This window comes from Vipera ursinii (genome assembly GCF_947247035.1).
Source record: "Vipera ursinii genome assembly, chromosome: 4".
In the NCBI taxonomy this organism is placed as follows: domain Eukaryota; kingdom Metazoa; phylum Chordata; class Lepidosauria; order Squamata; family Viperidae; genus Vipera; species Vipera ursinii.
In genome coordinates, this window is record NC_139514.1 from 90,566,175 (window position 1) to 90,809,967 (window position 243,793).

At 38.7% G+C, this 243,793-nt stretch overlaps 7 protein-coding genes across 15 annotated transcripts; 4 read left to right on the forward strand and 3 right to left on the reverse strand.

The window, feature by feature from the left end:
* Window positions 1-5,146: 5,146 nt before the first annotated feature.
* Window positions 5,147-10,406, forward strand: ATP4B (ATPase H+/K+ transporting subunit beta; the record flags this gene model as incomplete). The annotated part of the gene is made up of 7 exons (XM_083363144.1): window positions 5,147-5,258; window positions 6,567-6,695; window positions 7,460-7,573; window positions 8,808-9,007; window positions 9,354-9,410; window positions 9,861-9,947; window positions 10,035-10,406. The coding sequence occupies 7 exons, from the start codon at window positions 5,147-5,149 to the stop codon at window positions 10,194-10,196; spliced, it is 861 nt and encodes a 286-aa protein (XP_083219270.1). The 3' UTR covers window positions 10,197-10,406.
* On the reverse strand, window positions 8,961-55,906 carry TFDP1 (transcription factor Dp-1). Of its 6 annotated transcripts, none has more exons than XR_014492587.1 (13): window positions 54,893-54,969; window positions 53,916-53,998; window positions 45,991-46,057; window positions 44,092-44,189; window positions 39,938-40,059; window positions 38,120-38,285; window positions 37,764-37,910; window positions 36,078-36,146; window positions 31,727-31,878; window positions 24,123-24,289; window positions 15,092-15,173; window positions 13,061-13,311; window positions 8,961-8,985 (listed from the first exon to the last, which is right to left on the reverse strand). XR_014492587.1 is itself a non-coding variant. In XM_083363134.1 (12 exons), exons 2-12 carry the CDS (start codon window positions 53,925-53,927, stop codon window positions 13,161-13,163), a joined length of 1,233 nt encoding a protein of 410 aa, XP_083219260.1. In that variant the 5' UTR covers window positions 53,928-53,998; window positions 55,823-55,906; the 3' UTR covers window positions 12,064-13,160. The 6 variants fall into 6 exon arrangements, 4 of the variants coding, with proteins under 4 accessions (XP_083219260.1, XP_083219259.1, XP_083219258.1 ...); XR_014492588.1 differs by lacking the exon at window positions 8,961-8,985 and adding an exon at window positions 11,678-12,036; XM_083363134.1 differs by lacking the exons at window positions 8,961-8,985; window positions 54,893-54,969 and adding an exon at window positions 55,823-55,906 and having other exon boundaries at window positions 12,064-13,311.
* Window positions 55,907-58,456: 2,550 nt separating this feature from the next.
* Window positions 58,457-86,610, reverse strand: TMCO3 (transmembrane and coiled-coil domains 3). Of its 4 annotated transcripts, none has more exons than XM_083363118.1 (14): window positions 86,547-86,610; window positions 85,821-86,037; window positions 81,085-81,949; window positions 80,239-80,418; window positions 79,236-79,427; window positions 77,127-77,255; window positions 75,643-75,735; window positions 74,005-74,191; window positions 71,717-71,834; window positions 65,533-65,728; window positions 63,408-63,558; window positions 62,621-62,700; window positions 61,155-61,304; window positions 58,457-59,248 (listed from the first exon to the last, which is right to left on the reverse strand). In XM_083363118.1, exons 3-14 carry the CDS (start codon window positions 81,664-81,666, stop codon window positions 59,135-59,137), a joined length of 2,172 nt encoding a protein of 723 aa, XP_083219244.1. In that variant the 5' UTR covers window positions 81,667-81,949; window positions 85,821-86,037; window positions 86,547-86,610; the 3' UTR covers window positions 58,457-59,134. The 4 variants fall into 4 exon arrangements, with proteins under 4 accessions (XP_083219244.1, XP_083219245.1, XP_083219243.1 ...); XM_083363119.1 differs by lacking the exon at window positions 86,547-86,610 and adding an exon at window positions 86,191-86,422; XM_083363117.1 differs by lacking the exon at window positions 86,547-86,610 and having other exon boundaries at window positions 85,821-86,311.
* Window positions 86,611-87,304: 694 nt separating this feature from the next.
* DCUN1D2 (defective in cullin neddylation 1 domain containing 2) lies at window positions 87,305-126,576 on the forward strand. The gene is made up of 7 exons (XM_083361863.1): window positions 87,305-87,594; window positions 89,421-89,637; window positions 108,375-108,543; window positions 116,355-116,485; window positions 122,501-122,583; window positions 123,035-123,131; window positions 124,468-126,576. Exons 1-7 carry the CDS (start codon window positions 87,592-87,594, stop codon window positions 124,545-124,547), a joined length of 780 nt encoding a protein of 259 aa, XP_083217989.1. The 5' UTR covers window positions 87,305-87,591; the 3' UTR covers window positions 124,548-126,576.
* Window positions 126,577-128,876: 2,300 nt separating this feature from the next.
* ADPRHL1 (ADP-ribosylhydrolase like 1) lies at window positions 128,877-169,047 on the forward strand. Its single transcript, XM_083361658.1, has 9 exons — window positions 128,877-129,145; window positions 135,192-135,356; window positions 139,217-139,342; window positions 142,670-142,810; window positions 144,739-144,866; window positions 145,607-145,739; window positions 146,569-146,722; window positions 149,893-149,920; window positions 168,946-169,047. The coding sequence occupies exons 1-9, from the start codon at window positions 128,932-128,934 to the stop codon at window positions 169,003-169,005; spliced, it is 1,149 nt and encodes a 382-aa protein (XP_083217784.1). The 5' UTR covers window positions 128,877-128,931; the 3' UTR covers window positions 169,006-169,047.
* Window positions 169,048-175,781: 6,734 nt separating this feature from the next.
* GRTP1 (growth hormone regulated TBC protein 1) lies at window positions 175,782-214,684 on the forward strand. Its single transcript, XM_083361659.1, has 8 exons — window positions 175,782-176,187; window positions 181,481-181,632; window positions 185,509-185,667; window positions 190,621-190,745; window positions 197,484-197,580; window positions 211,320-211,492; window positions 211,588-211,773; window positions 213,802-214,684. The coding sequence occupies exons 1-8, from the start codon at window positions 176,129-176,131 to the stop codon at window positions 213,889-213,891; spliced, it is 1,041 nt and encodes a 346-aa protein (XP_083217785.1). The 5' UTR covers window positions 175,782-176,128; the 3' UTR covers window positions 213,892-214,684.
* Window positions 214,685-214,916: 232 nt separating this feature from the next.
* Window positions 214,917-237,488, reverse strand: LAMP1 (lysosomal associated membrane protein 1). Its single transcript, XM_083361657.1, has 9 exons — window positions 237,224-237,488; window positions 227,818-227,930; window positions 223,220-223,436; window positions 222,771-222,929; window positions 222,035-222,255; window positions 221,339-221,461; window positions 219,018-219,087; window positions 217,093-217,263; window positions 214,917-215,853 (listed from the first exon to the last, which is right to left on the reverse strand). The coding sequence occupies exons 1-9, from the start codon at window positions 237,270-237,272 to the stop codon at window positions 215,714-215,716; spliced, it is 1,263 nt and encodes a 420-aa protein (XP_083217783.1). The 5' UTR covers window positions 237,273-237,488; the 3' UTR covers window positions 214,917-215,713.
* Between the last annotated feature and the right edge of the window lie 6,305 nt (window positions 237,489-243,793).

Sequence of the window (243,793 nt, forward strand, 5' to 3'; positions counted from 1 at the left end):
CCTAAGCTAAAGAAAGCATTCTTTAAAACTAGACTAGCATCATTCCCTTTGCAGTGCTGCAAAACAGGTATGTTAAAATTTCATTAACTGAGCATATGTTTACATGTCATTAATGAGATAAAAACAATCACCCATGTTTTTATTAAATTATACATTTTACAGGATCATTCCAGCTAATCCTATTTACACATTTTATGCAAATATGCTGGAAGATCAGACAAGCACCTTGTGAAGTTTCTTTTAAAAGGTTTTAAACCTTCTATCATGTGCTCAGTACTTTTTAGTTGCTGCAATGGAAAGAAGGAAAAAATTGGTCCAGGAGTGATTTTTTAAAAACTTTTTCAGATCAATAATGCTGAAGTTATCATAGATTATACTTATACTGCTAAGATTCTGTTAGTGTTAGGAATTATCTTGTAATGATTTTGGTTTCAATATGCTTTTGTTTTATGTAGCCTTAATATTTCTATATGTCTCTTTCTGTACATTTTGAGCTGATTGATGACCAAATAAAAATTACCTGTACTTCTATGTGTGCTTAATTTCCAGACTGATGTTATCCTGGATCTTAGCACAAGGAGGCAGTAGATACCACATATTCATTAGACTGTGCCAAAGATCTTCACATCTCATTTTATGGCAAGGCTCTTATTCTGTCAAGACAAGACTCAATTTCTGGATCAGTTCCGTAGTGGAACGTTAGAGTGAAGCATCATCCACCACCCACAAATTAGAGAAGTGTGTGGTTTTGTGTGCTGCCTGCATCCTACAGATGGGGCTTTGCTTGTTTGTGTGGACTGGTTGCTGGCATGCCATGGCCCGGTACTGGTCCACAGCCTGGGGGTTGGGGACCCCTGCTCTAACCTATAAAAGCGAAACTTAAGTGGTGAGTTGCTGGATAAGAAGGCTTTATTAAAGGTGAGTAATGGATCTTAGGCTCAAAACATATTCTCAGTCTCCAGACTGTTGGCCATCCAGAACCTGGAATGCAACAAATTTGAATGATAAACTGGGATCTAGCCATTTTTTTCCTCTGGATTGAAGTCAGGCTTCTCATTTGCAACTCAATTGGACAACTCTGTCAGCCATTTCTAGGCAAGGCTGCATGGAGAGGAGGGCCTTTTCTAACTTCCCAAATCATTGCCTAAATCTTGTGAGATTTTTCTCATTTTTCCTAGATTTTTATATAATTTAGCAAAATTATATAATTGGTTTAAAAAACTTGTTACATTTCATTGAGATTTGGAATGGAGAATTGAAAAGACTTGCTATTTGCAATTTGTTAATCACGGCTTGTGATTTTATGTAATGCATGAACCTACACGTTTATTTTATAAGCCACGGCTTTTAATATTTAATATTTTTTAATATTTAATATTTTAGACTACTGCAACGCTCTCTACATGGGGCTGCCCTTGAGGACCACTCGGAGGCTTCAGCTGGTGCAGAATGCGGCCGCGCGAGTTGTGATGGGGGTCTCCCGATACTCCCATGTAACACCTCTACTCCGCGAGCTGCATTGGCTTCCGGTTGCCCTCCGGGTGAGATTCAAGGTGCTGGTGATGACCTATAAAGCCCTAAATGGCTTGGGTCCGGGATATCTGAGGGAACACCTGCTGCCGGCATAAAGTTCCCTTCGTCCAGTGCGCTCCCACAGGGAGGGTCTTCTCAGGGTGCCACCGGTTAAGAGATTGCCGGCGGACGACACCCAGGGATAGGGCCTTCTCAGTGGGGGTGTCTGCCCTTTGGAACCAGCTGCCAGTGGAGCTGAGGATTGCCCCCGACCTCCGTTCATTCCGCCGGGACCTGAAGACCTGGCTCTTCGAGCTCTCTGGCCCAGGCTGAGGATTAATCTTATTTTAACTGGGGTTTTATTTATACAGGGACAAATATAATTTTTTTAAACTTGTTTTTAACTTTTGTATCTTGGTTTTTAATTACCCTGTAAACCGCCCTGAGTCCTTCGGGAAAGGGCGGTATATAAATGTAATAAAATAAAATAAATAAATAAAATAATATGTATGAACCACTTTTGTCACAAAAGGTATATCTAATCAAATTAATAATACAGTGAGACAAAATCCTGAAACGTCTAAACATATAATAATGCCCTTAGCTGAATCCATTTTTTTAAATTCTGCATTGTTAAATGAAGCAAATATTGAACAAGCTATTTGAAACTAGTTGTTTTACCTATTTTAAAAACTTTCTCATATAATTTCTCCTGTAACCTTCACATTAAAGTTTGGCTGTCCTTTGTGTCACTAGTGAACTCAAGGGCAACAAGTAATCAGTATGTTCAGATTCAGTGGAAAGTACAACAAAGAAATATTACATGGAAAACATCTCCCAAGGACCAATGAAAATTTCCTCGTACATGCCGAGCTAGATATTTCTTAAGTAAGCAGCTGATATAATAATCTTACATAAGAGACAAAAAAAAACCCTCACAGGAAATTAGGGAATTAAGTTGAATGTGCAGTACTGAATTAGTGAGACTAATTATATTGAATATATGCTGTAACATTTGAAAATACCAAGAATACATAAAACAGATACACTAAATGTACACATTTCAAATTATTTTCACTATGGAAAGACATGAATCAACATATATGCAAACATTTCTTTTGGACCAGTATAAGAATATTCCACAAATATTTTTCATGATTTCACCATCACAAGAAGAAATAATTATTACAGGATTAAAGCACAGTATAGTATACAATATACCTAATTACACACAGACGTGAAAAGCATAGACTTCTAAAAATCAAATTTCAATAAAAATAGAGAACGAAACACTCTATCTTATCCAGGAATCTCAGATTTTATTATGGTTGTCAAGATGTTTTTAGTTTTTAGTGAGCTGTCCAGGATTATGGTTCATAATAATTATAACAATTATGGTTCATAATTATTATTACAATAATTTTTAAATAAAACACCCAGAATATTTGACTTTTTCTAAATATATCACAGTATAATAGTGGAATAAAAAAATGACTATGTTTAATCTATTTAAACTTTAAACATTCCATTCAATAGATCTAATCATCTAATCCTTTAATTCAAAACACATGCTTATCGTCATATTTAACTAAAACATTTGCTTTGTTTAAATCATTTCAACTTTTTTTTTACAGAAAGGAAAAAGAAAAAAAACATATTGTATTAGTTAAAAAAAATTCATCCCTCTAAAAGTAATATATTCCAAAGTTTTTCCATTTCTTTAGCCATATTCAAACAAAAGTTTCTTTTTAAGTATTCTCTCTGATAAGTCCCATCATCTATTGTTCTCAGCTATGGTTAAAAAGAATAAGAAATTGAGGGAATAAATATATATCAAATTAGGAGGGATATATATTTTAAGTAATATGTTATTTTTTGTATTTCAGTGCTTTTGTCTTTTATTTTTCTTTTCTTTCTTTTTCTCCTCTTTTTTATCTCTCTCCTCTTCTTTTCTTTTTCTACTTTTTTACCTATTGATTAAGAAATATAAAAGTATGAGGGCTTATATGGAAAAAATAGAATTAAATGCACCAATGTAAATGTAATTAATTGTTGAGAAAACGGTCACTAGTAAGAATATTTAAAATTGGGGGGGGGAGAAATAAACTGAAATAAGCACGGTAACAGGATTTACAATAAGGCAACTAAAATGACAAATAGGAATATTGGAAAAACTATATACTTAATTGTTGTTTATCAAAATAATGAGAATTGTTTTAATTAATGTTTGCAAAGAAAGATACTTTGGGGAAAGGGGAAATCAACTGAAATTAACATATGGAATATAGATTATAGAAATCAATTGTTAAAGATTGTCTTATAAATGTTACCCAGACAACATACTGTTTACAAATTGCTGAATGATTTATGTTCTGTTAAAAAAAAACAACCAACCAGGGGGGAAAAATGACTATGACAAATCATTTCCATTCTGATAAAATGGTGCTGGAGGTTTTGTCTTTCATTCTATTTAAGTCAGGGATGGGCAACTTGCAACCCCAAGACTGCAAAACACTCTGGAAAACCTCTCTTTGGCCATGAGGACAAAAAGTTGACTACATAGTTTCAGGCCATTTGAAGTGGGAAATGGTGGAGTTATAAAAATACATTCCCAATTCCCTTCAAAAAACTTGTCCCATTCATCTATCCAGCTCTCATCTCTTAGATACTAATGTTGTTTCTTGGTCATCAAAAGAATGGACACCCTCACCTTACATAGTCTTTGTAATAGAATGGAAGGAATACCCTACCTAAGTCAATGACATTTTCTGAAGGGAGTGCCTGATCCAAGGTCACCCAGCTCTGTGCCTCGGAGGACCAGAACCTGGATTTTCTCTCACACAACCTAGCATTTTACCCACTCACCATGCTGGCTTGCAGTGAATTTGAACATATAAATTTTAAACTATTTTAGCTTTGATACAGTATATCTGCCAATCATGTATATTCAATTGCTCATCAAAATAAGATCTTTAAATAACATCTTAAGCATAGTACTATGTATGTCTGATCAAAATTAAGTGCTATTGAGTATAGAAAACGTAAGATTTTAATACTAGGGTTTTACTAGTTTTTGCTTGCTATGTAACTTCTCAGTTCTTCAGACATGTTCATGTTTAAGGTTTTAACATATCCATGCCTCAAAAAGACAGGATCAGCAGAATATCCGTTGTTCAATCATTTTACTTAAAAATCAAATACAACTGGTCAGCTTCTGAGAGGTTATGAATTGTAATTGGAATGTTCTAGAGAAATCTCCACTTGAATGTTGACAGGAACACTCAAAACTACGTACATACAATGTGCGCAGCTTATCAAGGGAAGCTGTTACTATTGTATCTGTTTTGATAACACCTATTATGTTGAAAGTATAACAAGTTCTGAAAAGTAAGTAACATCAAGAGAAAAGTACATTTGATGGCTGTTTTCGATTAACCAATAAAAAAATTCTTATCAAATTACTTTAAAAAAGTGATTGTGGGCAGGTATGTGCTGTTATCAGCTTTTGCTGGTGATGGATATAATCTGTATGACCTTCAGAGGAAAAAGGTATAAAACCAAAATAGGGTTGCCAAATCCTTGTGCACCAGTGGAAGAGTTTAGTTTCTACAGCTCCTAGATCTCAAGGTGGAAAATGGCAACTTTTAATGAAAAGAAGACCTGCAGCCAAAGAATGGAAAATTTCCAGCGTTTTTTATGGAATCCAGACACAGGACAGTTAATGGGAAGAACTTTGATTAACTGGGGTATGCAATATTATTTTTTTAAAAGTATGATTTTACAACTTTTGGAACTTGTCCTAAGACCAATAATTAGTACTGAAAGCTGCTTTACAGAACACTGAAGTCAATTACCCAAATATTACTTATTAATATTACTTATCAATAGTAATTATTAAAGAATTAATAATTCTGAGTCCATGCTAGCATTCCAATTGATAGAAAATTCTTATAAACAGCAATAGATTTGGGATGATGCCAGATGTCTCTTCAATCAGACTGGTTTTCAAACCTAAATTAGATTATAAAAGCTTTGAAATTATTTGCAAGGGCCAAGATTTGGATAAGGTGAGGACCTACTGAATCCTTAGCCCTGTCCTACTGGGTTTCCAGCTTGCCCTCTTTCAGTCTTTATCTCAGAAATTCTCAGGCTCAATTATGTTCATCCTGGAGAGAAAACTCTCAATACATTTTATGGCCCTAAAAACCCACTGAAACTAGACAGCTGCTTCCTTGGAGGTGAGACAACTGGCTTTGTAAAACCTGAGGAAAATGAAATATTAGTCTGAAAGGGCTCAGAATACAAAACACACATTTCCCTCTTTGGTTAATTTTGTAATATGTACTAGAAATGCAAGGAGTGTGCATGCATGTGTATGTGAGGAAAAGCTAGCTAAGCATGCTTCAAGTTTGGGATGGCTGGTCTAATCTCAAATATAGTTTGCATAGTATTAAAAAAAAATGTACATGTTTCTAGTTGCTTAGAGCTGTCATTTGACTTCCAATTAGTCCCATTCCTTTTTTTACACTTTATTCACCAATATATTATTTCTGAAGGAGACAATTAATTAGTTTGAGAAGCCTCAGCAGGTTATTGAGAACTATTTGATAATGTACCAATATGTATAGGTGTACTTTAATCCAGTTAATGTTACTTTAGAATTTCTTTTCCCCCATTAGAATTCAACAGCCATCACATTTTCAAATGTATTAATTTCCAGAATAAGGATTATCTAATAAACTTGATCAAACTATAGCTTGGAATTAATTTGGGGATTTTCAAAACTTAAGGGTGTTGAAAAGAACTGAACTCCGCATTTTCAGTTACATAGCATGGCTCTGATCACCCCCGTATGGTCATCCTAAACCCAGAAAGCAAAGCAGCCCTGATGTTCTAGCATCCACATCCTTCCAGCTCTCATTTAGCTACTGGAATTTCCAGTGCTGAGAGCATTTTGAACAATATAACACAAATGCAGTAATTTGTTTGAATTAAATTATTGAGCCAGATTAATGGACACTTTTATTTTTAAAATCTATATTTATTTATTACAGTATGGATTAGTCTTTATTATGTTGCATTCTATGTGATAATGGTTGGACTATTCGCACTTTCTATCTATTCTTTAATGAAGACAATGAATCCTTATACACCAGACTATCAAGATCGATTAAAATCACCAGGTATTTTTTACATTTCTTCTCATTTTGTTATTAAATCCATATAACCCAAAATTATTTTATAAACTTATCTAAATTTATGGGAGAGAACACTATGAAACAGAAGTAAAGGAAATTCAAAATTGCTCTTCAAAGCATTATCAACTGATTAAAATCTGATGGATTGATGCACTATAGATCCACCTCAATCTCAAATAATTTGGCTTCTAAGCAAAAATGTATGTAAGAGTAAAAGTTCCATCAAAGCTCCTGTATAAGTACTATTTATCAAAAGTATTTAGTCTACTTTTTATCCTAGGATGGTTATAACAGGAATAAATAGATCATATACTACAGAATAATAAAACCAACAGCTTAAATGCAGGAAGAAAAACAGCAAGCAAAAAGCTGCATTCTACCACTTTGACCAATGTATGAGTTATATGGCACTAAAAAAGTTGCAAATACAGAAATTTATATGGATTAAAGTTAATGTTATCACATACAGTGATGGGTAAAGTGTAATTAACAAAACAGCCATTTTTATTAACTAAACTTTAAACCTTACATTCCTTAAGACTACTTTGCTCAAAAGAAAAAAAACAGTAGTAGGTTCATGACAAAATACACGTAATTTGAGAATATAGATTTCTGGACAGCTAAAGACTACATTGCTAAAATATATTTTGCTTTTAAATTTTACTTCATGTTAGATTTGGTGAAAAAGACTTGATAAGCAAACTGTAGTTTTGTATTTTTGTTCTTCTATTTTTGATTTATCGTTAAAGGAGTGACGTTACGACCAGATGTATATGGAGAAAAAGGATTGGAAATTTATTATAACATTTCTCAGCAGTCTTCCTGGGATGGTTATGTTCTGACACTTCATAAATTTCTTTCAGGTAAAGGCGGAACAGTGGTATGCAAATAATGTAGGAAACTGTAGAAGTTCTATTGAAAAACTGAGGGTTACAAAGAAAAGGAAAACAGAAACTTGAAAATGAAATACAGGTTAGGTTGAGTTACAATTAACAAAGTATTTGATGCAAAAACCTTTATCAAAGATTCTTACTAAAAAAACAGGAACAGGAGAATATAAGGCACTTTAGTAGAGAAAACAAATTGACTACAAAAAGGGTAAACAATTTCAATTTTACTATAGTATATGATACTATATACTATAGTATCATTTTACTATAGTATATGATCATATATTATCTGTAATTGACATTTCAATGTCAACTGACATTTTAATGTCAACTCTGTGTTGTAACCTCAGTACAAGTTTTATACACAATTTGTTCTATGTCATTTTAAATATTGACTTCGGCCTACGCAGATTTCTTTACTAAAGTGCATGGTGGAGGAAAAACACTATTTTTTTTTACAGTTGGTTCTAAGTACCATTGAAAAATTCACAATTCTCTTCCTTTTATTTGTCCTAAACAGATGGATTACTATAAAGTTTTGTATTTGTGTTGAACTCATATTCCAAAAATTTCACAATAGTTCACAAAATACAAAGCCACCAGTAAAATAAAAATATACAATTCAACAATAATAAACAAACAAGTGTATATTAGTGTAACATTCTATCTTGAAATATTGCAATTATGATTACTATGCTAAGGTAGGACATCCTTGAGAGCACAGTTTGGAAAGCTGTTAACCAGCATTTTCAAAACTTTGCTTCCCAAAAGTGGCTTACCACATGAAATTTACTGCAAGAAAGATGCTTATCATAAGACAGAGTTCACCTCTCCAATATACAATGGTTTGAACTTATTTGAGACATTTCATTTTGGCTAGGAGTGATATGAGAAACAAATGATTATGGCTTAGCACCATACAAACCAGATTATTATGGCTTGCTCAGCATTACACACGACCCTGGCCACTCCAATTTAGTTGGGACCCAAGAAATACTTGGCAGCTGTTTCCAATCTGACTTACCTTTCCCATATGGCAAAACGTAATTAGGCCACTGTTGCATATAATAACTGAAATAACCAAGTTACAGAAGCTTAGAAAATTCAGTAAAAGGCAAGAAAAAGTACTTTTTGAATTTATTATATAAATATTTATTTGTATCTGCAAATAGAAAATGTTTATTTTTCTTCTCCTTTCTCACTGTAGCATACAATGAAACTATGCAAGAAGGCCACAAAAATTGTAGTCAGGAAAATTATTACTACCAAAAGACATTTGATGCTCAAAATAATGAAAAACATTCTTGCAAATTTACGAAAGATATGCTTGAAAACTGCTCTGGTTTGACGGATCCCACATTTGGTTTTCCTGAAGGAAGTCCATGCTTAATAATAAAGATGAACAGAGTAAGTATAATACCAGATGTGAAAAGCAAAGTTTAAAACCAACTAACAGGAAAGAAAATTTTGCTGACAGGTATTTTATTATTTTCTGCACTGTGTTCTGCAAAGAATTATAAAAATATTGTTACAACCAGAACCTGCAAATGAGGGAAGCTTGACAGAAAAACAAATTTTGGAGTCAAATACATAGAAAAAGCAAAGTACTGAGATCAATTGTGGCAGTCACAAAAGGATGGGAAAATCTTCTGTTTGGTGGACCTAAACACTTAATTTCTACAGTTGCTTAATGCCTACACTTGATTTATTAACATTAAATTGCAAAACGGTTAACAAGGAAATTGTATTACAGATTATCAATTTTCTCCCTGGCAATGGGACTGCACCAAAAGTGAACTGCACAACTCTAGTAAGTATGTATTACAAGGTTCTTCAGATCTCAGGCAGCCCACACTTTTCACCTTTGCTTCCTAGTTATCAACCATCTGCTTTCCTCTCAAGGATGTTTCAGTGGTTATTTCGAAACCTTTTATGTGCCTCCACAAAATTATTAAAATAAATGCAATCTCAGTTATTAACCACATACTTAAATTGGCAAGTGAAACAAATCTTGCCTCCTGAGGTTTGCAGAAATTGTACGATGACATGTATTATGCAGATGAATTTCACTGATACACTATTAGACATATTCACTTTTAAATAATGAAATTTCCAAATAAGACCAATTAAACTCACACTGAATAGAAAATATGGCTATACTGTTGTATGATGCATTTACATACCGTATGATAATATATATTGAGTCTCAAAGTTATCTCATATTAGCACTAATACTTACCTTATTTATGATCAACTGAAGGATGACAGCCCACTTGAAGTAGCATATTATCCCACAAATGGAACTTTTAGCCTTCACTACTTCCCTTACTATGGACTCAAGGCACAGGTATGCTTTTTTCCTTTCAACCTGTTCTGTTATGATAGGTTTGCTGCATATATTTATTAACATTTGTCATATGTATTTCTATCTCAGCCTAGCTATACTAATCCACTGGTAGCAGTGAAACTTCTCAACGTTTCTTTAAACAAAGAACTGCACATAGTATGCAGAGTTATCGGCACTGGAATTACTTCAGATAACCCACATGATCCATATGAAGGAAAAGTAGAATTCAAAATTCGGATACAAAATTAATCAAGGTTTATAAAAACTGCACAGAGAATTTATGTGTTATGTAGTTTTGTATGATTATTTGTATGATTTCAACTTGAGTAAGTGTACAGTTTATAGCAAAACTACTCACAACTTTAACAATCAATTGTCTAAAGTTTCTTTACATTATCTAGTATGCTTTATTAGAAATGTTTATTGGATTTTCCCACACACTTGAGAATACCAAACATATTCCTGGTTTACTAGATATTTGACAATGGGATATGATTCCACTGAATGTGCGTAAAGTTATATAATACACAACTATTTATATATTGAAAAATAATAAACATAATAAATTATTTCTGGAATAATTCAAATAATGAATTGGGCAGGAAGAAAAACATTGCTTTGCATCTCAACATATTTCAAGAAAAAATTAAGAACTATTGTATGAAAGAAACATATAAACAAAAGCTGTTGAATCAAATATAGCTCCTGAGCATCTTTTTTTGTGACCCTAGAAACTCCAAAATAATGGCAGTAAACTGAACCTGGGAACAATAATCTTACTGATTGTAAAACAAAGCTAACTAATTCACTTGACAGTATTAGGATACATTGGAAGAAAATCAACAATGCTTCAGTGTCATAGTGGCAGCAACAACGTAATAAACAAAAACAAAGACTCTGAATATGAAAATGTTACATACCCTGATCTAAAATTATCTTATGTATTGTTTTTTACTGTTGTTTAATTGTATCATTAATGTTATTTAAGAAATTACTGATTTGCTTTACAGAGGCCTCAGTGGAAACTTAATATTTTGACGTGGGCTTGATGCAATTGTGTTAGACAAGTTACTTTAAAGCACCTAGATTATCTTAATATGAAGGCATTTTAATAATCGAAACCTACTTTACACATAAAAACATATGCACTTATCTGTATATATATAGCACATGTATTGAACCAGATCATCTTCATAATGAATCTTCAACAAATTCATCACCTGCATGATGATGATAGATAGGAAAAGTGGAAGCGGTGTTTATGGGTATTAAAAAGAAGTTATTGAAATGAATTAAAGATGAGGAGATGGAATGGGGTAACACCAGAATTGGTCCATAAGGGAAAGACCAGAACATTGCAACCACCTGTAACATTCTCCTATCTGTAATGAAGATGTCCATCAAACATTCTGCTGATGCATCTGCCTTTTGCTTTTACACCATGGGGATATATACCTATCTACTATATCAATGTATAACAGTAAAATGTAAAACAGGCATTTAGAACTATTGATATTTGCATTTAACATGCTTTTAAATTATTAGCTTAGTAAAATGTTTCCTACGCTGGAGAAGCACTCAAATATCAGTAAAATTTCATATGCAAATGAAACACATGTTCATGCATGAAGGGGAATCAGTTCTTTGCATAGCCTCAAGATGAATATTTATTCTCAATAAATAAAGTATATAACAAAGAGGGACTCTTAAAACAGAGAGCTGTAGGCCAGTATTTGTTTAGAACCGTGCCTCTTATGTTAGATAAGAGGAGGGGAAAAGACAGGAGGTAAATTAAGATGGAGAACTGGGAAACTGAAAGACGCATTCTGGAAGAACCTTATCAATAAAAGTGTATTTTATGACTGGTCATATGACAGATATTACTAGAAATACACATTTAATCACTTACATATTTGTAGAGTGAATGCAATCTCCCAAGAATTTAGCAATCATCAGTGCATGCTGTTGTCTCTCATCATATAGATATAGATATATCTCCCTACTTACCCATTAAAAGAGCTCTGAGACTCTTCCATACTGAAGAACCAGATGGTAAGTCAAACACAACAAAGCAGAAGGTGAAAATAATCTTGATTAGAGAAACAAAATATCTGTTAAAAATGCCCACGCGTGTTTTATTAATAAAAACTAATAGTGCCACAATTAAACAAGTAAAACAAACTGCTTATATGCCATAAAATATTACAGAAAATTTATTTGTGTTTCAGTAAAAAGACTTCTGTCTTAAAACAGGCAGCTGACAGTATTTGTGCAGTTAATTCTGTGTGAATAAATTTTAAAAGACTACCACCTGTCCTGGTTTTTTTTTATTATAAAAAATGAAGTATTAAAAGTGATTGACAAGTTTTGAGTTAAACATAAAACATTCTCTATATTTAATTTCAACTTTATAATAGATTACTGGAAGATGTTTATGAAACAAATATAAACCATTTGTTTCAGTACATGTCTTTTATACCATAGACTTCTAAGTATGTAAACAACTATGTAACAAATTGTTTTCAAAATTTGCCTGTAAGAAATCAGGCAAATTTTTATCATAAGCAAAACTCATTCTAAACTTTCAAGACATTTACACAGCTATTCCAGCCTGGCAGTAAACATTTGCCCCCAAATCATAACTCATATTTCTAACTTCAGCAAACATAGTATATAGAATTTGATGGGCTTACAATGATCAGTAAAAAGAGAAATAAATTCATACAATTTCTGCAAACTAACATTAAAAAGATCATTTTTTGATTCTTTGGACATGGCATGATCAGCAAAATATAGTATTACATTTGATTACTATGCATCAGTACGATGTCACCTAAATTCAATCTCAATAAAATGCCATTCATGTATGCATTTTGACAGGTGGACAGATTTTATTTTCTATTAAATGTGGCTACATTTCCATCTTCGTGACAACATTTAGGGGCAAAATGCATTTTCCTTCAAGTTAAAAATCCTAAGCAAAAGTAAATAAAAGTTCTGCATTAACACACTGGTATTAACACACACATCCTCATCACATGTAAAAAAATCTACATAAAAACAAACAATCTTTACTTTATTGGAGGTGCAATTTTCTAAATTCAGACTCTTACCAGTATCTCCTTGATGGGACAATTTTGACAACCTCTTCCTAGAATTTATTCCTGCCGCTTGCTGAATTTTAAAAATAAAAAAGTCTACAGGCAAAAAGTATCAGTCATCATCATCATTCTCATTAAAGTCATCATCGTCATCATCGTCATCATCCCCAACATAAGACACTGGTGTCTCTACTCTGGAGCCGCTGTATTGAGATCCATTGGAACTTGTAGCCAACATTCCATCTCCTCCATTTGAGTAGTCACTGCAAAATGAGCAAACTGCATAAATCTTTTAATTCCACCATCCATCCCAATTAATATGTTTAGCCAGGAGCGGGTAACTGCAGACTCCTAAAGCCAAATATTAAAATATTAAACTCTGGCAACTACTAAAAATTATTTTATATAAATTATGAATTAATGAATCACTTATTGTTAAATGAGTTATAAATTAATGGAATTCAGTGTGGATAAAAGTAAGGTTTTTACACTAGAATCTTGGCGTCCTAGTGGACAATCACTTAAATATGAGTCAGCAGTGTGTGGCGGCAGCCAAAAAAGCCAATGCAAGCCTGGGCTGCATTAACACAGGAATCAAAATCATGGGAAGTATTCGGTACTAAAGCCTTGGTACGGCCACACTTGGAATACTGCATCCAGTTTTGGTCACAATATAAAAGAGGTTGAGACTCTAGAAAGACTGCAGAAAAGAGCAACAAAGATGATTAGGGGACCAGAGGCTAAAATATATGAAAAACAGGAACTGGGTATGACTAGTCTAGTGAAGCAGGGACGCGGTGGCTCAGTGGGTTAGGACGCTGAGCTTGTCGATCAGAAGGTTGGCAGTTTGGCGGGTCGAATCCCGAGTGCCGTGTAGCAGAGTGAGCGCCTGTTACTCGTCCCACCTTCTGCCAACCTAGCAGTTCGAAAGCACGTAAAAATGCAAGTAGAAAAATAGGGACCTCTACGGTGGGAAGGTAACAGTGTTCCGTGCGCCTTTAGCATCTAGTCATGCCGGCCACATGACCACGGAGACGTCTTCGGACAAGCGCTGGCTCTTTGGCTTTGAAACGGAGATGAGCACCAGCCCCTAGAGTTGGAAATGACTAGCATGCATGTGCCAGGGAACCTTTACCTTTTAGCCTAATGAAAAGAAGGACTAGGGGAGATATGACAGCACAGCTCCAGTCCTTGAGGGGAACAAACTATTTAGCAAAGCACCAGAAGGCAAGACAATAACCGATGGATGGAAACTAATCAAGAAGAGAAGCAACCTAAAACTTAAGGAGAAATTTCCTAATGTTGAGAACAATCGACCAATGGAATGCCTTGCCTTCAGAAGTTGTGGGTGCCCCATCACTGGAGGTTTTAGAGAAGAGACTGGAAAGCAATTTGTCTGAAATGGTATAGACTCTCCTGCTCATGCAGTGAGTTGGACCAGAAGACCTCCAAGGTCCCAACTCTTACTCTAAGTTCTAATTACAATTACCAAGGTACCTTGACACCTATACTGAAAGTATTTAGTGCAAAAGTAGTGCTGACCTTTGGCATGTTACTATGGGGCTCTATAAAACCTACTTCACTTGAGCAAGTTCAGACCCATTTTTTAAGAAGCATATGGGGAACGGTTTTCAATTACTGGCAGAGGATCCATTCAATGTACCCTGATAAGACTAGCCTAGCTTCATTTTATATACATGCTTGAAGTTCTTTAATATTTTTCTTGTTTGAAGCTTCAAGACAGGAGTAGGTAGTCTGGCCTTCATCTAGTTCCCAGCTCCTTTGAAGCTTACAAATAGTACTGTAGAAATTCAGTGGCAAAATGGTCAATTTTGGCAACTGAAATGGAAAATTTCTTAAGATGTCTTTTGATAAGTTGGTATATTAAAATGTTTCTGAGATATCTATTTAGATCACTTTTTAATTAAATAAAGTCAATGTAACAATTAACAATTAAAAATGAAATAATATAGTTTTACTATTTAGCAGATAACACTGGGTCTATGAACTAGTTTTTAAACATAAAACTCAATCTTATCCAACCTGTTGGAAAATCTTGTCCCATTTGAAGCTGAACCCGATGAAGATGAGACATACACGTTGCTGATTGATCCCTGAGCCATTTCTGTAAGACAAAGTAACATCAGGAATTAGACAGCAGTCACTATATAGCATATGTATCTGCAATTCAATAAAACTTCCACTGAATATAACTTACATACATAGCATTTCAAATTTTCATATTTAGTGTCTCATCAACTGCTCAATTAGTAAACCTGGGTTGTAGCTTGATAGAACCAAATAGTCTTTCAGAGGAGACCTTTACATTTATAGCAGACAACCCATGAACCATTAGGTTATTATTTCCAAAATATATTCTTACCCAAAGAAAGAAATAGAATGATCAGAGGTAGGTAAACATGCAGCTGGAGCAGAAGCAATTTCCAACTGGCTTCCCCATTGACTTTTCTTTTAGAAAGTTGACAGGAAGCATTAGAAATGAAAATGTGGGACTTCCGGTCTTGCGCAGTAGTGCAGCAGCTAAGGGATTTCAGGGCTCCATGCCCTTTGGCTGAATTTCTCCTGTTAGGGGACCCTAAATGGGCCAGAAGACGCCCCGAAGAAGCAGCAAAGAAGGAAGTCCCACAGACCACAGAGAGACGGTGATCAACCCGATCGGTCCAGGAGAAGCCTTCCAGAAACCAACAGGAGAACGGCTAGTCTAACTTCAGAGTCTAGCCCAAGCTACAAGCAACCGAGGTCAAAAAGCACTATTTTAAGCTGATTGTAAACAGCGCACTTGAATCTGGCTAAGATCATTGATTTTCTCTATCCTACTTATTAACTTTCCTGGAAAAACTTTTTTCCCAAGAACCAAAAAACCCTTCGAACATGAAGGAGGGGGATTTTTGCCCCACCCTTTTACTAATGGAAGCAGTGAATTAAACCTTTTATGGGGGACCAAAACATACAGAAATGAAATGAAAATAAAACATAAATTTGGATAAGTTTGGAATTGTTGAACGGTTAAGATTCTCATTTTAAAGGCAATTTTCTATTTTTATAATTTGAAAAATAAACTGGTGCTGACATCTAGTGGTGGATAAAGACTATGACAGCTATGGCTTTTATACAGAACTTGGAAAAATCTGGAAAAAACTAATCTATGCTTGTGACTTTCAAAGCTAACAATAGAGAACAGCTGTGACAAAAAAAGAAAACAATTTGGGTTGCAGACAAAGAGAGTATTATAAACTTCAGGAAACCTTTTTGGATTATAAATATCTACTAAAAGCAATTTGCAGATAAAAGAAATCCTCGATCCTTGACCACTATGGAAAATCAGAGACTTGCAGAAAGAACTTATCAAGAAAAAATAAATACCTTTCAAGAGGAGACATATGAGATGCTGCAACTAATTCAAACAACAATGACTTCAAACCACAAAGAAATCCAAAATAAGTTTGAAAACATAAACCAATTCATCTCCAATTTAACTTTACAAAAAAAAATCCCGGGAAATAACAATAGAGAAGGAACAGATAGAACAGATAACTGAACACAAATTTGAAGATAAAGATGGAACTTAACCCAACAAAGAAATATGATTTAACCCAAGTGGAAAAAAATTTACAAGTTGGAAATTTTGCTTTTTGGAAAAGGCAACTTATACTTTAAGACGACAAGACATATTTGAGAATAAGAAAAAAGACTGGTCAAAATGGATTGCAGAGACATCAGGAACACCACTAGAACTGGAGAGACAAAAAATGGTAAGAGATACGGAAAGAAAGAAAAAGATTTTCAACAAACATGAAAGAGCAAACGCCTCTTACAAAGATATTGTACTTGACTTATTTTTTATATCTACAGTGACACCTACAAGAATATGGAAAGACTCTTTGATTCAGCAGAATACATTGTTTAAAAATATTGGGCAAAAGAAGAAGACCAAAGTGAAAATTAAGATAATAGATGATGGGACTTATCAGAGAGAATATTTAAAAAAGAAACACCTGTTTGAATATGGTTAAACTAATAAGATTTTGGATGTGAATTTTACTTTAGGAGGGAGGAGTCCCTCAAACAACATAGTACGCTTTATTTCTTCTCTTATTTCTTGATATGAGTAATATAAAAGAGTTAGTATGGCTTATATATGACATATTTTAGATCAGACATGTCAAACTCGTGACGTCATATGACGTCGTGCGACGTATTGGAGCTTTTTCCCCATTGCCGGCAATGGGGTGGGCGCGGTTTTGTCACGATGCGTCCGGCCCATGGGCAGGCAGTTTGACACCCCTGTTTTAGATATTTAAAGTAGGAAACCAAAAGATAATCGGAATAACAGACAAGTTTGGCCTTGGAGTACAAGATGAAGCAGGGCACAGGCTGACAGAATTTTGTCAAGAGAACACGATGGTCAAAGCAAACACTCTTTTCCAACAACCCAGGAGACGGTTCTACACATGGACATAACAACACAGCCAACACAGAAATCAGACTGACTATGTGTTCTGCAGCCAAAGATGGAGAAGCTCTATACAGTAAGTAAAAACAAGACCAGGAGCCGACTGTGGCTCAGATCATGAGCTTCTTGTTGCAAAATTTAGGCTTAAACTGAAGAAAGCAGGGAAAAGCATTAGGCCACTCAGATATGAACTAAATCATATCCCTAATGAATACACAGTAGAGGTGACAAATAGATTTAAGGAAATTAGATCTGATAGACAGACTGCCTGAAGAACTATGGATGGAGGTTCACAACATTGTACAAGAGGTAGCAACTAAAACCATCCCAAAGAAAAAGAAATGCAAGAAAGCAAAATGGCTTTCTGAGGAAGCTTTCCAAATAGCTGAGGAAAGGAGGGAAACGAAAGGCAAGGGAGAAAAAGAAAGATACACCCAATTCAATGCAGAATTCAAGAGAATAGCTAGAAGAGATAAGAATGCCTTCTTAAATGAACACTGCAAAGAAATAGAAGAAAACAATAGAATAAGGAGGACCAGAGATCTCTTCAAGAAAATTGGAGAGATGAAGGGATTGTTTCATGCAAAGATGGGCATGATAAAGGACCAAAATGGCAGGGACCTAATAGAGGCAGAAGAGATTAAGAAGAGGTGGCAAAATTACACAGAAGAACTATACAAGAACGAGCTTAATGTCCCTGATAACCATGATGAGGTGGTCACTGACCTCGAGCCAGACATCCTAGAATGTGAAATGAAGTGGGCCTTAGAAAATCTGAGCAACAACAAAGTTAGTGGAGGTGACAGTATTCCAGCTGAGCTATTCAAAATCTTAAAAGACGATGCAGTAAAAGTGCTACACTCAATTTGCCAGCAAATTTGGAAAACTCAACAGTGGCCACAGGATTGGAAAAGATCAGTTTACATTCTAACTCCAAAGAAAGGCAGTGGCAAAGAATGTTCAAACTATCGCACCATTGCACTCATTTCACATGCTAGTAAAATTAAGCTAGATTCCAACAGTATGTGGATCAAGAACTACCAGAAGTGCAGGCAGGATTTGGAAGAGGCAGAGGAACTAGAGATTAAATTGCCAACATACGCTGGATCATGGAGAAAGCTAGGGAGTTCCAGAAAAACATCTACTTCTGCTTCATTGACTATGCTAAAGCCTTTGATTGTGTGGATCACAACAAACTGTGGCAAGTTCTTAAGAGATGGGAGTACCAGACCATCTTATTTGTCTCTTGAGAAACCTATATGCGGGTCAAGAAGCAACAGTGAGAACTGGACACAGAATCACTGTTTGGTTCAAAATTGGGAAAGGAGTTCGGCAAGGCTGTATACTGTCGCCTTCCCTATTTAACTTATATGCAGAGCACATCATGAGAAAGGCAGGGCTAGATGAATCAAAAATTGGAATTAAGATTGCCGGGAGAAATATTAACAACCTAAGGTATGCAGATGATACCACTCCAATGGCAGAAAGTGAAGAACTAAAGAGCCTCTTGTTGTGGGTGAAGAAGGAGAGTGCAAAACTTGGGTTGAAACTAAACATTAAGAAAACCAAGATCATGGCATCCAGCCCTCTCAATTCCTGGCAAATAGATGGGGAAGAAATGGAGGTAGTGACAGATTTTATTTTCCTGGGCTCCAAGATCACTGCAGATGGGGACTGTAGCCAAGAAATTAAAAGACGCTTGCTCCTCGGGAGGAAAGCAATGGCAAATCTAGACAGCACACTAAAAAGCAGACACATCACCCTGTCAACAAAAGTGCGTACAGTCAAGGCTATGGTCATCCCAGCTGCAATGTATGGCAGTGAAAGTTGGACCATAAGAAAGGCTGAGCGCCAAAATATTAAAGCCTTTGAACTATGGTGTTGGAGAAGACTCCTGTGAGTTCCTTGGACTGCAAGGCGATCAAACCGGTCAGTGCTAGAGGAGATCAACCCTGACTGCTCTTTAGAAGGCCAGATCCTGAAGTTGAAACTCAAATACTTTGGCCACCTAATGAGAAGGAAGGATTCACTGGAGAAGAGCCTAATGCTGGGAAAGATTGAGGGCAAGAGAAGAATGGGATGACAGAGAATGAGGTGGCTGGATGGAGTCATTGAAGCAGTAGGCGTGAGTTTAAATGGAATCCAGAAGATGGTAGAGGACAGGAAGGCTTGGAGGAACGTTGTCCATGGGGTTGCGATGGGTTGGACACGACTTTGCAACTAAAAACAAAATCTGGAATGGTGTATAACCAGTATGTCAAGTGCACAGCATTATTATATGTGACTTCAGCAAATGGCAACAGATCAGTCCAATTATCTTGTTGATCGCTGATAAAGCATCTAAGTTTCCAGAACTGAGTTCAGTCTCTATGTCCCCCCATTTGTTTGAAGATGATGACTAGATGATAACCCCTGACTAGAACCCAAAAGCTCCAGAAAAGCTCTCTAGAACGTGGTGGTTAATTGAACCCCGCTGTCTGAAATTGTGCATTGTGGAGCCCAATGGAATCAATAGATGTGCTGCATAAAGAGCTTAGCCAATGTCTTGGTTATTGGGATCTGTGGGCATGGGATGAAATGGGCTTGTCTAGAAAACAAGTCTGTAACCACACAAATAAGGGAATACCCAGCTCTTTCAGGAAGCTCCACAATAAAATCCATAGAGATCTTTCTCCAGGGTGCTGAATGGCTCACCACTGGCTATAAAATACAGGGTAGTATCCACACCACTAAAATACTTTGGCCACCTAATGAGAAGGAAGGACTCACTGGAGAAGAGCCTAATGCTGGGAAAGATTGAGGGCAAGAGAAGAAAGGGACGGCTGGATGGAATCACTGAAGCAGTAGGCGTGAGCCTAAATGGACTCCAGAAGATAGTAGAGGACAGGAAGGCCTAGAGGAACGTTGTCAATGGGGTCATGATGGGTCAGACACGACTTCGCAACTAACAACAATTCCTTATGTAAGGCAAAAGGTATGGGATAGTTTACATGAGAAAAAATAGAATCAAATATCTAAATATAGTTAACTTTGAGAAAATCTTAACCAGTAAGAATGTCTTGAATATTGTGGGAAAAACAAATTTAAACAAGAATTGTAAATGGGATCTATGATGAGGCAACCAGGATGACTAGACAGAAAAGAAATATTATATTGATGTGATTATTATTTATGGAAATATTAGAAAAAGAGTTATATTCAATTGTTATCTATCAAAACAATAAGAATTGTATTAAGGTTGGTAAAAGAGAACATTATGGGAAGAAGAGGAAATCAAATAAAGCTATTATGTGATTATAGATCATAGAAACCAATTGTTAGCAAATGCTTTTTAAATGTAAACCCAGACAACACAGTTTACCGAATACTAAGGTGACCATGTTAAAGAATTAACAAAATATATTATATATAAAAAAAGAAATGAAAATGTGGCAGCCCTGATGCAGCCGCAGATTTACTAAATTTTAACCTCAGGGTGTAATTGTTCATCTGATGTTGTATATACCTAGTTTTAAGAACTAAGGTCCAGATGATTTTTACTAAGTCCTGATACATAGAACTATAGAACTCAAAGGATATACTTTCTTTTTCACGTGACTGTAGATATTTTTATTATAATCTATGATAATCTTTAAGGGAATAAACATGCAATAGCTTAAAGCTTAACAAAAAGGTCAATTCCTTTAGTAGCTGAAAGGCAAAAGAAAATTGTGAAGTTGAGAAGTGGCTGATAAGGCCTGGAGGTTCTTTCTGAGAAGCTTGGTGCTATGCAAGAAGTGGTAAGAGTGAAGGAAACTAGGGAAAAATGAGGATAGTTTTAAGTAGTTTTTTATAAGCAAAAGGGTGAAAAGGCCGAGAGAGATCTCAGTGGGTGCAGACTAAAAGAAAAAGACCAAGAGCAGATATTTTCATCAGGCAGTGGCAGTGATGCAAAAGTGGAAAGCTACTGCTTATCTAGGTGTCAGAAGTCCCACGTGATGAATCTCTGGCTTACAAACAATCCCTAGGTATGAATTGGATGCTTGTTGTACTCAAAATGGCAGACAGCCAACTGGTAACAACATCCAACTCAAAAAGAGAGGCAGGAATGTACTGGCAAGGAGACCCCGTGCTGCAGACAGGGAGATCTGGTGGCATCTTTCTCTTGTCCATGTGGCTATGGTGTGGAAGGTGGGAAGACCCCAGCAATATTTCTCTTACATACACAGTTGCCAAAGAGTACTGCAGGCTATCGCTACTACTCCACCAGTGCATCTCTGAGGCTCCCCCGGTTCGCACTTTTATATCCTCTCTGCTTGCATGTGTGCTAACACCCCGCCCCCCCAAAAGACAGAGTCCATGTGCACTCTGGTCTGTTTTCAGTGGTTCGTAGTAAGACAAGGTTAAGTATCTTTTCTGGTTTACATACAAGTAAGGTTTAAGGACAGACTGGAAAGCAAAACATGTTCTTAATCTAAATGTGGGACTTGCTGTATTTGTTGCCTTTTCTCCTTTTTGCAGCTTTGTAAGAAGTTAGTTAAAAGGGACGTGGTGGCTCAATGGGTTAGGATGCTGAGCTTGTCGATCAGAAGGTTGGCAGTTTGGCGGGTCGAATCCCGAGTGCCGCGTAGCAGAGTGAGCGCCTGTTACTCGTCCCACCTTCTGCCAACCTAGCAGTTCGAAAGCACGTAAAAATGCAAGTAGAAAAATAGGGACCACTACGGTGGGAAAGTAACAGTGCTCTGTGGGCCTTTGGCGTCTACTCATGCCGGCCACATGACCACGGAGACGTCCTCGGACAAGCGTGGCTCTTCGGCTTTGAAACGGAGATGAGCACTGGCCCCTAAAGTTGGAAACAACTAGCATGCATGTGTGGGGGAACCTTTACCTTTAAGAAGTTAGTTACCAGAAAAAGAAAGGAGTTAGATGAACTCTGGGAAAAAACTTTTCCTATTTTGTGGCCACTCTTCTAAAGCAGTATCTGAAGTTTCTCAAACAAGGTCTTCTTTTACCTTAACAGGTGTAAGTCCCACTCTTTTAGCCTAAAGAAGTGAGAAGAGTTGTGCTATACAACTCACCTGGATTACTTCTGTGTATATCAGTGTATGTGTACCACCGGTTGTAAAATACTGCTCTAAAAAATAGACCATGGTATTGCAACCACAGGAAATGCCTGGGCCTATACAACCTGCTAAGCTAAAACAAAACAAACCAATTTTGTTTTTTTGCACAATATGTGAACCTCATAATAATTTACACTACTGGTTTTAAGAATCATATCATTAGGCAATCAATTGGGCATGCATGGTGGAAATACAAAAGACTGGCTAATAAAGTGCCACTTTGGCTATCATCCCATGAAACACTACATAGAAAAAAGATGTTATTGGAATTAAATGGATGACATATTGGGATTTATTTGAAGAAGAGGGACTTAAGATAAAAACAAGAGAACTAGTAAGTGAAGGATTTGCTTTTGACTGTTATAATTATTATAGAATTTTTGAAAGATTTAAACTTGATGAAAAAGGCGTTTTCACAGGAATTAAATCTGAATTATTTATTTATTTATTTTTATTTATTTATTTATTTAATTAAATTTTTATACCGCCCTTCTCCCGAAGGACTCAGGGCGGTGAACAGGGCATATCTTAAAACTACAAAAGTACAAAAGTTAAAAAGGAATTAAATTATTGCCCACAATAAAAAATATATATAAATATTAAAACCCTAAGTAATTCCCCATCAGGCCAGGCCAGCTTGTTCAAATAAATGGGTCTCAACTCATGTTCTGAAGATGACCACCTGACTACTAACGTACCATATGTAAAATGTTACTTAAGATGAATCTGGAAGATGAATACTTCCAAGATTGTATGTTAAAATGGGTGAAAAATTTTGGGTATAACACAACACTATAATTAGATGTTGGGACGATTTTATTATTAGACAAAGACTTCCTCATCTGGAATATTTGTGTATTTAATATAGCATTTTTGTTAAGTAAGGATGGAAAAGCTTATAACTATTTGTAGACCTGTTTTGTAAGGGGGAGGATAGATTATATGTTTTTTTAACTTATTTTTCAGCATCCAGCCAAGGTGGATTTTTTATATTCAATGTTAGATCTATTTGACATTTGAGAGTTTTTTTTTCTCTACCCAATATTTTTTCCCCTCACTGTTAAGTGTTGGATGTTCATCTTTCTGTTTTGTGTTTTATCCTTGTTGATAAAAGAATTAAAACAAATAATTTACATTATTTAAGTACAGTGAGCACCAGATGAAAAGGTGTTATACTAATGCGAATCAAATGTATTGATTATGTTGCAATATCTTCTAAGGTTTTCTGAACTAAACATTACCTTTATGTTACAGAATTATGGCTAGCAAAGCAGAAGATAAAATTTGTATTTTATATCCTGTAGCTGTCAAAGTTACACCATCTCAACTATTAACATGACCCATCATCTCAACTATTAACTGAAGGTATTTTGCTAACAATGTTTATATATTTATATTGCACTTTTTATCACAGTTGTGTTAACTTCCAATAGCAGTTTATTTTGTTCTTAAGTTTTATTTCAAATGTTTAAAAATAAGTTATTTCATTTAACTTTACCCGTCACATAAGGTTCAAGAGCTTTAGGAACCAAGCTCCTTGCATTTTTTAGATCTTCAGCTGAGCAACTTCCAGATTCCAGTCCAAATGCCATTCCCATGCGCTTCAATACTTCAATATCATCATGTATTTCAAATGCGTTATCAAAATTAAATAGATATTCAAACCTAAAAAGAATGAATAGATGTTGGTCAACATGTTATATACAGGTATCAATATTTTTCTTCTAAAGTATTTCATCCATTAAAATGTAAAATTTGAAAATAAAGCATGCTTAGTGTTATACTGCTTAAATGCTTTTATTTTAGAAAATTTTTGTTTTTAACGGTCTTTTACCACCTTTTAGTCCAATATAAACTTATACTGATCATACCTATAGCACAGTAGTTCAAAAGCAACTACAGTTTACAGAACAGTGTAGTTTTCTACTGAGAAGCTGAATGATATGTGAAAGTTGAAGAAAGAGACCAAACCTTAAGAACAAATGCATACAAGCCAGAACTGAGAAGACAGCAACATACAGCAAGTGCCACCTCTGCAATGATGATAGAGAAACAGTGGATCATCTGATTAGCTGTTGCAAAAAGATGGCACAGACTGACTACAAGCAACGGCATGACAAAGTAGCAAAAATGGTGCTTCGAAAGATCTGCAAAAAATACCATTTACCTGCAAATAGAACTGGTGGGACAATAAAATAGAGAAAGTAATAGATAATGAAGGAGCTACACTGCTCTGGAACCTTAGAATTCAAACAGACAAGAACTGTCACATAACACCTCAGACTTAATAAATGTTGTAAGAAAGACAAAAAAATCTGGATGGTGAACATGGTAATTCCTGGAGACAGCAGAATAGAAGAGGAAGAACTGGAGAAGATAACAAAATACAAAGAGCTACAAATAGAAACAAAAAGACTGTGGCAAAAGCAAGCAAAGGTAGTACCAATAGTAATACTGTGTTTCCCCAAAAATAAGACCGGGTCTTACTTTTTTTTTCACCAAAAGACCCATTAGGGTTTATTTTCGGGGGATGTCTTACATACAGCAACTTTCCATGGGTCTGGAACCGACTCAAAAGATCACCAAAGGTGAAATCAAGAGTTCTCTTTAAAATTCTAACATTCTAGTCAGTATCACATTAAGACATTAAAGACTGAAGAGTACCATGCTTGCTGTGAGTCAGTGCAGTAAAACATTTGACAGTGTGTAACATTTGAATTGTCAGAGATTTTTTGGGTTGTGTCAGTACCAAAAAGAAGGAGGCCTGTTGTATTTTTGTTTAGTGAATTTACTCACCACCTAGAGTTGTTTCGTTGCGAGAGGGGTAGCAAATAAATTTGGGTGGGTGGATGGATGGATGGATGGACAGAGATGAACAACCATACGCAATGGCTCTATATCAAGTTGGAGGGACATTTCCAGTGGATATAACATGGGACTCTGTTCTAGACCATGTGCTATTCATTACCGAAAAATTGAAGGTGTCAGTATAAGTTAAGTTGCTGCTGCTGCCCAGATCTGAGGATGGGAGACACTTTCGCGCGCCTGAGGCTGGATACTGGCATCTGAAGTCTTTTCCAGGCTGCTGCCAGAGGTCTTTTCTCAGATCTGGGTGGCAAGAGGCCTGAAAAAACCTCCAGTGCCCGGATCAGGCCTCTGGAGTGCCATGGAAGAGCCCCAGTCCCATATCTGGGTGGCAGCAGCCTGGAAAAGGCCTCCAATGCCCAGATCGGGCCTCCAGAGGACCACGGAAGCATCCTCCAGCCTCAGATCCAGATGGCAGCAGCCTAGAAAAGGCCTCTGGCACCTAGATCCGGCCTCCAGAGGCATGCGGAAGCATTCCCCAGCTTTGGTTCCGTTCTGTTAGAGAACAGAGGCCTAAAGTACCATGCGATTACGGGAGATCAGTAGCATGAGTTCTCGCTCCACTGATCTTGCATGACTTTAGTCCTCCATTCTCTGCGAAGGTACCGAAGGCCTGGAGCAGCCAAAAAAAGCAAAGGATCTCAAGCTTCACAGGGTATTGAAGGCCTAGTGCCTAGGGAGACCCAGAACGGGGGTGGGGAAGGAGGAAATAACCAGGGTGAATGTTGCAGAGCCATTGCAGTCACTCGTAAGGATAAACAACTGCTGTGGTGCGGCAACATTCGCAATTTCAGGACTTGTTTGTAAGTACTAGGGGGCGCTTATCGTGTAACTTCGAATGTTCACCAAGGGAACACTCATAACTCGGGGATTACCTACACAAGGAAAATTTTAGCCAAATATCAGTGAAAAAATCTTAACAGAAAAAGCTGTCCAATAACAGAGGACCTGCCTTGGAAGGTGGCAGATGCTCCTTCCCTGGAAATGTTTCAGCAGAGGTTAAATGGCCATCTGTTCCAAATGCTGTGGCAATGGAGTTGGGGCGCTGGCAGGGGATTGCACTAGACTAGATGATCTCCCATATCCCTTACATAAGCCTTACATTCTGTTTCCACCTTAGACAGGGCAAAATATAGAAGTATTTATAACTGCTGATAACAAGATCGGAAGCCACTTCTTTATTTGTTCTTTTTTTCTTTTCTATTTCATTTTTCACTTTTCTACCACTTTTTTTCTATTTCTAGCATCTTTAAATTAAAATCTGTACTGTTTTTGTTCTGTTAAAAAGTGTTATGAAAAATCTCCTTATATTATATATGTTTTAATGAATGCAGTGATTTTTCTTATTCTGGTTGAGGGGCAAGAAACAAAAAAGGCAGAATCAGGTTTTTTTTTCCATACTGAAATGCCAGAACTATCTTTAAGTTAAAAAAAAACCCAAACAAACAAAACTCCTAACACTACATCAATTTATCTTTATGTAGCTTACTGAAAGATTAGATAGCAATTATTTTAATTGCTGGTACAATTTACTACCATAATTCTGAAAGGGCAACAGTAGATAAAAATTGAAAAAAATCAAACTTATGAGAAATAGGTCACATAAGAGTCCTTTCCAAACCCTTCCCTCTCCAATAATACTGTGTATAAATACTTCTTTTCTGCATGGCAGAATCTATCTTTATTCTTTCCCAATGCTGAAGAATATAATAAAGTTCTGCTAAGCTTAGCTGCTAGTCACATTCAGTGATGATGCTTTGTTTTCTATGGTGATTACAAGTCATGGCTTGGGAGTCAGATTGCAACTGGTGCAATATCTTACTGGATGCACCAATCTGAGATTATTATGAGCAGGCAAAGCCAATATAGTGGACACCTCCGCTGAAGTAAAAGAGGTTTGAAAACTATAAGATTTCTGAACCCTGTAAGAGGCCAACTTAATATGACATGGACAAGTGTATGTGTCAAATTGAAAAGAGCATCTGCAGTAAGATTGAGAAAGAATATCCATGATAATAGCAAAATGATAAAAATGTCATGAATACCATTGGTATCCACTGAAATAAATAAATATGCATCAGTTAACTATTAAGGCAAATCAACATCCTTTAAAAGAAAAGGAAAAAAATCTACTTTAGGAAATCATATAAAAGTGTATCACCAATAAATAAGCATTCAATTCTTTAAAAGCCTGATTTAGCTCAGATGAGGAATTCTATATGCAGCCCTGGCTTACTAACTACTTCATTCAGCAACCAAAGCTATGATGGTGTTAAAAAAAAAAGCTTTGCAATCAATCCACACATTTGTGACTATCACAGCAACCCATGATCATGTGATTACTATTTGCATGTTTTCCAACCGGCTAGCTACAAAAGTTATTCTTGTGACTTGCTTACATTATCTTCTTTATGTACTGCTTAATAATGGTGAACAAGTCTTAACATTTCTGTGCAACATTCTTTTGTGTATATGAAGAATACTTTGTTTCCCCTCAGTCCTCTCAAGCTGAACATTCCCTGTTCTTTCAGTCTTTCTTTTTGGACTCAGTTTCTATTTGCTGTATGTTGTTTTCTGAACCTGTTACAAATGGGAATGGCCTGCAGGTAGGTTCAGGATGGAAAACATGGCGTGTACACTTCCCTGCTGACTTTAAAAACAATGGGCAATACACGTACCACAATGTATAGAAGCATGGTGAGATTGTAGAATACCATATTAAGATGTATTGTATACATGGACATTTTCTTTTTTACTAAACCATTTATTGCCCTGAAATTCGTATCTTGGGTCTTAAGACATTGCAAAAGGTCTGTAGAATGTTGTCATACATGCTGCTGAAGGGCAAAATTTCTACAAGTTTCTGTTGCACTCTCCTGAATCTTGCATTGTGTTAATCTGCTACTTAGTAATCCAAAGTGCTAAGTACTGAAGATTTTGGTAATGCTATGAATGTCGTGTTCACCAAAAGAAAGCGTTATTTCATTAGGTAAGCTTTGTAATCTACTCTGAGACAACACACAACAGGAAAAAAATCCCCTTCTGACCTATTCATCAAGCTTCTTCCCAATATTTCCTATTAATAGTATGCTTTAGAGCAGGGGTAGGCAACCTCGGCTCTTTTTTTTTTTAATTTAAAAAGTTTTACAATACATTTTAACTTTAATCCCCCCTCCCCCACCCCTATCCAACCCTCCCTATCCCTCTCCCCCACTCCCTCCCCCCCCACTTCCCAGAGCTAAATACAGGGCATAAAATCAAAAAACAAACATAAACACCCCTATGTTATCAACAATAAACTATAAATTCTATCTCTCTCTAGCTCATATAAAATGAATACAAACAATATTAACTTTACAAATAAAGTAAAGAAAAAAAAAGAGGAAAACAGAAAAAAAAAGTTTTACTCAAAATAAATTTTCTTAATCCCAGTCCTTATTCATATTAATTTCAAAAATTTCAAAAAAAAAAGAAAAAAAAAAGAAAAAACAAAACAAAAAAACTTTCACCTGCTATTTGCATTCTCCCACCTTTCTCTAATTTCCAAACCTCGGCTCTTTTATGAGTCATGGACTTCAACTATGCTGACTCAGGAATTCTGGGAGTTGAAGTCCATGACTCATAAAAGAGCCGAGGTTGCCTACCCCTGCTTTAGAGGAATAAAATTGGTTCTGGAAAATTATTCAGATGGGGTAGAAACTGAACATGAATTCTTATCTAGATGGGGATGATTATCCACCTGCAAGACCAGCATCATTAGATAGTATCTTTCAATATGTTAATGACAGAGGATCTGCTGTGGATTGACATTTGCTTAATGTAAGTTGTGGCTTCTAGGTGTAATTATAATCACAAACCTTGCTGCTGAGAGAACAGCAGTCCCATGGTTCAGAAAATGGCTGACTAGCCCCAGGATAATGTTGAGGTATAAGAGGATTTTTGGAGACAAGGGTCATGACTGAACCCAGAAAGTCTATTCCCTGCTAGATCCAATATATTCAGAGAGAAAAGCTCATTATGGCAATGGGAAAAATAAAGCACTGTATTGTTCAAGAGTTGTACCTGAAAATTAGAAACAGAATGGACACTAGACAAGATCTGCTATGAGTTACAGGAAAATAGGTAGACAGGTTCAAAACTGAGAATGACAGTTGCTTGGCAATTGGTTCTGAATTTGTTTCCCAGAGACTGAGTCTGTAACCTGGTCACTCCCAAATAGTCTTTTAATAAAAGTAGCATAGGAAATGGTAGGAGACAAAGTAAAGGAATGATGGAAATGGTGATGACATCAATATTAATGGTGCTACTATCAATAAAACAAAGCTTAAAGAGTTTAATAATGAAAAAGCAGTCAGCTTATACCTTTTTTTTCTTTTATGGTGCTGATATTGGTGGTTGTTCTGGTGCCAGTGCTCCAGGATCAGAAGCAGTTTGTGTTTACAAGGTCAACAAATCAAATAATGCCTTCAATTGCATAGGCAATGCAGCTTTACATTAAACTCTAAGCTGCAAATGTGCAAAGCTACAAATATGCAGTGACTGGAAGATCTATAAAGCACACCTGAAGCATATCAAACAGGTCACCTAACGTTGCTTGCTAGGGAGTGGAGGCAGTGAGGGCATGTCTTTATTACATGCCCTTGGCTAAAGCAGATCAGGTTTCAGAGACGTTTCATTATAACATGGTTAGAATATAGGATGGAAACATCAGAGAACAACCAAAGATCCATTGTTAAAACGGACAAAAGACAAAATGAGAATTGGGTGGGATTATTATCATATCATGGTTCAAGGTGACTCTGAGTGGCTCTTTTCATCTGTAGCAGGTCTCAGGAAACATGTGGCCAAAAATCCCAAACTTCATACTGGTTAACAACTGCCCTATTACTGACTTTCAAAGTTACAGTGCTGCTGAAAAAGTAACTTTACAACCAGTCCTTGATTTTACAAGCATTGCAGTGTCCATATGATCAACATTCAGGTATTTAGCAACCAGCAGGTGTTTATTGTTGTTGCACAATCCAGCCAACATATGATTACTATTGGCATGCTTCATCTAGCTAGCCCAATCACAGAGTCAATGGAGAAACTGGCAAAAAAATCCAAAGTCACGGTCACGTGATGTCTTGCTGAACAACTTGCAGTGACTTAACAACTAAATGAGAAGTGACCTCAAAGTCAGTCATGGTCACGTTTTGCTTAGCAACACAGATGCTAGCCTCAACTGTGGTCACTAAGTGAAGCTATGGAGAATAAATGATGCCTTCTAATAGCCCTTCAAAGTATTGGAAGACTGCTATCATGTCTCCCCAAGTCTTCTCTTTGTTAAGCTAAAAATACCTAGTTCCCTTAGCCATTCATCATATAATTTAGCCTCCAAACTTGTTTATTTGTTGTACTTCTCTACACTCTTTCTAGAGCCTCAGCATTTTTTGTCTCATGGTGACTACAACTGAACACAGTATTCCAAATGTGGCCTCACTAGAGTGATACTATCACTTCTTGTGACCTTGATGCTATCTCTCTGTTGATGTAGCCTAGGATAGTGTTCTTTTTTGGCAACCGTAGCACACTGCTGACTCATACTTATGTGGTAGTCGACTAGGACAGCTAGGTCCCTCTCAGTTACTACTGCTGAGCCAAATACCACCTATTCTATACCTGTGCATTTGGCTTTTCCTGCCTAAGTGCTCTTACTAGTCTTGTGCTTAACAACTTTCACAGAACTTTGTCCTGATTTCTAGTTCATCGAACTACATTACAGGCACATTACAGGTACATTACAGTAGCAGGTCCCATGTTAATCATAAAGGCATAGAATGAAAGGGGTTCCTCAGGCAAGAAATAATTCTAGTATAGTTAGAAGGCAGACATGGTCCACCGGTAAAGAGACTTAGTATTCAAATATTTTATTTTCAATATTAAGTTCAACTATTCACCATGTAAACACAAGCTACCTCCCACCAACACAGCTAAATTTAAACACCTGAAGTCTAATGGGAACAAATTAACAGTAAAGTCTTTACTAATGACTTTTTGTGTCCAGATACCAGCCCCCATATATAAATTTAAAAATGCATACAGAGGTTTTGATTGGCATGGAAAATCTGTCAATTTATTATCCTGCAACTAACAATAATATAAGCATTTATAACCTTCAATCGGTCTATTCAACAAGACCTCATACTATTTCTAAAAAACCAAAAGAAATCATTTTTCTGGGTATTAGTAACTTACTTGTCATTAGAGATACTGCAATCAATTACAGTTTTCTTGCTGGTGTTCACTATGATAAATGGCAAATGAATGACAGAATTAGAAGTTGGTGGTCTATTTGCTTGCTGTTCTGCATGACGATTTCGCTGAACAAGATTTTTGAAGGCAATTTGCTGTTAAAGGATTTAAGCACACAAAGTTTGCTTTTTTAAGATTTGGGAAACAATTTGCATTATTTATTTATTTATTTATTTAGTTACATTTATATACCGCCCTATTCCCTGAGGACTCAGGGCGGTTTACAGGGAATTAAAAAATCCACCATACAAAAGTTAAAAAACCAAATTAAAAAATATTAAATTGACCCTGTATACTTAAAACCCCAGTTAAAAATTTCTCCTCAGCCTGGGCCTGAGAGCTCAAAGAGCCAGGTCTTCAGGCCCCGGCGGAATGATCGGAGGTCGGGGGCAGTCCTCAGCTCCACCGGCAGCTGGTTCCAGAGGGCAGGCGCTCCCACTGAGAAGGCCCTATCCCTGGGTGTCACCCGCCGGCAATCTCTCACCGGCGGCACCCTGAGCAGACCCTCCCTGTGGGAGCGCACTGGGCGAAGGGCGTTTGATGCCGGCAGCAAGTGTTCCCTCAAATAGCCCGGACCCAGGCCATGTAGGGCTTTATAGGTAATAACCAGCACCTTGAATTTCACCCGGAGGGCAACCGGAAGCCAATGCCCGCTCGCGGAGTAGAGGTGTTACATGGGAGTATCGGGAGACCCCCATTACAACTCGCGCGGCCGCATTCTGCACCAGTTGAAGCCTCCGAGTGGTCTTCAAGGGCAGCCCCATGTAGAGAGCGTTACAGTAGTCCAAACGGGAGGTAACAAGCGCATGAGTAACTGTGCGTAGGGCGTCTCGGTCCAGATAGGGACGCAACTGGCGCACCAGGCGAACCTGTGCAAAAGCCCCCCTGGTCACGGCTCCTATGTGGTCTTCAAAATTGAGCCGTGAGTCCAGGAGGACGCCCAGGTTGCGAGCCCTATCAACGGGGGGTAACACCTCACCCCCCATCGTTAGAGGTGGAATAAGTTGGTTAACCCGAGATGCCGATATGCACAGCCACTCAGTCTTGGCGGGATTGAGACGAAGCCTATTTCTCCCCATCCAGAACTGAACCGCCTCCAGGCACCGGGACATCACGGAGAGGGCATCGCTGGGTTGGTTCGGGGTGGAAAGAAAAAGTTGGGTATCATCAGCGTACTGGTGATACCCCACCCCGAAACCACGAATGATCTCGCCCAGCGGCTTCATATAGATGTTGAACAGGAGAGGCGAGAAGACCGACCCCTGAGGAACTCCACAAATGAGAGACCTCGGGGCGGATCTCTGCCCTCCTGTCAACACCGACTGCGAGCGGCCCTGGAGGTAGGAGGAGAACCACCGTAGAACGGTGCCTCCCACTCCCAACCCCCTGAGATGCCGCAGCAGGATACCATGGTCGATGGTATCGAAAGCCGCTGAGAGATCTAATAGGACCAGGACAGAGGAGCAACCCCTGTCCCTAGCCCTCCAGAGATCATTCACCAGCGCGACCAATGCCGTCTCCGTGCTGTGTCTGGGCCTGAAGCCCGATTGGTACGGGTCCAGATAATCAGTTTCCTCCAGGAACAGAGGGAGCTGATGCGCCACCACACTCTCAACAACCTTCGCCAGAAAGCGAAGGTTGGAGACTGGACGATAGTTGTTTAAAACAGCCGGGTCCAAAGCAGGCTTCTTGAGAAGGGGCCTCACCACCGCCTCCTTCAAGGCGGCAGGGAAGACACCCTCCTTCAAAGAAGCAGTTATTACTGCATGGAACCAGCCTCGTGTTCCCTCCCGAGCCGCATAAGCTAGCCAGGAGGGGCACGGATCCAACAGACAGGTGGTGGTGCTCAGTCTCCCCATGATCCTGTCCACATCATCAGGGGAAACAGGGTCGAACTCAGTCCAGATAACATGCTCAAGACCACCTGATTCCTCCACATCAGACTCTGCCCAGTCAGAGTCCAGACCGGTCCGGATCCGAGCGATTTTGTCCGCCAGATGATGACTAAACTCCTCGGCTCGTCCCTGCAAGGGATCCTCTCTCACCTCCTGGTTAAGGAGGGAGCGAGTCACCCTAAACAGGGCGGCCGGGCGATTATCTGCTGACGCGATAAGGGCGGCAAAGTAGTTAGACTTCGCCGTCCTTATCGCCGCAAGATAAGACCTTATAAAGGTTCTTAACTGCAATCGGTCGGATTCGGATCGGCTGGATCTCCAACCGCTCTCTAGACCTCGTCTCCGCTTCATCTCCCGGAGCTCCACAGAGAACCATGGGGCCCAGCGGGATCTGCGCCGGGTCAGAGGTCGCATGGGTACAACGCAGTCAAGTGCCCTGGTGGCAGCCGTTTCCCAGGCCTCCACCAGAGCATCGACTGGGCTGTGGGTAAGGGTGATAGGTATAGGCCCAAGCGCCCTCTGGAACCGATCCGGGTCCATTAGGCGCCTGGGGCGGAACCACCTGGACGGTTCCGCCGCCCAGCGGCGGAAGGCATGACGGAAAACCAGCCTCAGGAGGTAGTGATCTGACCATGACAGAGGGGTGATGGACGGGGAACCCCCTCCCAGATCGTCCAACCACTGTCCAGACAGGAACACCAGGTCGAGAGTATGATCCCCCTCATGAGTCGGGCCCTCAATAACCTGGGTCAGGCCCATGGCTGTCATGGAAGCCATGAACTCCTGAGCTAACTCCGACGACCCTCCCAGTGACGGCAGGTTGAAGTCACCCAGGACTATAAGCCTGGGGAACTCCACTGCCAACCCTGAGAGGGCGTTGAGCAGCTCAGGCAGGGCTGTTGCCACACAGCTGGGCGCCAGGTATGTAAGCAACAAGCCCAACTGAAGCCGAGGACCACATCTCAAGAGGAGGGATTCACTCCCGGCCATCTGGACAATGGTGGCCTCCCGGGGACACAAAGTCTCCCGAATAACCACTGCCACTCCACCACCCCTGCCCTGAGCCCGCGGCTGGTGCAGCACCCGGAAACCCGGCGGGCATAACTCAGTGAGAGGCACCCCTCCCTCCGAGCCCAGCCAAGTTTCCGTGATGCACGCTAGATCCGCACATTCCTCCTCGATCAGGTCACGGATGAGGGGAGCTTTGTTGACTACGGATCTAGCGTTAAAATAGACCAACCTGAGCTCAGGGGCCTGATCACCCTCATCCCCGGGTAAGAGGGTGCTAACCGGAGGGTCGGAGCGCGCCACCGCTCGGAGATAGCGGGGGCGCGATCCCAGGTGTTGATATGGCCCTCCGCGCAAACACCTGCTGCCATTCCCTATCGCCGTGGGGATTTGAAGCCCCACCCCCACATTCCCAGAACCAGCAGCCACCTCCCGCGACCCCGTCCCGTCGGGACCTCTAACAGGTCCAGACTGAGTGCCAGTTAAAGATTCCCTCCCTCCCCTCCCTCCCCCTCCCTAACCTTTTAAAATAACCGGCTAAAAATTTTATCAGGGGCCTCTTAGTACGTCTCCACTCGAGGCCCCTAGTTAAGCCCAGCCACCTCTCGGAGCCCCAGCAATTGGGTCCATCATCAAGGGGAATGTTAGAAAAGAAGGCTGGTCGTATCCAGGAGGGAGAAACCCCTCTAAGGGCGCACAAGTCCGATCCAGAGTATTGTAAACGAGCCATGAGATGGAACTGTCTATATGAGCCATTGTTCACAAATGGGGTCAGAAGTTATTAAGCTGATGGGATGTTAGTTCAGATGTAAAGAACATTAAGTCCGGAACGTGTCTTCATCCAGCAGTCTGCCAATCCGGCTCTGCTCTCACCTGAGCCGGTCCAGACAAGAGCTCATGACTGTCCTCTCACCTAGCCATGAAATCTCAATAGCCTTAGCAGGTGACAGAACCAAATTGACCTTGGTGATCTCAGAAGTTAGGGAGGTCTGGTCCTGGACATTATTAGATAGGAGACCATCTGAACATTTTAAACTTGTTGATTAGACAGGGAAGTTGAAAAAAGGAATCCTGAAAGACACCAATGGCAAACCATTTCTGCAATAATGCCAAGAAAATTGCTCAAATTTAAGCTATCACAGAGCTGAACTCAACTCAAGGGCATTTTTATTTTTTATTAGTCACTTGTATGCTACTCATTCATCAGATTCTGTTTTTTTTAAACCTAAAGCATGTAAATTTGATAACTGTCAAAATAATGATTGACATTAATTAAATTAAAACAGAATTAAAAAAGAAGAGAAAACCTGAATTCAAATGTCTGTTTTCAAGGTTGCACCTAACATCAGGTTAGCAAGAAGAAAATATATGCTACTGCTCTATGATGATACCTGAAGAATTAATTCTTGTAGTTGTGACTGTTTTTGCTTTATTCTTTCAAGTCTTCTCTGCCTCTCCACCTTAACAAAAAGAAAAAAAACTAATAACACGTTGAATGAATCAAATATGTATACTCATAGTATACTCCTAGATGTATATTCATACTAGGAGCTATTTTAAAGGTTTTACTCACCAATGAGCAACTAAAGCAGCATGAAAACAATTTTGTATATGTAAGAAAAGTTACAATTGTTCTAAAAAGAGAATCAGAATACCAAGCAACTCCAAAAGCTTTTTTCCCCAAAGCAGTTTCAAACTAGCTGTACAGAAAAAAAAATATCCAATATTTTTATTATTTATTTATTTATTATTTAAATTTATATACCGCCCTATTCCCATAGGACTCAGGGCGGTTTACAGGGAAAATTAAAATACATAACATACAAATTAAAATCAGTTAAAACTATGATTACAGTCCCTGAAGTTAAACTAAAACCCAATTAAATTAAATTAGTTAAAACCCCTCAGTCTGGGCCAAACAGCTCAAAGAACCAGGTTTTCAAGTCCCGGCGAAATGAGCAAAGGTCGGGGGCAGTCCTGAGTTCCGTGGGAAGTTGGTTCCATAGGGCCGGTGCACCCACAGAGAACGCCCTTCCCCTGGGAATAACCCGCCGGCATTCCTTAACTGGCAGTACCCTGAGAAGGCCCTCCCTGCACAGGACGATGGGAAGTTGATGCCGGCAGCAGGTGTTCCCTTAGATAATCCGGACCCAAGCCATTTAGAGCTTTATAGGTCTAAATTATGCTGAAACAGTTTTGTAAAATATTACCTATTTTACCTAACGTTACCTAAGAGTCAGCAATTTTCTTGGTATGGAACAGTTATTTAAAAAAATAAAGCAAAGACAGGTAGTCTTCACTTAATGACCCTAATTGGGACCAGAATTTCCATTGCTAAGCAATGTGATCATTAGATGAAACATCACGTAACTGCACTTCTTGGAGACAGAAGTTCTAGTGGTTAGGCCAGGAACATGCCATCGCGGTTCTCCTGCCCTGCTGTGCTCATCTCCCATTTCCACTCCCACCACCTGGCTAACCATCCATCTCTGCACTCTGTGGCCTACTAATTCATGGCCCGCTGACCTTCATTATCATTATCTTCTTTGTCCTATTGCTAATGAGGATGTCTGGCTGTGACAGCTGCTGGACCAGGTATGCTTCATCAGCAGTGGGAGAGGGAAGACAGAAAAGGTCAACCAGTGGAGGTGGGGTAAGGCAGCAGAGTGCAGGGCAGGCAAAAGGGCAAGTGCAGGGGAGACCAATGGGTGGTGGGAGTCTAAGTGCTTACTGTCATCATAAACATGGGCAGTCATGTGAATTTTGATCATGTGACTCACTCAAATTTTGATCATGTTACTATGAGGTGCTGCACCTTTGGGCACCGGCTGTAATTACTAAATGTTCACTGACTAACTAAATGGTCACTGAATCATTAAGCAAGGATTACTTGTATCCCAAATTCTGAAACATCTGCACATATAGCACTATATTACTATCAATGAAATCCAAACAGTATTTAAAATTCATTACATTATATATAACTGAATCAGGCAAAATACCTATTATACAATCATATTTAATGAGAAAATTCATTAACAAAATATTACAAATGGCATATTTTCAACAAATTTTACCTCTAAATTCTGGCATTCCTGAGCTGAATTAGTAGGTAGGCCAATCCATTTGATTTCTTTCTTCTCCTTGGAAATAATGTTCATGGCCATAAGAACATTTAAGGCATCATAGACTCGTCGCCTTATATTTTTCTGATCATAAGCCTGCTGTAAACATGATAAATTAAAAGTATCAGAATACTTGCAGTTATACTACTTAGCAACATAAACCAGCAAATTAGATAAACATTGTTATCATCAGTTAGTCCAAATGATGATACCCAAGAGAGAAATAAATGGTCATCTTTAAGTAAAAAGGGAGTTTTTATGGGAATATATAATTCATTAAAAATGAATTTAAATACAAATATATTTACCGATTCATTTGGTGAGATGTGAGCATCTGCAGTACTGAATTCTGCAACTAACTCATCTGCTACCTCATTGTATGAGGTAGTTCCTTTTCTCTGAACCTTCTCACAAACCTTCATAGAAAAGTGTCGTAAACCCTTGCCATTCTTCTCTCCCTTTTTGTTTCGTTTCCTACAAAAATACAATTAGCTTTAGGTACACAAACCTCCCTAATCCATTTATGTACACAAGAGAGTTATATATTTTACTTTTTAAACAGATGTCCTGAACTACTCGCTTCATTTAATTTCAGTGTACGTGACTAGTTTATTTACACGATGACCAAACATATCTACAGATAAACAATAAAAGAAAATGAATTTATTTTATGACTCAAAACATAACATATGCTTTCACAGAAAAAAACAACAACACTATATTCTGAATTAAAGAAGTATGTGTTATATCAACATCCTGTACCAAAATATACTAGGTCACGGGTCGGCAACCCATGGCTCCAGAACCACATGCGGCTCCCAGTCGTCCGCCATGTGCAGTCCCCCCCCCAAAAAAGTTCAACCAATCAATTCAAACATCTCACGAAAAAAAATCTCGCAAATTGATTGGCTGAACTTCTTTGGTTTGTGGGACTGCCCACAAACATCTTTTCTTCTTCGGACTGCATGTGGCGGCAGCAGAAGAGACGGAGGACTGCTGGAAAGGTGTGTGGGTCGGTCAGATGGGGGGAATGCGGAGAAAATCTTGCGGGTCTCCTTGTAAGGAAGGAAACCCCAGATATGGGCAAGCCAGGGAAAGTGTGTGTGTGGGGGGGCTGCAATTCCCATGCAAGATTTCCTGCTTGCAAAAGGGCGATCACTTATGCCTCTCTTGCAAACACTGGAATTGGGCAAGGAAGGGAAACCCCCTGCCCCACCACCTGCCTTCTCCTTTTTTTCTGCAAGGGGGGGAGGAAGGAGGAGGAGGCGGAGAAGCAGCGGGCAAGATTGCAGCCCAGCCCAGAGAAGGGGAAGGAAGAGCCAGTTGGAGAATGCATCACCCCCAGAGGGTGAAGCACCCCCCTTGCCTGCCTCACAAAGCTGCCAGCCACGCAACACGCCTGGCTGCAGCGAGTCAAGCAACTGTTTTCTTTCTTTCTCTTTATTTTTTCCTTCCTTCCTTCCCATATTCTTCCTGCCTTCTTCCTTTCTTGTCTTCCTTTTTCCCTTCCTCCTCCCCCTCTCTCTCTCTCTGTCAATAAGCAAAGAATCAGGGCTCTGACTGCCTGCTCCGCACTTCCTCCTCCTCCTCCCCCCCCAAAATAAACTGCATGCAAAAATCCCACAAAAACCCCCAAATCCCGCAGCAGGCTGAGATAGGCAAGCCCGAGCAGCAGCCTCAGAAGATTTGCCGCAGCAGCTCCTTCTCCCTGTCGACCTCCTCCTCCGCTCCCTCGGAGCAGTCTTTTCTGAGGGGAGGAGAAGCCAGCACAGCAGAGCCGTCCATACCAGAGCTGGACAGGGGGCAGGGCCAGTGTATGTCTCGCCTTAGGTAGGCTCCACTCTTTAATCAAGCCCTGTTCTGTGCATGCGTGCGCACATGCATTTTGCGGCTCCCAGGGTTTTTTTTGGTGAGGGAACCGGTTCCAAGTGGCTCTTTCACCAATTCAGGTTGCTGACCCCTGTACTAGGGAAAAGAATAACTGCTGCTTGAGAACTTATTATTTAGCAAATGCCAGATTGTTTAAAAGATTGATGTCAGAGTTAAACTGCATATTTTTGAGGCATATATTTTGATATTTTTACAAAACAGTAATTCTAGTTCTAATCTAACAGAACATTACTTACCCAGCAGACCAAGGTGAAGAATCTGCAGTCTGATTCTGTGATACAAACTGTGTATTAGGAGTATGTGGACTTCCTACTAAAATAGTATTTGGGGCTGATGGTCTCTGTGGTGTACCAATAACCTACAATTAATAGAAAACCATTAGAAAAAAATAATTATTCATTATTGTGATGCTATTAGCTTCCTTAAAAAAGAAACAATTGCAACTTTTTGTACTGGCCAAATTAAATACATGTACCTATAGGAACACAATCTTAAAATATGCTTATTGTTCCTCACTTTCAACATATTTATCAATACTGTAACTAGTTATTACATGATTAACAGTAATAATAAAAATGTCCACAAAAATATTGTCCCCAAGTTTATAAGCTTGGGTCTCTCCTCTGCAAGAGAAAATGTTATTTTAAGTATACCTGTATTACCTTAGTACAGGTTTTCAATTAGGGATTCTGAGACACCTGAGATACTAAAACAACTTGTTAAATCCTTTAACACTAAAAAACCTATAATTTTGGTATTTATTTTTAGTAAATCAGTTTGATATCCAGATGCTGAGAACTGAATGGAATAAAGAATTAGAGATTTCTATATTGCCTAGACAATGGGAGTGTCTTAATTTCCATACCTAGAATGTCAATAGATCTCAAATTATGACTTATACAACAAAATATTTAAAATATATTGGGCCCCATTATGTTTTATATAGGGAAGGACTGTCAAAATGGCATTTTGTTAGAAATGCAATAAGGACAATGTTTCTTTAAAACATATTATCATGGCTAAAATTCTGACATTGCACCATTGGAAAGATAAGTATACTGTAGGTTTCCATTTACTTAATGGATTGAAGATCTGATTACACTTACTACCTATGAGGAGATTGCCTACAGCCATAGACTTGTATGGATAAGTATAATGAAATATGGGATTCATTGGTACAAAAAAAGCATGATACTTCTATAGGTGTTTTAGAAATAATATATACTTGTGTATTTTGTTGTATTTTTTCACTCTGTTAAGCAATTAAGTATTTTTACAGTAATTTTGTGTTTTGTTCCTTTTTGTTATTATTTTAAAGCAATAAAAATAATTTTTTAAAAAATCAATGAGAAAGAGGTGATTTATTTCCTACTTTCAGATCCAAACCCTGTGTTAGGAAAAGAGTAGCCAGGTTTTTATTAGCAATTACTGCTATAAAAAAGCTCAATGTGACTTCCGGTCCTACGCACAGCAGTTGAGAGGTTGGGGACTCCGTGCCCTCCAAGTTTCTTCCTGTTAGGGGACCCTAAATGGGCCAGAAGCCACCCCGGAGAGGTGGCAATGAAGTAAGTAAGTCCTGGGGACCTCGGAGAGACAGCGGTTGACCCAATTGGTCCAGGAGAAGCCTTCCACAAACCAACAGGACAAAGGCTAGCTTAACTTCAGAGTCTAGCCCAAGCTGCAAGCAACCAGTCAAAAGCACTATTTTAAGCTGATCGTGAACAGTGTGCTTGAATCTGAGTAAGAACATCGATTTTCTCTATTCTACCTATCAATTTTCCTGAAGGGGAGAAAGAAAATTCCCAAGGGGAAAAAAAAACCCTAGAAGTGAAGAAGGGGGGTTTCTGCCCCACCCTTTTGTTAATGGAAGCAGCGAATTGAACCTTTTATGGAGGAAAAAAAATTGAAAAATCAACCAGTGCTGACACCTACTGGTGGATGGGGATTATGACAGGACTTGGTAAAATCTGGAAAAAAAAATCTAATCTCTACTTGTGACCTTCAAAGGTTTAACAAAAGAGAACAGCTGTGACAAAAAAGAAAACAATCTGGGCTGTAGATAAAGTGAAACTTACAAACTTTAGGGAACAAAAAAATAACTTTTGTGAACTCTCTGGATTTCAAGTATATAGTTAACTGATCTCAAAGCTCTTTCCGGGGGGGGGGGGGAGAATTGGTTTTTTGGTCATCATGGAAAATCAGATTTATAGAAAGAACTTATCAAGAAGAAATAAATACTTTTCAAGAGGAGACATATGATACATTGCAACTAATTCAAATATTAATGATTTCAAACCACAAAGAAATCAAAAATAACTTTGAAAATATAAACCAACTCATCTCCAATTCAATTTTATACCAAAACAAAGCCCAGCAAAATACAACAGAGAAGGAACAGATAAAACAGATAACTGAACATAAATTCGAGGATAGAGACTTAAAGATGGAATTCTACAAAACAAGGAAGTATGATTTAATCCAAGTAGAACAAATTCACAAGAAATACTGGACTTGGAAAAGGCAACCTACATTTCAACACTACAAAATTAACTTGAAGATAAGAAAAGAGACTGGATAAAACAGACTGTAGAGGTGCCAGGGAAAACACTAGAACTGGAGAGACAAAAAAGGACAAAAGAAGCAGTGAGAAAAAGAAGGAAAAAGATTATCAATAAAAATGAGTGGGCAAACGCCTATAACAAAGATACTGCACTTGACTTACTTTTTACATCTACAGTAACATCTATAAGAATATGGAAAGATTTTTTGACTCAGCAGAACATACGGATTAAGAAAGGCATTGGGCAAGAAAAAAAGTCTAAAGTGAAAATTAAGAAAATAGATGATGGGGCCTATCAGAGAGAATATTTAAAAAATAAACACTTACTTGAAAATGGTTAAAGAAATAGAAAAACTTTGGATATGAATTTAACTTTAAGAGGGAGGAGCCCCTCAAGTAATATAGTACTTGGTTTTTCTTCCTCCTTTCTATTTTATTTTTGGATATGAGTAATATAAAAAAGTTGGAATAATGTTTTAGATATCTAAAGGTGATTGACTTTAAGAAAACTATAAATGGATTAAAAAATGTTTTGACTAAGAGTTAAAGCACTAGAGGATTAGGTTTATTAAAGGGAATATTTTAAGATTAAATACATTTTCAATTATGGTAAAAAAAGAATGAAAATTGTTTGGAAATAAATATGTGTTAGCTGATATGAAATAGGGATTTTAAGTAGTATAAAATCTTTTTATTTTATTCTGTTTCTTATTCTCATTGTTCTTTCTCTTTTTAGTTTTATTTATTCCTTAAGAGAGGTAAAAGTATTGGGTTGGTTTACATGAGAAAAATAATTTAAATATTTAAATGTAATTAACTCTGAGAAAATCTTAACCAGCAAAAATGTTTAGAACACTGTGGGGGAAAAAAATGTAAACAAGAACCGTAAGCAGGATATATGATGAGACAACCAGAATGACTAGATAGAAAAGGAATACTATATTATTGTGATTATTATTTCTAGACATATTAGAAAACATTTATATCTAATTATCATTTATTAAAACAATAAGAATTGTATTAACTTAAGGTTGTTAAAAGAGAACACCATGGGGAAAAGAGGAAATCATGTAAAGTTATCGTGTAGATTATAGATTATAATTGTTAGTGAAAGTTTGCTAAATGTAATTCCAGACAACGCATTGTCTACCGAATATTAAGGTGAATGTTAAAAAATGTGTCTGTGTGTGTGTGTATATGTATATGTATATGTGGGTATATATGTATATATGTGTGTATGTATCTTATAAATTATATATTACACACACACACACACAGCTCAAGATGTGTGACTCCTGGAATGAAGTTGAGAGGAATGAAGTACTTTTATCCTTTTATCTTAATTTTATCTCTTTTATTTTGTCTTGTTCTATTTTGTTTTAGCAAAGGTATAGGGTGATTTTCTTCCTTTTATTATATTGAGCCTGTTTTTATGTGCTGTCTTTTTAACACTATAGCTACTTTGCTGGTCACTGATGGTTAATAAATACAATTTCAGATATTATTTTAAATAGTCATGTATCTATAACATACAATGAAAAAACTAGGATTGTACTATAATCCTAGTATAAACCGGATAATGGATTTTATTATACCAACTTAATTGTTAGTCTACAGTATGTTCAGACATAAATAAAATAAACCAGAACTAACTGGCAGAGCATTCATTTTGCCTTGACAATGCAAATGCTTTTTCTATAACTTTGGAATAAATATTCTTATGTCCCACATGCCTTACATTTCCTATAAGCAGGTGCATATGTATTCATGTGTATGTGTTAAAAATTATCTAACAATTTGATTAGTAGACTTTACTGATAGGCCTCTTACCACTTGTTGTGCAATGTTGACATTCGATGGTCCAAATGTTTTCGGCAAAAGCTGTTTTCCAAGTGTTGAGGGATGAACAGCTACTAATGAAACAACACCTAAATGTCCATGCAAAAAAATTAAAAATTGACAATGCATGTAACTTCCTACCTTAACACTGAATACATGTACAATACAGATATAATTGTCTCTAATGTTGACCCAGTTTCAGATCTTGTTCCAATATATACTTCCATATATACTTTAAAGTTCAACAGTTTAATATTTTTGAGGCTTCCAGAAATTTAGTTATTGTTTAAAAACCTAAGATAAGGTATGGAATTCAATGTTATGTGAATGGATAATTATATGCCTAACAAGATTTCCCTTTCTTGTCTTGTCCCTGCAACTGTTTTAAGTTTTTCAATTATTTTGGAAGTTGGCGAACTCTCCATAGTAGATTCAGAAGACCTAGGAAAAGGGATCATCAACTGCTCCAATTTTGAAAGCTTCTGCCCAAGAAACATGAAATTAAAATTTATCTCCATTATTTAAAATCAAGCTGATAAAACTATTACTTCACTCTTTGAAATCAGAAAAGTTAACACTTAAACAGTCTCTAAATGACCAACACAAATATCCAACTTTGTTTCAAACTTAATACTAACATTAAATGAGAATAGATGAGAATCTCTATATTTACAATTTAGCAAATTTTCTGTTTTGATAAGATTTCAGTGTCAAAACTTTCCAATCCTACTAAGAAAGTTGCAGTTTTATTGTATTTTCCAATCTGACTCGGAAGTTTGAATTTTGAGCGTCCAATGTATATGCAAAACACTGCCACCTTGTGGTCAAAAATAATGTAACTGATTAAATTCCTAAAAAAAAAATCAATTCATTAAGCACAGGGGTAGGCAACCTTGGCTCTTTTATGACTCATGGACTTCAAACCCCAGAATTCCTGAGCCATTCTGGGAGTTGAAGTCCACGAGTCATAAAAGAGCCAAGTTTGCCTACCCCTGATTTAGCAAGATATAAAACAGTTACAATTTGAGCACTGAGGGATAAAGAAAGGAGAAGAAAATAATTTTTAGGCACAATTTGCTTGTCTGGTGTTATTTGTTCACTGCCTAAAACAAGGTGCGCATCTGAAATTAACCTGAATTATAATCTGTCACATTTAAAGATAAAGAATATCACAATCTACATCAAATAATATGAAAACATTATATCCTCTATGTAATCTACCACTTATTAATCACTAGGAAGTGACATGCTCACATATTAAATTTGCATAATTAGCAATAACTCTCATTTAATTAATTTAACATTTGTGAGTCCATTGTTTAATAACATTTTAAATAAAACTTTTGTAAACAGTGATTAAAAACGTGGGACAAAATAACCTTTACTTAATATCCACACCTTTAAGCAAAATAAATTCTTGTAAAATATATTTCTCCTATTAGCACTTACTCAAAATTCAGTTATAAAAGTACATGTCACCATCAACATAAATTTTAACAAACACCAACTCAAATACAAACTGACATGTATATATTCAGTTTAGGGAATCAGGGTAGCTTTTCATGGAAATGCTGAATTTCAGTGGAAAACAATGCAAAATTATTATTTATTTCAAACAGTGCATGCCTCGTTTATGAAAATCACCACCAAATTATTTGAATTAAAATCTTATACATTTGATTTGTCCTTCATTTTTAACTTTCAAATTCTAGATGAACTCAAAGCATTTCTTTCCCCCTTCTAAACTCCACCACCTCAAAATAATTATTCATTAGATTATTGGGAAGTAGTAGAGAAAGAATGGAGAGTGAATGTAGTCCTTGAATTTATCAGAAATCCTCAAACCTATACAATGTCATTTCTTAAACACAAATGATAAAAAAATGTTACCTTTTCCTGGACTAAGATTTTGATCTATAAAAACCTTTAACTCTCCATTAGCTTCAATGAGACCAGCCTATGACAGGAAAAAAACCCCATGAAAAATAATGTATAAACAAATTATATTCTGCTATCAACTTCTATTAGTAGAAAAAACCATTTATATTATGACATTTGAATAAATCTTCACTCTTTTGGCTTTAACACATCTTTTTAAAGACAGAAATATCAAGCAATACAATTTCTTCTACAGTAACTTAAAATATTGTCCATTTACACACAGCAATAAAAATAGATACAAAAAGCTGTGTAACATACATTATCTGAACCATTTTGGAAGGAATAAGAAATATGTTAATTAGTTTAACAAAATATCTTTCAGCTATAGAATCAATATCATAGCTTAACCTATACTGAAGAAACTAGGAGAGGTGATTGCAGAACTGTTCTTATAATCTTTGATAAATGGAAAACGAGTAAGCATTCCCAGAAGATGGGAGGAGAGTAAATATTATATATTCCTCTATTCAAAAAGAGGAAGGATTCTGAAAAATGCAAACTGGTCAGTTTGATATCTGTACCAGGGCAAACATCTAACAGCATGTTTGTGAATACTTGGCTAGGCTTGCTACAAATATGCAAAATATTGGGCAGATCAGTAGTTCTCATGGAACTAGTTAATTAAAAAAAATCCTGCAATCCCCAATGAACAAAGTTCTGATGATACAAAATAGTTGTGTCTGAATGCATTTGGGGCTGGGGCAGAGGCCAGAGCTTAATCTCTCATTGAACTCCATCAAGGATTCTGCAGAACAATTTAAAAAATTCTGGGCTACCTGGTACTTCTTTTGATAAACTCACAGCTGACTTTAATGAGTATTTGTGGCTCCACTTCAGCTTGTAGAGATGGACTGTATAGTGCAGGGGTAGGCAACCTTGGCTCTTTTATGACTTGTGGACTTCAACTCCCAGAATTCCTGAGCCAGCCATGCTGAGGGAAAAGGGAGAGGCTTCCAAGCTTAGCCATGCTGGCTCAGGAATTCTGGGAGTTGAAGTCCATGAATCATAAAAGAGCCTACCCTTGGTATAGTGCACAGGTCTGCAACCCACGGCTCTGGAGCCGCATGCGGCTCTTTCAGCTGTCTCCTGCGGCTCCCAGTCCTCTGCCATGTGCAGTCCAAAAAAAAAAGTGGAACTAAAAAAGTTCAACCAATCTATTCAAATATGCAGGGTAGGTGCATATCTCGCCTTGGCTCCACTCTTCAGTCAAACCCTGTGTGCGCATGTACGCACACGCACACACATTTTTTGTGGCTCCCAGCTTTTCCTTTTGTGAGGGAACCGGTTCCGAGTGGCTCTTTCACTGTTTCAGGTTGCTGACCCCTGGTATAGTGCATCAAGTCCTGTTCTGAGCTTGAAGTCTGCAAGTGTCATAATGGTAGGGCGGGTGACAGCTAATACTTTTAAGATTCAAAATATTTAGACAGGTTTGAGCCATGTTCTGAAATTTGTATTATGAAGTTAAGAGAAAGAAATCTGTATTTCTTGTATCTGGGAAGGAAAAGTAAAAGGCACAAGTTTAGCACGGGGAAGATCTGGCTTGGCAGTAGTACATGGAAAAGGTTTTGAACCAGCAGTATGACACAGCTGCTAAAAAGACTAAAATGCTATTTTGGGATGTGTTAGCAGGAACACAGAATGCAGGCCATAGGAAATTTATTTAACAGTTTTCATAAAAAAAACAAGCAAACAAGCAACAGAAAAAATTAATTGGTCCAAAAATATATCTCTAACTGGACAAAGGAATGAACAAGATTATGCAATTAGTGCTCAGTATATCTTTGATTAGAAATTAACCATAATCAAATTACATTTAAATATATCATTTTGAGTTTAAATCTCTGAACTAAATGCTAACATTTTCATTATTTGTTGTTTATGAATACAAAAGTGATAAGACTTAAGAACACAATAAATAAAATTGATTTTGTAACTTCTTCTGTACACCAATTAATGTACAATATTTATAGAAAATTAATTTTAATTTTTTTTGCTTCTCTCTTAATTTCAATTTTAGTCAGTTCTTTTTCCCATTAAAACCATACTATGAATAATTGTATTTCCCTTGCTGCATTGTATATAATATGCAAGGATGCTATTCTTGCTTAAATTTGTTTATACTTCTAATCTGAATATATGTTGTTAATTTTGACATGTTTGCTATGTTTTCAGTCTGATTTTGGGGTAACATATCTCTTTTATAATGTTGTCCCAAATCTATCATTTCCATCATAAATATGTAAGTTGTGATACCTTTTATCAATATGTTTTAGAATTATGCCCAGTAAAAGTTTCACCTCACATTTGATTTCTAAAATTTTTTGAATAGTTCTATGAATTTCTTTCCAATATTTATTAAGTATTTTTCTTCTACCACATAATAAAAAGTTCCTTCTATCTCATAACATTTCCAACATTTGTTAGTAAGAAAATCACTGCACACTCCACTCTGCCTTGGCCTGAGTGCATTTGGAGCCTTTATCCAAATAATACCAATTCAAAAAGCATAATGACAAATTGGAACAGCTTTAGAGTTTAAGATAATTACAGTTGGAAACTAAGTCCTATGACAAAACAGTTAAAGAGTCTAGGGTATGTTTAAATTCAGTAACAGTCTTAAAATACTAGGATTGTTCTATCAAAGAGGAAAAGGATGAGTCCTAATGGATCCTGCCATAAGCAGAGGGATGGACTAGATGATCCCTAAAGTACCTTCCAACTAAGATTCACCAAGCTAACTGCTGTGTCCATGTAATGAACAGATGTTGGCACATTTCTCCTCAAATAAAAAAAAGTTTGCAATGAAATTTCAGAGAATACTTTTTAAAAGCAAAGCATTAAAGAACCTACTTTTCCTCCAAAATATGTGAAATAGATATGCAGCACTCATTACAAAAAACATATTGAATACTGAAATAAGCTACGGTAATATTAAGTCAACTTCAACAAATCTCACTGCAAATACTTTTGAAATGCTATCATGTCTGTTCATATATCCCAATATTAAAATTAAAAAGGAAAAATTAGAGGCCTTGCTAAAACATGTTTCATTTCCTAATTTGTTTAATTTAATGTTCCTAATTTAAAGTCTGGTGTATTGCATTATTGCAAAGGTTTAGAATTGTTGTAGCAGTTTCTGATTCTCTAGAATAACTTTCCAAGAATATATAAAGCTGTGGCATTGAGGTTGCATAAGACATGGCTTCTCTTCTCATAAAAGAATGTTTAAATCAAATACATTTCCCACCAGGTAGTCCAGAAGGATACCAAGACTATTACTACTACATGCTATGTATCTGTGACAATGTAAACAACATCCCTAGATGACCTATCTAAAGAATTACAGGTAGAATGATGGTAACTAGCATGTTTAACTAAATAAAACCATAAAATAATTAAAAGTGCTGGCGGAAAAAGTTATTAGGCAGTTCCCATCAAGACCAAAAGAAAATCTAGTTTTAATTAAACAGATTTTCAACAATGATCAAGTTGTCTCACTCCTAAACCTTATGTAAACCAAAACACATTCATTTAAAATAGGATTCATTGGGATCTTTATTCTGTTAACCAAGTACACAAAATAAGTTTTATATGTTTTAGGACTTAAAACTTAAGCAGTCTCAAGAAAGCTGGACCTGAATTTCTTGCCTCATCTTGAAATCTGAAGCTACCTACAATGCTCCAAAAGTTCCAATCTGCTCCAAAAAGTGGCAATGAAAGCAGGTCAACATTTTTATACATTTTGCATTATAAAGCACAATCTAAACTTTCTCAGTCAAGAAAACTAATCTATTTAAGACAAAGTAAAATTTCCCATTAACAGGAGAAAAGTGTTTTTCCCACATTTCTCACATAACAATGAAGTTCGCTGTGAGTACCCACTTACAATAAAAGAACTAAAGATTAGAAATTCTTTATTATAAACACATAAATTTTGTAATCACTGCAAAAAAGTACACCAGATAATAAATAAGGAACTTTATTCTGACTTGGAGAAAGTAAATATTTAATACCTTTTGAGTGAAATTTGAGATATGCTCTATCCAACCGGGCCATTTCACAATTAAAACTACAAAGATAGGGTAGAATCACAGGGACTATATAAATAATTGCATTAAAGTATTTCTTTAAGAAAGATAAGAATTAAAAGCAAATCAATTCAAGGTTTATAAATATAAAGATTAATTTGTAAAAGCAGTTTCCATCAACACATATTTAGTCCAGTCAACCACTGCCTTTCTAGAAAAAGTTAAGCAAAGTCAGACAAATTAAATACTAGGATGGGAATCCATCAGGAAGTATTAGGATTGTAGACTGAAATGTGGACAAACATTTAAGATGATGACAAGCTACCGTACTGTTGTATTTTATATGCACATACTTGTCTCACATCAGTATGTATCACATTTTTAAATTGTATAAAATGATTGTGAAATATAATTTAATACAATAAAATATTCATGAATTCTCTAGTGTGTTTTACTTGGGATCAAACAGCTTTGCTAAATAATCCAACAAATTTTAAAATATTCTTCATTATGCACATGTGATAACAAAGTCTACTTTTTTGCGGTTACTAGATAGGATTTGCTATCACACTTAAACACAAATGATAAAACTCACAACACAATTTATTGCTGAGCACTACACCAAGGCCCAATATAATCCTGAGACTTATCTTTCACCTTAACTGGAAACAAATTGCAGTTTATGTTTATATCAGAACTTAACAGAGATGGCTTAATCAAGTCATTCATATGACTCTGGAACATCAAACTTGAAGATATGATTTTGATTTGGAATCTTTAAATTCTGATTAACTACTTATGTAGAAAATAATTCTTATTAATTAAAATTAATTCTTAATTCTTATTAGACTCAAAATCTTAAATTAAATTTGATTTTAGGTTCATAGCTGTTTTATTAAAATGAATAGTTCAGAATACTTGAAAAGTAACAAATGTAATCCCCATTGCTGATTTAATCAAAATAAATTTGTTCAGCTAATCAAGTCAAAATGAAGTTCCAAAGCACTCCCAACTAACTCATCTTTACAAAATACACAAAGCAAAAATGATTTAAAGAGTTTAAACTTCCTAGATTACTTTCGGTACATACAATGTAGATGTATGAAAGAAGCAGACAACATGCTATGGAAATCAATGCTTTCCCCGAAGACACAGAATCCTTTCTTACAAGGTCATATGCTAGACAGTCACTTAAATGCAAAGGGAAATGTTAGTATCAATCACTTAATATGTAACAGATATTCCTTTTCAATTTTATAGTTCTTTCTAAAGACAGCTTTGGTTCCTTTCCTGGAAAGAATACATCATCATCATCTTTTAACGCTATTAAATTAGGTCTGTCGATTTTAAAATCAAAGTTTATGTGAAGGATGTATTTTGTTTAGCAGAGTGATGTATTTTGAAACTGATTATCAGGTCTGTAAAATAAAAAGCAATTATTTGTTTTTTTAAGAGTATGTAATGTCTAAAGGTTCTTAATAAGGTACACTATTGAAAAAAATAAGCAACAGTATTTTATTATGATGCGTAAAACATTCAAAAGTTTCAAGTGTTCCCAACTCAGAACATAGGGTTCCTAAATTCTGTCTCAAATTCAAGACAAAAAGAGGCAGATCATTCCACGTGGTTTTATGTGACCTCACAGTACTGACTTAAAAAACAAATTCTCCAAACCAAGTTGACTTGGAGAATAATCCTAATAACCACTAACTACGTTTAAGGAGTAGGTAAATAAGAAAATATGTCTGGATAAGAAAATATTGTTATCTGCCTGTTTTAAAAAACTGTTTATTACTGGAAAATTAGAGCTCATGAGTTGTCAGTTGGGCTTTATTTTCAGACAAATGCAAAATATGCACTCTACATATACATTATAGGTAGCACTGTTATATTGTTGAGCTTTTAGGTTGCAACATGCAAAAGAAGCCCACCCTGCAAGAATGCAGATAAAGTAATAACCAGAAAAAGTTGTTACTTTCTGCTACTAAGCATTGCTGATATTATGAAGTTAACATGAAAGTGTTTGAAAATGTTTACTGAAATAAATCCAACTATTCCAGAAGTGTTCCAAGTTTGAAACAGCACTGGAATATGTTTAATGCCAGAACAATTGTTTCAAATACTGATCTGGACATTTTGAACTTGAAAATGAATCACAAGGTCATTGGACAGTACAGGTTAAACACATTTAATTAAAAGAAAAGCAATATGATTTTTGATATTGAATGATTTATTCAAGTTATTATAGAAAGGTTTTCAGGGTCCCAGGACACACATCATCTCAGACTTATTCAAAACTCTTATTCCTACTTCAGATCCTGCAACATTCTATTTATGATTTTAGCAAGCAAAGAACATTTCTCATCCAATAAACACATCTTATTTATGTAGTAGCCAAGTATGCATGCTTACATCCAATCCTTAGCATGTTCAAACATAGCTGCATGCTTTGTTTAAAGGTAATTAAAGTCTTCTATAAGTCAGACTTAATTTGTGAACTTAATGGATACATGTTCATCTGGCAACACAGGAAAATGGTATATATCATTGCCTTGTTCTGAATTTTAATGGGATATACATACACACACACACACACACGATATATATACCAATTCAATTAATATTTAGGATATGCAACAGATTTCAAGTCAAACTATTATGGTAACTGATACCTATGAAAGCTTGTTTAGGCATACAGTTTAAAGTAATAATGACCAGTTTAAAATGGTTTGATTTAAGTTTAAATGGTTTGAGTTAAATATAAAGTTGCTGACTCCTGAAAATGAAATAGTCTACTTCTTGAGTTTCATAAGTAAATCATTAAAACAAACAAAAAACCAAAGAAACTGACCAATCAATACCTTGGTAGATCAGAAACAGTGATTTTTGGAGGGGGTGAAGGCTTGATGGATCACAAGATTTAGAAATATAATGTATCAAATGGGTACCCAATCAATTAAGTTCCTGCTTATATAGGAACATATGTGAGAATTAAATTGAATCATTTCTAGCTCTGAAGAAAATTATAATTAAGAAATAGTGATTTAAAACTTCAAGCAAAATTTCTCTGATGATTTGAATAATCAAAAATGTAATTAAAGCTGATATTGTTTAAAACCTGTATTTACACATTCAGGTACAATAAGGTTATATTAGTAGAAATTTAAAAATATAGCTAGTTCACTAGATAATGATTACAAAATATTATATCTATGATACAAATAAGCATGAAACAAAGTCAGCATCAGATGAGCTATCTATATCTTCAAATTTAAACTTTCTGGCGATATTAAAAACTATCAACAGATGAAAACAAATTATTATGAAACCTATTATTTGATCCACAGACATAGCAACGCAATAATCTAAAGGAGTCAATTTTTAGAAAAATACAAAGGTAGGCAAAATTTAATGATTCTTTTGCTGAAAATAGGCAGAACTACTGATCCAAATAAAACTGCTTCAGAACAATCAAGTGTTGATAACTGGTTCTTTCTAAAGTAAAAAGAATAAAAATGTACTTATCATGCTTTACAGTGGTAGTCTATTCTGATACACATGGCATATTTTCACAGCAGCTGCCTAATAAGCTACTGTATGATGTGACTTGTCTTGTTTGTAAAGGATGGAGTTTGTGATATATTAAAGGTAGTTTAGGTATGCTGAGGGAGGATACTACTATACATTCCTAGAATATGGTAATAGTTCCACTGATATCGTTATTATTCAATAAAATATATCTGCTTCGCTCAACTTCTACAAGAGGCCATTTTAGCAACAGAAGTAATTTCTATTATTCATTAATCCTAGCAATAAATCTCTATAAGTATTACTTACTATACTTACATCTTTTGCCATGTTACCAAGTCCAAAAACAAAATGTTTACTCCTGATCACCACAGGAAGACTAGAAACAGTTGTATTATATTCTGAAAAAGAAAGGGAAGAATATAGTTAAGTGTAAACTCTCACACATTTTATATTGAATACCAACAGTGCTCAGATATTGTTAGTCATCCAGCTTGGATTTAAAATAAGATTTGCAAACGCTCCCCCTCACATATGGGGCAGCTTAGTTCTCAAGGAATTTAAGTTTCTTTCTTAGGGAGAAAAATAATAAAAAAAAACAATCTAAACCGAGAAACATGGGCAAGATAAGGTCCTATCCAACCGTGCACCGAGTTGCTGTGGATGATTATGCTTCATAAAGATATGCACAACCTAAGCGTGTAACGCCTGCCCCATTCACTGCATTACAATTGCTAGGCCTCGGGGCCCAACCCCCAATGCACTCTTTCCCAATCCTAAACAAAACGCACGCCGCTTCCTCTGCGCAAATAGCCAAGCAGGCCGAGGCAATTTATGTAATGTTTCCACGAGGAGGAAGAGGAGGGGGCCCTCAGCCCCGGTGGAAAGCAAGCAGAAGCAGCAGCAGCAGCAGCATCTGTGCTTCAGAGAACAAGTCTCGCCAGCCCCCGCCTCCTGCACCTACCCGCCCCTCTCCAGGGCCTCAGAAGCCCGGCCAGAGCCCTGGAAGTCTAGTCCCGCCACACAACTGCCTCCGGAGAGGGACGCGGGCCACCCAGGCACCACTCTCCCCCTGGTTCCTGTGTCACCGGCCCGAGGAGGGAAGGGGGAGGGTCGGCGGACTGAAGAGGTCGAGGGAAGAGAAGAGGGTCTCTTCCTCATGTTAAACCATCCCGCCTTAATGCTCCGCCACAGAAGCAGCGGCGGTGGTGGCGGCGGCGATACCCGGCAGCCGCTTCCTCTTTCCCTGCCACCTGTCCTCGCGCCCGCCCGCCCGCCCTCCTCCCCCCGGGTACCTGAAGCGCGGGCGAGGAGTAGCCGAGAGCCAACTCCATCCCCCACCGCGCACTCCCGAGCGATTCCCCCACCCACAGCGCCGCCGCCGCCGCGCTCTCACAGGAGCCAGAGATGCCAACTGCACATGTGCAATGCACGGCCCTCCTAAACTCCCCCCCCGGGGGGGAGGAGACCCGGCGGGCGCCCTCGCCGGCAGGAGCTGTACTTGCGAGGGACGCTTCAGCAGCCCCCCGCCCGTTGCACCAGTCGCGAAGTGAAAACTATCCCGCAGTAATGACAAAGCGGGAAGAATGCAAGGCTTTTTTTTTTTAAATTAAAATCAAAAAAATCGCCGTTCCTCGCAGCGCTGCCATCCAACTCCCCGGTCTGGTTCCTTCGGGGGCGCGGAAGCGGGAGACGTTCCTCGCAAAGGGCCCGGGTGGGAGCGAAAGGTGGACGGCCCGACCCGCTTTAGCACGAAAGTCGCAAGTCCCTCCAAGTCTAAACTGTCTGCAGCCCTTGAGGGTGCAGCTTCTTCTGCACGTTGGCTGGGAGCGAGGGTCCGCGGTGGCTGCTGCACGCCAAATCCGCGTGCAAGGATTGAGGGGAAAAAACCCTGAAGGCGCCTCGTTAGGCGGCGGGGAGCTGCTTTCCGGAAAGCATAAAACAGAATAATGCGGCGGCAGAGCTGGCCCTCGCCTCTCTCCGAAGCTCTATCAACCCCTGCCTGTCAAGCCGCGCTCTCCTTCCTGTCCCCGAGGGTCCGGCGGGCAGTCGTCCTAGACTCGCCGGAGCTGCCCCTCACACCTGTTCACGCTTCCTTGCACAGAAGGCGGCCGAGAACGATCGAGGAGCGCCGCTGGCCCCCGCTTTCTCTCCCGCCGCGATCCCAACAAGGAGGATTTTCTTGGCGGTTGGCAGGAAGAAGGGAGGAAAAAATTGAAACTTACACTTTCGTGCGTCCCTCCGGAGTGACGCTACGCGCTGGAGCTGACGTCACGGAGGGAAACGTGCCCCACATAGACAAACGCGAGGAGCTCGTTACGCCCTCCCCCCCCCCCCGTCTCCTCACGCCGGACGTTTGTTTAGCCAAGCCTACGGGGCGGCGCAAAGAAAACCGCGCGCATGCGTCAGGTTTTCGCGCCTTCGGGATTCCAACACGCCTTTTTTTTTTTTTTGCTCCCGGAGACCAAATGTGCTACCGCAGGGGTCGGCAACCTCGGCTCTTTTATGACTCGTGGACTTCAACTCCCAGAATTCCTGAGCCAGCATAGCTGGCTCAGGAATTCTGGGAGTTGAAGTCCACGAGTCATAAAAGAGCCGAGGTTGCCGACCCCTGCGCTAGCGGTTGCTGTCGGCTTCGGAATCCGCCAGCTGCCCCCACCCCCGTTGAGAGCCCCGCCCTCGCGAAATGCAAGGCTCAGTCGGGAGAAGGGCTGCCCCGCCCACTGGAGGGGGGCATGAATAATCCCCCGCCTGCCCTCTTTCCTTCCATAGACAGGAGCGGAGCAGCTTTAAGCCATTGCAAAAGTAGGTTATTGGTGGCGTCTTGAAATTCTCATGTGTTCAAGGGCCAAGAAGGATATGTCGAAGTCCATTCGAACAGGCTTATTGTATTGAATGGTTGCGATACTGGCACACCGGATTATAGCGAGATGGAAGAGGTGGGCTTGTTAAGAAATGCATTGTCGGTCATTTTCCAGAAGCAGCCTATCATTAATAATCTTTGTGGATGAGCTGATTCCAAAGTAGGAAGCCGCAGAAAGCCATTTAGGGGAGAGAGAGAGAGGATATTAATTCAGGAGGGAGACCATATGGATACCGGAGATGGAAGTCCAAGGATTCGACTTTACTATTTTGGGGGCTTTCCCTGCACATTTAAAATTTTCCCTGCTTATATATTACATTTATTTATTTGTACATTCAATATGTTATAGTCGCTCATCTTTAAATGGGGATTAGAAGAATGGGCTTTTGGTGGAGCAGTGGGCTAATGCCTCCTTAAGTAACACCAGCTGCCTGCAATTAGTGCAGGTTCGCATCCCACCAGGCTCAAGGTTGACTCAGCCTTCCATCCTTCCGAGGTAGGTAAAATGAGGACCCAGATTGTTGGGGGCAATTAAGCTGACTTTGTAATAATGCCGCTTGGGGGTGTGTGTGAAAGCCCTAACAAGCAGGCATATACATAGAATGAAGGCTACTGCTAAGCTTGTAAGCCGCCCTGAGTCTTCGGAGAAGGGCGGGATATAAATGGAATTAAAATAAAAATAAAATAAATAAAACATACTGCCTCTTAAAATGTCCTTATCTATTTGCACAATCGGCTTCAGCACATTTCTGTAAGGAACAGGATTTAGTAAAAGGTAGTTCAACCAAAGGAAGGTTGATGCCACAGCTTTAATTTGTTCCTGCCTTATCAACCCATATTATTGTAAAGGCAGTTTTCTTGCACTATTTGACTCTGAGGATATTGAGAATGTTACATACTTTTAAAACATACATTTGCATACATACGGTGGCTCAGTGGGTTAGGACGCTGAGCTTGTCGATCGGAAGGTCAGCAGTTTGGCGGGTCGAATCCCGAGTGCCGCGTAACAGAGTGAGCGCCTGTTACTCGCCCCAGCTTCTGCCAACCTAGCAGTTCGAAAGCACGTCAAAATGCAAGTAGAAAAATAGGGACCACTACGGTGGGAAGGTAACAGCGTTCCGTGCGCCTTTGGCGTCTAGTCATGCCGGCCACATGACCACGGATACGTCCTCGGACAAGCGCTGGCTCTTCGGCTTTGAAACGGAGATGAGCACCGGCCCCTAGAGTCGGAAACGACTAGCACGCATGTGCGGGGGAACCTTTACCTTTACCTTTTGCCCAAAATCAGAAAAGCATACAAAAATATTAATATTTAAAATAGAAAAGTATTTGACTCAGTATATACCTGTGCGCATATCTGCTACTGATTTCTTGAATAGAAATATTACAACACAAATGTTCTGTCCACGTTTTAAGTTGGAGAAAAGGTAGCACAGGTAGTTTAGTGGCTGTTCACTGTTACGATGGTGATGAAAAAAATTAACTATAACCAACCCTTGCATTTACAAGCCTGGAAAGCTCAATAAAATCATAAACGCATTTTCATTTAGCAACCACTTTGCTTAATGACTGAGTTGCCAGTCCGGATTGTGTTTGCTAAACAAGAACTACCTGTATTCTTTAGGTTTTTCACTTCCAATGTTATGTCCAGAAATAATATTTCAGTTTGCAACTTTTACAGATACCTTCTGTAACTTTAGAAAGTAATATTTAATCTATATTTTGGCCGGCATGACTAGCACGGAACGCTGTTACCTTCCCACTGTAGTGGTCCCTGTTTTTCTACTTGCATTTTTACGTGCTTTCGAACTGCTAGGTTGGCAGAAGCTGGGACGAGTAACAGGCGCTCACTCTGCTACGCAGCACTCGGGATTCGACCCACCAAACTGCCGACCTTCCGATCGACAAGTTCAGCGTCCTAACCCACTGAGCCACCGCGTCCCTTTTGCATATACTATGGAGCAATATAATTTAAGGATTTTTTTCATTTTAAAAAGCGTAGTAATTAATCATTTATTTATACTCAAAGGCCAGTTCAACATGACAACATATTCTAATTCAGCTATATATCCAATAAATAGAACTACAAAATTAAATATCCCCCAAGAACACTTTTAATTAACAGTTATCATTAGTATAAAAAGACGTTGGTAGTCATACTAGAAGTTATTCTGATCACTATTAACCATGTTTCAGACCATAAATCATTATAATAAATTATTATATGTAATTATTTTTAAAAATAATGCAGTGAGATATTCTTAGGAATATAATTTACAGTTCTCAGAGCAGTTTTAAATCCTGTATTTGAATGAAAAACTTATATTGCTTTGGGGAAAAAACTTTTGTGACCAATGTTTCAATAGATACTAATTGGGTGGTTGTCTTATAACAGTACCACAGGCACTATAAATGTTCATTTGCTGCATGGACTGGAAAATAATCCTGTAAAAGGCACATTAATTATTGGATTCATAGATTTTTTTTAAAAAAATCAAATTTTGGAAAAATCTAACATATATTCAGTATTCTAAAAATCAAAATGTATTATGAAAAATGTTACATTTCTGTTTCATGAACTGAAACCAGTATAAGGCTTGTAGTAAGCTAAATGACATATGAAATGTATTATCTAAAGAGGCTTCCTTCTCTGAAGCACGTGAACTAAAGGTTTTCAGGCATACAATCGTCTTTCAGATCTTGGTACACATTTCATAATTGCAGCTCTCCACAGTGCTGGTGCAAGCAGTAAACTTAGAGTAGTCACACTCAGTATAAGGAGGTAGACCTAGAAATTGGAAAATAAAATGTTATCTATATTTTTATTTACATTTTAAATCAGGAGCACATTATAAGTGCTTAAAACTTAACTGTTAAAAATAACATAATTGTGCTATACCTGGACAACCTGCTCAGCTTGAATACTTAATGACTTGGCAATGACCTAATCAACCCAAGATAGAAGAAGTCAGCATGCAATTTTCTATATTTCTTTATTTGAATGGCTTTCTGGGGAAGCAATAGAAAATGACTGGAGCAGAATGAAAAGCCAGCAAAGGGACAAGGAAGAGAATTTAGGATTACCCACACATGCTCCCCATGAGATTGTAATACAGTGGAGGGTTTAGAGACATCATGCCCAACCCCATAGTTCAGATTCTTTATGGACACTAACAATTATAAATTAAAGAAGAGACCCATTGATACACAATGGAACAAAATATTTAATGGGCTTTTGTTGATTAGGGTTGAATAAGGGGGCTTTAAGAATTTGTTTATTGATAAAAGCTGAGATAGGAAGAAGACATCTTTTGTTATAGTATCAGAGAAGGTGATAAGTTATTAAAATTGTACTTGTCTTGATGAAGGGAGAACCATTTCTTTATTTCTTTTTTCTATATATTTTTTCCTTTGGCCTTCTTGTACTTTTTAATTTTTCTTTTTAAAAAAGTTAGTGTGTATTTTTTAATCTTTGTAAATTCGAATTAAAATTATATAAAAATTGAATGGACTGATCTGTGTCCCATTCCTTTCCTAGCTTCCTCATAATTTCATTCATTCATTCTGTTTCTATGGCCGCCCATCTCCGTCAATGACTCTGGAAAGCTTGATTACAAACACAATCCTAATCTGCCATTAGCCCAATACTATTCTCTGTTCTTATTCAAAGACTCCAGCTCTGTCTCTGCTACTTCAGTATTAGCCTTCAGGATGTATTCATGTCATTAAATTTTCCAGTTTCCTCATAGACTTCAGATCATTAAAATGTCAGCAATCCTATCTTACCATGGTTTTAAGGTGTTAAGTTTCCAAAATCAGATAGTTTAAAGAGTTGCTGATGCTGTCATGAAAACAGCTAAGGAACAGCATTTAACCTCCCGGCCCCCACAAATCTACTAATCTGTTCTAGGCAGTGTAATGCCCAAATACTGTTATGTTATGCTACTTAAGATATTAAAGATGATGTCACTATTCGAGCAAAAAATAAAGACAATGAAAAATAAGCTATATTAAGAAATGACACATGATATTTGCTCTTCTTGGCTCATGCCAGTGGAAAATGCCGGGGCAACTTTCACTTAATCTTCCTGAATATCTTGCAACCTCTGGAACAATGTCAGTAAGGTAGTCCTTAACGTATGACCAAAATTGAGCCCCAAATTTCTGCTGCTAAGAGACATTTGTTGCCACAGTTGTTAAGTGAATCTGGCTTCCCCACTGACTGCTTGTCACAAAAGGGGATTACATGTCCCCAGGACACTAATCATCATAAATCTGAACTAGCTGCCTAGCATCTGAATTCTGATCACATAACCATGGAGATGCTACAATGATCCTAAGTGTGAAAACCGGTCATAAGTCACTTTTTTCAGTACCATTGTAACTTTAAACAGTCACTAAATGAATGGTTGCAAGTCGAGTATCTGTAGAGGTCCAGAGGAATGTGATGGGAAGATAAAAATCACTTAATTGAAAATAGCATTTTTGATAGATTTTTCCCATTTTTTTGCATCCAGTCTTATGGAAGATATTTTTAGATGGAAAATTAGTTTGAAGGAAAAGGATTAATCAAATGTCCTTGTCCTTTGTTACTGTTCCATGAAAATAAAGTGACAGAAGAAACTATATAATATCTAGTCTAGCATTTTATTACATCCTCCAAAATATAAAAGAAACTATCAATCATAGCTCACCTCTCGAGAAATTATTCCAGCTCTGCGTGCTCTGCTTCCCAGGACAAAGGAAAACTCACTGACTTGAGCCAAGCCTGCTGATACAATCCATTTGATATACTGGCTGTTCTTTGGAAGAATCATGGAAAGGACAAGTACTGCCAGGAAAAACTTAAGAGAAAGACTGTTTTTAGAAAAAACAGTGGAACAAACAAGCTTATCTTTTTAAAAAAAATCAATGGAATTCAATGGACTATTTTAAAAAGTCAAAATCAAGAAATCATCAATGAACTATATTGATATGAAGAGTTCAGTGATAGAACTTAATTCAAGTAATTCCAGAGCCATCTAGAGAGGGTTAAAAAAGTCATAACTGCATGACCCAAGTTGCACATCTTTTTTACACGTTTTGACACATTTCACGTATTGACACATATTAAAAGGGCTACTATTGTCACTTATAGAGTCAGTATGTACAGCAGTCTCCTATCTCCAAATATCTCCATTAAAAAAAAAAAGAACAGCCTTGAACAAAGTTCTGGAATGTAATACATGGAATGGGATGGTAAAAAACGAATTAAAATCAGGCAGACATAGCCTCTTGAAGTTTAGCTTCCACAAGTCAAGTTTTCCTATTTACATCTCAGTCTGCTGGGCCATTTTGTTTTGAATGCTATCTGCAAAAATGTTTGGATGGAAGCATTCGTTACCGGCTTCAAGGGACATGGGATTTAAGCTGTAAATTTAAAGCTAAAAAAAAAAAGCAAGAAATAGTCAAATACTTGTATACCCTTGACCGAAGATCGGTACACTCCTATCTGGGATGGTCGTCCTCTTCCACCGAGCGCACAGCTTCGGGAGGGACGCACATGGAGCGGTGAGAGAGGAAGGGGACACCCGCCTAGCCAGCCAGATCAGCCGAATCAACCCTGGCGATCAATGGGGTGACAGATGTCGCAGCCAGATCGCCCTCACATCCTAGTCAAATACTCAACAGCCAATTTGCTCTCAATTATCTCATACTTTGATTGTATTGAGACATGCTAGAGAAATGAACAAAACTGCACTGATTATAATTCTCTATAATGTATTATATATAATTATAATATATAATTATATAATATATACATTTATAAATATCTCTATCTAACATTTAGCTGACACAAGACATTCATCATCTACCAACCGAGGTAAAACACAACCCTGGACTGGTGAATATGGAAAAAAACATTAATGGTGCCCACAACTGATACTTTAATAACATCAAATTATTAAAATAGCATTAGTGAAAAACAGTATATATTAAATTATTTGTGACTCCAGTCCTCTTGAAAAGACCCACAAGAGAAGTGTATATACTAGTAAGTTTGGCTGTTCTTGCCAGCTGTCTACTATGCATAACAGCTGTGGCACACATGGGGACAGGGGTAATCATACATATTATAAATCTCCATTAACAACTAGTCCTATTAGGAAAATATTAATACCTTCATTATCACCACTGAAAGTGTAAGAAACAGCAGGACTGTGAGTTCATATATTACAAATGTGGGAAATACATGAAGACCTGCAAAAGAAAAAAGAAAAAGGAATACTTCCCATTACTTTTCCTGAAAGTTTTATCAGGCTTTTTTTTTTCCATGTATGAAATGGAAAAATAAGGTGATCTTCATTTCCAAAATTTTGAAAGACAATATATCAAATCAAAGCGGTCATCAATATTTGTATAGAGGTCTGAAGTGTAGTATGTGGAAGAAATATTTTCTGAGTAGTCCTTGGGGAGCATGTTATTGTTTCTCTATTTTATTACTGATTTTTTTTGCTTCAGCTTCTTTTTTTGACAAAATTACCCTAACTAACTGATAATCGCATTTCTGAATGCCTGCTTTTAAGTAATTTTCTAAGGTTTAATACTGTTTAATAATTGCTTAAAATATAATTTAGAAAATATCAGTAAGATGTGAACATGGTTCCAATAAATGGCTAAAATGCAGGAAAGACCACAGATGTAGTAATGGCAAGTACCATTTATCCTCTAAGTCTATTGTTTACATTAAAAAAACTTGTTTCCAAAAAAGTTGGAAACTGAATATTGCAATAAGTAATCCATATACTTTATCAGTTTCTCTCATTCTCTCATCCACATTTCTAATTCTAGAAGAGCATCACAACTTTGCCTAGATTAGAAACCTTGTATTATGTTCTTCATGCTTATAAATAATCAAATTTGTTAAATTTTATATGTCATTTATATATGATTCTGTAATAAATTACCTATAGATGCAAAGAATATGATAGCAAGAAAGTCACGTATTGGTTCAATACAGGATATAACCTCCTCAGTAACCATGTGACCCTGAGAAGAAATAAGTGCTCCTGCCAGGAAACATCCCAATTCCATTGAAACATCCAATAACTCTGTGAGCTGTTAGGAAGATGGAAATACATAAGATTAAACTGAATGTTAATTTATCTTCACAGAGATAATGTACATTTAATGTACACTTTCATATAAGATTATATAATTAAGATTACAATAAAAATGTTCCACATAACCCAATAGATGACTACATTCTACATACAATTACATGATTATAAATTTATAGGAACTTAAACTTCAACACATGACAATGAGTTATGCAAAAACTTATGGACTCAGAGACTTAACCTCCATTTTAAGTTCAAAAGGGTGTAATATCTATTTTTAAAGTTATAAATCAGATAGGTATTTTCTGCAAAGAGCATATAGATATAATATCCTTTTCTGGGCACGTTTCCTCTTCAACTGCTATTCAGTGTTTACTGTCTCTGATCCTGAATGAGATATGTAGCCATTGTGATTACAACTGCCTCATTTCCCATATACTACATTATCATTGATTCTTAGCCCCTATAATTTGCTGTTTCTGCAAGCCCATCTCTTAATAGCCAACTGTGAAATCAAAAGAAATGAGGGGGAAGACATCTTGTACATACATGGGTTTCAATTTCATTACTCTAAATAAATATTGCAACTTTCGCCAGGTTCGTCTGGTGCGCCAGTTGCGTCAGTTGCGCCCCTATCTGGACCGAGATGCCCTACGTACGGTCACTCATGCACTCGTTACCTCTCGGATAGATTACTGCAATGCTCTCTACATGGGGCTGCCCTTGACCACCCGGAGGCTTCAGCTGGTGCAGAATGCGGCCACGCGGGTAGTGATGGGAGCATCCCGATACTCCCATATTACACCCCTCCTGTGTGAGCTGCATTGGCTACCAGTTGTCTTCCGGGCGAGATTTAAGGTGCTGGTACTTACCTTTAAAGCCCTACATGGCTTAGGCCCGGGATATTTGCAGGACCGTCTGCTACCGGGGACGACTTCCCATCGCCCAGTGCGCTCACACAAAGAGGGCCTCCTCAGGGTGCCGTCGGCCAGATAATGTCGGCTGGCGACCCCCAGGGGGAGGGCCTTCTCTGTGGGAGCACCAGCCCTTTGGAACCAACTCCCCCTTGAGCTTCGGATGGCCCCGGACCTCCGGTCCTTTCGCCGCAACCTCAAAACTTTTTTCTTCCATCAGGCTGACCTGGATTGATGATGGGGTTTTTAAATATGTTTTAATTTTCAACTGTGTAGTCAATTTATTTTGGGGCTGTTATTTAATTCTTTTTTTAATTTTTGTATTGTTTTTTATTGTTAGCCACCCTGAGTCCTTCGGGAGATAGGGCGGCATATAAGTCCCAAAAATAAATAAATAAATAAATAAATAAATAAATATATAAATAAATAAATAAATAAATAAACTTTGCTTGCTAGATGTCATTCCTCACTGAAGTGTACAGATGTCATCTGGAATTATTTTGATATAAACGTAAAACATTAGGACATAAATATCAAACTTGCTGAATGCCAAGCAAGTTATATAAGTGGACATGCCAATGGTATGATTACAGATTTGACCATTCTATATAAATGTTAAAGAGTGGGCATACATTTTGGGGGGAATGGGTGGTAAAATACTCAGCAAATTAATAAATAATTGAAGTCAAGGTGTCCTAGCCCAGTTTAACTCCTGCAGCTTCTTTTCTGGTGATTTCCCATCTAAATTCTAGCCAGGTTGAACCCTGCCTAGCTTTTCAAGATCAGCAAGGTATTAATAACTTGGGCCACTGATTATCATACCCAATTTGTAAGAATTCACATTTATTTATAAATATGCAATATGCAATACAATGCATTAATATAATCAAACTGGGAATTATTAGATGCCAGATGTTTGTCAACAGTTTTCATCCTCCTGTAGATTTAGCGTCTATGACTGAAAGCTGTATTTTCATCTACAGTTATTGTAAGTTTTCAAATATAATAAATTACTATATAAGAAGTACATCAAAAATATAAATATTTGTAAAAATTACCATTAACATAAGAAACATAAAAGCAGATATCCCTAGAACTAGAATTTCTTTGTTTCCTTTGCTTTCTATATGCAACTTGCGGTAGTAGGGTCCTATCAGGTAAGTCTTCAAAATAAGACATATAAGCAGTACAGCAGCCAGGGAGAAGAGGATTTGTCCAATCAGCATCAATATTCTTAGTATTTCTTTGATGATGCTAGAAAAAGAAAAAAAGCCAGTATCAATGTCATGATTCTAAATTGTTCAATTTATTATATTACAAATGTGGTATCAAATATATATGTATATTATCATTTTACTCTAAAAGAAAAACCTTGATTTCAGAGGAGTGTTTAAGATGTAACTGATTTTGTACTTTTATCAAAGAATATTACTGAGTTGGATTTGACATTTAATAATAATACAGATAATCCTCAGCCTACGACCACAACTGAGCTCCAAATTTATGTTAAGTGAGACATCTGTTAAGTGATTTTTGCCCCATTTTACAACCTTTCTTGCCACTGTTGTTAAGTGAACCACTGCAATTGTTAAGTTAGTAATATGGCTGTTGAGTGAATCTGGCTTCCCCCATTGATCTGGGGTGTGAAAAAGTCACAAAAGCTGATCACATGACCCCAGGCAAACTGCAACTATCATAAATATGAGTCAGTTGATAAGCGTCTGAATTTTGATCATGTGACCATGAGGATGCTGCAATGGTGAAAAATGGTCATAAGTCACTTTTTTCAGCACTGTTGTAACTTTGAATGGTCACTAAATGAACTGTTGTACATCGAATATAAATAAAAATATATAAAAACTATTCCTATCTCCAGGAATAACTTGTAGCTTTTCCAGAGACAGTCCTGTAATCTTGAAACTTGCATCTATCTCAAATATAGCCTTCCCTTTCTACTTCTTTTTACCTTGACAAATAAATAATTCACCCTACCCCAAGGAAATACTAAATATTTCCTAACTATATGCCACAGTATTCTATCCTGGATCCTGTGCTGTTTTTCACTTTCATGAATGACTAGGATGTAGGATGTAGGACAATAACAAAAAATTCAGATGACACAAATCTCAGAGGGGTACCTAATGCTTTAGATCAGACATGTCAAACACAAGGCCTGGGGGCCGGATCTGGCCCGCGAAGTGGTTTCATGTGGCCCGCGAAGCCATCCTGGAAACAGTGAGGGAACGGCCCCCACTGCCTTGGCCCAGAAACCCTCAGATCTGTCCCACTCCTACCCAGGCCCCCATAGGCACCCTTGATGCGAATGATGTAGAGCTGGCCATGCCCACCCAGTACGCCATACACACTCTAGCCACGCCCACCCAGTAGGCCACGCCCACCATGGCCATACCCACCCGGCCCCCTGAGGGCAACTGCAATGCTGATGCGGCCCTCAATGAAATTGAGTTTGACACCCCTGCTTTAGATGAAAACAAAATCAAAAAATATCTTGACATATTTGAGCAATGAACTGAAATCAACTGGATGGAATTTAACAGGGAGAAATGTAAAGTTCTGCATTTGTGTGAGAAAAATATGTTAAGGTACAGGTATAGGATTGGGAATTTCTACCTTGGCAATAATACATGTACAAAAGATCCAGGTCTCCTTACGAACACAAACTAGAGAGATGCAGTGGTTAAAAAGCAAATACTAACTTGGGATTCATTAACAGGAGCACAAACTTGATTAGTCAAGAGACCATTGCTTTATTTATCTATCCATCAATCACATTAATATGGCTATCTGTTTCACAAAATGTGGCTGTTTGTGGCATACAATAAAACCATAAAGTAACAATATTAAAACACTCTACCATTAAAAACACTGATACTATTTAAAAAGGCTAAGCAAAAGCATTGTATATTATGAACCGTGAAGCCACTTTAGGATCACCATTCCCTTGAGATCCCCAGGGCTGATGAAACAGTTGAAGGATTTCCAGAAGGATGGCAGAAGGGGCCAATCTCACCTGTGGGCGGGGGAGGTGTATAAGGGTGAATGCCACAACAGAAAAGACCCAACTCATGGGTCTTGCCAGATATAACTTCTTAGTGGATGAGATCTACAACATACCTCTTCTCTTGGATGTAATGGGATGGAGAGATGTAATTGGCAAGAGGCGGTACCTCAAATAATCTGGCCCATGCCATGAAGAGTTTTAAAAGTCAAAATCAGCATCTTGAATTGGACCTGGAAGCAAACTGGCAAAGTGAGCTTACAGAGTAGGTGTGTAATGTGCGCCTTCTAGGGGAACACATAACTGCCCACACCATCACATTCTGCATCAGCTGAGCTTCTGGATACTCTTCAAGGTTGACCCATGTACAGCATATCACAACAATCCACTCAGAAGGTAATCAGGGCATGAGTGACTGAGCAATCTTCTGATCCAGGAATGGGTGCAACTGGCATACAACTCAAAGCTGTGCAAACTAGTCTGATCTTTGCTGTTACTGAAATATCCTCATTTTTTTTAAGTTAGCCATCCTCTTTAGAGAAAAGGCAGTCTCCTTTTTACTTTGCCACGCGATCCCTTCTTTATTGTTTTTTGAGGCCAGGAAAACAAAAGTACTGCTTCCATTTTTTTGAAGTCCTTAATAAATTAACTAAGCACATAGAGTGACATTATATCTGTTTAATATTTAACACTAAGTCAGATTTTTCATTTTCATTATAAGCTCCTCTCAGCTTCAGTTAATAAAATGGTACTGCCTGTATCTCCCTACTTGTTAGTATTTTGCCCTTCTAATTTGTTTTTAATTCCATTTATTCCCTTCCTGTCATTGTATTCACTGAATAAGATAACAATATAGAGATAATATGCATTTTTATTTATTTATTTATTTAATACTATTTCTATACCGCCCTTCTCCTGAAGGACTCAGGGCGGTGAACAGGGCAAGAATAAAAATACAAATTACAAAAGTTAAAACAAGATTAAATAAATGCCCACATACTAAAATACATCATTAAAACCTAATAAAAAACAGTAGCAAACCTCCCCCCCAATCCCCTCATCAGGCCAGGCCAGCTTGTTCAAAAAAGTATGTTTTTAGCTCGCGGCGAAAGGAGCGAAGGTTGGGCGCCGTCCGGAGCTCAACCGGTAGCTGGTTCCATAGCTCCGGGGCGCCCACAGAAAAGGATCTCCCCCTGGGGGCCACCAATCGACATTCTCTGACCGGTGGCACCCTGAGGAGACCCTCTCTGTGGGAACGCACAGGGCGGAGGGAAGTCGATGCCGGCAGCAGGTGTTCCCTCAGGTACTCCGGACCCCTGCCATGTAGGGCTTTGAATACCATTACTAGTACCTTGAATCTCACCCGGAAGGCAACTGGTAACCAATGCAGCTCACGGAGCAGAGGTGTAACGTGGGAGTATCGGGAGACTCCCAACACAACTCTCGCGGCTGCATTCTGTACCAGTTGGAGCTTCCGGGTGGTCCTCAAGGGCAGCCCCATGTAGAGAGCGTTGCAGTAGTCTAGTCGAAAGTTCACGAGCGCATGAGTGACCGTGCATAGATCATCCCGGCTTAGATAGGGCCGCAACTGGCGCACCAGGCGAACCTGGGCGAACCTTCTCTATTCTGTTGTTTTTCAGTTTTTGTTTTTCAGTTTCAAATTTTACTGTAGCTGTCTCTTCTCAACTGCAATTCTCAAAAGTTCATTTTAGCAGGATTTATTAAGATGGTTGAGATTACAAGAATTCTAGCAACTGAACTATTTCCAATTGAGAACAAATACATCTTTATGAACACTAGCGGACAGACTTTTTTATTCTGTTCCTGACAGCAACCTAATGAGGCAGCCTTCTTCGCAGAAAATGGGAAATTTACAGCTGCTTATTTACATAATGGTCTCTTGAATTTCTCAATCTGGAAATCAACGTTAGGTGTTCTGACATACCTGTTAGGCTCACACATTCTATCCATTACACAACAAAACCTTACTGTAATCAACAAAGCAAAAGTAATCCTCTCTCATTTTCCAACTTATTTTAGCTGATTTTTTGACTTTTTGAAACTAGCCTGATTACATCACTGTATGTCCTGTTAAATCATATCTTGGTAGTATACCTACTCGCTTTAAATTTCTAAGTTTAACCATTACATGTGACACCAGCATAAGCATGATCTGTTTCACAGTCTATATCTATTGTAGCCTATTGGATCACACTACTTACTTTCCCCCCCCCCCCATTATTTCATCCACTTGATTCCAGTGTTATCCATCTGGTAATGTCCAAGTATAGTGTATGCCTTCATGTTGCTCAAAGGAGGTATAGACCATAAATATTATTATATAAACAAATCCATTACACTACCTTCTGCACTACTATGTTTAATAATCCAAATATTTCTGTAATTGAGGCTCCTCCATTTCTCTAACTTTTGCTTTCCTATCACCCATTAGCATTTGCCATATAATTCCTTTGTATCTTCGTCCATTGTCCATATGCTAAGTTATATACCAAAACAACATTGATAGTTATTAAATATCAACTAATTCATTAATGGTGTTGCTTGGGTTATCATTAGTGTCATTTCCATTCCATTAGTTTTACAGTCTCTAGACACGAATAATATGAAATCATCTGAGAAAGTAGCCTTTTGCTATCCAGGTGACTTTACATATTCCTAAAATACAGTATATAATTTACTATGCTTCATTTCCACTTTGACAATTTCTGTTTTGCTTTGGTTCATATGGTTCTTCTCACTTACTGATACACATGCAGTGATTGTTCGAAGTTGTGAACAATAAAAGAAATTTATAACTGGTCCTTGAAGTTCCAGCTGTGACAGTGCCCCCAAGATCACCTTTTTGGGTACTTGGCAACCAGCTTGCATTTAGAAAGACTGTATCATTCCATGGTTCCTATGATCGCCATTTGTGACCTACCCATCTTCACTTTTGCTTTCCACAAGCAAAATCAATGAGGAAGCCAGCAGGGCAGATTGGGCCTCCCTGTGGGTGCATACATGCACTCTGCACCCTTCCTGGATCTCCTGTGCTCACATGCATGCACCTGAATCCTTCTTTCTTGAGCCTCCCTGCAATTGCTCACATGTGATCTATGCTGAGCCTTCCAGGGCGATTCCCCCCCACCATAGCACCCCAACATTTCTTACCTGGGACTCCCACTTAATGATGTGACAACCAGGACTGCCTGGATCACCATTGTTAATCAATGCAGTCATGTGATATCATGCTTTATGATCATACACCTTAGCAAAGACAATCCCAGTCCCAACTGCAATCATAACTCAAGGACTACTCGTACATTAAAGCCTGTCTTCCAGACATTTATGATCTGTTTCTTTTTCTTTTTATAACAGAATAACAGAGTTGGAAGGGACTTTGGAGGTTTTCTAGTCCAACCCCCTGCACAAGCAGGAAACTCTATACCATTTCAGACAAATGGTTGTCCAATCTTTTCTTTAAAATCTCCAGTGTTGGGAATTTGAAGCATTCCAAAAGTATTGTTCATACTTTTTAAAATATAAGCCCCCAATGCCTTCAGGAATTAGGTAGCTCTGAACTGTACCAAATATTAAATATTAAAATATTTTTTAATGTTCGTCTAAAACTGTCTGAACCCTTATAAATTGAAGAACCCTTTTTTCAATACCAGCAACATAACACTAGTAACCAGACTTCACTGTAGCTGTGATCTGGCCACATCAGTGCATCTAGATCTGCTTGTAAAAGTTCATCTATTTCTTAAATCTTCAGGGGGTGTCTTGCAGCTTAGGTTTTTCATTGACTGGCATGTCAGCTTATATAAATGTTTCCACAATATCAAGTGATTTTTTTTAGCAATGCTGATTTTTTCTAGATTTGATTCAAGAATTCTTTCTCCTAGGTAAGGGGTAGGCAACCTTGGCTCTTTTATGACTTGTGGACTTAGTTTCTCTCATTTTTGCAATGCTCCATCTTCACTTTTAGTATTGATTATTCTTACTTTAATGCCTCCCCTTTTTACTTTTTTGCAAGAATTAACAGTATCATAGTTCCCCAAGACTTTGTCTCATGGGATCTGAAGATTGATAGCAAATTGATTCATAAATATGAAGCAATGTATATAAAAAAATAAATGCTACAAATATATTATCCAAGGTTTTTTTTTCCAAAATATCAAGATAAAAATGTAATGAACAAAGTAACAACTTAGCTTTATTACCTGGAATGTGTACCAAATCCAGCTTGAATAAAAGTTGGCATCACAGCTATGAATAAGCCAAGCTGTACATCCTGCATCACCAACATTGCCAGGAGAACACTGCTATAATCGATTTCACCTGTTAGGCAAGAAACATTCACTGGAATATGAAACTTAACATTTCATTAACAAGAATTGTCTACTTTCAAATTAACTGATCATGTAACTTTCAAAATTAACTGATCATATAAATGTCAGTATTTAGTATGTGTGACTTTCAGAATTCAAAAATCAATCACCTTTTATTCCCTTGCTCTCAAGGAAGCTGAGTTTTAATACTCTGTACATGTTTAAAAACTTATTTTATTTCATTTATTTAAAATGCTGATATGGGTGCCCCTTTCAGGATGCAGAAATACCATAAAAGGAGATGCCTGCTTCCATTCCTCAGATTTTGAGACCTATTTCTATTCCAATTTACATGCTGTAATCTGTTAATGCTTCCAAAAGCTATCCTAGGCTGTATATTTTTCTACAATGTATCAAAGATATTTGATAAATAATAAATAAATAAATAAATAAAGATAAAAATATGAGGGCAATTTGGAAATAAACCTCCCTTTGAGCATGTGCAAGAAATAGGCAGAGATAGTGACGCCCGTCCTATGGTGCCATGCACCGTAGTTCAGTAGGCAGTGAGGAGTGGAAGAAGGTTGTGTTGCAGTTAACTCGTCCTCTATATCAATTGAAAATGAACCCTGCCATAGAAAATCCCGCCAAAGGTGAAGATGCCAAAGGAGTACTGCTAGTGAATTTCATGAAGCGTGGTTCGACCATCAATTCAGAAGTCTATTGTGAAACGTTACAAAAACCCATCTATAACAAGCATTGGGGTATGCTGACTTCCGATGTGGTGTTGGTTCATGATATTGCTCCCCTGCACACTGCTAGACGCACCCAAGAACTTTTGAAGCAGTTCTGTTGGGATGTTTTTGATCACACACCCCCCGTATAGATTTGGCATCGAGCGACTTCTATTAAGGAATTTCAAACCTTGTAAGATGTTATGACAAGTGCCTCAACTGGAATGGCGATTACGGTATGTCAAAAAGTAATGTTGTAGTTTTCTAATGTGTATAATAAAAGTTCTGTATCTGTGTCTGTCATTGATAACCAAACAGGTTTATTTCTGAATTGCCCTCGTACATGACAAATAAGGAGTGATTCATTCTTGTCATACTTCAGTTTTGTCTTCCCTTTTCCTAAAGAAGAATAAAAACATCTCTTACTTTAATGCCACAATCTATCGTAGCAGTCAGAAGTGAACAGGCAAGAAAATAGCCCACCTGCCTCTGTAGCAATAGGTATCTTCCTCTCTGCTATCTAACTACTCTTTCATCATAAGATTTCTATGACAAGCCAAAAGCTTCATGTGTAATTATACAAATTTTACAATTCATTCTCCACCTGTAGATATTTCAATGGATAGGAGGAATCTTAAGTCTTCAGAAAGTAAACAGACAATTTCTTGACACAAATGTGAGAGACATAGAAGATAACTATAGAACCATTTCAATATAACCATTTCCAGTTTCTTCTCATGGAAAATACATAAAGTTCAACCAAATGTCTTTGAAGAAAGTGAGTATATGGACTGGACTGGACTGGACTTTTCATTATTCACCTTAATTGACTGACTCCAGCTTTCAGTACTACAGAAGAAGTGAAGAATCCTTTTTCGGTCATATCTATGACCTACAATTTAGTTTCATTACTGTATTACCGTACTTTAAATTTTTGCCATTGCCAGAGAAAAAAAATAAAGATTCACTAAATGTAAAACTATATGCATTATTATATTAATTTGAGCTTATGAAGATTATTTACATGATATATTTGCAAAATTATCAATCTTGGTACTGTTTAAAACATAATGCTTCAATTACACAAATGCTGACAATATTTAGTACAAAAGACGATCAAGAAATATGTTTACCATATAAAAGGAATATATATTACCTCATGAATTACTGATCTCAATAATTCAGAACATAGAGGTTTGGTGTCACCAAACATTAACCCAAAGTATTCTTCACATAAAGTGTGGTCAACTGATAGATTGGCTAAAAGAAATATATGTGACTGAAATAACTAAGAGCATTCATGTTCAAAACATAACATTTGAAAGTTGTCAATTAAAAGCACTTTTCTACAGCAAAAAATTTCAAAAATACTATTTACATCACTTTTTAAAAAATTGTATATGTGCCTATATTTGCATTCTAATAAAGAAGTTGCACTGGACTTACCTTCTTTATCTCCGCGAGCACTCCCTGCAAGGAATCTAGATACCAACGGTGTGCTTGATAATGATAAACAAGTAGCAATGAAAACACTCTGAGTTGCTCTGATTTGTAGCAAATGCCCCCAGAGTAAGCCAAAAGTAATCATCAGGAGTGTCATGTAGCAAGGTCCTTGCAAAGATATTTTCCATACCTTTAAAAATAATTGTAATATAGAATTGAATTTTAGCATTTTTCTAATATTATTTTCAACTGAATACTACAATTTGGTTAGAAAAAATGTGCAACTATTTAAGACGCCAAAAGTTCTTTTGAGTTTCAAAATTACTTTTGTTGCCAATGTTTGTAGATATTAAAAGTACCAAACAGCATGAAGTCCAACACCTTTTTTTCTTCATTGATACAAAGTTTGGATATCTGTATATCAGTGAAAAGTCAAAGATGTTCAAGCTATTATAAAGGTTCAAAGAAATCTATCATTGCCAAGAGAAAATAAGGCTACAATGTTAAGAAAGTTTTTCTTCTAGTCATAGCCTTAACCATAGCAGTCTATTTTGGTAATAATCAGTATTCAAACCTTCTATGTATTACTATCATCATTATAGCTTTGTCCTAAAATACTACTATATTCAGGTCCAACATTTGGATCCTGAAATTTCGGAATAATAGCAATGCTGCAATATGTGCCACATGTAAGTGCACTTAAAATACAAATGAAAAAAATGTGTTATTTTCTTAATCAGTAATATTTCTTGAAAAATCATAGCCAGCCTACAATCAAAACTTGTGAGCAGCCTCATGAGCAACCTTGATGTCTTCTAGATTTGTGGACATACTGTAACTGCCAGAATTCTTGAAAATTACCTGAGAAAGTCTGGGAACTAAAATCTACATGTCCACAGGGCACAACATCCATTAATACATACATACATACAGTACATACATACATTGCCAAATTTCCATAAAAAATCTCAGCGGTTTACAGTTGAGGAAGCTTGAGTTTAGTGATACATGAAAAGAACTTCTGCCCTTTTTCCCATAAAAAAACTCCTCCCAACATCACTTCTCACTGTGCTTCAAAAATCTGTTCTCATCTCAGCCCAAAGGGAGTTCCATTTAAATCATATCCTTGTAATATATAGAAAACATCCTTCTGTTTGCAGATTCTTTTAATTAGACCCAACCTACTTTTTACTGTCAATTTTAATTTTCTTAAACTTTCTCTTTTGCTAAGATCCTACTAATTTGACAAGGACTCTGTTTATCTGTGCCACTAGATTTCAGATTTTGACTTATATCCGTGCTTATATGACACTTTTTTTCCTTCCATTCAGAAGAATGGAAGAAACTGCCTGGACAAGTCCCTGCAATTTTCTTGGCAAGACCAAAGGAAAGCGACTGGTCCAAGGTCATCCAGCTGGCTTTATGCCTAATGCGGGACTACAACTCATGGTCTCCCAGTTTCTAGCTTGATGGCCTTAACCACTACACCAAATAGCTTCTAATAAGACAATGCAAAACAAATCCTTCATTTTGAAAACCAGGTATCAATGGACATGAGTCTAATGCTCTTCCAGATATGCTAGGTATCATATTTAATATCAATTTATAGTGATAATGTACATAGGTTTCATGGAACAATACCTTTCTTAGCCTTTCAGGAGAAAATTCCAGACCAACCAGGAACAGTGTGAAGAATACACCAAATTCTCCTAATGTCTCTACCTGCACAATTGACTGAAAAAATATTCTATTCAGTATGCTACAATCTTATTATAACAGTTGCTTAAAATATTCAATTGGACTGAATTCCTACAAAAAAAAATCTAATCATAGTAGCCATATTTGATGTACAGGTAGTTCTCAACTTACAACCACAGTTGAGCCAAATATTTCCACTGCTAAGCAAGGCAGTTTAGTGAGATGTCCCATTTTAGGATCTTTTTTGTCATAGTTTTTAAGCAAATCACTGCAGTTGTTAAATGAATCATGCAGTCGTTAAGCGAATCTGGCTTCCCCAAATTGATTTCGCTTGTTGGAAGTTAGCGGGGAAGGTCACATGGTAATCATATGACTCCAGGACAATGGAGTACATGCCAGTTACCAAGTACTCAAATTCTGATCATGTCACCCTGGGGATGCTGCAATAGTCATAAATGTGAAAACTGATCGTAAGTCACTTTTTTCAGTGCTGTTATAATTCAAGTAGTCACTAAACAAATGGTTGAAAGTCAAGCACTATATGTATTCTGTAATAAATTTTTACAAATTATATAATGGCCAAATATGCTACCTTATTTGCTAGTGCTTACTATTAACAAGACATATTTTTTAAAATGGAATGATATACTTTGGAATTAAATAGGGAAATTACATTAGATAAAACATTTTCTTAATTAAAGAGTCCTTATATGGTTACTGAAATTAGTGGTTATTTAAAAAATCCTTTTTTGGAATAAAAAAAAATAAAAATATATTCATTGCTTAAGATAATTTCCTTTTTAATTTTGGATGAATATTGGCTAATTCCTAATATTCAAATAATAAATACTTATTGTAGGTAATCCTCGATTTAAGACCAAAATTGAGCCCAAAATTTCTGTTTTTAAACAAGAGAGTTGTTAAGTGAATTCTACCCCACCTTTCTTGCCACAGCTGTTTAATGAATCATTGCACTTGTTAAGTTAGTACCATTGTTGTTAAGTGAATCTGGCTTCCCAATTGATTTGGCTTGTCAGAAGGTCGCAAAAAGTGATCACATGACCCTGGGATACTGCAACTGTCATAAATATGAGCCAATTGCCAAACTTCCAAACTTTGATCATATGACCATGGGATTGCTGCAACGGTTATAAGTTTGAAAAAATAGTCATGTTACTTTTCAGTGCCGTGGTAACTTTGAATGATCGCTAAAAAATGGTTTAAGTCGAGGACTACCTATAATCAAACATTCAGTTTCATCTCATTCAATTCTTATTCCTTGAAACATAGAAAAAGTTTATTTTCTAATATTGTCACATAGAATTGTCCATTTAAATTCCCGAGTAGCTTATTTCTTACAAATATATTTTTAAATGCATTCTGATACTTAACTTAAAAACAAATACCACCCCCAAATATACTCTTACCTTTATACTGTTTAAACCTGATGGCCCCAAAAGTACTCCACAAATAATATAGCCAAACATTGTTGGCAATCCTATTGTTGTGCATAGCCAACCACAAGGCAAAGACAGCATTCCTATTGTCACAATATCCTAATGAATAAAATAAAAATACACCACTGCTGAAAAGACCCAAGCAATCAATGCAATCCATCCTGGGGGAAAAGTAATTCACTAACAATTCATCATTGTTCATTACTGAACATATTTTAGGGTTATGTTGTTCCTGGGACTTTGAGACTTTAACCTGTGACCTGTTGGGTCATTATTTCAGAGATATATCCTTATGTAATAGAATGATCATGGGTGGATTAAAAAACAATGGGACTTCCCAATTTCCTGCCACCTTCCCTACTGACTTTCTTTGCAAGAAGCTGACAGGGAGTGTTACAAATGATAATCATGTGACTGCAGCTGACTGCAGTAACACAGCAGTGTAGCAGCAGTAAAATGGTCACAACTTTGCCAAATTTCAATCCATGCAAATCATGGGTCCTGACTTTGGACTCATTCTATAAATTAGCTCATTTGTTGTATGTTGATTCAAAAAAATGTTGGCCTATGATGTACCATTTCACCCAACTGAAAGTTACAAAAAATTAAACTGACTGGACAGTTTTATTAGATGGGGGAGAGAGAGTAAATTTTGGATGGGCTTTCCTGCAGGAAACAATGGAATTTATCTTAAATTCAATCTTTCCCAAACTTGACATTTTCTAGATAGCTGTATTTCAATTCCTAGACCTCTTCAGCCAGCAATGGTAATTAAAGAGAATTTGGGGAATTGAAATCTCCATATCTGGAAGACATGAAAATTGGAGAACATGGTTCTAAAGTAAGTATAGAAACCCCAGGATATCATTTCTTGCTATTTGTGAAACTAGCTAAAAGATTTTGAAATGAAGTGATTTGGGTCATACTTTGGTGATTTATTACAATATACTGTAAATTTAGCTCTCTACTTCACCCAGGTGGTCAGGGGACAAAATTTAACTGAAGGAATTATGTAATAATTTAAGCACTATCACGATGCCACTGGATTCATCATACAGAACAACATGGAAAATAAATTCTTTTGTTCTTTTGCATAAAAATATCTGCTTCATTTGGAGTTGGCTTTCCCAAAATGAAAAAGAAGTGCACCTAGGAAGGAGTTTAGCCAAGGACTGACATGACCTCTGAAGAAATGCTTGGTAGCTTCTGTTCTTCCTAGGCCTCTTCTGTGAATGCTGAACAAAGTGGATCTCATCTTGTGCATGTTTTAATAGGAGCGCTGACAAGATTGTCAACAAAGAATGTCACGTCACTTTCTTAGATATAGAGGAAGATTATCTACAGAAATTTCAATGAAAACTAGGACCTGTTGACCAACCTGTATCAAAGGCAACTTAAAGTGTATTTTCCTGCCTTCGAAGTAAACATATTTTTGAGGCTACAGACTAAAAATCAAACTGCTGTCTTTATTAAAATAAATATAAAATTTTGAATTTTTTGTACTTTAGTACATCAAATTATCTATCCAATGGCATCAATAATACATTTAACAGTAAAGTTGTTTCTTTTCATTATATATAATCCAAATTATTCAAATATATATTTAAATGCATCAAGTGTACCTGCTTGTTGCATCCATATCTTATTGCAAATATATTTTGATAGCTAAATCCAGATTTCTTATTAAATATGCCCCCCCAGTGAATGATCAAGCTGAGTCCAGGAGAATTATGATTATATGCAGTTATGTAATAGCAACTTACATAAATATTCCTGGACTGTCAAAGAAACAAAGATCAGAATACTTGTTTTCTATCATATCCAGCCAAAATTCAGTAGTTTATGAACTTAAGACAAATTTTATTGCTTATTTCCCATATGTTTCTCTTAAAATAACAATGCACATCAATGAAGATAGTAATGAGATGAATTCAGTAATCGAGAATTCTTGACGCACCACAAAATTTTGTCATGGTCGAATCAGTTTTCTTCTGTTGAAACTTCTATTATTGTATCATTGAAAGAGAAATGTATAGACGATAGATTTTTAATATTCTTCATCTCTTTATAGCAGCTTACCTTTATAAAATGATGGTCAGCACGTGGAATGGTTGAGTCTCTGGGCTTTGTAAGAATGTACTGATTGTTTTGTGAATCAATAAGCATACTTAAACCCAAATCATCTTCAACTTCCCTTTTTGAAATATTTCTTTTGGGATCTGCTTCATCCTCTTCTACTCTTAAAACGGCTTCAAAATTAACTCCTCTCACCTGCCAATGAAATAAAATTGTAATGTTTCATTTATTTAAGGCAAAACTCAAGTGTCATAAGACTGAGATTCCTATTTACAAATATTGCTTTATTTTCTTTCCCTGTTTTTCGTCCCACAAAGAACTGACTAAGCAGACTTTTGAGGATTCAGAGAGCCTGCTGAGAAATAAAAATACATCAGAAGACTTTTGCTGAATATGGAAGATAAACTTTTTTTAAAAAAAATCCCTTTTACCACATTGTCTTCTGAGAATTTTTTAAACAGGAAAAACAATGAAAACTATTTAAGTATGCAGACTATGCATCTATTGCTTTAGAATGCAATACTTTTCAAATATATATAAGCACAGTCACTGCAGAATTTATATTTTCAGTTTATATGCTTTATCATATATTCTAGCCTGTAACATTACCCTTGAATATCTATTTTACTGCATATATTCTCAACCTTAGGATATGTAACTGTGTTATTTATTATAGTTAACACAGAATAGTGCAGCTATGCTACTCCTCATAGTGCTGAAATATACTGCTCAAAAAAATAAAGGGAACACAAACAACACAATGTACTGTATTTAATAGTAGGATGTCTTATTTTCTGTTCCCTTTATTTTTTTTGAGCAGTACATATTTTGATTTTTTTTGGTATTCCTCCACACTTCATAATCTTTTAAAAATTACATTCCAACAAGGAATAGAATAATTGCTCTCTTTCCAGAAACTTGTTTGGGAGGGGGGGGGAATGAGAAAATAATATGTAGACAAATTATCTCATTTACAGCTAGAAAACCAGTTTCTAAATAAACTTACTGACTTGTTGTCATCAAAGGCATGTTCTCCTATTTCTTCTTCTAGCCTATCAGCTGCTTTTCTTACATCTTCAAGAATCTCATCAAGAATAGAAAGACTTTTATTTTGATGCTGCATGTTTTTCAAGGCTTCAGCTTGATGCTTCTCTGCTGCTAAAAGTTCAACATATTCTGTTTCCTCCTGTCAAAATACATTAAAAGGTGAATGGTTACTCAAAGCTCAAAATGCTTTGTCAAATTTTGACTTTAATGAAAATTTTTGACTTTTGAAAAATCTGAAGAAAGCTTTTCTGTACCTTCAGCTATTATAGTAGCATCAAACTACTTAATAAAACTGGGTGATACTTTAGATTTCTAAAATATCATTTTAAAGATGAGAAAGAGCTATCTAATTTAAAACAGAGAAAGCACACAAAAAGATATATTCTTTCTCCTGTCACAACGGTATATATTTGTACTCTGTTTTCTCCCCAAAGCAGCTCAGCTTGGATTGCATACTTTTATTGTGTTGTATATAGTTGTGGGAGATAAGACAAATAGCCTAGCAAACCATTATATTATGCTGTAGTCTAATGTGAGAAAACCACGCATATGAATATGAGGAAGATGCTTCCTTCCTTTGCCAAGCCAGAAAAGACAAAATGAAGGACGTGTTAGCTGAAGTTGAACAGAGTTCTTTCAGATAGCAGAACTAAAAGGCTTTTATAATCGTTCACTTATAAATCCTTTCTAAAAGGAAAGCAATGTTGAATGTATGCAAAACACCATCTTCAGCTTTGATTTTAGCTATTTTGTTCATGCTTCATCTTTGTAAAACATTACAGTTTGAAGGTCCCAAAGAGCTTACCTTTATTGCAGCCTCTCTCAAAGCTTCCAGCCGCTGATGACTACTTTCCTTCATGTTTACAACATCTTTGTAATCGCCTTGCAGAGCTCTTTGGAGCCCATAGATTGCTTGAAAGACTGAATTTTCGCTTTCATTTAATTCTTTTTGAAAAATTTCGAATGTGTGAACCTGAAAAGTCCTCTCTTCAAATGACAATCCCGAATCCTTTTCCACTGCTCTTATTGCACTTTTCAGTTTGTTGAGAACCACATTCTTCTGATGTAGAAGTCCAGATAATTTTCTGCAGTTTTCTATAAGCCACTGTTTCTTTTGAGTAATAGGAACTCCTCTTCCACGATGCAGCTTTATTGCATGTTTCACTATGTCTTCATGTTCGGCATGGGTTATTAATTGGCAGCAAAACAGTAAGGCCAGTACCCATAGTGAAATAAATCCAGTTACACTCATTGTCCAGTTTTTATTACAAGCTGTGGAATGCCACTTAGAAAATATGCCAAACTTTCTGTCATAAGTCTTTTGCATTTCAAATATGCATATAGTATGACCACTTAGGACAGGAAAGCCTGGAGGAACGTTGTCCATGGGGTCGCGATGGGCCGGACACAAGTTCGCAACAACAATGACCACTTAATAAAAACGTTTCTCTATAACACACAGTAGGACCTCTGAATTAAACATAAATTTAAATTTTGGCAAACAGAAGAATAAACTAGGTTAGGTTCTTCTTTGCACACATTTAAAATCCTTTGCATTACAAACACCTTCTTTCTTTGCCTGTTTTTGTTCCAGAAGTGAAGAATATCCTAATCTCTTTTCCCCTTGATATGGCTGCTTGTTCTTATGTAGATAATTGACAGTACCATTGCTGTATTTTAAAACAAAAGTAAAATGGTTATTTTTTACAATAAAATCCAAAGTTTTCTTTAACAAAGCTTTACATATTCCCAAATAACTTAATGTTCCTTACCAAAAATCTATCCTCCTATATAAGATTCCCTTCTCACTTCTTTCTGTCATTCAAACACATATCCCACAGGGCTCTCATTTCTCCTTTTCTGTTTTTCTCATATTGTTTTTCCTTCCCCCTCCCCTTTCTAATATTAAATCTTTTCCAACTATAAATGTTGTTTTGCAAACTAAGTATATGAGCTAAAACAAACAAAGAGGGTGTTGCCACTTCTGGATCAAGTCACAATGAATTTTAGCTCTAACTTTACCCACAATGCTGGCTGTTAACTGATTACACAAATGTAATATAACCTTTGATATTTAAAACAGTATTTCCCCATTCCTGATTCTTTTTTCAAATCTTATTCTGCCAGCACAATTTTATTAAGTACTCCATCATTTAGGAGTATCATAAGCACATAATACCTGTATGCATTCCCACACACATACACACACACTTCTCTTGACATTTTTTGAAAGAACAGTTTTTGAAATAAAATTAAATGAGAAGTTGTCATACTACAAAGCAGATCACCAGGCTTTAGTATCTTGTTTATTAAAATGCTTCTGAGCCCGGCAGGCTTATTGGAAAATCAAAAATGGTGAATCACTTTGTTTTGTTCAGAAGTATGCCCACCTGGCCAGATCTGTGAATAAAACATAAGTGAACTGGAATGATAATGACTACCTTTAGACTGGTGGATAGGATACAGTGGGGAGCAACCTCATCATGGGAAATGTTCACCATCATATCCATAAAGTTAGTAGGCAAGACTCACAATTCCTCATGAATGCACAGCTTATTCTCAAAATTCCAAAAGTACATCCACATACCGGTATGTAAAATATTTAAGATCACACTTAATTTATATTGTATGTTGCATTTAAATTCCCTATAGCATTACTATCATGTTTTTAGTAGCTAGTAACTTTTTTCTCTTTTCAGATTTTATTAATTTTTAAAAGTTACAACCTTTAAAGCTTAGTAAACGTTGTCTGAGTTCACATATTTAACATTAAATTCGTCAATATAAATCTATTCAATACTGCACAATCTAGTATTTTTTTCTTGATCTTCCTTTCTTCCCCATATTTTTTTCCTTTTCCCCTCATTAAACAATTATAGTTCTTAGTACTATTAATGCATACAAAATTAGGTATAGACAGCTTCATCATATTTTACTAATATTATAGAAGTAACAATAATATCAATTCATAAGTCAATATCCTGTTTTTCATGCTGTTATTTAAAATATCTTTGTCAGTTATGACTTTCTCAATATTAATTACATTTATATAGCTAAAAAATTTTTTTCATACCAATCCTCCTCTTATTTTCAAATTTCCCATATCAAAAGAAAGGGAAAAAATACTATGTTAATTCTAAATTCTTCCATTATAGAAATCTAGTTATATCTAAGGGTCATCCGTTCTTTTAATCATATTTGAACAAGTATATTAAAGAGATAATGCCCCCTCTGATAGATCAAATCCTGTGTTTTTTAAGTTTAACTCTTTCTTTCTTTGCCAAGCAGCTTTCCAGAACAGGGCAATTAAATTGCCCAAGAATCTTCTATTTTTGTGCAAGCTGCTTGGCATGAGAAAGACAGTTTAGGTAGATTTTTTTAGGGGGGGAACTCCACCCATCCACATTCCTTAAATATTTCCCCTGCCTGCTCTATGTTCCATTTTATAGACTCTTCTTCCTTGTCATCAGGTGTATTTTTGAGAAAGGAGTAAAAGGTCTTTTGTATTTTCATTGTTATAGGTAGGTCTTGGAGTATTTTATTTCTGTATGGCAGTCCATATTTCCCTTCTCCTATCTCCTCCATCTCTAGGTCTATTTCATCTGCTTCATCCTCTAATTTCTGGTTTATTTGTTCATACTTTGTAGCTGTTGTCTGGGAGTTTTCCAGTTGTAGCTTCAATTTGGAGATTTGGTCCTTTATGTCATTTAGGTTATTTTTAGGCTCATTATGGTTCCTTTTTATATCCTCTTTGTGTGCAAGAATTGTTTGATGAATTTGTTGTAGCATGTATTTGTTTTTTCTTGAGGCATCATTCCTAGAAATCCTCTAGTATCACTAGTCTCAGTAAGAGTGGAACAGAATTTCCTGTAGTTTTCTGGTCTTTATATATAACCTTTATCCATCCTAATAGCAATATTTTATAGTAGTCCTTTGCCTCAGGTATCCTGAAAATTATCAGTCAGGCAAGGTTGTAATCCCCAATGTTCCAAGTGTTCTAAATGTTCAACCTCCCTGGAGCCAGATGTATTCAAAAGTCAAATTTTCCTTTCTTTCCCACTAGCTCTTGAAATTAAAAGTCCAAGCTCAATAGGTATTTATAGTCCAATAAGGTCAGGATGATAAAAATGCCAAAATATTTTCCTTTATTTCCAGCTGTTCTCCCTTAACCTGAAATTCACCAAGTAGCGAAGGAGCTAGTTATAGTGCTATATTCAAATCCACCACTAGATGTTATTCAAAGTCCATTTTCCATTCTTAAAACAAAGGGTTGATTTCTTATACTTCTTATATTTCACCTCAGTATTTTTTCCCCAAACAGAAAATCTTAACAATTTATCTCAGCTTTCAGATGTATTAAAACTGTACCTTTGTATTACTTTCACTTCAGTATTATGTATTTTTGTCCCCCATAAAAAAATTAAAATGCCGCTTCTGTTCACATCTGGAGGTTTTAAGATTCTTGGGAGCCCTTCCCAGAAAATTCAGTTGTAAAATAGTAAAGGAAGGATCAATATTCTCACCCAGTCCAAACATGCTGTTTACGGTGTACTAATTAAGCTTTTGTTCTTCTGTTTTTGCAGCTAATGGCCACCGGCAGAGGTGTGACCAGTCTAGAGGGCTTTCCTTGGATTGAATGGAGAGACCGCTGTCTCCCTGTGATCAACAAGGCATCTCTCCTTCTTCATCGCCTCTTTGGGGCAACTTTAGGCCCTTTTCAGGGCCCCCAGCAAGGCCCAATCGGGCATGGAAGGCAGAGCCCTGCCTTCCTGCGTCCTGTCTCACCATGATGCAAAACCAAAAGTCCCCTATCATGTTTTTATCCTATCCAACTATTCCATATTTTCTTATTCTGTACTTGCCTTCATTTCTTTTATCAGATGGGCATTTTTTGACTAGAAATTCACATTTCTGCTTAACAGTTTTCTTCTTTATATTTGTCAAACCACTGAGACAATGCCTTCAAGATCTTCTTGTTCTACAGCATTTTTAGCCTTCAGTAAATATATGTATTCCTATAAAACATTTTAAATGTCATCTTCAAGCAAGATCACAATTCTTAACCATCCTCACTACTAATCTTGCAAACACTGGGAAAAAAGTAAACTGGTCTGTGACTTATCTAAACAGTCCCTTCAAAATTATGCATTGCCAGCTGCTATTGATTAACTTTGATAGCTGCTTGCACAGTTATTTGCTTAACACAGTCAGGATCTAAGCTTAAGGTACTACTAGAGACAGTGATGCAGTAAATTCATTATATTACAAATGGTATTTGTGACATGTTCGTTAGAACACCAGTTAAAGATGAATCGATTAGGTGTACGTGCATTTCTATATATAAAGAATAATTAAGGTTACCAGCTTCCTGTCTTTTTAATATTGATGGCCTATAAGACAGACGTTATTTATGTTAAGGACAATATAGTACAGAAGCATGTGTAAGACCGAAAACCAGCCTCCCATCCTAGTGCCTTTTAGGGGGCTTCCATCCCCACAGCCAGCAGAGTTGAGGATGATAATCATTGGTGGCCAACATACCTGTAAAGCACCACAGGGAGGAAGGCTGCTCAGGAGGCATTTCTCCCACATCTTCCAAAGTGAAGCTGCTGTAATGCACCCTCCATCGTATTTGAGGGTAGGCTTATCACCAGCGTCCTGGTAGGTCCAGGTTCAAAGAAAAACCAGTTTGGAGAACCCTCTTTTTTCCCTTTCCAGGGCATATTTGAAGGGGGGAGGGGGTAATGTCAGCTGCCTTCTACCAAAGATGAAGAGGAAGGGGAGGAAAGGGGCGTTTTGGGATTCCTTCGTCTGTTTCCACTCCCCCCGTCCCAATTAAAATCAGAATAAAAACCACTCCGACCTCTCCCTACCCTAGAAACACCTTGATGGTGCCACACACACCCCTCACCTTTCTTCACCCCTCAAACCCGGCCCCTACCGCTGTATTTGCACTCCCCCTTCTTTTCCCGGCTCCGCCGACGGACGAGTGACATCGCTTCACCCAGGAGAGTCCGAGCCACGTCCCCATCACCAAGCCCATTCCCCGCCCTTCCTCCTCCTGCTCTCAGGTGCCCAATGGTCCCTCAGCCCTCCCCCATCGGAGCGGACGGACTTTAAATGGCGCCGCCCTTTAAACCTAGGCCCACACCAGCCTTCGGCCCTCGCTCAGCCGCCCTGCAATCCCTGAGCAACACGCGAAACGCCCAGGGGAAGCAAACTCCGGACCACCTCCTAGCTGGTCCTAGCTGCTTGTCTGCCTCTTACCCGGCTTTTGCGCCTTTTGGGGATTGTAGTTTTCTGGCCTCTGGCTGCGGTGCGTTGTGGGAAATGTAGTGAACGGGAATGTGTGGTGCATTGTGGGAAGCAACACCATCCCCGAGCAGTACCAGTATATAGACATACGACAGTTAGAGTGAACGTTTTTTTTTGTAGGATTCATTGGCGCTCGTTTCCCCTTTTTAGCCACGGAGAGAAAACTGCCCTTACAAACGAGGGAATATTCCAAACTGTAAGTTTTGCTTTCATTCGGTAGCAGCGAAAAGATTAGGGAAGAGGTTATGCAGTTTCCGTATAAGTTCGTTCAGAGATCCTCGGTCAGCCTAGTTCAGGGGTCGGCAACCTCGGCTCTTTTATGACTCGTGGACTTCAACTCCCAGAATTCCTGAGCTGGCTCAGGAATTCTGGGAGTTGAAGTCCACGAGTCATAAAAGAGCCGAGGTTGCCGACCCCTGGCCTAGTTCTAGCGCTGAACGGAATCCGGGGGTGTGGGGGAGAGCCACCATAACCAATAGACTTGGGAGTGAAGAAAATATATATTTCTGTCCAATCACAACTGGATTAAAAGGTGAGTTATCCGCTGTTTTCTGCCCTCACGGTACGGGCAGGATACAATTGAATAAAATGAAAGCGGAAGCTGCAAGCTGCGCACAAGTCTACACATAAATCTACGCCACAGATGGTTAGGCCAGAAGGTCTCATGGGTAACGTAGTTTTTAGCTCTGGCTGGCCCCGCGTGAGTCTCCTCCGCCTCCTCCGGGTCCAAGTAGTTGTCAAGCGGGAGCGAGAGAAAAAGAAGAACGGGGCGCAGAGGGGCTTCTTGAAGCCGTACGGGGCGGGTGATGCTCGGCAGTTGAAACCCGCCAGCGGGAGAGGGGGGGGGGTGAGGAGGAGGAGGAGGAGAGAGGAAGAGAAGAGTAAAGGGAAAGACGAGCCGCGCGTGCGCAGAAACAAGCTGTACTGGCGGCAGCGGCAACAGCGGCGGCAGCGGCCGCGCTGGCGAGTGAAGTTGGGTGAAGGTGCTGCCGATAAAATGGTAGGTGGGCTGCGGGGGTCGGGGGGGGTGTCGGGTGGATTTCCCCGCTTGGAACGAACCCCTCCGCGCGCTCGGGGAAGGAGACGCGGGGGAGCGGTGAGGCAGGCTCCTCCTCTGTCCACGAGCAAAGGGGCAGAACGGCGGGCGCTCTTCTACTCGGGGCGCCCCCTCCCCGCCCGCCGCGTCATGGGGAGCTCGCGAGGGAGGGGGCAACGGGCGCGCAGGGCTGCGAGAGAGTTGCGCAGGGAAGCCTCCGCGGGACGCAACGCGGCGGCAGGGACGGGAGGGCTCCGCGGTTGCGTGGGGAAGGAGCTCCGGGCCGGGCAGGGAAAGCGCCGCCACCCTCGCCACGTACCTTTCCCTTTTTTGGGCAGGGGAGAAGGTGGCAGGTGGCTGTTGGCCGACCCTGTCCCGGCTTCCCCTGGCCCAAGCTTTATCTTCCTTTCGCTTTTTATAGACCGGCCGAGGAGCCCCATCTCCCGTGGATGCCCCCCGGGATCTTCACCTGTTCTCTCAGGAGCTGGAAAGCCCCCCCCCCTAGGGGAGGAAGGAGCCCACTCGGGTTGAATTTTCCCTTCTCCTCTCACAGGGTGAAATAGTTCCTTCGCTATTCCAGTCCCCAAACCTCTCCTTGCCCCCCCCCCCCCACCGCCACTTTTCTTTCCCTGACGTCCCTTTCGGTGAGTGTCTTCTTTGATGGAGAACAAAATTTAAAAGAAGATCCCTACTTGGGAGGAAAAACCCAAATTGCAACTCCCTCTCCTTTTTAAACGTGCCGTTCTGGTTTCTTGCAAGCCGTTTGGGTAACCCCCCTTGTCACCCAAAGAGAGTTAGGAAACCTAGAGTAATAAGAAATGGTGCATTCTTATGCGAAAATAGAAATTAAAAGAATTAAATATTAAGTTTGCATGGCAAATACAGAAATTAGGATCTTCATTTTATTACAGTGTCTTTTTTAAACGCACTTGTATCAAGAATGCTTCTTTTATGCAAATGAATCATAGTTGTGTAGGCCAAATTATGCTTGAAACTTGTTCGTTTTCTTAACTAAAATGATTTGTTTGCGGAGGGGCATTCTTTGTTGAAGAGTCTTCTTAAAGTGTGTAATAAATCTTAGGGTCCTATTGTTCAGAAATGCCATCAAAACCTATGTAGAAATATTGTATAAAATTATACATTGACATTATTTTATCTTGGCTGTGTTTTTATAGGGCATATTTAAAAATGTTACTTTTATAATGTAAAGCAATATTTATGAAGGGCTTACTCCTGAAATTGCTTTTTTTTACTTGCAGCGCCACTTTATATGGCAACTAATGTGTAATCCTGTGCATGACTATTTAGAATAAGGCACAAGTAATTGTGTATACATTTTCAGCTTTAAACTTCTGAATCTATCACAGTATAATCACATATTCATATTATATTAAGAATGGGATACTTTTGGTCATTTACTGTAGAGTTACCGGTATTGTAAAGATTCTTTCACTGAATGATTTGTGCATTTAATGGAAAGCCACTGTGTAAAAAGTTATGTCTTTTTACATGGAAAACTAGAGGCATAAAGTTAAGACTGAAATGAATTGCCCTCAGATTTTTAATTTGTGTGTTAAAAATATCTAGGTTCAGTTAATTTTTCAGTTTTCAAAAGAAAATTGTCTTTTACTGTAATGAAATAAGATATATTTATTTTTTTCTGAAATGAAATGTTATTACTCCAAAAAAAAGAATACAATATTTTTTAAAGACAGGCGATTTTAGTAAAATTCTGAAACAAACATCTGGATTAGCTTCATTGGCTTTCCTGCTTCTTTTGCATCCCAAAGCATAAGCTTAAATCGGCTCAGAAGGACAAGGTACGCCAGTTTATGGCAGTTACCCAGGCTGGTGAAAGGACTGCTATATACTGCTTAATGCAGAATGAGTGGAAACTAGAAGTGGCAACAGACAACTACTTCCAGAATCCAGACTTGTACTACAAAGAATCCATGAAAATTTCAGTAGACAGAAAGAAATTAGAACAATTGTATAACAGGTACAAAGGTAAGGTTTACTTCTTCACTTTTTCCTTTGAGCTTGATTTCCACTTGAGTTTACACCTTCAGGGGAAAAAAGGGCTACAGTTCTAGTATATTTACTAAGAAGTAAGCCCTACTGAACATAGTGGGACTTAGTTCTAGGTAAGCATGAACAATATCAAAGTATAAACATGAGTACAGTGATACCATCCTATGTGTGTATGGGTGTTTAGATAGTATAATTTATTAAATGTAAAACTGTTTCTCTAAAAAAAATCTAAAGTTTTAATTTAAAATATATAAACATCTGGGCACTAATGCAGATAGTCCTCAACTTACGACCACAAATGAGTCCCAAAATTATATTATTGTATTCCATCTCCTAGACCAGGGCTTTTCTAGCGGTGGTACACATACCACTCGTGGTACTTCATCACCTGGCAGGTAGTACGCGTAGAACAGGTTGAAAAGCCCTGTAAAAAAAGAAGTGTAAAAAATAGTGTAAAAGTGGTTGAGGTGAAGCAGCGGCAGCGCCGCACAGGCCTGTGGGAGAGTCAGCTGGAGCTGCGTGAGGTATCACCGGGATTCTGCTGAGAGTCCAGGATCGGTGCACACTGCTCCAGCTGATCGGCGGCAGCTTTGTGGGTGGCAGGCAGCCGCACGCAGTCTTAGGGCGGCGATTCGGCTGGAGCTGCGTGATGTTTGCCTGGGTTCTGCTGAAAGCCTAGGATCGGCATGTGCAGCTACAGCTGATCGGCAGCAGGTCTAGGATCTTTTGCCTCCTACCCTTGGCCATGCCTCCTCCTCCTTGAGCCTACCACCTCCTCCCATTTGCCTCCAGCCTTCCTCCTCAGAGCAACATGCAATTGCTGATAGGTGATTGCAGGGGTTTGGGTTTTTTTTGCTTCTGCAGTTGAAGGGGGGCATGGGGGATGTGTTGGGGTGCTAGTTGGTTATCCCCCCAAAGATTCCCTAACTTTAAAACAGCTCTTGGGTGGCAACAGTTATGCAACACGAGGGGCTCAGGAGAAAGAGATGCCGGCAATGCTAACTCCCATGAATGAGGGGCTCAGAGGCAGCTCCAAGCTGGGGAAGCGGGGGGGGGGAAGAGAAAGGAAATCAAACCTGATTGATAGAGAGCATAGTAACCCTGACCCTACTCAGCAGAGGGCAGATCACCATCATTCCCAGCCCAGCAGGGGTCTTCCTGCCGCACCATTGCAGACAAAGGGGGCCTCCAGTGAGGAGGAGGAAGAAAGTTTAAGCAAGCTTAGCAACCGGAGTGGGAATCCCCCCAAAACTAACGTGCTTCGTGGGTTACGTCCCAGCACGACAGAAGTGACCAAAACCTGCTGCATACACCCAGCAGCTGGGAATAAAAAGCAAATAGCGCCCCCCCCTCGCCAATCCTCAGCAGAAATTCTCACAACAATGAAAACCTTGGACAGCAGGAAGAACGCTGGCAGGCGGGTGTCTTGCTCCACTGTGGCTTGGGGATGGAAAGGGGGCCTGCGCTCTTCCTCCTGTCCGAGAATTTTGTTGTCGTGAGCATTTCTGTTGAGGATTGGCAGTGTGGGGGGGTGCTGTTTGGTTTTTATTCCCCCCTCCCCATCTGCTGGGTGGATGCAGCAGGTTTTGGTCACTTCTGTCGTGCTGGATGGTTATGTTTGTTTTGGGGGGGGATCCCAACTCTGGTTGCTAAGCTTGCTTAAACCCTCTTCCTCCTCACTAGATCCCTCCTTTGTCTGCAACAGTGGGGCAGGAAGACCTCTGCCAGGCTGGGGATGATGGTGATCTGCCCTCTGCGGAGTAGGGGCAGGGTTACTATGCTCCCTGTCAATCAGGTTTGATTTTCTTTCTCCCCCCCCCCCCGCTGCCTCCCCTGCTTGTAGCTGCCTCTGAGCCCCTCGTGCTGGATAACTGTTGCCACACAAGATCTGTTTTAAAGTTAGGGATAGCCAACTAGCACCACAACATGCTCCCACATGCCCCCACTTCAATGGCAGAAGCTGCACCCCCCCCCCCCAAAGCCCCTGCAATCACCTATTGGCTTCTTTGAGTCAATCAGAAGGAGAGAAGGGGATAGAACAATGCAAAGATTAATGTCAGAGAAACAGGCAGAAGTTTCCCATTAAAAGTGGTAAGTGGGGGTACAGATAGTCCTTGACCCATGACCACAATTGAGCACAAAAATTATGTTGCTAAGTGAGAAATTTTTAAATAAGTTTTGCCCCATTTTATGACTTCCCTTGCCACATTTATTAAGTGAATCACTGCAGTAGTTAAATTAGTAACAGAGTTCTTAAGTAAATATGGTTTCCCCATTGACTTTGCTTGTCAGAAGGTTGCAAAAGGGGATCACATGACTCAGGGACACTGTGACCGTCATAAATATGAATCAGTTGCCAAGCATCTGAATATAAATCACGAGACCCTGGGGATGCCACAATGGTCATAAGTGTGAAAAATGATCATGTCACTTTTTTCAGTGCTGTTGTAACTTTAAACAGTCACTAAGCAAACTGTGGTAAGTCGAGGAGGACTTATCACATTTTTCCTTTTTTTGGGGGGTCATCAGGTTTTTGACACCTTGCTAGGTTAAAAAGTTGAAAAGCACTGTCCTAGGACCTAGACCACCTGCTTGTACTACAAGCATAAATTGGATTGTCCTGAAAATGTGAACGCAGCTTAAACTTGTTACACCATTTTTATTAAATATTCCCAAAGATGCAATGTCCATATGAGTATTTTAGTTAAGATTGAGCAGTACGTTCCACTGAAAGCATTGCTGAAAGAGTTAATGTATAGCATTCACCAGACTAGATCCAGCAAGGAGTGCCTACTCCTATTTATAATGTTTCTTAATTTAGGTAAAGATAAATACATTTGTTAATAAGTATTTTCTTTTAAAGATCTAATCCAGGTAAAACATTGAATAATTTCTTATATGGATGTTCTGAAATATAGAATTACGTTCAACTATAAGAATGTCTCTGAGGTTGGAAGCTTTATTGAAACTCCTTTGTTAATTCTGCTTTTGAATTCATATTGCTGCAAACATTTTAGAAAATAATTCAGTTATCTCAGAGACAGTAAAGTGGTTACAAGGAATAAATCATAAATGGAACTCTTATATTTTTTTAACCATATGCTGATCATGGATTATAATAAATTATTGGATTGATGGGGTGATTATAATCCAATCAATTTTTCTCTGCCCTGTCTATTTCACAGGATTGTGACAATAAAATGAGAGGTAATCATACTTAGGATTCTAAGCTCCATTGAAGAGATTATAAATAGGATGAATGAATAACAAAATATTTTGAATACTCCTTTAGCTATATTGTATATTAATTCACATGCATATTTCTGGATAACAATTCAAATACCTAGTTTTCTTAGAAAAAGGTTCAGTCTTCAGTTCAGAAGTTCTTGTTTGTAGGATTGTACTTTGCCCATTGTGCTGCATACAGGGGTCTTCATAGCTAACAGAGGTCATTGCTGTTATCTTAATTCCTGAATATATTTCCTTGTTTCCTTGCAGCATTAAAAAAATCAAATCCACAAATATAATTATTTCCAAATATGGTTTATTTCTTCCCTTGCGATTAATTGATTTCTGTGCTAAACAAATTTTCTTTATTCAACGGGTATTTGTTAAAAAACTAAGAGAAGTGTGATTTATTTATTACTGATATACAGTTCAATGAATTTTTCAATGGCCTGAATGTAAAGGAAAAAAAGGAGACAAAAATGTACCTGTCTTATTGAATATTTATAGCTGTTTCACTGTTGAACTGTTCTTTATTTCCTTTCCTTTAATTTTTTTTCTGGAGGTATTGTACAGCTTTTTAGAAAGTCAATAAAACAAGAAAATGGGTTACTTTTTCAATTTCACTGCAGCCTCAGGTTAGTGAGGGTATGTTAAATTCATGATTATTTCATTTCCATTTCTCAGACATCCCTCAGTTATTCGGCAATACAACTATACATTTTGTGATACAAAATAATTTTATTACATTTATTTTTTAATCCTTGTATAGCTGCTGAGGATAAATGATAAATTATGAGTTTTCTATGTTTAGTCCTATCAGTGTTTTTTATATTCAAATGAGGGGGGGTACAGGTAGTCCTTGACTTACAGCAGTTCATCTAGTGATCATTTGAAGTTACCACAACACTGGGGAAAAAATTCAGATGCTTGGCAACTGATTCATATTTATGATGATTGCAGCAACCCAGGGTCATGTGATCATCTTTTGCAATTTTTTGACAAAAGTCAATGGGGAAGTCAGATTCATTTAACAACCATGTTACTAACTGAACAACTGCAGTGATTCATTTAACAACTGTGGTAAGAAAGATCACAAAAAGGTCATTTTATGTCTTGCTTAGCAACATAAATTTGTGGCTCAATTGTGGTTTTAAGTCGAGGACTATATAAAAAGTGAAAAAAAGATTACTTATGTTACACACTTAGTTATCTTTTTGAGTTAGTCATAATCCTTGTTTGTGATTTTAGTTCTTTTCCATAAAACTGGATTTCCGAGTATATTTCTGAGGAAATAAATCATAATGGCTGCATTTTATTTAATTTTTATCAAACATCTAAGAACAAGCTTCTTTTGGCTTTCCTCCCTCTGTATTTCCTTCCATGTATATTATATCTGCTCTGGAAAGTCCTGTAACTCTGAAATTGATTTGGAGATGCAATAAGTGGGAAGAGCTGAATATTAATTTCCACTGGTGGACAATCTTAAATCTCCAATAAGAAGATAAAAGTAATGAGAATGTGTTCATTAGTATTTGTAAATTTAGTTCTTTGTAAGGTATATATTTTTAAAAAGCATTAATGTCAAACTTCATAAAGGCACTGTGTTGGTGGAGGATTGAAAAGGACAATGGTGGACTGTAGGAAAGTTGTGCTATTCGGTGATTTCTGTGAACAGAAAATGAAAACAAATTAGACTCTGTGTCTGCCAAAGCTAACAGTACTGCCAAAGCAATCCTGTTTTTTCCAGTTTGTTGTAATAGTTAAGGTGTTAGCCTAGACAGGAGACTGTGAGTTCTAGTTTCACCTTAGGCATGAAAGCTGGCTAAGCATGTTGCTCTCTCTTGAGACAACCTACTTCACAGGCTTTTGTGGAGAAAATAGGACAAAGGAGTATTATGTATATTCACCACCTTGAGTTACTTATAAAGTACCGTATATACTTGAGTATAAGCCGAATTTTTCAGCCCACTTTTTGGGCTGAAAAATTCCACTTCGGCTTATACTCCAGTCAACAAAAAAAACTTACCGAGGACTTGTGCGCGGCCGAGGCTTTGGTGCTTCCGGGATCGCCCGCACCTCTCCCAAGCCACCGCCGTCCGAGACCTGCCGAAGTTTGGGGAGGTTTGGGGAGGTGCGCGCGCACCTCCCCAAACTCCGCGCCTTGCCTGCCTGCTTCTTTCCGCAGCGGAAAGAAGCAGGCAGGCAGGGCGCGGAGGAACGGAGACTTGCCGACGTTTGGGGAGGTTTGGGCGCCTCCCCAAACCTCGGCAGGTCTCCGTTCCTCCGCGCAGACCTGCCGACGTTTGGGGAGGTTTGGGCGCCTCCCCAAACCTCCCCAAACCTCGGCAGGTCTCCGTTCCTCCTGCCGACCTTTGGGGAGGTTTGGGCGCCTCCCCAAACCTCGGCAGGTCTCCGTTCCTCCGCGCAGACCTGCCGACGTTTGGGAAGGTTTGGGCGCTTCCCCAAACCTCCCCAGGTCTCCGTTCCTGTTTGGGGAGGTTTGGGCGCCTCCCCAAACCTCCCCAAACCTCGGCAGGTCTCCGTTCCTCCGCGCAGACCTGCCGACCTTTGGGGAGGTTTGGGCGCCTCCCCAAACGTCCCCAAACCTCGGCAGGTCTCCGTTCCTGTTTGGGGAGCTTTGGGCGCCTCCCCAAACCTCGGCAGGTCTCCGTTCCTCCGCGCAGACCTGCCGACCTTTGGGGAGGTTTGGGCGCCTCCCCAAACCTCCCCAAACCTCGGCAGGTCTCCGTTCCTGTTTGGGGAGGTTTGGGCGCCTCCCCAAACCTCCCCAAACCTCGGCAGGTCTCCGTTCCTCCGCGCAGACCTGCCGACCTTTGGGGAGGTTTGGGCGCCTCCCCAAACGTCCCCAAACCTCGGCAGGTCTCCGTTCCTGTTTGGGGAGGTTTGGGCGCCTCCCCAAACCTCCCCAAACCTCGGCAGGTCTCCGTTCCTCCGCGCAGACCTGCCGACCTTTGGGGAGGTTTGGGCGCCTCCCCAAACGTCCCCAAACCTCGGCAGGTCTCCGTTCCTGTTTGGGGAGGTTTGGGCGCCTCCCCAAACCTCCCCAAACCTCGGCAGGTCTCCGTTCCTCCGCGCAGACCTGCCGACCTTTGGGGAGGTTTGGGCGCCTCCCCAAACGTCCCCAAACCTCGGCAGGTCTCCGTTCCTGTTTGGGGAGGTTTGGGCGCCTCCCCAAACGTCCCCAAACCTCGGCAGGTCTCCGTTCCTCCGCGCAGACCTGCCGACCTTTGGGGAGGTTTGGGCGCCTCCCCAAACGTCCCCAAACCTCGGCAGGTCTCCGTTCCTGTTTGGGGAGGTTTGGGCGCCTCCCCAAACCTCCCCAAACCTCAGCAGGTCTCCGTTCCTCCGCGCAGACCTGCCGACCTTTGGGGAGGTTTGGGCGCCTCCCCAAACGTCCCCAAACCTCGGCAGGTCTCCGTTCCTCCGCGCAGACCTGCCGACCTTTGGGGAGGTTTGGGCGCCTCCCCAAACGTCCCCAAACCTCGGCAGGTCTCCGTTCCTGTTTGGGGAGGTTTGGGCGCCTCCCCAAACGTCCCCAAACCTCGGCAGGTCTCCGTTCCTCCGCGCAGACCTGCCGACCTTTGGGGAGGTTTGGGCGCCTCCCCAAACGTCCCCAAACCTCGGCAGGTCTCCGTTCCTGTTTGGGGAGGTTTGGGCGCCTCCCCAAACCTCGGCAGGTCTCCGTTCCTCCGTGCAGACCTGCCGACCTTTGGGGAGGTTTGGGCGCCTCCCCAAACGTCCCCAAACCTCGGCAGGTCTCCGTTCCTGTTTGGGGAGGTTTGGGCGCCTCCCCAAACGTCCCCAAACCTCGGCAGGTCTCCGTTCCTCCGCGCAGACCTGCCGACGTTTGGGGAGGTTTGGGCGCCTCCCCAAACCTCCCCAAACCTCGGCAGGTCTCCGTTCCTGTTTGGGGAGGTTTGGGCGCCTCCCCAAACCTCCCCAAACCTCGGCAGGTCTCCGTTCCTCCGCGCAGACCTGCCGACCTTTGGGGAGGTTTGGGCGCCTCCCCAAACGTCCCCAAACCTCGGCAGGTCTCCGTTCCTGTTTGGGGAGGTTTGGGCGCCTCCCCAAACGTCCCCAAACCTCGGCAGGTCTCCGTTCCTCCGCGCAGACCTGCCGACCTTTGGGGAGGTTTGGGCGCCTCCCCAAACGTCCCCAAACCTCGGCAGGTCTCCGTTCCTGTTTGGGGAGGTTTGGGCGCCTCCCCAAACCTCCCCAAACCTCGGCAGGTCTCCGTTCCTGTTTGGGGAGGTTTGGGCGCCTCCCCAAACCTCCCCAAACCTCGGCAGGTCTCCGTTCCTCCGCGCAGACCTGCCGACCTTTGGGGAGGTTTGGGCGCCTCCCCAAACGTCCCCAAACCTCGGCAGGTCTCCGTTCCTCCGCGCAGACCTGCCGACCTTTGGGGAGGTTTGGGCGCCTCCCCAAACGTCCCCAAACCTCGGCAGGTCTCCGTTCCTGTTTGGGGAGGTTTGGGCGCCTCCCCAAACGTCCCCAAACCTCGGCAGGTCTCCGTTCCTCCGCGCAGACCTGCCGACCTTTGGGGAGGTTTGGGCGCCTCCCCAAACGTCCCCAAACCTCGGCAGGTCTCCGTTCCTGTTTGGGGAGGTTTGGGCGCCTCCCCAAACCTCGGCAGGTCTCCGTTCCTCCGTGCAGACCTGCCGACCTTTGGGGAGGTTTGGGCGCCTCCCCAAACGTCCCCAAACCTCGGCAGGTCTCCGTTCCTGTTTGGGGAGGTTTGGGCGCCTCCCCAAACGTCCCCAAACCTCGGCAGGTCTCCGTTCCTCCGCGCAGACCTGCCGACGTTTGGGGAGGTTTGGGCGCCTCCCCAAACCTCCCCAAACCTCGGCAGGTCTCCGTTCCTGTTTGGGGAGGTTTGGGCGCCTCCCCAAACCTCCCCAAACCTCGGCAGGTCTCCGTTCCTCCGCGCAGACCTGCCGACCTTTGGGGAGGTTTGGGCGCCTCCCCAAACGTCCCCAAACCTCGGCAGGTCTCCGTTCCTGTTTGGGGAGGTTTGGGCGCCTCCCCAAACGTCCCCAAACCTCGGCAGGTCTCCGTTCCTCCGCGCAGACCTGCCGACCTTTGGGGAGGTTTGGGCGCCTCCCCAAACGTCCCCAAACCTCGGCAGGTCTCCGTTCCTGTTTGGGGAGGTTTGGGCGCCTCCCCAAACCTCCCCAAACCTCGGCAGGTCTCCGTTCCTCCGCGCAGACCTGCCGACCTTTGGGGAGGTTTGGGCGCCTCCCCAAACGTCCCCAAACCTCGGCAGGTCTCCGTTCCTCCGCGCAGACCTGCCGACCTTTGGGGAGGTTTGGGCGCCTCCCCAAACGTCCCCAAACCTCGGCAGGTCTCCGTTCCTGTTTGGGGAGGTTTGGGCGCCTCCCCAAACGTCCCCAAACCTCGGCAGGTCTCCGTTCCTCCGCGCAGACCTGCCGACCTTTGGGGAGGTTTGGGCGCCTCCCCAAACGTCCCCAAACCTCGGCAGGTCTCCGTTCCTGTTTGGGGAGGTTTGGGCGCCTCCCCAAACCTCCCCAAACCTCGGCAGGTCTCCGTTCCTCCGTGCAGACCTGCCGACCTTTGGGGAGGTTTGGGCGCCTCCCCAAACGTCCCCAAACCTCGGCAGGTCTCCGTTCCTGTTTGGGGAGCTTTGGGCGCCTCCCCAAACCTCCCCAAACCTCGGCAGGTCTCCGTTCCTCCGCGCAGACCTGCCGACGTTTGGGGAGGTTTGGGCGCCTCCCCAAACCTCCCCAAACCTCGGCAGGTCTCCGTTCCTGTTTGGGGAGGTTTGGGCGCCTCCCCAAACCTCCCCAAACCTCGGCAGGTCTCCGTTCCTCCGCGCAGACCTGCCGACCTTTGGGGAGGTTTGGGCGCCTCCCCAAACGTCCCCAAACCTCGGCAGGTCTCCGTTCCTGTTTGGGGAGGTTTGGGCGCCTCCCCAAACCTCCCCAAACCTCGGCAGGTCTCCGTTCCTCCGCGCAGACCTGCCGACCTTTGGGGAGGTTTGGGCGCCTCCCCAAACGTCCCCAAACCTCGGCAGGTCTCCGTTCCTGTTTGGGGAGGTTTGGGCGCCTCCCCAAACGTCCCCAAACCTCGGCAGGTCTCCGTTCCTCCGCGCAGACCTGCCGACCTTTGGGGAGGTTTGGGCGCCTCCCCAAACGTCCCCAAACCTCGGCAGGTCTCCGTTCCTGTTTGGGGAGGTTTGGGCGCCTCCCCAAACCTCCCCAAACCTCAGCAGGTCTCCGTTCCTCCGCGCAGACCTGCCGACCTTTGGGGAGGTTTGGGCGCCTCCCCAAACGTCCCCAAACCTCGGCAGGTCTCCGTTCCTCCGCGCAGACCTGCCGACCTTTGGGGAGGTTTGGGCGCCTCCCCAAACGTCCCCAAACCTCGGCAGGTCTCCGTTCCTGTTTGGGGAGGTTTGGGCGCCTCCCCAAACGTCCCCAAACCTCGGCAGGTCTCCGTTCCTCCGCGCAGACCTGCCGACCTTTGGGGAGGTTTGGGCGCCTCCCCAAACGTCCCCAAACCTCGGCAGGTCTCCGTTCCTGTTTGGGGAGGTTTGGGCGCCTCCCCAAACCTCGGCAGGTCTCCGTTCCTCCGTGCAGACCTGCCGACCTTTGGGGAGGTTTGGGCGCCTCCCCAAACGTCCCCAAACCTCGGCAGGTCTCCGTTCCTGTTTGGGGAGGTTTGGGCGCCTCCCCAAACGTCCCCAAACCTCGGCAGGTCTCCGTTCCTCCGCGCAGACCTGCCGACGTTTGGGGAGGTTTGGGCGCCTCCCCAAACCTCCCCAAACCTCGGCAGGTCTCCGTTCCTGTTTGGGGAGGTTTGGGCGCCTCCCCAAACCTCCCCAAACCTCGGCAGGTCTCCGTTCCTCCGCGCAGACCTGCCGACCTTTGGGGAGGTTTGGGCGCCTCCCCAAACGTCCCCAAACCTCGGCAGGTCTCCGTTCCTGTTTGGGGAGGTTTGGGCGCCTCCCCAAACGTCCCCAAACCTCGGCAGGTCTCCGTTCCTCCGCGCAGACCTGCCGACCTTTGGGGAGGTTTGGGCGCCTCCCCAAACGTCCCCAAACCTCGGCAGGTCTCCGTTCCTGTTTGGGGAGGTTTGGGCGCCTCCCCAAACCTCCCCAAACCTCGGCAGGTCTCCGTTCCTGTTTGGGGAGGTTTGGGCGCCTCCCCAAACCTCCCCAAACCTCGGCAGGTCTCCGTTCCTCCGCGCAGACCTGCCGACCTTTGGGGAGGTTTGGGCGCCTCCCCAAACGTCCCCAAACCTCGGCAGGTCTCCGTTCCTCCGCGCAGACCTGCCGACCTTTGGGGAGGTTTGGGCGCCTCCCCAAACGTCCCCAAACCTCGGCAGGTCTCCGTTCCTGTTTGGGGAGGTTTGGGCGCCTCCCCAAACGTCCCCAAACCTCGGCAGGTCTCCGTTCCTCCGCGCAGACCTGCCGACCTTTGGGGAGGTTTGGGCGCCTCCCCAAACGTCCCCAAACCTCGGCAGGTCTCCGTTCCTGTTTGGGGAGGTTTGGGCGCCTCCCCAAACCTCGGCAGGTCTCCGTTCCTCCGTGCAGACCTGCCGACCTTTGGGGAGGTTTGGGCGCCTCCCCAAACGTCCCCAAACCTCGGCAGGTCTCCGTTCCTGTTTGGGGAGGTTTGGGCGCCTCCCCAAACGTCCCCAAACCTCGGCAGGTCTCCGTTCCTCCGCGCAGACCTGCCGACGTTTGGGGAGGTTTGGGCGCCTCCCCAAACCTCCCCAAACCTCGGCAGGTCTCCGTTCCTGTTTGGGGAGGTTTGGGCGCCTCCCCAAACCTCCCCAAACCTCGGCAGGTCTCCGTTCCTCCGCGCAGACCTGCCGACCTTTGGGGAGGTTTGGGCGCCTCCCCAAACGTCCCCAAACCTCGGCAGGTCTCCGTTCCTGTTTGGGGAGGTTTGGGCGCCTCCCCAAACGTCCCCAAACCTCGGCAGGTCTCCGTTCCTCCGCGCAGACCTGCCGACCTTTGGGGAGGTTTGGGCGCCTCCCCAAACGTCCCCAAACCTCGGCAGGTCTCCGTTCCTGTTTGGGGAGGTTTGGGCGCCTCCCCAAACCTCCCCAAACCTCGGCAGGTCTCCGTTCCTCCGCGCAGACCTGCCGACCTTTGGGGAGGTTTGGGCGCCTCCCCAAACGTCCCCAAACCTCGGCAGGTCTCCGTTCCTCCGCGCAGACCTGCCGACCTTTGGGGAGGTTTGGGCGCCTCCCCAAACGTCCCCAAACCTCGGCAGGTCTCCGTTCCTGTTTGGGGAGGTTTGGGCGCCTCCCCAAACGTCCCCAAACCTCGGCAGGTCTCCGTTCCTCCGCGCAGACCTGCCGACCTTTGGGGAGGTTTGGGCGCCTCCCCAAACGTCCCCAAACCTCGGCAGGTCTCCGTTCCTGTTTGGGGAGGTTTGGGCGCCTCCCCAAACCTCCCCAAACCTCGGCAGGTCTCCGTTCCTCCGTGCAGACCTGCCGACCTTTGGGGAGGTTTGGGCGCCTCCCCAAACGTCCCCAAACCTCGGCAGGTCTCCGTTCCTGTTTGGGGAGCTTTGGGCGCCTCCCCAAACCTCCCCAAACCTCGGCAGGTCTCCGTTCCTCCGCGCAGACCTGCCGACGTTTGGGGAGGTTTGGGCGCCTCCCCAAACCTCCCCAAACCTCGGCAGGTCTCCGTTCCTGTTTGGGGAGGTTTGGGCGCCTCCCCAAACCTCCCCAAACCTCGGCAGGTCTCCGTTCCTCCGCGCAGACCTGCCGACCTTTGGGGAGGTTTGGGCGCCTCCCCAAACGTCCCCAAACCTCGGCAGGTCTCCGTTCCTGTTTGGGGAGGTTTGGGCGCCTCCCCAAACCTCCCCAAACCTCGGCAGGTCTCCGTTCCTCCGTGCAGACCTGCCGACCTTTGGGGAGGTTTGGGCGCCTCCCCAAACGTCCCCAAACCTCGGCAGGTCTCCGTTCCTGTTTGGGGAGCTTTGGGCGCCTCCCCAAACCTCCCCAAACCTCGGCAGGTCTCCGTTCCTCCGCGCAGACCTGCCGACGTTTGGGGAGGTTTGGGCGCCTCCCCAAACCTCCCCAAACCTCGGCAGGTCTCCGTTCCTGTTTGGGGAGGTTTGGGCGCCTCCCCAAACCTCGGCAGGTCTCCGTTCCTCCGCGCAGACCTGCCGACCTTTGGGGAGGTTTGGGCGCCTCCCCAAACCTCCCCAAACCTCGGCAGGTCTCCGTTCTTCCTGCCGACCTTTGGGGAGGTTTGGGCGCCTCCCCAAACCTCCCCAAACCTCGGCAGGTCTGCGCGGAGGAACGGAGACCTGCCGAGGTTTGGGGAGGTTTGGGGAGGCGCCCAAACCTCCCCAAACAGGAACGGAGACCTGCCGAGGTTTGGGGACGTTTGGGGAGGCGCCCAAACCTCCCCAAAGGTCGGCAGGTCTGCGCGGAGGAACGGAGACCTGCCGAGGTTTGGGGAGGTTTGGGGAGGCGCCCAAACCTCCCCAAACAGGAACGGAGACCTGCCGAGGTTTGGGGACGTTTGGGGAGGCGCCCAAACCTCCCCAAAGGTCGGCAGGTCTGCGCGGAGGAACGGAGACCTGCCGAGGTTTGGGGACGTTTGGGGAGGCGCCCAAACCTGCCCAAACGTCGGCAGGTCTACGCGGAGGAACGGAGACCTGCCGAGGTTTGGGGAGGTTTGGGGAGGCGCCCAAACCTCCCCAAACAGGAACGGAGACCTGCCGAGGTTTGGGGACGTTTGGGGAGGCGCCCAAACCTCCCCAAAGGTCGGCAGGTCTGCGCGGAGGAACGGAGACCTGCCGAGGTTTGGGGACGTTTGGGGAGGCGCCCAAACCTCCCCAAACAGGAACGGAGACCTGCCGAGGTTTGGGGACGTTTGGGGAGGCGCCCAAACCTCCCCAAAGGTCGGCAGGTCTGCGCGGAGGAACGGAGACCTGCCGAGGTTTGGGGACGTTTGGGGAGGCGCCCAAACCTCCCCAAACAGGAACGGAGACCTGCCGAGGTTTGGGGACGTTTGGGGAGGCGCCCAAACCTCCCCAAAGGTCGGCAGGTCTGCGCGGAGGAACGGAGACCTGCCGAGGTTTGGGGACGTTTGGGGAGGCGCCCAAACCTCCCCAAACAGGAACGGAGACCTGCCGAGGTTTGGGGACGTTTGGGGAGGCGCCCAAACCTCCCCAAAGGTCGGCAGGTCTGCGCGGAGGAACGGAGACCTGCCGAGGTTTGGGGAGGTTTGGGGAGGCGCCCAAACCTCCCCAAACAGGAACGGAGACCTGCCGAGGTTTGGGGACGTTTGGGGAGGCGCCCAAACCTCCCCAAAGGTCGGCAGGTCTGCGCGGAGGAACGGAGACCTGCCGAGGTTTGGGGACGTTTGGGGAGGCGCCCAAACCTCCCCAAACAGGAACGGAGACCTGCCGAGGTTTGGGGACGTTTGGGGAGGCGCCCAAACCTCCCCAAAGGTCGGCAGGTCTGCGCGGAGGAACGGAGACCTGCCGAGGTTTGGGGAGGTTTGGGGAGGCGCCCAAACCTCCCCAAACAGGAACGGAGACCTGCCGAGGTTTGGGGAGGTTTGGGGAGGCGCCCAAACCTCCCCAAACAGGAACGGAGACCTGCCGAGGTTTGGGGAGGTTTGGGGAGGCGCCCAAACCTCCCCAAAGGTCGGCAGGTCTGCGCGGAGGAACGGAGACCTGCAGAGGTTTGGGGAGGTTTGGGGAGGCGCCCAAACCTCCCCAAAGGTCGGCAGGAGGAACGGAGACCTGCCGAGGTTTGGGGAGGCGCCCAAACCTCCCCAAAGGTCGGCAGGTCTGCGCGGAGGAACGGAGACCTGCCGAGGTTTGGGGAGGTTTGGGGAGGCGCCCAAACCTCCCCAAAGGTCGGCAGGAGGAACGGAGACCTGCCGAGGTTTGGGGAGGTTTGGGGAGGCGCCCAAACCTCCCCAAAGGTCGGCAGGAGGAACGGAGACCTGCCGACGAGCCGCGGCTACACAGGGTATTCCTGTGTATTCAGGCTTGCAAAATGGCGGATCGAGCCTCTGCTGGCGGCAGAGGCTTGCAGAACGGCGGATCGGCTTATACTCGAGTCAATAACTTTTTCCAGTTTTGGGGGGTGAAATTGGGGGTCTCGGCTTATACTCGAGTCGGCTTATACTCAAGTATATACGGTAATAAAATCAGATAGATAGATAGATAGATAGATTAGATAGATAGATAGATAGATAGATAGATAGATAGATAGATAGATAGATAGATAGATAGATAGATAGATAGATGATAGATGTAAACTTTTTTTAAAGCTAAAATTCTATCTTAAATATGTGCTACATAGGTATGCACCTTTAATGATTCAAGGCCCTTTGACATTGTCGTAGGTTTTTACAAAATCCTTTGTTATTTCTCAAGTACTTTAATCCTCACCCAAAACTGATATGTTCTCATTAGAGGCACATTTGCTTAATCTACTAGCTTAAATTTTTGTTTAACACTGATTCATTGGCCTTGTTAATTCTCTTTGAAAACATTTATCAAGGTAGGAAATAAAAATTGTAATTGGTCTTTTCTTTGCTGTCCCTTAGATTTAGAGCTAAATTTGAAGTCTGTAAAGGAATTTTTGGCATTGCATGGCAGAAGGATTTGGGTATTGTAGTCAAATCTCAATGCTGGTTCCAACACAAGCTATTTATTCAGTCTTATTTGACCAATATGCTGAATGGCTTTTTCTTTGCCTCATTTCACTCTCTATAGTACCAGGTTAGAAATGTACAGCAGGATTCCATTCACCAAAAGAAACTCTCTTTTTGGTCTGAATGAACCTAAGACCCTAAGTCATACATCTTTCCCATTTCTACAAAAATTTGGTTGTAGATATATCTTTAACATATCCAAACAAAAAATGAAATCTGTTATGAGGGAGAGATGGTTCTTTCTTACTCTCAGATCACAATGTATCTATTACCAATAAAATTACTAAGTAGTTACCTACAGCAGTTTTTATAAAAAGGCGTAAAATGACCTAATCTTGGAGTAGTGACATTGTTAAATTTTATGTTGTAATTTAGTTTATTCTCATAAATTTTACATTACATTTATTTTCTTATTTAATCTAGTTTATCAAATTTTTTTACATCATAACTTTTAAAGTCACATATGATTGACATGGCTTTTATCTTGCTGGTCATTGAGCATAATTAAATGATGTGTAGAGGTTTACCCTTAACTAATGCTTTGATGTATTATTTTAACAACTTTGATTTCTCAGAGCATTGCAAATGGTTTTCTTTGCGTTCCCAAGCCGTCTCCTGTCAATTACATCTTGCAATTTGCTATTTAAAACTTCTGCACCATAGTATTATTGATTAGCATGGGAGTGGAATGCTTGAAAATGTTGTTAAGATCTTTTCCTATAAGGATATGGCTACTCCGATTGTTTTGAGACACAAGTTAGTCGGGGACATTCTGTCTTACCCGGATATCTAACATTTAACAGAATGCTTTATTTCCCTTGCCCTAAATAAGTACCTTTTGAGGCTTTACATAGTTATCAGCACTTCAAGCACAGAGAGAGAAGTACAAGTGATTAGTGGTGATGGAAATGGCTACCCCCAAAGATGCGGTGGCTCAGTGGGTTAGGACACTGAGCTTGTCGATCTGAAGACCGGCAGTTTGGCGAGTCAAATCCCGAGTGCCGCGTAGCAAAGTGAGCGCCTGTTACTCGTCCCAGCTTCTGCCAACCTAGCAGTTCGAAAGCACGTAAAAATGCAAGTAGAAAAATAGGGACCACTGTAGTGGGAAGGTAACAGCATTCCGTGCGCCTTTGGCGTCTAGTCATGCCGGCCACATGACCACGGAGACGTCCTCGGACAAGCACTGGCTCTAAGGCTTTGAAACGGAGATGAGCACCAGCCCCTAGAGTCGGAAATAACTAGCACGCATGTGCGGGGGAACCTTTACCTTTACCTAAAGATGCATATAAGAAATAGTTAAAATAATTAAAATAATTGATATTGGAATAGCTATAACTTGAAAATTCTTCTTGCTAATTTCAGCTGCAGTACAGGTAGTGCTCAAATTATGACCAAAATTGAGCCCAAAATATCTGTTGCTAAGCAAGATAGTTGTTAAGTGAGTTTTGACCCATTTTATGAGCTTCCTTACCACAATTGTTACGTGAATCATTGCAGTTATTAAATTAGTAACATGGTTCTTAAATGAATTTGGATTTCCCATTGGCTTTGATTGTCAGAAGATCACAAAAAGTGACCATATGACCCTTGGATCATGACAGTCATCATGATCGAGTTGCCAAGCATCTGAATTTTTATCATGTATCCATTGTTGGAAGAAAAGTCTTCATCGTGATTCAGTCCAAGCTAGGAATAAACATGGCAACTGCTTTAGGAAGAAGGTTGCAGTTTATTGAAGAGGAGAGCCAGATGTCCTGTCTTAGAGTTTGGGTGGGGTATGTAGATTTTAGGAGTCTGTCTTCTTAATCTTCCAGCTGGGGCCTCCAATCTTCCTGGATGGTTTATACCTGCATTTCTATAGAGCTGGTTTCTGTTTGGGGGAGGGAGACCTGGGGCTATTAAGAAAAACTGGGCATGCTTCTCTGCCTCTTCAAGATCCTTTGAGGAAATATATTTTTCTGCCTTTTAATATTTCCTTCTCTGGGGGGCTGACTTCCCACACCATGAGGCTGCTGAAGCGGTCGTAAATGTGAAAAACTCATAATTCACTTTTTTCAGTATGTTGTAACTTTGATCAGTCACTAAACAAAGGGTTGTAAGTTGATAGACTACCTGTAGTTAGGTTAAGCATGTGGTTAAAGAACAAGTATTGCCTTTTTTACCTACCGTATATGCCACATAAAAGGAAGAAGGCAAAATATGTGAACTGAAGCAGGAATACTTTCTAAAGGTTTAGCTATTTTCTCTGGGAGAGTAGAAATTTTGTTTTTGTTTTTATTTTTAGCTGGGAATCACAATTTAAATCACTAGTAAAAAGGCTTGATTTAAATCAACTCAATTTAAAACATATTTTTTAAGGAGCAATTGTCATCTCTGACCCGCAGTGGCTCCTCCTCTGACCTGCTGTTGACTCACCGACAGTCTCATTCACTTTAATGGGATGGCTGGTGATGTAGCAGTGACACAACAAGGTGAGGGATGTGGCGGGCAGCAGGGGAGTAGATGCCCGCTAACAGGTGCTGCCATGATGGATCTGAAATGACAGGTGCTCTTTGAATGTAAGGACTCATTCTTTCCAATAGATAGAATCTTTAATATTATTTGCAAACACAATGAAATTTCCTATTTAGAATAATAAGCTGTCAGGTTAGTAAAACAGCAATATCAGAACCGATGTTAGGTTAATGGGTTAATCATACATAGTTGGAAAACTACTCAAATTCTTTTATTTAACTAAAATACTTAGGGCCTGGTACAGATGCATTTCTCTTCAAACAATCATACAGTTTGTAATGTACATAGATTTGCAAAATAATGGGATAAAGGAATATTCCTGAACTTTGTTTTATGATTTATCTTATGGTTACTGTGAAATTGTGTGAATGCATCAATGCAGTGCATGTTATCTCAGCTTGCAGAGCTTGGATTCATTGAATGAGTTTACCCAAAATGTAAATATTGCAGAATATACAGCCTTATGCTATATAACTAAGCTCCATTTCATGCTGAATAAACTGAATTATTTATGTATCTTAAATAGAAAACTATATTTAGATAGATTTTTACTCCTAAAGCATTTTATTAAAATAAATTTGATAAAAATAAAAAAATCCAACTTAAATTAAAAAAATCCTTTTTTTTTTTAAAAAAAAAATCATCGATTATTATCCACCCTGGATGGGAGATTGATTTGACAGTCTCTGGCATTCTTTACAAGGCTCTACTTGAGATAAACAAATAATATTTCAGAAGTGTAGCATGTGCAAAGAGGTGTCTTTTTTTAGCTGCTGATGTCTTAACGAATGATGGTGTGATATGGAGAAACAGAAGTTTGCCTATCAACCCACTGGAGACCTATGTTCCTTAAAATAGCAGAAACTTTTTGTTGAAATAATAGGGGTTAACAATTTCAACAACAGGGATTCTAAACCCTAATCAATCTCAAAAGTTTTGCTTTTCACCTCAGCAAAATGTAATCTATATTTCTCATATAAATTTACTTGCTCATATTGGAAGAAAACCACAATGTTTTTTAAACCATGGGTTTTTATATTTGATGGTTGTGCTTTGCTATAATTACTACAATTTTAAATGAAATGGACCTTTCTATATACAGTATACAGAATTCCCATTAACCTCCTTTTTTGATCTGATTTATATGATTATATTTTTTTAAGTAGTAAGAGTTGAAACTATAAAGTTGTAGTTTTAAAAATCAGAATAACATTGTGTGATTATGAAAAGGCTACACATCTTTAATGTAAAATGTAAGATAACATTCTGTTTTGTTTTTTGTTTTCAAATACAGACCCACAGGATGACAATAAAATTGGCATTGATGGAATTCAGCAATTTTGTGATGATTTAAGTCTGGACCCTGCTAATATCAGTGTTTTGGTCATAGCATGGAAATTCCGGGCAGCCACTCAGTGTGAATTTAGTAAAAAAGAATTTGTAGATGGCATGACGGAGCTGGGGTAAGTATTACAGTTTTTATCAGAATTCTATATTTTTTCAACATCAAAATAGTTTATATCAAAACTGATTTTGTCAAATTGGTTAAAAATTCAATTATTTGAAACATACAAAGAATTATGCAGATATCTGAAGCATCCTTGTGGCATTAAAATGTAACAGTAACTTGCCTAATTCATTATGCAAGGACTATAAAAATGTTTTGACATAAGCCTATGGTATATTAAGAGTGCATAAACACTTTAAAATTTATAAAGAATAATCCAGTTCCTCAGTTCTGAATTTATTTATTCCCATCTACAAACCATATTTTGCATTCAGTTGGAGTGCTTTCTAAATTTATTTATTACATTTTTTATTTATTACATTTTTATACCGCCCTTCTCCCGAAGGACTCAGGGCGGTGTACAGGGCAATAAATACAAACAGGATACAAAAATTAAAAACGAATTAAATAATGCCCCAGGTTAAAACAATAATTAAGATATGTTTAAAATCCCAACCCTAACCCATCAGACCAGGTCAGACTGCTCAAATAGATACGTTTTTAGATCACACCGGAAGGAGCGAAGGTCGGGGGCCGTCTGGAGCTCAACCGGCAAGCGATTCCATAGGTCTGGCGCGCCCACAGAGAACGCTCTCCCCCTGGGGGCCACCAATCGACATTCTTTGATCGGAGGCACCCTGAGGAGGCCCTCTCTGTGGGAACGCACTGGACGGAGGGAAAATGACGCCGGCCGCAGGTGTTGCCGTAGGTAATCCGGACCCATGCCATGTAGGGCTTTGTAAGTCATTGCTAACACCTTGAATCTCACCCGGAGGACAACCGGCAGCCAATGCAGCTTGCGGAGCAAAGGTGTAATATGGGAGTATCGGGAAGCTCCCAGCACAACTCGCGTGGCTGCATTCTGCACCAGTTGGAGCCTCTGAGTGGACTTCAAGGGCAGCCCCATGTAGAGAGCATTACAGTAGTCTAGACGAGAAGTCACGAGCGCATGAGTGGCTGTACGCAAGGCATCCCGGTCTAGATAGGGTCGCAACTGGCACACCAGGCGAACCTGGGCAAAGGCCCCCCTAGTCACAGCTCCAATATGCTCTTCTAAGGAGAGCTGTGAATCTAGAAGGACCCCCAAGTTGCGCGCCCTATCTACGGGGGGTAATAACTCACCCCCCATGGCCAGAGATGGGATAATCGGAATTTCCCGGGATGCCGGCACGAACAGCCACTCAGTCTTGTCAGGGTTGAGTCGAAGCCTCTTCCTCCCCATCCAGACCCAGACCGCCTCCAGGCAACGGGACATCATGTCGAGGGCATCACTGGGGTGGTTCGGGGTCGAAATAAAAAGCTGGGTATCATCAGCATATTGATGATACCCAACTCCGAAACCACAAATGATCTCACCCAGTGGCTTCATATAGATGTTGAACAGGAGAGGCGAGAGAACCGATCCCTGAGGAACTCCACAAATGAGAGGTCTCAAGGTCAATCTCTGCCCCCCTGCCAACACCGACTGCGAGCATCCCAGAAGGTAAGAGGAGAACCACTGAAGAACTGTGCCTCCCACTCCTAACCCCCTGAGACGTCGCAGCAAGATACCATGGTCAATGGTATCAAAAGCCGCTGAGAGGTCTCTGGTTTGCAGCAAAAAATATCTATTGGGGAAAATTGATTGGCTTAGCGACAGCAGTATTTGCTTAAGAATCATAGTGTTTGTTAAATTAAATTACTACCACAGAAAATGTCAAATAACCAGGTCTAGGCACATCATGCCTTAACTTATAACTGCAATGTCTTATAATTCTAGGCTCAATTACTGTCTTAATTTGGGGACTATTTGTATTCTTGGTATGTATTCAGCCCTGTCTCTTAACTCTAATTTAGAGATTATTATAACTATAGTTTAAAAGGGTAATATTAATTAAGGGTAATTAATGAATTACTAAATTCATACCGTAGTGCTAATTCCAATTCATACCCTGGCTGAACTATTTAATACTAACTATAGTTTTTGGCCCACCTTGAAGATTAGCCTCATATAAAACACGTAGTAATTTACATAAAAAATTATCAGGGCATACTGTGTCAAAATAGCACTATAACTCGCCCAGTAATCTAAACCAAGAAAAGATACTCCATTCACAGAGCACATAATGACAAAGATTGATATAGAAGTTTTTCAAATTAGGAAGAATGCAGTCTCTTTTAAAATAGGCTGTACATTACTCATCTAGACAAATAAACCACCTACCAAGAGCATCTCTATGTCTGGACTGAGCTTTTTTGACTATCATTCAATTACTTTGACCAAGTACAGCATTTTGTTTTTTCACTGGATTTTATGAAAACAAGAATTTTGTACATCAGCAACATAGTAATATTTTACTCTAAATTTCTGAATGACCTCGCTGAACAGATTAATGCAGATGTTAAACCTTAGGGAAGATAAAAGGGAATTCAGAAGGATATACTTATTCAGATCTGGATCTGAATTTTTTCATCATAGTCCTTATGACTGAAGGCCCACTCCTTCACTGATGAAGTTTAAGTTTATTTTTTAAAAAAACCATAAAAGGAGATTTGGAATGAAAGGTGTCAAACAAATGTTACTTCTAAAATGCAAATGTGCTACAGAAAGACAAAATATATCTTAAGTAGCTTATAACCTCCACCCAAATACTCCCATCCTGCCAGATGTAGTAAGCTGTAGTAGCTAAAGTCAAGTGAGGAGGTCAATCTCTCTATCAAGCATTTTGTCATCAGAATTTAACAAATGAAAGCCATAAAAAAACCTTATAAATTGAACTGTCAGAAATGCTGTCTTAAGTATAAGTATAATTGATTTTATCCTCAAAGCCAGCACACCACATTGTATTATCCAGGATTCTGTGAAACTTTATGCTGGGCCATTTTTAGTAATGCCCAAAGCACACAAAGAAATTCTGGTTCTTTACCTCCATCCCTGCCATATAGTAGGCTGTAATAATGAGCTCTTACTAGTATTTAATCAGATTTTGATTATTTTTTTTACTTCTATATATATATTATAATTGCCTTATTGTGTCAGCTGCACAAGTCACATCTGCATTTACAGAATAATCAAGACCTTTGACAGGAGTATCCATCATATTAGGTAAAAGATCTAGAGTCTTATGGAATCCATTGAGATCTATTCATTCCAAGGAGGACTATCCTGGTGTTTCCTCAGAGAAAGTAATAGTTGCTGTAACTCTAAATTTCAGTGGGAAGTGGTTCTGCCATGGCAAGTGAACAGCTCCTGCAACTTCAGAGATCCTGATGTGTGAAGAGGCCAAGGGATGTAAGATCATGTACAGTGTAAATAGGGAGGCCAAGCAAATTTATAAGATTTTCCTGTGTTTTATTAAATATAATGTGACCTTTGTGCAGAGTTTGTCAGAATGCACATAATATTAAAATTAATAAGTGTGTCAGAATATTGTATCATTTTTCCAATGTTGTTGTTTTCCAATATTGTTCTAGTTCATAGAACAAGAAGCCACAATAAAATCTAATTTTGGAGAAGTAGAATTGTCCAAAATCGAGAAGAAATGAGATAGTTGTAATTGTCCTTATATCATTTAATTGGTGCAATGCTCTAACATTTGTCATAAAAATGGCATGAAATTGATATAAAAATGAATATGGGTCATTGAACATTTACCAGACAGTGGACGGACACAAAAAGTGACATGGTAGCACTACAGTTACACACGCCCACTCAGGATGGAAAGGTGGATTTACAAAAAATATATTGGTCCAAACCGCAGTACTGTAGCAAAATACTAGATGAAATACAAGTATTTGTTGAAGTGATCATTTCAAATACCAACACTATTCAGATGAGTATGATGATAAAGTGAAAGTAATGTGTTTAATTTACACAGAAAATAGATTATATGAATGGCAAGATGGGAAGGGATGAGACATGGAATTAAAGTTGAAGGTCGAAACACTAACAGTTTGAAAGATAACAGTTTCTAGGGAACTTTCACTAGGGAAAGTGAAAAATTTGGCTAAATGTTAAATTTTAAGAAGACAAAGGAAATGACATCCAGTGGACTAAATAAAGATTTATTGTCTCCATTAAGCAATGCTCACTAAACAAAAACTTACGTAATTAGAAAATGTCATGTCAGCAAACTAGTAAAAACAATCATGCTTGAGAAGATTGAACAAGGTAGCAGAAAAGAACAATAAATGTCATCAAGAAAAAGGAGTTCCTTAAATAGGGCTTTTCAACCTTTTCACCCATTGTACCACTTTTAGGATATGGCAATATCCGAGTACCACCAGTCACCTAGCAAGGTGTCAAAAACTTGACCCAAAAAAATATATGAAAAAAGTGATAAAGTACAGGTAGTCCTCGACTTAACAGCAGTTCGCTTAGTGACTGTTCAAAGTTACAATGGCACTGAAAAAAGTGACATAACCATTTTTCACACTTATGACTGTTGCAGCATCCCCAGGGTCTTGTGATTTATATTCAGATGCTTGGCAACTGATTCATATTTATGACGGTCACAGTGTCCCAGGGTCACGTGATCCCCTTGTGTGACCTTCTGACAAGCAAAGTCCATGGGGGAAGCCAGGTTCACTTAACAACCCTGTTACTAATTTAACAACTGCAGTGATTCACTTAACAAATGTAGCAAGAAAAGTCATAAAATGGGACAAAACTCATTTAACACATTTCTCACTTAGCAACATAAATTTTGGGCTCGATTGTGGTTGTAGGTTGAGGACTATCTGTACACCCACTTATACAATTTAATGGGAAACTTGTGCCTGTTTCTCTGACATTAATCTTTGCACTGTTCTATCCCCTTCTCTCCTTCTGATTGACTCAAAGAAGCTGATAGGTGATTGCAGGGGCTTTGGGGGGGGGTGCGGCTCTGCACTTGAAGTGGGGGCATGGGGGGGGTTAGGCATTCCCTAAAGTTAGGTGTTCCCTAACTTTAAAATAGCTCTTGGGTGGCAACAGTTACCCAGCACGAGGGGCTCAGGAGAAAGAGATGCCAGCAATGCTAACTCCCAAAAATGAGGGGCTCAGAGACAGCTACAAGCAGGGGAGGTGGGGGGAAGAGGCAAAGAAAGGAAATCAAACCTGATTGACAAGGAGCATAGTAATCCTGCCCCTACTCCGTAGAAGGCAGATCCCCATTACCCCTGGCCCAGCAGGGGTCTTCCTGCCCCACCATTGCAGACAAAGGGAGGCTCCAATGAGGAGGAGGAGGAGGAGGAAGAGGGTTTAAACAAATTTAGCAACTCTTGTGGGGATCCCCCCCCCAAAAAAATTGCTTTGTGGGTAACCACCCAATACTACAGAAGTTACCAAAATCTGCTGCAACCACCCAGCAGATGGGGGGGGATAAAAACCAAACAGCCCACTCCCCTGCCAATTCTCAACAGAAATGCTCACAACAACAAAAACCTCGGACTGGGGGAAGAGTGCAGACAGGTGGGCGTCCTGCTCGGCTTGTGGCTTGGGACGGGAAAGGGGGCAGCTCCACCACCCCCCCAAATGCTGCCCTCTCCCGAAAGCAGGATGAAAACTCAGAAAAACGGCCAGGAAAAAAGGTTAAAACAGAAGAGTGTCTCTTCTGAACAAGAAAAAAAAAGTTCACATCCACATCCACCTCTTGCAGGTGGAGTGGGGGATTTTTATTTTTTGCCTCGTTTTGCTCTTTAAAAAAGACGCCCCCCTAACACCAGAAGCTGCGCACCATCTCCGTTCGCCTGCTGCGTCCCCCACATCCCTTCTTTCCCTTCCTTTGAAACAACCCCCCCCCCCGAATCCTCCTGTTCCTGCCTTCTGAATTAGAATGAAAGAAAGCCAAGTTTTGTTTTTTGTTTTTTTGTGGTTTTTACATATTTAAATTGCTAGAAGGTAGTGGGGGAGCAAGCCATCACAAGACACTCTTTTTTTTTATCCTTTTTCCCTTGTCGTTTTTTGGAATTTTTATCCTCCTTTTGTGGGATGGCAGCGTTTTGGGGGGTGAAGCTGCCCCCTTTCTCCCCCCCCCCCAGGATCAGTGCCAAACTCCAGCTGATTGGCACTTCTTCTGGGCTCAGCAGACGCACCAGGATCAGCACCGAACTCCAGCTGACTGGCACTTCTTCTCAGCGGAAGCGCCGGGATCAACGTCTAGCTTCTACTGAGCCCTGACAGCCCTGAAGAAGCGCCAATCAGCTGGAAAGCGGCACTGATCCTGGCGCTTCTGCTGAGTCCCGAAGAAGCGCCAATCAGCTGGAGCCCGGTACTGATCCTGGTGCTTATGCTGAGCCCTGCAGTTCCAGCCGTCTCTTGCTCAGGCTTGTGCGGTGCTGCTGCCGGTTCAGCTGATTCCCCTCCCCAACTACCACTTCTCTAGGATGATTGCATACCACCTGCCAGGTGCCAATGTACCACAGGTGATAAGCATACCACCGTTTGAAAAGCCCTGCCTTAAAAGATCTATAGATTCTCACTGATTGCGATGGCCAGTGTTTTTCCATAGTCACCATGGATTGTAGGTATGTTGATGTCACCTAACCAAGCGGTTATACTTACCCATTGTGTTTAAATTAAACCATAGCTGATTTAAATTTCCGAGCAAATGCTTAATTGTTGATCTGACACCTGTGCAAAAAGCTGTAATTCAGTTATAATCCTAGGACAAGTAGTTTGTATACAGATCAGATATCTAATCCTCAACTTATGACCACAATTAGAACCAGAATTTCTGTTGCTAAGTAAGACAGTTGTTAAGCAAGTCGTGCCCAATTTTACATCCTTTTGGCCACAATTGTTAAGTGAATCTGTGGTTGTTACATGAATCATGAGGTTGATAAGTGAATCCTGGTTCCCCTGTTGACTTGCTAACTGGGAAGGTCACAAATGGTGATCCCATGACCCTGGGACATTGCAACTGTCAATTGCCAGTCGCCAGAATTTTGATCATGTGACTGTGATCCTACAGTGGTTGTAAGTACAAGGACTGTTTGTTGTAAGTTGAGTACCTGTATAAGACAATACTGAACAAATATTATAAAATCCCAGTATGACTTGGTTGTGCACCTAAAAATAAAGTACACTAATAATTAAATTTAAATAATATTAATGCTGTCACAAGGATGTGATTTTTGCCCACATTGCTTACTAGGAAGTCAGATGAATTTTCTTGTTTTGTGCTCACTAAAATTGGACTTTATCATTATCAGAAGTACGGTAAGTGGAGAATGGATAGCTGCCTATGATGATTTTGTTATATGATGATGATTTCTTAGTTAAGAATTACTGTTTTCAATTTTACAAATATACTTGATCTACTTTCACTATTGGTAGAAAAATAGCATAAAACAATAGTTCAAGTTAAATTACGGTATGAAAATGTTAACATGGTAGTAGAGATTATTGTAGGAAAATAAGTTAGCTGAAGAGAGTGTTACAACTTTATCATATTTATTGACTGCATATAAATACCCTTACACCATATTTAATCCTGATAAGGGTAAAAGGCCTTTATTTTACTGCATTTATTATAGCTGCCTATTATTTGCAAAATCGTTCTATATGCAATAAAAATAAATATGTATTTTATGAATTATGCAGCACCAGCTAAATGAAATATTATGGAATAATATAAGTTTATTATATTAACATCAACTGAATTAGTCTTAAAATGGAACTATTTCTTGTATATTGCAAGTTCCCATTTTTAAACATATATTTGATAACTTTTATATTTATATTTCAAAATTCTAAAACAATATAATTGATACTGAATAAACTGAAAAGTAGCATCTTTTTACCAGGTGTGATACCACAGACAAGCTAAAAACTCTTTTGCCAAGACTGGAACAAGAATTAAAGGATCCAATGAAGTTTAAAGATTTTTATCAGTTTACTTTTAACTTTGCTAAAAACCCTGGGCAAAAAGGTTTAGGTGAGTTTTTTTAAATCATTGTGTTTTCAATAATAAGAGATTTTATAATATGATTTAACAAAATGAAAGCTTAGGTGAGTCTCAACTTGTAATTTTTTGTAGGCAAGATATTAGGTTACCAGGGAAGGCAACATTATTGTGATCCATGGCTAAGTGAATGGTTTAACTTACATGTTTTGAATAATAAATGTCACATTATTATTTTAAAAATATGACAGAATAATATCTTGATAGTGGGATAGTATATTACAGTTTTTCTTAAGTACAAATCAGTATATTAGCCATTATTTTTTACAATAAGTTTTTAAAATCTCAGTTCTTATAGCTTTTGGCAATTCTCTCGACTAGAATTTAGGAATTTTAGGAGTTTCTTTTACAATATTCTTTCTCTTTCTGGTCTCATAGTATATTAGCATATATGTTGTATATAAATCTAAGTTTCTACATCTCAAAGACAAGTCTGTACATTTCAGCAGTTTCTGGTGGCTTTTCTTTCTTTTCCTATATAAAAACATTTGTTTCAGTTTTTGATTCATTGGCCCCTTTGGCTAAGGCAACAATGGATAGCTTTATGGTCTGTAGGGCCGTTGGTGCTCTGTGAGCTTGGTTGTTTTCTTGCAGACATTTCATTATCAAATTAGGTAACATTATCAGTGCTAGAAGAGAATGGGATTTGCTCTTATTTTATGTACTAATAGCTTGCCCTATCAGTTTTAGTGGGAGTGGTCTTGGTGGTTTCTTGGCTAGGCTATTGTTTACCTGTTCCCTTGTTTGTCTGGCTTGGTAGTTCTTGATTGGGGTATTGTTTGCTTCTTCATGATTGAGTATTAATCTTCGTGTTAATCTCTGCTCACCTGGGTGTTCATCGCTGATGAGGTATTTTGGTCTTTTTTCCCCCTTTTTGTTTATTGTTTCTTTTGAATGGTATGTAGATGTTGTTTATTTCTATGTGCCTATTGATGACTGATTTGTCTGTGTACCAAACCTAGGAACTCTTTGGCGTTTTTGGACTTGGCTTGATCTAAATGTTCACAGTTCCCAATTGAAATTATGATTAAGTCTGATCATATGTTGTGAAACTAAGGAGTTTTCATTATGTCTTGGAGGACTTTAGTTGATTTGTATGCTACTATGATGCCATATGGTTGGAATAGTTTTAATTTTTATCTTTTCTTTGCACATTTATGAATTAAATGTGTTTAAATATTAAATGTTCAGAGGCTGTGTTAAATGTTTCAGTTTTTCAGGACCTTAAAACTGTGCATCCTGTGTTAAGGCAACTAACTGTTCTAGTTCTTATATGTTATTATATATAAATGGTCATATTTGATAAAAGAAATATATCATAGACAGATCAAACAAAGTTGGAATCCACTTGGACTGCACATGCATAAAGGTAGTCTGGTTTTGAATTTCTTTCTATTTAATGTGTACAAACATGGCATTAGAAACAGTAGTTATGACAAAAATTGCAGCTAACGTTCAAAATTCAGATCCTCTCTTAAAATAATCTAATGCACCAAAGGAATGTTAGCCTTTTAGAGACATATACGGATTGTGAATGCCATGCAAAAGATAGCACATGCTATCCTGGGAAGCAAATATTTCAAGTTTACACTGAACATGCATTTATATACAAAACAAATTACAGTATTGTTGTCATATTTGTTGTTTGTCACAACAAAATGTGATAAGAAGAGACTGTTATTAGGTATTTTTGAGAAAGCAATATAATATTTATTTGATATACATGATATTAGTTATTTGATATATAATACAAACCCACTTTTGTAATCTTATTTTGGGGGATTTTTAGCTGCTTGGATTGACTTGGTAAATTAGGAAGAATTGTCACTCATGGCAAATGAGCATTGCTTTTAAATTCATTATTGTTTTTTTCCACTAATTACTTAAATATCACTGTTACTTAAGTTAAAATTAAAACTTATTTGGTACACTACTTTTGTAGATTGCTACAGGAAAGGTCTACTCTAGAATTTAGAAGTTGCTTAGAGTTTTTGGAATTCATTGGTTAAAGGAAAGTATATAATATTTTATTATATATAATATTGTAGTTGCCGTTGCTTACCTTGTAAACAAATGATATATCAAATGAAATGAGTACAGTATAGTCATGGTGCATGGACAGTCTTCAAGGAGGACAATCATTTGTAGATTTACAAGACAAATGGTTACAATGTCATAGTGCAATAAAGGTATTTCCTTAGTGTGGTACCTCAGCACATATCTAATATTTTACCATAGATGCCATTAAGCTTTGACCATACTAATGGTATGGACATTCCTTTTATAAATAGGACAAATCCTGCAGCCTATTTTAGGGACTGGATGATCCTTGGAAATTTATGCAAACAGTTGCATAGTGATGATTGCCAAAACTATTTCCCCCCCATTTATAAACAAAAGAAAAATTTACTGTCCAGTATATGTAAAGGAAACAGTTATTCCTGTTATGTCCATTTTATTTATTATTTATTTATTTATTTTAATTCCATTTATATCCCGCCCTTCTCCGAAGACTCAGGGCGGCTTACAAGCTTAGCAGTAGCCTTCATTCTATGTATATGCCTGCTTATTAGGGCTTTCACACACACCCCAAGCGGCATTATTACAAAGTCAGCTTAATTGCCCCCAACAATCTGGGTCCTCATTTTACCTACCTGTAGACTTGATTCAGCATGGTTTAATATGCCATGCTTTAAGCCCATGTTGTCATATCTCTTTGGCTGCTCATTTTGATATTTTTTGTTTCCTTAAGCTGAAATTTTATGTAGCATTTTAATGATTTTGACTTAAGTTTGGAATAAATATGCAAATGGAACTTATTTTTTGTCTGAGATATTTAAAGTATCAAAATACGGAGAAAAGATGGGCATATCTGTACAAGGCTCCATGATTATTCACAATACACTATAGTTTATTAAAACAAAACATCCTCAAATTTGTCCTGTCTTTGGTTGGCATGTTATTTGATAATGCATTTATTTTTTAAAAAAAAATATTCAAGCAAGTATGTACTATTAAGATTTTCAGATGTTCCACTGATTTGTTTTTATTGGTACGGGCTATCTATTATTTATTTATTTATTTATTTATATTCTGCCTTTCATTCAGGAGCTTATTGTCAATATAATTTCTATTCAGAGACACAGATATTAGTACTCAAATGTCTATTCTGTTTTGTGCATACTTTCCACTGATTGAGTTGGGGGCAAAAAGCTGTCTCAATAGGTATAGTTTTATTTTTATTTTTAATGAAGGATTATATATTGTCAACTTCCAGTGGAGGCATGGCAAGCTAAACACATCTCTGTGGAGAGTGAAGATAACAACCACGGCAAAGACCAAAGAACCGGTGAGTAGACCAGTTCTTTGGAACCTGTCCAGATAAGAAGAAGACTGTAGATCACTCAAATGTGATTTGGATGGCTTGTCCTTGTCTCTAATATATCTGAATGCCAGGAAAGAAAGGAATTAATCATCAAGCTCACAAGCACCAGCTGGCACCTTTAAGGACACTAAATGTGCTAACCTCAACTTCTAATCACATGTGGAAATTGCTTATTTAAATATCTTCAGTCTAAAAAGTCACCTGGTGAGTTTATTTCTAAACAAATGAAAAATTAACTCAATTGAAATAAATGGATTTTTGTGAGAACCAGAATGATTTTGACTATTTCCAGTCATAACAAAGATAAGAGACTTTTTGATTTAAATTGGACACCAGAAGGGACAAATGTTCAGGAAAAGAAAAAACTTGCCTTTAAGGTAGTGATTTACAAAAAGATACAAAATACTATAACAATTGAAATATTGGAGATACTTGAAGTATGGGGCCAGAAATTGGTAGCAACAATATCAGTAACAATGTCTGCTTCTAAGGATTGAGTTAGCCTAAAAGATGTTGACGAAGGAATGACACATGTGAAAAGAAATGTTTGATGTAGTAATACTGGAATCAGAAATAGTGGATTTAAAAAGTGTGGATTACAAAACAGACAAGAGATGCAAATTGGAAATACAAATGACAGAAAAAGTGTGGATTACAAAACAGACAAGGGATGCAAATTGGAAATACAAATGATAGGAAAAGTGTGGATTATAAAATAGAGAAAAGAACAACCCCGATAATAACTTTTTATTGGATATATAAAAGAAGCTAGTTAAGGCTTTGAAAAATCAAACAGGAAGTACAAAAAACAAACCAAGACAATGACCTGGATAATGACTTTCCCCTGGATTTACAAAACAGATCTGTGAAAGCCTCAAAGAAGTCTTTGGGATAGGAAAAAAGACATAACATTTGAATGAATCAAGTTCAAGATTGTTACAAGTAAAAGAAAGGAATATTAAGCTGGTTTGTTTGATCAAGGTTAAAATAAAGCTCTGGCTTATTTTTATAAAGCTCTGGTTAACTGTAATGGACTTTTTGCTGACTCCAGAACTGCAAAGTTGATGAATTATGGTTTTGCATATAGAAGCGATAGATTATGGGAAGAAGAAATACATATTTGTAAATTTATAGGGAGGTGATGAGTTATCAAATTTGTTTTTCCTTCTGATGAAGATTGGAAGTCACTTCTTTTTACATATTTCTTTTTATATTTCTTTTTACTTCTTTCCTTTTTTGTTTTTGTTTTTTATTCACTTTTTATTCTTTTTGTGAGTTTAATTTGTAATTGATTTTCTATTGTATTTAAAAATCATTACGGTAATAGAAATTAAAAATACATTTTCAAGTAAGCACTGCAGTGTATGCATCTAGGGAAAATATTAGCATAAGTAAGAGTTTGAAAATATTTGTCTCATTTATAGTGACAAATCCAAATTCTGTTTCCATAAAATTATTTTAATCTTAGGAATAATAAAGAATGATCTGGTTAATTCATGAAAGTACATGCAGAATAAATAAAGATTAGTATGTACATTTGTAAAAATATGCATCGTTTTGGTAATCTCTCCCCAGTTTGTGTACAGTAGAGATAGCTCAAAATAATGAGCAGTGCATTTGTATCAATGGTAACCTCTGAGAAATGCTTCTGATAAATTTCAGTATAAGACTAGAACGCTGTGTAGTCTTTTACTCACATTCTTCTAAGTAAACATGCATTGGACTATTATGTAAAAAAGTTTTTAGTAGAATAGTTGGGGTACATTCTGAGGACAAGAGAAAAACTATTCTGTGGTAGTTGAAATAAATATGGTTATTCTCCATTATTTAATAATTTCCTTTTCTGTCACATTCAACATTACAACTTGGGAGCTCGTAGTAAAAGACTGTAGTAAAGGGGTTGATAATTTGCATGGATAAGGTGAAATGTTGTTTGAGCTATAGTGTCATAGCATAACAAGGAAGATTGAGACCTCATTAGACCCATTCCATATTTACAGGCCTTATACGTATTTATTTTTAAACCTTGAAATGGCTTAGAATTTGTACTGACACAAACTCTGTTTTTTAAAAATGTAACTTAAAATCTATAGAAATACAGGTAGTCCTTGACTTACAACCATTTGCTTAGTGACTGTTTAAAGTTACATGACACTAAAAATATGAATTATGACAGTTTTTTACACTTACAACCGTTGCAGCATCCCCATAGTCACGTGATCAAAATTTAGATGGCAACTGGTTCATATTTATGATGATTTCAGTACCGTGGGATCATGTGATCATGTTTTGCGACCTTCTGACAAGGAAAATCAATAGGGAAGCCAGATTCATTTCATGTGTTATTAACAACTTCAGTGATTCACTTAACAGTGTGGCAAGAAAGGTTATAAAATAGGGCAAAATTCTCTTAACTGTCTTTCTTAGCATCATAAATTTTGTGCTCAATTGTGGATGTAAGTCAAGGATTACCTGTACTGAATTTTCTTGCCATGTATAACATAAAACCACATATTTTCTTTCATACTTTTCTGCCTAGGTGGGGATGTTGGAAACTCTAATAATAACTAATGTGGACTATAAATTACATTTATGTCTTTCAGATCTAGAAATGGCAATTGCATATTGGAATTTAGTGTTATCAGGAAGATTTAAGTTTTTAGATCTTTGGAATAAATTTTTATTGGTAAGTACCCTGAAGGATTATTCCAAGTGTGTTTGTGCAAATTCTGAATAGGAATATAATAAATTTGTGTAACAGATCATATGGGAAGAAGGTTTGTGCATTAGAGCTTATTGATAGCAAATTGGGGGCAATTCACCAATGTATCATCTGCATAATTACATAATTAAGATCATTTGCATCAGTTGTGCAAGCTGCTTTGAAAGCTACATATTTTGACTATTATTTCTGGGTCAATTTCAAAATAATGGATTTTGTCTATTACAAAATTATCTTGATTGGGGTCCATAAAGTTGAAGTTTTACAGTAATTTTACTGTAATTTGTAAAATTACTGCATCTTGATTTATTTTAGGCTCCTTCTCTAATGATTCTGGTCAGTATCTTCTCAATAAAGATTTTACTAAATCTGTAAATCTAAATTGAATTCATACTAGATTTGTTTTCTTACATAGGAGCATCATAAAAGATCAATCCCTAAGGATACTTGGAACCTTCTTTTAGACTTTGGAAATATGATTGCAGATGATATGTCAAACTATGATGAAGAAGGTAAGTGATGTAGATATTCAGAGTTAAATATTATTTTGAAATATTGTCTTTAAAAATTCTACTTTTAATTAGATACCAGATTAGCAATATTTGGAATGTAGCTATTAAGCGGGTTGGCAATCTTCTTGGAGCCAGAAGCCATGCTATTTTCACTGTTCCTCCTGTGCTGAGGTGAGTGGTGAAGGTGTCACCATAATGGCTGTCGAAGCAGGTGGCAAACACTCACTCCTTCTCTGTTGCAGGTCAGGTAAATATATTTGTTTTTGGGACAATGGGCCAGATAATTATGAATGGTAGGTCACATCTTGCCTGTGGGTCATAGGTTGCTAGCTCTCACATAATCAGTGGGATTAATTTGGTTTCTATTATTTTAGTGACTTCCTATGAATATGAGTTAATTTTTATTTTTTTATAATTTTTATAAATTTTTTCTTATTCATTGTATGTATGTACTGCAAAGAATTGTCATTCTAAAATGTAGCTAATGTACACTGTATTTAAATTAGGTCTTCAGATTATTGTTATATTTTCCCATGAAGAAAATGCTTTAATTTTATAGATTTAGATTTAGATTTATAGGGCTGCCCGTCTTGCCATAATGACTCTGGGGAGTTAGCAATAAATAAAAATACCATACAAACTAAAAAAAAATCATAATGACTATTAAGATAAAAACAAATCTAATAAAATAAGAATACCTCAGGGGCTCCAGGTAATTTCTTGATTCCCCCATGCGTGGGAACACATCAAAGTCTGTCAGGCTTTTTGGAAAGTCAGCAGCTTTTAGACCAATTTAATCTTGGTGGGTATGGTATTCCAAAAGGCAGGCAATGTGACAGAAAATTACAAGTCCAAAAGAACCTTTAGATCACAGGCCTGGTCTTTCAAAGGGAGAGCGACCTCATCCAGAACCAAAGTTGGAGCTTTTAAAAAGGTTTATAATTTTTGAATAATGATTCTACCTTACTGGGATTCAGCTTGATCCTTTTTTGACCAGCCTCCAGTATCAGGACAGGACATCCACTGCATCTCTTCTGTAATCCAGCTGAGAGATGTATACTTGTGTTCATTAGTATTTTGATGGTATGTGTCCACAACCAACAAATGCCTTCTAGCACTTTTATGTAGTTGCTAAATAATGTGAAGAAGAGGACTGAGCCCTTAGCCATTCTCTTTCCTATTCCTGTTGACTGGAATTGTCTGCTTTGAGAAGAATAGAAATGGGGCAGTAATTGACTTTAGGTTAAGATATATCATCAACTTCTCCAAGTGGTATAGATTACTATAAGATTAGATTGCTGTAAATAAAAATAAAAATTGTTTAATTCGTCTTTAGGAGCATGGCCAGTCCTAATAGATGATTTTGTGGAATATGCAAGACCAGTAGTCACAGGAGGAAAACGTAAAGCTTCCTAACCATGACTTCTCAGTAGACTAATTTTGCAGTCTGAACTGCATCGGGTAATGAAGACTTTTGGCCAATAACTGTGCACACACTGTCTCCGATTTCAAAAGTTGAGGTGGGATGCCACTGACAAAACAGAAATCGCTACTTCTGCTGCAAGAAAATGATGGCTGACTCATGGACACTGCAAGAAGAAATTCAAAAGATAGCCCAGGCTATCCGTAGCATACTGGCTTCAATTACTGTACTGGTTGTATTATATAGGATGTAGATTTTGCATGATTTTATACTTTGGAAAAGTTTAACTAGAGGCCATTTTAGTAAAATTTTAACAGCACAGCATGCCATTCAGTTCATAATACAGGGTGAACACCAGCAGTTACATAAATACAACTGTATTATATTGTACTTATATTAAAAGCAGTATTTGTGATATATAAATTAAATCTCTAAATCAAATATGTGGTATGTGGTATTTTTTTATATATCTAAAATATGTTGAGAGAATACAATGCAATATTTATTGAGTTATTTTCCTGATGCAGGATTCTGTGTTTATAAATTTTTATTACAACCTCAATTTTCTTAAAAAATGTTTTCCTCATTCCATTGCCAAATGAAGTTTGTACTCCTCATTCACACAATTTAATGGTTTGTTTGTGGAAAGCAATTTCCATACACCCAGATGCTTCTATCTCTCTTTTTGTTCCCTTCCTGGAGGTTAATTACAGTGAGGGGGGAAAAAAAGACTTTTTTCAGGAACCAGCTTTTGATGACAACTCCAAGGGACATCATTCTCGTTGCCAGACTTAAGGAAGTTTTTATCAGTCCTGCTTCTATAACTGCTCTCCGCAAGGAAGCGTTGTTGGGGCCACAAGCCAGAGTCCCCTGCTTTGCCATTTGCTGTCCCATTGCATATCCCAGTGGCCCACGGCTACCTGCCCTTTCTCAGTCACTGCCTACTGAGGCCCTCTTCCTAACAACTTTCCTGCCTGCGTCCTGAGCACTTTCATTCCTTCCCTCTCCTTCTTACTCAGGAAGTAAGAGAGTTGTAAGAAGGATTAAGGAATGCCTCTTACTCCTACCTGTAGCTCGGGTAGCACTTCCTTGGAAAAATATGCCCTACTGTTTAGACAGCTTTCCCAAATAATAGACGATGATTATTTTGGGATGCAGCCTGGATTATAATATTGTTATATCCAAAATTGACCATAGACAGCTCCGTTAAAAGGGTGACTGCAGCAATGTGGCTTTAAACACCAGTAACCTTGGCATGTATTTAATAATAAAGAAGCCTTGATTATTTTAAATATACCAAGTGAAGTGCAGGCACATTTTAGCTCAAATTAAATTCTGCTGCTATCACTGCTTAATTTTCAACCAAAATTGAAGCTACTTAAAAATATCAGGCAGAAATAATTGTGCAAAAGAGTATCTTGTTTTGTGGTTTGTATTAAAGTTCTCAGGGTGTTAAGCAACTTCTAAAGGACTAGTCTGAAAGAAATAGCATGTTGCCTACTAGTGGTTATTGACTCAGGATCCCAACCAAAAGTGAATTGCTTCTGTGCTAGCACTAACCATATTGCTTTCTTTTTGTCTGGCTTCAAATAAAATAGTAAAAGGAATGGCAAATGTAAAAAATGGCTGTTGTGCCTCACGTATAGCATAGGTGATAAAAATAGACATATTTTTGGATCCTGCATGCTTTTTAAAATTCTGTCTTCCACATGATTGTTAAAATTAACTCTGCTCTTCATTGTGTAACTGGTAATTGTGAAAACAGACACAGAACATGTATGCTAAATTCAAAGTGGAGTTCTGCATGAATTAAAAAACTTCAGCATGGTACAGCATAAACTACAACTTAAAAGCAATCACTTTAATTTTTATTTCGGGTGTTGGAAACATTAGCTATAGAAATGTGAGAAATGGATTATCTCTCATTCCACCACTAGATGCCAGTATCTCAGTTGTTATTTTTCATTTTGTTGCTCTCAGTCAAATATAGCAATACTAAAGACTACTGTACTACTTTGTTGCATCCTCAAATACAACAGTATCCCTCACTGAACTTCTTCAAAATGAATTTCTTTTAAAAGAAAGCTTTGCAAAGGTTTGGCTTTGAAACTCATTAAACGTGATGTTAATCATGCTTAAAATTAGTTTTAATGTTTTCTAATAGTCATCTTTACAGTTTATTCTTTTAATTCAAGAGTTAAGGAAACAATCACGTATTCCAGACATTACCATTTTTTATTGGAGTTAATTTATTTTCTATTGCATTCCTATTATAACAATATCAAACTATTCATATTGGGAGTTTTAAGAAATGTAAACTTTCCTACAATGAGCAATATTATAAAATGTAACAGTAGCTAAAGTGAAGATAAATATTTCTACCTATCATTGAAACATTGAGAGGTTTCTATGCTTATAGGAAATGAAAAACCAAGATTGAGCAAAGGTGGTTACTGATGGTCCTCACACACAGCTTGCAAAACTGATTGAATTCAACTGCTGACCTAAATATTATGAGGTTTGTTGGAACTGTGTTTTATTTGAAACAAAGTTGTGCATTCACTTTTTACTAATGGAATATGTTCATTTACACTTTATATGATTTTATGCTCTTCAATCAGTACATGTGTTTAAATCAAAGTCAATTCAAATTGGAAGATGGTATCTTCAAGATCATTAGTATCAAATATAATATGTTGTCTTATCTGTTCTTCACAAAAATCTCATGAAACAGATCAAAATTTCAGTTTGATACAGGTTTAAAGAGAAAAACTGGACCAACATAAGACAGGTCATTTGGAATTTGCCCAGCTCTTTAGGGCAAATCCAGCATGGTTCTTCTGTAGTGCTACAGGATTTACCCAGTAATTGCATAATAGCTTTGTAACTTTGTAGTGCAGGGATTGTAACAATGGAAATGCCAATACAGGATGATGGGGCTGACCATAATAAGCATCAGTGCAATTTTTCTTTTGAAAACTAAATTCCAAGTCTTAAGGAGATGCTTCACAATCTACGAGAGGTTGTTAAAGCAATCATATCTTTTTCAAGGCTGTCACGGCTGTTTCCAGGCATATGGATGTCCAGCTACTTCCTTAGGCACAGCTTATTGTAAAAAGTACCTTTTTGAAAGGCACTGCCCAACCCTTTTAAATTCTCTGCCAAAGAGATATGACTTGAAATAAAAATTAGCACTATTTTGCAACAGTTAAAATGCTTTATCTTTTTTCCAGCTTTATTACTGAAAGAAATTGAAACATATTTACTGAAAAAATAGTAAACTTGTATTTGGAAGCTACATCTTCCCAGGCATTGTTAATAATAAAATAGTTTTCTTTCTAAAATAAAATTTCCATTATTGTAATAGGAAATCATTCAAGAATGCTAAACCTCATACTGCTACATGATAATTTTTATTATTTTGTAAACTACTTTGTAAATATCCTTGCACATCTGCAAAGCTGTGTCAGTTTACAATTTACATTTAAACCTATCAATTTTAAATTAATAATTACAACTTCTATCTTTTCATTGTGAGGTAATATAAAACTTACCTAGTTACTTTTGTCATTCACACAAACATCCTGTCAGGTTTTACAAGGAAAAAAGACAAGAAGATGGGAATAAAAAATATCAGTGAAATCTCTTCTGAGAAGTGCAGAATAATTCATCTATGTACATGCACAACAAACTGATTCTAATGCACAATGCTGAGCAGGAAAATCAGTTCCAATTGTTTATGTATATCATAGTATAGATTTGCAATAAGACAGCATTTGATATGCAGACAAGTCTATGGCTGCTTCAGTTAAATGTAGGGATTAGAGAAGAGATTTGTTTCAGTACAGATTTTGAATTACTTTCTCAATGTTTTGATCTTCTGAATGTAATGTCCATAAAATCAACGTATTTCTGTGTTCTTTAAGGAAACACCATAAGGCAGTGATTCCAAAATTGGAGAAAAGTACCAATTTGAACAGCTTTAAAAATAAGTCTCTTAATTCAACATGTGTTTCTCAAGGGATAGAGTTACATAAACTGGGGAGACCAAATATTTCTTGGCTTGTTTTGTCCTAGGGCTTCTGAGTTGTGCAACTATACTTATTTGTGCTCTGTACACTTTCTAAGCTTGCAGCTTAAAAATAAATGGGAAAATATTTGGACTTAACAGTTTTATCTTGACCATTGGCTATCAGAGAAGCAGCGGGATATGCATGCCAGGAAAGGCCAGGCTTCCCTTATACGGACAGTTCTTTGCAATGACACAGTGGCTCCAATATAAAGTGTTGCTTAATCTAAGCTAGAAGGCAAAGGAACAAAGAAACATCAAGTGCCTGTTTGAGACCAAAGAGAACTGAAAAAGCTCATCATTTAACAATGGAGAAATTTAAGGCTGCTTTGTTACTAGCAGGGGTAGGGGATGCTTTGGGCTATCGAAATTTTATTAAGGAAAACAATGCTTTAGGTGCAAAGATCCAAGAGGAATTGAAAGAAATTGGAGGACTCGGGAACCTGGTCTTGTCCTCTGACAAATGGCCAGTAAGTGACAATACTCTGATGCACATGGCAACAGCTGAAGCTCTCATCACAGGTAAGAGGAAAAACCACTGTTATCTGGACGCAGATGAGAGGGTAGGAAGAGAACTGGAGAAGAGCTGTAATAATCATGTTTACTAATTGAGCAGTCAGCTAATACTACCTTTAGCGAATGATGCTTAATAGGCCATGCATTTGCCCTAAATTTAAATAAGGTGAAAAAGAGTGTAAATAAAGAAGGAAGTCTATGACTCAAATGCCACCTCAACCATAAACTCATAAAGTCACCTTTGGAGAGGCACGATATGTATCTGTTTATCTGCAATATTTAAATGTCATACTTGTCTGTCTAAAAGGATTATATGAATAATACTAGGAATAAATTATTCCTAGTAAAAAATTATTTAAAACTCAAAATTAGCTTTATTTAATTTGTGCATCAAGCTGAATTCCAATTAGCAAGGTTGCACATTAGCTTATTTTGGTTGTATAAATTTGGTTAAAAGAATACATTAAGATTGCATGATACACTGAGTGAATTTCCACAAATACAGAAATAAAACTAATCTCAAATGCCAGTTCTGCAGCTCTTTGGTGTAGTAAAAATCAGTCTCCTGCATCAATAACAAATGATATAACATTCATGCAGTTGTATTTTGTACCCAGTTTATGATGCACGTTCAGGGGGACAGATATAGGTATCTTTGTCAAAGACAAAAGCATTTCCTAACCTGTATTGCTTTCTTATTTTTTATGTGTATTGTAGAATCAGATATGTCAAAGTCAATGAAATTCATTTAAATTCCTTTCTTATCCGACTGCTGTTCTAAAATTAGCTGCCACCGATCTGTTGATGAGAATCTTGAGTATTTCTTATCTAGTCACTCGTTAGCCAATGAAGTGAGATAGAGCTAACACCCTAAAGATAATGGCAAGATGTCAGCCTATGAAAGCAAAGAATGACTAGCATACTTCTGAATATAGTCAATGATTAAATATGAGTCACATGTCTCTTGCTTTTTGACCTCTGAGCATAAAGGTTTTATCTGCAAGCCTTATCAGCCAGCTCTGCAACCATTTTTAGATACAGTAGTTCCAAATTAGCCAGGTCATATTTCTCTCAATATATAACATGACACCACTTGTCAGGATACACCTTAACCTTGATTTCTTCAATTGTATTTACAGGCAACAGCTATTCAGTGTCTTTGTTTTTATTCTAAATAGGAAATATCCTGTTTTTCTAGTATAGAAAGCATCACTTGATAACCTTTAAAATAAAGTTATATAGATAACGGAATACGATGTTGATATTTTATTGTTATCTACCAGTTGACAGGAAAAAGGCATTTCACAAAGGATAAATTGGAAACTAACCATGCTATCTGGAAACTAACCATGCTACCTTTCTAGAAAGATGGAAAATAGACACAAATCTATTTTCTGCTTTTGTATTTTGATAGTTCAATTGCTTTGCCATACTTAAAAATATTTATTAGAAATGTAAAATGTTTGTTAGAAATGTTACAAGCACAGTGGATGTTGCACATGTAGTAGTAAAATAGCCATTTTGATATTTATTATTCTCTCTTTTTCTATATTACAATATCTAACAAGGACTCATGCTGATGTGCAATTATTTTCACAAACATAATTAAGAATGATCAATACAAAAACCAAAGCCATGAAACTATCTAAATTCTATAACAAATTAATTCAAATTAAGCAAGATACAATATATAATTAAATAGGCAACCAATAAACAGATGTCCATCCTCAAATGGCTTTCTGAATACAGTAGTTCTCTTTCCAGCCCTTAATAAAATACAAGAATAAAGGTACCATTTGGCCATTTAATTTTATTAGAATCCCAATTTAATTAGTGCAGAAGCAGCTAATGACACTTTTACAGCAGCTTTGTTTATTATACCAATATAATTCCAATTTTATAAAAGGGTCTCTAATCTAGGCCACCAAATGAATACATGGCTACCACTGGTCAAATACAATAGTTCTCAGCCAGAAAAAACAGAGCTACATTGACTTGTTCCTCCATGGGTCAGTACCAGTAGTGCTGCCATTCATCGTGAACCAAACCATTGCTGAGAGGTATTTTGCAAAACAGTGTTGAAGCACCATCTTGAGGGCAGAGGCCAGCATACGGTATGCCAGTAGAAAAACATGCTGGCAGCATTTCCACTACTGATTCTGTCTCAACAAAAAGATGGAATATGGTGCTATGTCAGAACCAAGGGGTCAAGATAAACGGGTGAAAAGCCTCTTGCTGTCAGCTTTCCAGTCTAACACATTGTTTAGAGAACTGGCACCAGAGACGCCATCATTGCCATTTGTCTCCTTCCGGTTTCTTGTACCATCCATGGGAAGAGAAGCAAAGGGGAGAGAAAAGTGAATGTCCTTTTTGTGACAGTTTTCCATGTACCAAGATCAGTCTCCCCTTCCCACTTTTGCATTATCATATGGAAGTGATGGCTGGAGCACTTAAACTCCAAGTGAGGGTAAGGAACTCTTCAATTGCCACTCACATGTGGCCCTCCAGTTTTCTGGATGCATGTCAAAAATGGCAGCTCTCTAACCGCCCTGGTCAGATGGTATGCCAGGGCTGGGTGAACACAGCAAACACAGCAGCACCCTGAATGTGGCAAATCTTTATCCTGGAGAGCTACTCTTGGGTTGCCATCCAGCCAAGTCCTGGCAACCCTAGGATCTGCTACCACTTCATATGTTACATATGAATGTGTATTAGTTCTCTGATGATAGGTCAGGGATGTGTTGAAAGTACATTGATAATTTATGTCCTTTAAATACTATTGCTGCATCTTCTACAGTTGGCAAGGTGCGCAGAAAAGTATGTATGTATCTCTATTTGATTTGCACAGTTGCCCAACTTACAAAAGTGACTTTGAGTGGCTTATAAATGGTTAGAAGCACAATAAACAAAAGAACCAGAAACCAAACCACAACAAAGATCCAAAACAAAATATATGAGGCCAACAACAGCTATACCATTTTTTCAGTTCTGGATGATCTTATTCCATGCTCTGGCCCAATGCCGAGGGGATTAACTAAGTTTATGGAAGATCAGCAAGGTTAGAGCCATCAAAACCATGGGTAAAGTTCTATTCTACAGGACAAGCACTGTAACAAAGAAGACACACATTCCAGGTCTTGCCAGGAGGCACTGTTTCATAAAGGACCTCAGGCATGCCACTATCTTGGATCACCTGAGATGAGCTAACTAAAGATAGTTGATCATATGAATAAGTTGTTGGAAAGTGGACTTGTTTTGAATTTTTGTAAGACAAATGAAAATAAGCAATTTTTAAAAAAATGTATGGTAGAAAGAACTACACTTTTTAATTATAGGAGAATAGTTAAAACTAATTCATAGCTACAGAATAATACAAAATAGAACATTGGAAATATTGAAGGACCATTTTGAAATATGGCATTAGAAGTTAATATCAATAATGTCAATAGTGATGCTTGTTTCTATGGGTAAACTATTTCCAAAAGATGTTATGGAATAAATGGTAGAAGAGGAACAAGTTTTATTTGACACAGCAGAGACAGAATTGACACTAAAAGTGGATGTACAAATGACAGGCTATAAGAATGACATGGAAAAAGATGTCTCATTGGATACAAAAGAAATTGGTTGATGCTTTAACAATCAAGAAGTAATTACAAATAATAAAGAAAGAGATTGATCTTGATAATTGTTTTATATTAGATTTGTAAAAGAGGTTTCTTAAAGCTTGGATTAATCTTATGAGAAAGGGCAAAAGTCCTACAACATTACAGTACTTGAGATTAAGTTATAAGAAATAAAAGAAGGAATATAAAGTTGTTTTATTTGATCAAAATTAAAATACTATAGATATGTTGTTTCTGACAATCCTTAATGAACTTTTGCTAGGACTGAAATGATGCTTTATGGATTTGTTTATAGATAAGAAGTGGGACATGGGACGAAGACATCATAGTTTGTAAATTAAGAGGAGATGAAGTTACTAAAGTTGTTTATATTTGTTGTGATGAAAGTTGGAAGTCCTTCCTTCCTTCCTTCCTTCCTTCCTTCCTTCCTTCCTTCCTTCCTTCCTTCCTTTTGTATTTTTATTTCTTTTAGTTTATATCAGTTATTACTACTGCAATTAAAATATGTAATGCAATTATTTTTAAAAATATGAAGTCACTTAAAGTTGGGGTACTTTTTATCTATACCTCTTTAGTACTGTCTTTGGGCAGGGAAAGTGTGAATGCTCAAGAAATAGTCTTGCTGTCATGTTGGGTTGTTCATTTAAAATGTTAGCACAGTGTTTATTTGTTTTAAAAAGCGAATTCCATTCTAGGAATTATTAGAAAAAGAATTGCTAGTAATCAATGTCCTTCTAGAAACCTACTGGTATACACAATATTCCATCCTATGATTTTACTAATACTGATTAAGTCTCACAAAGTCTCAAGCATTGGAAAAGAGCAAACACAGATATCTAAAATAAATAGAAGGCTAAAGCAAATTCCCTACAAGAAAAATGAATAATAGTTGCAGGATTTGTTCTTAACCTACAGCAATAGAGGATAAGGAGAGACTTAACAGAAGCACATAAATCATAAATGATATGGAAGACATGGGTTCTTTAATTTAATTTTTAGAGCAGAAAGATTCAGTAATACCAAAAATATGAAAAGTGTATTTACATTCTGCAGACTTAACAATAGCATTTCCTACTATTTAGAAAGTTTTAAAGGAGAATTATGCATATTCATAAACAGCTGTGCTATCAGTGATTTCTGATGCTACATCTGAATCACAGCCAACAAACTTTGAATGACTGTCTGCTACACTTCAATAGAAAGAGACATTTATCTTCTATTTGTGAACTTTCTAAATACATCTGTTTGGCCAAATCATGTTACAGAATGCAATGTCTTTTCAGTTCTTATAAAATTGTATTATGGAGATAAAACAATGTTCTTAACTCTGTGATAAAGTAAAAAGAACTCCTGGTTGTACAAAGAACTTTTCACCTTATTTTTTATTTCTAATATTCAACTCATATTCATGAGAATGAAGATAAATATATGTGTCCTAAGATAATGTTGAAGGGTGCAATCTGAGTCAGTCACTAGGAACAAAGGTTTATTCTTCCAAGCTTTCAGGCTCATCCTGGAACTCATCATCGGGGAACTTCTCTCTCTTCCAAATATGTGCACTGGGCTGTTCTATGCTCAGTATATGGCTTCTGGTTGTGTGTAGCTTTTAGTTGTAATTAGGATGTGGATGGCTGGCTATTAAGTTGTTAGCTATTTCCTTGTGCCACCACACCCTCGGTTCCTAAGTACCTGATAGGCTCATGGTTAATCAGCACTCCTATTGACTGACAACAGGCCAGTTTCCCCGGCTTCAATGTTTCTCTGGCTATTTTTGTCCCTGCTCAGCCAACAATAATTGTAGCTGCAAAATTGAATGCATGTCCTTGTTCATTGCAATGTTTCTTGCAATCTGATGATTAGCTTCCTCTCCATCTGTCCCACATAGTTGCAAGGGCATTCCATTCAGGGAATCCTTTAAATTTCATTACAAATTTCTGTCACCTCCAAACTATCTTATTCATGTGTTCCATTTTACATAGAGAATTCTACTGCCATCTTTCTACATTTATAATCATTCACAAATAAAGGATCTGTGGCTCTTAAGAAGTGAACTTCATGTGTCAACCCTGCTGGTTCGGATCACTGAGAAGTGTAGTTCAGTAATATCAGAATTTATACTTTGCTACCATTTAGTGCTTACCTGAATGTTTTGCAGCCTGAACCGTAACTCTCTATTATCCTACATTCATAAACTCACTCAGCAGAGATCAGAATAAGCCAGGGTGAATGTAATAAGACTAACTTGTTGATAACCATGCATAGTTGCCCTATTTATCATTGCCATTCATGTATGCCAAGACTGTTATGATGCAACATGTTAAATGACAATGACAATGAAATAATTGCCCTGTTCAGATATCATTCATGTTCTTCCTTCTGTTTTTAACATTTCCTGCTGTATACACATTTATTTTTTGCCTGCATAGATTATTGGTGCTTAGAAGACCTGTATCGCGATATTGTTAAACGTTATGTTGATGCAGTTGAAAAACTTTCTGAGAGAAGGTCAGATCCTGCTACTATTGAAGGATGCTCCCAACTGAAGCCAGATAATTATCTCCTTGCTTGGCATACACCCTTCAATGAGAAAGGTAGGCTGAACATTTTTTTCACTATTTTAACAAAAGCCATATTACACTCATTTCAGGGGGGAAAATGCAGATCAAAGGCCACATTCTTTTGGCTTCCTAAATTTCTAGGACAAAACAAATGTACAATTATTGTGTTGAATCTAAATTCATTATAAACTAACCTCAGTTAAAAGAAATGCCTACCCATTTATTTAATACTTTTCTTTTGTCTGACCTATTAAAAACCACAGTTGAAAAGGAGGTTTTGTAAATATTCTGGGAACTGTATTTAAAAGTCTCAAGGATTGCAAAAAGTTTGAAGTTTTGGATGTGGATTCCCTGCCCTGTTTCAAAGTAGCCTGAAGTATTAAAGAAAGTGATAAAGAATCTTAGACAAGATCAAGGTAAGTGGGGACTAGGCTAATATTTCTTAAGTATTAACTTAATAAACTACAACTTTTTATACAATCATTTTGAATATATTAGGAGCTGTTGTATCACGGAGACTAGAATACAGTATTGCAGGCTCACTCTGTCCACAGCCAGAAGTTCAATCCTGACCGGCTCACGGTTGACTCAGCCTTCTATCTTTCTGAGGTCGATAAAATGAAAACCCAGATTTTTGGGGGCAAAATGATGACATTTGTAAACCTCTTAGGGAGTGCTGTAAAGCACTATAAAGCGGTATATCTGTGTAAGTGCTATTGCTACTGCTATTGCTATTTTGGCTGCACTTTAATGTATTCAGCTGCTGGCAGATTGCACAGAAGACATTGATATTTACAGTATGTACATACAGAGACACAAGCACCCCCATACACAATATTGAACCAACTTTAGGTAAATATAAACAGGATTGCTTTTGTTTGGTGTGTGCATTTTAAAATACTAAATGCTTGGCACTTGGCTGCTATGTCAATTAACCAGTGAAAAATCATTGCAGATTGCACAGTTTTCCATGCCTTGTAGCCCAGAAAACTACTAAAGTAAACTCACCAAAATGGTGTCATCCAAAGACACATATCATTGTAACTCCCATATTTCTGGAGGATATCAGATTAGGAATGGCTACACCGCTGTCAAAGAATTTACTTCTTCTTGGACCACTCAAATTTAGAGCCTATTTGGTTTGGTATACATAAAGAGTTAGGTTTTTTTGTGTTTCATAAAAAATGTTTTATTGGTTGATCCTGTAAAAATATATGTGATATTTTTTCTCTTTTTACAATAACAAGGAGGAAACTTGTATGCTCCCCTCTGACATGTGGGAAAGAATCATGGTCTTTTGTATCCCTGATCACCAATTCTATATGTGCCTGGAAAAGCATAGTCAGATGCCAAGAATTCCTTGGGCTCAGCTGAGTGTCCTTTTGTAAATTATCTCAGCTTACAAATAGCTCAATATCTATTTCTAGAGTCTTTGTTCTTGGCATGATGCGTTCTGATCCCAGATTTATGTCCTCGAATTTTGTATTTGTATTCATTTCCAGCAATCGGTCATGTTTCATCTGGAGCTGTGCATTTATTAGACAATTTTGCCAGTTTCATTTGTTGAAATCAGATTACTGAGACAATCCAACTGGGCTAAAGGGCTAAAGACAAAACTTCAACTGTCGGTTTGATTTCTCCAATGACTTCACTTTCTTTTTCTCCCGGTGTAGATTGTACAGACCTAACTCACACATATGAAAACTGCAGAACCTGTTCTATGTTCTGAATGTTGTCAAATTTAAGGGGCCATATTTCATGGGTAAAAGCCCAGCTTCCACTGGATGATACAGATTCCAGATCCAGCAATAGGTTAATATGACACTGTTTCATTGGGATATAAGGGCACTCAATTGGAACATCATCGTCTAAGGCAGTGTCATGGCATAAACATTGCAACATACTGTGGCTATTTTTTTTGTCCCATCGCAGTACAGCACTAATATCAAAACAGCTGCCCCTCCTCACTCTCCAGAAAAAAATGATAAAATAAAACTGGGCCAGTCTTAGGCTATAGTTTCCCACTGATGCTCTGTGTCTATCTGATCCATTCTGTGGTTCAGCCAACTGGAATGTAGCAAATTGTCATGACGTAGAAAAATCTGTCTCATACTACTCTATTATTCTGAGAGGACACTTGAGAAGGTGTCAGAAATACCATTACTATAAACCATGAGTGAAAAAATAAGTAACACCTCCTAATGGGAACATGCTATTTTTTTCCACTTTATGTAACTTGGAAAATTCCCAATTAGTCTTTGAACAATAAGACTGAATATACAATATTCCTAATATCATTTAATATAGTGCAGTGATTTACGGTATTAAGTGTCTGGGGTTTGGAGCTGATGAAGCTGGAGTTTTTGATTCCTGTGATAGAGAAAGACATTTTGTAAACAAGCGATAGGCACCAGAAATGCTCAAGGCTAAGAAACAAATCATGCGCTGTTGATCACTTGAAAAGGTGAAGGAAGAGGCCCAGAAATCAAAACCTTGGGATTAATATATATAGTACTGGTAGGGTGTCTAGGTTTCAAAGAGACAAAGGTATTCCTCAACTTATAACCACAATTAAGCTCTCTTTCTGTTGCTAAGAAGACATTTGTTAAGTGAATTTTGCCCCATTTTACGACCTTGTTTGCCACAGTTGTTAAATGAATCACTGTACTTGTTAAATTGGTGACACAGTTGTTAAATGAATCTGGCTTCCACATTGACTTTGCTGGCCAGAAGGTTGCAAAAAGTAATCACATGATCCCAGAATAATGCACCTCTCATAAATATGAGTCAGTTGCCAAGCTCCTGAATTTTGATCATGTGACCATGAGGATGCTGCAATGGTTGTGTGAAAAACGGTTGTAAATCACTTTTTTCAGGGCTGTTGTAACTTTGAACAGTCACTAAATAAACTGTATGCCAAGTACTACCTGTATAGAAATACACCAAATTAATGGTCAAAAGTTTGTTGTTACTAAACATTACAGAACTAAAATGCACCTTTGTTCGATCAATAGTATTTAGAAGTAAGGAGAAATTACTTGGCGTGAAAAATTAATACAACACTCCAAGAGTCATCAGAGGTTCCACAGACCCCTTAATCCCAGGCACAAGCTTTACACACCCACACCCGCACACACCCAAACGTGTCAAAAATCTTTTTCACGAGGGAAAAATTCAGCCTTATTGTGATTTTTCTAATACATTACCCTCATCTGTGGAAATGTAATTTTAGGAAGAAAATTTGTGTGGGAGGGGGTCGGAGGAGGGGAGGAGGGAGTGTGTAAAGCTTATGCTTGGGATTAGGGTGTCTGTGGACCCTCTGATGACTCTTGCATGATGAGGAGTCTTCTGTTGTTGTTTTTTGTGTTATTCTTAACTTAAGCATTGATTATATTGTAAGCTGCCCAGAGCCTTTTTAAAATTTTATTTTATTGACTTTATCAAATCCAATAAAAAAGAAAATATCAAAAATTTTCTTCAAAACTCTTGTGTGCATTCCAAATTATTAATTTCTCTAAAAACCTGCTCCTGGTTTATCTTGGTTTTTTAAAGTCTGTATTATTATGGTTCATCACAGGGTCAGCTAGATGTTTAAATTGGATTTGGCATTCTTATCCACCTATAGCCTCCTTCCCAAGGACATGAGATAAAAAGATCTTGTTGTGTGATGGTGTTAAAGGTATTGTTGCAAGATATATGCTGTTTCAACTAAAGCTGCCTTTTGCAATTGACTGATGGTGAATTATTATTAATATTTATTACATTTATATGCTACAGTATTTATATTATGCTATTTCTATGGATTTCTTTGTATTTAATTAAATTGTTTGTGCAACCATTTTAAAACAGTGGGATGTACTTTATTAATGTACATGTTGTTGTTTATCATGTAGGCTCAGGGTTTGGTGCAGCTACAAAAGCCATGTGTTTAGGGATGAAATACTGGAAGCCGGAAAGGCTGGAAACTCTCATTGAAGTGAGCATTGAAGTTGGACGAATGACTCATAATCATCCTACAGGTAATATCCAGGAGAATGTGCTTGGTCATCCTGTATAAAACACTGTCATTAGCAAATGACTGAGTGTAGTAATACATATCCTGGCTGATGGGTACCATAAGTTTTATTTGATATCTGTATAATTAAAGGCATATGATCTATTATACTGAACATACGTTCTAATATACTAGCTCCCTTAAGCTTAGAACTGCACTAATCATATGAAGACAAACACTGAAGTAGACGGGTGGGATTGGGTGTGGAAAGGATCATTTATCTGTCCCTACCCATCAGAAAATATACAGCTAGTACTCCTGGTTGTGTTTCTTGTCTAGAGTATGTTGCAAGCTAACTGATACTTACACATGCACACAAATATGAGAAGAAAATAATTATAGGAAGAATTTGCAAGAAAGTTGCTTGATGTTTTCTGGAAGAGCTGAGATAATAACATGTAAGATTCTAATATTAAAAACAAAATGTAAAAGGTTAGATAAGTTAATGCAGGAATGCACAAATGTTTGCCAGTAACCCTATTTTATTTAGTCATTAAGAAGTTCAATCTGTTGTAAGGACTCACTTCCAAATACATGTGCCTAGATTTAGAAGCTATATTTTATGTTCCAAGTGGAATCCTAGGGCCAAGGATTCCAAAGTGTGATTTGATTGCAATATGACAGGTTCACATTCTGAATTAACATATGTTTTCCCAGTTGTAGTTCAGGGAGCAATGGGAAGGAGCTATGAAAAAAAAGATGGGGATCATAGGTATAACCTAAAGAGGAATAGAGTCAATGGGGCAATTGCCCCAAAAGGAACTAAAGTAAGTAGGGTGGATGGGCAGCAGGAGAAGCAGCCACCAGGAACCAATAGTAAACCTACAAGTATGCTTACTAGGGAATTTAACACATCTGGAAAAATCCTGGTTAGGGAAAGATGCATAAACAGTGACACACTATAATCTGAGCATGCATTAATGGCAAACTTTCTTTTTCTCTGACTTCCTACTAAATGTCAGATGAAAATCAGCCCTAATGCACTTAAAATAGATATATCATATTTTCTAGAAACCAATATGTGCATTCAGTACAAGAGCAGTTGCCCTAAAAATGTGAGAAATCAGTAAATGAATTAATCAATTATTGCCCCCAGTAACTGTAAACTAAAATTCAAATCAGACTCCTCTCCAAGCATTGACATGCAATGGGATATTAATTCATCTTTTAAGTTGTGCTGAGAATCATTAAAAGTTTATTTTGAATTTCTGCATCCCATTCTCATGTCACAATCATTGAGATCAGAACTGCATATAGAAATAAAATAAGTCACCATCCTGGAATGTTACCATGAAAACATGCCAGCCAGCTACCTCCTAAAGGCAGATACAAGTAGCAGGTCATAGCTATTCTCTGAAATGTTCCGAAGTTATGATTACATGCTGGCAGTGGTACAAAAGGCATTATGAACATCTTTGACACAGGGCCAGTTTTAAATTAATTTTTCTTTCTTAAAAAAAGTTTAAGGAAATATAGAGCTTGAAGCCTCACAGCACATGTTTTTATTATGCTACCATTAGCATTATACTTTGGCCATTTGGGGATGTTTATAAAGCATTTAAAAATTTTAAGTAGCCCCACGTGGTCAAACTAAACACTGTTAAATATAGCATAATCTTTTATTTTGTTCTTTAAATAACTGTTATTGGGCTGCTGGTTAGAAGAAATATCTGTATGTTCTGTACCAGCCTGCTACCGGCCCTGCAGAAAAGGCAGGGACAACCCCTTTTACAAGAAGGCAAGAGGCTGGAATTACGCCTGCCAAATTTATTACCACAAAAACAAACGGAACAAGACAAACCAAGAAACAGGAGCTTTAAGAAACATGAACTATCCAAGCGGTTGCTTTCAGCAAACCAGCCCTTCCCCCACATTCCCCTTATATAGAGTTCAGGGCGTGGCTTCTCTCTGCCTCCTTCCGAGAAGCCCCATTGCCTTCCTCTGTTTACTCCTAATTGACTGCCTCCTGCGTCGGGCATCCTTGAACAGGGCCAGCTGTGGGTCATCTTCATCCACGCTGTCAGGCTCACACAGCTGGGTCTCCGTGGTGACCAAGTGGGAGGGGCCTGGCTGAGGGCTCTCATCAGCAAGATCTTCAACCCCCTCAGCAAGGTCTTCAACACCCCCCCTCCTCCTCCTCTGAGTCGTCCGACCCAACTGCCAAACCCACAGGCTGACCCTGAATCACAACACTGTATATAAAAAGACAGAGGTTGTTAGTAGGCTGCATTAACAGAGGGATAGGCTGCATTAACAGAGGGATAGAATCAAGATCAAGTGAAGTACTAATACCACTTTAAAATGCTTTGGTAAGGCCACACCTGGAATACTGCATCCAGTTTTGGTCACCACGATGTAAAAAAGATGTCGAGACTCTAGAAAGGGTACAGAGAAGAGCAACAAAGATGATTAGGGGGCTGGAGGCTAAAACATATAGGGAATGGTTGCTGGAATTGGGTATGTGTAGTTTAATGAAGAGAAGGGTGAGGGGTGACATGATAGCAGTGTTCCAATATCTCAGGGGCTACCACAAAGAAGAGGGAGTCAAGCTATTCTCCAAAGCACCTGAAAGCAGGACAAGAAGCAACGGATGGAAACTAGTCAAGGAGAGAAGCAACCTAGAACTAAGGAGAAACTTCCTGACAGTTAGAACAATTAACCAGTGGAACAACCTGCCTCCAGAGGTGGTGAATGCTCCAACACTGGAGGTTTTTAAGAAGAGACTGGACAGCCATTTGCCTGAAATGGTATAAGGTTTACTGCCTGAGCAGGGGGTTGGACTAGATGACCTCCAAGGTCCCTTCCAACTTTATTATTATTATTATTATTATTATTATTGTTGTTGTTGTTGTTGTTGTTGTTGTTGTTGTTGTTTTTAATTCCATTTATATCCCGCCCTTCTCCGAAGACTCAGGGCGGCTTACAAGCTTAGCAGTTGTTGTTGTTGTTGTATTTCAAAGTGGATCATTAAAAGTACAGGTGCTTTATAAAGCAACAACTCCTAAATACTAAGTAAAGGAAGCATTATTTGGATTCAGATAACTTATGTCACGATTGCTTCTTCAATTTTTCAAAAAGGTGTTGAAACTATGTTATTTGTCTGATCCATAAAATAAAGCAGATGAAATTTTAACCTTTAAATAGCTACTTCAGTCTCACAAAATGATCCCTCCTAAAACATTTATTTTCTTACGCACACATAGATATGGTTCTGTCCACAAACTCTTTTTTTTTAAAATGTATTAGCTTTTTTTTAACCATACACACATTCATCTTTATATGCTAATTTCAGGCTTCCTAGGATCCCTCTGTGCAGCTCTGTTTGTTTCGTATGCAATCCAAGGAAAGCCACTGGTCCAATGGGGAAGAGAGATGATGAAAGTCGTTCCAATGGCCGAAGAATATTGCAAAAAGACCATCAGGCACATGGCAGGTAAAACTGATTAATTGGGCATTTCAAATTCATAAAAGGTTAAAAAAATCAGTTTTTAAAATTCTCAGTAACTTTGTTTAGTTTCCCATGGTGGCGTAGTGCTTAGAATGAAGTATTGCAGGCTAATTATGCCAACTGCCAGGGGTTCGATGCTCACCAGCCCAAGTTTGACTCAGCCTTCCATCCTTCCAAGGTTGGTAAATGGGGACCCAGATTGTTGGGGACAATATGCTGACTCTGTTAACTGCTTAGAGTGGACTATAAAGCATTATGAAGCGGTATATAAGTCTAACTGCTATTGCTATTGCTACTGCTACCCTTTCTAGTAATTAATTTCACTTGCCATTTTGAGTCTGAATTTAAATTTAAATGATATTGTGAGATAAGAAGTTGGGTAAGAAATGTAATGAAATATTAATTTAAAAATAACAACACATAATAGATCAGTGATACTGATACATATGCATAAACAATGTGCTTTTAACAGGCCCTCCATTTTTTTTAATGGAAGTTCTTCCACTTTTATTCAAACTGTTGTTGTTTCTCAAGAGTAGAGCAGGTGCAGGATTAACACTTATAGGTCTGTCTCTCACAGGAGGACGCTGGCATTTGCTCAGGGCAATGTCATCTCTAAGCTAAACATGCAAACCTTTTGAAGCATGTGCTTGTAACCCCGTCATTGTGGAAAACAGTGCTATTTTAGAAAGCATGGAGAGAGGTTGAAAAAATAGATCCCTGCTTGAATCACAACCGAACCCTGTTTTTCCAACATATTTGGCTGGCTAAACAATGATAAAAGTTTCTTTCTTTCATTCTTTCCTACTCAACAGCTCTAAATGATACATGGTAGCACTAACCTAAATATAATGAAGAAAATAAATACAATTTAGATAGCTTATACCGCAGCTACTTCACTAATTACTTTTCCCCCTGAAATCAAAGATAATTTCCTAAACAGAAAGAGCTCTAACATAAAATATGTTTAGACATATTTCTAACACAATATCATGGTGTCAGGAAATACATTTAAGGCAGAATAGCAGGGCACATTTTAAGAATATTTCTTAAGAGAAAAAGTCAAAGATGAATTTCCCTAAAAAAAATTTTTGTATCTTTCACCCAGATTCATATAACACTTGCATAATATTCAAGTATACAGCTTAAATGTGATACTCATTATATTAACAAAAAATATTACAGGGTTCAGATTGTGTATCAAAAGCTGATTGGGCTTTCGTTACCTTCAATGACTATGTTACTATATTTAGTTATTTAGTTGGCTATGTTACTACGGCATACTGTGTTAAAGAAAGCCCTTGAAAATGGCCTAAAAATGAAATTAGTATAAATCCTATTACAGCCAGATTGCTAACAAAACTTGGCTTCCATAAATGCATTAAGCAGTAAGAAAACATCTTAAAAGATTTCCAGGCTCAAGTCTAAATTCACACATAAACTCAAAGTGCAGAAGGAGATGGACAGATCTACCCTGCTTATTTCATATTTTGTGTTTATTTCTTCAGTTCAATCATGTCTAATTCTCAGACGCTGCCTAAACAAGCTCCTGTAGTTTTCTTCGAAAGGGTTTTTCAGAAGTGGTTTGCTATTCATCCTTCCTAGAGTTGAAAGAAGTGACTAACCGAAAGTTATGCAGTTGGCTTTGTGGCAAAAGTGGATCTAGAACTCACAGTCTCCTGGTTTCTAGTCTCATGCCTTAACCACAACACTAAATAGGGTCTCTGTTTTGTGTTAGCTGATTCTAATTCTCTGTCTTTATGGAAATAAAAATCTTCCAAACCAATTCTCTACCGTACAATATTGGTTGTTATTAATGACAAAGTATTATAACAGCATTATTTGACTATTCTTGACTGGAATAATTTTTCAAGATTAAATATATTATAATTGCACATTTATTTTCCATTCAGAATATCAGGAACACTGGTTTTACTTTGAAGCAAAATGGCAATTTTATTTGGAGGAGAGAGAGATCAATGAAGAAAACCAGAATAAACCTCATTTTCCTGACAATTATGATGCTGAAGAAAGAGAAAAGGTACGTTCTTCAACAAACAACTGTTTAAACTCTGTGTGTCTGGGGAGGGGAGGAATAGATATGATACTTTTCTTACTAAAAATGAATGTTATACTGTAATTATGAAACCAAATGACAGAGGTTGTGTCTCAAAAAGTCAGGTTTTATAGAATAAAGTTTAACTTGGTCATTTTTAAGAGAAATAGTAATAAAAACAATGACAAGTGATAAAAAGTAGTGACTGTTGGTATATAGCAGGGGTCAGCAACCTGAAACAGTGAAAGAGCCACTCAGAACCAGTTCCCTCACAAAAGGAAAAACTGGGAGCTGCAAAAAATGTGTTCACATGTGCGTACATGCGTGCATGCGCAGAACAGGGTTTGAAGAGTGGAGCCAAGGCGAGATATGCACCTACCCTGCATATTTGAATTGATTGATTGAACTTTTTTAGTCCACCTTTTTTTTTTTGGACTGCACATGGCAGAGGACTGGGAGCTGCAGGAGACGGCTGAAAGAGCCGCATGCGGCTCTGGAGCCACAGGTTGCAGACCTGTGGTATATAGTGAACCAGTGATCAATGGGTAGATATTACTCAAAGCATTAAAAGCAAATAAATCAAGAAACTTGAAAACATAAACTGTAATTTAATGTTTCTTTATCAATCTATATTTTTAAAACATGCAAACTGAGAGATTTATATCTGCATGTTCTGGTTTGCATTTTGTCAAATTGACACAGTCAGTTGTTAATTATCCATTTAGACATACCGGAGATGGAGTTCTGAAGGTCGTGGTGGAAGGAGAGGTCATGATGCTCCCATGATTGCATATGATGCTCTCTTAGGATGTGGTGGTGACTGGACAGAGCTTTGTAACAGGGCAATGTTCCATGGTGGTGAGTAAACTACTTTTTGTATTTCTTCTATAATTCAATCCTTATAGAAATTAAAAAGCAACAGCAGCTTTCCTCAACCAAAAGTTGTCAATATGTCTTGGTCTATAAGTCATATACTGTAATTCCTGCCAGTCTGGCCAGTATCTCATTGAAAGTTCTATTGTTCAACCATTGTCAATATTTTCACTGCAGGACTCGCGTTCCATTACAGATAGCAGGATAATCTTATTTAAAGAATGTAATAGTGACAGCCGTTTAGAGATTACCTTGTATTTAAGTTCAAGTCTATAAGCATCTTAGGGTACTTCCTACCTAATAACTTAGGGTGATATAATACTTTTCTTCACTATGCTATTTTGGTATAAGAATGATAAGAAAGCAAACCATTATCAGTTGAAATGTCAGCTGATATTAATCAGGAATAGTTTGTGGTAGTAACACAGAATATCTGCTGGTTTTCTATGCAGCTGATTGAGGGGATTGTACATGAAGAGAATGAAAGAATTCTAATTTTGGATGAAATCATCATTTTTTATAAATCCAAAGCTGATTAATAAATGCATTGATTCACATAAAACATTACAGCAGTGGGGCACAGTGTCGTCATCTTACTTCTGTGATGTGCTGGGTTTTGATTTTTTTCACAGTTCGTGCTGATTGAAATTGAGGATGAAGATGCTGGGGAAATTTTAGAGATTCAGTTCACAATGAGGCCCAGAAACCTGTCAGAAATACAATCTTGATCATTGTTTGGTAATTGCCTAATCTTTCGCTCATGGTTAAAGTCCCTTAATGGAGCTAACTGTTCATTTGTGCTTTTGATTTTTAGGCGAGAGTGCAGCTACGGGATCAATCGCTGGCTGCTTATATGGGCTGCTCTATGGCCTCAACAAGGTTCCTAAAGGCTTATACCAGGAACTTGAGCAAAGGGAGAGGCTCGAAAGCTTGGGGGAAAGTATTTTCCAACGATCTTCAGAAGAAAAGTAAAGATACTTTTAATTTTTTATTTTATAATAAACTGGTAACCACTTTTGAAAACACATTTGCAGGAGGTAAACAAGAAAAGACCAGATGCCCCCTTTTGTTTAAGATTATACTACTCAGTAATAACGATATGCTCATCTTCCCCCAGGATATTAGGATCGTTGCCCTGAAGCATTTAAGCACAGTTGGCAGTCAGCGTTTTAGAATACCTTTAAAAATTATCTATGCTTCTCCAAAGGTAGAATCTTGGCATCCATTTTAAATAGTAACTCTTCTAAAAAAAATTTATATGACATGAATTTCTGCCTCACTTTGTTAATTAATGTCACCCTGTCATCTATATGCTCATTTTCACTTATGCTATCATTGCATATAAAAATATAATGCTATCTGCACACTAGAGATTGCTTTCATCACCCCTCTAAAAGAGCATTGTTACTTTTTCATGCACTCATTTTCCCTGAAATTCTTAATCTGCACTCCTGTCACTTCCTTTTAATTTGACTTCTGTGTCAGACTTGCAGTGCCATTCTTTTAAAGAGCGAGAGCTAGAGGGACAGCTAACACCAGGAAGTGATCCAAGAAAAGGCAGAAAATAGTTATCCAAATCTTTCAAATAAATGTAAAAAAAAATCCACAAAAGTACAATGGTTCCTAGTTTAGCCTTTCAGATTTTTCAATGTTTTTTTTTTAAAAAAGACAAAATTTGTAATTCTTCAGGTAGCTAAAATTCTTGTAAATAAATGAATGTTATGCCTCTTCATAAGCATTGTTCTTTATTTTCGCACTGTGCTTATTGCATGTTCCTGTATGTTGTCACTGGAATTTTTGCTTGCAGTTGTCACTAGAGGTCAAGGTTAAAGTGATTTATTTGTAGGCAGACATTTCTTCTGTTTTGATTCCTTCCACTTACATATTGAGTCAGGATTCAGGCTCATGCATATTTACCTGGGAATAAATTGAATTTGCCATGATTTATATCCAAGTAGATAAACACAGGATTACAATAGCAGAACACCTGGGTCTCAATAAAATTAATAATAAAAGCTTACTTAATTTTCACTCATTTCCATAGGACTTAAGTATGACTAATTGTGACTATAGGAAGAATGATCAATTCTACTCCAACAATTCTGAATCAATGGGCTGGACTTTTCCCCCCATCTTTTCCCAATTCTATTCACCCTTGTTTTTCTTTCCCTTTAAACATCTTTCTTCCTGTTCATGCTATGGTGAAAGATGATAAAGTCTAGGAGACAAAGGACTTAGGTAGAGATACCAATAAGGCCTGGTTTTTCTCTTGGCATCTGTGTCAAAATCTGCATGATTGAAGCCTAACTGCTTTTGTATATGCATCAATGTCACATGCAGAAAAGGGTGGGATTTTTAATCACGATCTTATTCCCATCAGGCAAATTTGGACTCCTCCCATTACATAAATACCGCTGGTCTTTCATCCATTAATTTAGGACTGGTTTACATAGTCCTTTACTGACTAACTAAAATAACTAATGCACTGCCCTAAAACAGCCATTCCTAATTCCTGCTCTATAGTATACCTTCCTGTACTTTTCAAAGAATGCATATCCAGGCATATACTGTATTTTCCGGTGTATAAGACGACTGGGCGTATAAGACGACCCCCCAACTTTTGAGATGATTTTCAAGATTTTTCGTCTTATACGCCGGAAAATCAGCGAGCCCGGAAAGGAGCACTCCTTATCAGCCGGGGAGTGCGTGCATGTGCAGGACTGCCCTGCCGGCTCCCGCCCGATGCCGGACAGCTCCGCCGATGCCGCCTCAAGAGGGAAGAGCGTGAGGCGCCTGCCATGGCTCCCCGAGGACTCCTTAGGAGCCGGGGAGCGCGTGCATGCGCAGGACTGCCCTGCCAGCTCCCGCCAGACGCCAGCTTGCCCTGCTTCCTCCACAGTGAGAGGGGAGGGTGTGCCTTCCCAGGCTCGCTGACTTGCAGCCAAGCCGGAGCCGAAAGGGGCTTTTCCTTCCACCCACCCTTTGGAATAGATGCAAGAGCTCCTGGGGTCTGGCGTTTGCAAGGGGGAGGGGAAGGGGCTGAGAGGCTCTTGGGGGTGGGAAGGGAGAGTCACGTTGGAGGGGGGACTGGACTAAGGAGGCTTGAAGTTGCTTTGCAAGAACGGGGGCGCTCGATTGATTTATGTACTATTTTCCGGCGTATAAGACGACTGGGCGTATAAGACAACCCCCCCAACTTTTGAGATGATTTTCATGGGTTAAAAAGTCATCTTACACGCCGGAAAATACGGTAAAATGTACAGCTATTCTTAGTGGTTGAAAACTGCTCAGATGAAGAAAATAGTCATTGAAATAAAACTATGCACTTATGTGTTGGCCAGGCACTAATTTAGCACTGGCTAAATAAAAGATTATTCTAATTTGCTATGTCATTAACGGTAACAAAAACATGAGTTTTAGCTTAGATATGCTACATTTCCTGATTCTTTAACACCTCCACTGTAAGAGGAAGGTGAAAGTATTTGTGAATCAATCTCTGAATTAGGGAAATATGTACGTACAAAGTACTTTGAATTTTAGTTCTCACAACCCCTTTCCTACTGATGATGCTGGTTGACTGAAGGGTATTGAAATATAGTCCAGTGTTTCTCAATCTTGACCAGCTTGCTGGCTGGGGAATTCTGGGAGTAGAAGTCCACACAGCTTAGAGTAGCCAAGGTTGAGAAACAGTGAAATATACAATATCTGGAAGGGAGGAGATTGCCTATCCTTGTCCTACATCCTTCTGAAGTTTCTGTTAGAAGTATCTTGCTTCTTTACTAAAGGGGTTAGAGTGAAGGATTGTATATGTCACTCTATTAATGTATTTGTACATTAAAAAATAAATTATAGTGGTTCTATGGATTGCATCATATATTGCTTTCTACCGTCATGATGCATAGTTCCTACAGTTGGTTATTATATACCACATTTCCTATGTTTTGGAAGAATCCCATACTTTAACACGCAGGTCAATATGTTGTAGGAACAAGCCACCATGCTGCCTGCTTAACCCACTTCCTGGTCATGGGTTCCTAGGGGTTGCTGCAGAGGAAGAACTATTACCAAACTTTCATAAGTTCATAATATTTCCTGGGAGCTGAAATAATTATTATTATTTATTTCCTGCTTGATATAGATCACCTGGCAAAACACAACTGTCCAAGGTAATATATAATATTAATAAATAATAAAAATGCAATTATCTTGCATAACAAGCTCATAAAATTTAACTGCTTTTTATGCCCTTAAACATTAGCAACACAATTAACATTAATGCAGTGTTTTTGCTTTACCCATAATACCGCAGAATGCTTTCCCACATTACAGAGATAATGTAGAAGTGAACTGTATGGATTTGGCTCTGAATATTTAGACTGAATGAGTACAGTTGCAAAACCAGCATCAGCTACAAAACTTTTTGTTTGTTTGTTAACTAGTGGAATAGTCAATCTATGTATTATAAATGCATCACAGTCCTAGTTGCAACTGAAATGTTTTGGTCGTGACAAATTCCCATTTGTTAAAAGCAAAGTTTAAAAGCATCTGAAATGTTTAATCATCTTGAGCTTATGTTTTCATAATGGAAAGAGAACCCAGTGACAGGCAGGGTTCTGATGCTGAGATCTGGCTCAGTAAATGTGTGCCACAATCCTCAAAGCAACACTTCCCTCTGTCATGTATTTATCATGGAGAGGACCCAGCAGAACTTGCTTTTAATAAAAGTGTTGTCACAGATGTAATGTTATGTGTATGTGGGGGGGATGATGAGTAGGAGAGAAACTTGCCCTTCAGGAAGATATAATGATTTGACCAAATACTGGCTTTGAATTGCTTATTTCATTCAGTGATGGTCAGTGCACATTTTTTTTCTTCTGTGCTGTCTTTGTTGAATATGGTAAAGGTTTATATAAAGGGAGCCTGTGATGATAATACTGTTTCAGTCAAATGTTCCTATGTGCAGCATTATCCATAAGTGAAACACCGCATACTGGATTCTGTCATTTTAATTTTCAGAAAGAGGAAGAATATTTATTCAGCATGAAGTTATAAATTTCAGATTATGAGAAACTGCAATTACAACAAATGTTAAAACAGTTTGTGCCTTCCTCCCCCAAATCTGGCCCTGGTCCTTCTGTTTGCAGGACATAAATGCTAGTAGTATTTTTGTCATTATGTGATTCTTATTGAGCAAGGAATAAATAGTTACCTGGCTTTACAATGATCTGGATGGCAGAATTAATATGAGCATCAGTTCATGTTGCTTCTTGGAATCAGACATGTGTTACATGGGCTGGCCACTTTCTTGTTATGTGGTATTAAGGATGAAATCCTGTGTTATTGGAATCAATAATTTCCTTTGCCCTTGACCTCATCAGATTTCATCTGAAAACAATTGTTGTCCTGCTTCTGCTTATATATGAAGAGGTATAAAAACATAATCCTATTTTGATCTGTAAGATGAATCTCATTCACGTACTATTTTATTATTTGATGAATTAACTAGCTAAGATTTTCAAGGTGCTAGAAAGCTGAAACCACTGGGGTTCCTATCACCCACTTCCAAGCAATAGTCTATTGCCATTGATGTCGTTCTGTGGCTTTCACATTGAGTTCTTCAAAATTCTTCCAACAAAAGTATTCTTACAACCATGTCAGTGACTGAAACGATACAGAAGCCAGTTAATATTATCCTGAATATCTTTGTATACATAAAGCTTTTATCTTTGCCATTGTAATTTTATAGGGGTAATACTTTTAAATTTTTATTAGTTTATCAAAATATAAAATACAAAGAGAAATGAAAATAATGGGAAGGTAGGGAAGGTAAAAGGAAAGAGGGAAAAGTGTAGGGTAAAAAGGAAATTAAAAAAGCATTGATTTCCAACTCTTTTTAGCATAATAGAATAAGGTAATAGTGTTAACTTTTTACTTTTGCATGATACTATACACTAGCTGTTTCTATAATAACAAACCTATCTAATCACAAAACCCAAAATCAAAGTTTCATTTTTTTTTACCTCAAGCACAAAGTCCAGAAATGGTTTCCAAGTGGAGGTAATGCCTTCAGAAAAGAGATTTTAAGAGTACATTTTCCACAAAATTGTAAATTGTCTTTTAATTTAACTTAGTAGGCTTTGGACCTAAATTTATCAAAACTGTAGTTTCCTATATTTATACTTTGTGGGACATGAAACACTGCAGAAATAGATTTTTATAAAAATTGAGCAAACTTTCCAGCATTGTCTTTTTAGTTCCTTAAAAATGTACAACATCCAGTACTATTAGCAATACTTTTTTTGGTATCCTTTATTTAGCTGTTGGCTGAAGGTATGCAATCTTTTTCAAAGTTAATGAAACATATTACTGCTTATATCAGATAATACAGTAGTTGACAATGGCCAGTCATAGATAGGTATCCATAATAACAGGTTGATGATTATCTTGACTAAGGTTATGTATTTTATATAAATGTGTACATTAGATGTACAATGTTTGCAGCTTTAAGAGCAATTTTAGTATACAATGTAATGTATAATGCATATTTATGGTTCCTCTTCCCAAAGCATTGATTTTCTTCTGTGCAGCAAAAGCAAAGTTATGAAGGTGAGCAGCGATATGGTGCAGATTGATCCCATGGCACTGAAGAAGAAACTCAATAAGATGTCAAGCAAATTAGGTGCTTTTGCTGTTCTCAGCAGCCTTTTGATTTACCTCACAGACCTCGTATCTAACAGGCTTCCAGCTGAAAACAAAAAAGTCAAGTGGCTAGAAAGCATAGAAAAAAATATGAGCTCAAAGCCTAAATGCCAAAGCACGAACAATGGTATTCGTCCTACAAAATTTCAACTTCTGCAGTCAAGATTCATGAACAACCATCGTGAGCACTTACGAAAGAAGCCAAGAGAGGTAGGCAGGTTGATTATTAAAGAAAAGCATTCTGCCCCTAAAAATGGGCTAAATTCCATTGTAAGCAAGTTTGACAGAAATTCGTTAACCAGTGAAGAAAGTCCAAAGACAATAAGCCAAGAAAAAACTAAATGGAATAGCGTATGTGGGAAAAATACTGTAAAAAATGTTCTGAAGAAATTTATAGCTGCTGAGGAAAAAGAAGCTAAGGAGAAGCAGCCGGATCTGAAAAAGATCCTACCCAAAATAATCAATAAAAACTCAGTCTTCTCCAAAATGAAAGAAAAGTTTGAGCAAACCAGTAATATTTGTTCAGCTATTGATGTGAGAATAGCTCCCCCCCATGCAAGAGGGAAAGAAAAGACAAAAAAGGACAAAAAGCCTCTGCAGAAAAAAGCTATTTGCAAAGCAGAAACTAAAATACTAAAGGATAATTTGAGAGTAGCAACAAATATCAACAGCAATAAGCCACAACTTTTGGTTTGTACAACTGTCCCTATACCTAAATTTTATGCTGCTATTGAAATTAATCATCCTTGCAGTTGGGCAACAAATACCAAATGCATCATTCAGCTTTCTGACAATAATGTCCCAGGGATAAAAATAAAGGATTCAGAAAATAGCATTCAATTTGGTGAAAGTGGGATATCAGAACACAAACAACAGAAAGGACAGTTACAAAGGAAAGTTAATGAAATGCCTAAGATAGCTCCAGACAAAGTAGGTATGGCTGAAACTTCTACAAATCCAGCTCCTAAGATGGGCAACATTCCACTTTCGATGGAAGAGGTATTCCTTGTTGACTGTAAGGTTACTTTACCCTTAGACCCAAACCAGAAACCCACATCACCTAAAGATAGCATGTTCTCTAGCTCTACGAACAAAAGTACAACACAAACTGCTAAGAATGAAAAGGCTTCTGCTATTTGCCCCTCTATCACCTACCCTACTATAGGAGTCAGTGCCCTCAGCCATCAGGAAACTAAAGAAGATGAGATTCCTGCCATGCCAGAAGACCAGTGTAGGTCAAAAGAGACAGAAATAGAATTAACAGCGTCTGTAAAAGATCCTCCTCCCTTTGCCAGCCAAAAATGTTTCTCTAAACAGAAAGTGTTGGAAAATACTCTACTGTTTCACTCTCCTATAACTCAGGGATCATGTAACATTGAGCCATCAATAAAAAACCAACAATCAAGTGTTGAACCTGCAGCTGTAGACAAAATGTCTCTCAGTTGGAAGAATACAGAAGATTTTGGAAACACATTTTCTGATGGAATTCAGGACAAAGAAAAACTCTCTGATAAAGAAGAACTATTTCTAAAAAGTATGACAAATAATGATCATAAAACAAAACAAGGAGACCAAAACTTGTCTGACTGCTGGATAGAAAATAAAAATTTGCCCCTGCAGCCCATGAGCCAACAAAATTACCAGGATAACAGGAGGCCAAACTTTTCAAATAACTCAGATCAAGCCCTCATTCCAAATAATACTGTAAAAGGAAATGATATTCACAGTGAATTTGAAAAACATTACTCGTCCTTGCCTAATACAATGAAGAAATCCCGATCTAATGTAGCAGTAGAAAGTAGTAAAGCCAAATCCTGCTCAATCAATGAAAAGACATATTCAGAAAACAACGCTAACAAGGAAAGGGTGAGCTTGAGCGACTGGCATAGCTCTCAAAGCCTTGTGAAAGAACTGCTTAGCCAGGAAAGCCACAATGTAATGGACAGTCCTGGGGCTGCTTCTGAAAAATGTGATTTATCTTCATTAGATGATTCAGCAAAAGCAGTACTCAATATTGCTGATGTCAACAGTCCTTTATGCAAAATAGGGAACTTTCCAATGCCAGCCTCATCCTCATTAACAAAGAATGAAAGTGATATTGCATTTTGTTCTCATTCTAAGAAATGTCATAGCCCTTCTCCTAGTGACCTTCTAAAGCCCAAGAACACACCCAGAGAAAATTACATAATAATGCACAATTTGAGCAATGATTTAATACACAATGAAAAAAACGTCGTAGAAGACAAAGATTTTGGTCATCAGAGTGGGAAGCATCAACTGTCTTCAAAAAGGATGTTTAGGAGGCCTGAAAATGCTCCTGCACATCTCAAGCCCAATGAAGAAACACAACCAATGTCCTTGGGAAATGACATTAGAAAGCAACAAAAGATGAAAATGATGTCAGAAGAAAAGTCTGAGGAGAGCTATTTCCCTCCCCAAAATGAAGTAATATATCTAGGAACCAAAGATGCAGAGAACAAGGATTTACCCCAAACAGTACAGCATCTGACTTCTTTATCAATCATCAAAAGGGAAAAAGAGAAAAATAAGACAGAAGATACAAATCCTGCACCAAAAATGTCACATACTTCCAAAACTTCCCAGAAATCAAGAAAAAATGAATTTACAAAGAATAGTGGTGGTTTAACAGAAACAAAAGTTTCTCAGACACAGCAGTTAACTCCACCTAAATCTAAAACTAGTAACATAGGAATAGTACCCTCCATAGTTACCACTTCAAGGGAACCAGCGAAACACGAAGATGTTACAGCACAAGATAACACTATTGTACCTTCAATAGCCAAACACTCAAAATACCAAATGCCACCAAGGGAACCAGCGAAACAGGAAGGCGTTACAGAACAGGACAAGAGTTCTATGCCTTCTATGGTCAAACATTCAGAATACCAAACACCACCCAGGCAAACAGTAAAAGAGGAAGGTGGTATAACACAAAATAAAAGCACTATAACACCCCAGCTCCCTTTGCTCAAGAAATCAAAGAAAGATGATAATGCAAGGGGAAGTAATTCTCAAGACAATCTTCAGAATGAGAAAATAGCATCTAGTAACAAAATGAAGCCTGGAAGTAATCCAGAAAAGATGAGAGATAATAGCAGTAATTCAATCCCAAACCAGTTACCCTTCAAACACAAATGCTCAAAAAATCAAAAGAACAGTGCAACAGATGAGACCATTCTGAATCCTTTTAAGAAAAGTGAAATGTCATTGTCACCAAAAGAATTAAAAACAGACCCCCAAAATATGGCAGCTGTAATTACACAGAAGCCATCCTTAAATGACTCTAGAAACCCTCACTTGATTACTAAGAGCAAAAAGCACGAGAAAGAGTCTAAGAAATATCAGCTACTCTCATCAGATGTGACATCGATGAATAAACAGCAGGATGATGACGTGGCAGGAGGGAAAGAACTGCAGCAGATACAAACCCCAAAAGGTTATATCAGATCAAAATCTAACATAGGAGTTGAAATGTATAAAGATCAACAACCTGAAAAATCACATCTGCCTTCCAATCCAGAAACACATGAGCAGAATGCTCACAGAAAAAAAGGTTCCTTGAAGAACTTAAACAAATACAGACTTCCAACATTGAGTCATGATAAAACTTTGTCAAAGGAAAAAATAAGCTATGAGCATAATGAAGACTCTCAAGAAGGAACTTCAAACAAAACCCACCCACCCAAACAGAAGAATACACAGCATTCCTCTAATAAATACCAAATACCAGGAACAAATTACTTATCTGGGCTGAAATATGGAGAATCCAAAGAAGTTGGGGCTGCAGCAATGGACAATAATGAAGCTACATTAGTAGAAAAATACAAAGCAGAAAGTTACAGTGAAGAAACCACACCATTGTCTTTTAAGCCACTGGTTATTCGGGCAATTGATACAATTAAGCTTGACAACTGAAATAACTTCAAATCCATATTCCATTGATGGAAGCTTGTCCAGTTTCTGCCACATTTCTCTTCAAGGCATGGAAACCACATGGAGATGGCTGCCCTGTGATTAATTTTGCCATTAAAGTAGCATAATTGAAACACTGAAATAGTATAATGGTAACCAAGAGTAAATATAGCCTAAGATTCATGGGAAATCTTTAATGTAGCATTTAAGGGCACATGAAGCAATGAAGTAGAATGAAGTGGGATGGTGAAGCATGGCAAGTACCATTTCAAACTGCACAGAATATGCATAATCTAAAAGTGCTTGGTTTTTTGCAACAAAGATTGGTGATGTTTGTCATGTATGGACAAATTTGTCCTCACTTTTATTTAGATGACAGGAACCTTTATAAGAAGGCAGGACCCATTCTACTATCTCAACTTTCTAACATCTTTCTGCCACACTGTACACTTACATATTATGCCCTAACAGTAAAAACAATAGAAGGTTCCAAAGTTCATTAAAACACTTGTCACTTCTCTACTCTCTCTTTTACAATCATACCTTTCTCATTCTTCTCCTTCATTCTGACCCATTCGTTTTCCTTTCATATATTTATTTTAGAATACGACCATCGTATCTTTTGTCTATATGACCAAATCACCTCAACATATTTCTTTTGTACTGATACCTCAGTTCCACACTCATTCAGCACCTCTTCATTCTTGTCCTACCTCTCCATTCTCTTCTTAATTTTACTGCTTCAATGCATCCAATTTACTTTTACATTTTTCCTGGTATACTCAGGTGTAACTTCCACATAACAAAGTGAGCAGAAGCATGCTCTTATACACATTCATTTTCACTTCTTTTGATAAATATTCATCCCTCACAGTACATGACATCCCATTCAAAATCTCTATTATCGGTAATTCCCTGTCCACGATCCAACTTTATGTTGTGATAAAAGTGCCAATTTTCATGATCCCACAAAACTGCTGTTTTTTAATTCTTGGAAATTAAGAAATGTGGATTAAAAATGTATGAGTGGTATTTTAGGAATTTATGGGAGTGGGAAAGAAAGATCTACCTGAGGATTTAAAAAATCTGAAAAAAGACTTCACAAATTATCAACCACCTTTGACCAAAATTGCTAAATGGAATCTCTATCTACTAAAGCAGGTTCTCTGAATTCCTCATCCCTGAAAAATATGTCATTGCCGCTTTGCTATTCTGATAAATTTTCTGCAGGCATCTGCGTGTTTATTTTGGGAAACTGAATTTAAGACGATAGGTAGGTCCTGTTTGGTGACCACAACTTGGATGGAAACTCAGTCATTAGCAAAGTGATCGCTAAGTGAAACTGTGACTATTTTTATGATCTTACTTTGACTTTCCTTTCCTTTATACTTTACTGCAAAGGTCATAAATGCAAGGACTGGCCGAAAAGTTACTTTTTCAACACTATTATAACTACAAATAGTCACTAAATGAGTTAGCTGCTAAACAAGGATGACCTGTAGACGACTGTGGCATGAACTAGAAGAGGTAGTTTCTTTTTAACCCTGTTATAGTTCAGCACATCTAACTTTGCTGCAACAAGACTAAACTGCCTCTCTTGGCTAAATATTAATAATTGTGATCCTTCTAATTTGAACTTTATATCTTCTAAAAAAATGGAAGAAATTACTTGGGACTCTGGAGCACAAACTATATCTTGCCAATGTTTGATTTTTCATTGCTTTTAAAACAACTTGTGAAAACAGTCACACTGTAGAAGCAATACAAAATACAAAATCATCATAACAAAAAAGCATTAGGAATTAAATTGAATTATATTATATTGTAGAACTTGTGCAGTTGTAAATTATGAACTTTATGAATTAAAATTATGAACATATATATTTGTAAATTAAATTATGTTGTAGAACCTATGCAGGATTTCCATATTAATTTCAAAAGAAATAATGAAAATCTTGTACAAAATATAGCATAAAGTTATTTTATAGGATGGCACAATAAAATTTGGACTGAAGATTTATTATTTTACCATGGTGGGATAGTGCTGATATTATCTTGTGTCTAATGTCTTCTATGAATCTAATATTTTCATATGTGTTATAGCTTTGTCATTTCATTTATCATCCTAGTTAATAATGTTACACGTAAGACTTCTGAATCTGGTTAGCCTAATAATATCAAATGCAGGGCTTTTTTTGTAAAAGAAAAAGGTGCCAGAACTCACACGTCATACAACCCGTTTTGCCTACCCTACAAGGTTCCATCCAAAAAAGGTGCCATAGAGCGTTCTATGACAAAAAAAGCCCTGATCAAATGTATTTGATGTGCAATTGCACTTTTGCCGAAATTTGCAGAAATTGAGAAAATTACTGTAGCATATGTGGAGGGTTTTTTTTAATGCTCAGATTTCAGGAGTTAATTATAGAGCAAAGAGAGAATGAAGTAACTTTGGAGCAACATGGGCCCAGTTACTCACAAACATGTCTATAATGTGAACACATAAAAAATGCAAATCCAAATACAAGAGCCAAGTGTCATTTTAAAGTCAAGAATATAACAATTCTCTTTTCAGAAATGAAATCCATCAAGCAGGCCACCAAGGCAATTGTCTTAAAAATGTAACACTGAGGATTTAAACAAAACATTCATAGATGCTGTCTGAAGAAAATCAGTTTGCTTTGATCCACTCAAAGGAGTGATGGCATAATTGATGTTTAACAACCATGCCATTTTAAAAGAAGGAAACAAGTTGTATTGAAAATATATATTTTATGTCATGTAAGTAACAGTTAATGTGGTAGAAAAAACTTCGTGTACATGCATGTAACACATGTACAGATAAAGCACTGTTAATTTTTATGAACACTTATCAACTCTTATAGCTAGTAATAAAAGGCCACCTTCCTTCATATATCATATAAATTATTTACCTACTTCAATAGTCTATATCTTACACAACTACACATTTTGTGCTGTTCACAATTCCGAACTTACTCCAGAAATGGTAAATACTTTTTTGTTAAACAGATTTTCATTAAGGATCAGTTGAACATATTCTTAACTTCCGCTAAAATCAATGGAACCAAAAGGCCCTTTACTTTGGCTGAATTATTCTCAACCTTTTCTCAGAAAAACAAAACAAAACTCAGGCTATGGCGGAAAAGATTCAGTGACTTGTGACATAGTAGCCAAGAGTGTTCTGTTTCTCTTTGATGCCATTTAGTAATTGTCTTTTTGCAGTCCTAAAAAGGGATGAATTATCATCTCATAATGGCTTGTAGATTTACTTAAGGCAATACTTGCATTTATCATAATGCCTGCTTCCCTTTGGACTTGTGTATCTTAATACATTTCTTTCAATAATTTTTTTCAGATAAACAATTAGCTTCCAGTTTTTCTCCATCAAGGAGAGAAAAGGGTCCGTGCTCTAGCCCACTTCTAAATTTATGGTCTTAATTATGTTGTAATAATGTTAATTGGAAAAACCTGCAAAATGGTAACCATGTTTAATTACAGCAATACCTTTCCCATTGTCCCTGAGTTCTTTTTCAAACATGTTAAGAGAGCTAATCTTAGCCTATCTCTACTACGAAGTAAGAACATCTGCAAAACATAGCCTATGTATCATCCTGTACTGCCCTCTTCTTGGTATTATATTATTTTTCATCTATTTCAATACATTTCTATGTTTACTACTGGTTTGTTAGATAGCAAACCGACAGTTAACTATTGCTGTTATAATAGTTTTTATGTGTTTTTTGTAGTCTACTAAGGCAAACAAATGTATTTGTTACTTCTAGGTGTTTTTATGAATTTGCTACAAGGATAGGTTCATTCATTGTCCTGAATTACTAATTAAGAAGGGTAAGGTTGATTGAAGCCACCAAAGTTGTTTTCCAGCTGATAACACGTTTTTGAACAAGTTAATTGAAAACATTGTTCATGGTTAATGGTTTGACAGTTCCGTCTAAGCAATTTTCAAGGTGAATATTTCAGTATGTTTTGTATGAATTTTCTTCTCATCATTATTGCTGTAAGACAAATAGATAATTGAAAACACAATCCTGTAAAATTAATTGATCACGATACTTTCTTGGTTTTCAATATTGCACTTTGTGTGATGTTATAATCCCACAATTCATACCTTGTGATTGGGTTCACCTTGGAGTGTTCTAATAGAAAGATGTATAATCCTAAAGTCTGCACAATCCACCATGAGGGAATTAAAATCATATGCAAAGTTACCTGCCCACATTGCAAACCATATTATATTGGACAAATAGAATACATCACTTACATCAAAGAATTATGAAACACAAAACTACATTAAAGAATCAGGATTATAAATATCTAAAAGCCACCATAGTGTTAAAACTAATCATACATTTGACTGGGAGAATGAAATAGTAGATCCCATGAAACAACCCCCCTCCCCAAGATTTCCTAGAAGTCTGGCAGTCAAGCAAATGGGCTGTGAAGAGATTCATTGAGCTACCATCTACCAGGTACTTAAATTAAAATACCAATCATCAAGAGACCAATCAAAATGGAAACAGGAGCACTCCCAAGAATGAATTGATCCATACCTTGCAGAAAACCTCCAATCACCTATCAATCCTCCTGAGTTGAAATCTTACATAGACTAAAAATTCTACAAAGCAATCTTCTCTCTTCTTGAATGGCTACACTGAGAAAACGCAGCATCTGCAGAAAACCTGATTAGTGCCTTGGTATTAATATCCCAAAGTCTGGAGATCGCAGCTGCAAAGTATATAAAAACCAAGGAACCTCTGTTCCAAGAATTTTTTTTTAATTTAACTTGTTAAAATTATTTATTCTAAAAAGAGATAGGATGGTATAATGAGTGCTGGATTAAGACCAGTAAAAAATCCACTTTTGTTACTGTAACAAATAGAGGTGAAGAACACAGACTACATTATCACATAATTCTTGAATTAATGATGAAAGGAAACCACTCAGGTCAATGATGATTTGTATGTAAAGACACAGTCATCTTCTGTTTAATTTTTCTATCTTCAGCATAAGTCCCATCTTTAATGCCCAGGCATTTCCTTGCATATACAGTAAAGGAACTATGATTCAGGACACACTTTGCAATTCCTACCACTTGCTTTGCACATGCAAATTCTGAAGTTCTGTCTCTATTACAAGATTTTCAACTTGGGCACCATTCAAAAATGCACATTTCAGCTTAAGCAATCTTTGGTGATGGCCATGCTGGCTACAGGAAGCTGCTCTGGGTTCTCTATTCACAAAATCAAATAGTAAATGATGGATTAGAGTATTCTACTAAGAATGAAGAATTCTGTGACTTGAAGTCAGTAACAGAATAACAGAACTGGAAGGGACCTTGTAGATCTTTCAGTACACCCCCCTGCTCAAGTAGGAGACTCTATACCATTTCAGACAAACTGCTGTCCAGTGTCTTCTTGAAAAGGATCCAGTGATGGAGCACCCACAACTTTTGAAGGCAAGCTGTTCCACTGGTTGACTGTTCTCACTGCCAGGAAATTTCTCCTTAGTTCTAGGTTGGGTCTCTCCTTGATTAGTTTCCATCCATTGTTTCTTATCTTGCTTTGGAAAATAGATTGACCAGCTCTTCTTTGTGGCAGCCTCTCAAATATTGTAACACTGCAGTCATGTCACTCCTGGTTCAGCCATTCTTTGTATGTTTTAGCCTCCAGGCCCCTAATCATCTTTGTTGCTCTTCTCTGTACTCTTTGCAAAGACTCAACATTTTTATATAATGGGTTGACCAAAACTGGATGCAGAATTCCAGGTATGGTCTTACTAAGGCTTTGTAAAGCGGTACTTCATGTGATCTTGTCCACAAGTTTTAAAGATTTGCTGAGATTTGAAAAGAGTGGCTGTAGTAAACTATGCACATAGTGTAAATTTGCCTCATCTAGTTCTTACATAAACATTTTCTTGAATACTATGTGAAAACTGGCCTTCCACGTTATAACTATCTACTTATTACTCTTCCTTTTTTTGTTTTGTTCTAAATGTCATAGGAAAATATTTAATTATCAAATGTCTGAACAGGTCAAAAACACTGATCAAATTATGAATGTCTTCTATTAAAATATCTCTAGATAAAAGTCTTTACTGTAATTACAGGTGAAATTACTAATTATTCTGTTTATCATGATAATTGAGAATATTGTTCTGTGGGATCACATTAATTATACTGTTACACTCAGAGTTTATCATTTTGGCCAATGTATTTTTGTTGTTGTTGTTAGTTGCGAAGTCGTGTCCGACCCATCGCGACCCTATGGACAATGTTCCTCCAGGCCTTCCTGTCCTCTACCATCTTCTGGAGTCCATCTAAGCTCACTCCTACTGCTTCAATGACTCCATCCAGCCACCTCATTCTCTGTCGTCCCCTTCTTCTATTGCCCTCAATCTTTCCCAGCATTAGGCTCTTCTCCAGTGAGTCCTTCCTTCTCATTAGGTGGCCAAAGTATTTGAGTTTTAGCTTCAGGATCTGGCCTTCTAAAGAGCAGTCAGGGTTGATCTCCTCTAGGACTACCGGTTTGATCGCCTTGCAGTCCAAGGGACTCGCAGGAGTCTTCTCCAGCACCATAGTTCAAAGGCTTCAATTCTTTGGCGCTCAGCCTTTCTTATGGTCCAGCTTTCACTGCCATACATTGCAACTGGGAAGACCATAGCCTTGACTATACGGGCCAATGTATATATAACCCAAATAACTTTCAAAATTCTTGATTCTGTTTTTTTCAGAATGCGTAATATAGTTTTTTAAAACTGCATCAAAAGGATGTATGTTTGATTATATGCTCCCTTTATCAAAGAGTAGAACAATGAGATATATTACTACTTAGTTAGAGGTAAGATATGAAGCAGGGCGTATTGCTCCCAGGGACATTCAAGATGTTCATTTCACATTTTTCTGAAGACAAGAATTAGGTGATATTAGTTTAAGGCATCTCCACTCAACACAGTACATATGACAATAGCACTTAGACTTATATACCACCCCATAGTGCTTTACAGCACTCTCTCAGTGATTTACAACATCAGCATATTGCCCCCAACAATCTGGGTCCTCATTTTACTGAACTCAGAAGAATTGAAGGCTGAGTCAACCTTGAGCCCCATCAGGATTGAACTCCAGGCTGTGGGCAGAGTTGGCCTGCAATACTGCATTCTAACCACTGTGCCACCAGGGCTCCTACATACTGTATTTTATACACAAAAAAAAATAATCTGTCAGCAGCCTTCTCTAGACAATCAACTTTCAGAATGGAGTTCATTGACAAACTGCAAACCTCAGAATACAAAGTGGGACTAGAATCCTGAAGAGATACATGGATGTGTTCATTGGTTTGAGATTCCTCTCTTGATGTTTACTAGGTTCAAGGATATATTACTCTATACATACATACATACACACACACAAACACACACACACACACACACAATATATGGCATGCTGCAAAGGAAAACCACAGGCTGCAGCATAATGCTTATTTTAAAAATTCTGCTAAGCCCCGAAAATTATTTTTTTAAAATAAAAATGGACAGTAGCTATAGTCCAATGTTTGACTAGAAATGTGTCTTGGATAAAGATAGATAGAAGCTCCAGAATATATGCATATGTACAATTTGAAACTGCCTATATTTCCCCGTGGTATGCATTTTCTGAATGAGCAAAATACCTTTAAGCAACCATTTGGAAGAATATGAACCATAGAAGAGAATATGAACAAGTTTTAATGTGGTTTTTAAACTTCCTTTGCTTTGTCTATTTCATTTATGGTTGTATTTTTCACTTTTAAGATTTTCCTTAGTCACCTTGAATTGTCAGAAAAGTGAGCTAAAGAGTAAACACCCCCCCCCACACACAAAAGATTAAATTCTATTACAAAAGTTACATATTATTTATTTCCATAAAGGTCTGCCATCACTACGTACATATGACATACATATACACATACACTTTGATGATTAGTCTTTTGACCATGTCATCAAACAATAAAATACAACAAAGAAAGGAAAGTTATCAGTACCAATATAGGTCAAATAATTTCATTGGCTCTATAATCAACTGATATCTCTGCTAGGTTATTTTTCATTTTATGCATTGTTTTATTTTAAATTGTCACATTTACTACAGGGAACAAAACTCACTTGCATTTCAATAGGGTTTTTCAGAATTAACTTCAAAATTAAAAAAGATCCGCTTAATGTCACATCTGAGATTTAAACCAAGTCTCCTAATGATAGAACCAAAGAGTTTAGGTCATCAAGTCAGACTCCTCTGCTCAATATAACTATCTAAAGTAGTATAGTCATTGTATAGTCAGCCAGATGTTTAGCCTGGTTTTGGCATTTTTATCCACCTATCAAATCCTTCCCAAAGATTTGGATTATTATTATACATTTATTGGCCACCATCTCCAATGGACCCCCGACTTCTTGGCAAACTCCAGCAAAGAAGGAACTCATCATCATTCTAGGTAATTGTTCTTTATCAAACTACTCTGTTAAGAAAGTTGACCATGTACTTCATATCACCCCACAACAGTTTCTGCACTGAAAACACTTTTTTTTTAGTATTCAAGTGTAACATTTCTATTCCATAGAAACTGTAAAGGATGCCTCCAGCTGAAACCCAAACCAATTCATTTGAATGTTTCTTTGTTTATTAGTGTGTCAATGAACTTCTTTGATTTGAGAATCAATAAGAATTAATGTTCTATCAGTAGTATTATTTGACTTGAAAATGCCTTGCTTTCTTGCAGTGCCACTTTATGCCTTTAGATGGCACATTTTCCATTTTGCAAAAAAATTCATCTACAAGTATCTACCGTACTATACAGGTAGCCCTCGACTTACAAGAGTTTGTTTAGTGACTATTCAAAGTTACAATGGCATTGACAAAGTGACCTATGACTGTTTTTACAAAGATTGCAGCCTCCTCATGGTCATGTGATCAAAATTTGGATGCTTGGGTTCATATTTATGACAGTTGCAGTGTCCCAGGGTCATAAGATCGCCTTTGGTAACTTTCTGGCCAAGCAGTCAATGGGGAAGCCAGATTCACTTAATAAACGTGATACTAATCTAATAACTTCAGTCAATGGGGAAGCCAGATTCACTTAATAAACGTGATACTAATCTAATAACTTCAGTGATTCACTTAACAACTGTGGAAAGCAAGGTTGTATAATGGGGCAAAACTCACATAACAACTGTCTCGCTTAGCAACAGAAATGTTGGGCTCAATTGTCATAAGTCAAGGACTACCTGTACCATTACTTCCTATCAGAAGACATCAGGTAAGAAAGGTAAAGTCAACTTGGTTGCGTTTGGAAAAAAAATCTTAAGTCATAAATTCTAAATGAGAAACAAACAAGAAGTCAAATGGAATTGAATTGTATAAGCAGAAAGGATGTTCTGCAATGTCTGTGCATCTCATGTTGTTGAGGCATACAATGAATGGAACATAGTCATGTGCATCTAATTACTCATATGAATGTGACCACAGTAAGGCTGAGAACCTGTGTATCTTTGTAAATATGTAAATACTATAGTGAATCGCTATACTATAGTGTAATATACTATACTATAATACTATATTATACTATAATAAAGTTTAACCCATGCTGTACTGAATTATGATCCCCCTCTGAAGGCTGTTGAATCTGAGCTGATGGCTTTCATTTAATCTAACACCTTTGAAAAGCTGCTACAATGATCAAATGAAGAAGTACTATAGATGTTGTCCTGAAGTTGTTATAGAAGGAGATTTTTTTTGAAAAGCAGCATATTTCAATGGCTCTAAAGAAATAAACAATATATATAATCTGTACATTAATAATGGGCAACCCACTGGGCCAACTTACAGAAGAATTTCTTGCAAGATATTATTGAATGATGAAGAAAGGCTGAAATATTGATCTAATCCCCAAAAGATACTTATGACCCAGTACCAGAGATCCAACAGTTGCAACCTCTCCATGGCCACGACCACATTTTGGGTGCTTGGCAACTGGTTTATCTTTACAGCCAGTTGCAGCATTCCACAATCATGTGACATGATTTATGACTTTTTTGCCGGAAACTGGCCTTTTTGGCCAATTTCCAGCAAAAAATGCCTATAAGAATTCATTAACTCTCTTAATGACTGCAGCATTCACTTAACGACTGCCACAAAAAGATTATAAATTCAGTCACATGGATGCCTCAACTTATGATGGAAATCTGGCCTTATTTATTGTCATACGTCAAGGACTATCTGCACTCAAATCTATTCTTGAAGGATCCCAAGATTCTCATGAGTCCTAAGAGCAATATCTTGGCTTTGGCTGCAACAAAAGAAACCATGATCTGTTGAAAGAGTAAAGGTAAAAGTTAGTTATTAACTCAAGGATAATCTAGGACAGCAATGCCAGCAAAATAAGTATAAGGAGGATATATATGACATGCTCGCTTGTGGTTATCTGATGCTCACCCATCACAATTGACAGACAACCTCACTTGATGAATAAAGTTTTCAGTTTTTCCCAGACTTCACATTTTGCTGCAGTTCATACATAGCTGTGTTTTCCTGACACACCTTCTTCTCCCACTTTACATACCTGTTGGCAATGGCACAAACACCTTCCTTTTCTTATCAAGTCAGTCCCCTAGTTCTCAAACGGGAGCCACATTTTCCTGGAGATCAGGCAGTCAATTAGCATGCTTGGATAAGCTCAATGTGGGGAAAGGTAGGATGACAGTACAGCACATTAGATACAACCTGAAATCGTACAGGATGTGGAATGGCAGAATTCAAAAATGTGTATTCCTTGATTTGAACCCTCCATAAAAACATAAATCCAGAATCATTTATTTATTTATTTGTTATCCTGCCTTTATTATTTTATAAGTTACTCAAGGCAGAAAGAATACATAATACATCTTTCTCCTCCTATTTCCCAACAACAACCATGTGAGATGGATTGAGCTGAGAGAGAATGACTGGCCCAAACTCACCCAGTTGGATTTCGTGTCTAAGACAGGACTAGAACTCACCATCTCCTGGATTCTAGCATCTTAACTGCTACACCAAAATCGCTCATTATTGCACCACTGACCCATAATATTAGATTGTCCCTGTAAAACCAAACAACAGAAGGGGAGAAATTGACCTGTATCCAAGGTACACAAGATCTATGTAGTCCTTCTGTGAGGGAGATGGGCAGGTTCTAAATATGATTAGTTAATAAATAAATTTTAAAATGTATGCCATTCTGCTCTATCTCAGCACTCTTTAGACATATGTTCTTTTTATTCTCTCATGTTTTTTTGTTTAATCCCTAAGTTTGCCATATGTAACCATTCCTTTCCACTCTTTAATTTCAGTCATATTATCATTTTCTTTAGTACTTGTCATTCAATATTGATATCAGCAATAATATACTTGCAGTTAGGATAAGAACTCCTAACCTTGGATAAATTCATGAAGGGTAATCTATCGACGGCTATCTGTATCAAAGACTCCATTTTACCTCCAGGCTGTGGGCAGCAGCAGGGCTCCAAATACCAGTTGCTGGGAAACAGTGATGGGGGTGGGTAAGGTGGCAGGGAAATGTCACCAGTTCTTTGCAGGCACCCCAGATGGATCTGACTAGCCATTGTGAGAAATGAAATACTGGATTGAGTTAGGCTTTAGCCTGATTCAGCACAGCTACTTTTAATGTTCAACTATAAACTTAAAAGAAAAAGAAAACAAAAAGAAGTTCACAGTACAATCCAGAATGGAAGATTTCAAGGCACATACATGGAAGTGATAAATATCACAAAAGTGCATCACGCACAGCAAGTACGTGAATACAGGAATACAAAACAGCAAGAGATTAAGTAAAGGAATATAAATAGCTCAAGCATCTCTACATAAGCTGACTCCCTACAAATTAGATGTTCCTGTGTGAGCCTTGTGCCTCCTCTATACATCCTGATAGCCAGGATACAAACTTCCCTCAGGAACTTCCCTCAAGTTTGCTGCTGCTCGACTGGATCAACCAGTGTATTAGGTGTTGTTGCAAGAACCTAAAGATAATGAATAACAACAGAGCATTGGAGTTCTAATGCAGGGCCTTATTTCATGGCAATACTAAAATAATTAATTATTGAGCTGCAATCATTATATGTGCTCACTAGTTCTATTCAAGTTGCACTTTGTATAGCCTAGTCAAATGCCATCTGAATCTTCTTTTTCATTTGTTGTCTTCTGTATTTTCTATATAGTACCTCATCTGAAAAGGTTATGGGGAAAATTAGAAAAAAAGTTGGTAGATGAAAAATTCCCAAGCTAAGTGTGTATTAAAGAATTATGAAAAGTATTTTGTAGTGTCAAACTTGGGACGATCTTGGATGATCTGTTTATTGATTGTACTTTCTTTTCTTTTTTTGAATTTATAATTTGTATTTAAAGCAGGTAAATAAAGACAGTTCTTGTTTAACAACTACTGCACTTACAGATGTCTTGTGTGATCACATGATCACTATTTGCAATCTTCTTTTCCAGGTTCCTGCAAGCAAAGTCAATGAAGAAGCTGGCACGAGGTTACAAATGGCGATCATATGATGTACTTGCTTAAAGACCCATGGTGATTCATTTAATGACAGCAAACAGAAGTTCCGGAACTTCTGTTGCCAAATGGTACATTCATATGATGTTGCACTTTAGACTGCATTGCTTAGCAATGGAAATACTGGTCAGAATTGTCATTATGAGAATTACCTGTATATTTTTAAAAAAGACAATATCAATAAATGGACAATTATTTAAGTCATCAAATAATACATAGTATAACATCATAATACAGGTAGTCCTCGAGTGATGAGTGTAATGGAGCTTGCCCATTCCACTTGTAACTTGAAAACTCGTAGAGTGAATCTCGTTCAAGGTACGAGATCACTCCCTTGCTCGTTAAAACGCATGCGGCTCCTTAAGCGAACATGAGATATCTCAGGGTGGGAAAGGCCATGGAGGGGCTAGTGCTGGAACAGACCCCCAGGGCCTCCCCGACCACTAAGATACCTCATGGTTCCCCCTCCCTTCCTGCTGCGCCGGACTCACCTGGAAAAGATATGTCTCCTCTCTGCCCTTCCTGCTGCCACTCAGATTTGAGGCTGGGAGAGGCTTCTGTGCCCCCCCCCACATGGCTGCATCCAGGCTCCAGAGGCCTTTTCCAGGCCTGGTTGGGCCACAGGGGGGCTGCAGAAGCATTCGCTGGACTCAAATCCGGGTGGCAGTGGCCTGAAAAAGGCCTCTGGAGCCCGGATCAGGCCAGGGGGTGGTGATGCAGAAGCCTCCCCTAGCCTTAGATCCAGGCCACAGTGGCCTGGAAAAGGCCTCCAGAGCCCCAATCCAGCCTCCAGAGGCACAGGGAAGCATCCCCCAGCTTTGGTTCTGTTCTCTGTTGCAGAGAACAGAGGCCTAAAGTACCACAAGATCATGCGAGATCAGTAGCATGAGATCTCACCCCACTAATCTCACGTGATCTTGCATTACTTTAGGCCAGGGGTCAGCAACCTGAAACAGTGAAAGAGCCACTCGGAACCGGTTCCCTCACAAAAGGAAAAACTGGGAGCCACAAAAATGTGTGCACATGCACGTACATGTGCGCATGCTCAGAACAGGGTTTGACTGAAGAGTGGAGCCAATGCGAGATATGCACCTACCCTGCATATTTGAATTGATTGGTTGAACTTTTTTAGTCCCACTTTTTTTTTGGACTGCACATGGCAGAGGACTGGGAGCCGCAGGAGACGACTGAAAGTGCCGCATGCGGCTCTGGAGCCGCGGGTTGCAGACCTGTGCTTTAGGCCTCCATTCTCTGCGAATGCACCGAAGGCCTGGAGCAGCCAAGAAAGCAAAGGATCTTGATCTTCGCAGGTTGAGTATTGAAGGCCTGGTGCCTAGGGAATCCAGGGTGGGTGTGGGGAGGGAGGGAATAACCAGGGTGAATGTTGCAGAGCCACTGCGGTCGCTTGCAAGGGCGAATGACTGCCGTGGTGCTGCAATATTCGTAACTTCGGAACTTGCTCATAAGCACTAGGGGACGCTCATCCCGTAACTTTGAACTAGTGTTAAGTGAACGCTCATAACTCAGGGATTACCTCTATATATTTTATATATATTCATTAGACTTTGTCCTAATGCAATCAAGACCACTCTATTATATCTAACATATATACATAAAATAATATGGAAGCTAGGAAATAATATAGTATAAAAGCTATAATACTGTAACGTTCAGAATCCAGTAAGATCGAAATGAATAGAGCCATCTCCATTTGGCTGAGGCAGGCCACAAAGTACAGTAGACTGCATATTGCTTTGTTTACTTTGAATTTTTATGCCCAGTTTCATTTTTAATAATGAGACTTAGTGCCATAATACGTGGGTTACTTGTTGCATTGCAGGTGTGAGTAAAAGCTAAAACTTCTCATCAGGAATTAAATGCAACTAGATACTCACTGCACACACATACACACAGATACTAAATCACAGAAAGGATATGACTAAACACTCCACTTGAACACTAATTTAAAAGATAGCTGGTGATTAAGTGTGAAAACATGTAAATACAAGCACTGGACTCTCAAAGCATCTTTCCTCCTCTCTAACACAAAAACAACTAAAACAAAATAAAGTTCAGTTCTAGGCTTTTGAATAGAGTTGTATTAATACCATAAGAGCCTATGCATGTTGGCTTTATTATCATCTTTTTAAAGAACACAATGCCTTTATTCACACGTCCCTCTCCAGGTTTACTGGAATTTTTTTGCCGTGGTTAAGCAAATCACTGTAGATGTGAATCACGTGGTTATTAAGTGAACCCAGCTTCCCCCATTGTGGGAAGCCAGCTGGGAAAATCACAAATGGCAATCACATGACCCAGAAAGCTGCAACCATCGTAAATACTTGCCAGTTACCAAATTTTCATCACGTCACTGTGAGAACCAATCATAAGTAACTTTTTCAGTGGGGCTGGACAGTGGCACGGAGGTCAAATGCCCAGGCCTCAAACACCCACGGCACTAAGCCCAGCCCGACTTCCCCAAGGGGGCACCGAGCTGCACTTACCTCCTCCTCAAGGCTGCTGCTGCTGTGCTTGCTCTCCTTAGCCAGGTTGCTCATGATGGGTACGAGGGCAAAGTCAAAAGGGAGGCCCACTCCCTCTCCATGTGAGAAGACCTGGCTTTGTATCCAAAGCTTCCTTAGCAATAGGATGGGAGACCCCCCAGGATAGGCCAAGAGGAGGGGGCAAGGGGATGGTGAAAAGGCATCAGGGAAGGACTAAGGCAGGACTTCCCTCAGACTGACCCTCCCTCTTTCTTCCTTCCTAAGTGTGGTGGGAAAATATTTGAAATGAGGGAGGGAGAAAAACAGGCAAGAAACGCAGCTGGGGAAGTGTCATCCTTCATGAGGGAATGAAGAAATGCACCATTGCCTGGAAGTGGCCAGCACATGGCCCTCACCTATTTCACATATCCGGCTTGGTGGGCTCTGGGGGAGGGGATGCCATGAGCAGCATGAGTCGATGTTACCTGCGCAATGTTGCCCAGCCCCCTGCCTGCCCGGTTTGGCAGGCAGCAGGGCTCTCTCCTCACAGTGCTGAGAGGCTGAGCCGGGTGGCATGAATCTGAAGAGGAGCACAACGCTTCCCAGCCCCTACCCTGCCTGAAGTAGGCAGGGCCATGTGTGTGGCCACTTCCAGGCAATGGTACATTTCTTCATTCCTCACAAAGGGTGATACCTCCCCAGTGCATGCCCATGGGGTGGGGCCAACGCATGAGGGACTGGTCCCTTGCTGTTTCCAGACGGCCTTGTGGAGCTAAGACTGAATGTGTTTCAGCATAGATGGCCACCATGAAATTGTACATTGGCTGGGCCGGGGCCAAGAGCCAAGGCAGTGGGGGCCGTTCCCTCAATGTTTCCAGGATGGCTTTGCGGGCCACATGAAACCACTTTGTGGGCTGGATCCGGCCCCTGGGCCTTGTGTTTGACATGTCTGGCTCATAATATCAGCAGGAGTCTACTATGTACTGTTATTTAATAGGAATCTCTTACTGCCATTTCCAACTCTGTATTTCTCTCCTACCTCATATTTTCATGCTTTTATATTGTTTGTGTAGGTGTTTTCAAATTAGTTTTCACTGCTATTGACTGCCTGAACATGCTCCTCAAATTTTTGGCAACAGAAATGGTTTTCTACTGTTTTTTTCTTAGTGCTTAGAGCAGTGCTGGCTGGTTGGAGAATTATGGGAATTGGAGTCCACATGCCTTAAAGTTACAAAGTTTGAAAAGCACTGGCTTAGGAAGACAGGGACAAAGTCATTGACCTGGCTTTGTGTTTAAGGCAGAACTGGAACTCACAGTCTCCTGGTTTCTGCCTTGGTACTTTTAATGATTACACCAAAATGTTTCTCAGCTTTTAATAAACTCAACTATTTTTATAAACATAAGAAAATAGATAACACATATAAGGCTAAAGAAAGGAAAACCATCTTATTTCCAAAATCATGTATTTTAAAATTGTTTTCAGTGTTATGGCGTGTATTATAATTATTTGTTGGCATGAAATTTTAAGAGGCAAATTCTTTTCCATCTCATTTCTTCCATCCCACTTACATATTTTCCCTGCCTTCTCAAGATGAGGTTCATTTTGTCTAGTCAACAGGATGCTAGAGAAACTTGATGGTTAAACAAAGCAAACAATAAGCAAAACCACAATTGTATTTATGATCTTATTTCAGAACTTTCCTTTGCTCTACAGGCCTGCAAAAGTCGTACATGTGAGGACTAGTTGTAAAGTTGTTTTTTCATCAAATCTAATTAAATCAAATCAACCTTTATTGTCAAAGTACAATATGTGTACGAGATTGGCTGAGCCTCCCTTTGTGCACTCTCCCTACACAACTCACAGTGAAGACAAAAAAAAAATCCCTAACCCAGTGAATCCTACTAAGACATACACAATCTTATTACACCATGTGAACTTAATGCACAATGCGTTGACCCCGGAAGTCCATCATACTATGTTAACATGGAGTTATTTTCCATTCAGGAGTCTGACAGCCCATGGGTAGAAACTGTTCTTCAGCCTGTTGGTGCAGCTGGCTACGCTTCTTTATCTCATACCCGATGGTAGGAGAGTGAAGAAGTGCTGACCAGAGTGTGACTCATACCTGAGGATTTTCCTCACTCTTCCAAGGCAGCGAGCCCTAGCGATGTCTTCTAGTGCTATCAGGGGACAGCCCACAATGTTTCGTGCTGTGCTCACCACCCTCTGTAGTGTCTTTCTATCCGTGGCTGTCAAGAGGAAGCGAGAGGACAGGTAAAAGGTCATCAGTTGTTGTTCCACTTTGTTCTTTCACAAGACCCTAAGGAACTGGAGTTTCTGTTGGGCCTTTCTGGCCACCTGGGTTGTATTGACTTTCCAGGTAAGATCTTCCCAGAGGTAGACTCCCAGGAATTTAAAGGAGGAAACTCTCTCCACACAGCCCCCCTCGATGTAAAGTGGGGTTCCTCTCTTTTCTTCTGGAAGTCTAACACCATCTCCTTCGTCTTGCCGATGTTCAGGTGCACGTTGTTTTCTAGGCACCATGAGGATAGTTTTTGAACCTCCCGCCTGTACGCTGTTTCGTCTACACCTGTAATAAGACCCAATATGGTGGTATCATCTGCGAACTTAATGATCACAGTAGATCGGTCAGGCGATACACAATCATGCGTGTACAGTGAATACAGGTAGGAACTGAGCACACAGCCACTGTTACTGCAAACAGTCACTAAATGAGGCAGTTGCTAAATGAGGACAACTTACGGTATATAATATCTTAACATAGTGAAAAGATGTTTTTATACTCACAAATAATTTTATTTCTGAACCCAAAGGACTGTGTCCCAACTTTCTTTCAAAGTTATCTCAGATGCTATCCTGTGCATATTTATTGGAAGTAACATCTGTCAAGTTTATTAGGGTTTGTTCCACATCAATTTTTCTTGTGCACATGCAAAATCTCTGCCTTGAAAAATGCAGCCAAGTTGGATATTGGTTTCTATCTGAGAAACAAGGAATTTTAAAAGCACATGATTTGAAAGGTAGGATTTATTTACGTTCACAATCAAACTGGGATTCTTACAAAAAAAGGAAATTCAAAATCTGCAACAGCCAAGTTTTTGTAACTGACATTTTTTTGGTTCTTTGACAAAGGAAATCATATCAATGAACTTTTTCTAAAAATTCCATTTTGGATTTGAATAACAAAAAGTATCCTGTTATCTTAGATAAAACCTGTTATTTGTTTAAATCAACTATATGGCCGCTCATCTCACATATGTAATTCTGGGCAGCTAAGAAAATTTTAAAACACCACCAAGCAAGAGAAAAACAATAATCAAGAACAGAATGAGCATAATATGGCAACCAAGACCAGCAATCGACTCATCTACGTTTTAACTAACTTTCTTGCCTCACTCCCATGCTTTGGAAAAGTCAAGTCTTAGGCACTTTCGGAAAAGCCAACAGTGTTTGGAGGCTTAACATGTCCCATCAGCTTAAGAACACTACTTGTGACCTCAGTAAGATGCCATTATCCAGAGGTCACCTATTTCAGAAAAGTGAATTCATAAGCTACTTAAAACTGATCCTTCTTTAACTGATTCCTCCTCACTCACTCCACCTCCTCCGTAGGATTTGGGACAGTGCATCGGAGCAGCCCTTTTCTGCCTCAGTGCACATGCATAGGATACCTACTTTGACTAAAACTGGCAAGGAGAAGACTCCAGGCATACACAGTGACTCTGCAGCCCTGATCTTAAAGCACATGAGTTGTGCTAGCATACCATGCAAGCTTAAAACGTGTGGCTTGGTTTATAATGCGAATCCACCCAGTGTGGTTAGCCTGTGGTTTGGTCTCTTAACACAAACCTCAAACAATTGAGTTAATCCTATAAATCAAAGCTGAGAGAACCACAAACACCACCGCTAAAAGCGCACGTTCTTCATTACCGTACTTGACCCGAAAACGGGCTCAGGGGTCCGCCCGAGAGGATCTAACAGACCATTTGCCCTCGCCGCTAGCAGATATCCCCCCCACCGCTTGCACTTTCAGCGTGCTCCGCTCCACCATGCGAGGCTGCGCGCGCAGGTCGGAGTTGCCGAAGCTGGAGGGAGGGAGGTATAATTTAGGAGTCCCTCCGGGCGTGAGGGGTTCCTTTCCTCAGCGGCTTTTTCTTACCTCTAGCGGCTACGCCGGCTTTGTCCTTAAGGCGGCGCCATTATGAGCTCCCTTAGCGGAGGTAGGCTCCGTACGGTTTAAAAAGCAGGTAGGGAACAGGAAAGGCTACATCGCGGGCTACGGGAAAGACGCTGCTCCGCGCTTCTAGGGAGCGGAGGAAGCGACCGAGCTGCTGCTGAACTTGGAAAGCCGGATGGTTTTCTTCCGCTGGTCCCTCCAACGAGCAAGTATCGCCGTGGCGCTCACTAGCCTCACCGGCTCCTTCTTGCCCCCTGAAAATACTTCGCGGCCAGGCGCCGGCCGCTCTCGGAGCCGGGAAGGAGCCAAGCGGCGCCGTCGAAAGCAGCCCCCCTCGCTGACGCAGCGGTGGGCTTTGGACTCTCCGGTCGCAGCGGAGAGGCGGGGTGGATCCTTCGACCATTCAGTGCTGGAGGAGTCCCCAGAGAGCCCTTCCCATGGAGCGGGAGGAAGTGCGGCGAGCGAAGCGAGAGAGCCGGGAAAGCAGCGTCCATAGGTACGCCCGCGTCCTCGCCGAGCGCGCCTTTCCTTTCCGCCGGGGTTGGGTTTCGAGGAAGGGGCGTGAGGGTCACCTGGCTTTTGCTTGGCGTGCGCGGTGTGGCCCGTCAGGTGTAATGAAGACAGAAGGGCTTTGGGATGAGTTCTCGAACTCCCTTTTCTTTCCTGGAAAGGCTGAACTTCTCCAGTTCTCCTTTGTTGGAGCAGCTGACCTCTCGTTTAAGGACTGCGCGCCTACTTTTTAATGGGAACAAGTTTATCTGGGAGAACAAGGTGTGTTTGGCTTTTATATTCGGTCAGCCGAGAGTGTTTGTTTGCTTGACCGAATCCTGTTTTAAGGATTTTTTTTTTTATTACTAGTGGCTGTATTTCCGCAACATGCTCAAGCGCAAATTAGGCAACCATGTTTAAATACAATTTTTTGTTGTTGTATGAATACAGATTTCCTCAGGATAAAACTTTTTTAACCCTTGGATAATCTAATACTGGCATTTCCTAGTTTATTTGAAAGAAATAATGACAATTTATTTTACCTTCCGTAGGAGAGTTAAATTTATAAAACGGTGAAATAAGTAAGATTTCCTTATTTGGGAAATACTTTATTTTATGCAGGCTCCAGGAAATTCTCTTCCTTTTGTTGGAGTTAGCATGAAAAGCTTTTAAAAAGCAGAATGAGATGATGAGTTATTTAGGTAGATCTCTTCTTAATCTACTGTTCACAGTTGTGCTGAATGAACGTTGAACTATTTCATTTTATTATTTCAAGGTTTAATTGAAGGAAAGCTCTAGACTTGGACAAGAATATATTAAACGCTATGCAGAAGATGATAGTTCCTGGAACTAAATATTGAAAAGGCTAAATGCTGTAAATTACGTAGATTTTCTGCAGGCGGAAAGACTTGTTTTCAGAATGAAGCTCACAGAGGAACAGATGAGACATCAGGAATGATTACTATTTCCTTGTTCAAACAAAATAGTGTCCACTGTCCAACACTAATTCCTCTGTGGCACATGGGAATGGGAGAAAGGGTCTGAATTCAGACAAAGGGAGTTAGGTTTTTTTGTTCTCTCATTTTGGGGCAGCCCTTTAGGTTGCTAATATATGTTGGTATGTTTTTGTTATTCCATGCCAGCAAGCCTGAGAGGCAAAAGATGGATAGTTGAAGTTTTCACTTTAATGTTTTACTAATTTACTATTATATATAAATTATTTAATATGATTCGTAGAATGATACAGAAGGAATATACAATACAAAGCAAGTGGCTTAAAGCAGTTTGAGAAGACATTGTTCTGACTGGGCCTTCTTAAACTTACTTTGTATTCCTCTTTGAGTATTCTTCTGCAGGCTTTTCCCCCCCTTTTCATTCAATCCTGTCCAGTTCTCAGAATTCACTTGGACAGAGTCCCTGCATTTCTTGGGCAAGTTTTCCAGGTTTGCTCTCATCTGCTTTCTAGAGCTGAGTGAGAATGACTGGCCCAAGATCACTCAGTTGCCCAATGTGAGACTAGAATTCACACACTTGCCTTTCTAGCCTGATCTCTCTCTCTCTCTCTCTCTGTGTGTGTGTGTGTGTGTGTTTGTGTCTGTATGTGTGTGTGTTTTCTAGATCAGGGATTTTCAACCTTTTCACTCATTGTACCACTTTTAGGATATGGCAACATCCGAGTACCACCAATCACCTAGCAAGGTATCAAAAACTTGATGACCCAAAAAAAGGGAAAAAGTGATGAAGTACAGGTAGTCCTCGACTTACAACAGTTCACTTAGTGACTGTTCAAAGTTACAATGGCACTGAAAAAAGTACCCCCCAAGCCACAGCCGAGCAAGACACCTGCCTGCCCACCCGGTGGTGCTCTTCCTCCTATCCGAGGTTTTCATCGTTGTGAGCATTTCTGTTGAGGATTGGCAGCGGGGGTGGGGTGGGGGGTGTTTGGTTTTTATTCCCCCCCCCATCTGGGTGGTTGCAGCAGGTTTTGGTCACTTCTCATGACCCTGGGACACTGTGACCATCATAAATATGAATCAGTTGCCAAGCATCAGAATGTAAATCACAAGACCCTGGAAATGCTTCTTCTGTGCTCAGCAGAAGCGCCAGGATCAGCGTCGAGCTCCAACTGGAGCCGGGCGCTGATCCTGGTGCTTCCGCTGAGCCCTGACAGCCCTGCAGCTCCAGACGTCTCTCGCTCAGGCTTGTGCGGTGCTGCCACCAGTTCAGCTCATTCCTCCCCGCCCCCCACTACTTCTCTAGGATGGTTGTGTACCACCTGCCAGTTGCCAATGTACCACAGATGGTACCCGTACCACTGGTTGAAAAGCCCTGTTCTAGATGTTATGAGATAGATATTTTTCCTTAGAAATGTGGTATGTTACAATTTTTCATTTCTGGTTGGACAGGCATGGATTCAAGTAACTAAAAATGAACAGAAAATACTTTTGATTGATATGTTGTTGGGTTTTTTTTGCATGGCCATAGAAGCAGTAGTGTAAACAAATTGTTTATGTAGAAATGGAATTCTAATAACCGGTTTGAGGGCTTACCTGATGCATTATTTCAGGAATCACACATTTTTTACTTTAAAAAAGTCATTATTGTACCACTACTAGTAGTAGCAATCATCATTGAAAAATTTACATAATTATCCTTTATACAAAATTCTAATGTAATAAGAAAAATTAATCCAAGGTTAAAATGAGAAAGAATTACCCTTGACACACATTAAAGTTACCCTTAATAGCATTGCTGCATAATAATGCATCAAACATTTTTAAATAATATTGATACATCTCAGTAAATCTACCTTTATACAGGTAGACCTTGAATTAAGGGAAGTCCTTGTATGACCGTAATGGAGTTCAGAATTTCTGTTGTAAGTCAAGAAACCTATGTGATCAATCTGATTTTACAGGTTTTTTGTGCCAGTTGTTAAGCGAACACCACGATGGTTAGGTAAGTCAACACATTTCTTTTGATGTTTTTTGCCAGAAACTAACCAAATAAGCCTGTTTCTGGCAAAAAATCCCAAACCATAAAGTGTCATATAACCACAGAATGTTGCAAGTGGCCTTAAAAGTGAGCTGGTTACCAAGTAACCAAAACACAGTCATGTGACTGGAGGGGAAGATGGCAGTGTTGGAATTTTGGAACAAGGTCATAAATATCTTTTGGGAGAGTCCATTGTAACTTCAAATGGTCGCTAAGCAACAACTACTTGTTCAATCATTTGTTTAGTGAGCATTCAAAATGACAACGGCACTGAAACCCAGCCCTTGCCATCACAGCATCCCCATAGTTATGCAATAAGAATTTGGACACTAAACCAGCATATATTTGCAATGGTTGCATTGTCCTGGACTGGAGTCATGTGATTGCCATTTGCGACCTTCCCAGCTGGTGTCTGACAGGCAAAATTAATGAGGGAAGCCAGATTCACTTAATGACTGCATAATTCACTTAATTGCAGTTGCTTAATAACTTTGGCAGAAAAGGTCACAATACCACAAATGACTCACTAAGCCTTGCTTAGCAACAGAAATTCTGCTCTGAATTGTGGTTGTAAGTCAAGGACTACCTGCAGTGGCGTAAGGTAGATTAGTTTTATTACCACTGTAGTACAGTGGATAACCTGAAAGATGGTGAACTAATATTGCTGTATAATGGAAGATTAGATCTGAATTTTAAAATGTATTATTTAAATGTCTTTTAGGACATGGCTAGTTTCTTCCCCTATTCTGTTTCAATGCTGCTACTTTCAAAAATGCAGTTATGGTTTACACAGTGGAAACTATAACGTGAGCCTTTATTTAGAATTTATTTCAATTGTGTGAAATGCATGAAGGAATATTTAGTAACCTAGATAAGTTTTTATGCTACAGGTAGTCCTTGTTATAACAATGGTAACCATGTGTGTGCTGCTGTTCTGGAAATCCAGGTTACTATTGTTAAGAGAAGACTTCACAGGTTGTTAAGTGAGGATCTCACATGACTGTGTCTTCTGACTTCCTGCCAGCTTCCCCATTGACCTTGCTTGTGGGAAGTCAGCAGGGAAGGCTGAAGATTGTAGTCACATGACCATGAGGCTGTAAGTATGAGGTCCGGTCATAAATAATACTCACTCAGCACTATTGCAAGTTCAAATACTGAACAAATGGTAATATGCTCATGTTCTTTGAAAGAAGCAATACATTGAATTGTATCTCCGGAAATCTTACAGGCACACTGGATTGACAACACAGCATTTATGGGTGCCAAGTTGTCTTTAAGATTCCCAGATGGTATGCATATAGAGCCTTAACATTCAAAATGTTTTAAAAATGGAAATATTCCAAATGTGATTAAACATTAATTGTCTCATGATAGCTTGCAAACTGTTGACATTCTCATATAAGACCATGTGAGAAATTTGGAAATTTCAGATATTTTTAACATAATTTTTTCTTACAGTTTTAAAGCTACTTTTATTAGAATAGCCATAGTAACAAAATATAGAGATCTCAATGTGCAAGAAAGCACATCTCCTGTCTTCTCATGAATTAAGTGTGGAGGCTGTTTGAGATCTTAGCATAAACCACTTTGCTGGTCTGGGCTCAAGGGTCATTTATCTGATTGTTGTCTTGGTAGCAGATCTTCAAGGCCTTTTTCTATATTCACTATAGTTGGTCAGAATGATAGGATTGAGTGGAAAGTTTAAAAAAAAACAGCAACCACAAACCCATTTCCACACTGTTTCCCAAAAATATGCATGGTTGTGACTGTGTAATCACCAGCAATTATGCTCAACTTTATAAATATAAATGGGCAGCATACAATTGAAAACATCTCTAACACATTACAAAAGCAATAGAAGACAATAAACATTAGCTTTTTGGTATCATCCAGGCTGATAAAGTAGTTAATGTCAGCTAAAATGAACTCTGTCTGTTTCATTGTTTCTGAAACCAGCTTGTTTAAAACAATCATAGTTTTTGTAAATAGCTCCTAGTTCAAATGACACATAAATGGAAGTTTTAAGCATCTTTTCTTCTCCTTTTTTGGATAGATCCAGAAACAGGGAGCATAAGGAGTATATTAGTGGTCTCTGGCTGTTTTAGTGGATTGCATGAAATGGCCCCATTGTCCTGATAGAGACATCTGCTATTAGCTAGATATTTTGGAATTGAAACACTATGGAATCTGTTTGGCATTATATTTGTACTTTATTTTCTCCTTCTGTTTTATGTTTGGGTTAATGAATAACTTTCATTTAACTGCATGGTTTTTATGTCTCTGTAATCATCTTTCTTTTGAAATAGTGTGGATCCATATGGTTTTGAAAGACCAGCAGACTTTGACTACGCAACCTATGAAGAATTCTTTTCTAGATACTTAGTGGTACTCACTCGGAGAGCAATTAAGTGGTCCAAACTTTTAAAGGGAAGCACAAGGGTACAGAAAAATGTAAAAGGTAAGACTGTACCATGTTTAAATATGACATTGGGACAAATAGTTTTCATTTTAACATGCAACCTTTTATTTTTTTCAGAAGGTATTTTATTACATTGTAGAGCCATCATTTGCGAGAGCCTTTGCTTGTTTGTCATTATTTCTCTAGCTTGTATAGAAATTTAGCAATTTAATTGCTGAACAAAGAAAAATAAATTAACAAAACTGAAGTGCAATAACACCTAGATTCTGTGGTTCATCACTGACAAATTGATTTGATTTCTGTATAGATTTTCTCTTTGAAAGAGGTTAATCTGTTTATTGGTATAAACATTTATTAACAGTAATTATTTGTTGCAAAACTGGAACAATGAGTTGTCATCTGAAGAGAAAAGCAATCTTTCTCACATAGTTTTCTAATACATAGCACTTTTAGAAAGCCATATTTATAAATACAAATTATTAAACAGGCAAATATAAATGCTGAATGAATGCATAAAATTTATTTTTAAAGAACGACCCAGAGTTGTTTGCTATGAGAGGGACGGCAAATAAAATCAATAAATAAATACATAAAAAGTATAATTATATTTTAGGTAGCAAACCATACTTTGAACTTCCTCATAGATTTGTTTCCGTCAGTTCTGTTTCTGCAATTACAAGAGAGACACTCTGAGCATTTGTTTTGTTTTGTTTTTGCCACAGGGATCCCAAAATCACATCCGGTGCTATTCCAGGCTTCCCTAGTCACTATTGGTAGATTTTCAAAGACTGTTGAAAAATGGAGCAGGAAAGAAAAGTGAGGAAACACAATTTTATGATCAGAGTGTGTTCCATGGAAAATGAAGTCTAAACCAATAAGCTAAAACATCCATAGATTTAAGAGAGATGTACAAGCCAAGGTTTGATCATTCTGAGAACTGAACTTAATTTGTCATAGATATCTAAATAGCAGATAATATGTACACCTGTACTTTATAGCAGCTGCCTACTGATAGCAAGAAGCAAGCAAGAAAAAAAAAATAGAAAGGAAAAAACATTTCTCTGTTTAAAATATTTTGGCAGATGAGATTTTAAATCTAACATGACATTATTTATTTAACTGGCTTTATGGACACTATTTGAATGATAATGTACAATTATAAAATTAGCAGTACTTTATAAAAGTAAGCTGAGCTGATTATATTGTCAATTAGATTAGAAAATGAAATATTGATAGGGTTCAAAAGAGAAGTTATATTTGGCCTTTGTTCAAGTGGGTGCCCTCAACATATGCTAGACCAAACCTACCATCTTATTATACAGAGAAATCCTGATTCGAAAGGGAAGATATGATTTGGAGTGCATGCGTGGCGCACATATTACACTTGTCAGCAATTCCTTTCTGGAACTGTGACTGCTGCCTATTAAACCAGGAAAAGACACACTTAAATATATGCTGATAGATATCACGTGTGCATCTCTTTGTGCTCTGTATAATCTTTTCCTGAATCACATTGCTGCACCACACTACTAACATTACTATGGTGAAAGGAGTTAGATTTCTTGGGCTAAGCTGCTCATGTGTAATGAATATTTAAATAAGATTTAATTCAGCACATCTTAATCAGCCACACAGAGATTTCAAAATTCTAGTAACACATTCTGAGCATCCAGGTGACTCTTCCTTGTAGTTAATAGACTAATCCTAGAAATGTAAATGTAAGTATAGCCCCTACGTATATATCTATGAGAAGGAGTCCCAATATACTCTATATCATCTTTTGTCATTGTTTCACACTCTTGTTTCTCTTTCCTTTTTTCTTTTTTCTAATGTTCTTAATTTTGCTTAAGCCGGGGGGGGGGCAGCGGCGTTCTCTCATTTGAGATCTGGGTGTACATGTAGCCCCAATTCCCCCCCCCTTCCTTATTCTTCTTTACAGAATGACACCAATATTTCAGAATTAGTAGCTGTGCCAGGGAAGGGTCAGCCACAAGAGAAAGAGAAGACCAAAATATTCAGATATACTATTTCCTTTTTGGTATAAATATCCCAGAGAAAAATCTAATTTATCAGGTGGCAGGGGCATACACTGCTATATGAATTTGTGCATTTTAAAATGAGCTGTGTTTACCTAAGTCATTTATTTTTTCTTTCATTTTTTTCCTGTTTAGCTTTATATAATCGAGTCATGGTGGTTTACTTAACAAGCCATTATTTTAAAAATTCAGTTTAGTATTATATTGAATGAAGTCATATTCTTTCTGTATAAGTGGGGATTGTAGCATATTTACTTTACTATTTAAGTTCTCCCCTTAAGTACATATAATGACATAACCTTGGTGATTATAAATTATAATGGGCCCCAAAATGTTATTAAAAGACTATGATTTTCTGAATAGTAAACATTAAATTACAAACCTTCCAGGGAACCCTTTGAAAAGCATTTTTAATTTATAGTGGAAATTAGGTTCTTGGTTCTGAGAAGCAAAAAAATAGAAAAGCATCAGAATAATGGAACATCTTTTCTTGACAAATCCCTTAAACCATGGGTGTCAAACTCATCGCATCATATGATGTGTTGTGACATATTGCAACTTTTTTCATATTGCCAGAGCTGGAGTGGGCATGGCCTCTGCATGATGCAACTGGCCCGCGGGCCGGCAGTTTGACACTCCTGCCTTAAACGATGCACTGGGACATTTTCCTCAGGACACGTAGTGGACAAAATTGTGGAAACCTAATGAAATACTTGAGCCCAAACAGAAGCTTTCCGCACATGATCTTTTCCAAGACAATGAAGAATTTATATTTCAATAGGATTCAGCTCCATGTCTTGTTGCTGCTGGGTGCAAAAAGTGGTTTCAAGATAATCATATTCCACTGCTGGAATGGCCTGGGAATAGCTCAGACCTTAACCCAATTGAAAATCTATGGAGTTGACTAAAGAAACTTGTTAGTCAGAAGCAACCCAGCAATAAAACCCAGTTAATAGAAGCAATCATTCAATCTTGGTTTCACATTATCACAGCTGCAGAACTAAAGGACTTGGTTCACTCCATGGGAAGACATTGTAAGGCCGTAATTCATGCTAAAGGTTACCCAACTAAATATTAACTGACATGGTGATAATTTTTGTATATCTTGTTTTTTCTAGGGTGATAATTTTTGTATATCTTGTTTTTTCTACGGTGATATTTTTTGTATATCTCATTTTTTCTACATGTTTCACTTTTCTTTTTTATAACTGCTATTCTAATAGCAAATCCTTATAAAAGTTATTGCATTACATTCTTGATTAAATTATCTTTCCATTGATATATAATTTTATGGTACTACTCCAAAAAAGTGGTGTTATTAGCCATTAAACCTCAAATGTACACTTTTCCCAAAAGGTTTCCACAATTTTGGCCACTACTGTAGTATAGCAGTTAAGAAGTTCCTTCTGCATACAAGCATGTTATGATACAGATTGGCAATGTGTCTCTGTATACTCACAACACAGTGTGAGGTGGCAGAACTTGGTAGTTTGAGCTGATTAACTTCTGTAGACAAGACACCATGATAGCCTGGCCAATATTCTTTCTATTTTCCAAGTTGCTCTTATCGGAAGCTTATCCTCTTCTCCATCTTTCGGGTTTTAGGCAGCTTCTTACAGTTGGTGCAAGAGGCCTGAAGTGACTCCAAAGTTACTGTGGTTATTGGTATGTCTCATCTTGAAGGACAATATGAAATTATTATGTTTGAATGAAACATTAACAACATTGAATTCACCTTGACGTATGACAGTGCAAGATGGTCCTTATCTCTACTGTTAATACGTTTAATATATTTTAATTATTTATAGCTTTAATTGTTGGGTATCATTATTGCATCATTTTACATGTTAAAACATGTATTTTAATTAATTTATTGCAGTTAAACGCTATATCAGAAAAGGCATTCCAAATGAACACCGTGCCGAAGTCTGGATGGTAGTGAGTGGTGCTCAGTCTCATATGGATCACAACCCAGGCTACTACCAGAAATTATTGGAAGGAGACCATAACAGTAAACTTGTCGAAACTATTATGACAGGTTAGCTTCAAAATACATGTCTATACATTATTTTTTTGTGTGTGTATTAGGATTTTGTTGTCCACATTTCCCTGCGCAGATATAGTACATATAAGCATGACCATCTTCTTGCATTGTGGAAGTGCATAAAATAAATAATTATTGTTTTGCACAAAAGCAATGTTTTTTAGGTCAGTTAAAACATCTTAAGAATCACTGAATTATTTTTCCTTGTCTCACTATATGTCAGAAAATTTGGCAGATATGTTAATCTAGTACTAATTCTAAGTTTTAAGTTTTAGTTCCTGTAAGTTTAGAATTCTGTAATAAATTTTCCATTTACTTTTTCTAAATTAGTTATGGGGAGATAAGAGGCAGTCTTAGAGGAAGCTAAATAATGACTGAACAGTTCTACACTAGATTTTCCCAACTGTATCACAGTTGTGCTGGGATTGCGGTTCTAAAAACGTCCACAATGGGAGAGTGTAAAATTCCAACAAATCTAGACAAAGCTATGTTTGAGAAGACTGTTTGAAAACAAGTGAAGCTGCTTTTATGCAATTGCCTTTATATCATTGCATAGAAGTCTTCCTCCACCTTGTGCCCTCTGGCTATTTTGGGCTGCAGCCTCTGACCCAGTTCAGCTGGTGGAGGTTTTAAGCTCTGAAGGTCATTGAGGTGTGGAACACTAAAACACACTAAAACTGAATGCTGAAATATGCGATAAATGTTAATTGACATAAGCAAATTAATACAATGGTAGTAATATAAAAAGATTTTCTGTTTACAAAGCAAGTGTCCTCAAGAAACAATTAAGATTATTACTATTCAAGGCTTTTGTAACCGGCATTTTACGCTGTGATTGGAGTAGTTATTTGTTGAAGCGGCTGAAGCAAGTCCTAACAAGGCTAAGCTAATGTTAAAAACATACAAAGACAGGAACTACAGACAAAAACTGAGTTATCAGAAAGTAATGGTCTAGAACAGACATGTCAAACACAAGGCCCGGGGGCCAGATCCGGCCCGCGAAGTGGTTTCATGTTGCCCGCGAAGCCATCCTGGAAACAGTGAGGGAACGGCCCCCACTGCCTTGGCACTTACCCCGGTCCCATCTCCTTCTGCCAGAGACTCTCAGATCTGTCCCACTCCTGCCCAGGCCCTCATAGGCACCCTTGATGCGAACGATGTAGAGCTGGCCACGCCCACCCAGTAGGCCATACGCACTCTAGCCACGCCTACCCAGTAGGCCACACCCACCCTGGCCACACCCAGCCAGCCCCCTGAGGGCAACCGCAATGCTGATGCGGCCCTCAATGAAATTGAGTTTGACACCCCTGGTCTAGAATGTAAATAGTCACATGCAGGTTCCTGGAAATGTGCCAACCGACTCGAGCAAGTAAACGAACTACAGGTAGTCCTTGACTTACAACAGTTTGTTTAGTGACCATTCAAAGTTAAAACAGCACTGAAAAAACTGTCTTATGACAATTTTTCACATTTATGACCGTTGCAACATCCCCACAGTCATGTGATCAAGATTCAGACGCTTGGCAACTGACTCATATTTATGCCAGCTGCAGTGTTGAGAAAATGTGACAAGAAAAGTTGTATAATGGGACAAAACTCACTTAACAAATGTCTAATTTAGTAACATAAATTTTGGGCTCAATTGTAGTCATAAGTTGAGGACTATCTGTAATAAGAAGGAAAAAGGCCTGGATAGATATAGCATGAGAATTTGATATCCCAAAGAGAAGATATTTTTGTCAATAAGAAAGGGCAAGGTAACAATGAACAGGTGGAGAAAATAAAGAATTTTGTTAGAAAGTTTGAAGGACCCTAAACAAAGATAGGTTTCCCACAACAAGACTCCCCCAAAATGGTTATTCTGAAATGTAACATAGTATATACCATTGGTAGGCAACCTCGGCTCTTTTCTGACTCATGGACTTCAACTCCCAGAATTCCTGAGTCAGCTGGGAGTTGAAGTCAGCTGGGAGTTGAAGTCCATGAGTCAGAAAAGAGCCGAGGTTGCCTACCAATGGTATATACCCTAGTTTAAAAGGGAATGGTTGGAAAAAAAATCAAGTATTTGAAGCTGACCAACTCAAGAGACTCCCTGTGCAATGGTGGGAAAGCTCATACAGCAAAACCTATCCTGCCTTGGTGTCCCCCTAGTTACTCAGAGGTTGTTGGTATAAGAGTGAATGCAGACTGAGCAACAAATAAGGTTGTTTAAGGTTGTTTAAATGGTTGCTAAGTGACCAGTCAGGTTGAGGACTGCCTGTACCTAACTTTTATAGCAATAAAAAATCTTTTTGCAATCTTATCCAACAGAATAACTCCTTATTCACTCCAACAGTGACCATGCTGTGCTGCTCTAGAGAAAAAATAAGACTAAACCTCACCGCCCTGAGTCCTTTGGGAGAAGGGCGGTATAAAAATTTAATAAATATAAATATAATATAAATATATAATAGTACAACATTATCCATATAGCCATTTATAGGTAGTCCTTGATTTATGACCACATTTGAGCCCAAAATTTCTGGTGCTAAGCAAGACAGTTAAGTGAGGCGTGCCCCATTTTACAACCTTCTTGTCAACCTTTTTTATTAAGTGAATCACTACAGTTCAGTGAATCATGCAGTACTTAAGCGAATTTGGCTTCTTCCATTGACTTTGCTTATCAGATGTTCCCTAAGAAGGTTGCAGAAAATGCAGTCCCAGGACTCCAGGATGCAGCAGCCATCATACATACATGCCAGTTACCAAGTGCCCAAATTTTGATGGGGATGCTGCAAAGGTCGTAAGTGTGAGAACTGGTCATAAGTCACATTTTCAGTGCCATTCTAACTTTGAACAGTCACTAAATGAATGATTGTAAGTCAAGGACTGCATCTATAGTGCTTTTGTGGCTCTTCTAAGTAAAATCCTAAAAGTAGTGTCATTTAGCCATATAATTAACATTGCATAAGTATACAGTAACATGTAACTCTTTAAGCATCTCTACAAGCACCACTGCTACCTATACCAACCACTCTATCCTGCAGGGTTCCCTGGATCAGTTTCAGTGCCTGCTAGTTTAAAATTCATGTCTTTATTAAAGGGGGAGTTGGAATACTAAATAGGACTCTGATTTGGTCACACTCAAGACAAACCTATTTTACTGAAAACTGGGCATGCCTAAAAATGCAGAAAGGAGGAAGAGCATGATGGGAAATTCTTGATACAGTTTAAGCCAAAATGTATTACTTAATTATCATATTTTAGCTGTCCCTTTTACTCCTTGAAATATAGCTGTATATTTATACGCGTTCTTGTATGTGTCTTTGTGGCTCTCCTTTGTGAGAAGAGAACATCATCATCTTAAGTGATTTAAATAGGCATGACTGATTTTTATTCCATATTTATTCCATCAGTCTAGTTTGTGAACTACTTCTTCAAGGCAGGCTGAGAAAAGGCTAGATGATATTGTATTGCCTTGTCGTACACCTCGTTCTATGTCGATTTGCACTTTAAGGTCATTAAGGCAAATTGTTGCCATTGTTTTTTCATATATTGATTGTAGTAAGTTTATGTAAGCAGTGTTTATGCTTACATGGTTGAGTAATGCCTTAATTATTGCGTGCTGGAATACTGAGACACATACAACTACTGCACAAAGCAGGAGAACCATTTGGCTTAAAAATAAACCTAAAAAAGAACCAGGTTATCTTGAATAAATTCACCAAAGAAAGAAAAAAATTATATCTGGAGAAAAACTAGATGTAGTAGACGACTACTGTACATATACCTTGGCCAATGGATCTCAATGGGAGGTGATACAATAAAGGAACTTGAACGTCATGTTAAATGTGGTTGATAGGCATTCGGCAAGCTAAGCATAATTTTCAAGAACAACCTCCCCCAATGCCTGAAGAGAAAAGTTTTCGATCCGTGTGTGCTACCTGCTTTAACATATGCCGGTGAAACATGGTCACTAGCCTCACAATTATACAAAAGTTACGAGTGGTGCAAAGAGCCTTGGAAAGATACATGCTTGGCATCACAAGACAAGACAGAAAGACCTGCACATGGATTAGAGAACAAACGAAAGTATACGATATCATCAAGAGAGTAAAAGAACTGAAATGGAAATGGGCTGGTCACATAGCAAGAACTGATGGCAGGTGGACCAAGGCAGTCACAGAATGGATCCCACTTGATAAAAAGCATCCATAAAAGAGACCTTAAAACAAGATGGATCGACGATATCAGCAAGTAATGTGGGCCCACTTGGCAAAAGAAAGCTCAGGACCATATTGGTTGGCAAAATGAGGAAGAGGCCTTCATCCTGCAGTGGACAGACAATGGCTAACATGATGATGATGATTCATACAAGTTAGTCTTTGCTCACAGTTCTTAGGATTGATATATTTCTTAAAGCTAGTGTGATTGCAAGGAAATAAATTTTACTGAACTCACTGGAAATTATCTTTAAATGACTTTGAACAGGCCACAGCAACATGTCAGTTTAACAGAGGCAGGTTTCTCAGTCCTTTAATTTCATATATATTCTTTTAGCTGGTTTTTGTATTTAAGGATGCGGCAGTAAAAGTAATTAAACCTTAGTCTTAAAAAATTATTGAGAAACTTACATTTTTATAATATAATTCTATGATTCTTTTTACTTATTTGAAGTTAAATTCTATTGGGTTCAAGAATTATTCATTAGGATGCATCTAGAAGTGCAATCTGGCGAGAAATGATGGATTTTGTAGGATGAAAGAAAAACATAAAGCCAGACTAGAATTTTTCTAAAATGTTTGATGTAGGTTTTTGCTTTTGAGCAAAGTATTATCTATGTTATCATTTGTTTAATCATAATTTCATGAGTAATTTATGGGGGCTCAATTTGTTTAAGTTCCCAAAACTTTTTTTCCATAGATTAATTTTTAACATGTTTAACATGTTTCCTTTTTCAAATTATAGACATAAATAGAACATTTCCAGATAATGTAAAGTTCCGCAAAACTGCTGTTCCCTGTTTACAGAAAACACTCTACAATGTATTAGTAGCATATGGGCACCATAACCCATCTGTGGGATACTGCCAGGTATGTAATATAAAAATAAATGTTACTTTTGAAGTAGAAAATAATAGCAAACAAACTTTATATCATTGAATTTTACTCCTGTAGTATCTTGAATGCTGCTTATGTTTCAATATCTTAAGACACGCAGTCTAGTTGTTTTCCAGTTTGAACCTCTTTGGAGTTGCTTTGGAAATTGGTATTGAGCATCTCCTACCCAGCACTAGATCTGGGTTTAAGAAGACGTACTGTGCCACATACATGTCAGGACCTATAAACTCTCTGTTACAGGTGACAGGAAACAAGTGAGAATGTACAAAGAAGAAGGACACCATCAGCATATCACTGAGAATGTATTCTAAGCCTTGTATCCTATTTCCTACTGCTTTTGATCATATTTGAGCTAAACTCAATCATTTGGAACAAATCTTATTGGTTACTCTGTCCTAAGTAATAAACCATGATTGAGTAACCCACAGACATCAAGTGTATAAGACTAACCAGATCAAGCATGTTATAATTAAATATGATATTTGACAGATTTCAAAGGAATGAATATTATCAAATCAAGATTGCAAACTAGGCTTTAAAGCAAGACCTTTTAATGATTAGGATGAGAGCCAGTTTGGTATAATGTTAAGGCACCAGGCTAGAAAACAAGAGATCATGAGTTCAACTTCTGTCTTATCTATGAAAGCCACCAGGGTGACCTTGGACCAGTAACTCTCAGCCCAACTCACCTCACAAGGTTGTTGTGGAAAAAATAGGAGGAGGAAGGTGTGTTGGATATGTTTACAGCCTTATTTGTTAAAATAATAAAGGGATATGAATGGATGGATGGCATTTTGGGTCTCAGCACTTGAAAAGCATCTTGAGATTAAGAACCATCTTTTTGGTGTAGCAAGTAAATTTCTTCTCTAAAAATTCAGATTCCGCAAACAAGGCTCTTCCATTGGGATAATCAAAAGGATTTTATGAGCTTATAAATATTATTGAGGGGCATGGAGACCTGTGCTGTACCATTTGATGATTGTAAATCTGTTGAATGGGACTAGTCACATGACTAATATGACTTTACATATGTATGTTCCTTGCACCAGTGGAGTTGCCTCCTTGTTACAGTATAAAAGAATCTGGCTAAAAATAGTTTTAGAGCAGCCTTTCCCAATTGATGTTCTTTAGCATAGTCATGTAAGTTGGGGCTATGATATCCAGAATTCCTAGCCAGTATTATCAGTTTGAATATCAGTTCATCCAGCAGAAACCAGTATAGCAAAGAATAGATCTAGGAGCACCTACCCAGGTGAGCCATTCCTCTTTCTCTCTTTGGTGAAGCTTAATGGAATAATGTTCTTCTTTTCCAAAATGCCCCACAACTAACATGCATTTTCCATGAAGGAGGATATGAGGGGCAATCTGTGGAAGCTTGACAAAGCCAATTGAGGTGGAGAACCAACATTCTGTGCATGAAACATTTCCTCTTTTCAGGATGCAGCAGGAAGGCAATTCTCCATACCAAGAAACTAGTTGGCCTGTACATTCTCCCATTAAGAAAGAGCTGACAGGTATTTTAAGTAGAATACTTGCAGGAATAACTGACAGTTCTTGATTGCTTTGCACTTTCCACAAAGGAAGGCAGAAGACATGAAAAAAGGATTGTTCATAAGAGTGTTTTGCTAGAGTGCCTGTAGAAACTAACTTTGGTAGATATGGAAGTAGGAAAGGATTTGTCTTACAACCATACTGCCAAGGGGAGCTGGTCTGGTAGTCTAAATTAGGCTTGATAATAAATATAATATTAATACAGCCCTACTAGGCAGTTTGACAGTATTGTGGGAATTAGTTGTTTAGCAGAGTGATGGCATGGGGGGTAGGGGGAACTGTCTAGTTGTTTTGGCTTGCAATGCTCATCTTGAGAGAAGAAGTTGAAACAGTTTATGTCCAGGATGTGAGGGGTCTATCCCTGTTCTAGAATAACTATCATGAATTCATTATTCCATAAAATAATTTCAGTAGATGGTGACTTCAGAATACATCCACTGTTCTCCAAAATATTTGGTAAATCAGTGGATCATTTAAAGGAATTCTGACAATTATGTGCTTTAGAGAAGTTGGAGAATAACTACCATAAATTCATTTTACCATCAAATAATTTCAGTAGCCCCTTCATGGATTACTGCCTTGTTGTGGTGAAGGGGCTTGCATAATTCAATGAAGCTATGAGCTATGCCGTGCAGGGCCACCCAAGTCGGAAAGGTCATAGCAGAGAGTTCTGACAAAACGTGATCCACTGGAGAAGGAAATGGCAACCCACTCCAGTATCTTTGCCATGAAAACCCTATGGACAGTGCCAAAAGGCAAAACGATATGACGCTGGAAGATGAGCCCCTCAGGTCGGAAGGCGTCATGCTACTGGGGAAGAGCAGAGGACTAGTACTAGTAGCACCAGAAAGAATGAAGCAACTGGGCCAAAGCTGAAAGGACACTCAGCTGTGGATGTGTCTGGTGGTGAAAGGAAAGTCCGATGCTGTAAAGATTTTTTCTCCATAGGAACCTGGAATGTAAGATCCATGAATCAAGGAAAGCTGGACGTGGTCAAACAAAAGATGACAAGACTGAACATCGACATCTTAGGTATCAGCGAACTAAAATGGACAGGAATGGGTGAATTTAATTCAGATGACCATCAGGTATACTACTGCGGGCAAGAATCCCTCAGAAGAAATGGAGTAGCCTTCATAGTCAATAAAAGAGTAGGAAAAACAATATTGGGATACAATCCTCAAAATGACAAAATGATCTCAGTTCGAATCCAAGGCAAACCATTCAATATCACAGTAGTCCAAGTCTATGCCCCAACCACCAGTGCTGAAGAGGATGAAATTGACCAGTTCTATGAAGCTCTACAGCACCTTATAGAACTAACACCAAAAAATGATGTCCTTATCATCATGAGGGATTGGAATGCTAAAGTAGGAAGCCAAAAGATAACTGGAATAACAGGCAAGTTTGGCCTTGGAGTACAAAATGAAGCACGGCACAGGCTGATAGAATTTTGCCAAGAGAATACGATGGTCATAGCAAACACTCTTTTCCAACAACCCAAGAGATGGCTCTACCCATGGACATCACCAGATGGTCAACACAGAAATCAGATTGACTATATGCTCTGCAGCCAAAGATGGAGAAGCTCTATACAGTCAGTAAAAACAAGACCAGGAGCTGACTGTGGCTCAGACCATGAGCTTCTCATTGCAAAGTTTAGGCTTAAACTGAAGAAAGTAGGAAAAAGCACTAGGCCACTCAGGTATGAATTAAATCATATCCCTGTTGAATATACAGTAGAGGTGACAAATAGATTTAAGGAATTAGATCTGATAGAGCGCCTCAAGAACTATGGACAGAGGTTTGCAACATTGTACAAGAGGTAGCAACTAAAACCATCCCAAAGAAAAAGAAATGCAAGAAAGCAAAATGGCTGTCTGAGGAAGCTTTGCAAATAGCTGAGGAAAGGAGGGAAGCGAAAAGCAAGGGAGAAAAAGAAAGATACGCCCAATTGAATGCAGAATTCCACAGAATAGCTAGAAGAGATAAGAATGCCTTCTTAAATGAACAGTGCAAAGAAATAGAAGAAAACAATAGAATAGGAAGGACCAGAGATCTTTTCAAGAAAATTGGAGAGATGAAGGGAACGTTTCATGCAAAAATGGGCATGATAAAGGACCAAAATGGCAGGGACCTAACAGAGGCAGAAGAGATTAAGAAGAGGTGGCAAAATTACACAGAAGAACTATACAAGAATGAGCTTAATGTCCCTGATAATCACAATGAGGTGGTCACTGACCTCGAGCCAGACATCCTAGAATGTGAAGTGAAGTGGGCCTTAGAAAAGCTGAGCAACAACAAAGCTAGTGGAGGTGACAGTATTCCAGCTGAGCTATTCAAAATCTTAAAAGACGATGCGGTAAAAGTGCTACACTCAATTTGCCAGCAAATTTGGAAAATTCAACAGTGGCCACAGGATTGGAAAGATCAGTTTGCATTCCAATTTGAAAGAAAGGCAGTGCCAAAGAATGTTCAAACTATCGCACCACTGCACTCATTTATCATGCTGGTAAAGTTATGCTTAAAATCCTACAAGCTAGACTCCAGCAGTATGTGGATCGAGAACTACCAGAAGTACAGGCAGGATTTCGAAGAGGCAGAGGAACTAGAGATCAGATTGCCAACATACGCTGGATCATGGAGAAAGCTAGGGAGTTCCAGAAAAACATCTACTTCTGCTTCATTGACTATGCTAAAGCCTTCGATTGTGTGGATCATAACAAACTGTGGCAAGTTCTTAAAGAGATGGGCCAATCAGACCATCTTAATTGTCTCTTGAGAAACCTATATGTGGGCCAAGAAGCAACAGTGAGAACTGGACACGAAACCACTGATTGGTTCAAAATTGGGAAAGGAGTCCGGCAAGGCTGTATAATGTCGCCTTGCCTATTTAACTTATATGCAGAGCACATCATGAGAAAGGCAGGGTTAGAGGAATCAAAAGTTGGAATTAAGATTGCCGGAAGAAATATCAACAGCTTAAGATATGCAGATGATACCACTCTACTGTAATGGCAGAAAGTGAAGAAGAACTAAAGAGCCTCTTGTTGCGGGTGAAGGAGAGTGCAAAACCTGGGTTGAAACAACATTAAGAAAACCAAGATCATGTCATCCAAGATCATGCCCTCTCAATTCCTGGCAAATAGATGGGGAAGAAATGGAGGTAGTGACAGATTTTATTTTCCTGGGCTCCAAGATCACTGCAGATGGGGACTGTAGCCAAGAAATTAAAAGACGCTTGCTCCTCGGGAGGAAAGCAATGGCAAATCTAGACAGCACATTAAAAAGCAGAGACATCACCCTGTCAACAAAAGTGCGTATAGTCAAGGCTATGGTCATCCCAGTTGCAATGTATGGCAGTGAAAGCTGGACCATAAAAAAGGCTGAGCACCAAAGAATTGAAGCCTTTGAACTATGGTGCTGGAGAAGACTCCTGCGAGTCCCTTGGACTGCAAGGCGATCAAACCGGTCAGTCCTAGAGGAGATCAACCCTGACTGCTCTTTAGTAGGCCAGATCCTGAAGCTAAAACTCAAATACTTTGGCCACCTAATGAGAAGTAAGGACTCACTGGAGAAGAGCCTAATGCTGGGAAAGATTGAGGGCAATAGAAGAAGGGGATGACAGAGAATGAGGTGGCTGGATGGAGTCACTGAAGCAGTAGGTGTGAGCTTAAATGGACTCCAGACGATGGTAGAGGACAGGAAGGCCTGGAGGAACGTTGTCCATAGGGTCGCGATGAGTCGGACACGACTTCGCAGCTAACAACAACAAATTTCAGTAGATGGTGACTTTAGGTTTGAAACATGTTGCTATTATATTCTTCAAAATACATCCACTGTTTTCCAAAATATTTGGCAAATCAGTGCATCAGTAGAGGAATTGTGACAATTATGTTTTTTTAGAGAAGTTGAAGTTTTTTTTCAACTGGATAAAATATGTTGAACATTGCAGGTGGCAGATTGTTCCAAGTACATAGACCTTTGAGAAGCAGTAGGATATATGTGATTTTTTTGTAATTTAAGTTTATATTTCAGGAATTGTTAATTAGTTACCAGTACAAAAATTTAATGTGACTGACAGCTAACCTATTTCAGAGAATCTTGCAGTGACTGTTCCTTTAAAAGAATTGGACAAGCTTGCTTTGTTGTTTTCTGCAACAGTACTAATAGAGTCTTGTACTGGCATCCATGATTAATAAATGCACTTGTTCTTCAAACACCCTCTGAGGGGTAGACCTTTATAGTTCCTGCAACCAAATGCCAAATAGTCACCATGGTTGCTATTGTCAAGCAAACTAACAGCACAACTGGAGGGCAAAATAACGCAACCACATGGAACACTTTTGATACTGGTTTTGGCTTTTCGTAGATTAGAAAGAGGAGATGTGGGAGGAGGCACTTTTTGAAGAAAGCCAATGTCATATCAACAGATGATTATAAAGTTTTGGAAACTTAGAACAGCTGATTCTATTTGAATGACCTGAAATGTTCTATAAAATAATATTGCCACTTTGATTTTTTTGTCTTGTTTAAATCTAAGCTGGCAATATTTATAAAATTAAAATTTAAAAAGTATAATCTTTCTGCTTTAGAATTGACTGGAAAGATCAAGAACAATTAGTGAAATAAAAGCTAAGAGAATTAAAAAGACAATGAGAAACTGGAGATGCATTGAAATTAAATCTAAATTAATGTAAGTGATATTCTTCCTGAATATTTTAAAACTTACAGCTCACACATTTAACACTTCAAAAGCTACAGCATTACTCAATTTTGTTGCAAAGTAATTTTTGATTTGTAAAAATGCTTAAGTATATTGAAAATATCTATTGGCATAGACACCAGTCTATAAGCTCGTAATAGAGCAAAGGCAAATTTTATACTGACAGCAGAGCCATTTTTTAAATTATCCCAGATCAGTTTCCTTTCTCGTTTATGTCAGATTAACCACCTCATAAGTATCTGGACTAATTTTTCATCAAAGCCTTGCAGCCCCCACCCCCAAGGTGCTTCTGTTGGATATGTGAGGAGAAGAAAGAATTCCTGTGCTGCTTAACCAATGAGAAATAAAAAAATGTTTTGCTTTTTTTTCTTTATTTCATTCCTTTGACTCCCTCTTTTGACATGAAATAAATAGGAAATTCATATTTATTTCAGGGCATGAATTTCATAGCTGGATACTTGATTCTTATTACAAGGAATGAGGAGGAATCATTTTGGTTACTGGATGCACTCGTCGGCCGAATATTACCTGGTATGTTTGAATCTCACCTCACAATTCATTTCCTGTGTTCTGAGTTTCCAGAAGTCTAAATATATGTGAAGTACAATCAGTAATTCATTGAGAATGTATTCATTTTACACAAATAGCACATTCATGTCAGAAATTGTAAATTACTGTATATGTTTCTTAAGTTGATGTTTACCTACATACAAAATTAATATATGATGTTGTTTGCATCTTGTGATTTTTTTTTAAAAGGAGACTGTTTCCAGTTTAACTTTGCTCTGCTTCGGGAAATGGAATGTATTTGGACAAGCTTTATATGGTTATGTGGACTTTCATCTGCAGTCCATTCTCGGCTGATATTTTACTATTTTTATGAGAGATGATTTGAAAAAAACTGACTTAAACCAGAGCTGCTCTTCTAAAAGCTTAACGAGATTTGTATAATTGTTAAAATAGGTCAGCTGGAGTTCTTAGTGGATCTAGTAGCTTTAAAATAACTTTTCATATATCAGACTGCTAGATAATGCACTAGGTGTTCTATATATTGATGACTGTAGCTTAATTACTAAAAACAATGATTCAAAACAGTGCTTGGAAGCCAATGGTTTTTTAAAATAGCCAATATTGATAGATTATGTTGGACTATTTGCAAAATAGTTTACTCAAAGAACATAAAAGCCTTTACCCTGAGGAAGATCATTAGCTTGACTTGAAGTCTTTTAATTTGGAATAGCAGTCCTTGTTCTCTACATCAGACCTGGGCATTTTACTCCCAGAATTCCCCTGCTATGATGGCCACTGCTGGGAATTATGAAGTTGATATCCACATATATAAAAGTTGCCCAAGAGTGGGAAAATCTGTTGTACATTACAGCTTTTTGAAACACAATATAGGCTCAGTAATCTGCTATATATATCTGATAAACTGATGCTGCTTTTCTTATTACTAATTCATTCCCATAATACTGTCAAAGTAAGGAGGAATTTTTTTGGATGGCAGCATATAATAGTATTTGGATAAGTTAACCAATGTCTTTCAGATGGAAGACATAAAATCCTTTATGACTTATTTAGTAAAAAATATGACATTCAACAGGATGAGGAATGATACACTGCACAGAATGTTATAATTCATCCTTAGAATCTAATCTACTCATAAAGTTGATGAGGTAGGCGTTTGCATGAATAAGCTTGCAGCGAATGTGAAAAATTAGATGGAGTCTATATTTCTATACGTATTTTCCGGCGTATAAGACGACCCTCTACATTTCCTGTTAAATTATAGGGTTTGGGCTATACTCGCCGTATAAGACTACCCCTCTTCCAACGCACACCAAATAAAAATTAAAAAACATCAGATTTGATTTTAATATGGTAATTTTAATTCAAATGCTTATGACATGCAGGTGCTTAGTAGGAAAACTGTCACTTATAAACATAAGGCTGTTTGTCATCAAACATGTAAACATAAAACAGTGCAAGTGGATTAAACTATAATTATTATTATTATTATTATTATTATTATTATTATTATTATTATTATTATTATTATTATTATTTGGAGGGGACCTTGGAGCTCATCTAGTCCAACCCCCTGCTAAGGCAGGAAACCCTATACCATTTCAGACAAATGGCTGTCCAGTCTCTTCTTAAGAACTTCCAGTGTTGGAGCATTCACCACTTCTGGAGGCAGGTTGTTCCACTGGTTAATTGTTCTAACTGCCAGGAAGTTTCTCCTTAGTTCTAGGTTGCTTCTCTCCTTGACTAGTTTCCATCCATTGCTTCTTGTCCTGCTTTCAGGTGCTTTGGAGAATAGCTTGGCTCCCTCTGCTTTGTGGCAGCCCCTGAGATATTGGATCACTGCTATCACCCTTCTCTTCGTTAAACTACACATACCCAATTCCAGCAACCGTTCCCTATTTTCCTAATTCACTTTTTCACTTTTCCTAATTCACTCTAAAGCTTTCCCTGCACAGAGCCTTAAGTAACACAAGCTGCCTGCAATTAGTGCAGGTTCGCATCCCACCAGGCTCAAGGTTGACTCAGCTTTCCATCCTTCCAAGGTAGGTAAAATGAGGACCCAGATTGTTGGGGGCAATAAGCTGACTTTGTAATAATGCTGCTTGGGGGGGGGGTGAAAGCCCTAATAAACAGGCATATACACAGAATGAAGGCTATTGCTAAGCACATTGATTTGTGTTTTAAATTGTAAGCCACCCTGAGTCTTCAGAGAAGGGCAGGATATAAATGGGATTTTAAAAAAAAAGACCAAATGGGAGATCCACTCCAGGTTTTCCATCCAGCCCGCCCAGTTCCTGAGTCAAATGTGTCCTTTAGAGCTAAGCCTGCTGCCTTCCCCACCTGCCTTTCAAGTTGGGATATACTACAGCTGCTCTTCAACTTTAGAAGGAAAGACGCCCAGACCCCAGCCTGTAAAAAATCACAGACTGCAGCTTCTTCTCCAGTTGGTCCCGCTTTCCCTGCGCAGACTAAATGGGAGATCCGCTCCAGGTTTTCCAGCCAGCCCTGTCCCTAAATTTTCAGCACCCCACGTATAAGATGACCCCTGACTTTTGAGAAGATTTTCATGGGTTAAAAAGTAGTCTTATACACCGGAAACTACGGTACTGTAAATCTATTACAGTTAAAGTAAACATGAAATGGAATATAGCTATTGCAGAACTAAGCTGATTATAAGATTAAGAAAAATATTCAGTATTGATTAACTATTAACTATGTGTCCAAAATAATTCAATTATTCCTATTTAATTCATTAGCTGCTTTCAGAAGCTAGCACTAAAGGTTTGACCATCACAAGAACCACCTTTGTATCTCTTGTCTGGTGGCAAAAATGTATATTTGAAATTAAATCTGTTTGATACATTTTTAAAATAAACCAGATTAAATCCTTGTGAACTATTACATAAAAATGCAGATTATTAGAAATGAGCTCCATTGATCCAGTTTTGATACTGAAAGAATTAAATCTTTGTAGGATAGGAATCCTTTCAAATCTATATTCCAACACATGTGATGATGGGATATTTAATCTAGTCTTAATAAAAGTAATTTGATGTTTATTATCATTTGGAACTGATGCCAAAATTCCATTATAAGATGGATAAATTAATTTTGTTTATTTAGCTCCTGCATGGAGATATTCCATAATCTCTGCTTAGTCCATACTGTAACTATAACCTCCTTGAGAAAGAATTAAAGGAAAAAAATGCATATATATGCATGTACCTGGGTTGAAGAGAGAAGTGTACGTATGTGTTAAAGCAACAGAATTAACTGTCAAGCATGGAGATGTATGGACTAAAATGCATAAATTGAGGAATAACTATTTTTGATTGATTATGTGCCATCAAATTGATGTTGGATCTTAGCAACTACATAGATAGTTTTTCTAGGATACTTTCCCTAACCTGGCCTGTCATGTCTTCTAGCTGTGTGACAATCTCTTCTGTAAAGAAGTCGGTTCACCTTGCTGTGAGTTAGCCTTTCTTCCCCTCTTTCCTTCCATCTTCTTGGCATTATAGACTTCAGAAAAAAAATTAAGTCTTTGCATAATATATCTAAACTATTATAATTTCAATCCAGGTATTTGTGCCTTCAGTGAGTACTGTATGTTGATTTGTTCAGTGATCCATGAGTTGGTTTTATTGATTATCCATGATATTTTTACATCATCAAAATTCAAAAACATTAATACTTTTTATGTCCTGCTTCTTTAATGTTCACTTCCATTGAGAGTCATAAGGAAAACTAGTTCCTCCACAGTTCTCATCTTCATAGGTGTAGACAGATTCCAGCATCTGAATATCTTTTTTTTTCAAGATTGCTATTCTACGAAGTACTAGTCTCTGGTAAATTTCTTCACTGCTTGTTCCTTTGCTATTGGTAATTGCTCCAAAAAAGAGAGAAGCTACCTGCCACTTCAATATTTTCATTGTCAGACCCTGTTATCATGAATTGGGCTGTCTTTATATTTAATCTCACTACTACTTTTTCACTTTGCTCTTTGACTTTATTATCTTTGCATTTGTATTTTCAGCTAAAGGAGTAGTATTTTTATCATAGCACAGTTTAGTGATATTTCTTCCTCCAATTTTTAAACTATGCATATCTTCTTTCAATTCAGTATCCCTTAATATACAGTCCATTTTGCCATGTTCCACCTAGACTGTGACTTCCTCACCTGTCTATAGGTTTTGCATGAGGGCAACAAGGGATTCTGGGCTTTCCATTTTTTCTAAATACCATATTTCTCCCAAAATAAGACTGGGTTTTATATAAATTATTGCTCCAAAAGACCAATTAGGGCTTATTTTTAGGCGATGTCTTATTTTTTTCATGTGCAACAGACATATCAAACAGAAGGCCCGTGGGCCACATATGGCCCACAATGGGCCATATCTGGCTGATGGGGCCACTCTGGAGATGGTGAGGGACCAGCCCCCACCGCCCCAGCCCAGCCGGGTGCCCCCCCAAGGTGTACAGGAGGCAGCAAGCATGCAGGGGCCAACTGTGTCCAGTAGTAGCTGCAGACTGCCAGCCCTTTGGCCAGTGCACTCTGGGATTGCACAGCTCGTACAGCGCAGGTGAGTCTGAGTGCTGTGACTGCTGGGCCGGCCCTCCAAAGCAACACATGGAAGCAGAGGCGCAGAGGGAGGAATCCACCCACTCTGTCCCATCATCTGCCTTCGTTTGCCTGAGGCCGCCATGGGACAAACAGCCACATGGCTTATCCAATGGGTTGGATCGCATGCCTCCCCGGTGCTTCTGCCCCTGCCTGCTTTTGGTGCCACCACTGCAAGTTGAGGGATGTGGCAGGGTGGGGTTGGCGCCATACCACAGCCTCTGAGCACTTGGCTCCTGCCATCCAAACTCATCCTCCAGCTCCACCGCAAATGCGGGATAAGCCTCGCACCCACTGTCCCACCCGCATTGGCCCCAGAAAACAGAAAGGGCAGGGAGCTCCGGTCCCCAAGAGGCAGCCGGGACTCTCCCTCCTCCTCCCCACCCAAGCCCAGCCCCAGAACTGCCCCACACGCCCTGCACCCATGCACCTTGGGGCCCTGTGGGTAGGCCAATCCCCCCACCACCTGCCTCGTGGTGGTGACATCCAGCAGGAGCCCCGCTGCCCCTCAGCCCCCCTGCAGCCCAGGAAGCCTAGCCTAGGCAAAGAGAGCAAGCACAGCAGCAGCAGCCTTGAGGAGGAGGCAAGTGCAACCAGGTGCTCCTTCAGGGAAATGGGGCCAGGCCATGGGGTCCTAGTGCCCCAGAAGCTCATGGGCTGGGTCAGACACATGTCCCCAGGCAGCCTACACTGCCATCCACCCTCCCCCCCATGTGGCCCAAGAGGATTGGCACAGCTCCTCCAGTGGATCAGGCCTGGTGCCCACCATGGTCCCGCCCCCTCCACCAGAGACCCCTAGATTCCCCCCAGCCCTGTCCAGGCACCTCCACAGGGCCCCCTGACACGAGTGATGTCAACCTGGCCATGCCCCCCCTGGCAACCACAATACTGATGTGGCCTTCTGACTGATGATCTTAACTGGGGTTTATTTTGAAGTAGGGCTTATATTACAACCATCCTGAAAAATCATGCTAGGGCTTATTCTAATAAGCCCTAATAAGCAGGCATATACATAGAATGAAGGCTACTGCTAAGCTTGTAAGCCGCCCTGAGTCTTCGGAGAAGGGCGGGATATAAATGGAATTAAAATAAAATAAATAAATAAATTCTGGTTGGGTCTTATTTTTGGGAAAACACAGCACATTCCACAACCTGATATGATTGACACAGCCACATAACTTTCTATAATCAATGAAGCAGCCACCAATTTGGCTTCAAATAATGTGTTTTTATTCCTTAGCCTTTTCTAAACCCTCTGGAACAACTGTAACTCTCATTCCAAGTACGGCTTTAATTTACATTGGATGATCCTAAGCACTATTTTACTTGCATGTGAAGAAAACTTTTTCTTTTGCATCAGTGGTTGAAATACAAACTTGGATGAATATCGAATTAAAGGATTGTCTGCAAAGTCTAATTAATATTAATTGGTCATTGATTGCACTGTAGCCAAGATCATATACAAGCATCCTGTATATGAAAGTACACCTGTTCTTTCTTTGTTTTTCATGTCCTGAGTAATAGTATGATTTTTCTGACTGAAAGTTTCTTATTTCAGTCCATTTCAATTCACTGATGCCCATGATATCAACCTGTAGTTGATTCATTTCATCTTTTGCTATATTGAGTTTTGCCATGTTTATGGTTCATACATTTCATGTTTCTACAGGTAATCCTTGACTTAGGGCCACTACTGGGAACTTCCTTCTCTAAGCAATGCAATTGTTCAATGAGTCACTGAACAACTGTTTTACAACCTTTTTTTGCTGGGGTCATTAGGCAAATCAATGCAGTCATTAAGTGAATATGTTTTCTCCCATTGACCTTTGACTAGTGACTCTCTGGGAATGTCATAAATGGAGATTATGTGACCCTGGGACACTGCAAGCCTTGTAAATACATGCTGGTTGCCAAGCACCTAAATGGCAACCTTACAATTATGAAGATACTATGATGGTCATAAGAATGAGAACCAGTTGTAAGTCACATTTTTCAGCCTTGTCATAACTTTGAACAGTTTCTAAATGAATGATCCTAAGTTTTTATCTGTACTTTAATTTTGTCTTTGCAGCTTGGGTTTTTCTTTTTTTATATGGCAGCATCAACAAGTAGACATCCCAAGAGCTTTAACCTAACCATGTCATAAAAATTCATATTCCGGGTGTTACCCCCCATTGATAGGGCTCGCAATTTGGGCGTCCTCCTTGACTCCCGGCTCAATTTTGAAGACCATATAGGAGCCGTGACCAGGGGGGCTTTTGCCCAGGTTCGCCTGGTGCGCCAGTTGCGACCCTACCTGGACCGAAATGCCCTACGCACAGTGACTCATGCGCTCGTGACCTCCCGTTTAGACTACTGCAACGCTCTCTACATGGGGCTGCCCTTGAGGACCACTCGGAGGCTTCAGCTGGTGCAGAATGCAGCCGCGCGAGTTGTGATGGGGGTTTCCCGATACTCCCATGTAACACCTCTACTCCGCGAGCTGCATTGGCTTCCGGTTGCCCTCCGGGTGAGATTCAAGGTGCTGGTGATGACCTATAAAGCCCTAAATGGCTTGGGTCCAGGATATCTGAGGGAACACCTGCTGCCAGCATCAAGCTCCCTTTGTCCAGTGCGCTCCCACAGGGAGGGTCTTCTCAGGGTGCCGCCGGTAAAAGATTGCCGGCGGGTAATGCCCAGGGAGAGGGCCTTCTCAGTGGGTGTGCCTGCCCTCTGGAACCAGCTGCCCGTGGAGTTGAGGAATGCCCCCGACCTCCGTTCATTCCGCCAGGACCTGAAGACCTGGATCTTCGAGCTCTCTGGCCCAGGCTGAGAATTTTAATTTTAATTTTAATTGGGGTTTTTATTCTCTCAGGGACTATTATAATCTTTTTAATTGTTTTTAACTTTTATATTTCTTGTTTTAATTCCCTGTAAACCGCCCTGAGTCCTTCGGGAAAGGGCGGTATACAAATCCAATTAAATAAATAAATATTCCGAAATAATTTTTCTTCAGTAGTGTGCTGAGTGCCATCTGATTGCTGAGGCCTTTTATCTGGCACTATATCATCAATCACTTTATATTGTTTATTCATATGATTTTCCTGATGAAATGCATTTCCTTTTCCTATGTAGTAAGAACTGATGCCATTGCCATTGTCACCTGAAGTGATCATCTATCCCAGCATCTCCCTATTTTGCTGCGGCCCAACATAGGTACCTGCTTGCTTAAGCTGGAGAGCTAGACCTTGGGTGACTCTGCTGGGACTATATATTTCTGACAAATATTGCTAATGTTCTTCACTTAACTGTCCCAGGAATATGCCCACCCACCCATGACGACAGCACACCAGGTGTTGGGTGGGGATTCTGTACTTTGAGAAAGTCCGAACCTATACAGGCAATATTAATTTCCAAAGCACTTTCTTTAAAAAAGAAAAAAAAGCCCTCAACTATATTCAGAATAGGAAACTGACAACAAGGATATATTAAAGGAGGATAGGAAAATAGAAATTGAATGCATTATTTCCTTTTATCTTCACTTTTAGGACATAAAACAGATTTCTGAGCCAAAGCTGACTTTTCAGAATGTATGTCAGATGAATTGAGACAAATGAGAACAATTGAAAAATTGTTGTAAAGTCATAACTCATAAACTAAATGGATGAATTAAAAATAAGTATGCAGGTCCAGATAATATCCAATCAGAAATTCTTCAAAACCTAATTATGAAATTGCTGGTCTTTTAAAAAAAAATAATAAAACGTTTATTTAACATTAATCTCCATTCTCAGGGCTTAAAAATAGCCATTGTGACCCAATTCGTATGTCTTTGAGGATCAGTAAAGGAAATAATCCCATTAGATTAACATCTGTTTCAAGGAAAATAACTGAAAGGAATATTAAAGAGGAAACAAGAGAATATGCAGAAGAATGAGATTTGCTAAAAAGCATGGCTTCTGCAAGGAGTCTTCTCTCACTAAATTTTCAAACATTTATAGGGGTATAGAAATTCAGGGAGATAAGGATTATCCAATTAATAATGTTCATGTGGGTTTAAAGAAGCCATTATCAAAATTCTTCCTAATACTTCTAAGGAAACTGAGCTGCATGGAATAAGTACTTATCCAGATTGGCATCTGTTAAAATAGGAAGTGGTTGGAATAAAAGTTCAGTTCTCATAGTGGGGAAAAGTGTATAATACAGAAAGTGGTGATTTGCAATTTTTAGATGATCTGGGGTTCATTTTGGACTGTTAGTGTCTATGTTTGCTAATAATACCAAACTGTTCAAGGTAGTGAAATCAAAAAAACAACTGTGCAGAACTCCAAAAAGATCTCTCCAAACTTAGATGGCCTTCTAAATGGCAAATGCAGTCATCGTAAATAAGTAAAGCAATATATGTTGGTACACATACAAAATATCCACTTGTAATACATTAATGGAATATGAGCTGGTAATAAATACTAATGAAGGGGACTTGAAATCACAGTTGACTGTGAAAATATCAACTTTGAAACTGTTGTTATGGGATAGGCAGATGTTGTTTGATAGTGTAAAAGGAATTGTTGAAGGACGTAAACTGTTCAATTGCAACTGAATTTTGCAATTGACTTGATGATTTTGTCAATCCCAATGATGTTCAACGGTTGTTACTATCATTATTATCCTAAATATGTAGTAGATTTGCAAATTATGGTGATATCACACTTAAAGAGTATTGTGCATAGTTCTGGTCACTGCATCTTAAGAAGAATACAATTTGACAGAGCTGAAAAAGATTGGGGAAAAAGAAAACCAAAAATTATTAGAGACCTGAATATTTCTTTCTTGTAAAAGGAACAATTATCACTGGTGGTTGTGCTGAGTGCTACACAGCCAACACTCAGAGGCTGTGTGAAATAACACAGTAATATTTGATACCTATAGGACCTTATGTAACTAGAAGTTAGGGATGCTATGAAAAAAATAGTAATACAGTAAGGACACTGAAATGAAAACATTTGGGAAACTCTGTAGTCTTAACATTGAAGTAATTGTATTTGTCTTCAAAGTGGCACATAATTTAAGCAACTGTTTCCTTGTGTCTGTTAAATATCTCAGATTATTCCATATTTTTTATAACCACAGTCTTCTGTTTGTACTGTTGAAAAGTATTATTTATGCTTTTCTTCCCTTCAGTTTGTTGTATTGTATTGTATTGTAAAACATTAAAAACTTCTGTTTTTGCAGAGTAGATGTTCAAGGAGGAGATGTATTGCAGTTTTGTTAGGCTGCAGTCTCTGCATACATATTTCCACTGCTGGATGCAATATATGCAAATATGTTCATACCACTTTCTTCCCATCCCATCCCCTTGCAACTCCAGAATGGATTTAAAATTGTACTACAACACAATTGCTTATGACAGCCCTCCTTCCATTTACTAGTGGAAAGAAAGCAGATTATTTTGTTTTGTTAAAGTCCTGATATTTTTTTCTTAATATTGCAAAGTAGCAACTTTGCATTTGGAAATAAGGAAATGAAGGACTAGAGATACCATAGATAGAGAAGAATGGCCAGAAATAGAAGAAGGGTGCAGTTCATTGACCTTTTATACTGAATTCACTGAATTCTTTATTTGTAGATGAACTATCTGTAGCAATTGAAGACCCATTTTCAAAATGTGGGTCCTGCCACAGTTCATCAGATTGTGAAATGCTAAAGGATTTATTTCTATAAATACAAGGATTGGATAATCATTAGTGTTTTAAATATATGTGTGTTTTACATGTAAATAATCTTACCAGGTTATTCAGCTAAGAAGATCCAAGGCCTGCCTGCATGTGAGAATTTTCAGCTGTTTTAAAATTTGAGTTTATTCATGCAAAAGAGATAGAAAATAATAAGCTAGCGTGGGTGCTTTAGGCTTTGATCAATAATAACCAATAATGTTAATAAAACAAAATTGAAAATATAGGCTGCTTCAGCAGATTATAAAAGCCTTACTAGTTGCAAAAACTTTCCTAGTTGTTTTCTTTATCTATCTATACCTATTTTATTATTGAAAGTAGAAAACTGAATTTCATAATAGCATTATGATAATATAACCAAGTTCTGGTTTGTGATTCATTTATACTAATACCTTTGCAGCATAGAGCTGCAGGAAAAATAGTGCTGCATATGCCATTTTAATGCAATCTGCATATTCATATTGAGACGATCTATTAGTATGGATACTTGGATATAAGGGGAGTGTTGAGAAGTTGGACTCCTAAGCTCTGGAACTCTTTTTCCTGGCACCTATGTTGACTTTTCAATATCAGAATAAAGTCCTTTCTCTTTCTTGGATTGTGAATATCGGCTTAAATTAGCTTTCAGTGGTTTAGTGATGTAGTGCTTCTTGAGGCTTCTGTTATTGTTAGAATACATTATTTTAGATGTTTTTTTAATGTATGTTGTACATTGTAATTGGAGTAGTAATGTAATAATCAGCAGCATGTATGGATGCTATCACTTCCTGCATCCTACTTAAAAGTAAGAGAAAGCATTGAGAGCTAATGTTTTATAGTGGTTCTGGTGCTGGATTAGGAGCAGGAAACCTTGGCTCTAGATATTCTTCTGCCATGAAAGCAACTTTGGAACAATTTTTCTCCGTTAACCCAACTGAGCTTTGTGTGGCTGTCATGGGGATAAATAGGAAGACAGAGCTCTGAGTAGGCTACTTGAGCTCTTGAACAAAAGGTGGAATATAAAGCTAATACGTAGGCTTTATGTATTTTATAGTCTATGGCTTTTAATGGTAGTCTTTTATTAGTTATAATTCTCAGTGATTCTGGGCTAGTTATGCTAATTTGTGGCTGCAGTAAAATATTGAAATGGAATGTTCGTTGCAGCAGAACACTTGAAAATGGCAAAACAAATGCAACCCAGAATTATGTATTCGAAAGTTTTGTTACTGAAGCATTCAGAATTGCTTCATCACTGTATTCCGCTAGATTTTTATATTTCCCACAGGTAATGTTCCATGTGTAAAATAAGGCATGTGATGTAGTGGAATGCCATACATTATTGTAGAACGAAACCTTATGTTATTTTTTTATCATTTTAAATTTTGAAGACCACCTAGACTGCAGCACCACACAGAGTAATAGGGCCTCCTAGGTTTGCCCATCTCTGTTGTACTAAGCTGCACTGACTTCGTTTCTTTCTGGGTGCAATTCAAGGTGCTAGTCATCAACTTTAAAGCTCTATATGGCACAGAGCCAGGTTATCTGCCGGACTTAAGGCCATCTACCCATCCTACCAGGTCAAAGGTACCTTGCCTGAATGTTGCTATCTGATAGGAACCATGAAGTGTGCCTTTTCTGTGGCAGCCCCTGCCCCTTGGAACAGGCCTCTACCCTCCAGAGTCGTTCATAAAGCTTTGTAGCTCTGGCATTTTCCTCAAGTTCTGGGATCATATTTGGATGACTGCACATTAGAAGCTCGACTTGGCAGCAGATTTTTGTTGTTTTTAACGTTTTAATGTGTTTAGTTTTATAATTTTAACATGATTTTATATGTGGTTTTAACTTTTGATTGGGAGTCGGTTGGAATATGGGCTATGTTTTAAAGAAAGAAAATCTTTCTTCTCTGGAGTTGGCTTTTTCTACAATCAGGAAATTGGTGGCATGTCTAACCTTGATCTTGTAGCATTTCTAGTGGTTTGAAATAATGCCCCATTGTTCATGCAAAGAGCTTTGGCCTGGGGTTTTTGCTCTGCTTTTAGAGACTGAAAGCAGCAACTGCTGTTCTTTTTCAACAGATCCTGGATTGATTAGAAACCTGGAATTTATTGCATGGCAATCTGTGCCAAGTTATGGAGCGCCATCTGGTGTCTTTATTAAAAATTGGTGTGACCATTTTACTTTCTCATACAGTATGGAGAAAAATGACTTTAGATGGAATAATTTTTTTGTGTATGCTCCTTGAAGCTAGATATACCATGCCAATGTTATACTTCAATATAGAACATACCTTCCTTAAGATGTAAATTTGTCTGTAGTTTCATGGAAACTCAACATCTATAACTTTTCATAATTTGTAGGGCTGGAAATTCATTTCATTCTGGTTGAGATCCAGCTAGTGGTAATAAAAAACAAAAATTTCCAGCACCATCTATTCTTGCTAGCCCATCTTCTCTGTCCATGTTCATGAATGTATTTTTCCTCCAAACTGTCCTTGGTCAAAACTTGTGATACAGCCCAGTCTTTGTTTTCTTGGCTACTCTAGAATTTCATAATTTCACAGGACTCATGGACTAGAAAAAAATGCAAATTAGCTTTGAAAGAAGATACTTCTTACTGTTATATATCTCTTACAGAATATTGATATTCAGGTAAAAAATTCGAACATCGGGATGAGATAAAAACTAAAGCAATTTAATAAAATCGAGCTTTCGTTGGCCAACTGCCAATGTCATCAGGATAGAATTGCTGGAGAGGAGAAATCACATTTATATCACTGGCGCTTTTGCGTTCCACTCATGGAGTGCACCACTGGTCTGTTTGACTCCATTGGCCGTATTATCTCGAACTACTTTGTGCTCGTTCGGAGTGCGATTGTCTCTGGGTACTCGCTGTCAGCGTGGAATCGCTGCCTGTTCTTCCGGTCACAATCAATGCTGTCATTGCGTGTGTCCTCATGCCAAACCTCCTTGGGGATTGCTCCTCCCCATTCTTGATTTTTGTGTTGCTGTGTAACCGTGCAATCCAGATCTCAGCTCGACGGTGTATTCCATGAGTGTTCACATTGTCTGCGCCGTTCTTCTTCCCAGCTCTTAAGGGCTTCATATGCAGGGAGGAGATCTATATGCTGGTTAATTGAGGAACGGTCCAAAAACCAGGCTTTTTTAAGTAATCGGCTGCCCTTGGTGTTATCCCGGGCAGATCTGTGATGCGCTCCATGAGTGGAGCGCAAAAGCGCCAGTGATATAAATGTGGTTTCTCCTCTCCAGCAATTCTATCCTGACAATGTTGGCAGTTGGCCAATGAAAGCTCGATTTTATTAAACTGCTTTTATTAAACTGTCTCATCCCAGTGTTTGGATTTTTTGCTTGTATATATATATTTAAAACAATAAATTGCATTCTGATGACTTTAGTTTTCATATCTTTCTGAAGATTATTATAGTCCCGAAATGATGGGTCTGAAAACAGATCAAGAGGTTCTTGGACACCTTGTGAAAATGAAGATTCCAGCCGTGGCAGAATTAATGGAAAAACATGGCAACTTGTGGACTTTGGTGGCATCCCGTTGGTTTATATGTTTGTTCATTGACATTCTTCCAGTAGAGGCAAGTGAAAATGACAACAATTACCTTTTATGTAATTATCCAAATTCTAGTGCATGTGTTTCATACAGTCAGTAACTAATTTCATTCTTCAACAGACTGTGCTCCGAATTTGGGACTGTTTGTTTTATGAAGGATCAAAAATAATCTTTCGTGTGGCCTTAACATTAATTAAGCAACATCAAGATTTCATTTTGGAAGCTACAAATTTTCCTGAAATCTGTGAAAAATTTAAGCAGATTACTACAGGATCATTTGTAACTGAGTGTCACATATTCATGCAGGTGGGTGTCATCCTAGAAAACAATGAATCTGCTATAAAAATGCGTATTGATACTATTGTCCATAAGATTGTTTAAGCGGGCATTATGAAATATAATTCAATATTTTTAAAATATATTGTATTTAATTATACATGTATAGGCTGCACACTGCCCAACAACTCTGGGAGGCTCACAAATAAAAAGAAAACAAGAACAAAAAAGAGATCATGAGCTGCTGAGACAAATATATAAAACAAAACGGCTCCCTCCAACAGGAATTCAACCTTGCTCCGAAAAATATTAGCAATAGCACTTAAGACATATATACCACTTCATAGTGCTTTAGAGCACTCTCTAAGCCAGGCATGTCAAACTGCTGGCCTGAGGGTGGGATGCGTCACGCTGAAACCACGCCCACTCCACTGCCGGCAATGGGGGAAAAGTCCCAATACGTTGCATGATGTCACATGATATCACGAGTTTGACATGCCTGCTCTAACCATTTTACAGTAAGCGTATTGCCCCCAACAATCTGGGATCCTCATTCTACTGACCTTGTCAGGATGGAAGGCGAGTCAACCTTGAGCCAATCAGGATCACTCTTGGTAACGGGCATAGATCATGTTGGAAATAATCCACAGCATTGTAGAGTCAACCAGGTTCTCTCACCTCTGCATAACCAAAATAGCTAAGGATATACAGATAGATAATGGAAATGTAGATGCCATTTTACTTTTATGGGTATGCTTTCTATCAAACCTCTGGAACTACATTTAACCCTACAATGGTCTTACTTGCGAAAAGTCACTTTGCTTCAGTAAAATCTACCATTCGTTTATAATAATAATAATATTCATGATATGCCTGCAGGGAGTTAGTTTCAATTAGCTTCATATAGTGTCAGTAGCTATATAATTTGTTTCACAGATCAGGGGGCAGCCCCATGCTTCATAAATACTGAATAGCACTAAATCTCTAAAAGTTGAGAAATACTCTCATTTTCTACAAGAACCCTGTAGATCCTTGGGAGTGTCTCAAAGACCCCTTGAGTCCCCCATTCTATCTCATTGTGGCAAATTAAATCTCCAAACAAGAACAAGCGAGGAACACTTATTACTGTCCAGCAGCTGACATTTAAAATATGCTGTCTCTTGAGTTACAATGCAACCATCGTGCAATTACTAAGACTGATTTGTGTAAATTTGTCTAATGTCCCTCCTACAATGATTTTTGATGGCCATTGCAACTAATGGCAGCAAATTCAATAGTAGAACAACATGCTGTGTAAATGAACTTCTTTAAATCTTGAATCTCCTCCCTGTATTTAGTTTTAGTGGATGCCCCCAATGTCATTCATTCTGAGGAGAAAAAATATTTTCCTATGTGCCATATTAACCATATATGATTTTATAGATATTTCCAATGTCTTCTTTATCCATCTTCACTCTAAAAGCTAAGTTTTCATGCATAAGATTGGTGCTTTACATGTTTTTATAGGATTTTTTTTTGGAAACTCAGTATTTTTAAATGTAACACAGTATTCCAATTATTCCTAAACACAATTCCTTATTTTGAGTCAATTAAAAATCTCTAGGGTCAGATATAAATTCTCTAAAATTTTGATGGGATCGGTTCTAAGACCCATCTAATTTTTGGCCAGCCTAATTACCTTGAGAAAGTTACAACTGCAACATAAATTTAGCTGGCATTTAGAAGTAGGCTGTGTCTAAACATGGAAACTTAGATATAGGGCTAATTTTCCTCCATAGCTATCTGACCAAATTGGTACAAGACCCTAATGTTCACTAGTTTTCATCTTCTAATGTACTGCAAGTGAATTTTAAGTATTTCTTAATGCACAGGTGTAACAATCTGGATGGAACCTTGTGAGTTGTTGATTTAATAATGTGATGGATCCCATTCTAGGAAGAGGGATTTGACTCATGGTATTTTTTGATTAGTGTGATTCTGCTCATTTTGTAGCACAAAGCACACTCAGATATTTCTTTGCATCGTAGTATATGTTAATATTTTAATTTTCAATTCTAGAAAATATTTACGGAACCTGGAAGTCTGCGAATGGCTACAATAAACAAACTACGAGATACGTGTAGAGCAAATCTGATTACATCAGTCTAATTGAACATTATTTCACTTGCTCCGATACAATTTTCTCAGGCTGCCATTGACACTTCACTAATTAGCCTCAGCCTTTCATGTGTTCAATGGGATTTTTTTATTTTAAAAAAAGCACAAACACTTTAATTATGTAAATAAAATGTAATGTAGATGTAATCCCTTTTCAACAAATGGACTATATATTTTCAGACATTTTTGTAATAACAGAATACAAAACTATATAATAAACTATAATAAAGTATATTTGAAGCTATCATTTTTTGAATTGTAACCATGTTAAGGCTCTGGACTTTAAGTAGAGATCCTTGTTTAGAAAACTAGTGCTCTACTTAATCTCTTTTTTTTTAAAGAACAGCATATCTACCTTTTTCTGTTGTCTGGCTCTGCTAAATGAGATATTATTTTATTTATATGCACACACACGCTTATGTTCTGAATAGTGAACTTTGATAGAATCAAAAACACCAGGAGTTACACCTTATAGCAAATTAAAAAACAATTTATGTTTCTCTCTACTTTTCTTCATGCAACTGAAGTGAGCAAAATGCTTCATGTGAAGTTTTGTCCTGAATAATCTGCTTCATCCCAGAACTGTCGGTTGTACAAGAGCTGCAATCACTTATGTACTCCCATGTGCTGCTACTGGAACGTTATTCTATCAAGGAATAACCAAGTTTTTTCTTATTCAATCTACTACTTTGTAACATTTTAACTGCATTGTGGGAAATCTCTATGGATAAAACTATAGCAAACACAAGAGCTCAGGTTCAAGTGTGACAAGGGAATTCTATAAACACAGATCCACTTGTTTAATGGTAAATTCCTCCATACACCCCAAGGGAAAAAAAGCTATGCAAGGACTGAAGGAAGATTATTTGAAATACAAAACATGGATTTAGATTTTAGGCTTATAGTTTACAACTAAGAATCTGAGGTAAGAGTTACCCCTCCAAACTTTACAAACAAGCTTAATTTACTTCAAAATCAAAGCAGCCTTGTAATTGCTTAAAAGAACACCGAGAACATACAGAAAAATCTTTATTAGCATTGTTACAGGCAATGCATTCATAACTGATCCTTGCAGTGTACAGTCCCAGCCAAGGTCAAAGCAAGAATTAGCAGATTGAAATTTATTGTACACGTGCAGAAACAGGATCTCCTTTGAACTTCCAACAAAAGAGACTGAAATTCACTTTACCAAAAATAAAGTAACACCCATTTTCATGTAAAAAAGGGCCAGCTCCTACTAAGCTGACAGACCAAAAATATATTAAAGAGTTAGCCACATTTTATTTTCACACTTTGCATATACCAAGCTTAGCATTTAAAGATTAATGATACACACCTAGGTAGAGGCAAAGTGGGAATAGCAGAGGTCGATTGGTCAATCATTACTGTAAATGCAGTAACTTAGGTCAGCACAGGTTGGTAGTACCAGAAAAGTGGAAATTTCCCTTTGTTAAATACAATTAATCTGAATTTAAGTGGAATATGAAGTAACTATATCATCCTCATTTAAGTAGTTGACATTATAAACCATGCCAATTGAGAAAAGCATTCATAAAATTTCAGCCTGTTTCTAGATGGGCAAATACTTAACCCATTAGCAAAATTAAACAGAACTAAAGTTATTCCTTGTGCATAGTTAAATGCCACAAAATGGATTTCACATTTAGTAAAGCAGACACTGCAAGAAACAGTTGTAAGGAAAAGATTGTGCTCCCTCATAAATCTAATTGAGGAGAAGATGGGGGAGGGGAATCAATTTTCTGCTTCTTGCAAACTGCTGTTCTTCCATGCTGGTATAATTCAGTGCAAATCATTAAATTGTTTGATAACCAGCATGGCTACGTTTTCGGCCAATTAAATATGCAATCAATACTATGAGGACAAGTCCAGCAAGGGCTGCACCAACTACAATAGGAATCAACATATTATTTTCATCCAGCTGACATTCTTCCACTGAAAGAAAAATAAATAAATGTAATTCAATTTTAAATAGACAAAAGAGCAAGGTAAGTACAATGTAATTCTTTCAAGAGAGAACTATAATTTGTCAAAGTATCTGACTAAACCCAGACTACAATACTATTAGACTAGATGTAAAAACTACACCATTCAGAATACTGTGGTAAAAATCTGTAGAATGACACGTGAAGAACTAGCTTTAAGATTACAAATAGACTGGATTTTCATGTTGTGTTAGAGTAAAATATGATCTGTTATAATCACTGAATAAAACATTATGACAAATAAACCTCATGCCTTGAAGCAATGTGTAAAACCAGCCACATCTAGGAGTTATCTGTTTGGAAAAAAGCCATCTCCATTCAAATTAAAGAAATGCAATTTAACACTTTACTTGCCAATGATCAAATAATAAAATGTATAATTTTCTCTTTTCACAAAAATGATGTAGACGTCCTTAGCTCAGCTTTAGGCAGATCTGCCATATAAAAGAATGTATTTTGATTTTCAAAAAATGAAGTTCTACTTTCTACTTTCCAAACCTGGCACAGTTAGTTTCCAATTTGAAATGGGAAAAAGATATTTATTTACTATAAGCATGTTCAACAGGACATTACAGTTTTCCCATTAGATCTGATCAAATAAACTTTGTAAAATTCCAATCCTCCCTCTATACTCTATTGAGCGTTTGAAACTGTTCTGGCAAATACAAGCCCTGCTGAGCTCTTGCAATATACTAACAACAGTACTGTATTATACTGTATGCACCAAGTTACCATCCTATTACCATCTTGGCACTTACAATGGATATTCCTTTTGATGGAAGAAATGTAGAATTCCCATTGGCATTATGCTATCTTGTTAGTATTTTATATGAGTCTTGACATGTTTTTATATAATTCCAATGATAAAGACACACATATCTGCAATATGTTTCCATGTATATACCCATTTTCTATTATTAGGTGGCATATGCCATTTCTTGAGAGAAAAATGGCTACAATCTCAATTCCCCATTCTCATTGGGACTGTTTTATTTTTTAATGTAGAATTTGTCTACATGCCACAGGAATTGTAATGCTGACTCTTAGAGCACTTTTATCAACTCTGTTTTTGAAAGGGCATGGGGCTAAATTGCTTAAAATACTTTGAAACAAAACATTTCAAAACCTTCAATAGGAATGCATATTTGCAATAAACTTATGTTTTTAATCTATATTCAAGAGATCTTACCTGCTCCAAATTTGTATCCTGCAATCTTGAAAGCCTGAACTTGAACATTGTATATATTGATAGAAGCTTTGTCTGAAACCTGAATTATCTCTTCTGCCACACACTTGTAAGATTTTCCAACTGTAGCTTTTAGGGCACTTAGGCTATTGTTGGCAACACTGATACTTTTTTCTGCAAAAGATTTACAGAAACAATCCAAATTACAAGCAACCTTGGTTTAAAAAGACAAGTGAGAGCAAGATGTAGAACTGAACTAAAAGTGAGCAACCATTGCTGCTGATGTTCTGCCCTCCATCAAATACTAAGTTCAAAAGTCATCTGTTTATTTAGTTAGAAACCATCAAATCATGACTGACAATTTGATCAAAGCTCCTACAGTTTAAATACTTACCGTATTTTTCGGACCATAAGACGCACCTGACCATAAGATGCACCCAGTTTTTAGAGCAGGAAAACAAGAAAAAAATATTCTGAACCAAATAGTACCAGTATACTAAAACAGGGCTTTTCAACCTTTTCATCCATTGTACCACTTTTAGGACAAGGCAATGTCCGAGTACCACCAGTCGCCCAGCAAGGTGTCAAAAACGTGAAACCCCCCCCCCCAAAAAGGAAAAAAAAATGATAAAGTACAGGTAGTCCTCGACTTACAATGATTCACTTAGTGACTGTTCAAAGTTACGATGGCACTGAAAAAAGTGACTTATGACCATTTTTTACACTTATGACCGTTGCAGCATCCCCAGGGTCATGTGATTTACATTTGGATGCTTGGCAATTGATTCATATTTATGATGGTCACATTGTTCCAGGGTCATGTGATCGCCTTTTGCAACCTTCTGACAAGCAAAGTTAGTGGGGAAACCAGATTCACTTAACAATCATGTTACTAATTTAATTTCTCTCTCTCTCCCTTTCTCTCCCTATTTTTCTCTTTCCCTCTATTTCTCCCTCTTTCTCTCTCTCCCTATATTTCCCTCCCTTTCTTTCTCCTTCTCCCTCTTTCTCTCCCTTTTTCTCTTTCCCTCTATTTCTCCCTCTCTCTCCATTTCCCTTTCTCGTCTCTCTCCCTCTCTCCCTTTCTCTCTCCCTCTTTCCCTCTCCCTTTCTCTCTCCCTCTATTTCTCTCCCTTTTTCCTCTCTCTCTCTCCCTCCCTATTTCTTTCTCCTTCTCTCTCTCCGTCTCTCTCTCCCTCCCTCTCCCATTGTCCCTTCATTCTTTTCTTCCTTCCTTTCTTCCTTCCCTCCCTCTTTGTCCTTCCCTCTCCGCGTTACAGCAGTGCCCACGGAGGTGGCCCTGCGGCCCAGCTTTCTCTTGCAGAAAGCAGGCTGAAACGGAGTGAGGGAGATTGCCAGGAACGCAAATCGGCCAATCTCGCGCTCCTGCAATCTCCCTTGCTCGGATTCAGCTTCCCTTGCTACAAGAGAAAGCAGGCTGAAACGGCGTGAGGGAGATTGCAGCAGCGCGAGATCGGCTGATTCGTGTTCCTGGCAATCTCCCTCGCTCTGTTTCAGCCTGCTTTCTCTTGTAGCAAGGGAAGCTGAAACCGAGCGGGGGAGATTGCAGGAGCGCGAGATTGGCGTTTCTCAGCACGTGCCGATTCGTGTTCCTGGCAATCTCCCTTGCTTTCCACTTGCGGAGGTTGGGGCTGGCCATACGGATCACCTTCGGACCATAAGACGCACCCTCGTTTTTCCCCCCACTTTTTTTTGGGGGGGGAAGTGCATCTTATGGTCCAAAAAATATGTTAGTTTTTTTTAAGGATTTGGAAGACCATTTGAAGAAAAAGAATAAATAATGTACATTAGTGCAAATTTAGAAAATGTAAAAGGAATTTAATTGAGTAGTTTGCACTTTTAAAACACACTATGTATTTTTAAATGTTTAGAACATTAACATTTTATAAAGGAATTTGAATTCTTACCTGTAGCTTCAGAAGGAAGATTTGCGTTCACAAGGATGCCATGCAGGAAATATTTCTCAGTACTCGAATTCTTCAAAAAAAAAACACAGATGTAATCACTTATTAATTTCATTTTTCTTTAACAAACACTACTTCAATGTTTGCAGTTCAAATACCTCACAGTTAATTCAGAGAAAACATGCATTATGTGTGAAGTTTTGAAAAGTCCAATAGTAATTAAAACCTTTTAGAAATTTAGTACTTAAAACCGGTTCTCCAAATACCAGCCATTGCAATACCTTCCAATCACATGATCACACTCCAAGTGCTTGGCAAATGGCTCACACTTAAGATGATTGCAGGGAAGCTGACAGAGAAGGTTGAACTTGCTCCCTCCACTTTCCTGCAGACTTCCACTGCAGCAGTCCCCTTTCCCCCTGCCTGGCAGTGCTTATGCATGCCAGACTACAGCTAGTATCCCCCATACAGTTGCACTCAGTGGAACTCGCCCCTCCATCAATCTGCTTGCAAGCTTCCTGAGACTTAAAGACTTTCTGCTGGCTTTCCCATTGACTTTGCTTGTGGGAAGCTGGCAGGAAGTTGTAAAACTCATATACTTATTTAACAGCAACAGGGATTGCTGGAATTGCTGTTGCTGAGAAATGTGATCACATGATATCACACTTTACAACTTCCTTAACCAATAATGGAAATTCCAGTCCCAATTACTGTTGATAAGCAAGGACTTTATGTACATCTTCTAAGGATTAATCAATTTAAACCATAGCATATTAATTTGCTGCATTGTGAGCTCTTTTTCTGAAAATTTATTCAGAATTCATTATGATGGTATTCAGAAAAACAGAAGGGACTTTGGAAGTCTTCTAGTCCAACCTCCTGTTCAAACAGGAAACCCTATACCATTTCAGACAAACGGTTGTCCAATTCTTCTTAAAAACCTCCCAATTCCTACAACTGTTTTTCATATGTTTTAGATTCCCCTAATCATCTTTGTTGCTCTTCTCTGAACTCTTTCTAGTCTAAACATCTTTTTTATATCATGGCAACTAAAACTGGATGCAATAGTCCAATAGGCATTACAAAGTGGTATTAACACTGTTTGTGGTCTTGATTCTATCCCTCTGTTAATGCAGCCTAGAACTGTGGCAGCTGCAGCACACTGTTGGCTCATATTTAAGTGATTCTCCACTAGGACTCCAAGATCCCTCTCGCAGTTACTACTATTGAACCAGGTACCACCTATTCTATAACTGTGCATTTGGTTTTTCTTGCCTAAATGTAGAACCTTATTTTTCTCATCACTGAATTTCATTTGGTTAGACAGAATCAGTGTACAAGTCTGTCAAGATCCTTTTGTATCTTCAGCCTATCTTCTGGAGTGTTGGCTATTCAATAAATAGTATGCTGGTAACTTGGAAACAGGAAGTGGTAATATTATGAATGACCATATAATAACCAACAAAATAGTGCTCAACAACTGAACAATTTGTGAGATTTATCTGCGTCTTAATCTAGAGTTGTTCAGCTGGTTTGCAGTTAATAAAACTGCAATATTAAGACTGTTTTTACTGTAAGATACTGACAGAAATTAGATCAGTCATAAATTTATAAATACTTCACCATAAGTTTTCATTCTTTCAAAGATCTTTCATGATAGTGAACTACATAGAAGAATTACCACCAGCTACAGCTGGTGTAGATAATGGGAAGAAGATACGTTTTTTTTTTTAAAAATAGAATTGCAAACATATATTTTGCTTCCAAGTTCTGCATCTTTTTATAGCAAGCTATATTAGTCTTTCCCTACAAATAAACATCAGGTGTGCTGGAATGAAGATTGCACTGGTTAAGATTTGGGGTCCTAATACATCCAGAGCAATGGTTCTCAACCTCAGAAACTTTTGAGATGTGTGGAATTCAATTCCCAGAATTTACCAGCCAATATCTTAAAGTTGCTGGGGTTGAGGAACATTAATCTCAAGGTTGCCAGGTTGGTCTAGATCTCATCTATTATAATCTTTTATACATGCATTTAGGCAAATAATAATTTGTAAGCAGGCCTGAAATGTTTGATTCTGTGCCAGAAAGATTTTGATGAATATTATTTCTATACCCTGCAATGTTCCAACTGTTCCAAATTGTGCATATTTGTGCTCTATACCCAGAACAAAATGTGAAGCAAATATTTAAACCTAGAACAAACAACACTTCTGTCATTAAATGTTATAAACATCCAATTAATTGTAAGCAGCTCAAGCAGCCCAGCCTACTCTACTCATAGGCTGAAAGTTCGGTAATGCTGTATACTGAAATATGCTTACCTGTACAAAATTGAGAGAAATTTTGGTGCTGTCAGAAGTCAAATTTAAAGTAACTGTGTTGTTATCACACTGCCCAGAAGAAATTGCATTTCGTGGAATATTCAACACTTTTGAACGAACAGTCTAAAAAATAAATAAAAAAATATTGTGATAGAAAGACACAAGAAAAAGTAGTAATTATCATTATGTACTACTTTACTTCAATTGTATTTATCCAAACAGTAAAGAATTATGTCTCACAATTATTTATATAAGGTGAATAGAGTATACTATGTACAGCATTTTACACCAGTGAAGTCTGATTAAAGTTTTTTTAAATATTCAGTGTTGAAAAGTTGTTTCAACCATTCTAAGCTTGCAGTATGATTAAAACACTTTGTTTTAAAGTTGAAAATAAACTTTTCAAAGCTATCTTAAGGTATACTATATGTAACACAACACATATATAGATAGAGCAGTAATATTTTACTTGTATACCACCCAGTCACTGTGTGAGATGGGCAGTTTCTAAATTTAATAAATGTAAATATAAATAAGATATGGAGAAATGTTCTACATGTACAGAATACACGTAGAGAGAGGAACTAGAACTAGAGCTATTAGAGTAAGGAGAAGAATAGCAGCAGCATTACTAGTTTTAAAAAGATGCTCTAGTTGCAAAGATCTGATGTAAAAGTATATTAAAAAGTTCTATACCTTATTTTGTGTATTGTAGGTGAGATTAAGTTGCAAACCCATAGAAGCAAGTAAGCACATCCCATATGAACCATTTACACTGTATTGTCCAACTTCTGGTTTTATTGAGGGTGGTACACTGGTAGTTGTAACAACGGTAGTTGAAGGCGTGTGAGTTGGTGATAGGTGAGTAGTGCTTACGGGACTAACAGTAGAACTTTTGTCTTCAGAACAAATTGTTTCTAGAAAGCAACAACTGCAAATCACAAGGCTGAAACAGTACTGAAAAATTATAAACCTCTTGGCTCACTTCCAATAACCAGGAGAGAGGCCAACCTAAACAATTTTAACAACTCTCTTTACACATGCTGCAATGCCCCCAAAGAATGGATGGAACCACAGAGCAACTTCACAATAATTACCAAACTAGAATTTTAAAAATATGACAAAAGGAGAATCTGCTTTTTTCTTTAAATGCACCTATAAATATGCCACTCAACGGCCACATATAACCTCCATATGCATCTGGTTCAATAATAGTAACTATTTTTAAAATACTTTTTAAATAGTTACACTATGATTCGGTGAAATCTGGCACTCTACTTAAGACTGTAATGTGTTCCTTTCTTAGAAGTCCATGTTATTAAAACAATTACAAACCTGTTAAATAGATTCAAATGAAAGTAGATAATACCCAGTATTAGACTTGAACTGAATAAAGACTTAACTTATGTAGTTACTCTTCAGAAGTACTTACCTTTCTTACTGAGGGTGTCATTTGTAATGTATGCTTCAATTGCAACATTACTAAGAAGAACAGACACTTTTCCCGCAGTTATTGACTTGTTGCTATGGCACAAGTATTTTGTATTTAAGACTGCTTGAATATCACTTCCATTTTTTACTTCTGTTAGTTCTGTAGCAAGAAACAGACAGTAGTTTAAGATTCTTCACAGAATTCTATACATGTGGAACCCAACACTATTATTTATTAGACATTATACCCCATCTTCCTCCTCCTATTTTTCCCCATAATCCAGAGGTATTGGATCAAGACTGAAAGACTAGTCCAAAGCCACCCAGAGAGTGTTTGAAGCTCATGGCAGATCAATACGCCAAGTCTTTCTGTTCCTAATCCAACACCTTTACCAATTACTCCTGTGCAGTGGATTTTGAAAACCTTAAAAATAAAACCTCTTCACTTACCTCCAGATGAATTTGAGAAAAGGGAAGAATCACTCAAGTTGAATTTGAACCCCAAAGCACTGACCATGTAGTTAGATGAACTTTTCTCAAATGTCATATTTAATGAATGTCCTTTGCCAAATCCAACTGTAAGAATTTCTTCAAGTGCTTGCTTGTTGCCACAGCTGCTAGCACTCTTTATTACAAAAGCATCAATTGGAAGTGGGAAAGTTGGGTTCTAACAGACATAAAAGAGAGATTATCTATTTTTAATATATGTAGATTTAACATGCAATCCCCCTTGATCTGAGTACGTTTAAAGTGAACGTCCTTCAACAAGCCCACAATAGTATATAATGAATTATTACATTGGAGTGGCAAAGCCACAAGTAATTTATAAAAGGTGATCTAACAAATATGTATTTTGTATTTAATTTATACCTAAATCAAGTTGGCAAATATGTCTACAACATCTCCCTCCTCCTATTTTCCCCCACAGAAACCCTGTGAGAATATCATGGGTAAATATGGATTTATACACAAATCTGCAAAATCTCATTAATCAAACCAATCAAATTTTGATAATTAATTTTTATATGCCCAGTATTAATAATGAGCACTTCAGACATATCATTCATCATACAAAATTAACACATGCCCACATATTTGGAGCAGCCTTGACATACACATCCATTCTAGATATACAAAGATTTGAGATGGTTCTTGAGTAAAACTTTTTAACCACTCCTTATAATTTAATTTTATACTCTAAAAAGCTTTTCTTAGGAGGGGCAGGGACAAGGAATAATTGCTAAAAATGTCTAATGCTGACTTTCAGGGAAGAAATAGTAAAGTGAACATAATTTCGTTAAAAGCAGAGCCAACAACCACAGCAGAATGAAGAATTCTATACTGCTTATTTATTTATTTTATTGGATTTATATACCGCCCTTTCCCGAAGGACTCTCCCTCTGTGTGTGTGTACAGTGAGGGGAAAAATTATTTGATCTCCTGCTGATTTTGTACATTTGCCCACTGACAAGGAAATGATCAGTCTATAATTTTAATGGTTCATTATTCTGTCAGAGACAGAATAACAACAACAAAAATCCAGAAAAACACATTTCAAAAAAGTTATAAATTGATTTGCACTTTAATGAGAAAAATAAGTATTTGACCCGTTCGTAAAACATGACTTAGTACTTGGTGGCAAAACCTTGTTGGCAATCACAGAGGTCAGACATTCTTGTAGTTGGCCACCAGGTTTGCACACATCTCAGGTGGGATTTTGTCCAACTCCTCTTTGCAGATCTTCTCCAAGTCATTAAGATTTTGAACCGGAAGTTTGGCAGCTCAAACCTTCAGCTCCCTCCACAGATTTTCTGTGGGATTAAGGTCTAGAGACTGGCTAGGCCACTCCAGGACCTTAATGTACTTCTTCTTGAGCCACTTTGTTGCCTTGGCCGTGTATTTTGGGTCATTGTCATGCTGGAATACCCATCAATGACCCATTTTCAATGCCCTGGCTGAGGGAAGGAGGTTCTCATCCAAGATTTATTTATTATTTTTATTTTATTTATTAAATTTCTATACTGCCCTTCTCCCAAAGGACTCAGGGCGGTGTACAGGGCAATAAAATGCAACATACAAAAGTTAAAAGAAAATTAAAATTAATTAGCCCTAACAATAAATAGTTAAAATAAACTCAAACCCTTAGTCCAGGCCAGCCTGTTCAAACAACCAAGTCTTCAGGTCACGGCAGAAAGAGCGAAGGTCGGGAGCCATCCGGAGCTCAACAGGCAGTTGATTCCAAAGGGCTGGCGCGCCCAGAGAATGCTCTCCCCCTGGGGGCCGCCAGCCAGCAATCCCTGACCGACAGCACCCTGAGGAGGCCTTCTCTATGGGAGCGCACAAGACGAAGGGAAGTTGACGCCGGCAGCAGGTGCTCCCGTAGGTAGTCCGGACCCATGCCATTTAGGGCTTTATAGGTCATCACCAGCACCTTGAATCTCACCCGGAGGGCAACTGGAAGCCAATGCAGCTTGCGGAGAGGTGTTACATGGGAGTATCGGGAAACCCCCACCACAACTTGCGCGGCTGCATTCTGCACCAGTTGAAGCCTCCGAGTGGTCCTCAAGGGCAGCCCCATCTAGAGAGCATTGCAGTAGTCTATCCGAGAGGTCACGAGCGCATGAGTAGGGCCGCAACTGGCGCACCAGGCAAACCTGGGCAAAAGCCCCCTTGGCCACAGCTCCTACATGGTCTTCCAAACTGAGCTGTGAGTCAAGGACACCCAAGTTGTGAGCCCTATCTACGGGGGGGGGGTAACACCTCACCCCCCATAGTTAAAGATGGAATGAACTGAATTTCCCGAGATGCCGGTACGTACAACCACTCAGTCTTGTCGGGATTAAGCTGAAGCCTGTTCCTCCGCATCCAGACCCGGACCGCCTCCAGGCAATGGTACATCACATCGAGGGCATCACTGGGGTGGTTTGGGGTAGAGATAAAAAGCTGGGTATCATCAGCATACTGATGATACCCCACTCCAAAACCACGAATGATCTCACCCAGCGGCTTCATATAGATGTTGAACAGGAGAGGCAAGAGGACCGACCCCTGAGGAACTCCACAAACATATATTTGACGATATATGGCCCCGTCCATCGTCCCTTTGATGAGGTGAAGTTGTCCTGTCCCCTTAGCAGAAAAACACTCCCAAAGCATAATGTTTCCACCTCCATGTTTTACGATGGGAACAGTGTTCTTGGGATCATAGGCAGCATTCATCCTCCCCCAAACACGGTGAGCTGAGTTGATGCCAAAGGGCTCGATTGCGGTCTCATCTGACCACAACACTTTCACCCAGTTCTCTTCTGAATCATTCAGATGTTCATTGGCAAACTTCAGACGGGCCTGAACATGTGCTTTCTTGAGCAGGGAGACCCTACAGGATTTCAGTCCTTCACAGTGTAGTGTGGTCCCAGCTGCCTTGAGATCATTGACAAGATCCTCCCATATAGTTCTGGACCGATTCCTCATTTTTCTCATGATCATTGAAACTCCACAAGGTGAATCTTGCATGGGGTCCCAGACTGAGGAAGATTGACAGTTATTTTGTGTTTCTTCCATTTGCGAATAATCGCACCAACTGTTGCCACCTTCTCACCAAGCTGCTTGGCGAGTCTTGCAGCCCATTCCAGCCTTGTGTAGGCCTATAATCTTGTCCCTGACCACCTTGGACACCTCGTTGGTCTTGGCCATGGTGAAGAGTTTGGAATCTGATTGATTGCATCTATGGAAGGTATCTTTTTAACAAGCTGAGATTAGGAGCATTCCCTTTAAGAGAGTGCCCCTAAACTCAGCTCGTTATCTGTATAAAAAACACCTGGGAGCCAGAAATCTTGCTGGTAGGGGATGAAATACTATAGTTTGACAATAAGCAATAGTTAATTATTGATAAAAAGCACCTCTTCCAATAGTGTAACTGGAGTATTTTAGCTCTGTACTCATTCTACAGCTATTTATTCTGAACAATAGTTGTTTAAATAAATTAGATCCTAGAGGTACCAACAATTGATATCACAGAATGTAACCTGATTGTATTTTTTTTTTAGTTTGAAACCATACATACAGTATATATGACCTGCATGGATTTACTACAAATAACAGTGAATTCATTTATTTTTTGAATTAACATACTTAAAATATAACACAAAAATAGGCTGAACATATGCATGCAAAGGGAACTGTGTATATTTGTCTTCAAGAAAACCATGCAATTTTCCTGGCAAGTGGCTTGCCATTACATTCTCCCAGGGCTAAAAGAATGACTGGCCCAACCTCACCCAGCTGACTTCATGCCTAAGTGGGTCTACAAGTACCAGGCTAGAAACTGGGAGTTCTGGTTCCGCTCTAGACATGAAGTCACTGGATGATGTTGGGCCTATTATTATATCAAACTAGCTTTCATATGCAAAGTACATGTTTCAGAAAGCTTGATGTTTGCTATCATATAATCTAAAAAGCAGTGGAGGGTTAGTACAGATAATCCTCCATTTATGACCACTCATTTAATGACTGCTCAAAGTTACAACAGCCTCAGATTTTTTTTTACAGCTTGTAAAGCATTTCTGATGGTCACAGTCACATTACCTTATTCCATGTATTTGGCAACTGGCTCACATTCATCACCAGTTGCCCAGTGCCCCCAATCATGTGATCACCATTTGCCATCATCTCTGCCAGTTTCCCCAAAAAGTCAATGGGGAAGCCAGAAGAGGAGGTTGCAAGGGGACAGGACAGAGACCTGAAAAACTCAGTGGGACTGAGGGAACACATGAGCTCTGTGCATGAAAGGGAGTTGAAATCCTTTCATGGGCTGCAGGACTACTCTGGATTTCAGTTTCATTTCTGCAGTCCCCTGAAGAATTCCCCCTCCATGCATGGAGGAGAGGGGGAATCCTTCAGCAGGCTGCAGGATCAGAGCTGAAATCCTCCTGCAAGCAGCTCTTTGGCTCCATCTGTGGTCGTAATTTGAGGACCACCTATACTGTTGTGCTCTAACAACATTATATAGCATTCTCTCTTAGCATCCCTTTAAGTTTCAGTAGCTTCACCTGTTTACTCTTTGTGACAAGTTCCACTGTGAAGTTCATGGAGAAATTGGCTGATAGACATAATTTTCCACTTGCATCTTTCACTTCAAATGATGATGATGTTTGTAAAAGCCCTATAAATATATAAAAAAGAAAAACAAAGCAGTGGATTACAATTATTTTAAAGAGCTGTATGTAATTTGAGATTCAGTATAATACAAATATTTTCAGAAGATCTTCAAGCTTTTTATAAAGTTCTTGTTTGTTCAAGCGATCTAAACCTTACACAGAGAAACCTACTCAGGATTCTAACTTATGTTGAGCTCTTGTGTACATGGAAAGTGATTTAAAAGCAAATTCATTTATTCTACCCTGCTTACATACAACTGCCTTAAGAAGCTTAGTATTTAAGAACAGTCTGTGTCCAATATTCATCTCTTTCTCTTTTATTATATATGGAACAGGTTCACAAGGATTACTAAAGAGGCAGTAGTCAACTAAGTTTCTACAGCATAATTTATATTAAGAACTCTTAATAACATACTGGTTAAAATACTATTTCAAAATTACCCTAGTAATATATACTTTTTCTCCTCCTCAAATGTTAATGATCCTTCAGATTTTTTAAAAAATGAGATAAGATTAATTCTTGGGGGTTTTTCTGACGCCAAAAGCACTATCTTACAAAGTTGTGCATAAAATATTATTTCTACCTTGGCAGGAGACAAAGCTTTAAAAGCAAGTAATATTAACTTCATCTTAGCTACACTTCATTAACAAGATTCTTGTTATTACAATACAAGCTGTTGTCAACAGCAACTGTACAAACTATCACCCACAAGAGCTAATGATTTACTCAGTGACAGCGTAATTTCTATATATGACAATACTTCAAAGACCTGCATTTAAAAAATAATGCACTCCCTGTGCATTGAATTCGCAAGATACAACTTCCCCATAATATCCTTTTTCTACCTTAAATTTACAATTAGTAATATTGTACACACAACCATACAAATCTGTTTTTCTACAATAGAGTGTAGCATAGGACAAAATGATATAATGTAATGGTGATTTCAACTCACATACAAAAAGATTGCCATTACCATTACAATATAGCTGCACATTTTTGTTCTACTTAGAGAAATAGTCCTTCATATATAAAAAAATGTGGCAAAAACTCCTAGGAATGTGACAGCACTTCTGTGTCAATGCTTTATCCAAGCTTCATACAGGATGCATAATAAATACTATTTGAAAGGGTACAAACAGGAACAAGAACAGATGATATAGGTGTTGCTAACAACACAGCACTTTAGAACACTGTAGAATTTTCTGGCATTATTGCCCTTATAAATAGTTTTTTACAAATTATTTTAAAATTGCTGCTATAACTCTATAGTGAGATTTCCTTCAATCTGAAAACCTAATGAACATGAGGACTATAAGAGTATGGGGTATATTTAAGAGAAGAAAAAAGTAATTTTTCAGCATTTAGGATGTTAACTGAACAAGGACAAAAACCTTGCCTTTGAAAACTACTTTGCCCTAAGGAGAACTGGTAACTCAAAACAAGATTTTGGGGAGATTAATTAATCAATCTGCTCATGCCATCTACATCAACTCTTCAGATTACCTACATATAGCTATAACCACACATTTGCTTTTACAGGAGTCAATACCAGCTTCACTACTAGGATTATACAGCATGGTATTCTCATTTTCACCTCTGTACTTGGGAAGAGAGGGATAACTATTTATATAATTAAGTTTTTCCCTATAAATAATTTATTTGTGAACTGAAATTTTCTTGCTAGGACAGCTGAATCTATTGCAAACAAAGTAATTCATGGGTTTAAATAATTGCAGACGGAGCACTGAAAGGTGCAAATACTGTAAGCGAAGATCATCTCATTTTAAAAAGTAGTTACTTGGAAAGGATGATGCACCTAGTGAATATTGTGTAAGGCCTAAAAAAGGTATCCCTCTTTTCTCACTTGGAATCATAGTGTTACACAACTGTAGGCATCCATGTATATGAACTTACTGAAAAAGCTCAAAAGCCATGGTGAAATTAGAGTAGAGTCAAGACCAGTCTTCTCCACAATGCTCAGAAATTATTTAATAGTAGAATTTAATAATAATAGAATATTAGCACATCTCAGGTCAAGAAATACTTAACTATGTTTCAAGAGGAAACTGGAGTGAATAATCAGCAGACTCAGAGATCTTATTACAACAAAACTTAATTCAGCATATATCTCTTTAAAACTCTTGTTCATAAACATGGCTAATTAAATGATAAAAGATGCAGAAAAGCACCTGGTAAAATGTTAAGACAACAAAATAGTTCTTCAAAACAGGAATCTGAGCAAAGAAAACATCAGGACAATGTGTGCTGAAAGATAGAAAACCAGTATAGAAAATGAATTTTTTGCTTCTTAGTGTGGAGATCATAGGACAGATATGTGTGCCAAAGATGACTTTTTCAGAGGGAATGAATGTCAAATGAACTGAAACAAATATAGTTGAAGAAAAAATATTCATAAGTCAAAGTGTACAATTTAAAAAGAATAAATCCACAGGGCCATACAATATTAAAAAGAGATTTCTTCAAGAACTTAAATATGAAATTGATAATAGTTTTAAAAAATGCAAATGCTTTTTAAAATTAGGATCCATTTCCAGAATTTAAAAATAGCTACAAGTGACCTTAATGTTTGGAAAAGGATTGAGTAGAGATAAAGAATACACAGTCCAGTTAGCTTAATATCTGGTTCCAATGAAAATTGTTCAAAAAATTAAAATAAAATAAAATAAAATTACTTCAAGATTTAAGTAGACTGAAAAGAAACATAAGTTTCCACAATATTAATTACCTAGACTTCGGTGAAGGTGAGAAAAAGCAGGCTGAAAAGGTAAATATATCTGATGTTTTATGAAAGACTTCAACAAAGCAATTGAGCAATTCAATGACCAGGAAGGAGGAGGATAGGTAGACCAATTGTTACACTGGAGAGATATGCATAGTAGGCCTCTCAAGGATTGGGACCTACTATCCTGAACTACTGGAGTTCAGGATGAGCAGTAGAGAGGCCATGATAACACACTGTTCAAGGTGACAAAATAAAGATTCTATTACAGCTCTAAAGGATTCAACTTATTTGAATAGCCTTCAAACTGAAAAATAAAATTCAGAATCACTAATGACCTTAAGTAATACTGCTGGCACACAAAATATTACAAGTAGTGGGAGCACTGTTGACAATGACTGATAAGGGAAAGGGCTGTAGACTTCTATTATTTTCCCAACTTCTATTATTTTTCTCATCTCCATTGTGTTTTCTTTCCTCTTCCTTTCCCTCCAGCTATTCGTCATCTCTCACCCTGTATTGTCCCCATTTTGCTGTTTCTACTGAAAAGGACTATGTAAACATGTATGCATATAGTTTCTGTATAGGGAAAAAGTTGATATAAGTTAATTTTAAAAATAAGGCATCTAATTTTACAATTATAAATCAGTAGTGACTATTTTAATTGACATTATTTGTACCGGTTCTCCTTTTTCAAGTGTACCTTCTAGATACTATACAAATATGTATATATTGCAGCAACCTTTTTTTCTTTTTTAGAGTGGCTACAAATCAACTTTATAGTGCTTCCAAATAGGATTTTCCTAACATTTAAAAAATCTGACATCAGATTATATGCAGGATTTATTATACTCTGTTTAAACGTCTTGTCCCTTTGTCCAAATTGTACTGGGTTTGTAATATCCCAATATGGATACTACTCCAGTGCATGCAGCTCATGTAAATGTTAAAATGTGCACAACTTAGATCCAAATTAGAAATAATATTGGCTCCTCTGCCCTTCTCCTTTCCTTTCTAGATACACATTTTATCAAAACTACATCTAATCAAAACTACATTTCATGGGGCAACTGCTTCCTATCAGAAAAAATACACACTGCACCTCAGCATCTTCTGCATACTCCAGATATGTTGATTTGTTATGATTTTTGCTCACTATTAAAAATGGGAGAAGGGAGAAGACTAGTTCCTTACAAAATGAGTATTTTGTCTTAGATCTGGGATTTTAAAAAATCTATAGACAAGATATTTTACAATAGTGAAATCTGACATTTAGGATTATCAAAGGCAGATAATTCTTCCATCTTCATAGTCAGCCACATACTTAGCTGGGTTTGAAACATAGTCTTTAACTTAGAACAAAGCAAAGCAAAGCAGACCACTATCCTTATAAAAGAATAGCTAAATGATTTGGGACATATTAAGGAAAATGATACTGGCTTTGCTTATGTTTTAAAATGCATCAATCTTGCATACTAACATGGATTAAGACCAGGGTGAAGCAGTTTGGATTCACATCTTACCTTCTACCAAAGCTCTATTCCTTGCTCATACTTTTTTTTCCTATAAAGAAGGAATGGCAGGAGGCAAATAAAACTGGATGGTACTAGTTTGTCACATCTTTTTTCACTGAGGAAAGGTGCATATTAGATGAAGCCTAGACAAAATTACATTACTGCAATACTGGATAAGATTTCAAATGAAATAAATAAGCCCTAACTCCAGACTTTGGTTAGTTAGCTCACTGAATAAGTGGTGAGCTGGGTTCTGCCTCCTGACCAAATCCAATCTTCCACCCCATGTTTCTCAGCATAAGCGGTATAAAATATAATGCTGAAATGTTGTTCAAGAAGATACCAACTACATTATAGCATTGCAACATTAACAAAACAGAAGTAATATTCATCTTAAAGTAGCCTATTTCATTTACTGAAAAAATTGGAGCCACTTTAATGGGATACAGCATGCATTTTCATTATTTAACAGGATTAATTTTATAAGGATACTAAAAATTAAGATTAGGGAGAAACTGTGTAACTGTCCCAAAAAAGGAAAGATCATAAGAATAAAGTTATCTAGTTCTACTCCTAAGTAAATAATATAATTGTATTACCGTATTTTTCCAGCATATAAGACGACTGGGCGTATAAGACGACCCCCAACTTTTGAGACGATTTTAATGGGTTAAAGTCTTATACGCCGGAAAATACGGGTAACTAGGAAGTCAGGGCTGCTTCTCAATTAGGTGAAGGTTTATCAAGAGCTTTTGGCCTCGAGATCAGCTTTGCTCTGCCTCGCCTAAACCTCGTCTCCTCTCGCATTGGCGCCCCTTCTACTTCAGCCACATGCGCTGGCTGTTTCGGCCAGGAGCGACGAGCACTGTGGCCCAACACTTTGGGGAGGCACCAGGTCTGAAAGAGGTGGTTTTTTCCATAGGTTAGTTAATGAACAGGGCGGCGGAGGAGTGGGGGGGGAAGAAATGGGCTCAGCCCTGCACCGCAAGTTTAAGATTCACACACACCCCCTCCCCAAGGCCGCCTTCTACTTCAGGGCGGAGGGGCGACCCCGGGCTGCTGAAGCCCCAGCGCCAGCTTTCCGCTGCGGTCTGCCTGTCGCAATTCCCGAGCTGCGCCTTCCCGGGTGAGTGTTGCTGTAGGTTTGCCACAGCACCACACCCTGAAGTCAAACTCCCAGGGTCAGGTGAAGCTTAGCTCTGCACGAACATGTCAGGTCGGCCTCCGCCTGGCTTCCCGTGCTCCCTTGAGCTCTCGTGCTCACGGAGCACCAGCGGCTTGGCACACGCTTAACTCCCGCTCCCTTCCAAAAAAAAAGGGCTGCTGCCGTAGGACGCCGGTAAGCTGGAGCCTCAGCCTTGGTTGGGCTGGTCGGTTTATTTATGAGGTCGTCTTTCGCCATTCTCGAGTGCTGGATTTGTCCGTTTACACTAATGTCTCTGCTCCCGAGGATTTACTATTTTCTGGCGTATAAGGCAACTGGGCGTATAAGATGACCCCCAACTTTTGAGAAGATTTTCATGCGTTAAAAAGTCGTCTTATACGCCGGAAAATACGGTATACTGTCATGTCTATATATTTCTGTCCTGGTTCTGTGAAAACATAGAACATTCCATGGTCAAGTGGGTCTTAAGAACAGCACATATGAGCACAAGAGGAACACATGGGAAGTTAAAACAAAAAATAGGCATTTCCCATGTAAAGTCTATAGTTTTCTTAAATGTCATTCCTTCAATCCTCTCTCTCCTATCTGATCTCTAAAGGCACTGTCTCATTTTAAGTTGCAACTGTCCCTTCATCAGTTGAGCTCACAGGCAGAGGAAGATACAAAGACCTTATTACAAATGGTGGAGAATCTAGTTCATTATTTATTATAAGGCTGGAATTGAACCCAGGCCAACCAAACAACTATTTCCCATATAAAAACTTTGTTGCTTACCTTACCTAGCTATATAGAGAGCAATTACATGAAAAATTTGCAACTGACTACAATGTATTATTATTTCGTTGTGTTTGAATACTAATATTTTTATATTTCCTGGAAACCAACTGGACTGGGAAGTAAACTGCACATATACATTTCTATAGAAAATAACATCTAATAGTTTAATTTTGAAACTTTTCTGGTTATGAAAGTCACATATCATGGCAATAAATTGTATTTTCCAGCCAATAGTGTTCTAGTTCTAATTTCATGCTGGATCAGCATTTTTAAGTCAAAAGCAACTTCAAAAGAAAATTTACATGCATGCTTTTAAAAGAGGGTAAAGAAATATTTCTATAAGGCTAAGTAAAAAAGTGGCTTTCAAACAGAGTTATCAAATACAAAACAAAATTCAGAGTCATATTTACGAGCTCATCTTTTAAATTTTTAGTTTTGCAATGCCTAAGCATAGAGCTAACAAGAACATTTTCATCTTTGTTCATGATAAACAGGGAAGACTGACTTCACTAATTAAACAATGCCCTTTTGTTTTCCTAATCTGCTTCATTGTCTCTAAAACATTGTAAACCAAATCATTCATGGATTCAGGTAAAGAAGAGGTATGTTGGCACTGGAAAGTTATATTTATGAAATACCTAAGCTCAAAAAGATATTAACTTCATTGGTAAGTTTTCCCCCCTGCATAATGTGGAAACTCTTGAAAATACTATAAATCATAAGCAATAAGACATATTTTCAAAGGAAGAAAGAATGAGGTAACATTTGCTCTGTGTTGAATTTTCAAGGTTTTTTTTTTTTAAAAAAATCCATCTCATTTACAGGACCACAATGAAACTAGCCACTATTAAATCAATAGTTTTTATGGGTATTCTTTTATATTTTACTTAGATGCTAGGAAATTGTGTATTATCTAGACTTATTATAGGCTAGTCTGAGGAAGAACATACAAGGCTAGATTACTACAGAATTCTCTTCTATTTGACCAATCACAGCTAGAATACAATATGCCAAGTCTCAGGCCTTATATACACAAACCTAAAGGCTTACACCCACAAAGCTGAAACAATATCAGAAGCACTACTTGTTTTGCCTGGACAAGCCAGCAACTGACTTGTCAAAGCAAAGCTCTTATTGCTTATGAAGCCAAAGTGTGGATTGCTTTCATTTACATATTCTTCTTCTGCCCTCACAAACTGGTAGCAAGGTCAGGATTATTTACAATTGCTGCTCTAAAATAATACATATCTCAATCTTGAATATAGAAAAAAGTAGTGATAGGGTTAAGATATACTCTAAATTTGAAGAATTCTGTAAAATCAAACTTTATTTAAATAAGGTTTTGAACTGTTTTATTATTTCAGGCAAAATATTTTATATTATAAAGCTGTACAGTTCTATGATTGTGTCATTTGGCCTCTAGATTAACAATTTATTAAAGGTATGTAGTTTATTTCTCACAAAAGTAAACAAGATGAATTTATTAGTTTTATTCATATGAGAGAATCACAGATTTATAATTTTCCAAGGTCACAACAATGCAGAGTTTGGGAAACTTTGCTGTAAATAGTTCATACAGTTCAATAATATTTCCTCAAGTTTGTATAGGCTCATTCATACCCTATCATCATAAACATTACAGAATCAAAGTAAGTATACTGGAAACAAATATTGACATAGGAAGACATAAAGGAAATTTATGTAATTTGGATCAATGGTAGCATATTACATGATTCTTCAAAGAATCACACCTACCTAGTTTTCACAAAGTAAAGAATACCTGGATATAGACCAGCTGAATCTTACCAGTATGTGAGAAATTTGGGTTGTTTAAATAAACATACAGATGTAACATTTAGAGGAAAGCAGAAATCCAGAATCTTCAAAAAAGGAGGAAAAAAAGAACCAAGAGTTCTGCTGTAATATCCTAAATAAATCATGTTTGAATGACACAGCGAAATATTTTAAAATGGTTTTACTTAGAAAATATATAGTAAAAATCCACAGGGAATTTCCTCAAGGATAAGATGTTTACCATCTTAAATAAATCTGTGAACTCCTCACTAGTTGGTATAACACTAACAGCTTGTTGCCCTTTGAGCAGGGAGAAGTTACAGTCTTCTTGTACAAAACTGTTGCCTTGAGCTATTCCCTCTGAGTAAAATGAACTAGATTTTAGAGCTGCTATTCTTTTCAACTCTTATTTTCCTTAGTACAAGCTTTGAACAACACCAAGCAACCATAAATTAACACCTAAGGCCCAGATCTACCTTGAGAGTTGGGAAGAAATACAGAGTAAGTCAAATACTGGAGCAAAGCATTTCGGCAGCAAAACATAGTTGGAAGGAGAATACAGCAACCAATGCTAAAAACACGGCCAAGAAAAAAAAAATGAGGCCTCCAGCTTTAAAATTTCCCAATTACCCAGCATAATGGAAGGTGGAAGAGCAGCTTATTTTACATTACAGTGCCCCAAAAGGGCAAAAAAGAAGAAAGTAGTTAGTCACTTCCTCCACCGAAAAAAAAAAAGCGCTGGGATAAATTTCAGGAAGAAGAAAAGGGAGAAAGGAAAGGCGCTGATTTCACTACTCGAGGCATTACGAAATGACACCAGAATACAAAAGGAGGCTGGGGCTGCCTAGCAGCACCTCCGTGTTGTATTCACGCATTCTTTCATGAACAGTTTAGACAGCCGATCCGGTTCGGAGGCTCTTATCAGCCAGTTTCAACGTTGAGCAGAAGCGGCGGATGTGATCGGGGACCCGGTGGGGAGAGAAGCAGGGAAAGGAAACCCTTTTCCCTTTCATCCTTTCACCTTCTCCAAAGGCAGCTAACGAACCGCCTCGCCAAGCAAGGAGGCGGCCAAACTACCTAGGAAAGGCCGCCTTACCTTTCCTTTCGGCCGCCCTGCTAGAACGACCGAACCTCGGCCGGGGGGTGGGGGTGGGGAATTCGTCCGGTACCCTCGGGAAGGGCCAGGCGAGTCCAGCGCTACGCAGGAAGCCGGGAGTTTTTCCCCCGCGGGCCTTCGCCGTGAGGGAAGACGAACGGCCTCGTCGCCCTGGCGAGAGAGGAGAAACCGCCCCGGTCACACTCACCGAGCAGGGCAGCCACCAGGACGAAACCCACCGCACTTCGGCCCGCCATGACGGAGCGCTTTGAGGGAGAAGGGAGGACCCGAAAGAAGAGGAGCGCCGTACGAAGCTGCGAGCGACTACGGGACGCGGGAGCCGAGACCTAACACAACGCTGAAAAACGACCAGGGGCGCGATCACATGACCCGGGACTTCAGCCCCCACCCCCGCCCCTCCGTCGTTATTGCCCTCACTGTCACCTGATCCCAATTAAAACCCGCCTCCTTCATTATTTTTTTTAAAGGGGGAGGGGTAGGCGAGAGAATCACGCTCTCGCGAGAATACCATCAAAGCAAACGGGGTGAGCGCGAGAGAAGTTCGCCCGGGCCGCGGTTTTCTCTTGCCCTGCGCTTAGTTTAACACGCATTTGGTTTGCGTTGCGGGCGTTTTCACGTGATTGCCGCGTGATGTTGTACGAGGCTAACTAGGGGTCGAGGGGTTCTTTTTTTAAATGTATTTTAGCAACCTAGAATGCGTCGATCTGAATCAGACCGAAAGTTCATGGAACGGGTTTTTTTCCCAGATAAAGTGCATTCTTTGAAGTGTTCTCGTCGCCACCTTTTTTTGGAGAGGCGTGCAATTCGTGCAGAGACACTCGAGAGGTTTGTGGCATTTTAGTATCCCTCTGTTCATCTCACAATAAAACACTTGATAGGATCCAGTGACGGCACGGGATACGGCTATTCATCTGAATGGGAGAAACTGAACTCGTATATCCGGAGGGTTTGGAATCAAACCTTGATCCCTTGTGAATTCCTATCCCGCCCTCTTGATGTTACTGAGAGACACAAAATGTGACTTGTTTTGTTACATCTGCTTTACATACTGCTATTGGAGTGTAAGCTGCTCAGAATTTGAATATTTATTAGTAGTTAATATAATTAGTAAATATTTATTAGTGATTATTTTCTAAAAATGAAGTATGTACCTAGAAAGTGTACTGAATAACGAAGGAAATCTTAAGTCCTGAACCCCAGTCTTGATTGCTAGCAAATGTATTGCTGAATCTGATTTATACAAAGCAATATGTGTTATATTTCGACTTCACTAATTTCGCAAACTGTTTTTATGATGATTATGCTTAAATTTTAAAAGTTTTGGCAAGACCTGAGACTTTGCTAACACAGAATAATATACGGTAATTGATAATTCTTAAGCATTGACTCCTGATCATCCATCATGGACACTCTTCCAAAGTGGAATTCAGGATGTGATTCAACAAAAAGTCACTGGGAGAACACTCTTAGATCTTCATTACATTGTGATGTTGAATGCAGAAAAAAAATGTGAAAGAATTTTAATTTTGTATAGGACTGCATTCCCTTGAAGACTTAACTAGGGGAAAGCTCACTGAAGTCAACTGATCAGTCTTCTGGCTACTATTTTTCTATGACAAAAACCATGAAATTAGTTCTTTGCATTGGTAAGCATATTTAAACATGCAGAAGGGAAGCTACTATAAATGGTTCTGTAAATGGGAGGAATAAGGAGATGATTTTCACATATATTTTTATGCTATAAGACATGGGTGTCAAACTCGATCCCGTCATGTGGCATACCATGACGTTTTTGCCTTTGCAGAGATGGGGTGGGTGTGGCCTGCGCTTGACATATCTGGCCTGGGGGATGCTAGTTTGACACCCCTGCTTTATAAGACATTTAAACACATTAAAACATTCAGGACAACTCTTAAAGGAAAACTAAAGTATCCTGTGGTGTTACATGAAATTTCACAAAGCAACTATCCTGGAGTAAGGCAGTTTAATTCACTCCATATAATTCACTCATATGATTAAAAAACCCACTAATGTATGCCTTGAATTAATTAGAAAGTTCAGCTACTATGTTTTTTATGTAATTACTCTCTTGGCAGTTCATCTGATTAAGAATAGTTTTAAAAGTTTGATTAGAATTCTAAAAGCAGAACTAAAACGTTTTTGAAACTACAATAGACTTTGGCTAAAGATGTTTCAGATATTGGTACATGAAGCAGGTTATTGAACAAACATGTAGCTCTGAATTATTTTCATCAGTTAAGAAACGTATAATATTTTTGACTCACTTGTTTAATTGTGTTTTCTTTAAGGCTTGTATAAAGAACATGTTTAGGTCATACTTAGGAAAAAGTTCTGAAAATTTCAAAAAGGTTAACAAGTTTTAAGCACAACTGTGTCAGTCTCCATATAGGGTCTATCAATGAATAATGCCACCCACTTTCAATCCTCCAGTTTATATGTCATTTAGTAATACAAAGAGAAAAATTGCAACAAAGATTTAGATAATTATATTCTGTGACTGTATACTGTTGAATCATGATTATATGCACAGTGACATCACATATGATAATTATCAAGTGGAAATTTCAAAACTCCTGATACTTCCAGGTACATTTGTTTAGATTTTTTTATCCTGACTTTATTACTCAGTCTATAGTAACTCAAGGTGGCTAACATTTTTTGTATTTTCCCCACAACAACAACTGTGAGATAGGCTGGGCTAAGAGAATGACTGGCCCAAAGTCATCCAGCTGGCTTTGAAAAGGCTTGCCTGATTGCTAGTCAAATTGACAATTCCGAACAACAGTTTCTATGTACCTAAAACTTTTTTTAGAAGACAAAGAACTTAACATTTACTGGAAATGCTGGTTATTTCACTATGAAACAAGGTTATGAACATATTTGTTCCTTTTCTTCATTATACATCCCATGTCACATCTATGACTTTAATGTTGAAACACCTTTTTAGTTTTGTCAACCTGTTTTTAACAAAACCAGAAGATTTCTATCTGGAAGTTTGGTCATGAGAGGGAATGCTTATAGTTGGCTGCCCAGCTGCAGCAAGTTCTGACTTAGCTACACCTTAACTAAAAAGTTACACCTTAACTCAGGGTGTCAAACTGCCGGCCTACGGGCCGGACATGTCATCTGGAAGCTGCGCCCACCCCATTGCCGACAATGGCAAAACCGTCCAATACGTTGTGCGACATCCTGTGACATTGTGAGTTTGACATGTCTGCAAAAGTATTTTAAAATTGATTACGGTATTTTCTTCTCTGTTCAAGGCAAGACACAAAAGACTTCCTGGTTCTGATTGTTTTAAAAATGCATTGTCTTCTTGCAATCAAAGAGATCAGCCTAGTTAAGATTTGTAATTCAATCAACCTTTCAGCAATACACCTACTTGCTTGCTCCATGTTCCCTCAATAGAAACATTATCTCTATAGGTAGTGCATTGACATTTAACCTGAGTAAAAGGTTAACAATACATTTGTAATGGTGGGGGAGGGGAGGGTGAGAATCGCTCTGTATAAATTTCATATGTCCTCCAAAAGCTGCTGTGGTTCTGGCAAAACTCTGTTCTGTGGTTCCAAGGATTTCAGTTTTATCATAGAGGGGAACAAGGGGAAGGCTCCAGACCGGAAGTAGCCAGAAGGGTCGAGAAGAGGGATATGCTAGGCCATTCAGGAAATATTTATCAGATGGTTATAAAAAGAGAGGGACACAGGATATACTGTACTGTGTAAGTCTTCTGTTTCAGCTACGAGTGAAAGACGAAAACATGGCAGATCTAATATTGCAGGGGCTGATTATTTTTGAGCAAAAGCTTCAAAGGATTTCCACTTAGCAACACAGGAAACCTTTGTGAAAACCTCAAGAGACTAAAATAATCTGCTCCAGCTTGTACAATCAAGCACTCATAGTCTATTAGATCACGGATGTCAAACTCGATCGTGTCACGTGACATATTGTGACTTTTTTGCCTTTGTGGAGCCAGGGTGGGCATGGCCTGTGTGTGACACATCTGGCCTGTGGGCCGCCAGTTTGACACCTCTGGTCTCGATGGAAAATTTAACCCCAATGCATGAGACTAAAGCTCAGAAAGTGAAAGTACCCATGATGGATTAAAGAAGCAGGATGAACTATAGCTATGAGGTCACCAAGGTGTGATGAGGAAGCTATTGGCTGAGTCCTTTTGATCTTTGTCATGACTCTGGTCAGAAAGAAAATCAATAAATACAGATAAAATGGGTATTTGTTCAAAAAAGAAATTGTCAGGACCCACCCCAAACCACGTCTTAGGAAGACAAAATTCTTGGAGTCAAATCTATTCCAAAAAGAATCTTTACTATGACATGCTTGGTTGTAGGAAATGAGACAGGACTTAATATTATTCCACGAAGTAAACCCTTATAAAGAGTTCCCGGTTTAACCCCCCTTAACCCCATTTGGTCAGTCCCCCATCCTTTATCTCGTATTATCCCTCTCGTGGGGAAAAAGGAACTTAGGACCCTTCATGTTTATTGCTATCTTCCGTGACACAAGCCAGATGCTAGCCCCCCCTTTTGTTTCCCCAGTTCAAAAGGCTTCTCCTCTTCAGGAGATGGCAGAATCCATGGAATAATGTTTGAAACATTCCATTTATGAATATGATATAAATGGATTCTGACAAAAATGTTGCTGAGAAATGTCCTATCATCCTTGCTGCAAAGGATTAGATATTGCCTTACTCCAGCAAAACAGAGATTGGGTTTAGGTTTACCCCAATTACATGACATTGTAGCTGGTGAATGCAGTTTTCTACCATGGCCAACTCTTGTTACGATTAAGCTGATTGGCAATGGTTTGCCACTTCTAAGGCATCATTTCCAGGGTGGTCTGATGGATGTACCAATGCCAAATTTCTAATGTTATATTCAAAAGAGGGGGCAATTTTATGAAATTATATCAATCCACTGTCTAATATAAGCCAAAATGTTTGGCCATTTAGAAGATTGGAAATACCTTCCAAACTGCAAGGAGTTGGGTTCATCGATAAATCATTAAGCAGTTCAGATGCAGAGGTGAGCTCCCCATCCGCACAAATATTTATCAGGGATTCCTTGAGGTAAAAATTTCTCCGGGTGGAAGCAGGAAGTATAGGAATCAGAGCAATAGTAGAAAAGCAGTTGCTCTGATAAGTAAGTCCTTACTAGCACCTAGCTTGGGTAATGAAATATCTGCAAGAAAACAACCAAGCTCAGAGAGAACCAAGGACACCTCATTTCAACTCAGAGCTACAAATATTTTCCTTTATTGATACACTCAATTATATTAAATACCAAAGTAGTAGTAATTTAGAATAACAGAACTTGAGCTGAGAAATTTGTCTGCTCCTGCTGTAAGGAACAGGCTAAATTGAAGGCACATAATATAATAATTGGAGTTACATTATTTTAATTAGATTTATTGGAATTAAGAGGAGTTATTTTGTCCTGAAGACAGTAATGCTGAGAAATGCCAGATGAGCATGCAACATCCTGCCCTATCAACGGTCTCTAAATTTAAAATAAAATTTTTTAAAAATATGTTTAAATGAATGATATCTGGTGAGGCAGCTCTAGAGTCTTACCAGTTTACTTTGAACTAAGTTATCTATGATGTTTATATACTTTATCCCTACTTGGTAAAGTCATTGAAGGTTATATTTAACAGATGACTTGCTGTTGGCACCATTTAAATTGTTGCCATATAATTACCAAGCAAACTGGATCTCTCATAGATCCAGAACAATGGCAATTGCAATGTTATGTTCTCTTCTACAGTAATGTTGGAAGAAAAGTCTTCATCATGGTCCCATCCAAGATAGGAATAAACATGGCGACTGCTTTAGGAATAAGGTTGTAGTTTATTGAAGAGGTGAGCCAGACAGGAAGATGGTCTGGCAGGAAAAAAAGGACTAAGCACATCTAGGGAGTGGGTTTTTATACCCTCTTGAGCCTTTTGTTTGATTTCCTGTTCCTGTTGAGGCTATTTCTTGTGTCATGAACTTTTGACCTGAGTCTGAGTGTGCCTTTCTGGTATTCTGATGGTGATGGGTTAATCCTATTTATGTCCAAGGGCTGGACTGATGACTCTTAAGAATTTGGGTGAGGTATGCAGAGTGAGCGCCTGCTACTTGTCCCAGCTTCTGCCCACCTAGCAATTTGAAAGCATGTAAAAATGCAAGTAGAAAAATAGGGACCACGACGGTGGGAAGGTAACAGTGTTCCGTGTGCCTTTGGCGTCTAGTCATGCCAGCCACATGACCACGGAGACGTCCTCGGACAAGCACTGGTTCTTCGGCTTTGAAACGGAGATGAGCACCGGCCCCTAGAGTCGGAAACGACTAGCACACATGTGCGGGGGAACCTTTACCTTTATGCATATTTTAGGTAACTTTGTCTTCTTAATCTCCCAGCTGGGGGCCTGCAATCTTCCTGGATTTATATCTGCATTTGTACAGAACTGGTTTCTACTTGGGGGAGGGTGACCTGGGGCTATTAAGAAAACTGGGCATGCTTTCCTGCCTCTTCCAAGATCCTTTGAGGAAATAAATTTCTTCTGCCCTTTTAATATTTCCTTTTCTGGGGAGCTGACTTCCCACACTAATATTAAATTTCAAAACAGGTTGCTTTTAAACAAAATGCTTTGTCTTTACTAGAGAGCCATGGCTTTGTGCAACAGGAAATCTACAGAAAATCCTTTATAACTTAAAATATAAAATAATGAATTGCAA

What these genes read in the sequence shown, in the direction of transcription:
- TFDP1 (XM_083363134.1), bottom strand. An exon ending in AAATCTTAGTCCAGGAAAAG is followed by an intron (nt 44,190 to 45,990) that starts GTAACATTTTTT and finishes ATGGACATTTAG; the next exon opens with GTGTTGTTTCATTAGTAGCT. An exon ending in TCTTCACCTTGGTCTGCTGG is followed by an intron (nt 38,286 to 39,937) that starts GTAAGTAATGTT and finishes GTATTTTTGTAG; the next exon opens with GAAACGAAACAAAAAGGGAG.
- TMCO3 (XM_083363118.1), bottom strand. Translation starts at nt 81,666, where the DNA reads ATGGACAACGTTCCTCCAGGCTTTCCTGTCCTAAGTGGTCATACTATA. An exon ending in TGAGAGAGGCTGCAATAAAG is followed by an intron (nt 80,419 to 81,084) that starts GTAAGCTCTTTG and finishes GTATTTTGACAG; the next exon opens with GAGGAAACAGAATATGTTGA. An exon ending in CTCCTGAAAGGCTAAGAAAG is followed by an intron (nt 74,192 to 75,642) that starts GTATTGTTCCAT and finishes TTATTTTTAAAG; the next exon opens with GTATGGAAAATATCTTTGCA.
- DCUN1D2 (XM_083361863.1), top strand. An exon ending in GATGGCATGACGGAGCTGGG is followed by an intron (nt 108,544 to 116,354) that starts GTAAGTATTACA and finishes TCTTTTTACCAG; the next exon opens with GTGTGATACCACAGACAAGC. An exon ending in GTCAAACTATGATGAAGAAG is followed by an intron (nt 123,132 to 124,467) that starts GTAAGTGATGTA and finishes ATTCGTCTTTAG; the next exon opens with GAGCATGGCCAGTCCTAATA.
- ADPRHL1 (XM_083361658.1), top strand. Translation starts at nt 128,932, where the DNA reads ATGGAGAAATTTAAGGCTGCTTTGTTACTAGCAGGGGTAGGGGATGCT. An exon ending in GACCATCAGGCACATGGCAG is followed by an intron (nt 142,811 to 144,738) that starts GTAAAACTGATT and finishes TTTTCCATTCAG; the next exon opens with AATATCAGGAACACTGGTTT. An exon ending in CAACGATCTTCAGAAGAAAA is followed by an intron (nt 146,723 to 149,892) that starts GTAAAGATACTT and finishes TGCTTGATATAG; the next exon opens with ATCACCTGGCAAAACACAAC.
- GRTP1 (XM_083361659.1), top strand. Translation starts at nt 176,129, where the DNA reads ATGGAGCGGGAGGAAGTGCGGCGAGCGAAGCGAGAGAGCCGGGAAAGC. An exon ending in CATCTGTGGGATACTGCCAG is followed by an intron (nt 190,746 to 197,483) that starts GTATGTAATATA and finishes TATTTATTTCAG; the next exon opens with GGCATGAATTTCATAGCTGG. An exon ending in CGTCGGCCGAATATTACCTG is followed by an intron (nt 197,581 to 211,319) that starts GTATGTTTGAAT and finishes ATCTTTCTGAAG; the next exon opens with ATTATTATAGTCCCGAAATG.
- LAMP1 (XM_083361657.1), bottom strand. Translation starts at nt 237,272, where the DNA reads ATGGCGGGCCGAAGTGCGGTGGGTTTCGTCCTGGTGGCTGCCCTGCTC. An exon ending in TGACACCCTCAGTAAGAAAG is followed by an intron (nt 222,256 to 222,770) that starts GTAAGTACTTCT and finishes GTTGCTTTCTAG; the next exon opens with AAACAATTTGTTCTGAAGAC. An exon ending in TTTCTCTCAATTTTGTACAG is followed by an intron (nt 219,088 to 221,338) that starts GTAAGCATATTT and finishes TTTTTTTTGAAG; the next exon opens with AATTCGAGTACTGAGAAATA.